The sequence below is a fragment of the Sander lucioperca genome, chromosome 10 (assembly GCF_008315115.2).
Source record: "Sander lucioperca isolate FBNREF2018 chromosome 10, SLUC_FBN_1.2, whole genome shotgun sequence".
In the NCBI taxonomy this organism is placed as follows: Eukaryota; Metazoa; Chordata; class Actinopteri; order Perciformes; family Percidae; genus Sander; species Sander lucioperca.
Window position 1 is genome coordinate 25,723,185 of NC_050182.1, and position 287,530 is coordinate 26,010,714.

Genomic DNA, 287,530 nt, shown 5'->3' on the forward strand with positions numbered 1-287,530 from the left:
ACATCCTGTAAATATTGGTTTACTGCGCTGAGCTTTCAACTGGATCTGTGAAGACAACTGTCTGTCTGCATCAGGAATAAACAGGATCCCATGCATTAATCTTGACTCACACTCAAACACACTCATACATACTTCATATAAGCATACATAGGAGAAACTGCAGAGCTCAGGGGGGGAGGGGGTCAGATACAATTACACACATGTCAGGTCAGATACAATTACACACATGTGCAAAGGGCAGGTGTTGTGTACAGTGTGATGTTCATATAAAAGGATTTATATAAACCAGTTATATAAATACAGACATTCATATTATGAACAGGATGCAGTGGACCTTAATTACTTTAAAATTGCCCTAAATGTACACACACACACACACACAAATATAAAAAGGGTTAACTAAAAATAAAAATTATTTACATTTTACAACATCATCGACAAGCTACTTGGGTTGTGCCTGGCATGAAATGCATGTGTCCATTTCAACACACCGTGCAAAAACAAAAACATGGAGACTGTCCAGACAAGACCGACACAAAGACAGACAGACAGACAGAGGAAGACAAAGAGAAAGAGTGATTAGAGTGACTCGAGACACCATCTGACAGGAACAGCTGTCACCTCTCTGAAGGCCCTTTGCACATTTGAAAGGACAGTGTAGATAAGATGTATCAGATGACCTGCAGGGAGCAGCCAGCTGATACATTAAACAGCTACAGTTACACAGTTCTTTCAAATCTGCAAATCCTGCCGGGTCGAAAAAGTGACAAAAGTGTGAGGGCCACTATATCCAGGGCAGAGAACAAAGACAGAAACAGACAGTAAGAAAGAAAAACAGACAGACGTGCATGCAAGCAAGATGTCAGACAAAAAGAGAGAGTGTAAGATGTAGGAAGAGAGAAGAGAGAGAAATCTTACTCGCCACGCTTGACTGCGGTGGAGCCTGGTAGAGTTTTGGGGGTAAGGGGGGTGCCCTGGGCGGTATAGGAGGGTAGAGGTTTGGATAGTAGAGGGGAGCAGCGAGGGCAGGCAAGGTGTGAGAGCGGGGGAAAAGCGGGGAGCTGAGGCCGAAGCCTGCTGTGCCTGGAGGGGGCACTCCGGAGCGCTGGGGAGGGGAGAGGGCTCCGACAGGGGAGAGGCGAGGAGGGGCACCCTTGTGCAGAGGGCAGTTTTTAGGGTGGTACAGGTAATATGTGGGTAGAGGAGGAAGCTCTTTGGATGCTCTTTTGTTGCTGTTGTTGTCTGTGTGTGAGTGTGTGCGCTTTTCTGAATACAGCGAATCCATAGCACTGATACTGTTTGAATACGTCATCATGACATCAATGTTCTTATATGGGGTGGTGCAACCTGGAGCCTCTGTGGTGCCACAAACAGGTGTGTCTGACTTTATGTGCGTGTCTGAGTCACTGTAATATAGAGAGTCAAAATTACAAATAGAATCAGACGCAAAGTCCTTGTGTGTGTTAAAGATATTCCCATAATCACAAGGAGAGTCTACACTAAAATCATCCAGGGATTTATTGTTAAAGCCAGAGCTTATATTAGTGCTTGAATCATCTCTGTGGATACAAGCTGAGCTGGCAGCAGGGGCCCACTGTGTGTTACAGTGTTTGTCTGTGGCCTCCCTGCCTACATGGCTGTTGGGTCTGGGATCTGCAAAGGGCAGAGAGTTACAGTAGCCTGGGCGATAGGAAGGGAGGGCAGTGTGGAGGAAGTAGGGTTGGGAGGACTGGGCGAGGGACAGTGGGGGGGAGGAAACTGCTTATTGGAAAGGGTAAAAAGGCCAAAAATTGTAAGGTGCAGGAATCAGGATGGCGAGGGCAGGCGCATAAGCAAAGCGATATGAGGGAGCGAAGCGGAGCCATGGACAAACAATGGAAACAACAGAATGGGATGTATAGGTGAGAAAAACAAGGAAGATTAAAGTAAAAAAAAAAAAAATGTGGAAGAAAAATGGGAAGGAGAGAGAGTTGCAGAAAATGTTAGTGTCTGTTGAGAGAAAAATGCATTCATGAGTGTATTCCAGCAGAAATTGTCATCATGTAACATCATGCAATAATGCAGTATATAAACAAGTTAAACAGTTGATTGACAGTTACACGTTGACAGTGTATGAGAGTCAATGGAGTTGAATTAGGAAGAGCAATAAGAACAGTCTTTCATTTAGGAGGGTTTGGCACAACAGGAAATGATACAGTGGCCACACAAGAATAAATGTTGAGCAGTCTTACAGCTGCACAGTAGAAATACTCAATCTGTCCATCAGCCGCTCATTCACCAATGACACCATAATTAAAATGCCACCATCAATCGTAAAGATTCCTCATATTTCAATGTGGGTTTTCTTTACGGCATCTGCTTTCAGTTTCATTTTACACTTACATTGAGAGTTATGAATATTAAGTATAATACAGCACAGTGTTTTGAACTTTACTGCAGTGCATACCATCATCACCTCTGGCTCACCTTCTCTCTCTCTCTCTCTCTCTCTCTCTCTCTCTCTCTCTCTCTCTCTCTCCCTTTTGTTTTCTACCTCTCTCAAGCTTCTTTCCACCACCACCCCTCCCCTCTCCAGCAGTACAGCATACAGTGTAGTGCTGAGTCAGTCAACAGATAGCAGAGTTCTGTCCGTTGCTGCTCAATCACCATGTCTGTTTCTGTGAACATTTAGAGATTGTGGCAACAACAATTTTCATTACACTCAATTACCTGTGGCAGACTGCTAGGCTACGGGCTACAAAATGAGCTAGAAAGCAACCATACCTTTGTTAGACTTGAGCTGGCTTTGAACTAACACATGATACTTCCTATTTTTCTGACACTAGCTCTCAGCAATTGGTCCATGTACTAAGATCCACCCCTTGGGCTCTTAAAGGTGTACACACCTATTTCTGGCTTGTTGCAGTGGTTTCAGGGGAAACTCATGCAGCATACAACTCATTAATGTAGCTAATTTTATATTTAGAAAGCAAATTATTAAAATTATTAAATAATGCCATAGTAATTATACAGTTAGAGAACTAGTTTTACTATTGGTGGATAATATGAGCAATTGAAATTAAACTTAAACCCTACTGACTAATCCTTAGTGCCTAATGCCTATGTAGCCTACTGCAGCACTGTATGAGCTAAGTAACTTGATCTTAGCTATCTGTGCCACTCTAGGGAGCAAGGATAAGGAGTGAAGATAGCAAGAGACAGCAAGAGAAAAACATATAAACATCCCAAGATTGGATTTAAAACCAGTATAATGTGTAATAATAAGAGGCAGAGAAAGAGGAGCAGAGGCAGTCAAAGAGGAGCAGATATGTAAGAGGCAGAGAAAGAGGAGCAGAAAAATATTTTAGGTCACAAAGATAGAAATAAAAGAGAAGTTAAAGGTAGAAAGAAGGAAGAGAACGGTGGTGAGCTCAATGGACACTCCATTATGCCCCTCTTGGCCAAAAGAGTGGATGAATAATTGAATAAGGCAGTGATGACATCACATTTTGATAACTGGTGCAGGAAAGACTGGCTGGAAAGTTTCCAACCTCCTCTTTCTCCTCATATTACCTTCACTCCCCACACTGTCTTTATCTCTCATCTCACACTGTTGCTTGTGCTCCCTCTGCAGCTTCCACTGTCTTCCTCGCTTCCCCCAGTCTGCAATCACCCTCTGTCTATCCCTTGTCATCATTTAGCCATCATATCATGCATCATGGCTTTCTGTGACTCATGCTTGCCCTCCATCTCTTCACTTTCGTTCCATATATCATTTCCACAAATGAGTCAACCCTTGGTTTTCTGCTTCTTTTTCTATTGTACTGTCAAATGATTTGTGCAACGCTGAGTAAGTGAACAAGCCGCCTGTTCATCTGTCTTTTTTTTAATCTCCTCTCCATCATTTGCCCATCCCAGATTTTTCGTGTCGGTCTAATTACACTGGGTTACTTTGATGTGTTTATTTTCTCCCACGGACACACAAAACACACACAGCCTAAATTTCCCTATGTCATTAAATTCAGCAGCCTCCTTTATTATCATGAGCAGCATCTTGATAATTCATACTCACCTGTGGTTCTTGATTCAAAAGTCCTTTCTCCATCGGCTCGTCCTCTCTCCTCCACCTCCACCTTCTCTTCTTCTTTCCCTTCCTTTTCCTCTTGCTTAACTTCTTCACCCTCCCACTCTCTGCCCATGGTCCACAGGCTGCTGTCGCTGAGAGAGCAGCCAATCTTCTGGGATGGGCACAGCTCCGGCTGTCTACCCTCCTCGTCAGCTCTCTGGAGCATTTCCTTCAGAGCTGCCATTGAGGTGAGGGCTGGTGGCGGCTGCATGAAGAAGGCCTGAGCCTGAGAGGTGTACTCCCATTGGTTGCCGTCGCCACCTGCCATCTCCCTTCTCCACCTCAGGTTGTACAGTATATCTGCATCTGGAGTAATAACTGTTGGGTCAGGGTCTGGATCAGTGATCACCTTTGTTGTGGGGAAGGTGCTCTTGTTGCGGTAACGCATCTCTTTAAAAGTCGTGACCTTTGGAGCTGACCCCGGAGATGACCCTGACGAACTGACCTTCTTTTGAGTTTCCATGTGAGATCTTCTCACTGACAGGGGTGGGAGCTGTGGTGGGGCTTCACATTCAGGTGTGAATGCTATGAGCCAATCAAATCGCTCAGGCTGTGCAGAGTTAGCCAGGAGAGTGCTGACTTTGTGGGGTGGCACAGATGGGGGGATTGGGGGTAAGGGGCGAGGAGGAGGAGGAGGGGGAGGTGAATCCGGTACCTTGGCAGGATAGCGGAAAGACTCAAAACTCAGATTCTTTGCTTTAGTTTCATGTGTATCGCTACAACCAGTGGTGTAGTAAGGGTCAGAGGTCAGACCGCTGTTCCTTTTCTTTCTTCTTGCCATCTCAGTGAACGAGGTGGTTCTTTGTGTGTTCTTTTTGCATTCTTCAGCTATATCTGCTCTTCGATCTCCATCCAACTTGCTTCTGCTGCTCCATCCTTCTCTGGCCGTCAACTCTGAGTCACATTCCTTCTCCTCGGCCGTCTCTTTTAGTCTGAACTCATGTAGCTCCCCAGACCTGGACGAGATAACATAATCTCCATCTCCCTCATCCTCTAACCCTCCAACGCAGTCACCAAGCTCTGGGCTGAGCTTGAGGAGCTCAGCTTGGGTCAATCCAGCAAGCACCAATAGTTTCCTAATCTCTACATCCAGTGCATGGAAGGAGGGGGGAGGAGGCAGTGCAGGTGGTATGGCAGGGGGAGATGAGGAGGAGATTGAGATAACTGGCGGAGGAGGCAGAGGTGGGGGGCGTGTGGTAGGAGGAGGAAGGGAAAGGGGGGTCTTTTCCTGTTCGGCTTGAAGAGCAGCGAGCCGCTGTGCCTCCTTCCTGGCAAGGTGACGCTTCCGAGGGGGAGGGATGGGAGGAGTTGGGGTGGGAATAGATGGAGGTGGAGAAGGAGTGGTATAAAGGGTGAGGTAAGGGACTGGTTTAGAGGTGGGGAGAGGAGGAATGGAGGGTGGAGATGGAAGTAGGGGTTTCTCACACCTAAAAGTGGTGAAAGTGGGGGATGAGGAGTTAGGGGAGAAAGTAGACAATGTAGGAGACGTGGAGACAGCCATGGAGGTGGTCTCCCTGCTGATATTGATGTAGGTGTGGAGGTCAGAGCTCACGCTGGCATGACGGGCTGGAGGTTTTGGGGGTCTAGGTGGCGGCTCGACAGGAGAAGAGGTGAGGGAATCAGGAGCGAGAGGATCCTCACAGTCTGATGGAGCAGTGAGGTCAACCCCTGCATCTGAAAACTCCTGAGAGTCTCCCATTGCTCCTCTGCCGCTTTTATACAACTTCCAGGGAATGTCGATGTTGCCCATTTCATCCATGACATCTGAGAGATCCTGCTCTTCCAGATCTCCAAGATCAAATCCCTTCTCATGGAGTCTGGCGATGTAGGACAGTTTTACTTCCCTGTTTACCTTCTCCAAGCGATCCAGGTGATCTAGCCGATCCCTCAGAACATCCCAGTGTTGTTCCCCCTCCAGATCCCAACGAGCCACTTGGATCACTTGGCTGAAGCGCTCCATTTTCCCAAACTCCCCTACTGATTCTAAAAAGTCAAGCAAACCTAGTTTGGTGACCTCAGAATCACCTTTGACTCCTAAGTAGTCAGGAGAAGGGGAGTCCAGGGCAGAGGGGTAGCCCTCATCTGGGGAGCAAGGGGGGATTGAGGAATGTGATGTCAAGACAAAGGGATTGCAGTTAAGAGGAAGGGATGGGGGTGACCGCGCAGGAGGCTGGCATTCAGGGGCTTGTGGGAGTGAGCACTCTTCGGGGGACAGAGCGACGGACAAATTATCTTGGTCGTGGGAAGAGCAGATGGAGGCAGATTGATCTGCACAGTCAGACTCCAGATCAGAGCAGGAGCTGATGGAAGTGGAGGACGAGGAGGTAGAGGAGGAGAGCGAGAACTCCAGGAGGGAGGGGGGACAGTCACAGCACGAGGGGACCAGGGTGTCATCATCATCATCGTCGTCATCATTATCAGCCTCATCTTCATCATCATCAATATCAATATCCCCACTGCTCTCTTCCTCATCGTCTTCTTCCTCTACTTTTACATTTTTCTTGTTGTCCAGATCAGCGCTTGCGTCTGCATTCTTGCCTTCATTTTCCAGACAGGCAGCAGGGCGGGCGGAGGCCTCCAGCTGGGCCTGTGCTTGGGAGGGAGGCTGAGGCTGCTCCTTGGCCCCCTTCCCATCCTGCCTCTGGGGCAACGGGGCCGGAGGAGGAGGTAGCTGCAGTTGCTGTCTGATAGAGACGGTGTTGTTGTTGTTGTGGTTATGGTTGAACATACTGTTGTTGTCCTGTGGGGAGCGGCCATCGCAGCACAGACACGGGAGGCTTGGCTCGTTGCAGTTCGGGTCAATAGGAAGAACAGAGGGAAGTGGAGGTGGAGCTGCTGCTGGTGCAATTTTGGTTGCCGCCGATGCACAAGCACTCTTGGGTTTGGGCTTAACTGATTTGGAGATGGTGGAAACCTGTTTTTGTGAGCCAAACCTGGACTGGCTTACTGGCGCTCGAGGCTGCACTCCCATCCTGGTCCTGGTGGGTGCAGGGGGGCCTTTAGTAGCCCGGCGTGGGGAGGAGGACCTGGTGATCGTGTTCATGTTTTTATCCTCCCTCTGAAAACCAGGGCCATGAGACTTTGGTCTAGCTACGGTATTGGTCCGTCTGCTGACATCAAAGCGCCGGGGCTTTGGCGGCTGAGAGGAGCAGCTAGAGGACTGCATTGTGGGAATGGGACTTTTTAGGATACTCTGATATTTCTGTTGCTATAGAAACAAGTGTTGTAAAAGCAGGACAGATCCAAACTACGACGCACCGTGACGGTCACATCTTGGCTTGACTCCCAAGATCCTGTAACATCAAAGGAGACACACAGTGAATAATGACTATGGGCAAAAATTTTGCTCTGCAAAGACGGTTTTCTCTCCACGTTTTCATATTTGTCCTCGAAGTTAAACCTATCATCTGGACTATTCTTTAAAACTCAATTGCTTTTGGGCTTTTTGTTTTATAATTATCACAGTCAAAGTCCTGGGAGGACACAGCAGCGATATGAAAACACACACTGTCTAACACAAAGTGCTGTAAAAAAGGCACATTATCAAGCATCACCATTTAAGGAAAATAATTCAAGCTGAAACAATTAGTCAATTTATAAATTGACAAAATGATTCAGCAACTATGTTGATAATGAATTAATCATTTAAGTCAAATATTCACTGGTTCCAGCTTCTCAAATGTGAATATTTGCTTGTTTTCATAGTCTTTTATGATAGTAAGCTGAATATCTTTTGGTTTTGGACTGTTGGTCGGACAAAACAAGACATTTGAAGACATCACCTTGACTTGAAACTGAGGTCATAATTTTAATCTTTTTTTCTGACATTGTAGACAAAATCGTTTAAAAAATTGATTAATCAAGAAAATACTCTGCAGATTGCTAGTTGCAGCCCTTAAATAGTGTTGCATCTGCAATACAGTTTTTTTGGAGAGATTTGTTCAGTTAAACAAAGGCTTGAAAATGTACATAACAGAAGGTTTTCGGCAAGGTGTGTGTCTACCTTGGTTCCTTGGTTTTCAGATGCTATTCACCTATTCAAATTCTAACACGCACTCACACACAAACCACATGAACTGATCCTCATGATAATAATTACCAGCTAATGTATAGCCTAATAACTGTCACTCATCATCTTTATCAGTCATGTTCAGCTTCACTCAGCACTGATATTCATGAGTTTACATTAGTCAAGCTGACTCCATCTGTGCCAGTCCATCCTTACAAGCTGACAAGAGGCAGTAAGATCTAGATCAACAGAAAAAAACGTTAAAAAGCACTGCACCTACAGCAATGACTGAACATTTAACTGGAGCATGAAATAATCTGGCTGTAGTTCTCAACAACACTGAGTCTGCCTTTTTAAAGCCAATCTACCGAAGGCTATTGCTCATATATTCCTCCACAGTGCCCTTCACATCACTGAGGAATATAAATCACTCAGTGCTTGCTTACACTGGGCCTTCGTCGTAATGTCATTAAAGCTAACAAAGTTAACAAATAAAACAAAAAAACCCCAGCATATCCTCAGATGTAATTTAAACCGTTCTGTGCACAGTATTTACCCCCTGCATTTATTGATCCCACAGAGCTGATGGAGACAGGGAGGAGGGGAGGGGGGGTGGGGTACCTCCAACCGCATCGCCCTGATATACAGGCCCATCCGCCCCTATTATAACTCAGATATTACACATAATATTCAGATTCCTGTTAAAACCGATAATAAATAATACGTTTTACCTACAAGCTACAATAAATATCACTGTTAATAGCGGAATTGCATGTCTTGATCTACGCAGACTGCGTGAGGGAATAGGTGCTTTTACCCGACTAGACTCCGCAGGTTAATTTGAAAAAAATATATAAAAAAATATAGGCTACATATTTTGAAAGACAATAAATTAGAACTCGACTCACGGTCAGATTCAGGTAAAGATGGATGAAGGTCTCCATCTCGTCGGGCTCTCTCACATCCCAGTCCGTGTGAATGTGAATCTCTCTCCGACCGTGACAGCCTCAGCATCTGTCTTCTCGCGAGCATCCAACAAACCATCGCTCCCCCCAACCAAACCAAACCACACCCCTTACTTGCCTTATCATCACATCCATTGATCTTGAGTCATTTTCAGCTTCACCTTCTTCAAGAAATTAGTTTTGAGAGTAAGAGCCTGATTTCCTTTAATTCCTCTTATATCATCCTAACTAAATTCATTTATGCATGTATTAGTCTGTCTTCAAGGATATTAGGGCCAAAGACGTGGCATGTCAATTCTGGTGTCCAAAGCATATTCATAATGTTAAAAATAAATATACATTTTAAAACAGTGCATTATATTGCTTTACTCTCCCCTCTTTACTCACTTGTATGAGTATGTATTGCAAGAAATGAAAATTTAAAGAGCCATTGAGCTCCAAAGTACCAAACTGTCCATTCTGGGTAACGTCCCGACTTAAAATCTAAGTATAGAAATGTGACAAAAATGTCAAAAGAATTAATAAAAGCATTATTTTTGTACTTGGGCATAATTGTGTGGATGTTTGAAATTATACCTATAAATATAATACCAATACTGAGCTTATTTACTATTTTACACAATAAATACTTTTGTCCAAACTATTGGATTTCCCCAATGTCCCTCCTGGGTAACAGACATTCAAATGCATACATTACCCACAATGCATTTGCCTAGTCATGTAACAGTATATTACATCATAAAGAAGATTTTGGAGGACCCCAAAACATCTGGAGAGTTTAGTAATTCTCTCTTAAAAAAGTTAATATTTTGCTTTTTCGGTCACTGGTGCACTATGTCCAAATGTGTCTTTCTGGATAACGCTAATAAAACATATTTGATGTTTTGATATAAAAATAAAATAAAAAATGCCTATTTCATGTGAAACATGGCATTCATGTTTTAAAGGCTAAGATATATTTTAGCTGAGTATGCAATATTTGAGTTTTGGTGGGAAAATCATGTTTTCGTCCTTCCTGGATAACGAAGATCTTCTGTTACCCAGGACATGTCCTCTGTTATCCAGATTGGACATGTTAATGAAAATAGTTTTTTATTAGTATTTGTCACTTTTCAAGCATTGTGTTGATGTTGTTAGATTATATTAATAACATAATATGTATTTCTTTAATATGATGGCATTTTTGCATTATGTCATTCCTGGCTAACAGGATGTCATACAAAGTAACAATGACAGTCAAGTAATTTAACTCAGATTTTCATGGTATATTACACAATCATGTTTTCCTGAGATTATACAATACAAACCTGATTACCTTTACTGTAAAGCATTTTAAGACATCTTTAATCATTTTTCTATTTTTTCTCCATTTAATTATAAATAATATATCATAGTGTTTTTTGAGCAGTGCGTGTTTGGTTAGCTGTAACTATAGATATGCCTAAACATTTATATGCTAAAAAGGTAGACATTGAAATAATTTTTAAATCCATTCCCGTTACCCAGGAAGAACATTTTTCATGGAATAAATCATATGATTCATCAAAAAAATTAAATTGCATTTCTAAATTTAATTCCTGTTGTTGAGATGTATATAGAACACTCTGAAAGTGCTTAAATTGGCATTTTCTTTGACACTTTCGTTTTCAAATTTTAAATCCTTATTCGTCTTTGACCCATTAACTAACATACAAACCTCACAAACCGCCAACTATACTGCCTCTAGCATGATTATTATACATTGATCTGTCAACTACATTCTTGATAATTAATTTAATCTATATATAGTTTAATCCTATATAATCTGTCACAAAATTGTAAGAAAAAAAAAAAAAAAAAAATGCCCATTATGTTTACCCAGAGCCCAATTATTCAATGTACTATCTATCATATATGACAAAAAAGCATCAAGTCCTCACATTTGAAAAGCTAGAAACAGAAATGTAGTCATTTTTGCTTGAGAAATGACTGAAACGATTATCAAGAGTATATATATATATATATATATACTGTACAAATCGTTTCTGCTCTACAGCCAACACACGGACATGGATGAATGGTGGGACAAAAAAATGCTGTTTATACATTATTTATTAAAAGCAATAACATTCAGGCCAGTACAGACTTTATACTTTACTTTTAATATACATTATATATATTCCTACAACAATATAACTGCTGTGACTATCTGTTCTTACTTGTATCTTCATCCTGCCGTGCACTCCTCAGGGCAGACTAATATGAAAGTTAGACGATGTGCGATTCATTTCAGTGTCCTTTTATCCATGGGATTCTTCCGGGGAGAAAAAACTAAAGACACTCTACATTATGTACTGGATTCAATAAATAGGTATTATGGAGCAAAAGAGGCAGGCTGTTTGATGACATTCACAACCAAACATCCACAAACCAAGTTAAGAAACTGATTTCCATGTGCTGTTCAGATCATGCTGTTGGCAGTGAAGAAATAAAAGGAGTTGATTGAAAGTCAAAAGGGAACCCAATGATGCACCTGACATGGTTTATGACCACCTTTCCCTCTCACTTGATCCTCTTGTAGATTTTCTCGGCGAAGTTGAGGAAGACTGAGTGAGGAAGGTTTTGAGCGTGACAAGCGATGAGTTTCTGTAGCCGCTTGTAGCTCTCTTCCTCATATTTGTGGTACAGTGTTGGCATTTGCAGGGTGTTGTACAGTGCTTTGACCTTTTCCACACAGGCATCATCGTGGCGCCCGTAACATCCCTGAGGAGAAGATGAAATTATGTTGTGCTATTGTACTAATGCTAATGTAGCAGTTCTAGTAGGACGTCTAAAAAAGTAGAATCAGGGGACACCACATACATGTACATGAAGGAGTCGAAGGATAATACCCAAAACACATAGTTTCACTGTTCTAACAAATTATAACAATAAATAAAGTTTCTATTGCTACAAAGCATTTCTGGTTTCTTTATTGTTGAGTGATGTTTTAACTGATTGAAGAAAAAAAAAAAAATCTATAAAAAGTGATACATTTCTGCATTTCTCTCTTTTTTTGGGGGGGCATTTTTAGGCCTTTATTTTCACAGGACAGAGAAGACATGAAAGGGGAGAGAGAGAGGGAATGACATGCAGCAAAGGGCTGCAGGTCGGAGTCGAACCCGCGGCCACTGAGTTGAGGAGTAAACCTCTATACAGTATATGTGCGCCTGCTCTACCAACTGTGCTAACCCAGCCACACTCTGCATTTCTTTCTGTTGAAAACACCACTTTTGTAGCCTGACGTCATCATACTCAGATTCTAGTCAGAATAGGAGTCTGATATTGTTCCATTGGGCTGTGTGGGGCGTGTTTCAACCAAACCAGGAAAGAAAATGCCTCTGCACTCAATTGGCTAGACCTACAACCAATCAGAGCAACGGAAACAGACGTTGCAGAAGCTGCAAGTCAAAGGCAGGCTTCGACAGAGCAAAGGCAGAGGCGGCAGTTTCCGTGTCATGCGGACGGGTGTGGCAATGTGAATACATACGTGATTGCAATTCTCTGTTCCTCTTTTAAAATGAACGCGCTGTCAATATCTTCTATAACAGACGCGATGGCAGCCATCTTTGTTGTAAACAAATTCAACCCAAGCGCTCTTTGGTGACATGTTTGATTACGTTACTGTTGATCATCTGTCCATCATCGTATAAAGCCCGCCCTGACAATTTGATTGGTCCGAACAGCTCTGGTTTGAGCATAGTTGCTCCACAACGGATCATGTCCAGACGGAACTTCCGACCTCAAATGTTGTGGGTGGGGCTAAGTTCAGCTGGCCTCCAGGCTACCACTTTTGCTCACTACCTTGTACAATTAGCACAGTTACTTATGGTGGTATATAAAAATGTAATAATATAATTTTTTGAAAAGATCACTTCAAATTAAAGAATCTGTCATTGCTCAAATTCAAATGTACAGCACAGATATAATTGTAGCATGCTTTGTATTTAATCTGTTGCATGCACTAACTACTGTTTAAATATTCATGAACTTTATTGGATGTTTTTGTGACGAAACAGTGAAAAAAAAAAAAAACAGTAAAGTAAATTTAAGTACACTTAAAGTCCATTATATTGAAATACATTTTTAAACTGAATCTGTATGTGAGCAACAAATACATGCATACATAGTTTGCAGCCAAATAATATTGGTACATATTTGTAAATGATCAAACTGAAAGGGTTGCCCCACCTCCAGCTCTGCTCGCTGTTCAGGGGTCATGGTTTCCAGGGCAGTCACCACCAGCCAGCTGCATTTGTTATCCTGGATGTCTGTACCAATCTTTCCTGTCACAGCAGGGTCTCCATAACAGTCTAAGTAGTCATCCTGCAAATGACAGACATTGGGTGGTTATTAACTCTGTATAGCGTGCAGCATATTATTCAATAGGTGACGTGAAAGCGGGGGAGGGGGGGGGGGGGTGTAAAAGTAATTACCTGTATTTGAAAGAACTCTCCCATCTCCAGTAAGATGTTTTTGGCATTATTGTGTTCCACTTCACTCTCAATTCCTGCCTACAAAAGCAAGGTAAACTAGTTATAAGAAAGAGTTTGACATTACTCTGTTACTTTCCTTCTGTCATGTGTGTACAATATAAACACACTCACAATGTACATTGCAGCTGCCACTGGGAGATAAAAAGAGTAAAAGGCCGTCTTGTATTTCACAATAGCTTTGTATCTGAAAGACAAGAAGAGAAAAATTACACCCATTTGCTTTGGTATAAAAACATCACTCTTTGTAAAATGTACTTTTCAGATTTATCTTCACAACCTCTCAATGGTGAATCTGTTGAGGTCAACCTGACCAGGGGGAGCCGTCATGAGGTCCAGAGCTTGGCCGAGCTCGGTTTGGAAAGTTACCTGAAACAAACAGAGATAGACTATGAATCCTGTATTAAAGGAACATGCCGACTTATTGGGACTTTAGCTTATTCACCGTATCCCCCAGAGTTAGATAAGTCCGTACATACCCTTCTCATCTCTGTGCGTGTTGTAACTCAGACGGCTCCACCGGTAGCTTAGCCTAGCACGGATCCTGAAGGTAATCGGTTCCAACTAGCCTACTGCTACGAATAAGTGACAAAATAACACCAACATTTTCCTATTTACATGTTGCGATTTGTATAGTTACAGCGTGTACAAATAACAAGGTCACATGAGACACAGCCATCTTCTAACTTCTGCTACTTGGGCGGAGTGATATGATTGCAGCACCTGAGAGCCCTGAGCAGAGTAGCAATGCTTCCGCCTTTCTGAGAATATAGTTCCCAGTATGTATACGGTTAGAAGATGGCTGTGTCTCATGTGACCTTGTTATTTGTACACGCTGTGACTATACAAATCACAACACGTAAATAGGAAATTGTTGGCGTTATTTTGTCACTTATTCGGAGCAGTAGGCTAGTTGGAACCGATTACCTTCAGGATCCGTGCTAGGCTAAGCTACCGGTGGGGCCGTCGGACAGAGTTACGACACGCACGGAGATGAGAAGGGTATGTATGGACTTATCTAACTCTGGGGGATACGGTGAATAAGCTGAAGTCCCAATAAGTCGGCATGTTCCTTTAATGTGCGCATGTGTGTGTGCATGTGTAATTAAATCAGGACGCATAGTACCTCAGTAAATAGCTCCAGTAGGCGAACGTAGTAGGGCTGATCCCTGCAATGTCTGCGAAGCAGTCTGTAGATTGACCCTTCTAAGAGAAATGAATCATTGATTGCATCCAGACCTATGCCATCCTTAAAAACAGACAGACAGGGTTCACTGAGTGTGCTATTAAGAGTGGAAAAGAAATTATTACACAACAACAACAAAAGGCTTTTAGGGTCTCTTTTTCTGGATTATATGAAGTCCCACCTTTTTGTACCAGCAGGGCTGTCCTCTCCGGGTCACAGATCCATCCATAATATCATCTGCCACCAGGAAAAATGCCTGAAGCTGCAAGCAACATAGACACAGTCGTAACACTTAATGATGAGAGAAAGTAACACCCTTGCAAAGTGTCATTACTATAGTTAGTCTGAGTCTGTGCTTGTGGGCTGAAGTTTTAGCAACACGTTGGGAAGCAAATATATATTTACAGTGGTGAAAAGTAACATTTACCTAAGTACTGTACTTAAGTACAATTTTGAGGTACTTGTACTTTACTTGAGTACTTCCACTTCATGCTACGTTAAACTTCTACAACACTACGTCTCAGTCGGAAATCTTGTACTTTGTACTCCACTACATTTACTTCATAACTTTAGTTTTGTAGTTACTTTACAAATTCAGATTATTAAAGTGCCCATATTATTAAAAAAAAAAAAAAAAATCACTTTTTCTGGGATTTGGGGTGTTATTTTGTGTCTCTGGTGCTTCCACACCCATACAATCAGTACAAGGCAGGATTAGCCAGGAGACTTCTTCTAAACGAGGGCGCACTTACAACTTTGCGTGGAATACTTGCAGATGAGGGACATGTAAATAGTTCTATAGTTGTGTAGCAGTGTTTTGCCATTGAGAATGAGGTGGCTAACCGCTAGCAGTGCTAGCTTCTAGCTAGTAGTCCTTACCTAGCTACTGCGCATATGCGACTCCCAACAAAGATGGGATAGAAGTGTGATGTCTCACTCTGTAGCTAAAACAGAGAGCTCAACACACAGGGTGAAAAGAGGAGCTGCAGCAATGTGCAGTACAACAAAAATATGGTATTTTTTGAAAATTAAACCATGTAAACCTATTCTGGTACAACCTCAAAATACAATTATGAACCTGAAAATGAGCATAATATGGGCGCTTTAATACAAAACATAAAATAAACTTATTAATTATGATGTAGGGCTGTCAAAATGAACACGCTAATGAGTTAATGCCACTAATTTTTTTTAAACACACACGTTCTGTGAATTGGACCTCGGGCTGCTCCGTAATTTGGGAAATCAGGAAGCAATGCAGCAGTAACGTTGTGGATGGCTAGCAGAAACAAACCTACTTGAGCAGAAATAGATAAGGGAAATGGTCTTTTGAATGGCATGTTCAGTTTTCAGAGCCCTTCCAGATGGTTCTCTCGACAAGACTAAAGTTATTTGCATGACCTGTTGATGTGAAGTGAGTTACCACCAGAGTACGTCGAGTCTCAAATCCCACCTGCTGGCCAAGCAAACGGCTGATGCAGTGAACCCTCCTCCCCCCTCGCCAAAGGCAGGCCACGCTAGATATGTCATGTGGTCATATGTGCCCATCTGTCGTTGTGTTTGCCACATTATGTCTTCAGCATATTTTTTTAGCATACAGTAGCTTTGAGGTTATTCTGGAGAATATTCTAGACAGTATTTGTCATTGTTTTGAATTGTTGCAGTAATAATAAATTACATAAAGCAAGCATTTTGTCTGCTCCCATGTTGACAAGGGTATTAAAAACTTGAAAAACATCCCTTTTAAAGTACATTTAGAACAGATAAAAAAATGTGTGATTATATATATATATACATACATACATACACACGTTAAAAAAAGTAATTTCCTTAAAAAGCTAAGAACTGTAGTTTTAGGAGCAAATGGTGGAAAAAATTGGTGCACTAGTAGTAAGTATTTAGTTTACAGCATCAGGATAGTGTATATGGGATTGATTTAAAACAAACTACAGTTCCTGACATAATTAATACCTTTGTCACCCAGTGGAGAGGTGTGGCTAATTGATGTGTTTTTAGGAAAGTCTACATTGGCAATGCTGCTTTTGGCCTTTTAATGGGATGTTTTGAGAACTGTTTTTGGAATATGGCCAGACTTATCCTTTACTATATCACAACATTGGTCATTACCAACTCAATGCACCAGCCAATCAACAGAGCCCGCTGCACTGTGTCCTGTGTGAGCTGCGCTGGTGGGAGAAGCTCCCTCAGGGTTCCAATCACAGACAGGCCTCGGTTCCTCTTGCCTCCAGGGGAATTGTACACCAATACCTACAAGAAAAAGATGCAGATAAGAAACCACATGCAATAGCAGTTCAACACTTGCCAGAAGCAACTCGGCAAAAGACAAGACGAGATACATACCTCTCTCAACCTGGCCAGAGCATCAGCCAGCGCAGGGTCGGCGAAGTCCCTCTCTGAAAGTTCCGTCACCAGTTCATCAAACTGGGCTTCAAACAGCTGAGGATCTGACAGCAACGCTTTTTTGTTGCTGTGCGTCCCATTGCAATTGCTGTCTCCCTGGAAAGACGAGATGCACAGCAGAATAGGTGTGGGTTCTAATTTAAGAGGGAACACGGCCTTCCACATGGTCCGGATTATTTTAGGGGCATTAATTATCAAGCTCAGGTGACGGCTCATTCTCAACCAACCGTCCAAAATATCTGACTAACCGTAAACAAGCGTAGCTCAAACATGTCGGACTGCAACATTAGCTAGATAGCTAGCAGTAACGCTAAACCATATAACGTTACATTTGTTTCGGTTGAGGAAAACAAACGTTACCAACGTAGCTAGCTCCATGGTCTCTTAGTCCACTGGACTCAGTAAACAAGAGCGAGGATTAGCTAGCTAGGTCACGTGAATTAATTTACCAATTATTAGCCAACGGTAATTACCTTGGCATAGCGACGTTAACTTGCATTGTTATCCTGCATCCAGCCTGTTACCAAAGCTAGCTATAGTATAGCTACCGAATAAAAAAAAGTTCATACATAGCTATGCCTTTACATACCATAATGATACTGTCCTCTTATCCCAAACTGTTCAGTATAACAGGGCGAAATAGTTTATCCTCTGGTTCTTCGTCTTGCTGTCAAACTGAAGTCTGTGAACGTCTCCTCAAACCAGGATGTGCAGATTGTAGTTTGCTGTCTCGCTTCTGTCCGTTTAAATACAAATCAGTAGAACTAAATGTCCCAACATCCATCACGAGTGGTGCATGTGGGCGTGGATTTTGGAAGGCTCCATTTGACATTTAGCGTTTTGATTGGCTGGTAGCATCGAACCAGGATGGGCTTTCACACTGGCTGACCAATATAATTTGAGAAGAGGTGGGGTTTAGGTGGAGTGGGGAGATTATGAAGCCAGGGGTTCTCTTAATTAATACATCTATGGTTCAACCCGTTCAACCCTCAACCCATGGATGTAGAACAGTTCTTATGAGTTGCAACTGTGGCGCTGTAGTTTGCGCAAGCGCACTGCATTTTTAATACACACGACATTTCTCACACACCCACCAAATGAGAGAAAACATACCTTAAAGTCACTACATTTTTCAATTCATATGAATTTTCATCACCTCCAGTTGTATCAATTTTTGTTACTTCCATTCCTCATAGTAAAAACGTTCATAGTATATACGTAAATATAGTTTTACGAGTAGAAATTATAAAAAAATACATAAAACAGAGATAAAAAATTAAACAAATATTAACCTTACACTCCTGTCTGGGATTTTGCCCTTCATTATATGTACAAACCACCAACAAAGGTATTTTTATTTGATGTCTATCATTTATTTCATATTTTGAAATACATAACTTGCATTGAAAGTTTTTCCATTGACACTGCATTTAAAATCTGAAATAGGTGTCATATTTAGATACATTAATTATTCAGGTTTCAATGCTCTATCCTGTTAATCTTGCCATACAGATATACATTTGTTCAAATAAATAATGTTTTATGCAAGACAGGAGGTAGAAATACATCTCAGTGCCTTAATAAGGGAGTGTGGGCCTGTGTGCAGGCTAAGTGTGTATGCGTGTACATTTTTTAAATTAGGTACATACATATGAGTGTATCCAAAATGTCAATATCATCATTTAGTGAGCACACCAAAAAGACCTTTCAAAGAATAAAACTCCAATCTGACACAAATATTGAAACACTGCCAGAGCTGCCAGACCCATCATATGTTCACAGTCAGCAGCCCAAGGCTCTTTTTTTCCATTTACCACCCATCCTCAACCTCTGCAAGTCCAAAGAGAACTGTGCCAACACATAGTGGGAAGCCAACTATGTAACAAATTTGTCTGCACATTTATTGCAAGAGACTCTTAATATCATCAGAGTCACAGTGCAATTTACACCTCTTTATCTCATAGGATCACAGATATGCCTGCCTATGTTACGGTTTGAAACATTTCAAACCCTATCATAATCAAATTAGGATGCAGAGGCATGTTGAGAGCCATCTGGCAGAAAACTTTGGGAGCGCCACACATCTTCGACTCTGGCCATCGCCTTCAGCTATCTATTAACACAAGCACATTTCAAATGGCTACTATCATAGGCCTTGGGTACAAGAGAAAAAAAGTAAGAAGCATTGTCAAAACATGCAGATAAAGACACTCTTGAGGACATGTTACGTAGTTACACAGACGGTCAGGATTGAATTCACAAGGTTCCTGCTGTATGTGGGGGGCTGTAGCAAAACATGCACATATGCAAATCAAACCACCGTGTCCAGGGGCCACCCACAGAGAATACATTTCAAAGGCTGAGCATGTGTCTGTGGCGTGCATTAATGTCAATGTTAAAAATGCTGCCTGCCTTTTTTTTTGAAGGCCAATGTGGAGGTGGAAAAACATGGAGAAAGTGGGAATCTAAATTGCAAAAAGAAAAAGACAAAATTAGCAACTCAGTTAAGGGTTTTCCATATGAGAGCATGTGTCCTCATGTGCAACCTCAGTGAACTATGTTTATTGAGATGCATTTTTTTTTAACAATGGAAGACAAAATAAGGGTTTCCATGATCACTTCACCTGAGTGATCCTGTGGATGAATAGCAATGTACAAAAGGGCCAGAAGCATATTGCAACCCATAGTTATGTAATAGACTGAACGTACATGTGAGTAAGTGGTTGTTGTAGCATGAATGCTAGTTGAGTTCTCTCTCCAGTCTTGAGGAAAAATATGTCTCCAGATCAGTACTGAGAGATGGAGCGGAGAATACAGCAGAAAAGATGCTCTGGTTGGTTGTCTCTGATTTATTCTGTTAGAACAGGGACCACACTGCCCAGAAATAAGCATCTAGTGACCGTTTTACAGATGAAATAGTGTAAGCTCTGGGCTGATGTTCAGAATGATAAAGAGCACCACTGAATAAGGCCATTTGCACAGTTGGCTTCAGAAAATGGAGGTGACAAAGAGGAAAAGGAGGGACTTCCACATTTTCAGAACTAGATATCGCCACTAAAACTGCCCGCTCTCCATTTCATTAGCCTGCCTTATTTCCTCTCGTCTTCCTTACAACCCTATCAACTCATATGCATCCCATTTTTCTCCTCCATCCCTTCTTCACCCTCCTGCCCTCCTCACAGTGCAGACTCTGAGTAAAGAGCTCCTGATGACCCATGCGGTGGATGAGGTGTCACTAATCGGCGTAGTGACGCAGTGGACGAGGAGCTTAAATCTCCACAGCTGCGCAGGTGGATCCCCTCTGGCACCCGACTAGCGTGGTTCCGGTTGTGTCGACTGTCACTGTGGGAATGGTGGTGTCCACGGCGATGAGGATGGTGGGAGTGATGGTTGGGGTGTCCTCGGCTGGTGTTCCAAGGTGTCAGCAACACCTGGAGATGAGTTTGTCGAGCAAACATTTAGACAAAAAGCAGATAGCTTTACTCGCAGAAGCACTGAATTATTCTGATGTAGTGAACTGGAGATAGGAGGAAATAAATGAGGTTAATCAGATGTGTCATACTTGTTCCAAGGGCATGTGGTTGGTGGCAGTGCCCTCAACTTCACTCCTTCTCTTAGGCCCCTGCCCTGTGCTCCCAGCATGCTCGGAGGAGGGTGATAGGTTGCGTTTGGAGCGCTGCAGGAAGCGAGCCACCAGACCCCGAGTCACCTGAAGGAGATGTAAAAAATGAAGGGGAAGATAAAATAAGACAATCGTCCAGCCCTTGCTAAGACACTAAGTGTCAACTTTTGTATTTTTAGATGTTTGTTGATTCTGTATCAACTTCTTTCAGACTAACCTTAAGGTCTCCTAGGGAACGGTGGCAGTCTTTAGGTAAATGCAGTGGTGAGGTGGGGGGAAGTTTGGAGGGGACCTGCAACCCAGTGGCTGCTGATTTCATGCTCCCTTTCCTTGGCAGAGCTGCAGCAGGAGGCAAAGAGGTGGGGGGCAAGAGACATGCCTCAGAGGATGGACCTATGAGAGATGGAGTCAGAAAAAAGAGAAATATTTTAGAAGTCAGTTTGCACATTTTTTTTTAATCCTTTTACAGAAGCTTAAATTGAACTTCAGGTAGAGTCAAGTCCAAAATAAAAATAAAAAAAAACAACCAGGACTGACTAAAAATAAAAACACAATACTGAATAAACTACCCAAAAAGATGCTAAATGCTAAACCTAACTCCTTAGCTACATAAAATAAGGGAAAAGATAAGGTAACTGAAATTAACAGGAAAATCACTACCTATCTGACGTTAGACTGGCAACATAATACACAAGAGCTCAGAATACACAAACACTCTGGGTGTCAGCAGACAGCAGAAAATGGCCAGGAGGCCCAGACTTGCTACATCTGATCTCGAATTGAATCAATTCTATCTCAGCTCAGCTGTAAGATACATTTCTGCTTGGAAAATGTGTAGTTTTTTAAATATACTGTATATCTGCCCAGAATATCAAACACTATTAGAATCAATGTCAGATGCTCTGCAAGAAAGAATAGGAGCATATTTTTTGTGTTGAAATGTGACAGTCAATACTATAAATCTACCATAAAGTATGAATTAGGCAACTTAAACTCTTAAAGATGCAGGTTCATATTGTATAAGTCCTACAGCGAAGTCCAGCAACCACTGCAGATCTTTTGCTATGTTTCATGACAAGCGTTTTGATAGGACAAGAAGCACAGCATTCATAAAGCAGGATGTCATTTGAAAATAATACTGTAAATGAGGAACTGGTGAGGCACATTATTGTTTCCACAGCAGAATCTAATTTATCAATCTTTAATCAAATCACTGGCAAATTAGATGTTGTGGAAGAGTTTCATAGATCACATGCACTTGGGGACAGATCTGCAGAATGCACTAGTTTCTAAGAGGGTTTGATAAATGATCGCCATTAGGTGCAAATATGTTGAATTGTATCTCATCAAAACAACTTAGAAGTGTTTTCTTTTGGAGCTCTCTTGCCTTTAATTGGACAGTCAAATGTGGAAAGAGACAGAAAGGAAGAGAGGAGGAGATGACATGCAACAAAGCCAGGTTTAAACCCAGGAAGGTTTGTGCTTTAGACCACTGAGCCACCAGAACATCACATCTTAAAGCCTTGTAGATATACGCTCCTACCTGTGTCTATGGATACTTTGCTGCCTCCAGAGCCAAAGTCAACTAGAGAAGAGGAGATACAGGTTAAGGACAGGTTATGGACATTGAAATAGTAATGCAGGAGATGTACTCCTTTTGGTGTCTGACTTACCTGTGTCAGTCGAGGAGCCAAGACCTGGCTCACTGTGTGACCTCACAAGACGTAGGAGCCCTTCACTGTCCCTTCTTACACTCTCTCCATCCTTCTCACTCTTCCCAGCCCTTCGTCGAAGGTACAATGGTTGGCCCGGGAGGGGTAGCCTATTACCGTGAGTACCACTCTGCTCACTGGCAGCTGAGGAGGATAAAATGGGAGGAGCAGAGGTGGTTGGGGTAGCTCCTTGGCGTAAGGGAGTAGAGGGGCGAACTCGAAACTCTGGGATGGTGGATGGTTGCGAAGAGATGGATTTCCCTATTGCTTCCAGCTGGGAACAGCTACTAGCTAGCATGGCCTGGCGACGCAATACTGGAGACCTGCAGGACAAAACAGGAGAGCACCATCACCTGTAGAGCTCTTACATTATTAAATTGTGTATGCATGTGTATGTCCTCACCTGTATGTGGAGGTCGCTGTGCTGGGTGAAGAGCAGGAGTTGGACCTCTCTCCTCTGAGAAAGCGCCTGGCTCTCGGCCCCCCTGCCAGAGGACTCTCTGGTGTCTGAGACGCGGGACCACGAAAGCTAATGTACTCCCCGCTGTCTCCTCCGTCTCCCCCCTCACCAACGTTCCTGTTGCCCCTCTCCCCCTGGGTCCTCAGCCCAACTTCCATCAGGCAGGAGTCCTCAGAGGGGGAGGAATCATTAGGGATGTCCACAATCTCTGACATCAACAGAGATCCACTGTCCATGGACACTAATAAAGAAAGGTAATCCTTTATTATGGAGGGACATATTTTGCTTTTAGTTTAACTCATAGCACAGCTTAAGCATTGCTTTATTTTGAGTACCTCCTTAAAATACTGTAAGTAATAACTGACTTTAATTCATGCTAAAAGTATTTGTGCTACGCTATGTATGCTATTTCCTTACAGATTGTTGATATTTTAAAACTCAACAGCTTCTCACCTTCACCACTGAAGGCAGTAGAAGTCCCTCTCTCTCCAGACAGCTCAGTGCCGTGGGGGTCAAACACTGTTGCCTTGACAGTCAAAATAGACAAGCATCAGCATAGGACATCACACATAACACACATACACACACACACACACACACACACACACACACACACACACACACACACACTTACCTGGCTTGCAGCTCTTTGTCCCATCACAGCTTCATAAGGAGGGGGGCAGTCAGTGGGGTAGAGAGGAACAGGGCTCTCCATGGAGCCATTATAGGTGATGCTGGACGATAATACAAAATAATATCAAACAATCATTTTCTTGCACACTCTGTCCAATGTGTCTGTATGGCATGGCTATTACATACTGCACACAAGTGATGTTTAATAATACTTATTAAGTGTGGTACCTCTGAGCATCTGTTTCAGAGCTGCAGGTGTACTCAGGAGGATAGTAGGGGGGCGGAGGGATGGGTGGGACAAACTCCTCAAAGTCCATGATGTTGGTCAGGAAGGCGTCCTGAGGAGTGGTGCATTCTGGGTTGACTGAACGAGAGCGATGCGGGGCCAGCTAGGCAGGGAGAATGGGAAACACATCCAGATCATACAACCGATAGATGTAATGAGCTACAACATTTGTACAAAGTCAAATACGCAGCTGTGTAGTTTATTGCTGAGTACTGTCATTCATGGAAAGAGCCAGTCTGGCAAATGTAAAATGTGCTGTGTCTGTACTCACCAGGTGCACGAGGTCCAGAGAGAATATGTGGATACTGCAGGTCACAGTGGACAGAGTACAGATGATGGTGGAGAGAATGCTGAGACCGCATGCACTGAACAAAAGGTCCTTTAGAGAAATATGCATTCAGAAAGTCAAAATCTGACAACAGAAAAGCATTTTATTGGTGGGAATATGTCATATTTATATGACAATTTTTCAAGTCTGACTTTGTGTTGAGCTAAACACAAAGTCAGACTTGAAAAATGAAAAAAACAGGGGATTTTGTATTTAAAAACCCGGTAACCACCAAATAAATGTACATTTTTGCACAAAACAATGACGCTGAAAAGCGCATAGGGATCTTTTAATGCCGAGTATGAATGATGAGGCACGGTTACAGCAAGAAAAACCTGTTTCAATTGTAATATGGGCACCTGACTATTACTTGACTTGAAAAATTGTGAACCTACCCTTGCGATAAAATATAGATACATCTTACCTTTAGCTGATGTCTGACTGAGTGACAGTCAGCATTCAGGGAGAGGACCAGGGTCTCCTCTTCTGTGATGGAGCAGGAGTGAGTGGGCGCGCAACACACACAGAGACCATCCTCCACCTACACACATTCCCATACACAGATGATTGGTGTTAAGCACTGAACTGAACACTAAAAAAACATATTCACAATTATTCCTGACACGTTCCCCATGCATCTGACTAGAAGGGCATTTCAGCATGAGACATAAGAAAAAACACTTGCATAATGTTGTGTACCTGGCAGGTGAGCATAGACTTGACCATCTGTGCATTCTGACAGGAGAGCATTGAGCCGGCCAGACTGAGGATCACACACACTGCAGAGAGCAGCATGAACAGTGACACCTTCAGGGGAGCACAGAGCACAGGTGTAAAAACTCGTCCTATGGAAGGCCGAGAGTGTGCAGAGTTTTATTTTTCCAACCAAAGACTATGCCAGGTGATTTAACTGATAAACATATCTTTTGCTAGAGAGGAGGAACTAATCAGTGAAGTACCTGGATTGATTTTTAGACAAACACTTTTTACCCCCCAATGTCATGGCCAGATCAACCACCCCCACATTTACGGTTGGTTATTTAGGTCGTAAGAGTTTTACTTAATTAATACATGAATATGCTAAACATAAGCTCAGAATAAAATAGTACTGATTTTATGTAAAGATATACAAACAATTTACAACATGTTCAAACAGGACCCCTTAAACATGCAGGACCCACCTTAAGGCTACTATAGGAACCTTGTGGCGAGCTCGTGTTCTCAACCCTTCACTTGAGTTTATATCATACTTTATTGATGCATATTGCTAGACTAATTTGCAATTAATCAAATTACCATAACCAGGTTGACACACCTGGGGTTTTCTGGGCCCCACGTTGGTTATCTAGCATTGCTCCATGGCACGTGGTTTTACACCTAAAGCTAAGAGATTTGAATGCTCCTTTTATCAGAGGGAAACATACATACCACCAGTGTCAGAGGTCTCCTCCATGAGATTATTCCAACTATCCCTGATGCCACCACCTGGAAACAGACACCACATACATCAGAAAACCCTTCTGCTGTTATATTCTTAATTAATACCGTATGTTTTCAATTAGATTTACACTTACAAAGAAGCCAGCCCAGAATGGACAGGATTGCCTCACTCGGGCTGAGGAGGTGAAGGCCATGCTGGTGAAAGAGAAGGCCAGGACCATGGCCCCCAGGCCTAGGTGGCACAGCCCTAGGTACAGGAGTAGCCGTGCTCCACCAGGCCCCCGGCCCGACATGCCCCTGCGGCTGTCGGACCAGCCTCGAGACCCCGAGGCCGAAGCCACGCTGCTGGAGTCTGATGGCGAAGGCATGTCAGGCTGTATGTGGAGGAGGCTGGTTTCACACTTACTCTGGGTTCATAAAACAAATTTGAGCGGCGTGGAAAGAAGTGCAGGCAAGTAGATGAGGGAGAGACATAAATGCTGGCTTTAGAACTCCACTCTGTCACAATTATGCACCAAGCTCTCCGCTGGCTGGTGCCATAAGTTCTGCGCAATGCCCCATTGTTCGCACTATAGTCCAGTGAGTGAGTCCAAGAACTTTGTCAGCAGAAAGTTGAGAATTGAGCAGCCACTACACACTTACAGCCACCGTACTCACCTCATTTGACGTTTCAGCCATGATCCTAAGATACTCAATACAGTGTCTCTCTCACCCCATGCACTTCACATGCCACTATCACCTATATAGTACAGTCTGTACCATTCTCCGATTGAAATACAATCACACAGATGGGCCTAGTTTTTTGCAACTATAGGCCTACATCATTGTTGTACTCATTTGCTTCTTGCTGCTCCCTCCCTCCTCTCCATCTCCTGCCTTCCACTTCTCCCTCCTCTTGCCAGTAGCATTGCGGTAACTGGAGACCCGAGCAGGCCGCAAATTTTAAAGCATCCCAAAGAAAGCAGCTAATCCCTCGTTGTTTCAACACCAACAGAGATGACATGAGCCGGTCAGTCCGTGTGTCCAATCAGGAGGAGTAACATCCGAACATGTGCGCGTCCCTTATGTTAGGTCCTCATCCTGCCACGGAAAAGAAACAGACGGTGTGGAGATCAAAGCCCCAACATCACATCGGTTCGTTTGGGAAGCAAGACTAATTACCTCGACGTGAACAGGAAATAAATATCCTCCATCGATTTTCAAACTGCACCAAAAATAGCAGTCAGGTTGGAATTATTCTTTCCTCACAGGTTTCGATCTTTGACAACTCCACCTTGGGGGTTTTGCGGTGGTCCACACACGCACCCCCCTCCTCCTCCTCCTCCTCTTTCCTCCCTGCAGTCACGCGGGCATCCCGTTCAGCCCGTGTTTTTTGTTTGTGTGTGTATCCCGGTCGTTTACCTCACTGCCTCCCCCAAGACGTCACATGAACATAGCAACATAGCCTATAGCCTACCTATGTCCGGGATAGCATCTTTAAATCAATCCAAGTTTATTTGTAATTCTTCTCTTAACTCGCCCTTCTGTCAGCTGCTCGCGTCTCCTCCTCTGGTCTTCGGTACAGCTCTGGCACTGGGAAAGGAATATATCGTGTTTGCAAACCGAAACCTGCCCTGCGTGATGACAAGGCACGCAGGACGTGCAGGCAACTCGAAGATGCTGCAGAGCGCGCGCACACCGTCGTGGTGCTGATGCTGGAAAGGAGGGGCGGTTACCAAGCGACAGGCTCCAGCTCCTGCAGCAGCAATGAGGGAGAAACCTATCACCCTGCTGGCCGCTGTATTGGGAGGATAGTGGTTAAAAGAAAGCAACGGGGGTCCTAATAGTTAGAATGAGTGTCCCATATAGATGCCTCGTCTAATTTAGGGCTATGTATTAACCAACGCTGTGTCAACAGACATATTACCTTTAGTGTCGCTGAGACACAAAGCCATCTGCTCTATAACTGTAAGCTGCCTGACTATTTGAATAGATCTTTATTTTGGTCTTAAAGTAAAACCGTAACAAACCTGAGTGGTTAAACAGCCACAAAATAACAAGTACATTTCTAAGAAGAATACAGAAAAACACAAAACAATAGGCTACCACATCTACTGCATATCTGTCCATCCTGGCTGGGAGAGGGATCCCTCCTCTGTTGCTCCTCCTGAGATTTCTTCCTTTTTTTTCCCTATAAAAGGGTGTTTTGGTTTTTTTCCTTATCCAAATAAAAAAAAAGTGATTTGTAATTTTGGGCTGTATAAACATAATTGACTTTATTTGCCAACAGTTTCAAACTACAACACACTCATCATGTTTATTATTTTGCATTTTTATTCATCAAGTCTGTAAGCTACATACAAAGTCTTGTGGGAGGTCTAAAAGACACTGAATGTGAAAGAAATGCATAAAAAGCAGATACAGTAAATACAGTATGTCGGTCCGCATCATATGAGCACCTTTAATCACAGTCATTTGGAATGATCTGAAATTGCCTGAACAGGGAGCCTGTCTTGTCAGATGTAGCTATGTGTGGTAGTGTTTAGTGAGTGATTAATCAATCAGGCACTTAAGATAAAAGGCGAGATCCAACAATTCAAAGTGAGGTACATGAGAGCCCTGCTGCTTCCCTCACATCCTGTCCATTCACTTCCTTTATCCATCATTATTTCATCTCTCCACTCATCTTCTCATATTGCACTTATCTCTGTTACTATCATCCACATTCCCAATCCATTTATCTGTTAAAATAAAGCTAGTTTACCACCTCTGTTTGTTTCAGATTCAACTCCATGCATCCATCAACTTGTTTAATTCATTAACCTGAAGAGCATGTTCCACAAATGTCTATGCTATAGACTTAAATGGCATCCGTTACTGTAGATTCTGTTTAATGATTTGAAATATTGTACATGATTAGAATATTTCAGCAATTCACAAATGATAAGAACATAAACATAATGAAATGTAACTACAAATGTTGCCAACGTTTAATCATGTTCAGTCTATGACATCTCTGCAATATATTTATGATAAACTAAAATGTGGGGAAACAAATTGCTTCCACTGTCTCTCATAATGACACTACAAGAACAAATATGTTTTATGACTTATTAATTAATCAATTTTGTCCAGTATTTAAACCATCAAACAGAATATATGAGATGCCTGACCAGAAGCCAGAAAACACTTTCCATCAAACTCTACCTCTGCCACTGTGCCCCCTTTTTTTTTTTTTCTTTTTTTTTTTTACATAGCTACCCAGTTTAAAAAAAACACAGCTAAGGTTATTTAAAGACAGTAGGCAGTGCTGTTGTAGGGATGACAATGTGGCGATAAGCCAGAGAAATACAAGGCGGAAATAGAAATGTCCAGCTTAACTAAACATGGTGGGAAGTCCTTGGTGAAATATTGTGCCACATATTTGTTTGGAGTAATAGGACCTACACTTTGCAACATTTTCATGACAATAACATTATCAGTGGAAATGTGGCAGAAAATATGTTCAATGGTAAATACAGGCACAATCACCTCAATAAAATTTCAGCACAAAGGAGAAATCCTCAGTACGCTTTTGGGGAACAAAAGTAGTTTTGGTGTAAAAACGTTTAGAACCTGTATGTATTTGATATGTGAGCCCACCAGATGGAGACAGAAAACCTGCTGTACAGTATTTCTCCCCATTAATACTGATGTGCTCTTACATGCGTATGGCGCTTTCTTACGTGTGCTGGCCAGTGTCATATCTAGAGAAGAACACATTTGGAGGATTTTTTCTCTGTATTGCTCGTGATTTTCACCTCTCGGCCTGTGGGGCCCTGTCAAACAAAGAAATACAGATAAAGAGAGGACATTACAGACATATCTAGCATAAAGTCTTATGTTCAAGGAGGAACTAATGCTTCAGTTTGGTATTATTTGATATAACTTACTGGTTTCTTGCTGGATTTCTGTAGTATGTCACGTGCCAAAGACAGAAAGGACTAAAGGAAACATAGAAAGGTTAAAAGAGTGAGATAAAATGAAAGTTACCTCTGCAGCATTTGTAGCAAATTAACATATCATAACAAAGCACACCCATAAGCCAAAGTTTAATGAGGTATGAAGACAGTGTTTTATTAGTCAGTGGTTACATTCCGGCTCACCTCATCCACGTTAATGCTGGACTTTGCACTTGTCTCAAAGAACCTGATGCCATGATCTTTTGCCAACTGTCAACAACAGACACAGACCACATTCAGGATATGGTAAATAATCACTTCCTGCTTCTTATCTAAAGTAAATGCAAAGCAAAAAACATCAAAAACTTGTGTGACACACTTATTCCCTTCCTCAAACAACCACTCCCTATTATATTAAAAAAAAAAAAAAAAGTCAACAATGAAACCTTTGACTATTACTACTCTGACCACAACACTTGAACACTAATGTAACAGGATCACATAGGAAATAGTTACGTTTCTTTTCGGATCATCTCACCTTTTCTCCTGTCTCCCTGGAAACTTTCCGCTTTGATTCAATGTCACACTTATTGCCTAGTAACATTCGACAGACCCCAGCTGATGCATTCTGGGAAAGAGGGAATGCAGTTAATTGATTAGTTGAGTTCTTGTCTACAAGAAAGTTTGCTCAGCTATGAATATACATTTAAAGCAGACATCTTTACATCAAGTCTGAACTGAACAACCAGAATAAACTGCACTTACAGCAGCTGCTCTGCAGGAAACTGTCTCTATATTTAAGACCAGGTCAATGAAATGATTAGAGAAAATGATTCATTAAACACAAATTAGGCAAGTGGGTTGTGACATGGAGTCTTTACTAATTAACAAAGATCTAGGACAGATGCATAATTTTGCTATGCTGAGAGGATTCTCTGTGTGAATGAGATGTGTGAATAATGCATTAAAATAGAGCTGGGCAATATATCGATATTATATCGATATCGTGATATGAGACTAGATATCGTCTTAGATTTTGGATATCGTAATATTGTAATATGGCATAAGTGTTGTCTTTTTCTGGTTTTAAAGGCTGCATTACAGTAAAGTGATGTCATTTTCTGAACTTACCAGACTGTTGTAGCTGTTCTATTATTTGCCTTTACCCAACTTAGTCATTATATCCACATTACTGATGATTATTTATCAAAAATCTCATTGTGTAAATATTTTGTGAAAGCAACAATAGTCAACACTACAATATCGTTGCGGTATCGATATAGAGGTATTTGATCAAAAAATAGTGATATTTCAAATTTCCTTTTTTATTACATCCTTGTGTTCCCACCAAATCAAATAGAAAAAAGATGACAAAAGTTTAATGTAAAGCCCTTCCAGATAAAGGGTTAGTTCGCCTGGTAGTGTCAAGCCTGGAAGAGAGTTTAGATTTGAATACTAAGGTTTTTGAAATATCTGTCTCTAGATAACACTTTTGACAAAGCTTTTTGCACACTGTTTTGAGTACAATCAAATGTTGTTTGATGAAAAAGAACCAAAGAATGACACACACTGATGGTCACTTGTACTCATTCTATTAATGAAGTTTCAGTTCCTTGATCAGGAAGAAATTATTTTACCTGACCCAAACATCAATGATAAAGCGACTATAGGCGTCCTGGTAGAATAGTGGTTAAGATCCATACCATGTAATGTGATCTCTCTCATGGTTTCATGTCACTACTCAACTGTCCACTATTGATTAAAGCCAAAAAAAAGGAGAAAAAAAATACTTTGATAAATAAAAAATAAAGACAGTACAATTAACAGACAATTTGAGAGATTGTTTGGCTCCTTCTCAGTCAAGATGAATCTCCCCTGAACCTTCTGCTGCCTCTGATACAAAATGGAGCTGGACAACAAATGCATTTAAAAACTAAAAAAGAAACTGTTCCTCATGATGATACACAAACCTTAATGTGGAAAGTTTTCATTGGGTCTACTAGTTGATTAACTGATTGAAGTGAGTATTTGCTGCTCTTCTAGCCTATGTCTTATATCATTGTAAACTAAATATATATTGGGTTTTGGACTGCTTTTCAAACAAATCAAGACATTTGAAGACATCACGCTGGGCTCTGGAAATTGGATTTTTAATTATTTTCTGAAATTTTATAGACAAAGCAATGAATTAATTAATTGAAAAAAGGATGACATGATTTAACAGGATTAATTGATAATGAAAATATTGGTTAGTTGCAGCTTTAATTTGTCCAGTGGAAAGATGTACCAGTGACAACTAGGGGTAAGAGTGGTGTGATTTAGGTGAACTAACCCTTTAAAATCACCAGTTGTGCAATAATGCTGCTTTGTTGTTGCAGGAAGCAAATATACCTACATACTCATGACTAATAAATATCCAACTGACTAAGCACTATTTTTTTTTAAAGTATTTCCTGATTATTTTTGCCAAGACTGAGAGGAAACAGTCTCACTTCTTTGATGCTCTTCATCCAATTCTGGATGTTCTCGTAGGACTTCTCGTCTGTGATGTCATACACCAGGATGATGCCCTAACACAGAGACAAAGAGAGAGGATTTAAAGAGTCAGTCAAAAGGTACAGAGCAAGCACAAAGGGACAGTGATGTCAGCCATGATTATCCAGTCTGCTTGTTCTGCAGGCGTCCTGTGCTCACCATGGCTCCTCTGTAGTAGGCTGTCGTAATGGTCTTGAACCTCTCCTGCCCTGCTGTGTCCCTGCACAAAGCACACACAGTCAAAATAAGAAAAATGTGCACTGATGCGTGCACATCGTGCAAGACCTTTAAAATACAACTCAACAATTCAATACAACGTCAAAAGAAAGTCCAAGTTGCAGGACAATGCATTTAATGTGCATTTTACACTGCTATAGCAAGCTGAATCCGTTGTATGACATAAAGTGACTCTCTGTGGCGGCCCGTGTGATAGATACTTGGACAATAAACCCTGTCATAGTCAAGTCCAGATTTGGAGAACAGGAGGGAGGTTCCCTCTTTTCTCTCAGGAAAAAGAGCCAGAGAAAAAACAAAGCATTTCCAGACAAGCAACCAACTGTCATCGCTTACCAGACTTGGAGTTTCACTTTCTTTCCCTCCACTTCAATGGTTTTTACTTTAAAGTCAATGCCTTGAAAGAGCAGAGGAGAGAATAGATAGACAAAGATTGTGTTAAATACCTCAGATATGACCTAAAACCACACCCACCACACACACACACACACACACACACACACACACACACACACACACACACACACACACTATAGGTCACCTTCCCTTACAACAGACATGTAGGAAAGGGTATACAACCCTGCAGGACACACTAACTTTGAATTATGTTTTTTTTTTCTTCCTATGGACGGACAGACAGACAGACAGACAGCTAGGGGCAGAGGAGATGGGTTGTCCTGAAAAAAAAACATGCATGCCAGAAAGCCAACCATTCTTCTGGGAACGTCGAGATGGTAAAAGAGATAGGAATGAGGGTGGGTGGACCCTTTGAGAGCCAAGTGAGAGGAATGAGATCTGAGGGAGAGATGGGGGAGATTGAGGGTCAGGGAAGAGACAGCACACATTCAACAAGAGAAAAACATTCAACAGGAGAAAAAAGTAAAAGAAGATAAGAGACTGAATGAAAAAAGAAAAGAGAGAACAGAGACTAGTTCAGACATGAAAGCAGCCTGGGAAACCAGTTTGTACAGCATCAAATTGAGGAAGAATGAAATGTCAGCATTCAGCAAACATTTGTCTCACTCATGTCCTAATGCCAATCATAAGTTGGTGCAAAAATGTCGTTGGTTGGAAGGCAAACATACATACACTGTCACAACCTACCTATGGTGGAAATGTACGTGGAGTTAAAATTGTCCTCAGCAAAACGAATGATCAGACATGTTTTGCCCACTCCGCTGTCCCCGATGAGTAACAATTTGTAAAGGAAATCATACTTTTTCGCCATGGTTGGAGCTGCTTCTTCAAAGTTAAAGATAGGCCTACAAGGGGAAAAGTTGGGGCTGTCTCTTTCCGAAAGTTCTTTTCATCGACTCAAGTCTTCAAAATCTTCGTGGTAATTGTGATTAAAATGAAGCAGGCTTTTAAAAACTCCATGTAACGAGTAGATCCTCTTTTCCTTTTTTTCCCGGACTTGTCACCGGTAAATTCCGATCCCCCTCAGTGCCTCTGTGCTCTGTTTGGACTGCGCTGGATAAAGAAACAACTCCATCCAAAGTTGAACTGTATACTGCCGATCAGTCTTCAACACCAGATCTATTCCAGATTAATTTAGCTTTCATCCAAAATCTCAATATCCCCCCGTGGTGGCTACGTGTTTTTTCTGCCTCCAAAAAAAACCCCAGATCCCAGATCCGCTGAGTGACTACGTAGTGTGGGAGTGCTTCATGGGAGTGCGTCTCAGACCTGCAGGTACTCAGCATGAACACGAGAAGGCGCCGTTTAATCAGAAAACGAATAACACACCTGAGGGGCCTTAAACAAGAGAACGGATTTCAAGTAATTATGTTTAACAGTAAAAACTAAGTCACCATTACAATTCATTTAAGTTGGTGTATGATCAAGCCTATAGGTACTGAAAAATTCGACACATTACAAATTAGACTAATTCAAATATTAAAGTAGGCTAAGTCATAACATGCAAATTGACATTTAATCAGAATCACAACCATATATACAGGTTTATGGCCGAGTAGGTTTTCACATAGGCCTACCACGAACTTTAATATAAGAAAATACAAGTGCCACAAAAAGTAATCTAAAATATAAGTTTGCAATAACGATATGTACAATATCTTCTAGTATAAATAGCTGTACAGCTCTGGTTACTTTTATTAGTTCAAATAAATAATACAAAAAATTAACCAGAGATGATAGGAGAGATGGAAAAATGCCCCTGGCTCCAGTTGTTGTTAGTATTTTTTTTTAAATAAAGTTTGCAAATATATAAGGAAAAAAAGAGTATAACGTTGATTGGAGCTCAACATAGGCTCCATATAAAGTAAGTGGAACTTATATTTGATAGTCAAACATGTTTGGAAGTTGAAATGATTTAAATGTCTGTTGTAAAACCTATGTCTGGATACATAACTGACTATTGTTAAATGCTACATGAAAATAAAATGAATTCATTGTAAAATATAAGACGCTACCACGTGGTGTTTTAGGTGTTTTATAACCAAAAGCTGTTTTTTTTTGTAACAGGTATTGGAATGTAAATGCCCCAAGAAATCAGCGTTTATTAAACTTTTTTTTTCAAAGATCCTCTATGCTAAACCGTCTCTGATAATATTTGTCTTCTTCTTCCTCCGGATCTTTGCCCGTCAGCCCACGGTTTCCGGTGCGTCGTCAGTGATTTTCCGGTGAGGTTCCCAGCACGCAGACATGCCAGTAAGTACCTCTACGGGGTTTATAGTAGCCATCAATCGTTAAAAAATGTTTTGTAGGGGGGAATCTAATACGATATGAAAGTTTGTTTTGTTTCTGTTGGAATCAACGCTTTGATTGCTGTGATTTTAACCGTAAAGATGTGAAAAAGCACGCAATATGGCGAGCACGTGCAACAAAGCAGCCCACGCGGGCTCCCTTTATGATCACCGGTCACATGTAGATCTTTTTAGTGCGTTAAAAATCACTTTCTGAAGATATCTTAGTTTGTCCTGTGAATACAGTCACCGTAACGTTGATTGCTTTAAAACATTAAGGCCATTTTTTCTTATCACTTTATCATATTTCCTCTCATTGGAGAGAGCTCGACCTTTGCATCCTGTAGGCTATAATCATGATGTTAAGTTTTAACTCTGACCAGAAATTAAATGTATCCTTATATTTATTATTTCTACACTCCCGTAGATAATTGAAATGAATGTAGACTAGTATTCAGCTAAACTGTTGTCTTTTAATTTTCTTTCCAGCTTGCAAAGGATCTTTTGCTCCCGAGCTCTGAGGAGGAAAAGAGGAGACACAAGAAAAAACGCCTCGTTCAGAGTCCTAATTCCTATTTTATGGATGTCAAATGTCCAGGTCAGTTTGTTTACGTAGCAACCTGGCCAAACCCTCCTAGATCATTTAGATAATAGAGAGATAAATTTAAGTGCAGGGACAGGGTGAAAAATAGCCTTTTGGCTAATTCTGGTGCATTTGCAGAAATGCTAATTAATGTACACTGTCCCTGTCAAATAAATTAATAAAAAAAAAAAAGTGCAAAGTACACAAATACTGTGCCTAACTACATCTTCATATTCAAGTATTGAGACTTAAGACTTATTTGAGGGGAAATGTGTTAACTTTTATGAAAATACATTGGAGTAAAAAGCAATGGAGAAAATTTGGGCTCAATAATAATTAAAAAAAAAAATAGCAGCTACAACATGAACTTAAATTTAATTTAAATTAGAGCCTAAATGTATTATTTGTATTAAAAAATGTTTGCCTTTATGTGTTGCCCTTTCATTGTTCCCTTAGTGATTGGGGTGTCAAATAAGGCATACAATGACACTTGTGACTGTCTGGTTAAATGAGTTTCAAGTGACTCTTTTACACAAACAGCTGCAAGGACACGTCGATAACCAAGAGTGCATTGGATAATACAATGGTTGGCTGTTGTTTCATGGCTGTCCCATCCAATGATTTGTGTGCGTGTGTTGTGTGCAGGTTGCTATAAGATCACCACAGTGTTCAGCCACGCTCAGACTGTAGTGCTGTGTGTCGGCTGTTCCACAGTCCTCTGCCAGCCTACAGGAGGGAAAGCTCGCCTTACAGAAGGTAAGCAGCGTACGTAGTGAAGAAAGTGTGTGTGTGTGTATGTGTGTGTATATATATATATATATATATATATATATATATATATATAATTTAGGCCTGTTAGGTTGGGGATCAGGTAGCAGAACTTTGCTGTACAATACACATCTAAGTGACACCTTAATATTTGCCTTTGTGTTGCCCTTTCATTGTGTTCTTCATGAACAGGGTGTCAACTAAGGCATACAGTGACTCTTGTGGTCGTGACAGAAATGTATCATCATTGAGCCATTTCTACACAGTCGACTGCAAGCACAAATGCTCTTTCATTCAGGCATTTTTTTCGACTTCTTTCAGCAAGGACAGCAGGATGTGGTTTCAGAATAGCTAATCCTTTGTTCTGATAAAAGAGGGATCAGAATTGCTTCACTCGTCGCAGTACATTGAAGAAACGATGATACTGTATACAGGGTGTTGAGCTTAAGGTCAAGGTTTGTTTTAACAACCCTAACCCTGTGCTGTGTTGCCGTGGTAACCAAGCGCTCCTCAATGTGCTTTGCTTTGAGTTACTATGGGTGCAGCTGCAACACTTGGCACTAAAACCGTTAGTTTGGAGGTGATTTAGTCTTTGAAAAGGCAGATAGCAACGTAGAGATACTTTATTTATCCCAAAGGAAATTAAAACGTGAGTTTTAGTGTTCTTATCTGTTGTATCTTGTCAGTGCGTGTCAGTTTATACACCGTCCCTGTTGTTTTGACTGGCTTTATACCGTTAATCTCCAATAAAGATTGTTGATGCACTGTCTACCTTCATAAAGGTGACAGGGACACATACACTCAGCTGTCCGTAATTAAACCTGGCTTAAAAATCTTAACTTTGTGAAGGTTATAATATTCAGTTGTTGAAAGTTAATTCTCAGCCTCATAATGGTAGTTTTACAGAAACACCCCAGCAACTTGAGGTCCACTTGCTAGCTTTCCGGTGCTTTTTTAGCTGTATGTCAGTGTCTACCACAGTTTAAGTTAAGTGTTCATTCAACTTCATGGAATGTTGGAGGCTGTACATATAGTTTATGGTGCTGTTAAAATTTTTTTAGAGCTGTAATGATTAATCAATTTAATAAATGAATTGGCAACAGTCTTCTCCAATGGTAAAGTGTTTATCTTTTGGGTTTTGGACTGATTGTTGCCCGAACAAGACCTTTTGAAAATGTCTCCTCAGGCTTTGGGAAATTGTGTTGGACATTTTCAGGCTACAACAATTAATTGATTAATCAAGAACATACAAGACCGATTATTGTAAATAATTGTTAGTTGCAACCCCAATTGTGTTGTTTCATACTAAGAGGTAAGGGTGGACAAAATATTAGTTACAATCAACAGCATAAACATTACATTTATTTTTGTTTGTGTTTTTGTTAATTTTACTCGTAAATTGAATCCGTCTTTCTCCATCTTTCCTCAGGATGCTCATTCAGGAGGAAACAGCACTAGTTTGACCAGATGTGGTTGGACACAGTTGAGGAGGAGAATGAACAGCGCTTGATGGACATCAAGTAACACTGCCATGGAGCTGATGAGGCATTTAGGGAAATGAAGAGCGGGAAAACAAATCGTGTAATATAAGAAGTCTCTCTACAGAATATGCACAGAGAAATGCTTGGTGTGATTGAGAACCCCACCAACACCACATCTTTATTCATTCATCTCTCTTAATAAACTTAGGTTTTTTTCTTTGGTAAAATAATCATGCATGATTGTCATCCAGTTTGTTCTTTTTACCTCATGAAGGTTCTTAGGTGTCATTTGTCTGGTAAAAGACTCTTGTCAGCTCAGGACTCCTTAAAATGTGCTGGTAAAGATCGGGGCATTTGAGGACTCTGGTTTCCTCCAGGTGTACAGATGTGGGGCCTCGACAGTTTGTGGCGAGTGATTTGCATTTGTTTGCATTATACCCTCAATGATTAAGCACAAACAATTACAGGGAGGTGAGCGTGCACGATGATGCAGATATTGTCTACTAGTTGCTCTGCACTACAGATGTATGCAAGTTTCCTGTTAAAACAAGACCGGTTTTAGGAAGGAGACACACTGGCTGAAATTGCAAATTACATCCAATAAACTGTCCTTAACTACAGTTGTATTAAGTTAAAGCTGCACTCAGTGTAATTTAATGTTATTTGGTGTGTTAGGGCTGGTAATTAATTTGAAGGTAGAAAATGATGTCAGATGTATCAGACACTCTGAATTAGGGTTGATTCAGGGAAAGTCACCACTAACGCTGCTTTGGTTTCCTGGTGTATGTAAATCACAAAACACTGATGTGAAACTAAATGTCATGAATGGTTATGGTTGTGACTTCAAATGTGCTTACAAGCTTCCTGTGCAAATGATAAATGTTGGATGAATTCTTGTGAAGTTGCAAAAAACAATCCCACTGGCTCCCAGTTTACACATAGCTGTAGTTTAGGCATTAGGCTCTGGGTGACTGCATTGAGTTGTACGTTGATTGGAGAAATAAATTCAGCAGAGGGAGTGAATGATGACTTTGTTGTTGCTATGGTGACATTTTTCTTACTACTTGCTTGTATATTGGATACGGCTTAAAAATAAAATGATAAATGATTCTAATGTGCCTCCTGGTTACTGACTGACTAATACAATACTAATACATAGGCCTTAGAAGTTCTTTAAAATAAAGTCTAAAATATTTTCTTTTGCTTGCTGTAGACGGTAATGTTAATCACAAAATGTTTTAATCTGATTGTGGGCTGTCTGGAGACTAAATGTGGAGTTTTTGTGACAGACCTGTAGCAAACACTTTAACTACTGCAAGCTACAGGAGATATGAAGGTCATTGTTTCGTAATGGGCAAATTGAGATTTTTGCAAAAACTAGAACGCATTAATAATTTCTAATTGGTTAATAATCCATCCATTTTTGCCGCTCCGGATCCAGGTCTCACCAATTTAATTGCATCATTAGGAATACTTGATATATACTGCTGGGAAGTACTGAAAATGTGTGATATGTGATATAAATAATTCTAGGCCATATGGTCCCTAATGGTTTTTCATCATACCCTCATACTTAGCCGGTGTGACTGAAACAGTAATAAATAGGATTTTATGTGGTATTAAAAGGGTTTTAAAAAGTCTTAAATTTATCTTGGTGAACGCTGCAGAAACTCTGTCAATCACATTATTACCCAAACAGATTGTATCTACTGTAATGAAGGACAGGATTAGGACTGAACCCTGTCCAGTTAGGTGGTGACAGGCCATGCTATTGAGGAGCTCTCCTGTAAGTATCGGGGCTCAGACAGCAAGCTGTCCTGCTATGGCTACGGCTGTGGGAATAATGAGTCAATACTAAATTGAGTATAAAGATTAAACAACTAAAGTGAACCTTTCCTTTGCAACTTTCAAACTGAGGTGTCTAGAGATAATGGCAGCACTCCAAACAGCTTGTTTTTTTGAAGCAGAATGAATTCATGTCGAGACTGTAGATGCACAGGTTTAAAACTAATCATTAAATTAGATTTTAGGTACATATGATAATTTAAATACTCTCAGGCCCATTGAAGAGTTATAAAAGGCTATGTAACAAACTGTGTGTGTATGTCTGTGTGTGACACACCTTGAGGGATGAGATAAATTCCTTGGTATTCATCACAGTAAGCTCAACCCTAGACTCAGGGCCAGTTAGGGAACAGGCTGACACGGAGCAGTGGAGTGATGGTGGGTAGGGCAGCGTGGACTGACCCAGCAAAGAGGCTCGGAGAGAGAAATGAGAGGCTCAGTGGAGAGCAGCTGGAAAAGGAACCCCTCCTGAGAGTGGAGAGACACTCGACATATGTACACACCTGCAGGGAATGAAAAAGGAAGAGTACACATTGTTAGTACAGTGAAACCCTACATAGCCAAGGATTATAAATGGCTATGTTGTTATGGCTGTTACTAGTGTTGTGATCATAGTGTGGTGATATTTTCAGCTCTGACTGCAAAGTGTTAAGTTGAAGGTAGGGGGTGCCACAGTGCAACATCTAATGGGCCGGCCTGTAACTTTCCTCTTTGATAAGATACAGGAGGCCCCTATGTTGACACCAAAGGGTGGCTGTCAAAATATGAAGTCACCGTGCCAGGTCATCTCTGAGTGGGAGGCAGATAGGAGGATGGGACGGGAGGATCGATAGCGAATGGCAAAAAAATCATTCTGCCCAATGGGTTTTTACAGTATTGATCTGAGCAATTTGCATTCTCATCCCAGCTTTAAATCTGGCAAAAGTGAATAATAAAGTCATATGGAAGAGGATTGGGGAGAAAGACCAGAAACTGTGTAGAAATTACAACAGTGTACAGGAGAGAGTGTGGGGGAGAGGGAGTGTATGTGGAACTATATAAACTAAAGCACAAAAAGTAAGGAAATTTGTGTTTGGTAGATTATTTCTCTGTGGTAACAATGCTTTTTGGCAATAAATCTTATACAGATGGAAAGCCTGTTTAGTTCCCTTTCAAATGGTGCCCCATTTGTAAGGAACATGCATTTGTGGGATGAGCAGCAGCGCTGAGTATGGGGGTTGCGCCCATGAAAACTTTGCCAAATCTTCTCTGCCAATGCCAAACAGCTTATTCTGCCATTGACTCGTTTGGTGTTTGGTGGATTGGATGATTCTTCCTACGGCAGTTGGATCGTAGGGTCAAAGTGTGGAGAAGATGCGGAGAACGCTATGTTGATTGCTGCACCGATAGAGTAACACCTTTTGGTGAAGGCAGGGTGATGGTGTGGGGCGTCATCTCCCTCACTGGAAAAACGAGGCTTGTCATCATTGGAGGCAATCTCAATGCAGAGAGATATAGAGATGAGATTCTGCAACCAGTGGCAATCCCATATCTCCACAGTCTGGGACCGAACTCTATCCTCCAAGATGATAACGCTCGCCCCCACAGGGCGGGGTTTATCAGAGACTACCTCCAGAATGTGGAAGTGGAGAGGATGGAATTGTGGGATCAGCTTGGGTGTGCTGTTCGTGCCAGAGTGACCAACACAACCACGTTGGCTGACTTGCGACAAATGCTGGTTGTAGAATGGGATGCCATCCCACAGCAGCGTGTGACCAGGCTGGTGACCAGCATGAGGAGGAGGTGCCAGGCTGTTGTGGCTGTGTATGGTTCTTCCACATGCTACTGAGGCTTCTGTTTGTCAAATGAATAAATTGTTAAATTGCCAATATGTCTTGTTTCTTCAAACTCCAATCATCCAACCCACCAAACACCAAACGAGTCAATGGCAGAATAAACTGGCATTGGCAGAGACGATTTGGCAAATTTTTCATGGGCGTAACCCACATACTCAGCGCTGCTGCTCATCCCACAAATGTAAGTTCCTTACAAATGGGGCACCATTTGAAAGGGAACTAAACAGGCTTTCCAACGGTATAAGATTTATTGCCAAAAAGCATTGTTACCACAGAGAAATAATCTACCAAACACAAATTTCCTTACTTTTTGTGCTAAGTTTACAAGGTTGTTGCAGAAGAGCACCCTCTGACAAAGGGAAGACAGGCTGGAGGGACCCACACACACACACACACACACACACACACACACACACACACACACACACACACACACACACACACACACACACACACACACACTTTGTTGTTTAAGTTTCTCATTTGCCAAGGACGGAGCCATTATACATCATTAGCATCCTTTGCACAATTAACTGACCTGACCACTGATGAGCAGGGTCTGGCTGACCCCATGTCTCCATGGCAACGGCCTCCAGCAGAGCAGAGCCAGTGTTTGGGCCACTTGTCAGAACCCCCCAGGGATCCACAGTGACAAGCCGGGTCCTGTCACACACTGACACAGAGTGCAGAGCACAGGCCAGATGGCGTCTTTGCCACACAAGACAACAACACACAGTGGTTATGACAAACAGACCTTTGATTTCTGGGAAAATGTATTTTCCATTGCAAAAAATGTATTGAATCTTTTAGGAAAACTTTTTCATTTATAGAGCCCCTCTACAGGTACAGATAGGAAGTGTCAGGGACACTTCAGCAGATGCTTGTTGATGTACAACTTTAAACTCAGTACTTTGATTCAAAGAGAGTCCTCCATGTCACTACTCTATATATATGCTACACATACATACCCACACAAAAACGTGCACATGGAATCTAATGGTATTCAATTTAAAGATTAAAAACAACCGAAAATGCAGGTGGTAACTGGATTGTAAAAACACCATTTGCAGTTTAATTGCTTATTTTTATTGGTAATGACTTTGATGACTGGTTGATCTGTAGCATAATCAGCAGGCCAATTGCATTATCTCCCAAAATTTCCCCACTCAAGATTATCCTGTCTTTGTTACACACATGATCCTGTTTACCATAAACTGCGGCAAACAGTGTCTCACTGCAACAGGAATCTTTCTGCTTCATGGAAACATAAAATATGAGTCACATTGTGCTACACCGAGAGAGACTAATGGAAAGACAGACTAGAATAGTGAGATATTTTGGTTGGACAGGTTTGTCTTGGTAAAGTAGGATAAGTATGATGAAATATGAGTGTAAGTGTGGGTCCCTTGTGGGTTACATCAGGTTGGTTGTAAAGGTTTTGCGTGTGTCTGCTTTGCTGCATATCTGTCGGAGTAGTGGCCCCTGAGCTCTACAGTCACAAAGTTGATAAATTAGTAAGCATATTCTTAAAGACGCACACATACTATAAGCACAAACACACATATGCATGCACACAACCTTGCATGCACGCACATAGAAACAGACAGGAACACACACACTACACACACCTCTGCAGGAGTGAGGGTCACTGTGATGGATGCTGTCCCTGAATGGCCGCAAGTATTAAAAGCCTGGCGACCTGGTAAAAACAATCAGTCATGTCAATTTGTCACAGCTTAAAATTAATCATTCCTATGTCTGTGATCATTTCCTGAATTAATTATTCTGACAATGTAGCTTAAATAGTCTGCACGCTGTGAGTGTGTCTGCCAGCACCATATGTGAAAGAACATTTAAGGAGATGGAGAGGATTTGAGGAATCACTGAGAGGAAGGGGAGGTTGTCAAACTGCATCCCCTTCTGGTCAAACCCTGTTAACTGCAGCTCTACATCCTTTCTACATGACACTGAGGAGAACAGAGAGGAGAAAGCTACAGAAGGAGGGTAAGGATGGACATAGGATTAAATCACTTCTATTGTGGCTCTTTTTTCGGTGGTAAAAGTACCAATATATTTGTTCAGATCATTTAGCACAATTATAGCGTGATGCAGGGAAATAAGTTGGAGGGAGAAAAACAGGGTGGCAGAGAGAATATGTACACAGAGGCTGTTCCAACCTACTGAGGATGTTTGCGCACACTTCTTTGTGTTGGCTAATTGTACGTAATAGATGAGGCAGATAATGTGTTAAGGCTGTTGTCAATAGTTTGCATGGGAGAGAGGCTCAGAAAATGTAAATACAGAATCACTAGCCAGATGCCACTCAGTTGTTTTGGTTAGCCAAGTTAATATTGAGTGTGTTTACACAGGCGGCAAATTAATTATTTCCTCTGTCAGAAAAGTTCTGCAGTCAGAAAAAATTATTTGATGACTGAGTATACTCATACATACTGTATTTCAACTGGTAGTTTACACAAAAAACAAGTACACAAATTCTGTATTTGAGCAATAATTTATAGAGGATATGTTTCAAAAGTACATAGACACAGTATTTTTTTTACATTGTTCAGCATTCTGTGGACAGCAAAGGAAGACTTTCATTGTACAGGGAAACATGTTTCCTTACTGTGCATATGACAATTTGAACTTGAACTTTGAACATATTTGCAAATACTGCGAAAATGATTAATGTTATACAGAGCTGATACAAAAGTTCCATTTAGCTCCTTTCATTTTTCCGTCCATTCATTCATTATTTAATTTTTTTACATTGTCTATACCCATTCATTCCTACTCAGGATAATATCAACCTAGGATCTATCTGTGCATGCATTTGGTGAAAAACAAGGAACACACAAACACAACACACACTCACAACAATAGGCAATTTACAGTCTCCCATCCACCTGACCTACATTCCTCTGGAAAGTGAAAGCACCACAGCAGCACATAGAGACAGACAGAAACTCCACACAGAAATGCAGAAAAAAACATACACCATTCTTATCTATGCAACACAAATAACCAATTTCATTCATCAGCCACCAAACAGTCATGTTGTTAATTGTCAAATTGTGAAATAAGAGACATCATGCAATGACTAAAATATATGCATTCATCCTAAAATACCAATGTGAAACCTGTGGAATTGTTGATATATATAGTAAAGTAAAGCACTATAAAATGACTTGTAACCCACAACCCAGAACAATCACTGCTGTCATTAATGGCCATTCAGTGCAGTATGAATTAAAGGAAGAATACAATCTTGAGCCATTACACATTACTTCATGAGCCACAACATCAATTTGACTTGAATGCCCAATATGTAAAACCATCCAGCTTAATCCTGTTGGAATCATCCAATCAACAGCTTTCTCCGAGCTCATTCAAAATAAAGAGTCAGTGTGAAGATTGCACATCAACAGTTTCACAAAAGCATGCATGTGTGTGTGTGTGTGTGTGTGTGTGTGTGTGTGTGTGTGTGTGTGTGTTTTTGTGACTCCCTTCGCTCAGCATCCTTTCTAGTTCGTGTGAGGAAAATCCTCTGTGATACAGACACAGATGGTTGCTATGGAAACCAACATCACTTTTCAGGCAAGTAACTTTGCAGGGATGGAAGGAGGTGAGTGAGGGGGGCAGGTAAAATATACTTCAAATGAATAAGAAATTTGAATGCAGTCCTCTGTGTATGTGTGCGTGCAAGTCTCAGCGTCTGTCTATGAGTGCATAAGTGTGATGAGCAGAAGAAAGTATAGCTCTAGCAGCAGGGGGGCAAGATAGAAAAGAGCAGAGGAAATAAAACTAAATGCAGAAACTTGCTGGTGGGATACTGGGACTGAGGGAAGGGTTTGGGCCAGTGGAGGAGGTGGAGGAGGAGGAAGAGGGGGGACAAAGACAAAGATGCAGGGGAGCTACAGCTCACTTTCAGCCTCTGGTCCTCCTATGATGGCTCATGGGTAGGGGCCTGAAGTTTTAATACTGACAAACACACAAAGTTAATATAATACTGCACCCAGAGTGCTGATGTCAAGAAGGGCTACGATGCAAAAAAAATCTTATTTGACTTGAACCACATACCAGTGTCCCACCTGGATGCTGAGAACCAGACGAGTAGCACTGCTGGCATGCTGCTGACAGTTCCTAGACTTTAATTGGCTGACTGTGTCCACCTTCAGCCTGTCCACATCCTCCTCCAAGGGGCCAGAGGCCACAACTTAGGACCTGCTTCATATACAATGATGCGTGACACTCTGACAGAGGGCAACACCTCAGACACAGAAACCTAGAAAGAAAGAAAGAGAAAAAAGCAACTCAGTCAGGGAGAGAAAGAAAGAGTAAATTGTTAATTAAACATATGAGTGGCACTGGGCCCTCGTTGTGAGTATAGTATGCAGAGGAGTTACAGGTAGCCTAGTTATGTCAGTGCAAGTGGCAACAGTAGAAGTCCTGTCAGGGGAGCAAGCAGAGCACAACTCCCGTGTGGCATCATTAAAAAAAACATCGTCTCTCCCTTCATCCTGATTTAACTGAACAATCTGAAAAATAGATCAATTAACAACCTCTGCTCTCTTACTCCTGCTCTCTCTCTCTCTCTCTCTCTCTCTCTCTCTCTCTCTCTCTCTCTCTCACACACACACACACACACACACACACACACCCTGAGGGGAGTGTGGGCGGCTGGTGTTGCCATGGTGCTAATGTTGTACCGGTCTGTTTCTGTGGTGATGGTGACAGGGGTATGTCCTAACTCTGCTGCTTCAACCTGCACAGCAACCAAACACTTACACATCAATCCGCATGAAAGAAATTTATCTTTTATGCATTATGGAGAAAAAAAACGTCAATGAATTTACTCTCGTACAGCAGCTAGCTCTCTGGGGACCATATGAGTAGCACTTCACCAACTGTTCTTTCTAGGAATAATCATCCCCTTTCATTAAACTGCCTGGCTGGAAATATTATGTACAGTCCTTGTACTTTACTGTATTATTCCTATTTGGGTGCTGGCCAAACTTCTTAGGTCCTGGCATAAAAACTACATTAAAAATGTATAGATTTAAAAAAAAAAAAAAAAAGGAATTCCGTACAGTGAAGGTGTGTTAGATTGCAATGTTTAGGAAGCTGACTGCACAAAAAACAAATCTGGATCAGGTAGACATTTAAGAGCCTGTAATTTGATCTGGTATACCAACAAATGCGCTCATTAATTTTTTTTTTATCCAATATCGCTAATGGAATGTCAACTTTACTTCCATGATTGTGTATGTATTAGTACACACCAATCCAGCCAAGTCTCTAATGGACTGAATAGAAAAGGCAGAAAGCATATTGGTATAAACTCCTAAGCTGTTTATTGTGTGCATCCAGCCCGATGTAAGTGTGTACATTAAATAAAAAATGCCTACTTAGGTGTCTATGAAATGCTGGGTTGGCAGTAAGTAAGTAAGGGATGGTGATGTGCATCCACAACTCTTAGACTTACTTGGGCCAGCCTGGCAGTGCTGAAGACCACCCACCCTTCATACCTTAAAGGAGGCCAAATGCTAATATGGAGCTTCATCGGCAAGCAGTCTATGGCCTCCAAGTTGTTAAAAAACAAAGAGACCTCAGGTGGTATTACAGGGAGGATGCCTGGCCCTGGGTGTGGGGAAGAGGAGTTGATGAATGCCCTGAAAGTTGGTGAGGGAAAACTGGTAAACTGGGCAGCATGGTGATCTCCCTATGCAGTCTCCTCTCTTCGGTAGGAACACAACATGACCTGGACTCAACACATGCATCTGGACCAATGAGAGAAGAGAAGAGAAGAGAAGAGAAGAGAAGAGAAGAGAAGAGAAGAGAAGAGAAGAGAAGAGAAAGATGTATAGGAATAAGAGGAAGTGGGAAAGTGGGACAGAAGAGAGGATCTTAAGGGGGACACAAAGGAAGAGCAGGTTGAACTAAAGGCACTTTATATCGAAACTATGGTCAACAAAGAGGCTTACAGTTTGGCAACATGAAGGCAGTTTGTTTGGCAGAAAGCAAACAAATTCAATACAGCTAAGGCAGATCACAGACAAGCAAACACACACACACACACACAAACACACACACACACACACACACACACACACACACACACACACACACACACACACACACACACACACACACACACACACACACACAGGTTTAAAGAATCCTGTGGGACTAAATGACGGAACGAGGGACAGGTGTGCAGGGAGGAGCAGGATCATGTAAAGGCAGGGAATGTCAGAGGGCATCTGGTTATGGGGACTGACAGGGTTACAAAGGAATGAGGGGGTGGAGAAGGGTAGACAGGTGTCACCATGACACAAGATATTTTCTTTTGTTTGTACGAATCTTCAAATGTGTATGTTTATGTGTGTGTGTGTGTGTGTGTGTGTGTGTGTCTGTGTGTGTCTGTGTGTGTGTGCACACCTATCCTGGGGTGTGTTATCCGCCATGTGAATCGCAGTCTGGCCTAGCTTTCCCGCTATAATTACTCTTTTCATCATCACCATGGCAACATTACTGTCTCTCTCTGACTAGCTCACAACGCTGATTCCTCCTTTCTACCTGAATATACTACACACATTCATAAAAACACAACAACTAACACAACAAATATAATCTTTCTGAATGCAATGCTGCCTCTAATCCCTCTCGTCATACATACACAAATACACACATTCATGGACACACTCACGGACAGACCTGTATGTGTTGGTAGATCTGTCTCTCTGGTTGCCAGGGAAACGCCAATATATGTATAAGGCATCAGAATGAGGGGTTCACTGATCTCCACTTCCTGGTGAACTGTGACTGGTGGGGTTATCAGAAGGGTTGTACATTTATGAAAAGGAAGGGAGAGTAAACAATAGTGTGTGTGTATGTGTGTGCTTGCTCCTGTCTTATGTGTGTGCTGTCCTGCCCTGCAACAATGTTGAAGAGCTACACATCTCCACAACATAATGTTTTATTGGTAGAAGCATCCAGTACACCACTCATCTCTACTGTCAGAACAAAGAGGAGTTAGACATTAAAAGATCCTGTTGCGATGGAAACAGTCTCCTGCTGACAGAACCTGGTGACATTTGTTATTATGATGATAACCTTATAGTTGACAGGTGTACCACATTAACGTGGACTAACAGAGGCAAGTGATAATGGTGGCCCACTTCCAGCATCCACCTGCCTGCCTCCTCTTCCATTGACAAAGCTCTATGCATACACACATGCATAGAAACACACAAGTCATCCTTGCCAATACAGGAATGTGGGGCTAGGTCTCTGTTTTAAAGTGTAATGTAGAAGACTGACTTGTATACAGAGCAGCAGGGCACATCAACCAATCAACCAGGCGTGGAGAAAACAAAATACACTTTTGTGTGGATGAATGCTTTGTGCGAGTGTATGCATGCACTGTAAGTTAAGTATTTCTTCAGAAAATACATTGTCGAACTCTCCTCAGGGCACAAGCATTTAGCAAAAAATCTATTTTGTGAGGTATTTAATTTTAGGGATACGGAAGAGGATTAGAATTCAAATTATTAAGTTACTTTAATAAAGTCGGGATGAAGGGTAAACCAAGAAGAATCGTTCCTTAACAATTCCCTAAGGAATATCTGTACAGTTGGTCACGAGAACCATAGAATAGAAAAAAATAAACGGAGACGGTTGAGCATTGGGATGGATACTGGGATGTGAAACAGTCAGTATAGTCTTCTGCAGACAGCTGCTGTCAGAGTGGCTGTGTCTTGGTTCAAATTTATTAACATCATTATGGTGTTGAAGCTCTACAGGTGACTGGTAACCCTGAAAACCAAGGGTCACATCTGGGCAGTCAGAGGGAAGGAGAGAAGCCAGATAAGGAAAAAGAAAGTGATTATTGTTTCATTGCATTAACACCATAGAACACACAATACCCAATGTTCCTATTCAAAGACGTTTGTGATTTCCTAAATGGACTGAATTTATTTAACAATCTCATTTACCCATGCACACAAGCCTGTGGCAATGAAATACCATGCATCGAAAAAGGGAACTGAGTACCTAGGGCCCTCATGTGAGGAGGGGCCCAAAAAGATGCTAGAATGAATAGCTGTGGATGCAGGGAGGGGCCCATAGAAAATGCCTTTCTACAGGGCCCAGAATGTTGTGCTACACCCCTGTTGTGTATAATCATAAATTGCTTGAAACCTGCAAAGATGTGAGCTTTGCTCATTCTACAAATGCATCTTATTTACATTTATTAAAATGTGTTCTTTCTGGTGTTACATTTTGGCCATTTCTTGCTTTTTCACTCATATTCTGTCGGCTAAATTTGGCTGGAATATGGGTTAAAAGCTATCCCAATTTCCATTTCCTCTGGGTCCTTTGCTATCCTCTGTTCAAACAGCAATAGACTAAATGGGTTTCCTGAACAAAAGGAGAGGGGCTGAGAGACAAGAGGAGAGAGAAAGAGAGAAGCAGATGAGTAGGCAATGGACATTACCTTGGCCTTAAAATTATAGAACACAATCATGAAAATGAACATTAGCAAGAGAGAGATGATGAACGCCCTGGGAGCAGTAGAGCGCCATCCAGTAAATAACACAGATAACAAGCTCATCACATCTGGGTATGTGCTGTGTTCTGGGCAGAGCACTGCCTCAGGCTGCCTGGCTTTCACACCTCTGTTACTCATTTTATTTTCACCCAAAATCAATTTTCTCCGTTCAAGCCGAGATTGTGTGAATGCTGTGACTGCCTTCATGCTCAAATAAACGTGTGAACTAATGGGAAGGTGTTTAATTCAAAAAGTTTTGACATCAACTATCACCAATCAGTGAGAAGACCTGTAACAAGTTGTTGTTGGGATCTCAATATATTGCATGCGACTCATTATTTTACACCATGAGATATGGCCAGTGAGCAGTTTTAGAAAAATGTGATTCATCAAGTAACAAATACTTACTGTGTGGTCATTTGTCAGACTATTCTGAACAGCGATGTCTTCACTACCCTGATGATGAATGAAGACCAAGTAAACAATTATATAAACAAACAAACAAAAAGTCAAAGACAAGAGAAGAATTATTTCCATGACTGCCTATTGTGAGCATTTTTCACTGCTAAAACTTTACTCCTAACCCACAGTTTGCTAGGCCTGCTACAGTAAGATTATACATCTAAAGGATGACATTCAGTTAAAATAAGGAGAAATGACAAATGCAGATTCTAAAACAAGCAATCTTGTGTTGTAAAATGCCTCTTTAACTGACAAGAAACACTTAGAACCACAATTTGAATTACAGAAAAATGGAAAATAGAACAAACAATATTGCCGTATGACTGAATGAGTGAGCTGAAAGGTTGTTACCACAAGCATTTCATTATTCTGGCTGACTTTTAGTCGAGTAAAGCTTATTGCAATATAGAGTATGCTACATGTTTTAGATTTTTTTTAATGCTTGATTTGAGTCTTAATTCTATTCAAAGAGTCAATTAAATTAAATTTGTAAAACCAGACACAAACGTACACTGACCATCCATACTGTATGTCCAACACATGTCTCCACTTCCCTTCACCAGAGTCCCATTCTCATGATGTTGGTGTGCCAGTACAGGGGACACTGACAGGGCAGAAACTAGGACTTGTTCGCTGCAGGACTAATGAACAAAGGGAGGCTTGGACATAGACAGAGGCTGGACATGCACTCTCACATCTGGATGATTTCCTGAAGTTGCACACATGGATTAACACAACACAGACAGACAGACAGACAGACACAGACACAGACACAGACACACACACACACACACACACACACACACACACACACACACACACACCAGCAAATACCTAAAAACGTAAATCTTTCCAGCGGTTGTATGTTTACACCCATGTCTGTCCAGGCTCATATAATGTACAGTATGTAGTGAAGACTTCAGAGGAATTTAATATAAGCATTAAATGTATTCTGTGGTGAAATGAAAGTTATCACTATATCGACATGGATGATTCCAGTAAACGTCTAGGAAATTTCCAGTAAATTCTTAGTAAATTCCTGGAAAAAAATCTGGTTATATTCCAGAACATTCCCTAATAAATTCCAGGGAAATTCCAGGTTCAAGGGCCAAGGTTTAAAAGTGACAGTCCGCTATGGGTCACAGTGACCTTGACCTTTGACCACCAAAATATGATCAGTCCATCCTTGAGTCCAAGTAGACGTTTGGGCCAATTTACGAGAAATTCATTCAAGGCGTACCTGAGAGAATGGGAAATAGGTACGTACGGACGCACAACCTGAAAAAACATAATGCCTCTGGCCGCGGCTATCACCGGCTCGGAGGCATAAAAACACAACCGGCTCACTTGGAAATTAGCTAACTTGTCAACCATTACCAAGTCGCTGTCTGTGTTTTTTTTCCTCCAAATATCGTGAGAAGATGAGCAACTGAAAATCAGTATCAGTCACGTAACCTAGGAACTAATGAGTCTATGGTAACCCAAGAATGTAAATATCCCTCACATCGGTGCAAAAATACGGCTCTCTTAAATGTTTAAATGGTAAATATTTGGTGTGTACCACGTCTGTACAGCGTGAATTAGTTCAATAAGGAGTATTTTATATTTCTAAAGCATCGCACTAGCAACCCCCTCACAGCGAAAACAATAACAAAATAAAATTTAAATAAAAAACAGCAACAGAAAACATGGAAGCTGTAATGTTATAGATATATACTTTATTAATTATCTCTGATAAAATAAAATTACAAAATAATTTCAACTTCAAACGGCACTTTCCTTGTTCATTATCATTTAAGTTTTGTTAATACATATATCATAATTGTCATGACGAATGAGAAGAATACTATAGTTCAGTAATATTAGATATCAGCTATAACTGTGTTAAATCATAATGGTAGAAAAGACTAAGCAATACAAAGCTAGATTTCGTTAACAGCATACTATACAATATTCCAAGCGTATGTAATTCAGTATTCCGGCCACAGCGTGTCGCTATAAGACAGTTTTCGATATTGTCTCCAATGTAAGGGTAGGCTTGTCTCTTTTCCCATCACCATTAGAATTCCTCTCAGATATACCTTAATCTCTCTTTCTATGTTTTATTTATTTCATAAACAGCTGTTCCTTCATGGCCATTTATCCTTTATAAGGTTTATTTGTGTTCCCTTGTGTTCATCCGTAGTCCACCTTGATCTGTTTTAAAGCAGTGAAAGAGCAGTCCATGTACAGCACTGTAACAAGTCCATGCCCAGATTTTCACAGTTATTCCCTCAGAAATATTGTCAAGATATCTGCAACGCCTCCTGTTATCTTTTGTCCCCAGTGACAGCAGCGTTCCCTGCCTCTTATTGAAGTCCATTTAAGAGAGAGCACTTTGGTTGTCGAAGTGTGTGTATATCTGTGTGTGCGTGCGGGCGGGTGTCTGTTCCTGTGTCTGCATTGGCAGTTTAAGTGATCGAGCAAGCAAGAGTGTTTGAGTGTATTTCTTTACACAGATTACATTCAGGATAACAGTGCGTTGTTTTGGGACTGAAAGCTTGAAAAAGAATGGCAGTAAGTAAGGTCTTCTTCCCCTTTATAAAGGGCAATACACACAACTGTACACTGTGAAAAAATATTATATCAACTTATAATCACACAGCTAACCAACTGTTGGATTTTTTAAAAAGTCAATTAAATTACTAATGTAAAAATCATTTTCGTATTATATTCTAAGTATAAATATTTTTCAGAGAATGAATGCAAAACAAAACAAAACAATAGATACTACAGCATCCCAGTCAATCAGACTCCCCTGACTTCAGACAAGTAAAACAAAGAGAAGATGATTTATTATTGATGGAGAACATTTTGACTGTTGTTACCTGTCTGCAAAACAATCACCAAATGTGGACCATTACGTTTGTGCAAAGCTCTGTCTTGTTTGAGTCAGTGTTTCTTCAAAATTAATCAACCAGATTGAAATGGCAGTTTAATAAATGTTTCTGTTCAATCTTTTTTTAACAACCATCCCAGGATTAATGCACTTGATACAACTATAAATTGTCAATTTTCTGAGGTTTTTATAAGAAACGTTGACAGAAATTAAACAAAATCAAACTCTTTAAAGTCTCATTTCAGTACAGCAAACCTACACGTACACGTAAACATCAGTTCAACTGAATCTGTAATTCAGTAAATGCAGTAATAAAGTCCTGTTGTAGTTGTGTTCCCTTCGCGTCACAAACATGTTGTGATGACTTATATGTCCCTCAGTGTCATACCAATTTATTTCAACTTCATCTGTAATTTGTGTAGTTCAGTGAGCGGTAACGTTTCTCCCAACTGAGTAGTTAAAATGTCACAACTATGCATTTTAAGTCTAAACTACTGCATCAGCTTAAACCCACAAAAGATAAGTCGTTTGGATGAACATTTTTTACAGTGTGTCGACATTGCTTGGCAGTGCTCTGTGGAGATTGACAGTGCATTGAGTGCTTGGCTATAGGCTTTAGTATTATCTTGTGGGCTACTGCACACAATTTATTTGTGTGAGTGTAAGTAGGGCCTGCATTGTGAAAAAATTTGTATTTATGTATTTATTTTTGTGCTGTATTAACTTGTATTGCGTGAATGATGTGTTGATATAAGTTATGTGTGTGTGTGTGTGTGTGTGTGTGTGTGTGCAGTTCATGCACTAGTTTTTTTTTTTTTTTTTAAATATATATCATGGTCGTATTGATCGACTCTCTGTTAAAGGGATGCTCGTTAACACACAGGTAGCATTCAGATAGAAAATACATCAGAAGGATAAAAAGTCATGGTCATTAATTCCTGATGAAGGGAGAGAAATTTGGAGAGAAATTGGGAGAGAGAAAGAGAGAGAATAAAAGGCCCTTTTCAGTAATCGGAGTGGATTCCATTAGGAGCTCTGAGTTCATGTAATTATTCCTCGTTATTTCTCCTCCCCTCTCCTTCCCCCTCCTCATCCTCTCTACCTCCATTTCTCACTTTCTTGACATTCTTCCTCCCCCTCACACCTTTCAGAGTCTCCATTTGATCTAAATTTTTCTTCTCCTTCCCTCGTCAAGGAAAACGCCCCAAAGTCCCTAACATGTCTCATCGTTCATACTGGCCCTCCATCTTAATCCTATTATTTATCCTCATAGTTCCGTCTTCATCCCTCCCTCGTGGAGCATTAGTTTTCGAGGATCGCCTCACATTTCTCTCCTCCTCCCTCCTTGTTCCTCTCCTTTAGTCTGAAGTGAGAGGACTAGCACAACCCCCTCCTCCTCTCTCCCTGATTTCTTTCCATATTTGTTTTGTCCTGGTCCTCGGAGCTGTCTTCAGCAGCTAGAAGTGCAGGTGTTTGGGATGGGACTAGCTTCCAGGCTCCCCTCTGGGCTCAGAGGTGGGGGTGACAGAGGGGATTCTAAGGCCAAAGTAGGGACCTGGGATGGGGGTGATGCTGGAGATAAGACCTGGACTGGAGAAACTGAAGCTGCAGCAGCGGTTAAAGACGCAGCAGGGGACAGTGGGACCACAGCACCTCCTCTCCCATCCCACCCATCCCTCCCATCCCTCTCTCGGAGCAAGTGGACCAGGGCGGCGTGCTGGGCGCTGAGGGTGGCCGAGAGGTGGGCAGGCAGGGTGTTGAAGCCGGCGGTGAGCTGCTCCACCCGCTGCTCCAGGGACAGCATCTGGCGTTCCAAGTCCTCGCTGCGGTCGTTGAGCTCCGACATGAGCTCATACATGACGCTCTGCATCTGTGAGAGGAGAGGCGAGGAGAGGAGAGGAGAGGAGAGGAGAGGAGAGGAGAGGAGAGGAGAGGAGAGGAGAGATGACTCAGTGCACACAGAGTGCTTTGAAGAAGGGACACCGATTGCAAATACGTTATGAGTGTTGCTTTATTAAAGCTTGTTTAAAGAAAATTAATTTGGACTGAATAAGTAAAAGGGGTTAGAGAGTGAAGCAAAAGTGGAAAAGGGCAGGCCTGAGGCTGGGAAGGAGTGAGTAAGAAAGTGTCCAAAGAAGGAGTAGAAGCTGGAATAAAGAAGAGGCTGGAGGGAAGTATCTATATGGGCGTTGTGAAGAAAAGGGAGAATAAGAGAGAGGAGAGAGAGAGAATGAAAGGAAGGCGGCAGCGTGTCCCTGCCTTGTACATCCTGGCCTCTGTAACCACGGTAAACGCACAAGTGGCCAATTAATATGAAGTCATTGAGATGGCATAATTGCACAATATTTGGTGCTAAAGGCATTGCTCCTTGGAAAGACACACACACACACACACACACACACACACTCAAAAGTTTCTCCCTCTTTACTCACTCCCTCTCCTCTGACAATCACAGTCACACGCTGAAAACACACACGCACACACGTGTTTCTGCACACACACACACACACACACACACACACACACACACACACACACACACGTGTGCTCACATTCTCACCCAGACACCCACACAGTAACAGAAAAGCATGAGCACTCCCTCCTCTCATTTCCTCCTCGCTCGCTCTCTCAGTCATCCCCGTTTTTACACTTGTTCCGGTTGCTAGGAGACACAAAACCACGAAAATGGGCAGGTCATCATTGAAACGGAGGAATGTTGTAGTATATCTTAGGGGGCTAAGGCATTTTAGGTATGAGTTACTGACCTGAGCGATGGTTATGTGTCTGTGAAGTGGATGTCCTACATAAATGAAGAGCTCAGATGTGTGTGTGTCAACCGTGTCTGTGTGTGACTCACCTTTGAGAGGTCCACTAGTGTGTTGGCCTGATCACTGAGTTTCCTCTGCTCCATTTTCACACTACGTAATCTGCAAACAGATACACGCACATTAAATACACACACAAAGTTGAAACCAAGTAAATACACAGTGGGCAGTCCAGAGAGCTAATCCCTCCGGGTCCAGACAATAACACTGTAGAGCGGTCACCTTGCCTGATTCAGCTTCATTTACACCTGCAGTGTGCTGTTGAATTTGAATGAACAAACATAGTGTGCTTTGAAACCCTGTAATTTTTCAATCCAGCTGAAAGTATACATACATTTAATATTGAGATAAGACTGAGACCTTCAGCTCTAGAGTAAGAGAACAGGGTAGTTTTAATATTAAGAAACCTTAAGGGGAATAAGGTCTAAGGGGAAACTAAATGGAATGAAATTAGATAAAATAAAACAAATTGTTTTTCTTCAGTCCAATTAAAAATAGGACTGTCAACTCTCAAAACACAATACAAGGGAACATTTGGTCTAAACTAAATGTCTAATATGTGTTTTCATAACATAAACCCTGTGGCTTCCTCCATTATAATTTGATGAGGCTGCACCTCCAGATGAACTGTTTTGTACTTGTATCCCATCAAATCACCCTGTTACTGTGTTCACAGTCAGCCTCACATCCACAGTCCACATGCTTTAAGATTAGCCTTTCCATGTCCCAATTAAAAAAAATCTTAGCTCTCTTGATTCTGGCTTTTGAAGGCACTCGTTTAAATGTTCTCATTCACCGTTCAAGATCAAAGGAGTAAGTGCCATTAAAGGGACGCTTAATTGTGATGCTAGACAGAGGATATACAAGAATCTCTGAGTAAACAACTTTCAACAGGACAACTACCATGGAAGAAAAGAATTACAATGCACGACTAAGTTCTGCTGTATGTACAATGCAGTGATTATTCAGTCCCACAACTGTATTTGTCTGGAGTGAACCTGCCCTTTAGTAGATGATGATTCATTTTGTGTGTGTGTGTGTGTGTGTGTGTGTGTGTGTGTGTACGGGGATTTATGCACTTTATCTGATTATCAGCGTTGATTCAACTTGTGGGTGGATAGAAAGTACAGCTGATTTCAAAGGCTTCAGCAGCTCAGCAGCACTGTTGTGTTCTTGTGTACATGTGTTTGTTTTCGAGTGTGTGTGTGTGGGTGGATGTAAGGTGTGGTCTCACTGATGTATAGCCTGGAGGAACTTCCGCTGGTGTTTGCGGACTCTGGAGTGGTCGATCTTCTTCATCAGCTTGGTGTGTTTGTAGATGAGCCAGGTTTCCCTCAGCACGTTAGCCGCTGCATTCTTTATCTGCTCGCATACACATAAACACACACACACACACACACACACACACACACACACACACACACACACACACACACACACACACACACACACACACACACACACACACACACACACATTGTTAGCAACAGGTAGCCCTTGGCAACTGAAGCAAGCAACAGGTTTGCCCAGATCGGTTCTCTTTTTCCCTCCATTATCCATTGTCTCCCTGCAAAGAAAAAAAAATCTAAACCATTGTTTTCTTCTTAGAGGCTGCCCTCATTCTCTCTGTCTCTCTCTACACACGCCGGCTTGCTTGCCAATGCTTTTCATGCACGCATAAACAGCTCTCTCCTTGGGGAGATTTGGCAATGAGAACCAACAGGAGTCTATCCCTCACACCCACTTCTCTCCGCTCCTGGCCTGTCTATATGCCACATTATACGTTAGAATAACTCAAATGGGCTGCATTAACTCGGCTGGTTGGAAGTAATTCACTAGAGTACTATTACAGTTTTTTACGACTGCTAACACAAAATTTTTACATGTCACACAATTTTTGAAACCTCTGTACAAAAATTACACACCAAATATCCAAAACCATAAGCTATTTCTCAGCCTTTCACTCAGTTTTCAATTGCATAAAACATTTTTTTCAAAACACTACGCACACTTCTCTACCTAAGACAGGAAGTGACTTGCTTTCCTTTTCCAAACACAACCAATCAAAATGCTACACTTATTCACCAGGTCACACACCCACTCCTCACATGTGCAAACACTAATTGCTAAACTGATCACTAACCAATCACTGCTTTAGCATAGGCATATGCATAAGTCAAAGGTCAGATTACCTATTTTGAACGATGGATGCCAACAATAGACAGAGAGCAAGATGAGGAGGAGGGAGAGGCAGGGGATGACAACGCGGACAAGTTTAAGGAGGAAGACTTGGAAGAAGAGGAGGAGGGCAAAGAAGTGAAGGAAGGAAAGCAGTGACGGACTGGGATCAAAAAACAACCCTGGCATTTGCAACACACCGGCCCTATTTTTGTCAATAACCTAGCTTGGAAATTAGGAACTCTGCCTTCCGAGTGAATCTTTCCACGCACCTCGCCGCAGTACAATCTTGAATATTTGTGGCTGCATGCATAAATTAACTTATCGAAATTACAGTTTTTTACGATTGCTATGACACTTTTTTCAATACTTTTAACAACTTTCCTAAACTCTTAACACAGTTAGTGCAACATCCGTCTGTGTAGGCTATACAATTAACACATTTCTTGTTGCTTTGACACAAAATGCATACAGTTAACACAAATTTAAAATGCTTGAACTTCTTTTACACACAAGCTCCACCAAGACCAAAACAATGGATTATTATTGACAAATTTACAAATGCTTTCACTCTGTATGTCAGAACAGATAACAACATGTTCTTAACCTAACTTATAGGCTAAAGTCAAAGTGAACAACTGATCGTATTGTAAATTGAAACACAAATATATCCCCTGCATTTTATACATGCATTTATTGAGAAACAGCTGATTGAAGCTATGCAAATAGATCAATCCCAGCTGATTCCCTTCTAGGAAACACACTCAGGTGTTGAGGTTGTTTCAATCGCATGATCATATGGTAGTACAGTAAAAGAAGAGGAGTACCAGGACAATTTTTTCTCCTTTTTTTCATAAACCATACATTCTATAAAGCTACTCTGAGATGGGTCATTCATTTTTTGTATTGAATTTCTGCAGCAAAAGAAACAAAATGGTGGCTGGGTTTTATGTGTCAGGTCTGTCCTGACACATAAAACCCGGCCACCATTTTGTTTTAAATAATGCAGTTTCTGTAATTCCATGGGATGTTAGTGTTTCGTATGACATTGTGCTATGATTGACTAAATGTTCCTGTTGGAAGAGAACATGTGTTAGTGTTTTGGAAGAATTATTTGATTTTGAGACATGTTTGCATTGTTTTGGTAGACATAGTGTATTGTGTTAGCGAATTATTGTATTTTGAAAATCAGTGTTGGAGTTTAGTTTACAATGTGTGATTTTGAGCATGAAATTAACTGTTTTGCCAGTTGTGTGTTGTAGGTGTGTTGGTGCGTTAAAAGTTTAGGAAAGTTGTTAAAAGTATTGAAAAAATTGTCATAGCGATCGTGAAAAACTTTAACCAAAGACAAATTATAAGTAGTGGTCCATAGGGATCGATGGGGGGGGGGGGGGGGGGGCCTTCTGGCATTTGCCCAAATTCCAGATGGCCAGTCCGTCACTGAAGGAGAGCCATCTCTGATGAGATCAGGGCCACACTTAGTGTGATCCCCCACACCACACAGACACACACACACACACACACACACACAGACACACACACAGACACACAGACACACACACACACACACACACACACACACACACACACACACACACACACACACACACACACGTTCTTTATTCTAAAAATAATACTTTTGGTGCACGTATGCTACTGCAACAGTAATGTTTTGCCAAAAAAATATTTTCTGTTTCAACATTGCATTGATATTTACAGTGTACTCTTCAACCCCTCTTAGCAGATTACTTTCACTCTAGAACATTGTATGGAAATGTAGATATACTGTAAGCCTATGAAAGACAAAAGAGCTTTTGATTTAGAACACATTTTAGAACAGTGTTTACATGGTATATCCAAAGATTTACTATTATGAAAAAAAATGCTGTTTGATGCAAATGCTTCATTTTGATAGGTGTTTATAGTATTTTGAATGCAGTTTTTTATATTTTAAAGGAGATATGAGGAATTTTTCATTTTGTGTTTTGCAGTTTTGGGAATTGTGTAGAATTTTGAAAAAAAGGAGACACAGTTTTCAAATTGTGTGTAAGAAGTTGTAAAAACTGTAAAACCAGTTTCATTTAATTATAACAGCAACTGAATAAAAACAATGGCGGCATACTCTCTAAACTTGCTGTCGAAGACAATCCTCATCCCTGCAGAAGATAGAGAGAAATAGCCTATGCAATGATGCTCGCTTATTGAAAAAAACGGATAGCCATCAGTGTTAAAAGCCAGAAGGTTGTTTTTATACTGGTCAAACATAGGCTCCAGTTTTTTTTTTTATTCACATCATCTGAATGTGAGATTGCTGTGATTTAATAAAAGACTCATACAAAATGTCTGTAGGCTTCACGTTGATTTCTGTGGACAAAGATCAGGATTCAGTTACATTAATTTATATCCATATCTGCTCCATTGTGTTTCATGTTACATAGCAATCTCTATAGGTTGCTATGTAATTACAACACAGGGGTCTGACACCCAGAAAAAAAAGTGCAGGTGGATATACCATAGGGAAAGCAGAAGGGCGAGAGAATCTGTAAGGACATAAATTGAATGAGAGACTTCAAAGAGCTGCTGAGCACTTAACAAAGAACAATTATACTCCCGTCTCAGAAGCACAAAAGACCCCGGCAGCTTGGCTAATCAGCACCTATCCACTGCAGTAGAGGACCGCTCACACACATAAGCGCCTACATATAAACACATGCAGACAAACACACACTATTGGCCACAGATGAAGAGAGTAGAAAGCCCTGGGCCTTGCAGATGTGTTTTCAATGACACGGAGGAAGTCAAACCAAAAGGAGCTAATCCAACATACGATAGTATATAGATAATATATCAGAGCCGTCCAGAAGATTAAGTCATGCAGCTAACTTTTCATGTTACCAATCACTCTTAATGACAGTTACAAACACAGTTAAGATATAGTATGTAAAGCTCATGGGAATAAACAAAATAAATATAAAAAATATATAATGTGTTCAGTTTACACGCCATGACCAATGTGATTTGGATGTAAATCTAGGGGTGGAGTATGAAGTACAGCCTGCTATGCCATGTTTCCCCTCTGAGCCTCATCTCCAAGTGTGTATCAATAGGATTACAGAACTGACACTGTGACACTGACAGAGCTGCAAAGATCCTGAAGAGGCATCATCAAAATGAAGACATGTTGATAGTGGGTACACCAACATCATTGCTAACATCTTGATGGTAGTGTTGCATTTTTTTTTTTAACATAAAATTAAAAATCACAACTGCTTACACTGCTGGAGAGGATATTTGCAACCAAACGTCAGTGATAGTCAGTAAAATTCAATTTGCCTGGATTATGTCTTATCTCTAGGTTACTGAAGAGCATATTTAATACCCCTCATATCTACAGGCCCATTGGTAAATTGATATGTCAAATCCTATTTATCAGTTGATTAATCATTGCAGGGTGAGTGAAATATGATGAATGATGGCATCTTATGTCTGTCCGGCCGGCTCGCTGTGGAAGTTTTCACACAAACTTCCAACATATGTCCAGCAATGCAAGTTGTTGCACTGCTTTAGGCCATTTCATTTAGACGATGTTAAGCTTCAATCTTAATATAAATCGTGGGGACTGCTTGGCATGCAAATGACAGCAGCTGATAATATCACACTGTGTGTATTTTACAGTTAATTCACCCCACTACCCTCTTTTTTTCTTTTCTTTCTATCTCCTCCTAGGAGTAGTAAGTAGAAACTGAGGCAACTCCATTTACAAAAATAAAAGACTCAACATGAGCCGCTAAGAAAACTCCACAAGAAACCAAACGACAGCAGCAGCTATTTCTCGACCATATGGCCTGTACTTTGGCAACCATGTTGGGGCCATATGGCTGGTTTGGGTCAAAGATCTGTTCTAGTTGCTCCCCTACACAGCACACCTTATGGCAGGTACATGAGTAATCCGTTAAAACAAGGGGTTCCCACATCTCAGCATGTTGGGGGGTTGATGACATATTGTTGAGTATAATTTAATCAGTACAAATATAAATATTATAGAAATGTCACAGGCATGACCACTATTAATAACAGTAATGTAATGTATTTTTTTTTTTTAAATAAGCATGGACTCAAATATTTAGATATTGGCATCAGGAAGTAAAAATATAAGAATTGGGCTCTGACACCTTGCTTATACTGAAAAAAAAAAAAAAATCCTGGATTGTTTTCCTTCATTTTCCATAGTGATGGAGAAGGTTAACATCAGAGAAAAAAGCTGAGGCGCCTGGCCTGACCCTTCCAATCCAGGCATTATGTATGCAATTAGTAATTTGTTGCTGTGGTGCTAGAATTACAATAGTGTTCTCTAGGAGAGCAGAAAACATAAACTAACAAACAGACCAATTACCTCGGCAACAACCTCCAAACTCATCCACGTGCCACGGCGCCATGTGTCCTTACCTGCTCTGACCTTCCCCTCACGGGGAAAAGACAAGGCATGCACCACACACACACACACACACACACACACACACACACACACACACACACGAATTTGTGAAACAAACACAAAAACACAAGACAAACAAATCAATTAAATCATGAAACTAAAGTAAAAATTGGCTTCCACTGGTTTTATACGTGTATGTGTGTCTCCTGAATGAGGTCAGATCAGGATGAGTTCAATTGATAAACAGTGAAACGGTGATGTGTAAATCCATTGAGTGTCAAATTATTTTTGGTCGCTGTCACAATATGTCTACACTAATAATGATCCATCTAGCTTGCATGTGAATTAAAAGGCTGTCGGAATAGGAGTTATTTTTACTGCATGAAATGAAAGCTAGCTTATTAGAAATCTTCGGAGGTTAGATTGCTCCCATTTGACTAGTGGTGTAAACATTGGAAGGCATTGCAGAAGCTCATTCTTGGCCGCAGCCCAGAGTGCACTCTGAATATTCAGAGGGCGAAGCTCAGAATATGCCAGAGGGACTTCTAAAAGTGCTCTGATTTAACCAATCGTCCGAAGTGGTGGCAGAATACACATTCGGATTGCAAATTTATAGAAAGACAACATTTTCAACTTTGCAACTCGACTTAAAAAGCTTCGGATCAAAGTACTGACCTCAGAAACAGCCATATGCACATGGTCAATTGGCTTATTGCTTCAATGAATGGCATTTAATTGACATGGTAGTTTCATCAAAAGGAAGGACACAGCAGACCACTCCACTGGCTTAGCGCCTACAGTAAGTGTGTCCTGCTTTTTCAGTTTTGAGAGCGCTCTGTGAACATTCAGGGCAATGTTCTGACCAGATGGACTTTCAGCAGGGCTCTGCCTTAACCAATACAATCAAAACACTCTGCATCAACAAGTCCTGACACCAAACATGATCACTTACAACCTCAGGCACATGGTCGACTTTGAGGCTATGTTATGTAATTTCCATCTGTATTAATCCTATCAAAGGGAGAGGAACACGTCACTTTACTGAACACTGCATGGAAATTAACCCTGTGCCTTGAACCTTGAATAATGTTTTTAAAGCACATCATCCTCCTTGATAAGGTTATTAGGCCCTCTTCACCCAATCTGCAACACACAAGATATCAGTCTTGTCGGCCGCGTCTAAAAATATGATCTGAGGATGAAAGCAGAGAACATGCAAATGACGGAAAGTGAAATATTTTGAAATATGTTAAAGTATCTGTCACAGTGTCAAAAATACCACACACATTTGAACTAAAAATGATCTGTGTGGTTCACAGATGTCTAAGGAAGTTAGTTTGCTTGCAGTTTTAGGGCTTTAGCTCAGTACAATCACACCCAACACGTTTTCTTACACAACACAGAGATAAAGACAACAACCTCAAACACAGACATCAATAACAACAGTTTCCACTGAAGCGACACTGATTGGCATTTTATTGACATTCTTGGTAATCCTTCAAAGAGAAGGAAACACCATTTCACGGATGTAGAAAGCCAGTGGGTGTGCTGTGTGTGTGTGCGTTTGTGTGTGCACACATATGATAACAGCAGGATGTAAAGTCTATCTTTGCATTATTCATTATAACGCCTTGAGTGATTGTATTCACTTGTTACTGTGATATGGCAAAGAATGGCCCCAGCCATGTAAATCAATATGCATACAACAGTTACAATCTTTGCTCTGTCAGTAATAGAGGGCAGGAGACAATTACCACTGCATAAACCCGAAGACCCTTTGAAGGAAATGTCACCAAGCAGCACGCTCCATTGTGTTGAATGAAACTGCTGTATGGTGCTTCCCTTACTTGATGCTTTTATAAGATGTTGCTTTACTTGATTGAGGAGGACATTCACTTTGAAATTAATGGTATGCTTTTCTTTATCTAGGGGGTGATCAGCATCATTTTTATATGATTTATATTTATGCAATGAAAATCATTGCAATTACTTATACAACTTACAAAAAGAACAAAAACGTCCGCCAGGAGCATAACATTACAGTTGCAGACTAATTATGATTTGATTTAAAATATATCCACATATGTGTTCAGCAGCAAAATAATCATACAAATAGATTACAAATTAGTGTGAGGCTGGTCTTTCATATATTTACAGTCACCAACTACAATAACACAACTCCATCCATCCGACCTTAGTCAGTTGTAGGCTACTGTAACACCTGAACACCATCACCTGCTAGAAAATTCAGGAAGTTAATATAGATAAATGTAAGGCATAAATTAATTAACCATACAGCTACTCCCACTCCAATTCTACAAAGTTTCCATTTGTATGAGTAGCATGACTGTAAACTTGACCAAACCTACTGAAATAAGAGTCTAAAGCCATTCTAGTAGTGGCTCTGTGAGGCTGAGCTTTGAGCTAAATGCTAACGCGACCATGCTACTATGCTCACAATGACTGTGCTAACATGCTGATGTCAAGTAGGAATAATCTTTACCGGACTCAACATCTTAGTTTAGCATGACAGCATGCTAACATTTGCTAATTAGCTCAAAATACAAAGTACAGCTGTCAAGATATTTCACTAAACGCCAAAGATGTGTTGTTGGCCCTATGGGAAAGGTAAGGGGATCACTAAAATCATTAGGATTCATCCTCTGGGAACCACAAATATTGTCAATATCATGCCAATCCATCCAATAGTTGCTGAGATATTTCAGTCTGGACCAAAGTAGTGGATTGACTGACCCCACAGATTTACCTACCATTGCTAGCAATGAAAAAAAATCCAAAATCACTACTTACATATAAATATTAGCCTAGAAATCTAGACGCACCCTAGTGGCAGCAAATTTAATTTGCACCCAGGGGGGTCTAGGCACTCTCTGTTGACTTGCGAGCTGGAAAAACCAAACTCTAGTCAGGCCAATCACATTAGGTATAGAGTCGGTTGTCGGGCTTATGGCTGCTGCTGCTGGGAACAGCGGTCTTCTGGTAGACTTGGAGTTAAGCTTTTCTTTGAGAAAAGAACAAAGAAAGGCACTGAAATCATTCTTAAAAAAGGAAGATGTGTTCAGAGTTTTGCCAACCGGATACGGCAAAAGTTTAATCTATCAACTAGCTTCGCTACCTTCTTCCTTGCTCTGCCTGGTTGAAGCGCTATCCTATTGTGTGCAGAGGGAATTTGAAAGACAACCGTTTATCCCACCCCTCAGATTGAGCCCTGTCAATGGTGAGTTCTCAGACCCAACATCTTGATGTGGGTCTGGCTTGTCAGTCTATAAAAATAGTGTAACAATATTCACTTTTATATAATGACTGCTGTTAAAAAACACCCAGTTTAAAATCCATCAAAATGGGGTTACATTTTGTGAACAGCTGCTTTACATGGTCAGATGGGTTACAGATTCTAAGGGACTGTTCGTTATTTATTTAAGGGGCCACCGGAGGAGTTTTGGGATCTTTATGCTAAAAAGACTTGACCCTTCCCTCGCCAGTAATAATTTTTCTATGACCCTCCAAAATGATTCAAAAAAGAAGCATGACCCTCCCCTTTTGTGCTAGCTTGCGCTTAGCAAAGATGTACAGATGTCATTTGATTTTTTACAGCCATGATATACAGGAGTTAACCTCTGCATTCTCATCTTACACATCCCACTCCTCTGTTATGGTGTGGTGGCCATTTCAGTAGATTTACTCACTAACATAGTTGTGAAAACACAATAAGCATGGAAACTAAATGCACACTTCCTGCATTACTGCATTACTTCAAATACTAAGTTACTCCTCTAGTAAACTAGTATTCATATGAAATAAAACAATAAAACATTGAGACCATTCAACAAAGGACACTGGAAAATAACAAATCCAACACTGGTTGCTATGGACTCGTCACTAGGCTTCCTCAGTCGTATATTTTAGCACATAGGTAAAGCTGCCGAAGCTGAACATTATATTCCAAAACAAATATGTTTATTTTTAAAGCAGATTTTAAATTACATTGTAACAATTTAACAATTCGCCCTTATGAAATCCAATCGCGGCACGGCTGTCTTGGAACGCAATAGACAGACGGTGGCGGAATGCTCCGACACTTAAATTCAACTAAAATGTAACCGCGAACAATCAGTGTTGGACCTACAGTCTGTTGAGATGCCTCTCCAAACTCACCATAAAACGTTAAGACACATTGAGAAAAAAGATCCGTATTTTGCCGTAATCCAATGACACGAAAAAAAAGTAATTCACAGCGATCAGTAGATCCACAAACAGAGTCACGGTGTATCCAGCAAGGCGTCACATTCACCAGCCAGCTCCAAACAGGTGAACGAGGCCTCTCCACTTCGCCGTTTAAACAAAGTGGAATAAACGTATAAAAGTCCAAATCTACACAAAACCCGCAATCAATTAGTAAGCTGACATCACATGTATATACATGGCATTTAGGAAACCTTTATTGCAAGGTTGGCACGGCAAGATGTCCAGACTAGTGCAACAGTAACTTTCGTTTTATGCGTCCTGCTGCTCCCATCGTCAGCCAGGTAATATTTTTTTTACTAAAGCAGTATATGAAATCTGATGTATTACCTACCACCATTTAGTTGTTTTGTGTTATTTAAGATATTTATAAAATATCTGGTCATGCCAGATATAATTAATTATTCCACACATTTTTTCAACAATGCAATTACCCATTTCAGCCACCAGAGGTGCAGTGCTCCCTCTGCCGAGGCGGGTATGGCTGCAGCCTGGAGCGTCCCATGTCAAGCCGTCTCGTCTCATGCCGAGGCGTGTCCAACGGTAAGTTCAGAGGGTCAAAAATACGAAATCGAATTATTTTCCAGATGGAGATACGGGTAAGTTCATGGGCGTCAGTTTGGTTTGAAATGTGTTGGTGACAGAGACGCAAATTTGGAAGTACATTTCCAGAAGTGCTGGGTACAATGACGCATTAATTTTTTTTTTCTCTTTCGAGCAAGTCATGTTTGAAAGACGCTGTCCTGTAGCTAATGAATAAAAACTTGGTTTAATGTACGTAAACAATGATCAATGATTACCAAATTTCTCTCTCATATTGCTCCTCATAACCACTGAAAACTGTCAAAAAATCCAACCCAAAGTGCAATTATTATGGAAGTTATCTGACATCTGACGCGTTTCTGCTTCACATTTTCAGCAGGGCAGCAGAGCGGCTGTGGGTTGACTCCCCACGGTTCTCATGGGCTTTATAAGTCATAACGTGAAAAAGCTTAACGTGGTTTAATGTACCTAAACAACGATCAATCATCACCACATTTCTGGTTAGATTTTTTGACAGTTTTCAGTGGTTATGAGGAGCAATATGAGAGACATTTGGTAATCATTAATCATTGTTTAGGTACAAGCTTTTTCCTCGCCATAGGCGCCAATGAAGAAAAAAATGTTAATGTGAGAACTTAATCGTTGGAATGTGAAAACTTAATCGTTGGATTTCGGTTTAGTTCTTTTGACAGGCTTAAGTGTTCATTATAAGATATGGCCATGAGAAATTTGGTGATGATTGATCATTGTTTAGGTACATTAAACCACGTTAAGCAGAATGTCCCGACAGGCAGCGTTGTGAACAGAGATGCTTGCAGCCAGCGCAGCAGCAGAGTGTGTGTGTGTGTGTGTGTGTGTGTGTGTGTGTGTGTGTGTGTGTGTGTGTGTGTGTAGGTGCCTGTGTGTGCCTGTGTGTGCCTGCCCTGTGGGGATAGAGATTGCTCTGGATTTTTGGGCATCTGTCGCTCAAGAATTATATGTGTTATGGACTTTTTTTTTTAACTAAATTGAGCTAGAGGTTTTCAAAAAAAAGTGGTGGGTACAAAATGACTCATGACGAAATCTGGTAGGTACGCGTCCCCACTGTCCCCACACCGAAATCGACGCCTATGACACGTTTGTTGCAATCAATTGAAAAACGTTTAAACTGTTAAAGTAACAATTTTAGCCATACATATAGTTTGCTGATTTCTGGATGTTATTGTTGTGTCCCTGATGGTGATTGGTTAACATTGTTAGCGAATATTATAACTCTATACCTAGAGCAATTTATGGTTGCAGACAAAGATGGTTTCTTTCTGTGATTTTCCTTAAGGTACACTCAGTGTCTTTAAAAAAAATAAAGTATTAAAGTAGTAAAGTAATTTATTCCAGACGCCAGCTTTTATTTTGAAAAGTAGAAGCTCGGGGACGGCACCAGGCGGGACTGCACGAGACGGGACGGCATGAGATGGGACGCTCCAGTCTGCAGCCATACAGTCTTGCCTCTGCCCCCCAGCAAACTCATGGGTCAGACCCATCTGGTAGCAAAGGAGGGCAGAGACTAAGAGCTACATGAAAAAATATGCACCAAACAAGCCACTTTGAAATGTTGCTTTTTTCATGAATACAAAAGTTGGGTGACCCCCCCTCCTAGACTAAAAAATGTTGGGTGACCCTCCCCTCAACAAAGAATAAAAAGACATGACCCTCCCCTATTTTCCTCCAGTGGTCCATTCCATAAATACCGAATGGTCCCTAAATACACATTTCTCACCTACACACACCCACACACACAAAAACACACACACACACACACACACACACCCACCCACACACACAAACAAACACACACACACACACACACACACACAATCTGTGTGTTCGGTAAAAGTCCAGAACGGCTGTCCAACTGACGGCAGTCGGCACAAAAAAGTCTAATAAAGCGATATTAACAGCCAACAGCAGGGGGCGCTAATACAATCACTTATATGCTACGTGTAAAAAAAGAACTGAGGAAGAAGAGTAGGCCTACATCATTAGACGTGACTACGTGAGGTCATGATGAGGGACTGACAGCAGAGTTAATTTTACATCAGCAAGAGGTACTGGTAAGTGCTAGGAGCAGGACACATTATAATAGGCTGCCTTTATCCCTATCTTAGCGAATTGCATAGTCAGCTATCACCATGGGTGTGCATCATGATTATGAAAATGATCGTGCCATTTAGTGCTGTCAAACTTAACGTGTTTAATAATTTCTGTTAGGTTAATTTGAAACATTAAACGCGTTAGAAATTAATCGCGGGTTGACCGCGATTTCACTTTGTTGTATGACAGTTTGTAGCTCACTTTTGCTGCTAGGATGAAGACTATGGTATTGAATTAAACGGGAAAACATCAGGCATGCATTGATACCACTCTAAACGTGCTAACACACAGGGAAGGGGACTAAATATTTCACCAAATTTAACCAAAAGTTTAACCAAAAAATCCTAGCTTGCACTTTCTGTCCGTCTTCCATCAGAGTGCAGTTTTTCCTTGTCTTTCATATTTGCGTTTACTATTGTGGAACTGGCAAAGTTTGTAAAAGCTTCACAGACTAAATTGATAGGGCCTAGTCATTTTCATCATTTCACAGCCTAAATATGAATCAAAAGTGTAATATGACATTGACAAAATATTAAATAGGTTATTGAATGCTAATTCTTTAACACAAAGCAAAACATATATCATCAATAATAGCTAATAACCTATCTTTAAAATAATTTGTTTATTCAGGTTGAAGATAGTTGCAGCACAAAAGATGACAGGGAGTGTGCAGGGAAGTGCCAGGATGTCCCAGGATGCTGTACATCACAATATTTCAAATGGCCCAAGTCAGATAGCCACAGCCTGGAACAATTTTTTGCTTACCACCCTCAGCAAAAGCCTAAAAACCTGTTTTTAGATTAGATGTTTTATAATTACATGTTTGTGTAATTTGGGGTTTCTGTAGCCAGTGCCATTTCATTATTTATATTTTATTTTCAATGCAGATGTAATGGCATTGTACATGTTTTGTTTTTATTTAAAGGCTGAGGCTTTATTAATAAACACAACCCCAATTATCATCATTGGTTTTGAGATGTTACTTGCTGTGAATACCTTGTCTGATAGGCTACAGTATTGTGGCATAGTATCAGGACATCCTGGCTAGTGTCTGTCGCGCACGGCTAGGGGCGAATGGCCGGATGATGGGCCTATTTGGGAGAAAGTCCAGGGCTGTTTTTTAGCCCCAGTCCGTCCCTGCACACACCGTTTAAGGTGTTAAACGTCTTGGGAAAACACATTCTGGTTGACATGGTCAGAGCCTGCAGAAAGGTGAGGTGAGAGCCTGGCTCCAACAGAGAGTCTATTTAGCGTCTCTGTCGATATTTTATCCCTACTGAAATTATTGATAACCCCACCCCGTTCAGTACCCTTCTGCCATAATGTACGCTACATATTTGATATGGGAGCTATTTTTAAAACTTGGGTCTTTCAACTGTATGAAATATTGAAAAGGACCGGAGGAGGGAGCGAGTGAGAGATGGAGGGAAGGAGGCAGGGAGGGGGCAAGGAGGGAGGAGAGGAGAAAAGGTGACAGAGAAAGAAAGATTGAGAGAGAAAGGGATTACTGTAAGAGAGACAAATGTCAGAGGAGAGGGGAGGCAGTAGGGTGGTGGGATGGCTATGTGGGAGGAAAAAGATCGGAGATGGGAAAATAGAGAGGGACAGTAAGTGAGGGAGCAGAGAGAACGAGAAAGAGATGACCTTTTATTGCCTTCACTCACTCAAATAACATGGCACTCTGTCACTACAATACAGCATGATAGTGTGATGTAGTAGTTGGGGAGGGCAAAGGAGGGGCAGTGAAAGGACAAGCCGTTTTGCCGGACTCTCAACCACCTTGTCTTTAATTCCAAAGAAATCTAAAAATATAGTAAAAATTCACCCTGGAGGACGATTACACATAAAAATGGTACTTATAAATACAGTACTGTAGTCATTATGGTGCGAGCAAGGAATGTGTGCTTTTACAAATTAGAGTCTTTATTTATTTTCTGGATGACACACTCATTCACACCACACAAGCCTACACACCCTCTTTGTGAGTTGCGTGTCCATCATGAAGTTGTGCACGTGTTTCTCGGCCTTGGTCAGCTCCAGCTTCCTGGCTACCACGGCAACCACCAGAGCCGTACAGCCCGCACCCTGAGAGAGAGCAGGGAGGGAGGGAGGGAAGAAGAGGAGGAGAAAACAGAGCACTGAGTCAGTCAGTAGAGAGAAGGAATTGGTAAATCGGTGGCTTTTGGCTGGGGAATTAGCCCAGATGATTGAAAGGAGCAAGGACAAATATGAGGAAGGGAGCCGCACAACAGAAGGAGAAGTGAATGGGAGAGAGGAGAGGATTAAGAGGGATAGCTCTGTTCCAGATCCACATTTCCTCATGTTGAGCGGCAAGCCAAGTCTATTTTCACTTCCAATCCATCTGGTGTGAGATCCCTTCTATATCGCCTCTATATGGAGCTGAAAAATATTCCCTTCTTATAGATGGAAAAAACACATCAAAGATTGACACCACCTAATTTAATTTAATTGGATGCTGTCAATCTGAATTACATGGTGTCAGTCTTCTCCTGTCACCGGAGCCTTGAGGCCTGCAGGAAGTGTAAAAGTATGAAACCGGAGCGGTTTGTCTGTATTCCAGCTCGACCCACATGGGACATATGGTAAATTCATTTGGGAGAGAGTGACAGCAGTCTCTCAACCAGAAAGACATGCTTGAGAGAAGAAGAGGAGCAGGAAGACAGTGAGGAAGACAGACTTAATTAACTTTCAGATTAGACAGTGTTTTCAATGGAACTGTTGAGTGCTCACAGGTTCCTCTGAAGGGGCAGGCACTGAGAGGGGAAAAAAGCAGAAAAGATAAAGAGAGCTATTAGTAAATATAAATGAGGAAGGAAGGATACACGAAGGGCGGTTGGAGAGAGGGTTGAATTTAGGAGGTGAGGAGGGTGTGCACAGAATAGGAGAGAAAGATAGAGAAGAAGGCAATGTTAATGAGGGCACATACAGTATATCCTGATAAGTAATGAATTAAGATTAAGAGTGTTTAATGAAAATGTATGAGTGCTTCTCCTTCCTGCATGGGAGTGTGTACAGAGAAAGGCACAGAGAGAATAAAAGGAGAGAAATATAGTGAGTTAGAGAGCAAGGGAGCATTCAACGTTTTGAAGCGTGTAGGAAATAGCCAAGACTTCATCATGCACACTCTCGAACGATAAGACAGGTTTGCCAAAAATAACTTGGCTGAGTTCAGAAAAAACGCACCAACAGGCATTACTGCCCACGTCTAAACACTCATGCACTTTATTTGTGTTTATTCAAAAACTATGAATAAAATATGATGAGCGCTGATGGAATGGATGGCTGATGTCTGTACTTTAGGGTAAAGAGCCCTCAACGGATTGCTACAATACAGTATGTACAAGTGCAGCGCGGCATGCACATACCCAACTGTGTGTATGCGTGCATGTTCAAAATTGTCCTCCTCGGTCAGAAACAGCAGGGTGCTGATTGGTTTGTCATGGAAGGCTATGTATATATGTTCAAGCGTGTGCTAGTGAGTGTGAGTGTGTGCATGTGTGTGTATGAGAGTTTGCTTGTGTGTATACGCCTGCATCCATTTGATTTCAGCAGGGTTCCCTGTGCAATCTTGACAGAGTGACACGGCTGATGATGGCTGTGCTGCTGTGATTTGTTTCATACAGCCGGGTGTTTCCCTCGCTTCCTCCACTACAGCTCAGCCATCTACGTAGCTGTCAGAAAAGGGGGAATCACCCATCTGTGCTTCTGTGTAACATCCACCCACTCCAGGTTAAAAAAAAATGCATCTCTTTAAAGATTCATGCAGTGGAAAATAGTTTCCCCAAACAGGTCAGCAAGAACACACAGAGGAAAGAGGGGAAGATGTTTAACACACAAAAAATGTGACATTTAATTAGCTCAATTAGAGTGCACAATACAAGCACAAGGCAGACAAAAGTACAAAATAGGTTTGAAATGGCAGCTACTCTGCATCTCTTTAACCTGATGAGCCTTCAAGAACTATAGTATATCAACAGAGAATATCAAGAGGCTGTTGTAGGTGAAGGACAAACACAAACACACATTTATACAGTAACACTTTACTTTAACCCCTGCATTATAGGCAGTAAATAAACAGTTGATGAATGGCTTATAACACACTTAAATGTTGTTGTAAGCAGATATAATACAAATTTAAATGTTTATTAATGTTATTCGTTAACTCTGCTTACAAATATAATGTGTTATAAACCATTTATTAAATATGTATATGCTGCTTATAGATTCTATAAAGGGGGGGAGGGGAGGGGGAGGGGGGGTTAAAGTAAAGTACATTCCAAAATAACCCCATATACACATACATGAACCGCATTGTCAGATATGAGTTGTGATTTACACACACCTTTTTGCTGTATAAGAACAACATGTTGTGGCAGTCTACACCACCATCCAGCCACCCAACTAACTTTGAATTTATAAAATCAGGAGATACTGCAAGCACCACACGGAAACAGGGCCCGCTCAAGCTACCAGTCCCCTCTCTTCAGGTCATTCAAACTGATTTAAACAGCTAGAAGCAGAAACATTAGCAATCTCCAACCCTCAATCCAATCATTTATTATTTCTGTAACTAAGCATGAACAAATGCTCCAACAGGTGATGTATTGGCAGTGTGTGTGTGTGTGTGTGTGTGTGTGTGTGTGTGATTCTGAAGGAAAATGTAGTCTGAACAGAACGTGTTATTGGTTTAATTGATGAACAGAAATGTAAATATGACATTGTTACTGGGTCAAAATAACCACATATTATTGTAGCTGAATAACTTAATGGAATAAAATATTAATAACTAAAACTGGATCAAAACAACACATTTTGGTGACCCAGTAGTTTTTATTACATTACATTACATCACATGTCATTTAGCTGATGCTTTTATCCAAAGCGACTTAACAATTGCCACATATGTCAGAGGCCGCACACCTCTGGAGCAACTATGGGTTAAGTGTCTTGCTCAGGGACACATTGGTTGATGTATCGCAGTGGGAATTGAACCCAGATCTCCCACACCAAAGCCATGTGTCATATCCACTGCGCCATCACCACCCATTTTATGCTCATGGGTACTGGGTCAGGGCTATATTGACCCAAATTGGGTTAAATTTGACCCAGTATTCTTTAGTGATAGCAAATTACTGAATCTCCAGAATAAATAGATAATAATTTAAAAACTAAAATCTGTAAAATCTTTACAAGTGGTAAATATCTATTATAGTGGCGCTTGGAGTGGCTAGTTTAAACATTGTATAATAGAGATCCATTATGAAATCGTGAGCTGCATAGGGTTTAATGGAGTTAACCTTTCATTTAGTGAATATCTTCACATATAAGAGATAAAACTGTTTATTTTTGCATACTGTGTAACATATTAACATGCATTTTACTCCTTACTTTACATGTTTTGCTTTATTGGACCACCTTTATTGTTGGTCAAACGCCACAATTCAGTACTATATAGTTCAGTTTTTTCAAATGTTTTTCAGCAAATATTTGTATTTGTGCCTGTACTAACCTCCGGCCCCCCCCCCCACCTTGGAAATCAAAATTCCGCCCCGCAAGCACCCACCCACCCACCCACCCACAATGACACACATACACACTGGCACACCCCCAGGTAGCCTCGGGGCAGTGGTATATTCCAACACTGTTGGCCTTCATGTGTTGTCATAGTAACGACAGCGAGCATTTCCCCTATAGAATCTCTTTACAATAATTCTCAAGCAAGAAAAACTAAATCATATCCTGTTCTATGCCCCCGACCTTTTACAAATCTTCTTTTTACTTCACTTCCACACTCTCTGCTTTCCCACGACCTGCTGCGCCTAGCCTCCCTCACCCATACAAGCCTCACCTTCTACTTGCATCCTCATCAACGATAATAAACCACAACGAAGAGTATAGTGATAGTGTGTTTGTGTGACGGGAGAGGAGAGTGTGTGTGGGAGTCACAATAAGAGTGTATATGTCAAGCACTGTGTCAGTGTTGTGTGGAGGATGCAGTCTGTAACAGCAGGCTTGGGACGTTCTGTATCCACCCCCTGTTCTGTGTCTTTGTGAGTGTGTGTTAACATTACAGTAAGAGTTGTACTCTAAAACACACATTGGATGATTCACCCGGCAAATGGGGGTCTGTATGTGTGTGTGTATCTTTGTGCACAAGTGTGTTTATTCACACATATAATGGACTATACAGTAAAGAAAGCAGACAAACTGGCAAATACAGAGAGGCTGGACAGACAGTGAGGTCTTTTGGGGATGTTAAGGAGAAATATAGACACAAAAATCATCTATGTGATCCCGATCCAGCCAGTGCTGCACACTTACAGTATTGAGACTAATAATGCAATGATTTTCCAAAACAGTACCAGCTCCCATATGTCTTCTTCTTTTACAAACTGGTCAAATGGCCTCCAGATTTTCTCATACACCCTCAATATATATGTCAGTCTCTCAATGGACATACGTTGCGCCATATTCTTGATTCAAGCACCAATTGTAGGCGCCTCCATTTTCTTCCAGATGAAAGTCCTTTTTGCCTGTAGTATAGTAGTACTACAGTAATAGTATGCAGCAAAATCATCTTAGGGTGATCACCTTTTTTTTGTCACACTCCCAGACACAGTGCATAAATGTTCCTTTAGCCTCATTGCATTTAAAACAAAGGTCAGGTATATAACTGTTGTATTTATTCAATTTAACAGGAGTCATGTATGTCTGCATCAGCCAATTACATTTCAGCTACAGTCACCTACTTTACGTATTCCTTTCTTTGCCCATATCTGGAATCCTGCATCCAGCTTCACTAAACTGCATCTTAAAGCACTTCGACACTAGCTTCAACGCTTAGCCATGGTGGTGGCTGCTTGACTTCAGGCGCACTTTAACAAAATACACTCAGCATAAGTGAAAAAGGATGAGGCATGTACGTGTGTGAAGACTGATGGTATTGGTCATACAATGCTTTTTGGCAGCATATTATCTTATTTTCACAATGAAACACAAAACACTTGATCTAGGGGGGGTTCTTTTTAAAATGTTAAGTAGTGTTCTTCTATTGTATGAGCACAGTGCCTTTATATTTCATTTTAACAAGCTCAACTACGCTACTAGCATTATTAGAGCGTATGTGTTATGTTACTGTGCAATGAATCCCTCAGTATTAAAAACATAAAAAGAGCAATAGTGATCCATGGCATTATCTAGTTAATGAAAAATGACATTTCAAATGTCTCATCCAGGCTTCCTCATCTTTTTGGATGAATGACATTTTAAGGAACACATTCATAGGTACTTAATACATTACACAACATTGTAATTCAGAAAAGTAATATTATTACATAATTTTGTTAAAAAACAGCATTATCCCCAACTAAGGTTAGCACCCACTGTGCAATGACTTTTATCTCTTTAGCTGCTCACAGTCGTCTATTACTCAATGCTCAATGTACTCTCCCCTTTGGCAACATACAATGTGGCACACTGTGTCCTATGAGGGAAATATTCCCAGGGAACATATTATTATCATATTTTAAAGTCCTATTTTGTCTTTCCTGCCCTTATAAAGAATCAGCAAAAGCCACCATATTTAGCATACTTAATTTTAATTTACTTGACATTTAGCTGTAGAGCTATTAAAAGAAATCAAATTTTCTTGCATTTGATATGACACAAATTTTTTTCCAATTATTCAGAACAGTATATGCTAACATGATGGCATTGAAAAAATTAGTAGTGTCCATGTTCAAATTACTAAATGAGTTGACCAATTTCCAATTGGTTGTCTTAAACAAAAGGATGCTAAAAATTATGAAGAACAGGCCAGTAAGACAAAACAGAAACAGGAAATGAGACAAAGAAAGAACAAAAGCAGGGAAGACAAAAATAAATTAATAGTTTGAGGAGGGAAGAACACCTGTGAAGTAATGCAAATAGAGGAGCAGTCGACAGCTGAAACACTGATACTAACAGATGGACGGTAGATAGAAATAAACATGTGGTCTCAGGGAAGGAGAGACGGACAGAGAGGAAAAGCGAGACAGAGGGATAAATAGAAAGAGAGAGATGGAACAAGAGAGAGAGAGGGCGAGAGAGAGTGGGAGGACACACTGAAAGGTTGGACCTTCATTATGCAATGAGGACAGACAAGGGAATAACACACACGTGCGCACACACACACACACACACACACACACACACACACACACACACACACACACACACACACACACACACACCTAACATGCTCTTGTTTGCACGCCTACACCCCCAAAATACACAGAAGCACAGATGCAGGGTATTCAAGGAGGATTGCCCCAATTACACAAATGGCAGAATTTCTCTCACATATGACAGAATGCTCTCTAATCTGCTGACCTGTGAACGAAGTAAGGACAATGCCAAGGGGAGGGAGAGTACGAGAGAGAGATAGAGATAGGGAGGGAGAGGGGGGTGGGTACTGACCATGATTCCTGTGAGCAGACAGACTCCTTTGCCACAGTAGGTGTGAGGAACCATGTCTCCATAGCCGATGGACAAGAAAGTGATGGAGATAAGCCACATGGCTCCCAGGAAGTTACTGGTCACATCCTGGGCATCATGATACCTAAAACGAAACACCGTCCGTGTTTACAGGATGAAGTCAGTCAATAGTAAAATATATAAATAAAAACAAACAACATAACTGGCCCACTGGTCATGTCTGCAAATGTGGGCGTCAAACCTAAAAAAAAAATTGCCTGACACAGAACACAACACATAAACAAGAGCTCTTGCCGCCATGATTCCAGCACTGTTGCCATAGCAACGAAACGAAAATGTGCACCTTGTTTGAAGCAGTTCAATTGAGTTTTATATGGGTTAGGGTTATTTTTTTTCTCGAATAATTTGGTTTGGAGAGGAGAGGAAATGCCAATTTAACTTGGATGTAGACCAAACAACGGCTTCCCAGCAGCCGGGCAATGATGCATCTAATCAAGCTTATTGACCAAGTGACATTTTCCCATATTTCCATGATTATCTCCAAAAGCGTTTAAACTCATCGAAAGAGATGGTCACTTTTTGCATTCCACTTGACGTTACATCAATACCATTACATCATTCACTGTAAAACAGTGTCATTAGCTATTTCATATTTGAGCATCTGCCTGCTGGATTCATATAATGTCAAATAAATCACCAGTCTGCACAACCATATAGTGCAGCTTTTAAGTATTTAAGTACAATATGTATTTGTCTACCTGTGTATGTAAAAAAACATTCAGGACATAAACCCCAGAAAAAATACTAAACATGCTTTGCAAGGTGTTAAAAGGACGGGAACATTTCAGTTTCACCCCGTATTTAGCATTGATAAGCAGTAAAACAATTAATAAACAATTTATAACACCTTATCATATAGTTGTGTACATATTTAAGTATTTATTAGTGTACTTGTCATCAACTATTAATCTTCCTGTGAAGCATTTGTAATAGTAATGGAACTTAAACAATAAATGATGAATGAATGATTTATACAACTGTAATTATGAGATACAATGTATTTGTTTATTATATTTATTTACGAAATTAAGATGAATGAATAATGAAGAATGTATTCATTAAATATTATATATATATATATATATATATAATTTCTCACTCTCTATGACAACTGAGCAAACATCATCCACAGATGAAGGCCATGAGATGCAGCTGAAAGGTCTGAGAGAAATGTAGGACGTTGAGTTGAAGGTGCTCTATTATATAGCATTTTTAGGTTCATACTTGTATTTTGTGTTTGTACTGAACCTGTTTACATGCTTTAATGTTCAAAAAACACTTCAATTTTTCTCATACTGCCCATGGCTGCTGCGCATGTATTCACCCTATGTCTGAGATGCTCTGTTGGAGCGCCTGTCTCTTTAAGGCTTCTGAAACAAATACTACCCAACTGGACATGTTTCAACAGTAATGTGACCCGAAATTGGGGAGAAATTAACAACATTGGCAGCCAAGATCACAGATTTCCCTGGCGTTAGCATGCAACTACTATAAGTTAGTTAGCAGTGCACAGTAATAGAATATAGCAGCACTTTCTAATGTCTCTTCCATTAGCATGTAGCTACATGGCGACAATGTTAACACCACAGTAGCGTTAATAAAAAAAAACACTCCAGTCCTGCCTACCTGGAGCAGATGACCAATCATATAAGGCTGGAGAAGGCCGGCTCGGTGTTACATGACACAGAGCCGAGAGAAGAAAAAACTGTTGAAACCACAGCGTTCAGAACAGTGGGAAATCTTAACGTTTTAGCTCACGGGGATTTCTCTAAAATACGCTTACCTCATCATATTTGAAGCTCTGGCCACATTTAACATGAAAATCCGACATTATAGATATTACAGAAAATACCGAAAAGCATAGTCCACCTTTAAGCAATGTTTAAACTTTTTGGGAAATAAGCTTATTGGTTTTCTTGGACTTAGATGAGAATATTGATACCACTATCATATCTATCTGGTTAATATAAAGTTACAGACAGTGGCAGGTTAGCTTAGTTTAGCATTAAGACTAGAAACAGGTGGAAACAGCTAGTCTGGCTCTGATGATGGGTAACAACATATTATCAATACAAGCTGTTTCCCCCTGTTTTCAGTCTTTATGCTAAGCTAAGCTAACCGGATGCTGACTGTAGCTTTATATCATCACAGATCACAGGACTAAATGACAGATGTGGACTGGTAGCTGGAGAATGTGCGAACCCCCAACTGCTCAGTGCACCTGTCCATGGGCAGCCTCCTCCCTCTGACATCTCTCCCTGAATGCATGTGTATAGGTCCTGTTTGAATGTGTGTGTATTACAACCCAGTCTCACGGCAGTTCGTGTAAATGTCACGTTATTTTTAATCTATTGATACGTGTTCACGGGGACGTTTTTCTTGTTTTTTACGTGGTGGCCAGCACGAAATACCCTACGGGAAAAGGACACCTCACACGCCCGGGAGACGGCCGCAGGGGGACGGCTGCTGGGGACACACCACAATAACGGGATGGCGGAGGTTGGGTTTAGGAAAAACACTACAGGGAAAGGACGCCTCACATGCCGGGAGACGGCCGCTGGGGACGCGCGACAATAACAGGACGGTTGTGATTAGGAAGACTACGGGAAACAAAACGCCACACGCGGGACGTGATCCCCGCTCGCCCGGGTGAAAGTCCTGTGTTGTTGGACCCATCCACCACCCCGACCAACCTCCCTACGCGGATTTTCAATTCAATTCAATTTTATTTATAGTATCAAATCATAACAAGAGTTATCTCGAGACACTTTACAGATAGAGTAGGTCTAGACCACACTCTATAAAGCCCCAACAATTCCAATAGTTCCCCCAAGAGCAAGTATTAGCAGTGGCTATTGCGACAGTGGCGAGGAAAAACTCCCTTTTAGGAAGAAACCTCGGCAGACCCAGACTCTTGGTGGGCGGTAGTAGGGCGGATGTAGCGTGGCACAGCAGAGCATGGGTGGACGCGGTGGACGCAGCAGGACGTAGCCGGGCATTGCAGGGAATCGCAGAGCGTAGCAGGGTGTAGCAGGTCCATAGCCACAGCTGCACCCAAGACCCAGGTCTTGGTGTCACCCTAATCCGAGGCGATGTTCTGGGCGAAGAAGAAACATAAGGACTCCGGGGAGTAAACTCCCCAGAGCTAGGTGAGTAACAAGCACTTCTGAGACAGGATGTGCATAAAAGGAAACAAAAGAAAAGAGCGTGTCATAAGAAGGAACTTCCTCAGCAGTCTAGAATTATAACAGCATAACTAGGAGAGGCACTATATTATTGATTATACGATAGGTAAATCTGATGACTGTAAAGAGAAGCAGAGAAAAGCAGGGGTGCTGTGTCTGCAGCTATGCACCCTGCCCCGCCGGTCTAGGCGTTCACTGCAACTCCTCACTCCCTAACTATATGCTTTATCAAAGAGGAGAGTTTTCAGTTTAGTCTTAAATGTAGCGACGGTGTCTGCCCCCCGAACCCAGATTGGGAGCTGGTTCCACAGGAGAGGAGCCTGATAGCTGAAGGCTCTGCCTCCCATTCTACTTTTAGAGACTCTAGGAACCACAAGTAACTCTGCATTCTGGGAGCGTAATGCTCTAGTGGGACAATAAGGTACTAAGAGGTCCTCAAGATATGAAGGAGCTTGACCATTTAGAGCTTTATAGGTCAGAAGAAGGATTTTAAATTCAATCCTGGATTTTACAGGAAGCCAATGGAGAGAAGCTAATACAGGAGAAATATGATCTCTTTTCTTAGTTCTTGTCAGAACACGCGCTGCAGCATTCTGGATCAGCTGGAGAGTCTTAAGGGACTTATTTGAGCATCCTGATAATAAGGAATTACAGTAGTCCAGCCTGGAAGTAACGAATGCATGGACTAGTTTTTCTGCATCGTTTTGAGATAGGATGTTCCAAATTTTAGCAATGTTACGAAGGTGAAAAAAGGCTGTTCTAGAGGTTTGTTTTAGATGGGCGTTAAAGGATAGATCCTGATCAAAAATGACTGAATTTCTGACAGTAGTGCTGGATGCCAGGGCAATGCCATCCAGAGTAATTATATCTTCGGCTAATGAGGTTCGTAGGTGTTTCGGGCCCAGCACAATAACTTCGGTTTTGTTTGAGTTTAACATCAGGAAATTGTAGGCCATCCATGATTTTATATCTTTAATGCAAGCTTGAAGTTTAGCTAGCTGGCTGGTTTCGTCTGGCTTGATTGACAGATATAATTGGGTGTCATCCGCATAACAGTGAAAGTTAATTGAGTGTTTCCTAATAATATTGCCTAGAGGAAGCATATATAAGGAGAATAGAATTGGTCCAAGCACTGAGCCTTGAGGAACGCCATGGTTCATTTTAGCGTAATTGGAGGGTTTATTGTTAACATTAACAAATTGCTATCGATCAGAGAAGTAGGACTTAAACCAGTTTAGTGCGATTCCTTTAATGCCAACTACATGTTCCAGTCTCTGTAAGAGGATGGTATGGTCAATAGTATCGAATGCAGCACTAAGATCTAATAAGACAAGTATGGAGACAAGTCCTTTGTCTGATGCAGTTAGAAGGTCGTTAGTAATTTTCACCAGTGCCGTCTCTGTGCTATGATGCTTTCTAAATCCTGACTGAAAGTCCTCAAATAAGCTATTGCTATGTAGAAAATCACATAACTGATTAGCGACTACTTTCTCAAGGATCTTGGAGAGAAAGGGAAGGTTAGATATAGGTCTATAGTTGGCTAAGACCTCAGGATCGAGGGTGGGTTTTTTCAGTAGAAGTTTTATCACAGCTACTTTAAATGACTGCGGTACATAACCTGTCAATAAAGACATATTTATCATATCTAGCAATGAAGTGTTAACCACGGGTAACGCTTCTTTAAGTAGCCTCGTTGGGATGGGGTCCAAGAGACAGGTAGATGGCTTTGCTGAAGAGACCTTTAGCATTAATTGTTGAGGGTTTATAGGATCAAAGCAGTCTAAGTATATGTCAGGTCTAGTCGTTCTTTCTAGCAGTCTGTCAGTTAAAGGTGACCCGTTAGAGGTTGGGGGCAAGAGGTGATGAATAGTATCTCTAATTGTTATAATTTTATCATTAAAGAAGGTCATGAAGTCATCACTACTCAGAGCTATAGGAATAGATGGCTCAATAGAGCTGTGGCTATCTGTCAGCCTGGCTACAGTGCTGAAAAGAAACCTTGGGTTGTTCTTATTTTCTTCTATTAGTGATGAATAGTAGTCTGATCTGGCCTTTCTTAGGGTCTTCCTATAGGTTTTCAGACTGTCTTGCCAATCTAAACGAGATTCTTCCAGTTTGGTGGAACGCCATTTACTCTCAAGTTTGCGCGAGATTTGCTTTAATTTACGAGTTTGGGAGTTATACCAAGGTGCTAGTTTCCTTTGCATCGCCATCTTCTTTTTGATAGGAGCAACAGAGTCTAAAGTAGTCCGTAGGCAGGCCGTAGCACCATCTACAAAATTATCAATTTGAGAGGGACTAAAGTTTACATAAAGATCCTCTGTTATATTACGGCACGGTAAAGAGTTTAGTGCTGTTGGAATATCTTCCTTAAATTTAGCTATAGCACTGTCAGATAGGCTTCTAGTGTAGAAGCTTTTATCTAATTTCGTATAGTCGGGTAGTAAGAATTCGAAAGTTATTAAGAAGTGGTCTGATAATAAGGGATTTTGCGGGAATACTATTACATCTTCAATTTTGATGCCATATTCTAGCACAAGGTCGAGGGTGTGGTTAAAACAGTGCGTGGCCTCATGCACACTCTGACTGAAACCAATTGAATCTAGTAGTGAGTTGAAAGCAGTACTAAGGCTATTGCTGTCAACGTCCACATGGATATTAAAATCACCTACAATAAGTACTTTGTCTGTTAAGACTACACATGATAAAAACTCTGAGAATTCCGATAAAAACTCAGAATATGGACCTGGTGCTCGGTAGACAACAACAAATATAATAGGCTGTACTGTTTTCCATGTTGGATGCTGAAGATTAAGAACGAGACTTTCAAACGAGTTATAATTTAGTTTAGGTTTAGGATTAATTAACAGGTTTGAGTCAAATATGGCTGCAACTCCCCCTCCTCGGCCTGAGCCTCTGGGAATTTGAGTATTAATATGAGTGGGAGGAGTGGCTTCATTTAGACTGACATACTCTTCATGGCCCAGCCATGTTTCAGTTAGACAGAATAGATCAATTTGATTATCGGATATCAATTTGTTTACTAGTATTGCTTTAGAAGACAGAGATCTGATATTTAGTAGACCGCATCTAATTTTCCTATCCTGTTCTATCATTGCAGTGGTAGTTGTAATTCCAATTAGGTTGTTAAGTATTGCCCCTCTTTTGGTTACCTGTGATTTAACTGATCTGAGTCGAGGAACAGACACCGTCTCATTTTTTGGGGCAGGCTGTGGTTGACGTGAACTGGATGCTAAATTGACTATGTTTGCAGTCAACTTCTTATTACTTAGGGCATTCACCACTTTGTATGGTCTATTGTTGATTATAGCTGGAATAGTACTAGTACTACATGTTACCCTGCAGAAAACATTTTCAGATTCATTCACTTGTAAAGTGCCATTAGGATCAATACCTGGGGGGCATGAATCTGTGATATTTTCAACAGAATGTCAATACTTAACTTTCAGTGTGGTCGTTATGTTGTCAGATAGCAGCCTGGCTCCATGTCGGTTTGGGTGGAGACCATCATGTTTCAGCAGGCTGGGCCTCTCCCAGAACAAGTTGAAGTTGTCGACATAGGGATTTTCGGCTCTTTATACTACTTCCTACCATTTTCGTGTTGTGACCACGAAATATGCTTCCCATTGAAATACATTACTTCACATTTTCGTGCTGGCCACCACGTAAAAAACGAGAAAAACGTCCCCGTGAACACGTATCAATAGATAAAATAACGTGACATTTACACAAACTGCCGTGAGACTGGGCTGTGTTTGTGTTCAATGTGTAAAATAACAACAGAGTGAAAAAAATGAATTTTCAATAAAGTATGTCTTCTTCTTTCTTCTTATTTCCAAGGTCAAGAATGAACCTTCAAGCTTAACATGTTCTAAATACATTCATAAACTGTTTTAAACTCGCCTGTAAATGATTTGTTGAACATGTGTATAAACAGTTAAAAAAAGCGAAATAACGTGCTGTGGGGATTTGTTCATGTGTGTTAGTTTATATATCTTTTACTGCACTGTGATTTCGGATATGTTATACTGTATTATCAATCATTCATTATTGTGTTTATACACCAGTTACATATGCGTCATAGGAGAATGTATAGTTTGTTGACAAATTATCACACATAAATGTCCTTATATCTGCTTAAAACTACATTCTAGTTTGCTGTAATAAAATGAAGTATTTAGATACTGCTTATAAATGCTGAATGGGGGGGAGGGGTTTATAAGACAAAATGGACAAACGAAGTAACAACTCCATCGTCTGGATCAAATTAGGTGTACAACTGGTGAGAAAGCCTCATAAACTGAAGTCTAAAGATGGATTATGTTTCACACATGTCCCAGATTATATTTCCTGCCAATTGAATTTAATTGCTCAGTTGAATCCCTCATCCAATCACAGACTCATGCACACACGCACACGATAACACACAACACAACACACCCAAATGAACCAGCTCTGTTACTGACCTCTCGCAAACTCGTACGGTCCAGGCAGCGATGATCCACAGAGAGATGCTGAAGACCAGCAGCACCGTCCCGGGGCAGATAGTCATGAGGGTTTTCATTACAAACCGTGTGTTAAAATGCACCTGCAATACACACACACACACACACACACACACACACACACACACACACACTCAGTATAGCAGAGCTGATATAATACATTGTAATACACTTTTTCTTTCATGGGTTAGTATTGCGTAGCTCTGAATCCTCATCCCGTACACCGTTTCCCACACAGACTTGGTGTTTTACTAATTAGTCTTCTGAGTAGCTTTTGATAGCGGCAGCACTCTGAGAATCGCCACTATAATTGGAGTCAAGATCGTGGCGCGCCCTCTGACTCGGGTCAAGCTATACAGTGTCTTTGAGTAATTGGCCTATTTCAGTGTAGTTTTTATCTGTGGCTCATTTGTCATCAACTTCTGGCAGATGGATGATCTGAGAGCAACGGTTGAGCCCGGGAAGAGTTAAGCAGCTGATAAATGAGTTGTCATGTTAGAGCTGTACTTCAATGGCAGCTTCACCTCCTCTCTCTGTCACTGTTGCCTGAGGGTCAGGATAGTGCCATCACAGATACACTCGCGACCTGCCAAATTACCCATCTAAAATCTACTCCATCTCTCCTTCCGTCCTCCTCTCCTCCTCTTTGTAGTTTCCATATTTCCACCACACACTACATCCCTACTTCCTGATTTTACAATGCTTATCGTTTGAAGTCATTACAAACATGGCACCTATCATTTATTGCATGGCTTGTACACATTTCTCCACACTCGTATTGCAATCTCATTTGAGTCATTTCTTTTCATGCCCCATTTGAGCCGTACACAATATCTTGTTCTCATTTCACGCTCTCATCTCCTATTGTATTATGAAAGATCCAACACAGCTTACATCTAAGTCTTCATGTACAGCGATGACAAAAGAAGAGGAAAGGCATTTGAACTAGTATATGAAAAGAAACAGGGTGGCTATAAGGGCAGAGCGGAAGGAGGGACTTGAGATAGTTAGAGAGATAGAGGCCAAGAATGAAAGGGACAAGGCGGATACTGATTTAATTCTAAGGAGAGAGCTCTTGACCTTAATACCTTTACAACTCCCTCACCTCTCTCTGGCAAAAGCTTTGAAAAGCCACACTCTTTGAATGCATACTGCACATACACACACTCATGCAAGCACAAAACCCTTCTGACCTTATTTAGGGCACCTATACTCCTGGAGGAGGCGTCGGTGAAGAGTTTGCTGTGCAGAAGCATGACTCTGGCGATGAGGTAGAGGCGCAGGAACATGGGCACGCTCAGCACCATGTCCAGGTCAGCCTCGGCCTGCGACGGCGCGTACGAGAAGGCCAGCCGCGCCCGCCACTGAAACTTAAAGTCCCCTGGCACTGGATGCACCGCAGACACCAGCAGCTCCAGAGCGATCAGCAAAACCCTCTCCATGGTCATGGCGATGCGCCAGTCGTCAGCTCCGTTGTCGATGACAAACAGCTGCGGGAACAGGAAGGACATGAGGAGAGTTAAAAGAGGAAAGGAGTTACACTTGTTTTAATGTGTAGCTGTGAAGACTTTCATCATGATCCTGTGCTGGCACAGTTCATTCATCAGTACAGCTGACTGATGTGATGATTAAAGAAACAAGCAGCAATTTAGAGCAAATGTCTCTTTCCTGAGATGTAAAACACCATCCATCTAATCAGTAATCTATTCAGTGCTTTGGCTCATTTTCATATAACCTTTAACTCTTACTAAAACTAAACCAAAGTCATCTGAAACGGCTCCCATAAGGCTCCCAATGATCACAATAACAATATTTGTCTATTATTATTATTATTATTATTATAAGTAATTCTGCCAATGTCATGAGCACGTGCCTAACAATGTTACTTTAATTGCAGTTTTCCCTCTCTGTATGTTGATGTTTTGCATTGGTAATTGCTATGGTTACTCTTGAAATTGTCGCCAAAGCAGTTGTTATAAGGAAGTGATAAGAGCAAGGTTTCATTATAGGGACTCTCCTCCAGACGGTGCTGACAGGAACTTGGGGGTGGGGAAGGTAGTGGTGGTTGATGAGAGGAGAAGGTGGTGGAAAGAGATGGATGAAGTGCAGAGGAAATGAAGAGATAGAGATAGGAACGAGGAAATATCAGGGAAAGGAGGATACTGCAAACTGTTTTTCAAGTGCATGAAGTTGCCAGTGCAGAATATAAAATCCATTCAACCTGTTTCCAGCATAAATAACTTTTGAATTGAAAACATGAATTTCTAAACATATATGTCTGTAAACAAAATATAGGCTAATGCTTCAGTGAAATCATGAAGAATTGCACTTGATTGTACAATATTCTTGAGGCATTGATTTACATTGGAAACACCTTTAAATCTCGCAATTTAGCAGGGCAATTGCATTTTTTTCATTATTAAAAGAAAATACAATTTTTTGGACTCAATAATGAACAAAATGTCTTCATAGTAAAATTATTGCAGTGGACAGAAAAGGTTAAAGAGATAGAGACATAAATATAGTTCCTAAAAAAAGAGGCTGTGGCCAGTGAGAGATGAGGCACTCACCTGCAGCCGGTGCTAACAATTGCTCTTTACCACATGATTCATCTCGAGGGCTTTTAGCCCACACAAACATTTATTTAGGAAAACAAAAAACTACAATAACAGGTCAAACGTCAGAACAAGCTGGCATGACAGCCAGCCGCTCTGTATCATCGCTGTCACGAGGAAGGCGGACTGAAGCCACTTCCTCAACTACCTTTGAATACACACACTGCATATTTCATCTGTTATGTATATCTAGCTCAGCAGGATGTCTGTGTTTCCCTTGTTCTGCTGTTGTAACATGCGTGTGGACACATGTAGCTAACGTGTGCTTGCAGACATATGTAGCCTACGCACACGGCTATGTCATTGTTTAAGCTATCATCTGAACCAAGGGTCAAACGCTGCCTGTATTCTTTAATGATTTCAGTGAGCGGGCATGTGTGTGTGTACTGTACTTGTGTGTATTTGTGTATGCCTGAGTGAGTTTGAGAAAGAGAGTGTGCAGACCCAGCCTCGTCATGGTGACTGTTGCCAAGGCGACAACATCAAAGAGCAGCCAAGCTTAATTAGGATCCCCAGCGAGAGAGAGAGAGAGAGAGAAGGGGAGAGAGTCAAAAAGAGAGAAACGCAGTGAGAGACAAGGCAAGAAGAATGAAAAAGGAGATACAGGGAATAAGATGGAGAGGTGTGTGTGACAGCGAGGCACAGACAGGTTGTCTAATCTTACCTCCCATTTGTGGACAAAAATCTGGTTCTCATAAAATAAACCACTGAATTTCAGGGTTATGACTTGTTTTATGGATATAGTTAAGTTTAGGATTGGAGTTAGACATGTAGTAGTTATGGTAAGTCTCCAGGGAATGATTGCAAGTCAACGTAAGGTGATAAAAATAAGTTGCAGTGTGTGTGTGCTTGTTTAAGCCAGAGAGTAGTGCACCAGACTTCATGTATATTTATTCACACTTTCAGAACATTGCTTTTGTCTGCAAACCAGTCATCATTCATCCTTCATTCAGCCCCGTCTTTCTCTTTTTTTCTGTCTACCTCCCTGTTTTTCCTCCTTCTAACATCCCTCACTCCCCTTCCTCCTCTCTCTGACTGACATCTCCCCAAATCAAAACAGAGGTGATCCAGTTTCTTGCCAATGGAGGAATGGCTCTCCCTTCCTCTTCCCTCCACCCTCCCATCCCCTCCTGTCCTGTCCTCCCTCATGCTCCTGCTGTCGGTCTTTTCCTGGCTAAATCGCCATGAGGAAGGGATAAATAATTAAATCCCATTAGGAAAGTAATCTGTCAATGGGAGTGAGTGAGTGCCACTGCCCCTACATGACCAGGACTGAATGAGGAGGGAATGAGGGAGGAGGGGTTAGGAAGAGGGAAAGTAGGTAGAGACTGTCTATGTACAGTACGTGTGTGTGTGTGTGTGTGTGTGTGTGTGTGTGTGTGCGAGTATGAGGGAATTCAAACACAAACTGTTAACTCTATCAGGAGAGAAAAAGGGAGGGAGGTCAGGGAACAGCTAAGCTAAATAAACTGGAACATAAAGAACAGGCCCACAGGGAAAAATAAACAAAATCATTCTGTTATTTTCTTAGTTTTAACAAAACATGGCATCACAGGGCAGAGGGCAAGAGACAAAGAAAGGCAACAGAAAGCAGACTGGACAGAAGGAGGGCAAAATAAGAGAAAAACAAAAAAGCAGGCCAGTGGGAGAGAATGGAGGCAAAAAAAGAACAAGGAGAAATGTGTGAAAATGACAGCCCCAAAGATAGGCTGAGGTCTCTTCAAAGGTGAAGGTGTGAGGTTTAAGAGGAGCCTCCCAGCACCCCCACTGCTACATCTGCAGCCTGCCTGATGAATTTGTCACCCCTCCATCTTTCCTCTTAAGCCTTCCATCCATCCATCCTCCCATGCCTCGATCCCCTTCCAGTGCCCCTGCGGCCATCGTACCTTGGTAATCGTGTTAAGTCCCTGATTGCAGATGCCTCTCATCACCAGACACAGTGCTGGCCAGACTCTGCCAAGCGAGCAAGTGAGACATGCAGAGGCAATTTTGCACATACACACATGCATACATGCATCCAGACGGTCCTGTCAAATGCAGCACAGACTCTCAAAAAGAGGTAGACGCAGGCAAATCAGCCTCAAGTTGGCATTTCACACAGAGGGGGGAGACTAAATCATAGTCTGGAGACGGCCCTAATCACTGAAGAACACTGTAAAGCATGCATGCATACTTTTACACGCATAGTCACACCTCTGGGAAATGTCTGGGCTACAGCATGGAAATCCCTGGAACAGGCAGAAAATAACTGGGGCGAGCCAAACACACAAGCACAGATTCACCACTCAGATATACATAAATATGCAGAGAGGGTAACACGCTTTCCTTGACTGTAATTGCAGCTCTGAGGGAACGCCCCCGTGGCTGTTTCTACACAGACAACAGAGGAAAGGAAGGAGAAAGGGTGTCATGGAAGTGAAAAGGAAGCGTTAAGAGATGAAGAAGGGTTCACAGTTTCTGTGCGTGCATGAGCTACGTTGCCTAGTTTTCCACTAGAAAAGTCGAAAAACAGAAACTGGGAGAGAGTGAAGAGAGGATTCCACCAGTGGTGTCTTGAGACGTGGAATCTCCTTTATTGAGTGCAAATATTAAAAACAAACTGTGTTACTAAAAATTGCCAGAGGCTAGCAAGACATGGCATCCGATATATTAACATTTCTTTGAAATACTGTAAGTGGGTGAAATTCTTCTTTCACGTCTACAGTCTGAGGAGGACGCTGTGGTTTACCTCACTGTCATTGTCTCTTCCATTATAGTACCCAGGGCAGATGCACTTAATGCAGAATCTGTAGAACATGACATCATGAAATGACGTTTTAGACATCTCAGAACTACAGTTTCACTTTAAGGAAGACAACCTTCTTTGAAATAATACAGCTCATTTTATTTTCCTAATACCATCTGTCTGGCTTTGAGTGGCTGAGAGTGGCAAGCTGGTGTCTTCTTGATCAATGGACGGCATCTAAAATCCTCCAAAAGTAACTGAATAACATAGTTTACCAATGCTTGAAGTGCACTAATGGACTGGAGAAAATTCCTTTCTCACACGCACTCTCTTAGAGTTTCTACTGTATTTGATTAATTTCAACAACAATTCCATTTTTTGTCTTTCAAGTGTAAATTTCTTGCAGGTTTATGAGCTAAAGTGAATCCTTTCATTCAGGTTCTTGTTGTTCAAAATGTAAAATGTGCGTGCCTCTATGTGTGAAGAAATGAAGAGAGGGCCACTGGTGAGCTGGCAGATTAGTGAGTCATGCAACAGACCAGAACATCAAATACATGAACGTGCATGCATGGACATCCCTGCATGCTACATGAAACACATGAAAGCAGATAGTTTTTTAAGCAAATATTTAGCCTGGTTTTGGCTAAATGGTAACCAAAGGACCACTCGGAAACTGTGGTTTATAATAACAGCTGTCTTTAACAGTGTTTTTCTTGGTTCATCATTGGCTAGATCCATTATATTTCAATCCTCAGTCTGCATTACTCCTGACCAATCTCATTCATCTTGGGTACAATGTTAACTCAAACTAATGGTGTGCGGTTGCACAGATTGGACAGTCAATCACAGCTCTCTTAAAATGTCTCCTGAGTTTATGGTGGTGATAACAATCTCTGCTCAAATTCTAATAATATCTGTACAATAATAGTCTCCATCTGTTATTTGTTGTCTAAACACACTAACAAAGAAGCAATCTTACAAAGAAGTACACAAAAAGCAAGGATCAACTCAGTTCTAAATAAAAAATAAAAGAACATTGTCAAGTGCGTTGATGAAACCATAATTACAAAATCACACAATACTGATTTATGTTGATGTTGCAGAGTTAAAGAGCTATCTTTATCACTCTTATTCAGTGCTCATTTCAATAAGCAGATCAGTGTCCAGTGACCCAGGCAGCAGGGCATAAAAAGGTTTCCCTCGTAACCCTGTAAGGCCCTTAGTTGCAAAATTACAAACTAACTAACAAAATCTGTACATATATTTTTTAAAGACCGCATTTACACAGTCAATGGGTCCTACTGTCCTTTTAGTATGATAATTAAAGAGCATAATAGGCTAACCAGACAGTATTGTGTGAATTGAGTGAAATGTGTAAATAGGATTAGGAAACGCTCTGGGCTTTACAGGGTTGAAATTTCTGTGAACCTTTTCTTGCCTAAATATTATGCTTGCAAGACAATTCTCAGACAGTTTCCTAAGGTAGGTAGGTACAATGCTGAATGATTTGTCACAGTCCAGCAGGAATATTGTATTGTTACAAAGGTAACACTGTTCAAGTTAATACAATCTTGATCGTAACCACTGCAACTGGTTTTAAAATCTTAGGCAAAAACCAAAGGAAAGGGGAGAAGGAAGTGTGTCAAAAGTGCTACACAATATAAAATAAATAAATATGACCTGAGAAACAAATACGACAAGAAATAATGTACAAGATAATATATCTTGTCTGTTTAAAGGTTTTTAAAGGACAAAAACTGATTTATTTAAAAGAGTACTCCACTGATTGCATTGCATGCCTATAACATTGTCAAAGTCATGATGGACACAGTAAAAAAAAAAAAAAAAAAAAGTTCAAAATCGCAACCAGATTTGAATTTTCATACATTGCACAAAGCCTGGCACCTACATTACCCACAATGCAACTTGAGAACCAACAGTTTAGTCCTAGATTTGGGTGTGTTATGCAAGTAGCATTTAGATGAGGAGCTACACAGGGCTGGACTCACTTCTTTTTAACTCCATAGCCCCAGATTTCTTGTAGTCTTCAGCCCCAGCCACTGCTGACTCAAGTGACCTGAGGCAATATATCAGCTACAACTTTTTCACATAATCTCCCTTAACACCTGTAAACAGAAGTTCCCCTTTAAGGACAATATGAGTTTAGTTAAATCTTTGCAACTCATTGTTTTCTAAAGAAATCTTAAAATGACTACTTATAAAAAAAATAATTAAGATGGGACCCGGCTGAAAACAGTCTTGCCAAAACCAAGCACCGCCGGCTGGCCGGAGCAAACGTTCTCATTTTACAGCTTCTGTAAAATTGTGTTTCGGAAAATATTTGAGGTGAGAAAAAAGCAATACAGAAACAGAGTCATATTTGCTCAGGCCTGCCTAGACAGTTTGATTGGAGTTCACGAGCAATGATTGACACTGCGTTAGAGACTCCTAGGAGAAGGCAGAGGAGCGTGCTTTTTTTTTTTTTTTTTTTTTTACAGATTATCTGTCTCATGTACTACTCTCAGGAAACAGTGACAGTTTCAACAAATTTAGCAAAAACTTATTTTTATAAAAGTTACCAAATGTAGCTTTATTGCAACACCATGCTGCACACATCTTAACTGTGCAGGAGTACATTTGTAGATGTGTAGGAACAAACTGTTAAGAGCTGGAGTTATTATTTTCAGACTGCTGTCAGATTAAATGTCATAACTTTTTCTCCTAGGCAGAGCCAGTGGGGAATGATGGCCACTTGCAGTCCAATCTTGTGCTTTTATGCAAATTGCACAGCGGAGCTGGAAATACTAGCAATGACACACCAATAACCACCTGAACCAGCACTTGAGAATTGTACACTTTTGCCAAGGTTTAAGACATTACCAGGATAAAGAAAGGCGTATTTCTCTCACAGAGAAAAAGGAAGGAACAAGTACATTCTTGGATCAAACATTCTAAGTATCTAAAATGTTCAATATTTTTCAACTTTAAGCTGTGACCTAAAGCTACTATCAGCATTTTAGTAAAGTCTTATTGTAATATCAGCACTTGGATTAGTGTATTGTGATCACTGCTTTTTGAACATATAAAACTGCTGTAGGCTGATGATAGTTGGCAGAATATTGGGAATATTTGTTCTATCAATGAAGAAAAAAACCCATCTCTAATTAATTTATCAGGATTGTATTAAATAGAATTGTAAAAACAATGTAATTGACTCCCCAAAATGTATGTGTATATATATTTATATATTTTTTATATATTTATTTATTTTATTATATATATATTTTTTTTTTTTACAGTTGGGTATGGGGTAAAGGGTCTCAAACTCACCCGTGTGGCAACACTGATTAGTTAAAATACATCTTCTAAAATAATAAGCAAATAGATGATGATGATGATGATGATGATGATGATGATGATGATGATGATGATGATGATGATGAGATGGTATTTGAGAAAAATGTTGGAACATGACTGATTACTGTGAAAATCTAACATTTAGATATATACCCCTGTAAAAGGATTTAGAGAATTTGGCATGTGCTAATTTGTGCTCCACTAATTGAATCTAAACTAAACTCAAAGTTACAACACCAGAATTATTTTGTTCAAGTTTGCATTTGTTTTACTTTTTGGCCAGGATATTAAATATAGAAACAAAACCATGAGTGTCAATATAGCTAAGCTGACTAAGCAAAACACAAAACTACAAGTTCTCGCTCCAAATCAAATAGTTCTCATGTCAGCTCTAGGGCTGCAGCTATCGATTATTTTAGTAATCGAGTATTCTACCGATTATTCCATCGATTAATCGAGTAATCGGATAAGAAATACTTAGTAAGAAATACTTAGTAAGAAATACTTATTGAACAGCAATAGTACATATGTATTATTGCTGTGTACTAAAAAAAGTACAAGTTTGTATATATACAAAAGACAAGTTTTTTTTGAAAAAGCAAAAATTTTTATTGCCAAATTCCAAGTACATTTTTGGTGGACCAAATGTTAATATTTTTCACCCCCTTCCCCTTCTTGCCTCTGGCTCTTTGCACTGGACATGCAAAAGAGCTGTTCACTAAGCCCAGGTAAATGTGACTGTACAAAGCTTACAGCAGGGCTATTCAACTACACTGTTCTGGGGGACACATTTTAAGAAAGCTAATACTGAGTGAGGAGAAAGAATAAAGAATGCAGACATCACCGGCATGATGACGTCATTCACGTGCATATTAAGTGGCCATACTGGGGGGAGGAGCCGGTTTGTTTCCGGCAGCAGCTAAGTTTCCAAAGATTAGTAGCAAACTAATAAACAGTCAGACTACAAACCGACAGCTTTCGTTTTAGCTTGTTGGTAAAACATCGCCATTTGCAGAGTAGCATGCTGTAGGCTAGTTGTGTAAAACAGCGCGGTGGACGAGAGCAGCAGACGTTAGTTAGCTACCAGGTGTCGGGTTCGCTCCGTGGAATGGATGAGTAGACTGGATGTTTTCTACAAAGATGATGTAGTAGCATGTTTGCAGCTTAAAATGATCGCAAACTTTCTGTCGTTTTCTCTCGCCTGTCTCTTCTCTTAGACCCTCGCTATTCTCGTCTTCGTTCATTTGTAATCTGGGCCGCCAGTCTCGTGCATAGACAGTATTAAACGGTCTTGTGTCCACAGAACACAACCTGTTGTGTGCGCTAGTAATTATCCTCCGTGCGGAAACACAGTGAGCCGTACAACCTTAATTACATTGATTTAACGAAGCTTCGAGGCAAAGAATTTTGCTTTCGAGGATTTTTTGTAATCGAATTATTCGAGTTTTTCGAGGAATCGTTTCAGCCCTAGTCAGCTCCCTATCATTTTTCACTGTAATAAAAACCTTTAAATCACACATTTTTGCTACACAATCATGTCGGCTATAACATGCTCCCATTTGCTTTATACGGAGAACAGTTATCTCTACTCAATAACAAGATAATTACTGTAACTAGTTAACAAGATTTCAAATTATTTTCTATGATGGCAGTGAATAAGGGACACATTTGTAATTTGTGATGATTACTGTATAATTCACCATAGTCTTGTTTTTTCCTTAATTCATGCTGAGCACTTTTGGGTTGTCCCCTGACAAATTAGAAGATACAGTGAAGATGAAGAGAGAGGAGGAAGAGGAGGAAATAAACTCCAAAAGAGGAAGGCAGAGAGGAAAGATGTAAGAGATGAATGAAAAGGGCTCAAGTTAAAAGGCAGTGAGGGTTTTTAGAGGGTGAAAAAAGCATGTGAGTGTTAAAGTACAACAAGAGAAGGGTAAATAGGTGAGAAAGTGAATGCTGAGTAACAAGGCAGGAAGTCAGGAAGAAAGGATGTAAAACTCAACAACAAAATTGAATTGAAGGCCCATTGGAGGAGATAGGGAGACATATCTAATCTGATAATGACGAAGAAGCAGGGGGAGAAAGAAAGATAAAAGAAAGAAAAAGAGAAGCACACTGATGGTGGTAAACAAAAAGTATTGTGAGATAAAAGATATGAGGAGGGAGAGAGAAATGGAGATCAGTGTGAGAGAGGGAAAGGTGGTATAAATGTCAGCTAAACCCGATATCATTCTGATCTCTGCCTCTCCAACCTTCTGTGCAAATGTATATATGTGTGTGTGTGTGTGTGTGTGTGTGTGTGTGTGTGTGTGTGTGTAATATCCTGTTATATGCTGGGCAAAATGCTCCGGTGAGTGTGTCATAATCTGAGAATGAGATCTTTATTGAACAATGCCTTTCATTTCGCACAGCATTACTTCTCCTGGTGTGTATCTGTTTGAACCATCCCACAATATAAAGCAGAGACAAACTGGCACTTCTTATGCTACTCATGTAAATAAGCAAACAGGCTCAGAGCCAGTGGGCAGGTACTAAATAACTTGCATGTAATAAAACATGTATGGTTCAGCGACATATATGAAAGCTTGCGCTTTGGGATGCTGCAAAGTCATTTTTGCCACTGACAGTCTCAGATTTATATTCTAAGTGTCTGACAACATTATAGAAATGATTTCTAAGGAGGTAGACCTTTCTGTTAAAAGAGTAAGATCCTTTTTTAAAACATAAAAAAGTCTGCGAAATTGCATTCGCTAAACCCACCAGACTCCATGTAAATAAACAGTAATTTTAGCATCGGAAAATGGACATTCTAGAACATCTCTGAGCTCTGAGCAGCGCTTGCTCTGGCTGTCTTGAGCCTGCGCGTGTAGAGTGCGTGACTATACGTTTGTTCAATGTTTTCTTTCTTTCATTCCAATTTTGGGTCTGTCAGTCACAGTGAAAACCGGGGACATTTCCGGGGACAGGTCACCGAAACCGGGGACGTCTGGTCACCCTAGACTGGCAGCGAATAAATCACTCTGTCACTTTTGTAGCTTTGCTAACTAGCAAGCTACTTGCTAATGTAGCTTGTGCCCACAGCCTCAAGCTAAGTAGCAAGTAGCTTTCGTGAGTTTAGAATTATAAGGTTCTATTTCCGTTTAGGGGTAGTTCTGAGATATTGAGCATCAAAGTTTTTACATCCCAGCTGGCAAAACTGTTATGTAGTATTTTATTTTATTAATAACTAACTAACAAAATATTTTTTTACAAAAATAACACCACACAGGCATTAATAAACACCTAATGGATCAGATTATGTCTGAAACTCAATTTCGACCAAAAGTGGAGATAGAACCTTATAATTCTAAGCTCACGCTTTGTTAGCAAACATTGCAGCTGTTGTTTGCAAAAAATCTCCCAAACCTAACTGTATGCTACCAGCCCAGAAGCAAACAGCAGACAGACACAGTTAGTGACTAGCTGGTGAACATAGTGGAGCATTTTAGCAGCTAAAGAGCCAGATGTTTCCCTCAGTAGAAGTTGGTAGAAACCAAAAACAGAGCTGAAAGAGAGTAAATATTGGACTTACAATCATCACGTGGTCTGTAACACGACTAGTTGCGAGATATGGCATTTGTGCTGGATTTATGTGGTGTTGGAAAAATGGGAAAAATTTGTTCCCCACTGGCAAAATTTATGTGAACGCCTCCTCAATTCGGAACGTTAACATTGCATGATAGGGCATGCCTTGGCAAAGGTCTGTGCTTTTGGGGTGCCCTTCTAGTTCTCAAAAGTGATTTTGGGTTTAATCAAAAGATTATTTCCCTCACCTTGTGATTCCCTCTTATAGCCTACCATCACAGCACTCCTCCCTAAACTCCTAACTTAATTTAATCAAAAGAGATGATTTCTCAAAGGGATTAACAGCAGACAATTGTTTCTCTCTGTCGGCCTTACAGTACCAATCTTTTCTTCTACTGTCGATATTACGCACACTGTGGCTGCCACTATCACGTGTGGCAGCCACAGTGTGCGTGGGAGGATGACTCTGTATGTGAATGTGACATCAAATTTGTGAGCAGAAATGAAGGCTCTTTTATCAATGAATGCTAAACCATATACACAAACACACGTATCGCTGTGAATCTTAATTCACAACGGCTGCCTATTTCAGACTTATTGCAGTCTATCAGCCCCTGGGTATGACAGTGAATAAGCAATGGCCATTTAGTTATTGATCCACAGATGGAGAGCGTGAACTATAGAACAGAATGCATCAGAATCTCCATCACAGACCCGCTGGAACTGTAATAGACATTTCCAGCAACATCTAAGCTGAGATGGAAATTTAAAAAAAAGCCACAGCATTACACTAATATGCGGTGAGATGGATAAATGTTGCTCCGTGGTTTAGCTGGTGGCAGTAATAGCTAGTGTGGGGCACTCATTGGGTCCAATTCGCACATGGCTCCCATTAATAGTCAATGTGCATTGATTGCAGATGGCTTCAGGTGAAACCCCAATGGCTGTGGTACCATTATATTAGTGAAATGACAAACAGCAAAACTGATATCAAGAAGCATGAAAGCATATCTGATTGACTGTTTCAGCCCTACAAGAGGTTGAGGCTATGTGTGTTTGTGTGCCATGCGTGTGTGTGTGTGTGTGTGTGTGTGTGTGTGTGTTTGTATGTTTACATGTGCATCTATTGAATGACAGGGTTGATTTTGGCTGAGTGTGTATTTAACATTCAGTGCATATCTACTTGATGCAAAGCCACACAAACTGTTTCGTCGATCCTATAAAGACCCTCATTAAAGTAATTAATTGGCTGGAGGTGACACACATCTGGGTCCTTTGGTCTATCTCGGGAGCCTGAGAGATGACAACATAATGTGTACACTGTGGACAGATCTCAGATATGCCTCTGCTTATATTTGAAGAAAACCAATCTTAAACAAAAAGGTAAAGACATTAAAGAAGTAGTCCCTATTTTGGGAAATATGTTTTCTTGCCAAGAGTTAGATGAGAAGATCAATACCACTCTCATATCTGTGCACTAAATATGAAGCTACATCCAACAGCTGGTTAGCTTAGCTTAGCATAAAGACAGGTAAAACAGCTAGTCTGTCCAAAAGTAACAACGTCTGCCTACCAGCACCTCTAAAGCTCACTAATTAGAGAAAATCTGGGGTTTTACAGTGTTAACTATTTCGTTAACTATTTCTTGGCCAGCTGCAGGGACTTAACCCTTCATACAACCAGAAATTGCTGTTTGAACACTTTAACTATACTTTATAGCACATTATAACTTAAACAAACAAGATATAATAATAGCTTTACAGGTGCTGGTGGGAAGATTTTGTCATGTTTAGACAGAGCTAGACTAGCTGTACCCCCCTGCTTTCAGCCTTTATGCCAAGCTGAGCTCCCACCTCTAGCTCCACTTAACTCACAGACATGAGAGTGGTATCTCTAACTCTCAAGTACCAAAACGTAAAACACCTGTCTATGAGATCATTTGTGTCAGTATGAATATAGGTACGTCTGCCCGTGGATGCATGTTAATGTGTTTTACCTGAACTTCCCGTGCATGGTAAGCTATGATGAGGCCCAGCAGTATGACTGTGGACAGGCTGATCAGACACTTCAGAGCCAGAGAATACATGGAGCTCTGTAGAGAGAAAATTGACACATACACCTTTAGAAATATGCAGCAGAAACATAACACACATTTCAGGTTGAATTTGCTATGATGGTTGTTTTAGTATTCAAAGTACAATGACAAAAAACATCAATGAAAGATCCCACACTCATGATAGTCCACATTCTGTCACTAGTCTGTTTCAACTTGGAGTGAGTTCCACCATGTTCTCCCTCCACTGCTAAAATGGCATGTGTAGTGTACCATAGCAGCACTGCTTCAGCATAGACAATAAGAACTAACATTTACAGAAGTAGAAAGGAAGTATTCCACCTGTCAATATCACTGCAGCCAAGCTCTAAATCCTCTGCTTGTCTGGTTTCATAGGGCCTATAATCAGTGCACTGGGGATCTACCGATCAATACAACTCATAGCACTTCAGTGGCTTCTTTAACCCCCCCTCACACATTCAGAGCACAGCAACGAGTTATCATATGCATGTGCACACACATATAGACAAACACATGCACACATTTCCAAAAAAAAAAACATACAACTGCACACACTTAATCTAAATTAAGAAATACAGATGATATAGCCATAGGGAAATGTGTATTTGATTGTTTTTGTTAGCTGTTCTATGTGTGTGAATATATATACATTGGTATAATGTATACAATCTTAAAGTGGTAACAGTATCTACAGTATTATAGTGGAGCTTGGAATGGCTAGTTTAAACATTGTAAGAGAAGAACGAAATCTTGAGCTCCATAGGGTTTAGTAGTTAAATTTTTTTAATGATATATCTCCAAAAGAACAAGAGATAAAAGAGTTTATTTTTGCATACTATGCAACATATTAACATGAAAATATGCATTTTACTCCTCACTTTACACATTTTGCTTTATTGCACCACCTTTATTATTTAGCGGTCCACAAATCAGTACTATATAGTTCAGTCTTTTCACATGTTTTCAGCAAGTATTTGTATCTGTGGCTGTGCCTGTACTAACTGTCCCCCCCCCCACACCTTTGAAATCAAAATTCTGGCCCTGATCAGAGAGGAAATGGAGCACTGGATATCACAACTTTAAAAAGATGTCTAAAAAGCTGAGGTAATAAGAAAGCATGCAAACTTGCCAAAGACAAAAAGATTATGTGGAGGAAATGTTATTCAACTTCACCTTCTGTTATTCTTTGCTTTAACCTCATCCATAATTGTCATTCATCAGGAAACCTTGTTAGCCATGCTGGTGGCATGGCTCTCTAGGGATGGCAATGTCAGTCTTTCTGTTGGCCGTATGTTGGTTCACCACTTTGTTCCAGACTGAAATATCTAGACAACTATTGGATTGAATTTCATGACATTCTCTACACACATTCATGCCCCACACAGAATTAATCCTACTGACTTTGGTCGACTTTTCATTCAGCACCACCATCAAGCCAAAGATTTCACTTATTCTAATGACCTGGTGATCCCCTGACTTTTCCTGTAGCGCCACCAGGAAGTTGTAATTTTTTGTACCAGAGTGAAATGTCATGACAACTATAGAATGGATTGCCATTACATTTTTGGTAAAGACATTCTTGTTTCCGACAGAATGAATCCTACTGACTTTGATGATCCCCCAACTTTCCCCGAGCGCCCCCATGAAGTTGACAATTTAAAAAAACAACTATTGGATGGACTGTCATGAAATTTGGTACAGGTATTCATGGTTCTTTGGTTTATGACCAAATACTTTTCGAAACAAACATTATACTTGTAAGCTAGTCAACATTATACCTGCTAAAGATCAACATGCAAGTATTATCAATGGGAGCATGTTAGCATTTAGCGTTTTGTTCAAAGCACTGCTGTGCTTAAGTACAGCTTAAGTAGAGCCGCTAGCATGGCTATCGACTCTTAATCTTATTTTTCATTATCATTCATTCTATTTTATCGCACTAGCATGATAGCATGCTTTTGAGCAAAGTCAAGTAAAGTCAATTTGAAAAATATACGACAACCTTTAGATCCTTGATTTGGATAAGAAATAAATCAAAAACAAACCAACCAACCAACCAACCAAGTAACAAACAAACAAACAGAGAAAAAAGGAAAAGCTTCTTCCAGGATGTACAGACATGCAATAGGTGCTTAGTAATTTTCTCAGTCAGCAGGCCACTGAAGTTTTACGTCACTCAACAGAGTGACGTAAAAGAGAGAGTTCAACAGAGTAATTTGTTGGGGACTACTTTCAGCAGCGGATTAATATGCTTTTGGTGCTCTGGTGAGTATCAAAAGCAGGACGGTGTATGAAGGAACCCAGTGCAACAGTGTGGCTCATTGATGTGTTGTTAATAGTTTTTGGATAACAATGGAGCTCTACGGCACAGAGGAATAAGATATATTACTTCATCAATTCATTGTTGGTTTTGGTCTTTTCATGAACCCCATGTTGACAATAAAAAAAATATAGACTTATCCTTTGAATTTTGAGAAAAGAGGAACTAGCATGGTAACTACATTGTTTTCTCTTTGTCTATTTCTCATAAACAAGGATCAGTACAGGTTAGACTGATATCGGCTTTTACCAGAAAATGGATTTTGTCGTAGTTTACCAGGTTTCAGTTGTCATTTCTTAATTTTCTTATTGAGTATTTTAGAGTCAATATTTTTTCACTTGTCAAATATCAGGAATCAGCAGTCAAACAAAACATTAAGTTTGACTCATCATTTAAAGTTTAGAAGTAAAACAAGCTGCATTCATTGCTTTAGTTTCTAAAAGCCAACTGACTCGCTTAATTGATTAATTTGCCTCCATCAGATCAAGGACTATGTATTTAACCACAGAATATATTACGCAAAAAAAGTGCATTCAATTTCGGGATCACCGAGTTCACGTGACGAACACAACAGGCCGATGTCCTCTTCAAGAGAAGAGCTGAACCACCTTAAGACCGCAGCATCTCAGATCAGACATTTCAGCTATTAAGTAGGATGCTGTTCAGCATTCATCGCCAAATACTCTAACAATAATAATAATAGTACATTTATTTTATATAGCACTTTAAAAAGGTACGCAAAGGCACTTTACAAGGTAAACACAAAGAAAAACAATAGCAATATCAGTATAAAAACATCAAAACAACTAGAGATAAATATGAAAAAGGTGCAGCAAAACAGGATGGAAACAAATTGAAATAGCTAAGTTGGTTACAGGTTAAAACCAGCTTTAAAAATATGGGTTTTGAGTGCAGTTTTTTTTTTTTTTTTTTTTTTTTTTAAGATAGTTTTTTTTAATAATTTTTCCATTTTAAACATACAGAACATACAAACACACTAGAACAAGAACAACCAGCCTCTCCCACCCCCCACCCTCCGCGGTCTTGAGGAAAAGAAAAGAAAAAACAAAACAAATAAACAAAAACAAAAACAGAAATCACACTTTGCCTAGTCGCTCTCCTCTACTTCTTGTGATGCTGCGGTCATTAGGACTGATACTTGTGCTGCTGTGCCTTTCCATAGGTCTATAGTTGATGATTTGGCTTTGTTAATCCTTGCTGTAGAAAGCTCAAGCATAACTATGTCTAGAAAATACACCAACCACTATTTTATATAAAGCGAGTAGGGGGGGAGCTAGCGCTGAGCTATCATTTTCTTGGTCGCGGTTGAGCCGGCTAGCCAAATTTTCTTCTGTCTCCCAAGCAGATGTATTTTAGAGTCGTCATTAAGTAATAAAACAATCGGGTCAGTAGGAATTTGACATCCTATCACCTCAGATATTATTGATGTTGTTTTATTCCAAAACTCATATACCTGTTCACACTCCCAGACATGTGCAGGAAAGTTGCAGTTTGTTCAGGTTGACAGAACGTGCAATAGGGAGTAGGATGACTGAGGAGTCCAATATGTCCTATGGCATATGTTGAAGTGGATCTGCTGGTGATTTGGGTTCTTGGAACAGTGGGAAATGTTGTCCCAAACTGTCTCCCAATTAATTACGTTCCCCTCCGAACTCAACTCTCGCTCCCATTTCTTTACTAGTGGGAGTGCTCCTACAAATACTTGCATCAGTTTAGCATAAATCCTGGACATTAATCCTCTCGCAGGAAAATCAACAAGCCATTTAATGATTGGGTGGGTCTCAAGACTGTTTCCCCATGGTACTCCATAACATTTTAGGGCTGACCTTAAGTGAAGATAAAGGAAGAAGGATGTCCTAGGGATCTCAAAGCTAGCTCTTAGGTCCTCAAAACTCAACATACCTTCCCCATTGAATAACTGGTCTAGAGTATAAATACCTCTGTCACTCCACTGGTTACAAACAAAAGGTTTGTTACCAGACATTAAGTTTATGTTGTGCCAAATTGGGGTTGTCAAATGCCACTTATTGGTGTAGCGTAGTTGCTCCTCCACCTGTTTAAAGTTGGTCAATGTGTTGGTGATAATAGGGCCATTTATTATTCCAAATATACTGCCAGATTACGGTATCAAGTTTCTTCCAGAAATGTATTGGTAGGGGTAAGAGGATCATTGTACTTAAGAAATTCACACAAGGAACTATGTTCATTTTAACAACAGCAATCCTGGACCGTAGCGATGCCGGCAGCGCAGACTAATTAGCCAGATCCCTTTGAACACTACTTAGTATAGTTTCATAGTTGTCCTTGACAACTCGCTGTAGCGATGCATGAATGGTGATGCCCAAATATGTAATTTTGCTTTGGGTTGGAATTGTATCACTAATAGCTGATGTCACCTGTTTGTTGTTCAACAGGAGCAGATTAGATTTATTCCAATTGATTTTATAGCCGGAGATTGAGCCAAATTCGTTAAAGATCTTAAGAATTTTTGGAACAGAGTCCTCAAGGTCATATATGTACAGCAAAATATCATCTGTATTATGCATTACATATTTTATTTTGCCTTATGGCCTGGGCTAACGGTTCAAGAGAGATCGCAAATAGCATAGGAGAGAGCAGGCATCCCTGTCGTGAGCCCCGCGCGATGGGGAATGTCTGTGAATGCAGGCCATTGGTTAAGACTATGGCCGTGGGATTCACATATAAAGTATGTACCATGTCAATGAATTTGGCTCCCAAACCAAGCCTCTCCATTACTTGCCACAAGTAGTTCCACTCTAGGCGGTCAAAAGCCTTTTCCGTGTCCAGTGATAAAACTGCTGCCGTTGTTGGAAGTTTTTTGACTTCTTCTATTACATGGAGTAATCTGCGTATATTGTCTGTAGCTTGAAGCTTTGGTATAAACCCTGATTGGTCGGGGTGGACTAACTTCTCAATGAAGCATTCTAGGCGTAGTGCCAAGACTTTGGAATAAAGCTTAATATCAGTCCCAATGAGGCTGATGGGCCTGTAGCTCGAGCACTCCATAGGATCTTTGCGTGTATGACCGAAATTAGTGCAGTGTTGGTTTGTTGATGAAAGGTGCCCCTCTCTATGGCCGAGGTTAAAGTTTGTATGATAGGTCCTAGTATGTCGAAGTACTTTAGTAAGAGTTCTGATGGAATTCCATCCAACCCCGGTGTTTTCCCTTTCTTAGCTGTTTTTAATGCTGATTTGAGTTCCTCTAACGTAATAGGTTGACCCAGTTCTTCTGCCTCCTCTGGGTCAAGAAGAGGCAGGTTTAGCTCTTTCAGGAACTTTTGGCACTGTGTCGGATCCGGATTGCAGGAGGATTCATACAACTTTGAATAAAAGGATTGGAAAGTGGCAGTGATATCTTTAGGATTCGTTGAGATACCTCGGTCTGTGCGGATGCTATTGATAGCAGCTCTAGACTCGCTTTGTTTTAATTTCAGAGCTAGCCATTTGCTTGGTTTACAACCATTAAAATAGTAATTTTGCCTCACTCTGTGCATTATGAATTCAGCTCTACTTTTTAGCAAGTCATTTAGCTCTGCTTGATTTGTGACTAAAAGAGTATGTGTAGGTTTAAGAAAAGCACATCTTTAGAGACTGCTCTAACGATTTACAACGTTCTTCCAACTCCGCAATCCTTGCCTCTCTCTTTTGGGTGCAATTTGGAGTTAGCAAGTGATGTGGAAAGTCTGAGGTGTTTGGGGAGAGAGCTCCAGAGGGAGGTGGGAAGCAACAGAGAAGGCCCAGTTCCCCCAGGTTCGGTGCTTGGGGTGGGTGAGAGGGGAAAGGAGGTTGGCATCTGTGGATCTGAAGTTGCGGGTGGGTATGACGGTGCAGGTGGTCAGTGAGGTAGAAGGGGGCGAGGTAATTGAGAGCTTTGTAGGTGATAAGGAGGATTTTGAAGTCATTGGAGGTCTAGGAGGACTGGAGTGATGTGGTTTCTGGTGCTGGAGTGAGTGAGTAGAGAGGCTGTTGAGTTTTGGATATATTGTAGTTTTTTGAGGAATTTGGTGGGTGTGCTGTACAGAATGCTGTTGCAGTAGTACACTCTTAATCTATGTGTGCACTCTGAGTTTAGACACATAACTCAGCCTTTTCCTTCATGGTGTTATTAAGTAGAATCTACATTGCATTTTGGGTTCATGAATATATATTGCAAGTCAGCCTCTTGGAAAATAGAGTGTGTTAGTGTGTTACTGTGTCTATTTAGGGTTTCCATAGATGCTTCATGGCCTTAATGGTATTAATTTAGCATCACACAAACACTTAGAAACACACACACACACACACACACACACACACACACACACACACACACACACACACACACACACACACACCTCTGAGAGGATTGAAAATGAGACTGGGTGCCCTTAACACACACAAACACATATAGACATCCACACACAAACAATGAGAGCATTAACTTAGTGTTGTTCATTTGTGGTGGTTATGGGCCACAGCACAACACTGGGAAACCTATTCTAGCTTTGGTTCTCCACTGATTTCCTCTAACGGCTGGCTCAAAGCTCTAGCTGTCTTTTAGTCTTTATTTGCTCACACTCTTTCTCTGTCTTGGTCTGTCTCTCCTCTGCTAACATCTAATTTGTACTCACTGAAGCGATCTGGGTGCAAAGGAAGCCAACACTGTTGTGCTAATGAGAAAAATGCAGACTTGTATTTCAGCATTGTATGTATCTGTTTGAACACAGTCAGACTGGTGAGCTGAAATGTGATTTGCTTGGAGTTCTACTTCTTATCTCTCTCTCTCACCTCTCTCGCTGCATTTACCTCAAGCCGTCTATTGGCTGCTCGTTTTTCCCCCCAGTTCTGCCCATCACACTGTCAAGAGCATTTTGTTTACGCCTGTTTCCACTTCACTTACTTTGCCTATATAGTAAATGACTCGACTGTGACAGAGACATATGTGCCTACATGCTTGCCTTCTGTTTATTTTGACTTATTTAACTCTCTCTTCTAATTGGCTGGTAGGGGTCCATTAATTTCTAGTAACTGGACACATCTGATGGCATTCTAAATTAATGCACCTGTATCAAACTCTAGATAAAGCAACAACGAGGCTTAAGGTTTGTTGGTAAGCTGCAGACTTGCATGTGGACAGCTGATGCACACACGCTTCAATTAAACACACTACAACCTGTGGCACTAGAAAAGAGGGTGGCGACCTCACGACAAAAGGGAGAGAAAGAGCTCCTTTGGTTGTTGTATTGAGCTGAATAACAAGACAAATATCCTAAATATCCTGGGTATGGGTGCTGCCATTTTGTAATTTTGGAGCCAGAGTTTGCGACCCGACTACACCCACCCGACCAATCGCTAGTCAATCCCAGCTGTCAATCATGGCGTTCACCTCATATTTACAGCATTGAATAACTAATAAAAACTAAACAAATCAGAAAAATGAACACATGAACAATCAACATGATAAGAACTACCTAAAATGACAGAAACCATCTTTGGAAAAAAAAACATTTGACGTGATTTTTTTAATTTGGCTCATGTCATATCTGCTTAGATGGAGGGGGTGGGATTTATGACCTATACTGCAGCCAGCCACCAGGGGGCGATTAAGATGTTTTGGCTTCACTTATACAGTCTATGTGTCAACCTCTAGTTTAAACTAGTTCTTGATGAACAGCAGGTGAGCAGAGCACCTACCCGAAATCTTGTCATCACAGTGTACAGGTACAAGCACAGGTGGTAATAATCAAATCAACAATGACTGAATTGTATTATGCACTGGTTCACTGTCACACTGTTGTGGCTTAGTGGGACACTTGAATAGAACATAGCCATAATTACTGTTAATAATAACACCTGTGCTTTTCCCACTATGACAAGTCAAAATATGTGAAAGGCAAAAAGGCTTAGTGCTGGGCCAACGGACAAACTGTTGTTCATTAAGAAACAGCATAACAACTTGCAACTCTCTTTAAAACCACAAACAATAGCTGCATAGTATCAACCATTCAAATTAACAAACAAATACTTTTGAATCAATGTTAGCTTGACGTTCGTGGCCTTTGTACAACCACATACTAACAGTAAGATGTGGAGTGTACAACTTGCTGGATACTATCCCTGACATATACTGTGTATATTTGCGTGTTTGCATATACTGTGTATATTTGCGTGTTTGTGTGTGTATGTGTTATGTGTGTGTGACCCTTCTTCCTTCTTTTTGTCCAGCTGTGCATAAGTGTGATTGGTGTGTATTGATCAGTGGCTTGGTGGACAGCATGTGGAGATAATGAGCTTTTTTGAGCTTCTTTAGTTCAATCTGCAGTCAGACACACACACACACACACACACACACACACACACACAAACTAAACCAGGTAATATCTAGATGAGGGTTTTCCCCAATTGTCCCCACCTCACCCTTGACACACAGATGTGAGATCAAATACATGTCAATTACCAACACATTACTTATGTAGTGATAAGTCACTCACTACATGTAATGCCTCTGAAGGTGTGTGTGTGTGTGTGTGTGTGTGTGTGTGTGTGTGTGTGTGTGTGTGTGAGCGTGTTGTAATGAGTTAGCCTTGGTGGTCTCTCCCTGTCAGAGCGATGCTTTCTTGCAATCAGTCTCCAGGGAAACAGGCAGTAGACAGAAGAGCCATGTCACCTTACCAGGATAAACACACACATACACACACAGGCAACTGCACATCAACACACGCCATTACGGTCCTATACACTCAATTAAATCCAGACAAAGGGAGATGTGAATGCACACACACACACACACACACACACACACACACACACACAGGTGCATCTATGAGAACTAATATGACAGATTTGAATACATAAAAACAAAAGACAAACAGAGGAGATGACGTATATCGACATGATTGTTTACTTTACCGGTGGATGATGCAAGTTCTAACACACCCATGTCTACCAACATACTCACACATACAGAGAGAGGTAGCCTAGCCTTGTAACACTAAAAAAATTTAGCATATTTGTACCTCTTAGTAGCAAGACCTGTGGGATCTACCGTCTCTTAAAAAGCCTGTGATCTAGAAGATAAAGGGAGTGTGGAGTGGAGCAAAAGAGAGGAGGAGGTGGAAGAGAGGAGGGGGAGAGCAGTGCGGAAGTACTGAGATGGCTGATAGCTCCTTTAGAGAATATGGTGGCAGTTTGTGAGTTTAATTCCCTGATGATCTTCATGTACTGTCTGGAAAGCAGCATGCAGCCACCGCGAGAGACCTCGCAGAGAAAGGTCTGGAAAGGTCTCCCAGTAAATGTCTGTGAGAAATGTCATAGATAGGACAGCGAGGGCGGGGACAGAGACACGGAGGTGGCGCAGGGGAAATGTGGGAGATGTTGTAAGCCTGCTGAGAAAGCAGTTACCCCCTTAAAGAAATGGAGACATGTTTAAGACTCGCCAGGGGAGGAACATAAACACTCCCTGTAAGTGAGAAGAAAACAGGAAGGGAAGCAAGGAAAGGGAGAATAGAAACGAGCACTGCTTCAGATCGTTGAAAATTGCTTGTGGTGAGAAGTGGGTACACACTGTAGGTGTTGAGGTGTCAAGTGTGTGTATTGACAGTGTGACAGGTGAAGTTGACAACAGCTGTGCATTCCCTCGGAATAGCAATGTTCCTTTGTAGGCCTGAAACGTGATGTGGAGCTGGTGCCCTGTGGAGCCACATAGGCCTTTGTAAAATGAGGCCTGAGTTATTCTCAGATAGACACATGTCAGACCGGGAAACCCTCCCATTTAACCTGTTCCTCATAAGATCAATAATAGAAGCTCATAAAAGTTTTTTAAAGAGGAAGTGTCCTCATACTGCTGCATGACTGCTGTCAAGGTCCTGTGTCGATGGTAAACAAAATATATGATGTGGAGTTAAAAATACAGGGTGATGCTTGCTCACCTGTACTTAAGATGGCTGCAGACCATGCACTTGTCTCTCTTCACCATATACCACCCCGTGGACACTCCAGCTCAGGGCTGTAGTACTTGAGGCTACAGCCCTGTAGACCTGTTGACTCGTTGGTATTTAGACTCGGATTTGTCTCGGACATTGGACTCGTCAAATATTCTAGTTGGTCTCGACCGAGTCCAGCACTATATGCTTTTGTTCTAAAGTATCTTTCTCCTTCAAAACAAAACTATTGACGGGCACCCAGATAGCTCAGTTGATAGAGTGGGCACCCATATATAGAGGTTTACTCCTTGACGCCGTGGGCCGCAGGTTCGACTCCGGCCTGCGGCCCTTTGCTGCATGTCATTCCCCTCCCTCTCCCCTTTTATGTCTTCAGCTGTCCTGTCAAATAAAGGCCTAAAATGCCCAAAAAATAATCTAAAAAAAAAAAAAACTATTGATGAAGCACGCTCGTTCAGAAAACAGGTATTAGTTTAATTCAAAATCCATCTAGAACACGCATCGAGAATGGTTACCTGGTATACACCTGGCTGCATCATAAATATAGTAGGCTACCTCAATCATCAGGTATCAATCATTGTCATTTTGGCCACAGACAATGTCAGCGAGCACTTTGTACTATGAATTCTTCAGGACAAGTAATAAGTTCAAGAATGTGAACTTTTCCATTTTATATTTTAAGTAAATAATATGGCTTAATTTGATCCTATAGTGTGTTACTCTGCACTTGCATTTTGATTATTACAAATATTAAAGCAAAACTATCTTCTTAAAATAGAATATATACTGTCTCTCACATCACATAAATTATAAACAGGTAAGTAAGTGGTCTTGAGGAGGATTCTTTTTTTTCTGTCTCAGTATTGACCGTCTCTCATTTGGACTCGGTCTTGACTTGGACTTGAACCTCTTTGTACTTGGTCTTGATTTGGCCTCGACTAGTCCTGGTCTTGGACTTGTCTTGGACTCGACAAAGGTGGACTTGACTACAGCCCTGCTCCAGCTCTTCCCATATCCATTGTATTTTGACTCTTACTTTTACACTCACCCATTCACTCATGGCACTACTCATTATCAGTCCCTCCAGGATTCCGCAATGTCGCGATCGCGCCAATTCAAGCGAATTCAACCAACCAATCACCCTGAATTTGGTGCGACTCGCAATTTTGACCAATTACCGCAACTTTTCCGCAAATTTGACTAATAACCGGAGTTTCCCGCGACTTCAACCAATCCCAGCAGTCCCACGTGCACTCTGAGAGCCACTGACCAAGCGGGAGTGAGAACGGGTTGATCATTTCCTTGTTTCTGATATGAAGACGAAACGTGTGTGACTCGAACATCTCACATTTACCAACAAAACGTACAGTGAAAGACCGTGCAAAACATCTCAGACCGTCCTGCCAACCTGTATACATTACAGTACACTAAAGTCGCTGAAAGCTGCTGCCGTTTCAATCCTGTCGGCTCTCTGCAGTGGGTGGGGCTGCACAGTTCCCCCCGCGACTGACGCGCGCACACACACACACACACACACACACACACACACACACACACACACACACACACACACACACACACACACACACACACACACACACACACACACACACACACGGTGGATGCAGGAAAAACCGGAGATGAGACGACACAATGACCTAAATTGAGGACAGCTACGCTCGTTATTGTAAGTGCAATGATAAGTTAAAGGGGTGATTCAGAATTTTGGACATAGGACCTCATTTCCAAGTTAGCCAGTGTGTTATTTATCAGTGGAGACCGTTTTCAAGGGTAGTTTATTTCTAACATTATTCTATCAACACAGACATTTACATCGATAGTGTGGCGTTATAATTTATTTGCCTCGGGTGTACTGTGGATTGGGTAAGACCACCAAACGACTAAGTTTTAAGTGGCGGGCTAGCAGATACTGTTGACTTGCGCTAGCATAGCACCAGCAAACTCTGCAACTAGAAGGACTGGATGAAAAGTGTTGAAAACGGTCTCCACTGATAAATAACATACTGGCTAACTTACGTTTGTGTGAACTTCCACTTTTTTTGCAAGAAGGAGCCAATTTGTAACATTCTTGACACTCTAAAGATGTACATTATAGAGACTCATGTCTCTAAATAAGTTATTGTCTGGGTGCTTTTGTGGGAAAACACTCAATTCTGCCTGCAGGGCAAATTAAATATTTCACATTCATGAATTATTTTATCATGCAATATTCACTCTGCATAATCTATCGGGCTCAACAACTGTGATTGGACATTTACAGTACAGGAATTTACTGCCACTGCCTAAAGTGCTAAATATCAATGGTGAGAGAAGTATTCAGATTTACAGTTGAAAATTAGCCAGCTGGCTAACACAGCTGGCACATTTACAGTAATTGGGGGCTAAGCAGCGAAGCTGCGAGGCACCATTAGTGATGCTACCTTTTCTTATTATTACACATCTTTCTTCTGCCCTAGGAGTCTATGGCAGCCCATAGAACCGTACAGTAAAAAGTTGTGAAATTTGATTCGAGACAGTCCCATAATTCATTTCATCAAGTTTTAGGCCTGCACCACAGGCAGTCTAGCACCACCAATGGGTCAAAGTTGGCATTGCATCCATGCGATTAACTTTTGAACCGTATGCCCGATTTTGAACATCAAGATATAGTTGGAATCCTTGGATGACGCCGAACTCAACGCATCCTATGATGTCAATATCTGCCATGTTGGACCTTCCGCCATATTGGATTTGATCAAAAACACTAAAAAGTTTTCACAGGTGACAAAACTGGTCCGATTTTCACGAAACTTGGCACAGATGATCTTAAGACCATGCCTCACAAAAGTTATTCCATTGCGTATTGATATTTGAAAGTGTTTGCCCGTCACAGCCAATTGAAATCAACAGCAAAGCCGCCAAACAGGAAGTGAACTCATATCTCGGCAAGTCTTTCACTTATCAACACCAATCTTAGTACATAGTTACAGGGCCCAAATAGGAAGAGGCTCAATAAATGTGTTGACCTTAGACCTATAGGGGGCGCTGTAATTGGCAAAATTACATTTTGGCCTATAACGTTTGATATGTTTGGAATTAAAACTTACTAGTGGTGTCTGTTAATACTGTGGGAGGTCCTAAGGCCGACACATGCCAATTTGTGATGTCAATGTAATTGATCCAGCCGCCATATTGGATTTCATCAAAAACACTAAAAAGTTTTCACAGGTCACAAAATTTCTCAGATTTTCATGAAACTTGGCACAGATGATCTTCAGACCAAGCCGCACAAAAGTTATTCCATTGCGTATTGATGTTCAAAAGTGTTTGCCCGTCACAGCCAATCGAAATCGACGGTGAAGCCGCTAAACTGGAAGTGAACTCATATCTCGAGGAGGCTTTCACGTATCAAAACCACTCTCAATACATGACCCAATTAGGAGGAAGCTCAAGGAATTTGGTGACTTTTGACCACTATGGGGCGCTATAATCACAGGAAGTAGGCTCATATCTCAGCAACGCTTTCACGTATTGAAACCAAACTTGGTACACAGACTTGGGACCCCATCCTGAGGACGCACAATACATTTGGAGTCTTTTGACCACTAGGGGGAGCGCTATAATCACAGGAAGTAGGCTCATATCTCAGCAATGCTTTCACGTATCAAAACTAGGAATGTCCCGATCAGGTTTTTTTGCCCTCGAGTCCGAGTCATTTCATTTTGAGTATCTACCGATACCGAGTCCCGATCCGATACTTCTATAATAATTCAACTTTATAATACCTCCAGACCGCAGACATACTCGCGCTTTCCGCTTCAAGCTGCTTCTGTGTTCTACTTTGCCGGCATTTAACCAATAGCGTCTCTGCAACAAAGTGATGTCATGCCGCACGCGTTGCTGTTTCTGTGTGGAGTCAAAAGGGTCTAACTCTAACTCTGTGCCACCGCATAACTATAGATGTGTTAAAAAATAATGAGAATATATATACATATATATCCGAGTCCTGATCGGGAGGTAACGTCCGATTCCGATCGAGTCTGAAACCACGTGATCGGGCCCGATTTCCGATCACGTGATCGGATCTGGACATCCCTAATCAAAACCAAACTTGGTACATGGACTTGGGACCCTATCCTGAGGAAGCACAATAAATGTGGAGACTTGTGAACCCTAGAGGGGCGCTATAATCACAGGAAGTAGGTTCATATCTCAGCAATGCTTTTACATATAGAAACCAAACTTAGTATATGGACTTGGGACCCCATTCTGAGGACACACAATACATTTGGTGACCTTCAACCACTAGGGGGGTGCTAGAATTACAGGCAATGAGCTCATATCTCAGCAATGCTTTCACGTATTGAAACCAAACTTGGTACATGGACTTGGGACCACATCCTGAGGACGCACAATCAATTTGGAGTCTTTTGACCACTAGGTGGGTGCTATAATCACAGGAAGTAGGCTCATATCTCAGCAATGCTTTCACGTATCAAAACCAAACTTGGTACATGGACTTGGGACCGCATCCTGAGGACGTAAAACAAATTTGGTGACCTTTAACCACTATGGGGGCACTATAATCACAAGAAGTGAGCTCATCTCTCAGCAACGTTTTGATGTATGAAGTCCAAACTTGGTACAGGGACATGGTAGCTGATTGTGAGGACGTGCAAGGAAAGTGGTGTCATTTGGCCTCTAGGGGCGCTGTAATAAAGAAAGTGAGCTCATATCTCAGCAACGCTTTGATGTACTAAAGCCAAACTTGGTACAGGGACTTGGCACTTGATTGTGAGAACGCACAAGGACATTGGTGTAATTTGGCCTCAAGGGGCACTGTAACAAAGTAAATGAGCTGATATCTCAGCCATTCTTTATCCAATTGCCATCAAAGGTGCTGTGAGTGTTTGCTCATGCCATGGCAACGCCATTCCTGCTAGTGTACTGCTTGGCCCCCTCATTGCTGCTTGCAGCTATATTGTTTATTAATGTGCATTGTCATTATAAATTATAAATTAAATTAAATAAAACCTTTAAGTAAAAATTACCAATACCACAAAAAAACTCCTTACACGTAAAAGTCCCTCATTCAAAATCTTACCTAAGTAAATGTACAAAAGTATTATATATTATAGCAAAATGTACTTAAAGACAAAGTAAAAGTGCTTGTTCTGCAGGAAAATGTCCCCTGAGTGATACATTATGTTATTATATACATATACATTATAATGATATATAAGGTTTTTGTTAATACTGATGCATCAACATGTAGATAATTTTAACTACTTTATATCCCGTTGTATATTTGATCTATAACAGTCCTATTGTATTTTACAAGCTCATCATGTTTTTTTAATGTAAAATCTGAATCGGAAAAGTACCTACCTAACTATAGCAGCTGCAAAAAAGGTTCAATATTTACATGTAAATGTACTTAGTCACTTTCTACTCCTGCTGAATATACAGACATAAGAATCGTTTTTTATTTGCATCAAGACTTCTCACTGATCTCAAATGTGGGCTTAATGATGGACTAATAACTGAAGATAAAGGACTATAATACAATGAATGGAACATCTCAGCTGTAGTTACAATATGTGCTGTAATCTGTTTCTGCACATGAATATATATACTTACTATACCCAAAGTCACGAACACCATGTCCTCCCCTGTTAACCTCTCTCCCTTCACGCACACACACACACACACACACACACACACACACACTCACACACACACACACACACACACACACACACAGTTTAGTTCCATTCTTATTCTTCATCTCTATTTTTGGGAACAGGATAGAGCAGCTGGTTTGGTAGAAACACACACACACACACACACACACACACACACACACACACACACACACACACACACACACACACAGTAACATTTAGTTTACAGCTATTGTCAAAGACACAAAGTCTTACAGTGCTGTTAACTAATATATATATATATATATATATATATATATATATATATATATATATATATATATATATATATATATATATGTTGTGTATTTCGTGATCTGTACCTATCACGTTTCCCCACAAGCTCTCACACTACCTCTCAAGGATGCACACAATATAGCACCTCTGAAAGGCAGCATCCATTTTCAATGTGCAAGTTATGTTTTTGCAAGGGTGGACAGTGCATGTGTGGGTGAGTGATAAGCAATAATCAATACAAAGAAATCATTCAAAGCTTTCCCTCTAGATTGGTTCAAAGCACAGCATTAACCTTTCCACTTCTCTCTCTGACATCTTTCCATCTATCTCCATTTTCATTCTCTCTTTCACAGTTTCCCCATATGTCTATCTTACTGTAGACTTTGTAATGCCTTAGCAATGTACACACACACACACACGCACGCACACGCACACACACACACACACACACACACACACACACACACAAAATAAACAGACAATAGCAGCCAGAGGCCAATTCAGCATATTACACTCCCCATTACGCAGACAAATGACATCCTGGCCTCCTACTGATAATCAGCCCCCCATGTCCTTTGTATCGTTGTATTACATTATCCAGAAGCAGCAACTGTAAAGCCTGGTCATAAAAGTACACAAGCCAACAACATCGGCATGGTGCTGGTCAGACTCAGTGGGGTTTATCAATCATGAATAAAGGGATTAACTAGTAATTATCTGACCACTGACCCATTCAAACCAGCCAAAGTTTGGGCGTCCTGGGTTGAAGACGTGTACCATTTGACGTCCCAGGTTCGAATCTGGCTGTTGACCTTAGTTGCTTGCCATTTCCATGTCACCTTTACTGGCTACAATCAAAATAAAGGCAAAAATGACCTAAAATGAGCCAAAGTTAACCAAATACAGCAGTGCACAACGCTACCACCATCAAGACAGCCTGGTGGGAGATTTGTAGACTTTGTTTGTGTACTGAGGCTACATTAAAGGAGCAATCTACCAATTTATTATTGCGCTTCCATAAAATTGGGGGACTCGTGAGTGACAGATTAAACAAAGAATGGTCAAAATTGTAGCAGCAGAGGCCGAGATAACGCAACTTGTCTTTCCTTAGACCCTCCCTGCCTGGTAATGACCATGTCTTTTAAACTCCACACCCTCAGTTTGTAATGCAGGCTTTCTTCTAAAAATGTGTAGTCTACAAGCCAAGGTAACCCTAATGACATCACTATGACATCATCAGGTTTATTTGCTCCTCCTGAGCCACAGAACACATATACTGCTGTGGTCACACTAACTAATGGCTAGTAATGTGATCTTTATGTGTAAAATCATTGGAGTGCCCCTTTGAAGTGCCACTGCTCTGTCCACTTACCTTGGTGTACACGCCCCACGACAGCTCCGTCTCAATCACCATGACGACGATGCCAAACATCCCGAAGATGAGGGCATAGTCACTCAGCCTCTTCCTCTTCTCGAACAGCGCCCTGCGATGCCCCAGTTTATAGCCAATGTTTTGGTTCTTCCGTTTGGAGGCTTTGGAGGTGCTGCCCCTGGCCCCAGTGCCCACCGCCCCAACCACTCCCTGCCTGCTGCCCCTCCCCGGCTGCACCCGCCTGCTCTCCACCAGCGCGTGGTTCTGGTGGTAGATGGACATCTGGTTGGAAGTGGAGTCAGTGATGTCATACCCTGCTCTGAGGTACGGCGAGTCTTCTTTGGATGAAATCACAATCTCTGGAGGGCTCTGAATTGGGGGTTGATTAGTAGAGGACTGGGCCACCAAGGAGGTAGGAGGGGCTTCTCGCTGGCGATCATGCCCTCCAGCTGCTGTTGCCCCAGCAACAGCTGAAACCCCAGCCTCTTTGGTTTCGCTGTTGCTATCTGATTCAATGAGGTTTCTTCGGGAGGCGCTGAGACGGCTTAGGGGCTTCATGACCCCGCCTGTATACTTACAGGAGCTCATGGCAATCTCCGTGAAGGGGTTACTGTCCCTACGGTGAACCAGAGGGCTGGCCTGTCTGTGTTTGCAGCCCCTCTCCCTGTCACGGTCTCTGTCCCTCTCCCGCTCCATGGAGGGCGAATGGGAGGAGTAAAAGAGGGCGTTGTAAACTGGGGAGTTGTCCCCGCTAAGGCTGTGCTGTGAGCCCAGGCAGGAGGAGAGCGGGGTGCTTGTGGGGTACAGGGCATTGGGGATGGGTGGGGGCAGAGGCTGGGCTCCAGAGGATGACAGGGGCAACTTGGGGAGCGATGCTGGAGGCAAGTTGGGCGTGGCAGGGGACGGGGACGGGGTGCTGCCATTTAAACGGTCAAGGCTTGATCCTCCCATGTGGTTGGAGTGGTTTGATCCTGGCTGGTTGCCAGTGGTGGAGGGATGGGATATACTGCCCAGGGGAAGGAGGAAGCGCTGGTCCTCATCCTCGCTTCCTCCTAGCAGAGCCAAGCTCAGAGAGGGGGGAGGCTCCATGGTCACGGCTGTGGCCACGCACCTGTCTACAGACAAACACAAAACAAGAGAAGAGAAGATCTGTAAAGAAAGACACAGGATAAATATAGAAAACACTGACTATGAGCAATGCAGACAGGACAGACAGAGACCGAGGAGGGAGGAGTGGGGGAGCATTGTGATGGATAAAGGTTAGTTAAAACAAATGAGGGTAAAGACTGAACTCAAAAAGCTGAAAACGTGTGACAAAGAGGGGCAGCAGAGTGAAGAAAAGTGGCCATAATAGGGGAATATGTTATTCCTTGAGTCACATTTGAGTCGGCTGCCCAGTCAGCCTCTCTCAGCGCCCCCCTCTCTCTGTTTCCCAGTGTCCTCTTCTTCTCACATCCCACAAGGCATCCAGCAATCTATGCCATATAAAATGTCATCTGTGTTACACTGATGTTAGCCAGAAGGATGATGCAGATCCTTTACACCATGAAAATGAGATCAGAGACTAAAGGATAATAATTCCACATCAGTCAGTTTTAGTAACAGGAGAAGTAGCCTACTTCTGTGACTGTGTATACCTTAGTAAACCATAATAAGTTGGCTTCATTTGATTGATCCAAAACAATAACCTACTTTCAGTATGATATAACCAGACACCTTCATGGCCCCCTCCTCCCTGTCGGTTTCTCTACCTACCTCCTACCTCTTCTCTCTCAGTCCCTGTCCCCCAGGTTAGTTGTGTTGAATCACTGGCTGGATGAAAATAGACCACCGCACTTTTTCTTTTTCATGTTGTCCCGGCCATCCCATCATCTTTTCGCTTCGTCTCCTTTCATATAAGTCCCTCCACAGGTCCCTTGCGTTATCTCTCGAAATTGAGCGTCGCTCCCCACAGATGTTGCCTCCGTCTCGGCTCCACTTGATATGATCAGTTTGTTTCTTTCTCAATCACCAGTGATCTCTCGACGGTGCCCATTTCGACCCCGTTAGTGACAATCGACTCGCGATGAAGAGAAATAATCCATAGTGACTGGATTAAATCGGTCAACCTGTAGCTGCACGTCAAAAATGTGCAGCGACACAAACCTGCAAAGATTTTTTTTTTTTTGGCAAAGCTAGACGTCAAGTAGGCTAACAGTCCTCAGATGAGCAGTGAAGTCTGTGATTTAATATATGGCTCCACCGACTTCCACTCAATCTACAGCTCACTGTCTCCCCGGATCTGTCTCTCACTCTCTCCTTCAACTTCTCTCCCTCTTTCTCCGCCTCCAAACCTGCTGTTCATTCCCATTGGACGGAATCAGAAGAGCGAAATAAGCGCTGAAAACAGGTGGCAGGGTTTGTAAGATGTAGGCTCTAAACAAATGTCTAATTTATTGTACCCGGGCTATTTGGAGGTTATTTTTTTTTTGTTTACGTTAGCGTCAGAAAACATGCGATCCATTTGTAGGCTATGCTGCTTCTATAATAAGACTATAGCCTATCTGGTCGCGTTTGGCACTTGTTACGCCCATAAAAGGACGGTGGAGCTGGCAACTAATGTAAAAAACGCGATCGAGATAATAATTTATGGTGTTTTATTTGTGCCAAAATTATGTCCGACATTATGTCAACTGAACATATGACAAAACATTTATCTGTTTCAACTAGCTACTTAGTTGTTTCAAAACAATTTTGACAATCTAATGGTCTATGTCGATTGCTAAACTGACAAAACATTTGTCAATTTAAATTGAAACTTAGTTGCTTCTGTCGTCTTGTTGCCAATCACAATCGTCATGGGCGGCACTAAAGCTCAGCATGGAGCTGCTGCAAAATAGCCTCGGGAAGGAACTTGTTTTGGTGGAACGTGTACATTCAAAAGTTGTTTTAGTCCTGCAACAGAAACTCAGATTGGACAGATGGTCTAAACCATCTGTCCAATCTGAGTTTTCTGGGGGAGGACCCCCAGATGCCCCGCATCATAAGTTGCCACACAGACCTGGAAACAAAACCTTGGCCTTTGGGTTGCCAGGCCAGTTATGATTAGGCCAAATGTTGGTGCCATCTAACTAACATCTACATACTGGGCAGCTAAAATGAACATACACCGGCTATTAACAAGCTGGGCCAGTTGCTGTTTTGCATTGCATTAAGTTTATTTAAATGGGCCAGGGCTTAGCCCCGAACCTCCTCAAGTCCTAGAAACGCCCCTGTTTAAATGTTATGTGTTCTGTGAACAAACAGCGTTGTCGTTCATTGACCAGAGAGCTGTCCATTGTGCTGATTTTGTTCAAGACGATGTGCATCTCCTTCAAATGTGCGCTTAAGGCCCAGACACACCGCACTGATTTCAGCCGTCGAGTGTCGTCGGTGGTAGCTTTGGCACCGATTACACATGTTAAGCATGTTTTATTGACTTGTGGATAGGCCTACTGATGTTCAGTGATTTTAAAAGTAGCCTCAATTAGGCCTGCATGAAGTTGGAAATGATTTGCTGTTGGAAAGAATTGTTTATGAATGCACTTTTAAAAAAGTTGTGGAAATAAAATGTCTTCAAATACAATATTAAAAAACATTTACATTTAATCAGTTGTTTTTGAAACTCATCATTGCCTGGAACACACAAAAGATGGCATTTACTGCAGAGGCGTGTGTGGGTTAGGACAGGCGGACGGGATTTTGGGGAAGGGGGGGCTCGGCTGTCCTTACCTACTCTAAGGGGAGGCTCACATTCACCCAATTTGAAAACCCCTGGCCTAGCTAGCTGTCTCAATTTACCATGCAGAGATCTGAAGTGCACATAACCATAGTCCTCATAAATCCACCGGAGTTTAAAATTCCAACACAAAGAAAGGGGAAGGAAATAGGACATCTGTGAAAAGACATGCATCCGGCAGAATTTCCTGCGGCACCGGAGCAATCCCAGAAGTGGTGTGGAACATTGACGATATAGACTAGGCACTGAAAAACACGTTCATATTTTATACAGTGTGCAAAACAAATACAACACATGATAATGACTGGACCTCACTGTTATACAAGAGTATTGGCTATGGAAGTCTTAGGGGGCTTTCACACCTGCCTTGTTAAGTTAGGTTGAATCGCACTAGAATTAGTTTTTTTGTAGTTCATTTGGGCAGGTGGGAATGCAGCAATCGCTTGTTTGTGGTGAGAACGTGATCCGAGCTCGAACCGCACCAACTTCTGTATGTGTACTCCACAAGTCTGAGCTATACGGCTCCTGTAGTCAGAGCTGCTTTTCGATGCGGCAGAACATGCAAACTGTAGCAGCTTGCAGTGTTTCTCTCACAGAAATAGACTGTGGTCAAGCTCGTCGTCACTCGCATTTCTGTGGTCAAACCAGCCGCTACTAAAGTTGGAGACAGACGCCGTCACAGCAGAGCAAAGTCTCGTTGACAATGTCTGATTATTTAAATGAAATGAGCTGGTTTAAGCATGGAGATGCAAGAAATATGCACTAGTGCAGAACACAGGACCTTCTTCCTGTATTCACTTTCTTGCTCCTGCCCCAGACACATCTGACCAATAAGCGGAGTGAACGTTCTTGCGTGGTTTGTAATGACGCATGTTGGTACACTTGGATTCTTCCAGGTGTGAAACGAACCGGAACCAAGGGGAAATCACTCCAAGTTTATAAACTCATCAACTGATTCAGACCAAAGCAAACAAACTATAGGTGTGAAAACGCCCTTAGACCCTTGTTCTTAATTATGTTTATGTTAATTAACACAAATATTATAAATGTATTACAAATTTAAAATATTCAAATAATGTAATAAACTTAAACATTATAACTGACTTTTATGACAGGTATAGACAGGACAACATCTGGTTGACATGCACAACAACAGTCAAACGACAAGGAGTGATTTAAAGAAATGCCAATAACCCAGAGCACATTTCTCTCCCATCCCGGAATGCTGTGTGGACTAGCCAGACCCTCCTCCGCAGCGTGTGTAGGATGGTCTGGCAAAGCGAGACTATCCAGTGCCTGACGCCACTTGCTCCCGGCTATTCCAAATATGGGCAAAGTAGTCTTGCATTGCCAGACCTTACTCCACAGCGCTGTGGAGTAAGGTCTGGCCCCTCTACACATACACACCTAGATAGGAGAAAAAAATGGTCTGTGTTGTTTGCATTTCTTTAAACCAATCACAATTGTCTTGGGCGGAACTAAGCTCCCGTCGCTGCACGTTGGATTTGCAAAATGTTTTCGGGAAGGAACTTGTTTTGGTGGAACATTTGCACCCTGCAAAAGAAAACGCCACATACAATATTAAATTAAGTTAACTGTTCACACAAATACAGTAACGTGAGCTATTTAAATTAGCTGGATACATGGTTAAACGTAAACGTAAACATATTCTTTGTAAATCATTCCCCGAAAGAAACAAGCAGGCCTGCCTTGTTGCACGATCCAAATTTTCTTCAAAACTTGCCATTTTCAGTGTGTAGCTTGCTAGCTCAAAATTTGTAGTGGTTTCCCGAAACAAAACGAGTTTTGCAAGGTGAGGGACATCCGCCTTTTGGCGATTATCCAGTAAATTAACTTTCGCCGATACAGACTATGGGCAAAGAGGTGGAGCGTGGATGGAGCTGAGGCGGGGGAATGAAGCCTACCATCTATCTATCCTTTCTGTTGCAAACAGAGATGGTGGCTACTGTTTCTTTCCTTCTCTTAAGCTCTATCCAGTATCTTTCCTTTCACTCAATGAATACCTGTCTCTGGATTAATTTTACAAACCATTAAAATCTTGAAAATAGTTCCAGTTGCACAGCTCCACCCATGAATTACAAACACTTAAAAGGTTGAAAATGGGGTGCCACTTTATTTTAAGGTACACTAACACAGTAAGACATAATAAGCCATACTTTGTATCAAATTAGACCAAAACAAATAATGTGGTCTTTATTAGACAGTAAACAAACACAGTTATACCTTAATTAAACCAGACACCTAAATTATGCTGTAATTAGAGACCGCATATAATGCCATACTATACCCACCATATACTTACATACACACTATTATACCAAATGACACACTACTCAGAAAAAAATAGTTAATCCTAACACACAATTAGACATCATCTTACAAAATCATAGTCTAATTACAAATCAAATACAATGCCATATCAGATCCAAAATCTGCTACAGTTGGATGCTATTCTACCCTTATTATCAAATAAGACACCACACTTAATGCTACCAACATGGGCCTATCATAGCTTAATTAGAAAACACAGGCTGTAATTAGTAGTAATTAGACATATTTAAAGGTATTTATATCCTAGCCTTTATAATAGTCAGACAAAACATGTAGAACTCAGAGGACAATACATTTATCTGGCCTTTATTTTCGATTTCTTACAGTGTCATTTGTTGCTCATCGGAAAAAAACTACCGTAAACCAAAGTCAAACCTCTTCGGGTCACATCTGGTCGCTTCTTCACACCCTCGTAGCCTGGATGTTCTCCGGAGTCCCGTGGAGTAAATAATCCATAGCCTATTACATGCTTCATTGATCCTCTACTCCAATACCAGTCAAGACATCAGACCATTTAATACCAGGTCACTATCCGACTTCAGTAACATAGGCTATGGAAGCTGCCAGGACATTGCATTCCCAGTTAGACCCTTATTATTAGGTCATTTGCGACACATTACAACAGAACTGTACCATACACTAAAATGAAATCACATATCTAAAGTTAACCCAAAATACATATTAAAGCTGTAGGCCTATTGGTGTAACGACGGGTCATTGTTACTATATCTGTATTTAATACTAATATTTAATTACTAGAAGAAAATGGCTTAAAGATGCAAAGATTTGCATGTATTAGTTTACTGGGTTAAATAAACACATATGGTATTTTAATGTGCGTGTGATTGATTGTTTGTGTAGTGCAGTTCACTGGAGTCTGGTATTTCACAGCGGGGACGCTAGGCTGTTCCACCTCGCCCTTCGCCTGTGAATGAGCAAATAGTGTGAATCTTTTTTATTTATTTTTAGATTATTTTTTGCCTTTGGCCTTTATTTTGACAGGACAGCTGAAGACATGAAAGGAGAGAGAGAGGGGGAATGACATACAGCAAAGGGCCGCAGGTCGGAGTCGAACCAGGGCCCGCTGCGTTGAGGAGCAAACATCTATATATGGGCGCCTGCTCTACCAACTGAGCTATCCAGGCACCCAGTGAATTTAATTAATGACTCAATAGTAACAACATATTTGTTAATTGGGCAGTATAATGTAAGACTCATGCTGAGCTAATTGTAATAGTATATTGAAATCTGTCTGTGTCATGCCCCAAACTTACCTCTTCCGCTAAAAGAGCACATTGAACATGTGGGGGATTGGACCCCTGAAACTTGTGTGTTGGATAATTGACCACTGCAGAGCACCAGTCAGAGAGCACAGAGTCATCAGTTTGGTTTAAGCCTTTTACTTGCAGATTGGAAGTAGTACACATAGCATAGTGGTGCATATAAGCACAAAGAAAACAAATGCATGAATATCTGTGAGTTGTTAGAGTATTACAGCAGCAAGCAAGCTAGCTAGTCTAGCCAGTTACCAAGTCTTAAATTAGTAATTACTGAAATGAGTCTTACCAGCATTATAGCAGCGCAATATATTGGTGTAATTTCATACAAAGTATGACTTATTACCTCTAATTAGTGTAGGCCTACCGTAAAATAAAGTGTGACCGAAAGTGGTGCCAGTTGCACAGCTTCACCCATGAATTACAAGCCCTGAAATAGTAGAGAACATCATGCGATTGGGTCACACCAGCTGCAACGCCAAATTAGGCTAGGGTTTTGCTTGGACCACACCCATCTTCGGCCTAGCCCTTCATTTTGATGTACACTACACACCTGTAAAGTTTCGTGAGTGCATATAGCACAGTTATCTGTCCAAGGGCCCTTCCCTACTTTCTACCCCCCTACCCTTGGTTGGACCACACCCATCTTCGAACTCAGAACTCAAAATCTGTCTGCAGACAGACAGAGAGACACCTGGCAATCTGCCTTTTTGGTAGTTCGCATTAGAGTAGGCGTCTCCAGGACCAGGGGCGTAGCACAAAATTCTGGGCCCTGTAGACAACTATTCATTCTAGCATCTTTTTGGGCCCTCCTCACATGAGGGCCCTGGGTACTCAGTCCCCTTTCCCCCTCCAGTCCGACGCCCCTGTCCAGGACCACATCTTGCCATGATGACACACAATGTGAAAACAATACCATCGTCGCTGTCACAGCTGGTAAAAATGTGGCCAGTTGCACAGATCCACTGATTAATACAGTAATGGTACTGCCAGTCAGTGACCTGTTAGTCACATATTTGGCCAACTAGTGTCACCATTTCTGCGTCACCTTTTAAATTCTTCAGGTTACTTAGCCGTTCATCTATTGTACCTTAACTAAATAACTAGGTTGCCACTTATGAGAACATCTTATAGCATAACTATAATTTTCACATTTATAGAGCTGTGTGAATAAATATGAATACATCTGTATAACAAAATATCTAAACTATAATGTACCAAAAAGAAAGAAAAAAAAACACATGGCGTGGTGCGTCTCTGTGCGGCTTCAGCTGAGTCCTGCACACTTTACCACAGGTTTTGCATTAGAGATTTTCTGATTTCATTCATAGCAGACTAATACATTTATAATTCTACCACTACTAAATCTATACGCCATAATCCTGCATATTTACACTATTCTACCTGGCCTAATCGGTTTTACATCATGGTTCTCTTTGTGCATTAGTGCACCCTTAATTGGATGAGAGCTGACGCGGAATTGTGTGAGAGCGGATTAGACTGTTTCCTTATAACAGGTCAGCCGATCTTGCGATTATGCAACTTGACAGACATCAATTAAGCAAATCATATCATGTGGAGGATTATTCCACATATTTATTCAACACAAACCACATGCCAATGCCTCACTCAGACAGCTAACGTGGAAAGAAGACAGACGTCCATTAATGACGTAGAAAAATATGTCCTTCAACCATATGTTTTTATCTGCTGTCAATATTATATTTTTGTTTGTTTTTGTCGTATTTTATTCCCTAAATGCTCTACATGTGTCCCTTTTGAATTTGACAACGGATTGTTTCATCCGTTTCTTCCACATGAGGGTAAATAAACACAGTAATGTGTGTCTGCCCTGGGCTGATTCGTGATGGGTCAGTGATGGAGTGGCTGGTTCAACAAGCTGTAAATTCTTCATAGAAAGGCCTGGGGAAAGGTCAAAAGTCAGGTCTGCACCATCACAGATCAAAGCCATTTATTTAGCTTCACTGTGGACAATGGTACAGAAATAGTAAGACAGAAATGTATGTTTGGGAGTGTATCTTCTTCTGTATTTATTGTACCTGATTTTATCGAGGTAAGACTCATGGTTTTGGTTAAGGGAAGGCAAGTTTATGCATATAGTTTTGATGAATGTCAGGATTGACGAATGCAGAGCTGCAAACCATTTGCTGATTAATAGATTTATCAGCAATAATGTTGATAGCCAATTAATCGTTTATGTAATTTTTGTAATGTAATTTCCTGATATTTTACAGATCAAAAAATTATTTTATTAATCAAAAAAATATTCAGGAGATTAATCAATGATGAAACTAATCATTTGTTGCACCCCTTAAGAAATAAATGCAGTTTAAAAACAAATGTGTGTGGTTGTGGAGGATTAGCTCATGTAGTTTTGATCACACCTGCACAGTTGGTATATTCCTCCCATTTGTGTTTCTTTTTAACTTATCTGCTGAAATAAAAAAGACTCAACCAAATTAGGTAAAATAATAGTCAACTTTAATGTTTCTTTGACAAACACGACAAAGCAGTGTAAATGGAAAAAGGGCTGTCAGAGGCCTGGGGGGACATTAGGACTGAGGAATAGGAATGGTTGGAATAGGAATAGGAATGGTGGGAAGCCACACTGTATATATCTTTCACAAGTCTTAATATTGTCAACAGAGGTTAAGGGGCAGCAGAGAAAGATGTAGAGTTAGGAGCAATGAAAGTAAAGGGGAGTGACAGAAAGGAGTAATGATGGGCCCATTGAAGGGAAAGGTTAGTCCACAGTTCTGCCCTGCAGCATACGTCAGAGGTGTGGTGTGAGAAATATGTGAACGAGAAAGTGAATAATATAATACAAGGAAGAATAATAAAGTGGGATGGCAGTTGCTATGCCAACGCTGTAGTATACAGATGAGTCCTCACTCCACCTGATCTATCTCTCGTCTCCCTCCTAGTTTAAAGCCACATAAAAGCTTGACTACAGGAAAACATATACAGGATACTGTATAAATCACACAAAACATCTGAGTGACACAACAGGTGGGAGAGAGTAATGTTGTGTATCAGGTGGAAAATAAGAGATGCAGAGGAAATTTGAGAATTTAGAGAAGGAGGTTCAGAAGTGAAAGGAGAAAGGGATTGATTAGATTCTGACCAAAAGGACAAAAGGACCCCCCCCACACACACACACACACACACACACACACACACACACACACACACACACACACACACACACACACACACACACACCAGCAACTACATGTTTTTCTTCCAATTGTGAAGGATTTTGCACTCTAACACCTGCTCATATTTGCACTTTGCTACTTCCTGCAAAGCCATGCCTAACTTTTTTCATCTTGTTTTATTGACTTAATATTTTAATTCAATGTGTATGTATTTACTGTGAGCCCTGTCCTTATTTGAGCCACATCAAAGACAAATTTTCATTGCCTTATGAGGGAAAACAATTATTTTTTCACTGATTCTAATAACCTTGGTCAATTCCTGGAAAAGTTTGGAAAAAATTCTGGAAAATTCCCTTAAATCTTTCCATCAGTTGTATGCCTCCGCCAACCAAGTTGCAGTTTACACCCATGTCTGTCCAGACTCATATAATGTACAGTATGTAGTGAAGACTTCAGAGGAATTTAATATAAGGTATTAAGTGTATTTTGTGGCAAAATGAAAGTTATCACTATATTGACATGTACGATTCCAATAAATTCTTAGTAAATTCCTGGATAAATTCTGGTTATATTCCAGAAAATTCCCTAATAAATTCCAGAAAATTCTGGGGGAAATTCAAGGTTCAAGGGCCAAGGTTTAAAAGTGACAGTCCGCTATGGGTCACCATTTCTTTCAAACCTTTTCACATTGCCATTACGTATCTGGCTCCTCTTAAAGTGTAAATCTCGCCAAAATGCAACCTAATGTCTTTTTGTGAATGTACCCGAGTCAAACTTTTGTTTAAAAGCATATTTAGGATGGAATCACCACTTTTAAGATTTACCGTGTTTTCGTTTTTCGGTCAAATGGCCTTTTGAATGGGAGTACTAGGGGCACTTTTATGCTAGCCTCAAAATAGCTATTTTTAAAACACTAAGAAGGCTCGACACAACATGAAACTTTGCTCGAAGTATGACCAGGGTCTCTACACCTTAACAAAAGCATTGACAACATTGTAGTCTTTGAGCTCGAGTCCAAGTCAAGTCTGAAGTCTTTGAGGGGCAAGTTCAAGTCAAGTCTCAAGTCTTTTGCCACGAGTCCAAGTCAAGTCTCAAGTCTCTGGCCATCTGATCTGTCCCTAACACTGTATTATTAAATGTTGTGAATTCAAAGCATGTCCTGTAGCTACCATCCAGACAGTACAGTATTAAAATCAGTTGTGGGATAACTTTATGGGGTCTACTTAACACATCCCTCTAGCCCTTGGACCTGGTGAAATATTAACCTAAAGGTGTCACATCATATGGCTACAACTATAAAGATACAATGTGCCTGTTCCCAGCATTATCACAACACTTTGCGATGGTTAGCTTGTTACCTGTGGTGATATATGCTAAATGTAACGTCTCTTTCACTCAAAAAAAATCTAATGTCTAAGTGGAAATCAAGAGAATACTGGCAGCGCCACACCAGTTACAGAACAACATGCATCTCAGTGTCAGTCCAAATTATGCACAATAAGCAGTTTGAACTCACTGATCGAATGCAATTTATTTATTTTCTAAGTGTTAGTACGCTCAGTGAAACTGAGTCCAACGCGAGTGAGATCCGACTCAGAGGAGGAGACGTTAGTGAGGCCAGCGTCTCCACGGCAGGTGACAGTGCGCACGGATCCGCTGCTCCACGCATGGATTTAATAATGAAATAGTAAATAGGACTACAGTAACTACAGAAATATGTGCAGAATTAAGACAGTCAAGACGGCCCAGTGTTTGGTGGACCGGGTACACCTTGTTCACTTAATAGCCTACAAATCATCCACGGGATCAATTACGCATCACATAAGTCTGCCCACCCGACACAGCGTTTGTTCCTGGGGAGATGGATCCGTGCGTCCCGCCTCCTGTGCGCCATGGATGTCTGAACCTCAGCAACTACTAACTATAAAGATACAATGTGCCTGTTCCCAACATTAGCACAAAACTTTGCGATGGTCAGCTTGTTACCTGTGACGATATATGCTAAATGTAACATTTCACTTTCTTAGAGTGTGAGTGACCGTCTGACTGACCTATTTGGGTGCGTTTTGAGATGCCTGATGAAGTTTGACGTTGTTGATCCGGCATCATTTATCTTGGTGCCACACACCTTGCATGTAGCTGTTGGCTTACTGCCTCTGTACACCAAGTTATTGAAAGCAAAACTAATGACAAAAGGCACAACTCCGGGAGGACTTAGTGTCGCCATCGTCAATGTATTTTTATGTGTGAGTGCGCGCACATAAGGCATAACGCATGCGTTACGTTGCACATTATGGCAAAGGGCAGGGGACATGCAGCTCGTCATACGTTTCCCCAACGTATATGCGCCAATAAAAGAAAATAGAAATACATGAATACATTTAGATTTAAAAAGCAATAATTGCATGAAAACATGTTGTTGACGAGTCTCGAAGCTCGAGTCTGAAGTATTTTGGTTCGAGTCCGAGTCAAGTCTGAAGTCAGCTGTTTGTGCGACTTAAGTGCGACTCGAGTCCGAGTCTCAGACTCGAATTCCCATCTCTGCTTCAAGCAAAGTTTCATGTTCAGGCTAGCATAAAAGTGCCCCTAGTACTCCCATTCAAAAGGCCATTTGACCGAAAAACGAAAATACGGTAAATCTTAAAAGTGACGATTCCGTCCTAAATATGCTTTTAAACGAAAGTTTGACTCGGGTACATTCACAAAAAGACCCTAGGTTGCATTTTGGCGAGAGTTACACTTTAAGTGTAAAGTCCCCCTTAAATAACACAGGGGGTGGAAGAAGTCTTTTACTACAAAGAAATAGTTTGATATTTTGGGAAACATGCATATTCTTGCTGAGACATCGATGAGAAGATGATACCACTCTCATGTTTGTACGGGAAATGAAGCTACAGCCCGTTTAGCTTAGCTCAGCACAAAGACTGGAAACGGGGAAACAGCTAGCATGGCTTTGTTATAGGTAACAAAATCTGTCAGCAAAGTAACTAGTAACTATAGCTGTCAGGCAAATGTAGTGGAGCAAAAAGTACAATATTTCCCTCTGAAATGTGGTAGTGTAGAAGCATAAAGTGGCATCAAATAGAAATGCCTGAGTAAATAATATTTACTGAGTACAATGTAAAATGTATATAATGTACTGAATAACATAACTGCTCTCTGACTGAAGTACAAGGTGAGTCAATGAAAAAAAGTAAATGGAGAAGTTGTTTTTTTCTCTTTCTCAAAATCAGATACCTGTTGTTGATCAGATTTATGATACATGTCAGAGAGATGATGAGTCAGTGCATTGGATAGCTGCATGACTCTTCTTAATAGACCACTAGACTGGCCCCACTCTATCAGAGATGCTCTAATCACTGCCCTACACCGGCTCCATTGTATCCTAATGGCTCAGATTGCATTAGGGGCCTGGAAGCTGTGCGGGCTAACCCACAGCCTAAAACCGACCACTATATGCAGATGGATCTCTGCACAGCAAACAGCACTCTGATCTGACTGCCTGAGAAGAGAGACTAATCAAATACAGAGAGCGGGAGAGACTACAGGGGGTAAAAGATACAGGGGAGGAGGGGGTGTGGGGAGCTCGCAGAAAGCTGTGGGTAATGCGTCCGCTCTCCCATTTAAGTGGCAAGCAAGCAGCGCAGAACATCTCGCCTCAAACAACTGTGCCCTTTTAATGAAAGGACTGACACACATGCAGGCACACACACACACACACACACACACACACATACACACACACACACACACACACACACACACACACACACACACACACACACACACACTCACAACGCATATTGACACAGCTTTATGAGACTTAATGTCAGAAAATTGTATCAAACACCAAACAAAATGCTCACTGCTCCATGTCAGGTCTTACGATATAAGCTATTATGTGGAAGTAGAGTATTTATGAAGAGCTAATTTGTTATGAGTGCTGCTTACACATGTCATTTTACTAATATTTGGAAGTGTGAGTGTGTGAGTTCAGAGGCTAACTACAGTTTCACAGCATCAGCATGATAGCAAAGTGTATGCTGTGGTGGTGCTGATGTACTGGATGTGTGTTTGTGTCAGCTCTCTGCTGACCAAAAGACACTAGTCAGCAGACTAGTGACACTGCCGTATTTTCACTCATACACACTTTTCCTGTCACTTTAATATTCAGGTCTCCCCCCCTGCTCCCCTCTGTGAGGTTTAATGAGTGCCCAGATAAATCAGCTCCTGTATCTTCATGCCAAGTGGCCCCAGACAGTTTGAAAGATGCCTACTGTTTTAACCAGGTTAGGTGATTAGCTTGGGTTTTGTTGAAGCCACCACCACATCACAGGACCAGGGATGACGCCGACATCATATTCCCAGTTGCCACTCACTATCCAGATGATGGCTGTGGCCGGTGCCTTCAACACCCCTTCTTGAACCATCTGCTTGTCCTGGTCCAGCTGCTCTGGAGCAACTTCTAGTTTGATATCCAGCCTGATGCCCTCAAGAGTGTGCAAGGGTATTTTGATGTACTGTTCTGCTGCTTCTTCAGGTTGTGTTGCCCTAGATGCCAAAAGAGCCCAACAGGGATTCTCTGTGACAAAGACTGATGTTGGAGACCAACACTAGCCTGATAATCATGGTGAATTGCCATTTATATTCACTTCATCATTATATATACTGTTTTGCCTTTATCTATGAGTTGCAAGTGACATATTTGTCTAGATGGCGTCATTTTCAGTGGACACAGAAGCTGTGATAGTGGTTGCGAGTAAGAGTTAAACCAATCAAAATTGTCTTGTCTCCCCTATTATCTCTCTACTGTCAAATCTCTAATAAAGGCATATAAAATACTGTAACCAAAAGGCTAGCTACATTCAGAAAATGTCAACAAGCATGTGGGAGATTAGCTTAGCTGTACAAGTTGTTGTAAGTCCACACAAAGAGATAACACCTCTTTAAGTTAAAGAAATGCAACCAACCCAGAGCGGGTTTTTTTTCTCCTATCCCAGAATGTATGTGTGGTGGAGCCAGACCTTACCCCACAACGCTGTGGAGATGGGTCTGGTAATGCGAGACTAACAGGGGAGGGAGAAATTGGGATTGACATTGACATTGACAAAGCTCCTCAGCCAGACTCAAACCATGGATGTTGCTGTTCGTGGTTGGGCCCTTAAACCCCTAGGCCAGCTAACTAGCTGTGAAGGAAGATGCTGTACCCATTTGCAATCCCGCCTACTAAGCTTTTGATTGGTGGATTGTTACTCTAAATGACTGAAACAGTCATTAATGAGCACAACACCAGACCGATTTAAATCCCTCAACAAATCTGAGATGTGCACAGCAATTCAAAAGACTACTCTAGGCTACCCTTACCCTTCTTCTGAACCTTACCACTGATCAACTGCAATAAACTGTGGTTGTTCCCCTAGCCAACACCACCCTCTCTTCTGTTGATAGTGATGGTATGAGAATTCTGTGGCCTCTTCTGCGTCGTCATGGTTCTGAGAGGCCCTGTCAAATTTAGGCCTCTCTTAATGTATAGGTAGCAGGGAGTCAAGGTCTCAAGCCTTTTGACAAAAGGAATGCTGTATCATATGGTATGTGTCACCCTTGATTGAAGAGGCAATCAGCTAAGTATGTCTGCAAGCGTATGCAGCTGTCCTGATACTAACATTTAAAAGTGTTCAGAAGCTAATTACAGTTCAGTGTCAACATGATAGTAAAGTTTAAGCGGGTTGGTGTGTGTGTGTGTGTGTGTGTGTGTGTGTGTGTGTGTGTGTGTGTGTGTGTGTGTGTGTGTGTGTGTGTGTGTGTGTGTGTGTGTGTGTGACTGTGACTGCAGTCTTCCCAAACAGCTGTCTCCTATCTCTCAACTAAGTGGCATGGCTGTATTCCTTCAAAAAAATACCATTACAGTAAAGTTAATTTTACTAGCTCTAATGTATTGTGCCATCATGGTGGTAACCAAATTACCATGCCACTGTATTTTCATGGTGCTACTGTACAATCATTGTAGTGTCTAGATTTCCATTCCGTAGTAGGCTACTACTAAATATTGTAGCATTATGGAAGCACTAGCTTTGTGCTACTAGGCCTATATAATACCATGTGTAAAATAACCACCATTACATGTAGTTTCCAAATTTAAGCATAACACAAACACCTTAAATGTTAAATGTCAATATGATTAAAGTTAAATCGAAACGACCAAACATTCAAGTATTTGTTGCAGGTAAAAAGACATCACAACATAAAAAAACATAGAACCATAAAAATACCAGAGAAATAAGTAGATTTACTTAATGTAGTAAAAGTATAGTGTCAAACTAAAACAAACCAGCAGCTTCTCAGCATCTTAGTCAGCGATGAAGTTCTTCCTCATTACCAAACTTGTCTCTCTGCCTTTCTGACTTCAGCCTCCACACAAGCCACTTTTCTAGTTGTGTAACTTGAGAAAGGAATAAATGAAAGACACTGTAGTCCTCACACAAGAACCGATGGCATGGTTCTCATTTTGACTACTTGTTATTATACACTTTGCATTGTACCATTCTGCTTTTGCAGTCATTGGACAGCATCCATTTACTTTGACTAATCCTTAGGGTCTGAAAAGTCAAACAGGTTAAGGGCCACATGCCAATACCCAACAAGGCTACGAGTCCACAGTCATGCTAGCAGCGCTGTGAGGCTGTATTTAGGCACAGTGGTGCTTTGAGCTAAATGCTAACCTCAGCATGCTAACAGTCTATGCATGCTAACAATGACAATGCTAACATAGTGATGCTAAGCAGGTGTAATATTCACTATCTTAGTTTAGCATGTTAGCATGCTCATATTTGCACAAAACACAAAAGTACAGCTGAGGATGATGCAAATGTCATTAGTATTGGACACATTAAAATTGTGATCTAATGATGGCGCTATATGACAAGTCAAAATAACCAAAGTTATTACAATTGATTCTGAGGGGACCAAGAATATCTGTATACGATTAAATGCCGATAGTCGTTGAGGTTTACTAAAAACCACAAATGTCGACCTCATGATGGCGCCAGAGGAAAAGTCAAGAGATCTTCAAAGTCTATAGGATACGTTGTCTGTGCACCATGTGTATCTGCACCAACATTTGTGCCTATCAATTAGGTCAGTGTTGAGATTTGTTTTACAGAAAAAGTGCTGGTGGTACCACAGGAGAAGCCAGGGGATCACCAAAGTATGTAGGAGTCATCCTCTTGGTATCATAAATGTGTGTACAAACTTTCATGGCAATTCATCAAATAATTGTTGAGATTTTTCCGTCTGGACCAAAGTGGTGGACTTACCGACTGACCAACATTATTAGGTTTGTAATATTTGTGTGACACTTTTCTAAAGCATTAGGCTTCATAGTTCTAGGCAGCCCAAATTCATCTAAACAAAAGGTCAAAGTAAAAGCTATTAGTGGTGACATTATTCATAGTTTAGCTGGTACAGCAACATATGGGTATATTGGTACACTTCCACAGTTTATTATGAATAATTGTATTATGAATGTATACAGTTATACACATACTGTTTATGTAGCCTATAAGTAACATGTTTTTAATGCCATAATATCATTTAAGTACAATCCCACTATGTACCATTTATTCAATGACCAACACCACTGCAAAATTCTATTCCATATGGACACATCCTCCAACAGTGACTGTTAGATTATTGCACCATGGTAATTTTGTAAGATGGCAGTAACATTGTCAATTTTAGAGTGTCTGTGCATTACCCCTTTACATTATTTTATACCAAGGGAGTACAACTGTGTCATTTTTATGGCCTGTACCTGAATTTTATGGCCTGTAAACTGAATACACCAACCATTTCCCTCACAGTACCATGGTCCTTTTCTAGGGCCCCCCTTTTCCTTTCTGATGCTTCATGGACTTGAGGCTCCATCCCTTTTGTCTCACCTTTGATGACCATTTCTCTCCCAACTCAGCCTTTATGCATTCCCTCCTTCCCCTCTCTCATTTATTTCCACTGGAGAGCATCGATTGGCTCATGTAAGCCCCACGGTCTGGACTAATATTTCACTTTATGCAGCCACGTTCCACTCGTCCATCCTTCAATCAATCGTGCTTTACTCCTCTCCCTCTACTATTAGTCCAACCCTCCCACCATCCAAATACTTGACATGAGAGACTGTATGAATCAAACTTGATAGTTGGGGATCCTGAATGAATCACTATTGCACACAGACCATTTGGACAACACAAATATGCATCTATATGTGTGCCCACATGTTTATATAATTATTGTCAACTTAAAGGAAATCTCATTGATTGATTTCTTAGATCCAACTGTAATTAAGTGTAGGGGTATTATGCACATCGGTAGAACCACAGTGTGCTATTATATTCTGATTTATCAGAAGTTGTTGGGATTCCACTGCTACACACCCTCCTCTAATGAAACAGGCAGTTTGGGGGGCATTAACGATAATATTATTTATGAGGCACTACACTGATTGGCTGGATATAATGCTACACAGAGCTGATTCAGACACTGAATATCACTATTGTTCCCAGTGAGACATCACACACCGAACGACAGCTCAGTGTTACTGCATTAAGTCACTGCTGAAACAGTGTGGAGTATTACTATTATCTAGTATCACGATTTTACAGCACAACAAATATCTCTGAAGAATGTATAATGAATAGACATTTTCTTCCATAATACCCTTTTTATGTTTGATCCTCATTATCATTAGCTGCTTTACATTTGTTTATATTGTTTTGCATATATATATAACATCCCTGCTTACTATCACTACCCTATTGTTCATTTGTTTATTTTTATATATCTCTATATGCACGTTTACTGTGTGCAATGATAATAAAGTTGAATCGAATATACACTACTATACTAATACTAATTCTGACCTTTACCCAAAACATGTCCTAAACTTAAACTAGTCTATAGAAGATGTTGGTGCTGGCTAAAATGCCCTCCTCGCCTTTAAAGCTCTATACTTAAAAGTAGAGGAACATAAATACACTCAGACTTACACTGCCAGAAAATTAAAGCAAAAGGACCAACATATTGGTATTGGTATTGAATAATTATGTAATTAATGTAAGGAGCCCACACAATATAATATGCTAGTTTATGGATAAAATAAATGTCAGCGCTGCACAGATTTTGTCAAGCATCCACAATGAATATTTTCTGGGGCTGATTTCATGTAGCCTTTTTCCACATGCATTCACACATGCACACAGCCTCCTGCCCTAAGGTGAGGACATGTTTCCATCTGCTGATCCTTTGGAGCATTGCAATAGGCTCTGCGGTTATTTGGAGGAAACACTGGATCAAAACGCCACCCTGAGGAAAAGAGTCCGTGCTGTAATAATTAGCTGCTCATACTCACACTTTCAGCCTTTTCAGACTTTCATTGCCTAGAAAATCTATTTCCAATCATTGTTTATGAATAAATGTAATCCAAAGCTACGTCTTGGATGAGGAGTCAGAAGCAGAGGCACTGCTAGACATTTTTAGTCCCCTCAACAGTAGCTCTGACACAATAAACATCTATAACCCCCCCCTCCAAAAATTGTCAATGCCAGTATAATTCAGACAACTCAACCCCCAGGTGAAGAAATAATTAGGTGATAAATAAATATAACAGACTTTGATAAGAAGAAAATACCAGAAACACATAACTCCACTGAAACATTGCTACTCATTTTATTTCTTTTAACTTTCCAAACTTCATTGGTAAAAAACAGCATATTCCATCGCAGTTTAATTAAAACATCAGAAAAAAAATATATAGAAAAGCAATTGTAGATGATTTACAAAATATATACATTAAACTTATACATATACATACACACAGACATATATACAGCTTTACACTAAAACATCCATTTTTGCATACAGTGGGGTCCAAAAGTCTGAGTCCACTACCAGAACTGTACGTTTTAATAATCAAAACAAATACAAATATTTTTGTAGAGTGCTGTAACTTGACAAAGGACTTTCTGTCTATTGTTTTTAAGCCAGTCTTAAATCTTTCAGGGTCAAACAATAGCATACATTACTGCTGAAGACAGTAACAAAGTCCTCAATTAAAACTTGAACTTTAGAGCTGCGCTAAGAGAGATAACTACACACTGACCAGAGAGAGGTGCCACTCTACTCATGCATATCATCACTTCAAGCTAAACCTTCATTTTTGATCAAAACAAGGGCTCTGTAAAATCATCAAAGTGCACACAAAACAGTTTAAAGTATCATGGAGTGCTGACTTGCATGGCTTTCCCTCTGTAGTTACCTGACTTTAAACACAATAAACATCTGTGAGAGACAAAAACTGTAACATCTGATGTGCTCTTAAAAAGGTGTGCTTGGATAATGTGGATTCTTAAAAAAATTAAAAAAAACTAATAATTAATTTTCCTTACTGCATTAATAATACAATTAATAAAAAACAGTATGCATTATTTTGAGCAATAAAATATTTGACTTTTATAACATTTTGGTTATAAATGTCGATAAATGAGTTTCTGGAACTGCACTCAGGCTTTTGGATCCCACTGTAACATCTGTGTGTACATGTATTTGTATATACCTGATGTATATATTGCACCAGCCATCTACACATAACCAAATCAAGAACAGAATATACACACTCTACTTAGACAACAAAACTCTCCTCACTCGGCAGTCCTCAAACTGGCCATGCAAGAGAAGCTAAAAGCCTTTTCATATCTAGATGTAAAAAACAAAAACAAACAATATGCAGGCAGTCTGCAGGCAGGACAGTTAAGACTGTCTAGGACTTGCTAGCATGGCCAGCTCCTGACGAACTTTTTTGCCAGAGGTGAAGAAAAAAGGAGACATACTCAAAAACACACAAGCAATAACAGAAATATTGTACTTCTTGGAGGTCATGACATCAGTAATTCTATATAAAAGCACAGAGAAATGATGGGACTGACCAAGGGTTGGTCTGACCTATGCTATGCTAATGGTAACCATAGTAGCATATGGATGGATGGACAGGTGTATAGTAAGTTTAAATTTTACTCAGAAAGGGGCCTGATCGAAGACTTCAGGAGCTAAAGCCTCAAATGTCAAACAGTGAATGATTGGTTAGCCACTGATCAGACTAAAAGTTGGCATTGATGTTCTTCTTATGTACAGTGAAAGCTAGGACTGTGCTGAGCATGGACTAACTTCCAATTTTCATGACATATTTTTAGGGCGAGTGCAATTTTCCAAAATCAAGATTCCTGCTGAGAGCATCCCATCGTTTCTGCTCGCTGTTCTTAAAGCAGCTGCTTGTATTTCCATGCAGCGTCACATAGGGAGCAGAAAATAAGCACTTCATGACAAAGGACTTAAACTCTAAATTAAAGTAATCGCAATTACAAACACTGCTGCAATGACGGGTCATATTAGGTTGAATGCCAATTAGTAGCACTTGTCAGCTACTTAAGCTCTCAAGGCAAAATTAGAAAACAAACAGCATTCTAAAGAGGCCAAATCATCTGGGTCCAAAATGCAATTGCAATAGTCACAGAACCTGCAAAAATGAGTTTAAATATAAAGTAGAACAGTGGAAAAAAAAAATGCAACATATGCCAAAAATTACAATGACAAGATAAAAACTAAAATTACAACTTGAAACCAACCCACAGGTATAAAAAGATGACAAACTAATATAACCCAGAGTTGTAGCAGTGTTTACTATGGTGATTTACGGACTTCAAATCAAATTCCTTTTTCATGTAGTGTTTACATTATTCTGTACACCCCGTGGATCTCTCCATAGCTCTGTCGGTCTATGTGACACCACTCACCCTTCAGGATTTGCCCTTGCACTGTTCCTCTCCTTTATTCTGTCCCTTTCCATCACTCTTCCTCTGCAGCCATGTTCCATCAGAAGATAAAGTTCTGCCTGCTGGCTACGCATTGTTTGATTGTCCTTTCCTTCACATCCACTTTTTCAATCTGCCATGTGCTTCTCTCCGTCCATATATTTCTATTAACCGCTTAAAACAGATATTTTGCTGATTTAAATCCAGCTCTGTGTCATTGCAGTGTTCATCTGAACACACTGCCCACACACAGATTACAGAGCTGGTTTAAAATCAGAAAAATATCCCTTTAATAATAATAATAATAATAATAATGTACCTCTGCACCATTCTATGCCTCCTCTTGCTTGAACTCCATTGCTCCTCCGTTTCTACTGCTGCCATATCCCACAGGAACACCCGTTCCATTTTTCCCCTCCCCTGACTCAAAGCTCTTCTCTTCCAGCGGCTTGCCAATCCAAGCGCCGTAACCGTGGCTGCTGAGAGCTCGGAAGAACTGCTGCTTGGCTAGCTGGAAGGACATGGCTGACATCTTAGCCTGAGAGTAGGAGGGCAGGCTGAGGAGGTCAACGCGGCCACACCGCTGGCACAGAGAGCGGAACAGACCGAACAGGTTGGACTTGGACACCCTGGACACACTCAATTTGTTCCTAGAGGGAAGGCATTAGAGGGCTGTTTAGTTAGAGTGCTCATTATACAAGGAAAAACATCACAGCCTGGCAAGCTGGCATGACAACATTTCCTCTGATCATGCAGTGTTTCCTACTTAGATTACTTAACTGCCTGCTGCTGCTGTTTCGGGCAATTAAATCAAACTTTTTTTTAACAAATTAAGCTTGTGGTTACTTGTCAGTTTTTACTGAGTACAACAGAGCACTTGAGATGATTAAAAAGTGCTTGATTGATCTTCAAATAATTTTTCTGGAATCAAATTCCAGTGTTGTCTCTTCAAAATCATATCGTCGGGAAAAGAACTGTCTTGAAGGTGTTGTGGGTTAATACACTTGTTAGCCACTAGAGAAAGACAAAAACACTAAAGAGCAGCACTACAATCCTTAAAAAAGGGAAAAGTTGCCAATTTTACAACCTGCTTTGTGTCAAAACTCTGCCAGATGACTGCATGTTCTGCCCGTGCTGCAGTGACACAAAGCTGGTTGAAAATCTGCAAAGTAAGCCTTCAAATAATAAGTTGTTAAGTGAACAATACAAGACTATAAAAAAAAACAATCCAAAGCTATTAATAAACAATGTGTGTTGCCATCAGGAGTGACAGGATTTGGTTTAGTTACATACCCATCCAGTTTGCCTTTGGTCCCGTCCAGCACCTCTACACTGTGCTGGTCTGGAAAGCTCCAGTTGACACTGGACTCCTTGGTCTTGCCTGTGTGCCGCGTGGAGTCGTACACACTCACCCTGCCCACCTACAGTCCCACCAGGTGGTGAGGGGGAAGTCGAGGGGAGAGAGAGCATATTTAGTTAAATCAGGCTAATTTAGTCCTATAGTGTGAGTCAGCAATTCGAACAGAGCATGTACAGTTAGTTGTGTAATGCATGTGTCAGTGTGACGGCTGGGATGATTTGGAACGGTTGATTCAACCAATTACACTGATGTGTAAATGTGTAAAAAAGCCAAGAAATTCTTAAAAACGGGCTAAAACAAGGAACAAGCGGAATTGTGCTCAACTGCCAGCTAGGCTACTGTATTTCTCAGACATTTTGCCCGGCAGAATTGCCGTTAATTGACGGATGAGCTAAATTTAAAGACGATGAGCAATGAAGAAACAGTTGTGCAGGCACAAATAAGGGTGTTGGCAGCTTAATTAATAACATTTTTGAGAATGAGCTCAGTACTCCTGATTAATGTCCACATTTAACATTGTCAAAAACTTGTGCAGTTACCTCTGGGTGATTTAGCATGAAGGGAGGAGGGAGACTTTGGGTGAATGCTTCACCATCTCTGGCCAGCCGACAGCAAACAGCACGTGTGAGGTGCCCGTGGCTGTACAGATAGCCTGACGGATCAGAACAAGAAAGTCACGTTGTAGAACAGATATTTGAGACAAGAAGCAACGTAAAAGTTGGAACGTTAAGTCTCATGAATATATTCAAAAACAACAGTATGTTTTACCAAGCGTGATGGACTTCAGGTAGACGGGATGCAAGAAATGGGAGAGCAGTGCCCCCTGCAGACCCAACACGTTCCAGCGCAGAATCTTATCGCTGCAGCTCATGGTTCGCAGCCTCTCACCGTGCTGGATGCCGTCCCAGGTAGGGACAATGGCACTTGACTCCACTGGGATGGTGCCCTCACCTGGCACAACACACACAAACACACAGTCACAGGTCTTGCTTACGGACCAGTGAGTGGACTGTGCACTGATACATAATTGTAAAAACAGATGTGTGTCCATCTAATCTCTCACCATTCTCCACTTTGGTGCGGAGCTTGCCCTGCTTAGCATTCTCAAACAGAGGCTGATGGCCCTCGACATCGTCCCCTGACTCACTGCATGACTTGTCAAATAGAGCACCATCCCCACAAGGTGCCGTGCTATGGATAAGAGAGTAACAGGACATAAGGTATTGATATGATACACACGAAAATGACACGCAGCCTAAAAGAGGAGAAGACAACATTGATCCTAACATGAAACACTAATGCATCTCAGTGATGGACATGACAGGAATAAAAGAGGAGAGCATGGGGGAGGTTAAGAACAATGAGAAAGAAAACATCCAACACTCCCACCTGATGTAGAGGTGAAATGTGATGTCAGATTTGATTTTCAGTTTGTCTTTCTCCGCTTGGTCAAATATACTGTCGTCTGTGCCATCATAGTGCTTGAGCAGCTCAATGTACAGAAACCTGAGAAGAAAGGAGACAGTGAGTTAGACTTATAAATAATGTACTGCAGACTGGGTCTTGGAGAAGAGCAGGGTATTTTCACAATAGGGAGAGAAACATTGATAAAGAGCAAGATTTTTTTTCTACCGAACAAATCCCCTTCTGGAGATGATTTCAGCGTGGCAATCATTAACAGTGTCCCCTTTAAGGCTCAGTTCCTCCCCTTTAACACAGCGATTTCCTGACAGAAAAAAAACAAGACACATTCAATGTCAAAATATACAAAAATGCAACACCTCTTGGTTCTGCAGTGACATAGTTCTGTTCCAGCTTTCTGACAGTACATGCCTCAGAGCACAGAAATCCATAAAACTTCTTCACATCATGGAAAAATGCCAACGTAACGTATTACATTGCAACACAATTGCTTATACCTATGGGCTGTTATTACCAACTCCCTTTGCTTCATAGGATATGCTAAAGTTAATGGGTATACCAGTTCCCAGGCTGACAACAGTCCCCAGGCCCTCCCCCCTCCTCATGACGATGGTGGCCAGAATCTTGCGTCCCAGAAGGCTGTGCTGGATACGTGTGGTCAGGGCGTTGAAACGCTGGTGACTCAACATTGCTATCTGGTCATGCAAAGTGCTGCCACTCACTGGAAGCTAGAGAGAGGGATGTATACAGGACAGGCAAAATAGAAAAGGAAATGAGGATTATTTAACATTCTGACAATCCAATGATACATCTCAGAAAAAAATACTATAGTAAATTATTAAGGCTTTCCAAACATATTTAAGGCTGCCTGAGAATATAATAAAACGTGAGGCCAGATAATGTGTAATGTTTGTATGCTAATACAAATTTGACTCTTCCTATAGCTGCTAGAAAGCTAAAGCCTTCCAGTGAAGAGAATCGATTCAGTTACTGTGAAGCAACAAATGTGTGGAGTTATAAACTCCAGTTTACTTTAATTGGTTATGTTTTAACTGAGGTTACATGTTATATATGTGTGCCTATGTTGTTATTTTGTCAGTGAATCAGATTAAGTTAAGGGAGGTGGTTAGTCAATTATATGCAGGTGTGAACTGTAATTCCATTATGTCCTGCCTTATCCCCATGTTGAGCCAGAGAAGGCTCATGTTTCATGACAGAAAATGTGAACCATTGAAAAGTCAGTACCTCAGCTGGGATAAGCTCCCCAGTGCGGGCTGCCCTCTCAGCCTCTCCAATCAGAACCCGTAGAGCAGCATCTGCTGCTTCCTGTTTTCCCTGCTTCTTGTTGGATGCACACACTGGCGGGAACCAGCGTCCGCCCAGCTTGGCCTGGTAGGTGAACCTGAGCATGGACAAAGAGGAATCAGAGGAGGATTTGACAGCGTTTTCTCACTCACTTTTAGAACAAAAGGATGCCATGGAAATCCATGGCGAGAGAAACACAAACATCCATTCGAGCATTTTCTTTAGCATGTCAAGTGTTGCTAGAGAGAAATTAGTCAAAAGGGCCTTTATTAATGTTCCAAAACCTTAAATTATTATACAAATCATTTTTTTTCCTCAGGTACACAAATAACATTTTTCCAAGCACATGGTAACCTGGACAGTAAGAGATTTTGTTGTATCCAGTGTGTATGTGTTAAATGTGTGCGTGTTTGTGCATTAATGCAGTCAACACATACTTAGGCTCATGTGGTGGCCCAGACTGGCCCACCAGTCGGATCTCAGCGGCAAAGCCCCGGGCTCTAGCGTACTCCAGAAGACCCGACACGGCATTGTTGTTCAGGTGGTTAATAAGGTCTCCAACCCCTGCCTCGTGTGCTGCTCGCAACTCATCTGCAGTCAGAGGAGGCAAAGAGGGACATGTAGTCCCAGAACCACTGCCATCACTATCACTGGAGGAGCCCAGGGGCAACTGGGGCTGGGAAAGAGAGAAGGGAGAAAGAGTGGAGAAAAAGAGATGTGAACGATATACAGAGCAGAAAAGCGTGACAGTGGCAACAAAATCATTTCTTTCAGCCTGAGCGGTCTGTTGTTTTTCTAAAGTCATTCCACTCATTTTGGGGATATGCAAAGCCCCTCTCTTTCCTCCCAAATGAACAACTCAGGTTATTCTTTGCTACTCACTCCTCACCTTGTTGAGCTGCAGTCTCCCGTCAGCCATTAATTCTTTGACGGCCTCCTCTGCTGCCAGCTGGCGGGCTGCCTTCTTGCTTGGAGCTGAGGCCTCTGCAAACAGGCTCTCGCCGACCTTCACCCTGTACATGAACCTGAACACAGTGTGCAGAGACGGTTAAGAAGGGAGGAAAGAGAGAAAGGTCAAAAAAGTGCCTCGGAACACACACAATACGTCTCCATAGCAGCGCTAATCTGTATTGTCGCCCAAAAATGAAAACCGGTAGCTGATTGGACGAACGCGTCACGTGGGTCTGGTTTCTCCGGAAATTCAAAGACAGACTGTCATGGCGGCTTGTTCAGAATACGATCTCATATTGTACTAAAATAGTTCACCGAAACGTGTTTTTGAAAACATTTTAAGCGAGAAATAGGCCATGCAGTTGCTGAATCTGTCTTCATTTCAGATCAACAAAGGTCAGTTTAAAAGATTTTCGTCAGATTTTGAGAGACTCTAGTCACGCTCATTCCGCTCCCCGTTTCTGGGTTAGCGCTCCACCAATCAGATGGGTCATTTGATTCCGACTGCCGGCAGTGCCCGCCCCGCCGATTATACATGTCAAATCGGCCAAAATGAAGGCCGACGGCACGGAACACACCGAACAGACTCGAGTCACTGACCTCGCCAGACTGTCCAACAGCCGATTATCGGCTTGGTGTCTCAGGCTTTAGATAAATGAGAAGATGCAACAGAGTAAAGCCTATGGTGCACTAGTAACCAAGACGGAAGAAAGTGACCCAAAGAACACAAACGTTTTTATTGTATCTACCAGATGGCTGCCTGAAGGGATAGATCATAAACAGAAAGAGTGGAAATAGTGAATAGACAGTACTGTAGTCAGCTGACAAAGACACAGTACCATCTCTAAGTACAGATTGAACAGAAATAGCTGATCAACTACGTCCCTGAGGAGGAACTTGCAGTGTCTGTGACCAATTCAGAGAGGGGGGGGGGCTAAAGGAGCCAGTACCTTGGGTCATGTGGTGGGCCTGCCTGCCCAGTGATGATGAATTCAATGGGGTTCCCGCTGCGCTGGCTGTACTCCATGAGGACAGACACCGGATTCTTCCCACCAGGCAGAGAGCGGGACAGTGGCTGGCGAGGTCCCTCCACTGTCCCCATCCCTTCCACACTAGTCCCAAAAATTCCCCCCGTGCCTTCAGCTGGCGCCTGGTAGACAGCAGAGGAGACATGAAATATATTTCAATTAAGGATGTTTTTTGGTGACTAAGTTTGAATAAAATGATTTATTCCCTGGTAGCGCTGCAAAATTATCACGAGTAAAATGTTGGCCTCCACAACCTATAACTTGACTGACGTATATTGACTTTGCTGTTTACAGTTTCTGCTCTGATGCATTAAATATAGTGCTCTCTTGTTGTCATGTTAAGTGCCTGACCAATCTCAGGTGTTTGAAGCAAAATTTGGCAGTCTTTAGATGGCTGCTGTGGGCTTATTTCCAAACATTCATACAAAAACTTACACTGCTGTCTGGGAGTAGATCCATCACTTGGTCCACACTGGCAGTATTACCCTCGTTCCCCGTGCTTGACCCTCCCTGCATTTCTGCGATAAGAATGCGCAGGGTGGCCGCAGCAGCGTCTTTTTTTGCAACCTTCTTACTAGAAGCTTCTGCGACAGGAAACAGCCTCCCGTTGAGCATTACCTGCATACGAAATCTGACAAAAGGAGAGAAAATATACAGATGAGACACGGTGATCTGTAAATAAATGATTAAGTGAGCAGCTACAATTTCCCAAAACTACTGTGATGCATAACAAGCAATGCAACTTTCATTCTTAATTAGCAGCATCATGTTTCTTCATTAAGGCCGATTTATTTCTCACAGACTTTGAATCAATAGGTTTGTCACCAGGTGCTTTACAGAAGGTAACAAACGTGGATAAACAACAAATGATGTACATATCACATAATGAAAAAACACGTAGCACTTCAACAACCCAAGTCTTGTTATATTTAGGGAGGCACTGATCCAACTTACATACCTCAACTAAGAGGCGCTGCTGATACAGATTACTGCTCTCATATCAGTACCCTCTTTTTCCCAAATTTAAAGCATCCATGAAACTAATCAGGTCAACTTAACAAGAAATTCTTGTGGTACCGTATATGGAGTCCGTGGCCCACCATGACTTAATGATTGTAACTGATATAGCCTAAATACACTGACAAAGAAACTGTTTTTAATGTGGATTGGTCAATACCTGATCCACTTTGTAAGGTCAGTATTGGCCCTGGTGCATCCCTAGCTAGGTTTCAAGATTACAGAATGAATACACAGACAATGATCATAGACTAATTTATCCAATAAAACTTTACAGTGACAAACTTAGATTATGTGACGAACCTTGGATCATGAGAGGGTCCAGACTGGTCGAGGAGCAGGAACTCACAGTTCTGGCCCAGATACTGGGCATACTCCATGAGGCCGCTGACGGGGTTCTTTAGCCTCACCTCCTGTAATTTGGCCCACAGGTTCTGGGGAGGTGGAGCAGCCAGCGACACAGCTATAGTTCCCACGGAGTTCACCTTCTCTGCTGCCAGTTTCCCAGCATCTGTCTCTTTGCGAATGGCATTAAGGAATTCTGGGATGTCGTCATTGGCCCACTGTCCTTCGTTGGTCTCTTCATCTTTGGATGAGATAAGCAAGGCGGGCAGGAGGGAGGATTGGGACTTAAAGGGAAAAGCGGGTTAAGGGTTAAAATCAGGGTAGAACTCCAAGGCTGGTAGCCTTAGCTGAATACATCAAGTAAAAAGACACTTCACATCTTCCAGGGACAATGCAGATGTTTTCTCTCAAAGGAGTCGTTCAACAATTTGCATGCAAACCCTCACACGTCTGACCTGTAAATATAAGGCTACTGCCAGTCCTGTTAACTTCGCTTAGCATAAAAACTGAAAACTGCAATTGTATTTCCCAAAAAGCTGAACTATTCCTATTATCTTTGTAGAGGCTGTGCTGTATTATTCTGTGGGAAACATTTTGATTACCTAGAAATTGTTGGCAGCCAAGAAAGTTGAAATGATTCCGTTTTGGTATTTATAGTTATGTTTTAAAACATAATTCACATTGATGTATTTAATGTAATCACCTTAATACCATTAAATAAACACAAAAAAACAGAAATTTTACCAACCGCTTCACTATGACTTTGCTCTGGCATCCAACCCTCTGGGAGCGGCAGTGACTCGAGGCCTGGTATTGGTGGTAGTGGAGGCGACGTCAGAAAGACAGACCCTCCTCCCTTCTCATCTCTGGCTTCCTCCTTCATCCAATTCCCCTCAGCACGGTTGCTCTTTGCGGCTTTAATGCTCCTTTCCATCCTCTCTCTGCGGTGGGTGGAGAGTTCCCAGGTGGGGGGGTGAACTTCACTATTCTTAATTACTTCACCTTGCTTCTCCAGCGAGTAGAGGGTGGGATTAACCTGCTTTGCACTCCTAAGACCCAGATTCTTGGCTATTACAAGAGACGTTGCCTCCCCTGATGCCAGAAGGTACTGCAGAACTAGCTCCTTTTGTTCCGCCATTGTGGGAAGCGCAAGTTCTGGATCCGGGGAGCTGGTAGTGCTGGGATGTTGCGTCTCCTGGTGCTGACCTTTCGCTGGTGATTGGGATTCTTCAGAGTCAGATGACTCTGACGAGGAGCAGTAAGATGAACTGGATTCTGTGTCAGAGTCCTCTTCTTTGCCTTGTCCCCTGCTTTCTGCTGTTTCTGTTTTTAGCTCAACCTTGGCTTCAGGAATTGGAGGGTGTCCTGAGCTGACACACAGATGGGAAGGTGGAATTTGTACTTTAGAGTTTTGATCTTCCTCGCCTCCGAGAGGTTCTCTGTAAAGGCTCCACTCGGGAGGGTGGAGTCCTTGCTTGGAGGCTTTCTGGGAGCGCTCCAAAGAGTAGAGAGCCTTGTTGACTATCGTTTTAGGAAGACGCAGTTTTTTGGCTAAGAATTTTGCAGAGATACTCTCACTTGGTTTCAAAGCAGCCAAAGCCCTGTGAACCTGGTCCTGGATGTCAGAAGTGAGAGTGATGTTAACTTTAGCAAAGCTCGAATTTGTAGAGCTGCTGGATGCAGAATGTCTGCCAAACCTTTCTCTTACTCTGTTTGGCCTGTCTCGATGAAGGGACAAACTCTGAAAACTGTCACTCAAAGAGTCTGTTTGCACACGCCGTTGTCTGTTGGAGCTGTGGTTTGTACCTTGTAACTGTTTGTGATTTAGGTGTCGAGGACCTGGGGTGCCTTGCGTGGCTCCTGAGTATAAAAAACTCTGATCTTGACTATGACCCCCTCTACCCCTTGGGCTGCTGTCAGGGTATGGATATCTATTGTACCCTGACTGGGGCTGGTATGAGGAACTAGCCTGCCTGTCAGGTACCGCTCCCACTCCCCCTCCACGTAAACTGGCTATGAACTGTGGTGCCTCAGAGCGATGTCCTCTCAGGAACTCGACCTGTTGGTATTGAAAGGAATTGGGACCAGGATAAGGACCGTGATTCTGATTATGCGAACTGTAAAGGGCCTCTGGTTTAGAAACCACTTTATTGTGCTTTGGTATAGGTGGAGCGGAGGGGGTGAGAGAAGGAGCTGGGGGCAGCTGTATGGGAACTACAGGACGGGCAGGGCTGTTGTAGTAACTTGGATATGGGCTCTGCTGTGGGCCAGCTCTAGGATATAGTGAGGGTGGGCCAGGTCTGTAGTAATTCTCCTTGGCCTGGAAATCAGGTGGTGGATGTCTGTGGTAGTGTTCTTTGTAAGGCCCTCCTCTACCTCTGCTCATAGCGCAGGGGTTGAGCCTGAAGGGGGCCGGTGAAGCTTGATGTGCAGCTTCTGTATAAGTGTACGTCCTCTTGCACAAACAGCTGACCCTGATGAAAAGTCAGGGCACGCCAATTGCAGCAGAGGACCTGAAATAAAAAAAACAAAAGGACAGTGTCAGGAGAAAATTAATAAGGAAAAATAAATGAGAGTAAGATGATCGAATGGTGTAAAAATGAGCAACAGCATGGAGGGCAAGAGAAACTGTTGTTCCAGCCAATAACACAAGTTTGGACCCTGCTGGAAAATCTCCAATCTTCAAGTGTCCTTGTTTAAGTCAATGAAACTATACAAGCTTCAAGGATGTGATCCTAAACTTTTGCCTTCTTGAAATGTAGTACACAATATACAGTGGACAATGAAATATCTGGAAATTATGGAAAAAATTAAGATTATGTGAAGAGGATGAACTCTAATATACACCAACACTGTCAACGTTGCTATGTATATCTTCAGATTTTACCCTAGCCAGTCTACAAGGATACTGCAGGGTGACATACTGTCTCTCGCAGTCACACTGAAACTTAATCCCAAGGTAAAAGGATGGTGATTAATAATTCAGACCTTCTTATGACTATTCTGTTTTATTTCTGGCCTTACAAATTATTGCTGGATCTGGATCCATGGCAGAGAGGAGAAGTGAGACACTGATGCATACAAAAAGGACAGTTCCAAGGACACAAGAACATAAAGGGCTGCCTTCAGGGACAAGCTGTGGACAGAAAATCATGCAGTTGCTCACTGACAGTCCTGACTATAAGAAGGGTTTTGCAGAGCTAGGTTTATTCCTCTCTCCAAAAACAAAAAACACACATGAAACATTCAAATGTAGATCCTGAAACTGCATAGTCAAGAATTCATATATACTTTTATGGTACAACAAACATTGATTCAGCCTCAAGTGTCATATCTGACAACACTCAATGATGTCTATATCAGTGAGACCGACAACAAGGAGACACCCAATACTGAGTCAGGTTTCATCCCCTCTGGCCCAGTCAGCATCACTGGTCTGTCACATAGAGCTGAGCAGGCCTGAACACCGCCACATTAATAGAGAACACCATAGTGTTGGTTCATCACAGTAATAGGGGCCGACAGGACCGGCGGCCAAGGGGCCAAACAGGGCTGGAGCTGATTCATCTTGACCCTGATGCAAGGCAACAGTTGACAGCCAAAATAACAACTCTGTTTTTCAGAGCCCACTGTCATTATGCTCCTCTCTGTTTTGAACCTGGGAAGAAAATGTAATTTCCCCATTGGGAAACAATAAAGAGTATACATTAAATTAATAAATTAAGCATTGGCAAGACAACTGATTAATCAACTATTTTGCACACTTCCTGCTGTTATATCAAGACACAGCTAAATACCACCCAATGCAGTCTGAAGTGCAAGTGACCCTGTTCCATCACTGAGACCTGTGTCCATTGTCAACTGAGCAGTGCTGAAAACTCGGCTCACATATCTTCACGTGCATGCAACACACCCTATTTACTGGTACCCCAATGCGCTCACAAAGTAGTGTTGATCTCACCTACAGTACCTGAAATGAAAGTGGCTGCGGTGAATAAAGTGGGAAGTTTTAACGTCGCTAACGTTACTCCTGTGGCCTCACAAAGATCAGATGGCTTAAACCGAGACTTTAAAAAGAATAACAACGTTCAATACACAAATCATAGAGTAAACGCGTAAAGTAAGCACGGAACCGGTTGTAGATTAGAAATAGTTAGAGATGTAGTTGTCAAGAAATGCTCTCCAAGGCGCAGGGTCTTCCGCTTTGGATGAGCTAGGTCCTTTCTCTAGCTTCCACAATGAAAATAACAGTGGTGTCGCTGCTTATAAATGCTGTAGGCATTGCTGTAAAAACTCGTTGCTAACTATTGCACCACGAAAGCTGAGGGAAAATCCACCTCGTGTATGTAAAAAGAAACAGAGGCCGTCAGACACGAATTAAGTTTCGATTTCATTTCTGACGAGGAGTTAGGTTTCTATTATAAGTCACGTGACGGGCAGATGGCAGGATGACAGACTGATGCACAGACATGAAGATCAGCAGAAGTGTCTATAAAAGTATAACAAAATAAGAAAAAGCTCTTCTGTGGCTGTCGGTTCATGCTTAAAGAGGTCGCTCTTCGGTCCCCCTCAAAACCAATCAATGTGCCTGTGTTACTGTGGAGCTACAAGGACATCCTCTCTTGAATGCGTGCTGTGTGCTCAGATCAGATTCTCACATTAAAATAAAACGGGAAGAGAGAATAGATGGATAGTAATGTAATACACTATTTTTGGGAGATACAAATATCACAGCAACACGTTGAGCTCTTGTTTCCGAATTGTGAAATGATGAAAAAAATAATAATAATAATTCAACGTAGAGTACTATAACGTAAAGGTCACTATCAAAAACAAGAGTAGCACGGACACTTGTTGTGCCCACAATACTAATATAGCCTCCTTTCACCAACATTGATGTATACACTCATTAACATGCAGTTTAACCTAGAAGGCAGTGCAGCGGGGAGGAGTGCACTCATACAAAGATATGACTACATTCAAGTCAAATTTCACCATCGGTGTGAGTGATTTCCCACTAATTATATTTCAGTAAATGCGCTAAATCTTTGTAGAATGATTAGCATATTCCACAATTAATACGTCAATTTAATTGGGCTAAATAAAATATGTCCTCAATTCTCACTACAAATGTACCTAGCTGTATTACTCATTATACTGGATACATATAGAAAATATTGCGAACATGATTTAGCCATGTAGCGTTAGGATATAGAGAAACAGTCTACACACAGTTTCCCATTTGTGTATCATCGTCAACTTAATATAGGTCAACACAAACTCATGCCACCAGTTGTCCCTTGCTTTTGTATTCTTTGAATGAACATAAAGCTAACGTTATAACTCCAAAAGCTAGCTACAGGTTAGACGAGTTACTTAAATGTAATTTAAACCACCGAGAAACCTGTGTTCAGACATTTAACTCTCTGAAAGTGTTACGTTAAAGCCATATTCGAGGCGTTAGCAGACAACAGCAGCCAAGTGAACATCGATTCTCCTCCAGCTAACGTTAGCCTGCTAGCTTATCACGGGCAGCAGCAACCTACACCGCACTGGCACTGCACCATTTCCGACTGTCGCCTGCAGCACAGCTAGGTCTGCCAATGCGAGACTACAGCACAGTCAATTCATTGCTTGCTAACGCAAAACATTCAAACTACACTTAACCTAAACCATACAACTGATTCAAAGAACCCAGATGGCTTTAATCGATTACCTGAACTCGTGTATCGCCTCACTGGGCTCTTGTTGATGTGCAATATTTTAATGCGGTGATACAAACAATCAAAGAACTGGTGCGCGAATAAGTGACGTATATCGCTTGCGACTCATGTGGCTTGCAACCTACACGTCGCATGTAGATGACGCAGCCACATCGGCAAGGTTCGAATATTTTCCAGATGTGTCCTCCGCATGCTTTCATATTTTGGGTTGGAAATCTTTACAGAGAAACTTTTTTAACGTTCAAAATGATACTGCCGCAGTGGGTTTCTCTTCTCTGTATAGGCTACTTAAATTCAAATTTGCTTCTTTGGATGACTTTACATTTTGCCAAAGCTGGTTGTAGGACATTCAAGGTTAACATGTTATGCCTTCTTCCATTTATTGTCATTTATCTCACAAGTAAATATTGAATTAGGTTTAAGTCATTTTTATTTGTAACACCTTTCAAAAACTAAGGCAAAGTACAAAACAAATCATAATAAGTAGTAAAGATAAACACATCTGTATCCACTTTTCTCAATGGTCTGTTTGTAGTCTTTTTGTTATCAGCAAACATTTAACTTCCCTTCATGTACATTTTAAGGAATTTGAGATGTCTTTCAAGCCATTGTCATAGTTGGATGTGAGTGGCATTACATTGCTGTTATACTGAGGTAGAGACCTGTCTACATCGTCAGAATATAGTATTGTTATTCTAAACCGAAGTAAGTTGTCATCGCATATACACTCAACAGATAAATCCCATTCTAAATCTATTCTGTTTGTAATATATATATAAGTAATTAAAAATCAGTCTGCTGTCTGCTGAGAGAGAGAGAGAGAGAGAGAGAGAGAGAGAGAGAGAGAGAGAGAGAGACAGGGTCTATTCAGTTAAATTCTGACCATTTGATGACAAAACTTCCTCTACTATCCTCTTTTGTAAAAACAAGTCAAGGAATGTTTGTATAATTTAGTTTTAATATAGTGAGCTTTTAGGAGACCACAGATTATATCCGGCAAGATAAATGCTGCACTTTGCTAACATATCCAGTGGGTGTCAGCATTACTCTTTGAATTTACTGATGTCTGATTTAGTTAAAAAGCAAAGCAGCTTTTGAATATTGCTGGCTGGTGTAAATTAGAAAATGACAGACTGTAATAACTTTAAACTGTTGTTTGACTGATTTAAAAATGTTTCCTTGTAGGTCACTAGAGTATTTACACAGACAATGGTATTTTGGGTTAGGGTCCCTTTATTTCCTTCCCAAGCTTTGAGTTAAAGAAGCCTAGTTTACTGCTGCAATATAATCCCATGAATTAGATTCATAGACACCCATAGACAAAAAATGCAGAGTCTCCCTTGAGCTGTTGGTCGGGGTATGCCCAGCTCTCAGTATCTGACTGACTCCGAGGCACAGCATCTCCCTCTTCAGAGGAATATTCGTTTTACTGCATCTCTCACTCACTCTGTCTCTCCTGATCTCTATTCCGCTCTTCCCCCTCCTTCCCTTCTCTGCCACTGCTGCATCACACTCTCTCCACTTGTTTTCTACAACCTTTCTTCCCCTTCAGACGCCGCTCTCAATCTCAATCTTCCTTTTTCATCCTCCCTCATCTTCTTCTTCTCCCTCTTCCACTCTTTCTCTGTTTATACAGAGGAATGCAGTATGTGGAAGTCTGTGGCTCTTTGGCTGTTGATACTTGCGACTCTGCTCCGGGGTGAGTGGCTTTCATTGGTGCTTTGAGTGATACTGTGCTCGAACAAGTGTGTGTTTTCTCCATGTGCTGCATATAAGCTACTGTATGTGCTCTTGTATGTCTGTTCCTAATAATTGTGCACTCAGCAGCTCATTTCAACACCAGGAGAGAGAGAGAGCCTGTTGATGTGCAGCCAGACAGAGAAAAAAAATGATTTATTTTTCTAATTGGCAAGCAACAGGATGAAATGCAATCATCTTTACTGCAGATCACATATAGATAGATAGAGAGACAGAAAGAAAGACAGAGTGAGAGATTGAGAAAGAAGAGAGAGAGAGAGCGAGAGAGGGAGAGAGAGAGAGAAAGAAGAGAGAGAGAGAAAGAAAGAAGAGAGAGAGAGAGAGAAAGGAGAGAGAGAGAGAGAGAGAAAGAAGAGAGAGAGAGGGAGAGAGAGAGAGAGAGAGAGAGAGAGAGAGAGAGAGGGAGAGAGAGAGAGAGAGAGGGAGAGGGAGAGAGAGAGAGAGAGAGAGAGAGAGAGAGAGAGAGAGAGAGAGGGGGGGGAGTGATTATGAGGCCACTTGTGATGGGGATTTACCATATGGCTGGAAATTATGGACACTATAGGGACTATTAATCTGAATTATAGGTATACCATCTGTGGAGTCATATTGATATTAATTAAGCTCTAGTAAATTAATATAGATTTGATGGTAAGTGCATGAAGTAGGTGCATTAATCTCAGACCATTTAGCACTCCTACTGTATAGTTACTGTTTGCCTGTAGAACAGCATTGTGCAGCTATCCGAAGTGTGTATTAGTTTTTTTTAAACGTATTTAGTGTTCCTCCAATGATAGGTCCCTCCACATCAAAGTGATTGCCTCATGGGAATTGAATCAAAAGTGAATTGAAGCCTTTGGTGGAGTTACAGGGCGAAAAGAGGGACAGTTCCCCGCTCTCATTGTCGTGAGTGCTGTGTGTGTCTGTCTGGGGTGTTTTAGTGTTTAATGGCTTCACTATTTCCTGCATGAAATGAAACTGACATTTTCACAGTGATGGGAAGTACTCTGACTGTCTGTGGTGATCAATCAGAGATATAATTGATTAGGAGGAACAGGACTTTTTCTCTCTGGTCTCCTGCCTTCATTCCTCTCTCACTCGCTCACATTTTTATTCTGTCTTCTCTTCTCGTGTCCTGTGTAATCCGCTCTTCTATTTATCACTGTGCTCCAACATAACCCTTTCCCTTATCCCTAAAAGCCCACTCTTTTTTTTACCTCAATTGGAGAATTTCTACTCTCCCTCTGTTGGTTTGTTTCTCCTTCTGCCTCTCATTCAATTTCTACACCACGTTTCCCTAAACTATCTATCAATCATTGTAATTGCACCATTTTTCTGCTATTCTGCTCTGTCTTTAGTGTTTTCACCTTGTCTTCCCTGACACAGCTTTCACTTTGTAACTGTCACTTTTTCTCTTGCTTCTCTTTTGTGATTCCATCCCCCCCCCATATCCAGTATCAGTGCAGGGTCCTCACCAGCGGTTTCTGCTCAGGGAGCTGCTCAGGGACTACAACCCCATGGAGAGACCGGTGGCCAACGACTCCCAGACTCTCACTGTTCAGTTCTCCTTTACTCTGATGCAGGTCATGGATGTGGTACGCATGGCATAAATGCATCATAAACATAATTATACACCCATACAATACAATTAAACAAGACTCTTAATATATCTTAATTCACTACTCACATGCCTACATGTACATTTAAAGAGTTCTTGGCCACTGTAATTGTTCTTCCTCTGTGTACTGGCTGTGAAACAATCTCCTCCAAATGCAATTCCAATGTAGAAATGCATTCTGAAGTTCAGCTGAAACTAATATGAGACTTCATCAGTCTGAATCAAATAGTCAAATTAAATGGGTATCTTCCAAACTTGAAGAAGTAATTTCAGGATGTGTCTCAATGGACAGTGTGTCCTTGTTGAGCTGCAGCAGAGGGATAATACAATGAGGGAATTTTATGCTGCAAAGACTGTTACTTCGGAAGATACTGACTTGATTTTTCAGACTGTTGAAGCCTTATGTTATACTATAGTTAATATGTATATTTTTGCACAGATTGAGGACTGCAGATTTTGTCCCCCATTACTTAAATTGGAATCATCAAGAAAGGGATCTCGCTCTCTCAAACATGCATGAATGTTAATGTTACATTATTGCCAAACCTAAATTAGATATTTTGAATAATTTCACATAAGAGAAAAAAATAGATAATCACAAGATGAACCTTTCCTTAAATCATTAAATCACCTATTCTTGTATATGTTTTGTGTTATGCAAGGATGAAAAGAATCAGATCCTCACCACGAATGCCTGGCTGCAGATGGTGAGTATAATGAATAACATTAAATGTGATATTGATCTGCATAGTGATAATCCTTGTGTATCCCACCCTCCCACCCACAATCTTCCTGCTGACATCAGAACAGAAACCATACATATCTTCTGTTGCAGACTGAAAACTCACATGTTCACACTGCATCTTGGCCCATGAATCAATAAAAAAAAAATGTTCTCTATCTCTTGTTAATGTAGCACTTGAAGCAGTTTTGCTTGTGTTTTGTTTTTGTGTGTTATGTCCTTGCATGATTCCTGCAATGTTTGGGTATTATCTCCATGGTTGAGAGCACGTATTATAAATCACTTTAAATGAAAGCATCAGCTAAATAAATGTAATACAAAATATGTTGTGTTTAGTGTAGACTGAAATTACAATAAAATCACAATATGGAAAGTCAGAATGACAGTGCGTGTCTTGTCTATGTATAGCTTCATGTTTTTGTTCATATGTAAAACCAGTGTTGTTCTTGTGTCTCCCAGCAGTGGTACGACCACTACCTCCAGTGGAACCAGTCAGAGTATCCTGGAGTTAAAAACCTTCGTTTCACTTCTGACCAGGTCTGGACACCTGACATATTGCTTTACAACAGGTATGTGTGGTAAACACACACACACACACACACACACACACACACACACACACACACACACACACACACACACACACACACACACGCTGCTGCTGAGCTCTAAACTATCTCATCTGTGTGTTACTATCCTCCAGTGCACATGATAAGTTTGATGCCACGTTTAAGACCAACGTGCTGGTTAACTCCAGTGGCTTCTGTGAGTATCTGCCTCCAGGTAAGTTTTTATTACTGTAATCAGCATCTTGTCCTCAAAACCAAACTACGCTTTCCGTCATTCTGCAAACATACAGTACTACTCATGCTGCATCAAATTAATCCTAAGAATGTTTATTGCAATCTTCACTTACTTCCAAATGGCTGCACCAAACAACATTTTAACTAGTTTCTTTTTGCCTCATTACATCTTGGGGCAATTTTACTTTACTTTGATATTTACTTTCCGTTCACTGTGAACATCTGCTTTTTTTTCCCCAAGGAATATTTCTTAGCACATGTAACGTGGATGTGCGATGGTTTCCGTTCGACATCCAGCGTTGTGAACTGAAGTTTGGCTCATGGACATTTGATGGTTGGCTGCTGGACATCCAGATGAAAGAGGCAGATGTGTCAGGATACATGACCAATGGAGAGTGGGACCTAGTGGGTAAGACAGGCTTCAGAGGCCCTGGAAGACAAACAGTGTTGCCTAGTAACAGTGCTTACATTTCTGCCACGTAGTCCTGTATGTGTAATTAGATTTTAGTAAGTTGGAGTATACCTTATGGACATTTTATTGAATTAAAATACAATGCAACAATTTAGATATATATACTACACCTGTGATCCTTGATTTTCATAGTGAGATCTTTCCTTCTATATTCTATCTCTGCTGTGTTCATTCAGTTTTATGATGTGCTTCTCATTTCACACCCTCACTGGTGTTTTCTGCATTATAATGCTGTCTTTGCTGCACCTGCGTCTGTCTCTGTCCCCTCAGAGGTCCCTGGAGGGCGTCATGAAGTTTTCTATGACTGCTGTGCAGAGCCCTACCCTGATGTTACCTTTGTGGTGACATTACGAAGAAGGACCTTGTTTTACGCTCTCAACCTCCTCATCCCCTGTGTGCTCCTCTCCACCATGACCCTGGTGGTCTTCCTGCTCCCCGCCAACTCGGGGGAGAAGATCAGCCTGGGTGAGGAACAATATGAGTAGGGTGGAGAAGAGAAGAACAGGGGTCATAGATGATGTTATAATAAGAAAGGTTGAGAAAATATGAGATATGGAAAACAAGAGGTGCATCTGCTATGAGATAACATATGTCTTGATGCATATTCTTTACTCCTTCCTTGTGAAACCATGGGCTTATTTCACTCTTTTAGTGTTTCTCTTACAGTCTTCTGTTCATCTTCTGTACAATCCTATGTTTCTTTGTTAACATTACATGACTTTCAGTCAGCTATGCCAAACTTTTGTAATGTGTCAGGGGGCTGAGTTGGAGGGAAGGTGGAGAGACTGAGAAAAGGTAAAGACAGGAGGGAAGATAAGAAAGACTAAAATCAAATGAGTGTTCCTAGGGGTGTCAGAAAGACAGATAATAAGGGCGAGAAGTCAAGTGCACCATACCAAATATACTGTTCCACTAAGGATTCTCTTTTCTTTTTTAATTGCAACCCACTACTCCCTGGTGTCCTGTGTCTGCCTCCAGGCATCACGGTTCTGCTTTCTCTGACGGTCTTCATGCTGATGGTTGCAGAGATTATGCCTGCCACATCGGATTCTGTACCCCTGATAGGTCAGTTTCTTTTTGTGTGTATCTGTTTATGGGTTTTTGGTGTTTTTTTGAGGTGGGGGTGGGGACTGACTCAGTGTATGCTCTCTTCTCAGCATACAGCAACCTTATAATTAAAATGTGCTCCCCCGTCTGTCTTAGGGCAGTACTTTGCCAGCACCATGGTGATTGTCGGGATGTCAGTAGTGGCCACAGTCATCGTCCTTCAGTTCCATCACCACAGCCCCAACAGTGGACACATGCCACGTTGGGTGAGTTTAAATAATTATAGTATAATAATAAACTTTATTAATTGAGCACCTTTCTAAACAATATCAAAAACAATATTCAAAATACTTTACAACAAAACCAAAAAAACATAGTAGTACAATGAAATGCTAAATAAAACAAGTAAAGACAGGCTTACAGTGCTCATATTATGCTTTTTGGCTTTTTCCCTTTCCTTTATTGTGTTGTGTATCTTTTTGTTCACGTTATAGGTTTACAAAGTGAAAAAGCCCAAAATCCACCCAATGGGACTTACCATCTTCCAGAGAGAACACTGTTCACAAACTGCTCCAAACTGCTCTATTGTAGTCCAGCCTTTACTTCCGTGACAAACGTGCGTCACTTTGTAACACACGTTATAATGCTCGCCTAGCTGCTAGCGTGACGCCCTCATACTGTGCTTCTGACTAGCTTGTAGTGCTGACCTAGGTACTGCGCAGGTGCGATTCCCAACAAAGATGGAACAGAAGTGAGATGCCTCGCTCTGTAGCTAAAACAGAGAGCTCAACACACAGGGTGAAAAGAGGAGCTGCAGCAATGTGCAGTACAACAAAAATATGGTGTTTTTTGAAAATTAAACCACATAAACCTATTCTGGTACAACCTCTAAATACAATTATGAACCTGAAAATGAGCATAATATGAGCACTTTAAAACAAACTGGATATAAGGGATAAAATAAGAGGAAGCCAAATGAACTAAAATCAGGGTAAGCTATACAATAAAAGTGTGATTTGAGAGGTGGTTCATAAGAGGGCACACATTCAGCTAAGCAGATCTTCTCAGGCTGATCGTTCCAGAGTCTCAGGGCCTTAACGAAAAGCTTGAACACCACTGGGCTTTATCTTTGACTCTTGGATGGCCAAGACGCCACCACTTGAGAAGAACTTCACAGTTCAGCAATAAAGCTACTGGTCATGCACTGCTTAGAAAGTTAACAGTAAATTGTTTTAATCAATTATAAAGCGAACAGAAAGCCACTGTAGAGAGCAAAAACAGATTAAATAGTATCCCATCTCTCAATTCTATCTAAAAGCCTTGGGGCTGAGTTTTACATACATACAGGTGAAAAGTGCACTGCAATAATGTGAAGATGTGACAAAATAAAGGCTTGTATGAGATTTTCAGTGTCTTTAAAACCAGATCTTTGCAATGTTCCTAACAAGACTAAACACGTTTAGTAACAGGGTGATTCAAAATGTTATACCAAGACATAAAACTAGAGAGTTAATGTGCCACGATGAGAATACTAGATGTGGTTGAACCTGATTAGCAGTATTTTGAAGGCTAATAAAGACCATAAAGAATCCTTTATGCTCATCTGGCATGTGTTTATGTGCATCTGTGTTCTTTCATTTTCTTATCAGTGTTTGTGTCCTTGTGTGTCAGGTGCACTTGGTTCTGCTGCAGTGGGTTCCATGGTTCCTGCGGATGAAGCGTCCAGGCGAGGGAGTGGAGCCGCCTCTTTCCAACTGCCACGCAGACCCTCAGAGCAGAACCCTGTCTTCTCCTACCACCACCACCACTACCACCATCCCCACACCAGTGCCCCCCATCCACCCTCAGAGCCTCAACTCTCTGCAGGCTAGCCTGGCTCAGCTTAACCACCCTCTGTCACACCCAGCGCCCCACCGGCCCAACTCTCAGGCTGTCATCCTCCCTAATCCCATCCACAGAGATCCCAGCCCCAATCCACATCCACAGCCCAACGGCCATCTGCTTTACATGGGCTTCCAGACCTTCCAGACCACTGCAGAACTGGAGCCAGTTCCGTGGAGCAGAACCACATGTCACGGGAGGGGTAACAGTGGTCTAGGTGGAGGGGAAGGAGAGGGAGCAGCAGGCAGACCAGCTGAAGATACACCTATCCATCACCACCTCCAATCTTCCAAGTTTGGGAGCCCCCCACATGAAACTCCACTATCCCCAGACCCTGACCCATCAGCCACATCCTCTGGACCCTGCGGCCTAGAGGCTGGGGCCGGAGCAGGGACATCAGCCGCAATACTTACCCACAGCGGTGCGATTCGATCTGTGGCAGTAGAAAACCAGCTGCAGGCTCTTCTGGTGGAGGTGCAGTTTTTAGTCGAACGTGTTAAGGAGCAGGACCGGCAGCTCAGTTTGGCAGAGCAGTGGCAGTTTGCTGCAGCTGTCATCGACCGTCTATGCCTGATGGGATTCAGTGTTTTCAACATTATCTGTACCATTGCTATTCTCATGGCTGCACCCAACTTTGGGGAAGCACTATCAAAAGACTTCATCTGACAGACCAAAAACAGAGAGAGTGGGAGACTTTAAGGCATAATGCAGATAAGTATTTGTTGGAAGCACAATTGCTGTTAATGGTAATGGTACATAAAACAGCAAATATTTCCTATTCATTAAGCTGTGGTGGATTGTGGCACATGTGGAGTGGACTTCAGACATGTTATGACGCGATTTTTGTGTGTGCCATTTTTCATGATAGAATATCTACGGAAGAGGATTAGGGCCACATGTTAAAAAAATGTTTTGAGTTCTGAGTTTAAAGTCAGAATTCTGAGATTACAGTAAAGTCAGATTTCTGACTTTATTCTCAGAATTCTGACTTTAAACTCAGAACTTAAATACATTTTTTCACATGTGGCCCTAATCCTCTTCCATAAATATCACATTTACTGTTCACACATTCTTTTGGCAATGGTTTCTATGGAAGTTTGATTGATGTGTTTGTTTCTCCTATTAGCGGCACTCCAGTCCAAGTGAAAAATTTGTTTCATGCATTGATAATTTTAGTGATTTTTATTTTCAACTAATGGACTATCAACTGAAACCTCCAACAAAGCATCACGTTTTATTGGAATATGGAGGATGGTTTGTGGATTTTGATTCTTTTTTTAAAAAGTTTGACAGTTAAATAAGAAATACAGTTTTTTGGAATAGTTTTGTGAATGAGGATCCTAAAGAAAACTGATCCCAGAATTTAGGTGAAAATTGGGAAGCATGACTTTGCTAAATTTGTTTTAAAGTATTTGTACTGCCGTCATTGGATGCTACATGAAGATGCTCAGTAGAGAAACTGGACAATGATGTGCTGCATGTAAACCTGAATTTTCTGACAATACAGACCAGAGTTTCTGTGTGCTCTTTTGTTACACGTTTCCCCAAATACTATTTATACTGCGGTACAAACATTTTGTTACCACTGATGGGTTTCTTTGCAGAAAACCTTTTTTTTTATTTTTTATTTCAATTAAATTTTTTATTTCATTAAAGCTTTTTTCCCAAGGTTTCCTTTTTAATAGGATGCCACTGGGATCAGTATGTTTCCACATGAATATACTCTTTATCACAATAATACAGCCTGAACATCATTCATGTAATGGGATGATGACATTGGTGATTCAGTTCCACCTTTAACAATCACATTAGCCTCATTGTACACTGTAGTGGTCTCTCTTGTTTCTGAATATGGAACACACTTTGACAGTAACAGCTAGAACAAATATTTCAAATATTTATTCATAACGTGGAACAATATTGTCCTTCAGTGCAAACATAGACACGGTTCAGATTGCAACATGTGAAAGAAAGAAGGTTTGGCACCTTTCCAAGAGTCCTTTTTCACAAGGCTTTTTTCTTATACTGTAGACACACACACACACACACACACACACACACACACACACACACACACACACACACACACACACAGTGTATGCAGAAAAATATAATCTCTATGACCCTGGCTTTGAATACCAATCATTTACATATATTTCACAGAACACTTTGAATGCCAATATGTCGTGACAGAGCGAGCTGTAAACATTGTAAAATAAACAGCCTTGTCTTTTGTACTTTCTAGACATGCATCAAATGTTCTATTCTTTGGCTCCCCTCCCTCCGATCGAAGTTTGAAAAGGGCAGGAGGAGTGAGAAGGTGAGGGGCTATGAGAGGAAAAAGAGCCAGAGAGAGGAAGGCAAGATGGAGGTAATGATGTGCAGCAATGAAGAGGGCAAAAGTAGAAAGCGACAGAAAGAGAGATGGAACAGAGGGCTATGCAGAGGAACAGAGATGGAGAGGATGCAGAATGACAGAGAGTAGAGAAAGCACAAGGTGCTTGCATGGTTGATAGAAACAGAGTAGGGAGGAAAAAAAGGTGCTGAGAAAGCAAATAGGAGTCAATAAAGTTTTTACTGATTGCTCATTAAAAAGAGAGGGAGAGGAGGAAGGGGGAGAAGAGAGGAAGTGGAGAGGAGTGAATCCCTCCTCCTCTCCTCTGGGATGCTGCTGCTGCTAAACTGTACTTAGACCAGCATTAAGGGGTGACTGGACATATATTCAGAATTGGCAAAGAATGTCTGTAAAGGATGTTGGCCCATGTTAAATGACTGAATATGAAATAATGCACACTTTATGATGATTGAATTTGGCTAATTGCTGTTTTGGCACGGCTGTACTCAAACCTTCAGTCGAGGCTATTAATCAAACTTTAAACCCTTTCATTGTAAGTACAGTATGTGCAGGCAGGGCAGTTTGGAGCAATTCAATGTGCATTTTAATGGCCTACTGAGCCCTTTTTGTCTGTGTGACTGCTGGGGCTGCAGCGTTATAACACAGCTGAGAGATGCAATACAGCACAGGTAATAAATCTAAGATACTCCCCTCCTCTGGTGACTCTGTCATCCACATGCTCTGTGTCGACAGCTCACGCAGAGCTGTTTGTTCAGAGGAGAAGCAAACCGACTCATACAAAACTGGAGCATGATGCAGCTAGCAGGAGAGTGGGATGCAGAAATGTTTGGTTTCAAGGGGCCACTGCAATGTGTGGCCGCAGTTGTCGCACCCATTTGCACCCACATCCACATGAAGCAGAGCAACTGCAAACCCACTCACCCATCAAGCGGTGAAAGTAAGGACCCTGCTGCAGACCTAATGCAGTAACCACGCATACTCCTAAAGCTCTCTTGTTTTCTCTCTCACACACACACACACACACACACACACACACACACACACACACATACACATACGTACGCACGCACACACACATAAACACGCATGCACGCACGCACACACACACACACACACACGCACGCATACACACACACGCACGCACGCACGCACACACACACACACACACACACACACACACACACACACACACACAAACACACAGTTCACTTTCACTGCTGTTTGTGCAGTGCTGTCAGTTCAGCTCTGTGTTTGCCCATGTGGGAAAAGAGAGGGAGAGAATATAAAAGAAGGGAGTGATGTGATAGCTGATATAGTCTGTATTTTAATAGTTAAATCTAACTATTGTAATGCAAGAGACTTATGACTTTGCAATGATGCAATATTTTCTTAGTTTACCCTCTTTTTTCTTTTCCTACTTTAATAGTGAAGATGATGAATGGGAACATCCCAGATACAGAAACAATCAGAAACAGACAATCCCAGTCTTACTGACTTGCACCATGTACGTACAGGGAGAACATGCAAATACCACACAGGCTAAACCAACTGAGCCATCACGCTCCTTAATCTTAATATTTCAGATCTCCAATGTTCCATTTCATTTTTGAAATATCCAAATCTCAATTTAAGATACACGACGGCAACAAAATCTTCAATTGTTTTGGTTTATTTTTTAAATTCAATTATCCTTCAAAACTACACATCTTCCTCTTCCCCAAAATTCAGATGTCCCAAGATAAAATCCCAGACCAACAACAGCCAATAGATATTAATTACTGGGTGCAGGCATTCGATGCAGGTCGATGGAACTGACATTTCATTGCCTGTTAAGATAATTGTCTCCCAGATCTCATTCAAAGATGGAGATGGGGAAAGAAGGGAACACAAAGTGAGAGAGTAAAATTATCTTCAGAGGATAAATCTCACTCTGCTTGTGGGTAACTTCATGTTTTTGGCAGTCCTTGACTCTCAACTCACACCCACTGGAGCTGTCCAACACACACACGCACGCAGGCAGGCAGGCAGGCAGGCACGCACACGCGCGCGCACACACACACACACACACACACACACACACACACACACACACACAAATAACTTTGCATCAATAAATCAGTTTATTTAAAAGAATATGTTACAATTTATTACAGTAAGCGACGTAACCAAACACTTAGTCTTTTTACATTTCAACATGTCAAAGAATCTGCAGGTTGTCAATCTCCATCCTCTTCTTAGCGTTACTCTTTGAAAGCCAAACCATATCAGGTGAAAAAACTTAACAGAGATGCTGAATTTAACATAGTATCTTACTGAAATAAATAATACTAGTGACACTAAACTTTAGACCAGTGGTTCTCAACCTTTTCGAGTCGTGACCCCCCAGAATAGTAAGGTTGGTGTTCATGACCCCCGTCCCCCTCAAGAGCTGCAAATTGGTGTAAACAGCTGTTTTCTGGTCATGATGTCATGGAAGGCTTGTATCACGTGGACCCGCCTTCAGACCCCTTTCTGTGTTCCAGGACCTCCTGATTTATAAATGAATCTCTGAATATAACACATGAAATGTACCAAACTCTCACAGTAATGTAAAAACCATTCCCCAGTCTAGAATGGTATTTCATGTTTTTCTCTCCAACCATCTGGCAACGCCCAGAAATGATCTTGCGACCCCCTTGAGGGTCCCGACCCTCAGGTTGCGAACCACTGCTTTAGTCAAGATGAGAAAGAGAGAGCGAGAGAGAGAGAGAGAGAGAGAGAGAGCTGAGCGCAGGTGGGGAGATCAGACAAAGTCAGACAATCGACCACTTCAGACACGGTCCAGTAAACAGACAAGAATCTTGGAAATGCATTCAGCTTTAAGGATTGCAATTCTCTCAATTCAAGGGTCAACACATTCAATTACGCCTCCTTTTACACACTCACTAGACAAGGTCTGTTGAAGCTCATTAATCACCCAAAATGGCTTCTGTGAAGAGCACCATCATTATAACAAGCACTCTTAGCAAAGAGCCACTGATGTATATGACTCTTTACTTGCCTGATAATAAAGAATACTGTTGATATTCTCATTACGAGCTAAATAGGAGTAAGGGCTGGTTCATCTCATGTAATGCATGACAGTGGAACACAGGTCTTTGCTTTGAGCATCATTATCTTACATGTGTTTTTGCAGAAATTAGCCATATTATGATATACTGCTGTATATTGATTTTGGAAAATATTCTTATTACTATTATGATGATAATCAACCATCACTAATAAAACGGCTCATTCTGTAAAACCTAGAAGCAACTGACCATGTATTATGTTTTGGATAAAGTAAGAACTTCAGAAATGTCCTTCTAAATGAGTTGATAATGCAGTTAAGCTATTTAGATTTAATGAATAAGGTAATAACATCAGAATATTGCACTGAACAATGATTCATATTTAATGCCAGCATGTAGTTAATGATGTAATTACCTGTTTATTTGTCAGACTAGAGTCACTATTGCGTCATCAGATAATTATGTTTTACCTTATTACATTATTCTAGGAATGAGAACTTTAACTGGGCTCATTTAAAGGGACATTGCAGAATTACATTACACTGCAGCTCTGTGATCAGTTGCTACAGAGCCTTTAGTAATTGTGCACACAGTTATCTCCATATGTTGATGAAGTGTGCAAGCTGCCCTTTTTCCCCTAAGAAATCCTCTTCCGAATTAACCTGAATCTAGAGTGCATGAGTGGTTCAACAGTACAGCGAAGTACCAGCTACAGATATAAATAGTGCAGCCAAGTGGAAAGGCCTTTTGAATTACAGGCCTATTATAAATCCTCTGGGAACTCTCAGAAACAAAGTAATCAGGGCCTGCAAGAGAGCAGAAAGGAGAAGGACCCCTGCTGTCTCTTATGGGTAATGCATTGTAAAATACTGTGCTCCACATCACTGCTGCTCTACAATGGCCCTCAAAACATTAGCATGGAGTGTTCACATAATACTATAAATACATATAAGTTTGCATGGCTTTGCACGCGGCACATGCCCTTTGATGATGCGGTACATAATCATACTCAAAAATGAATGTAAACTAGGCACAGGCTAGTTCCAGTATTATGCCCAATATGTTCTTCTTAAGTTACATCTCCCACATTTGGAGGAGGCAATACTGTTGGATAAAGTGCAACAGTAGTTTAAAGTTTAACCTTGTTTCCTGCTCGTGTCAAATCATCACAGCGGTGTCTCTGAATGACAAAAAGTATCTAACAATCCTACAAAATCTCCGCTTTCTCTCTCCTTTCTCTCATAGGCAATGCTACAATGTTACTAGTTTTATTTTTTATGTTATGTTTATAATGCAAATTGATTGGCAAACAGATGAAAATTCATGTATGTGACGCAATCCAGCTGTGACTTACATTCTGAGGGCCTCACTCTGGTTGGCCCTTTGAATTTTGCACGCATAGTTAACGTGCACAAACACACTTGCACGCTAACAATGGGCCAAAAAGACAAAGAACACACTGCTGCTCTGATCCGTAAATGGAGAAACTAATTGTCTTCCTGTAGTCAACCTTCAGTATCACTGATCAGTGTTATCTGTGTTCCCCATTACGAGCACTAACAGCTTCCACTTTTTGTTAGTCCAACAGTATTTCCTTTTAGACTTCAGCTTTCTCTTCCCAGTAGGACTACTTCCGAGGCTCAAAACCTCCTCATGTACAAGTCACATTCCACTTCAAGTCCCTGCCAATAAGAAGAAGGCTTGCCATAATCCATGACTTGACAGAGCTCTGTTTAATGAATGATTATGGTGCGCTGGATTCAAGAGTTCTGGTTTATGTGTCTGTAGCTTGTTATGCTTTGATTTATTCAAGTTGGTTTGCATGTATCGGGGGGTAGCTTCTCAGGTTGTAGCTGATGGAGTGTAAATGATGACCATGTTGTTAGTAGCTGAGTGTTGCTGGGTCTGGGGCTAGATGAGGGCCGAACTGAGCTGAGTCGGTGACGACTGTGTCTAGTTAAGAGGTAACAATCTCCCTTCCTAGGTGCCTCCATCCCTTCTGTGCCTCAGCAGCTGGAAAATATTCTGAAACAGACACAGCAATCAGGAGGAAGACACACAAATTCCGAGACAGAAAAACGAGTAATTCACACAGGCTATTACTTAATCATAGACCAGACAGAGGCAGGCAAAGCCTTACCTTGCCACACATACCATCTTTACTGCAGTTCTTATTGTCCTTGTCTGTAGCCTCTTCTTCCACCTGTAGAAACACAGACATTGCAGGTATAAGTGAAGGATGCAAATAATTGGCTTGTAATAGAGCAGGTTAGTCTGTTCGTAAGTCGTGGTCCTTACCTCCTTCCTCCACTTCAGCTCACAGAAGACTCTCTCGAAGCACTCGTGCATGTAGTTAAACTGAACATTGGCCATGCACGGCAAATACAAAGAGAAAAACAGACACTTAGATTTCAAAAGACAAATAAGATTGATGTTGATAAGGTTTACATATTTTCCTTATGAGGAATAGTTTGATATTTTGGAAAAAATATGTTATTTGCTTTCTGTTAAGAAAATACCAGCACCTGCAGAGCTCACTGATTAACATGTTATATCTACATTTAATCTGCACAAAAACGGAAGCGCAAAAAGGAAATTTTTCTGGGCTGGAACCTTGAACTTCCTGAAGTCTCCACTGATTGCCTGGCAACTGCTCACAGCCAAGAAATAGTGTAACCACCCAACATTTTGTTTTTTGTATGGATAAAACAATCACTACTACTTTAACAATTTAGTATGCTCTTCTAAAGTTGTGTCTTACAACTCTGTGCTGCATAGTTTGTGTCTGTCTTATATCACCATTCCAACTTAGGTAGTACTGCATCTTTTAACATTTTATCAAGATCTCTATTATGATTGTTGCATTTTATTTATGTCTCATTGCTTATTGCTGCTCTGCATGTTTGCATGTGTGAAAAAATGTCTATAATCAGAATTGCTTGGCTGTTTTATCGCTTCGTATTGCCTGCTAGCATGGCTACATGTACTGAATGTGGATTTTGTTGAAGTACTGTATTACTGTACTAATGTTTTGCTGCTTCCTGTTGCTCTGTATGGCTTCTGCACTGTCTTGTGTCTTGTCACTGTGTGTGTGATACTCACATAGGGTGTAAATATCTTGACCCAGCGTGGTTTCTTCTCTCCTCGTGCATATTCAAAGCAAAAGGCCATGCCCTCTTCATCCGTGTCCCACCTCTGCATCTCCCCCCAGTCAAATGCAATCACCTGGTTCTGGAACAACACTGAGGCGTTAGTACACTCACTCCATTATACATACAACATATGTTTATACACACACTAACAAACATTTGCCCTTGCCTCGAGCGTCCCTTCCTCGGTGCAGGCGTGCAGCTTGAAGTGGTGAATGCTGATGGCTGTGATGACGTGGCCTTTACGTCGGGAGTCGCAGGAACAGTGGGGGAATATGATCTCATTGTAGCCCTCACAACCCCTTAACAAACTCAAATACTAAGAAAGAAGAGGCAGAGGAGACAAGATAGTGCTTTTTACTATATAACAGCATGTAGTTCTGCAACGGACTGAAGTTTAGATGCAGGATACACCTTCTGATGTTTAACTGTATCCAAACTTTATTTGCCAAAAATCAGAGAACAGTCAGACATTTTAGATTTTCTCTGCAGCCCAATTGATCTGAAAATAGGGTGCGAGTATTTATCCTTTTAGAATACTGAAAGCAGCAGAAATGCAGAACTGAGTACACTTTAATATCTGTTTATTTATTGCAAGTAATATCGTTATCGCATATTTTCTGGGGCAGGTATAATTTCTCTAAAAAAGGGGTAATGTATTTATGTTTTCAGGCAGTGGAAAAACTCACTTGCTTTGCCTATTCCTCTCCAGTCAAAGCTACACTCTCACGCTGTACCTATCCACTTGGTTATATCACACACAGTTAAGGGAGACTGAACAGGTGGGGGAGTTAGGTGATGACATAAGCCACACTGTACTGTAATGTAGGGCTGTCCTCGATTAAAGAAATTCTTAGTCGACTAACACTTATATGATTTTGTCGATTAATCGATTAGTTGATGTAATCGACAGAGCTCTGCTCTTTGAGAGGTGGTTAAGACTAGAAAAGCACAATATAAATGTAGTTAATTAACCATCTGTAAAACTGTGTTTCTCCACAATTAATCCTGCAAAAGCACCACTTTAAATCTTGTGTTTACCAGAAATGTGCTCATAAGTTTCTTGGAAATGAGTAATTAAGCATGAATAAGCATAAAAAATGCGTCATCAACTAAAGAAATCTTAGTCGACTAAGACCAAAACGACCGATTAGTCGACTAATCGACTAAGAGGTGGCAGCCCTACTGTAATGATTAACTTTATCTGTCTCTTTCTGTATAAGTTACTCAGGAACAGTAGTAGAGTAGCTGAGTGGTATCTGTCCATATGTGAGAGACTGACCATGGACATCTTCTTCTGCTCAGCCAGCTTCTGCAGCTGGTAGGACTTTTGCTCTGCTTTAATGAAGCCTTTTTTCACATCATCCACAGCCTGCAAAGAAAGGGACAAATAAGGGACACTGTTAAAAAACACAAAGAATAAAAAAAAAACACATTCATACACACACCACAAAGAAAGACAGACATATACACACACCTGGTGAAAGAAGTAGTTGACAGCAAGCTGGTTGTCATTGAGCAGAATCTCCTCTTCTGTAGTAAAGAGCCACTTCCGCAGGGTGAGGCAGGTTCCTGGGATGGCTGAGGTATAGTTCTGTACATACAGTTTGTGGGGGAACTCGTTGGGGGCAAGCTTACGTACTAAAGAAGAAAGAGAGAAAAAAGGGAAAGAAGTTAAGTGATATACCATTCTTATGTGGCAAGAAAAGAGTGTTCAAAAAGTTTTTTTTTTGCATGTTTGTTTAAAGCTGAAATCTATTATCTTTCTGCATGTTAAACCCTCAGGAAAGATAACAGAGCATTTAGTGTCAAATGTTAGATACTAGATGTTCTGCTTGATGCTCTCATCTTGTTGCAGTAGAACAAGAAAAGAAAATCAACTGACTAACTGATAATGAGTATTGCAACCATATTATCTACTGAAGCTTGTCTCCAAACAGGATCACATTTTTTTTTACATCAATTATAAATATTACAAGTTGCATGGTGCCCAGAGGATGAATACTACTGACTTTGATGATACCTTGACTTGTCCTCTAGCAACATCATCAGGTCTAAATATGTTTTGTATTCGTCCAGTACTTTGGCTTTTGACCATCTACCTGTTCAACTAATGACATTCCCATCAGCCTCAGCTGTAGTTCATGTTTAATGCTTATTACCAAATGCTAGCATGTTTACACACAAAACTAAGATGTGTTAGCACAGAGGTGCTAGCATGGCTGTAGACTCTCAGTATTGTAAATTCCACTTTGCCAGTAAAGCTTTTTTAAATTTATAATTGAGATACTGACAAGCAAGAGGTGAGAACAGAGGTTTTATAGTGACAGCAAGACACAATGTCAAGAGGTGATCTAACAGATGACAGGATTCAGCTTCTCAGGCAGACTAAAGTCCAATAGCGTTGGCATAACCAAAGGGCAAATTGATCTACACCTTAAAGCAGCCAACAGATGTGTATCTGACATACCCTTGTACCACACTAGCCCTGAGAAAGTGAGGACCAGTTGAAGTGACTCATGCACAAGGGCGCTCAGGTATTTATTTTAGATTACTTTAAAAAAGTTTGGCTGTTGAGGAACCATAACACTCATTAGGCAATTACTGGATACACATAAATAATCTGTGGTTTAAAGAAAGATGGGAACCATTTTCAGTGTAGAAAAGGAGGATACACACAAAAATGTAAAGCTCAATTACATGTTCTGACTAACCAAAGGTGTGGTTGATGACCTCAAACAGAGCAAAGTAGCTGGCTGTTACACTATCCATCCCTAGTTTCATAACCACAGCCTGAAAGAGAAAGAGAGAGAGTAAAACATTTGCGAGATTACTGAAATGAGGTTATGGTTATGATGGTTATTCAGGACTGTGTATGTGTTTACCTGGTAGACCTGGTCTGTAGTAGAGTTTTTGCGAACTCTGACGGTGAGCGTGGTTTTGTCGGGCATGGCTATTCTCAACTCCACATCTGACACGCCATTGTAGTTCTAGGTCGCGAGAAGGAGAGACAAACAGCACAGTCAGTCACAGGCAGAGGACCACAAAAAGAAGCAATCATGTATGTTTTTATTTTGTCTTACCTCATCTGATTCAGAAAGGAACTCCTGCATGATGTCACTTTCTCCAATTACCCGTACAGAGCACACTGCAGACAAGAGACAAAATATGCAATACAATAGACGGTATAGTTATGTACTCTGGAGTGGACAGTATTTCTCCCAGATCTTTCTACATGCTTTCTCCCCATTACCTTACTTTACAAATCCCAGAGATGATTACTATCATTACTACATTCTGACTTTACAAAACTTTTTTTTTTAGAAATCCTACATCTCCTTCTTTCTCCCTGACCTTTTTCCAGGTATTCTTCCAAGCCTCTGCGTCGTGCATCCAGCTGCTGCTCCGACAGGGAAAAGGGCCATTTCCCAGGCAGCTTAGGGAAGGTAAAGTTGGCAAACTCCCTCTTCAGGTTTTGGTGTAGGATTACAAACTCGCGGTAACGCTTGGAGCACAGCTGCCTGCCTGCCATGTACACATTAAATACCTAAAAGAGGGAGAGTGCAGAGAATAATGAAAATAAATGTCCTAACCCAATGACAGGGAGTTAAAATCCTATCCTCCATGCCTCCAAATTCAACCTCATCCTCTCAATTAGCCATCTATGATTTCATCCATAAGTGCACCCACCACAAACTTTTCTTGGTTGAGCTCAGTGTGTTTGTAACTTGGCACAGAGATGGGGACGGCCTGCTTGTCGGAGTAGTCATAGCAGGACTGGGCTGAAATGTCGTCTCCAGGATCCAGGCAGTCGGCTTCCTGGGGCGGGACGGACAGCACGGCCAGCACCAGCTCCCTCTCTCCAGCCCGGATCAGGTCCACCACCTGCTTGTGGGTCGCTCCCTCTACATTTACACCATTACTATTGAAAACATGGAGGATGAGATGTAGATAGTTGTTAAGTTTATGTTTTATTCATGCAGGGCATTTTCTTATATACTACAATAAATATTATCTTGCTTAGTCTATTTATTTTTCTAAGAGTTCTACTTGCATTGTTTGTCAATGGCACATTCTGTACTGGACTAAATTATCCTAAAAAGTTGTACATATCCAGGAGTAAACATAGAAGAAATATCTCACAACATAAATCAATCAAATACATCAAATATTAATAAAAACTACAGCTTCAAAAATAAACAGACTTAAATCATTGAAACATCTCTGACATAGTTTCTATGATTCACAAAGGTAGCATTTACATAGAACTGTTGTACTCAGACACTAATAATACATTGTAGGCTTATTTCAAAAGGAAAAGAGTGAAGCATTGCAATATGAGAGCCCTAAATAGAACATTCATTTTTTATGAAATGGCAGAAAGTTAAAGTGTTATAAAGTGAGTCAGGTGAAACAGCTTCTGTTTATGTGTGGCAGAGTAACAGAGGCATTGTCAGAACTCTGGGCTCACATTTTTCCCATCAGGAATAAAACCTTTGGTTTATGTAATTAGCAAGCTGAGCAGGAGCAGCACTGGGTGTGTGCCCTTTGGCAGGCATGTGTCAGAGGCATGACACAGTGCTGATGACAGCGCTGTAGCGTCCTGACCTATAGTTAACTTTACTCACAACAGCCACAGAATCTCTTCTTAAAGCTCTCAGCATCGCCTCTAGCTGTTTCTGACGCTATTAATAACAAAAACAAATAAAGGTGATTTATAAACCATGCCAGAATGAGATGGCGTTGTGCTTATGTAATGGACTTTTGCTATTTAAATAGTTAAAAATATTAGCATGGAAGCATAAGTTGGCCTCACTTCTACTTAAACATTTACCAAAAACTGAAACAGACAGAAGATAGAACTGCCTCAAATGTCACTTGTTTTGTATTTTGCATAGCCGGAATGCAACCCAGTCAATATCTTGGGGAATATGTTGATCACTATTTGTGTGGCAGTAAAAGCTGGCTATGATCTTCTAATACTATGGCTTCCTATTTGAGTTTTGCAGAATAGGTTGATGTTAAAGTTAGAATATGTTGTTAAATTATACTTTGATTATTATACTTCTCAGACAAAATTTTCAGACTGCCTAACCATGACCAGAAATGGCCAACATTCTTTAATAGCATTCAGGGGTGTAACTGTATGCAAAAGGTTTGTATGGTAATCCTACTTTTAAAATGATCTTTCGAGCATTCCCATTTAAACATGCCTAACTCATATCCAGAGAGGCCAACTAACTGTTGCCATCTCTTCCTCATGAGAACTACGGAGGCAGTCAATGTTCAATGAACACAATTGGCAGTGGTAACAGATAGGAAGCCAGTGAGGGATCACATTCATGTCACTGGTGAAATCAGCCGGCAAAAACCTTATTCATCAGAAGTAGCATGTCTTACTACTGCCTCCCCAGGTCAACGGTGAAGTTAGCACTGTGATAAGGACAACAGTGCATAGGTGAATGGAAAGGTAGGAAATGAGGAAACTGAGGAAATACCAACTGTAATCTTGATAATACACATACTCAAAACAAGGCACTTCATCACATTGATGCAGAATTGCTGTAAATCCAATACTGCCATTCATTTGCACAATGTTTATATGCAACATAGACCTTGTGACTGACAGCTGATCTGTTATGTCAAACATCGTGTCATGCCATTGCTTATGTTGACAGGGTGACACACAGCTAAAGCTCTCTAATACCTAACTCAATGTTAGACACATGAACATGCAAGCGAGTCAAGGAAGGCCTTCTGAGCTAAGGCGCATATAGCAAATCTGAAAGATCATTATGTAGGTACTGTAGGTAGAAATAAACAAAGACTGATAGGGGAGACAAATAAAACCATCTTGCAGGTGTAGTAATAGAAAGAACAAATGTCTCCTACAACACAAAATACAGACATTTTGGCAGCGCTTTCATTCTAGCAGCTTTATGACTATACAATAAGCACCTGATGTAGTGGCCTTTGCACTTGCACCATCAGCACTTTTAAGCATCATACATAGTTTTAAGAGACATTTCCCAGTGTGTCATATTTTCAGTTCTTCTGTCGTTATGATTCAAGGTGATTTGAGCTGCAAAGATTAATCGATTAGTTGTCAACTATTAAATTAATCGTCAACTATTTTGATAATTGATTAGGCCTAATCAGTTTGAGTCATTTTTATGAGAAAAAAGAAAGAAAAAAAAAGGTAAAAATTATCTTATTTCAGCTTCTTAAATGTGAATATTTTCTAGTTTCTTCACTCTTCTATGACAGTTAACTAAATATATTTGAGTCATGGACAAAACAAGCCATTTGCAGATGTCGTCTTGGTTTTTGGAAAACACAGATTGACATTTTTTACCATTTTTCACCATTTTATAGACTAAACAACTATTCGATTAACCGAGGAAATAATCAACAGATTACTCAACAATGAAAAATAATCAGCCCTAATAATAAGCCATAAAGGTAATAGTTTATTTATTTTTCTGCCGAAGTGTAGTTTTCTATTTTGTACTCTATGCATGAACACTTACACTTACGCACAAGCAAAGACGCATCCATACACACTCTAAAACTCAAAGCTAAATCTGCCACAATAACATACACTGCACAGCTTAAAGAGAGAAGTGTTCCGCGTGTTTAAGATTATACATAGCCTTTATCATCTAGCAGGAGGCTGACAAAAATGTCTAGCATGATAGATTATTCTGCATCAAAGGCTCAGAAGCAGGAGTTGTTTGTAAACGTGCAAAGAAGTATTGATTGCATAGAGAATAGCAGAGGCTATATACCACTGCAGCTAGTATGCAGTCATTAGTTGAAGCCTACACTGAGGGAGCTTACATTAGTGCAAAGGGTAGGCATGAACATGAACACAAATATGAAATTAATCACAATGAATAAAGCCAATAATCAGAGGACTATATTGACCAAAGTAACTGATACATGGGTGAAATAAATGGGCTAGCAGGCTGTCCTTTTTGTAAACAATATACAAAAATGCACATGCATACATCCACATGCTTGCACACAATCACATAGAAAAATTGGGGTCAACAAACTGCCAGGTTACTGCAGGCCATCCATTAAGAAAGCAGTGTGCAAAAGCCAGCCAATGAGATCCTGAATTTTAAGAGAGCTAAGCCAATAAGAATTGAACTGAAAGCATCCCTCCCTTTCTGCATCACCTTATTCCACACAAACAGACACACTGAAGCGCCAGTACTGATGCCGAGCTGTGTGCTGCTGCGTGTTCCTCGCCATAGCAACAGAGCCTAACATCAGCAAGCAATCTCCATGCATACTAACGTGCCAGTGAGGACAACCACCTCTATCCTACATGCAGCAGCACACATGAGTGCTCACTAGTAACATCAAAGCCATGACGGTTAACTGACCAAATTCAGTTATGCTGATGATAACGATTTGCCTTGTTTTAACCTTCACTAGATGCAGTGTGTCATGCAGAAATAGTAGGTTACACACTTAATCTGGCTCCAATGATATGAATGTGTACTAGGGGGGTGTGGATGAGTGGAATAGGCTCCCGCGTGACGGGAATTCCTAATAATCCCTAGATCTTTTCTCTCTGACACACAGACACTCCTTTCATTAGGATGAACAGATATTCTTTCTGCCCAGTCAAAGCACTATGATAGTGCACGTACACACAGACTTCTTGGTGGCCGACACTGGTCCCAGTAAAAAGACAGTGAATCATGCTCACAGGTACTGCTTGCCTCGATTCCATTGACAATCATTCTGAGATGAAAGACTCATTTGTATTTTACTCATAATATGCTTTTGGTTAAGCTAAGACAGTACCACTTACACCTCAAGAATCCTGTCCCCCTTCGAAATACCGGCTCTGTCGGCGGCACCTCCCGGTAGGACAGCACTGACATGCTGCAGGGGAGCGTACAGTTCTCCGTTAATGCTCCGTAGTTGCCCGCCTTCACTAACTTGTCCCCGAACATTGAAACCATAGCCCGAGTCGGACTTCACTATTCGAACTAGCCGTGGGCCTGAAGTAACGGTGGTTGCCGTCTGGCAGCTGCCGCCGGTGCCCGGTGTAACGTTACTGCTACCGGAGCCGTTACGAGAAGAAGGGTGAGGCAACGGAGGGACCGATGAACAAATTCCTTGTCCCTCGACGTCCGACATTTTTCTATACTCTTTGTATCATCCACTCCAATTCGGCTAACAATAAATATCCTGCAAACATTAGCTTGTAGTAGCAGGCTAATCAGCTTGGCTAGCTAACTGACCGAGATCATCGGAAAAAGCCGACAGAGTCCGATGATTCGCGAGACCCCCACAGGATGCGTTCCATGTGGGTCACTTCAGACTCCTTTTTGAGGGTGTGTCGGTGAGTATACTGGATAGGCCACATAATTGTATCCAGACAAGTTGTGAGTCAGTTAGTGTTATTTCCAGGCTAAAATAGCAATGTACCGTAATAAACAAGTATGACTGTAGCCAGTGGTTCCCAATCTGTGGATCCCTCATGAACCCAAATAAAAGTATCAGGGATTTAACTTTTCTCTAATTATTTTTTTTACTGTAAAATGTTGGATAATTTTTACATATTCGGTTTTGTAAACGTCCTTTAAATGAAAGGACAGAATCTTAGTTTGGACTATGGTCACTCACAACTCATAAAACCATAACCTGTGATTATAGGTCATTAGTAGACATGCGCAGACCATTCTTATTGCCAAGGGATAAAGACTGGACTGGAAGCAAGATTACTAAAGCTAATCTACTTGTCTTGATCAACAGAAAATGAATCACATATTTTGATAATCAATTGATAATTTTATGTAAATTTTGTATAGCCTGAGTTTGCACAATATTTGTATTTCCTTTAGGAACAGACACAAAATCATAAAACGTGACAACATTTATTTTTGTTTCTTTATTAGTCACCAGTTATGTAACATCAGTGAAAACACATTCAAAGTCAGCATATTTCAAGTCCCTTAAGCCAACATAATAACCCATCTTTGATTTATCTGTGTTTAACCAAGTTTTCCTTTTCTGAACATGTGATGACATGTACTGTATATTTTATAGATGTGACTGTAATAAGTTGGATTACTCAATTTTTTTATTTTTTTTAAAATTTGGGACAAATTAAAGAAGGCACCGAAGTTCTGAGGCAATGTGGCCAATACTTATTTTGTGATTATCACAGTGATGGCTGCTACAAAACTGACATATTCCTCGAAAGAAACAACACCATCGCCGTCGTTATCCAGCATGCCGAAGAATTTGTCCATTTCAGCTTTGCTTTGGGGCTAAAGAAAGAGAAACAATAGGAGTTATAAGTAAACGTATAAAAAAAATATGTCAAACAGGCATTCACAGCTCTCTGTTGCTATAGTGCTACATCTTTTTATGTACTTATTCCTACCCCAGAAAATTCTATGCGGAGCAGTTCAGCAAGTTCTTTCTTGGTCAAAGTGTCTTTGTCTCCTTCTTTTCCAGCGTACTTGTCGAAGATAGTCCTGAGGAGATCCATTGCCTGCATGAGCTGTGACATGGTGGCTGGAACGAGAAAATATTGTTGACTGTGTAGTTCAATGTTTATTTATTTATTAATATATTCAATTTACATGGCTGGCAATATGTGGTAACGTTTCATGCCACATTTAAACACATGGGTCAGACTCTACTGTGTTAAAACATCAAATTAAGAGGAAGAGGTGCCAAAGACACACTTCCACATTTGTCTCATGAATATAACAGATTTTTTTTTTAAAGAAAAAAGTCAGTACAAGCTATAATTCTGATTTTCCTTTTTTCCTAAGTCTTGCTCTGCTGTTGCCTTGTCATCTTTTTTCTCCCTAAGGGGGAAAATACTACATTTCTAGTGACCATTGGTTTTAAACAATATACATGATCAAGTATGGGTGGTGCAACAGAAAAGCAAATTGGCAATTTGGTGTGACAGGCAAGTCTCTGAACGTTTTTAAAACAATTCAAGGCATCAAAAACGCTATGCTGACTTCCAGCATGTAGTCGTCATGCCAACTCACTTAACTGGCAGTTTCTTCTCAACCGCTTCGGCTCGATACTGCCATACATTGTCCTCACTCACTAATTTTCTATCTATATATTCCTCTCAGTTTTCCCACCCTACTGCATGTCTGTAGATCTTTTAAAACAACTTTTCATTGTTTTTCCCAGAATTCTTGGTAACTTGAATTTACTGAATTCCCACTATTTAACGATTGTCGCTATTATAATAGTCAAATTACATAATTGTTATAATCTTTCCATAGATTTACATGTTTTTTACACCGACCACACCCAGAAGCTTACTCATGCATCTCATGCCACATCATATCAGGTATCTATTTAGATAAAGTAAATGCTAAATCATTAATGCTGTATTTCAAAAAAAGATTCTTTTAAACATATTTCCACTTACCAAATTTGTATGAGAACTTGTGTAGGTAAAGAGTGTGGAAGAGAGGGATTTGAGAAGAGAGCACGGACACAAATGTATTTAAATAGAAGTTGACACACCCTCTTTCCAAGCCTCGCCCCTCTTAATATCTTTTTTTCTTTTTTCTTTTTTTCTTCTCTCCAGAAAAACAAGCAACAGCGCTGGGGTGTACTCTTTCTTGCTTTCCCTCTGAAAAAAGCCTCCTTTCATACCAATAATACTAGTTCGGGAAAGGTACAAGGCATATTTGAATATTAGGATGCAAATAGATGATTGCATGTCGTGTAGTAAGTAATGGTGGTCAATATAATCTCCTTCAGTCCGCAGGATAAGGCAACATCAAATCTTCTATTCATAACCTGTAAGGACAGGTAATGCCCGGATAGAGTAGCATTTAATTCACAACAAGGCTCCTCGAGTTAGTAGAAGTAACACCAACTTTAAAATGAAAATACCAATTGAAAAAGGAATCCCCCTTTATTTTCTTGTTTAAATCTGTACTATTAAGTTGTAAATGTAGTCTTTCATTTTAGTTTTTTTACTTCTTTTTTCGTTCTTTTCTTTTTTTATATATAGGACAGCAGTTGACATGAAAGAGGAGAGAGAGGGGGAATGACATGCAGCAAAGGGCCGCAGGGCGGAGTCAAACCTGCGGCCGCTGCGTCGTGGAGTAAACCTCTATATATAGGCGCCTGCTCTACCAGGTGCATGAGCTACCCAGGCGCCCATTTAGATCTATTTCAATTGATGTATGCGTTGTTTGTTTTGATTATCTATTTTCCAGTCAAATGTCACTTATTGAATTACTTTTCAAATATATGACGACCTCCATGCAAGATCCTCACTAACACATTTATGTGCCAATAATTAAACACTAAATGGGACCCTTGTAAATTTGGTATACTTTTATTATATGTATGAAGTATAAAAGTAGGCCTACATTTACTTACTTATGGAGTAGGCTATTTTTCCTAACCTGACGTGCCAGATGGTTGGTTACACAGAGCCCTTAATAGGTTAGTCCAGCAAAGACTCCTGTTTTGTCTTTCTTCAGCTGTGAGGTGACAGCTGTGAGGCCATCTTTTTGTAGATTTTCTCATTAACATTTTCCACAGGCTGAATTAATGCATAAAGTCCTTCCCCTTACATTTGGTAAATACTGTTCATCTGGCATGGACACTTCAGGGTAAACTATCTATTTATTTTTGGTTTCTTTATTGCATACTTATGACATTCAAAATCAGTGAAACACACTCAAAGTCAGCAACTTTTAAGTCCCTTCAGCCAACATAATAACCCATCTATGATCTGTGTGTGTTTAACCAAGTTTTCCTTTTCAGAACATGTGATAATGACATGCATATTTATTTATACTCAGTTTTATTTAGTTTATATTAAGTATGACACCAAAGTTTTAAGGCAATGTTCAAAATACTTATTTCTAAGAGGAAAGCATCACAGTGATGGCTGCCACAAAAGTGACATACTCCTCGAAAGAAATAACACCATCACCGTCGTTATCCAGCATGCCGAAGAATTTGTCCACTTCAGCTTTGCTTTGGGGCTAAAGAAAGAGAAACAGGAGTTGTAAATAGATTGTAAAATATATATATATATATATATATATATATATATATATATATATATATATATATATATATATATATATATATATATATATATATATGCCAAAGAGCCATTCACAGCTCTCTGTTGCAATAGTGCTAGATCTTTTCGACTTACTTCTGGCTCACCAAGCTCTGTGCGGAGCAGTTCAGCAAGTTCTTTCTTGGTCAAAGTGTCTTTGGCTCCTTCTTTTCCAGCGTACTTGTCAAAGATAGTCCTGAGGAGATCCATTGCCTTCATGAGCTGTGACATGGTGGCTGGAACGAGAACATATAATTGACAGTGTAGTAGTTCAGTGTTTATTTATTAATTTCACATGGCTGGCATGGATTGGTCGGAGAATCGGCGCAGCGGGTGCGGTATTACATTCAATTTATCGCACCGTTGTGACAAAAAGAGAGCTGAGCCAGAAGGCAAAGCTCTCAATCTACCGGTCAGTTTTCGTTCCTACCCTCACCTATGGTCATGAAGGCTGGGTCATGACCGAAAGAACAAGATCCAGGGTACAAGCGGCCGAAATGGGTTTCCTCAGGAGGGTGGCTGGCGTCTCCCTTAGAGATAAGGTGAGAAGCTCAGTCATCCGTGAGGAGCTCGGAGTAGAGCCGCTGCTCCTTTGCGTCGAAAGAGATATTATTAATATATACAGTCTATGGTCTGACTGTTTGTTTTTTTTGGAGTTGGCAACGCTGCTTACACTCTACGTTACCTTACACACGTTCACTGGCAATCTGGATGCAACTGTTGCTGAAAGCTAGCATACATAATTCGAGGTAAGATATAGCTTCGCTAGGTTTTAAATATATCTTTGTCCAATAGTTATATTACATATAAGATGAGTCACATTGTAAAGTAAATGTATCTGAAGTTACCATGTAAATTGTCTGTAACGTTAGCTAGCCACTGGTAAAAAATGCTAACGTTAATTTTCTGCAAATGGAAGTTTACGTTGTCCTAATTTAAACGTAGTGTCAGCGAAATGCAAAACGGGGATTGTTAATGCTTATCATTATCTAACACTAAGTATTAGCAGATGTATAACAAAGTTTCTTAGAACGTTTGGTTAACTGTAACAACCATAATGCACCGATAATGTCTTGCTACTGTTTGCTCCATCAGTCTATGGTTGGCACAATTAGCCTTTACATGCTTTTAAGAGCTAAAGTTAGCAGAAATAAGCTCATTTAACTAAATTAAAGTTACACTAAAGAACAATAGACTGTTGTTGATTCATCTGTATTCTCCCCGATAATTAATGAAGTACAGTTACATGCTAGTGTGCATATATATTTAACTATGAGGGGCTCAAATGCAAATTGATGACTCTTTCTTTCAGAAATAGGAGTGTGGAGAGCCACGATGGCATGTGCACCCACCTAATGCCTCAGAAGGAAGTCCATCTTCTCTGGCATCACCCAGAGATGCAGGTGGAGGGCTGTTAACAATCCGGGGAAGATCAACAAGGCTCGCAGGGTTTTTTTTCTTTTTCCACTGTGCATTACAGACAACCAAAAGACTGTTGTCACACTATGCTCACTGTAATTGTAAAGGCAGCTTTTATTTCTTTACCCAGGCATTTGGACTTGACTGAACAGAGTGCTGCACAAGTGCTTTAAGCTTTATATGTTAAGCTATATTTTTATATTGTGGTTTGTAATGTCAACCATTTCTACTGTAATTAACAATGTGACACTAGTGATTCAACTACCCTTTTTTTTCATATGCAGACATGTCTTACCTTGACCCACAGCAGTGTTTTATGTGTGGAATGTACACCGGATTGTAAAAGGTGAACTACATTATTTAATTCATCAATTTAACCCCTAACCCTAACATAATCTTAATACTACCAATCGGCTATAGCCACACGCATGGCTGTAGCCACACGCATGGCTGTAGCACCCAGTGATGTTAGGTGTGACATTGCTGGGCTGCATAGACGCTGCATTGTACACCAGCCAGGTATTATGGTAATCTATATATTGTCTGTTATTCTGATTTAGGCTGCATTGTTTTAAGTGACTCTATGTGGGGATACTTTGGCAGGTTTGTACAGCTTCATCCTCTCAGATTCCTCCTGCTCTCAAGGGGTGTTGTTAAGACTCATACATGCAGCCGAGAATCAGAATAAAGAACAAGGAGCCTAGCAACCTGAATGGCCTCTTGCAGAGGTGGAAGTAATTAAACCTGAGTAGGGTGTGTTCTTTTCCTTGCCTGAGGTGTGCTCAGATAATCCCTCTGGTGTGGAATCTCTCAACTGAATCTGAATCTATTCTCTGTCCCTGAGAAATTATAACCAACTCACAGTCTGTAGTGTTACTACATGCTCTGAAGCTTTTGGGTCTTAACAAGTGATTTCAATACAGACATGTCTCCATGACATTTTCTAGTTTAGCGCAAAGACAGGAAGCAGGGGGAGTGACATTTTGTACTGAAACACTCACTTGCTTCATTTACAGTACTTTTGTGTAGTCTCTTCCGGTCTTCAGGATTAATTATATGTACTTGTGAAGTAGAATAGTCATCTATGTTAATTTATGCTTACACTACTGTTAGCTGTTAATCTGTGATGGTGGAGTTACACAGAAATATGTGAAGTGCCTGTATCTGAAGGTTTCATGTCAGAAATACTCACATTTCACCAGGAGTAAATTTTATTTTAAAGCAGAATGCTTTTATTGCAAATAGTGTGCTGTTGGCAGATGTTCACTTTGATTGCTCCACTTGGCACTCACTGTTCATTCAGACCTTCACAACCTGTTCTCCTTGTACAACTTTTTCACGCAAACAGACATGTCCTGTGTCATCCTGTATACAGTACATTCTAATTGTTTGAATAGATAAGTGGCCAGCAATGAACCCAACCTACTCTATCACAGAGTCTATCGATTAATGTATGGTAACATAAAAAGTCTCTACAAATATGGCCAACTCAGACCTCTTTTGTGTAAGCCTGACTGAAAAGAAAAAGGAGTAGGCATTACTTTGTCCCTTTGTTTAGATTTGTCTAGATTTACTTATGTGATGGTTGGACCATTTAAACAAATATCAGACCAGGTGCATTCGGTTTATTCAGCTTGAACTGGCTGACAGATTGATAAAGGCGGTGCATTCAAACAAATAGATGCAAATAGGCAAAGATAAGTGGCTTCACACAAATAAATGGTAACTAAGAAAAAGTGAGAGTAAAGACAGGGAGTTGTTAAATGACTCTTACTGGGGAAAACTGATGCAAAAATATATTATTTTTATATATTGGACGAAATACCTTTGAGGTACCATCACTGTCATATAATTACAAAGTACAACCTTTTGCCCTTTGGAAATTTTGATCACCTTGCAAACTCATGCTTTATGGACAAAATTACCCACAATCTTGCTCGTCCTCCACTGACAGTTGAGTTTGCCTCACTATGCTCAGATAACATCAAACAAGATCATCTACCAGAGGCAACTGTATTGTACAGCACAGGTCCACTGAATTTGGCTGGTCAGCTTTCTCCATTAAAGCCACAAACGTTTGGAATACAATACCCAGCACCATCAGGCAATGCTCTACTCCAGGGATCTTCAACAAAGGGTCCAGGGCCCCTAGGGGGTCCTCAGAGTTGCTGTAGGGGGGCCACCAAATTATTGTTCTTTTTTTTTTTTTTTTTTAAGTTTTTTCAAAAATGTAAATGTCTTAACATGAATCAAACATATTATGAGCAAATATAAATCAGCCTATTTGTGAACCTAACCCTAACCCACCTACCTACACCAATTAATTTGGTTCCATACTTTACGCAGAGCTTCTAAACACACGAAAAATACATGAATACAATTACAAAACTAGTTGTCACACTTTGTTGTCAGCCATGCAGACATCCATCCTTTTGTTAACTAACCACATGAACAGGAGGTGGTATACTAAGAACTCAATCTTGGAACAAATTTAATATTAAAACTGAAATTCTATTTTTTTCTGTACTGCTTTAGGCTATTGTTACCATTAGTTGGACACTAATGGTGAAACTGCAGCTGAGCTGGTATCTCAGCCAGCCACGTTAAACACGTCTCATTTCGTTACACATCTGCCTGCAGCAAAAAAAAAAATTGCGGACACATGCTACTCAGCCAATCACAAGTGCCTCACAGGGAAGCAAACGTGAACCAATAGAAATTGATGATTTTTTCTAGACAGGTTGGAATGTGAGTGAGTTAACACTTTGTGGAGAGGAGGAAAATCCACTTGAAATAAAGTAAAATACAAATGATATTAAAAGTGGCATGGACAGTGACACCCTCCCATTTTTTACAACTACGTTTTCAGAGCAAGTGCTTATCAAACTTTTGTTCTGTTTTTATTATTGGGCAAAAACAATTATATCAAACAGTTTAATGAATAATGTATGGAGAAATATAAACATAAAATGTGTTTGCTTACAATAAGTTACAATATTCCACACGGAGAGCGATATTTGCAATGGCTTTAATGACCTGCTATCAGTCAAAGTTTAGACCTGTGGGGGACTTGAGTCAGTAGTATGGGAAAGAATAGAGCAGATATCGTCAACAGGGCGTCCGGGACCCCTAGGGGGTCCTCAGATCTACTGCAGGGGGGCCACCAAATTATTGCTAATTTTTTGAAAGTTTTTCATTACAGAAAAATACTTTGCACATCTATAACGTGAGACAGGTGCATCGGAGGGGAGATAAGTAAGTCAATAGTTGCAAAGAAACTCCTGCACACTGTCTAACTCCTTTCTTTGCAACTTTTGAATGTTTTTTCAAAAATGAAAATGTCTTAACATGAATCTAACAAATTATTAGCAAATATAAATCAGAAAACAAATTGATGATAGGCTTACTTGCTTAAGGTAGACATCCACAGATACAGTTAATCCAAAGGATTCACTCTACCACATAAAAACATGATTTATAAAATCATACCAACTTTTATTTTAATAGCTTTGTATTATATCCACTAAAAGGTATGTGTAAAGGCTTTAGGCCCAGTTTAGTACGCAAATTCATTTCATACAATATATGTAGTAGGGGAACCCTGCTCCGTCTCTCTTTCAGTTAAGGGGTCCTTGGCTTAAAAAACGTTGAAGACCCCTGGAATAGAGCATAGAGACATTTCTACTGAGGAAGCACTGACAGTGATATGTGCAATGGAGAAGATAACAGGTGATGGCTGTTGAATCTTTGATGAGCCCGTGCTTGTTTCCTTCCTCAGCAGTGATACCAGATACCTATCAACTACATGTGCAGTGTCAGCCAGGAAGCCCACAACAAACTAAACTTCTTCTAGTGTTTTATTCATTTTCAGGAAGTATCGAATGTAAAGTCCTTTGAAAACCAGATTACACAGTGAATATAACTTTTCGATGCACATTTCAAATACAAATCACAGGCTTGTGTTTCATGATGGATGTGCAAATTGCCTAAAACCAGCCGCATCTGTTTTCAAGGACGACTGTGTCACATATGTTATAAATGTATTTAGGTGCTACAAACATTTATAGGGTTTGCAGTTCATCTTTTTCAGTCTTCTTCTTCAGCTTCTTGTTCTTTGCCCTTGCCTCTCTTGACACCCTTGCCTGTCTTCTTGTTGTAGTAGCATTTGGCCAGGACAGACACACACCGACAAAACTCTCTGAAATTGACCTCACCATCATGGTTTTTATCCAGCAGCTCCATGGCTTCCCCGATGTCATCTGCATTGATTTTATCCTGGAGAACACATCAGTTAATTAACAGAATGGAATGCACAAAAGCACACCTGAGTGGTTAATACCAAGCACCATATCAAATCCACTGTATTTTATTAATAGCTGTGCACGTCATGTGAAGTGAGTTTGTTGATTCTCTTACTTTTAACTCAGGACTTTGTATTTCTTTCTCCAACACCTTCTTCAACTCTTCTGTGTTTAACTGGTGTTTCTTGCCATCATCATCAGCATACTCCAGAAATATATCCACAATGTTTGTAATGACCTGTTCCAGACGAGCCATGGCTGTAGCTGGAGAAAAAAAAATATTGATTGTGATTAATTAACAAAGAGTCAGAAAGAAATACTTTTAAAACATTCTGAATAAACAGAAAACATTTTTTTTGCAGACTGTGTAGTGTTGTCAGGTAGAGACACATCTTGTTAGACTAATGCTTATAGACATGCAGAGATGTTCACAAGTCATTTTTTGGAAGTCCAAATCAAGTCTCAAGTCTTTTGCCACAAGTCCAAGTCAAGTCTCAAGTCTCTGGCCATCTGATCTGTCCCTAACACTGTATTGTTAAATCTTATGAATTCAAAGCATGTCCTGTAGCTACCATCCAGACAGTACAGTATTAAAATCAGTTGTGGGATTACTTCATGGGGTCTACTTAACACATCCCTCTAGCCCTTGGACCTGGTGAAATATTAACCTAAAGCTGTCACATCATATGGATACAACTATAAAGATACAATGTGCCTGTTCCCAGCATTATCACAACACTTTGCGATGGTTAGCTTGTTACCTGTGGTGATATATGCTAAATGTAACGTCTCTTTCACTCAAAAAAAATCTAATGTCTAAGTGGAAATCAAGAGAATACTGGCAGCGCCACACCAGTTACAGAACAACATGCATCTCAGTGTCAGTCCAAATTATGCACGATAAGCAGTTTGAACTCACTGATCGAATGCAATTTATTTATTTTCTAAGTGTTAGTACGCTCAGTGAAACTGAGTCCAACGCGAGTGAGATCCGACTCAGAGGAGGAGAGGTTAGTGAGGCCAGCGTCTCCACGGCAGGTGACAGTGCGCACGGATCGGCTGCTCCACGCATGGATTAAATAATGAAATAGTAAATAGGACTACAGTAACAGAAATATGTGCAGAATTAAGAGAGTCAAGACGGACCGGTGTTTGGTGGACCGGGTACACCTTGTTCACTTAATAGCCTACAAATCATACATAATCATACATACGTTGTATGTTCCTGGGGGAGATGGATCCGTGCGTCCCGCCTTCTGTGCGCCACGGATGTCTGAGCCTCAGCAACTACTAACTATAAAGATACAATGTGCCTGTTCCCAACATTAGCACAAAACTTTGCGATGGTCAGCTTGTTACCTGTGACGATATATGCTAAATGTAACGTTTCACTTTCTTAGCGTGTGAGTGACCGTCTGACTGACCTATTTGGGTGCGTTTTGAGATGCCTGATGAAGTTTGACGTTGTTGATCCGGCATCATTTATCTTGGTGCCACACACCTTGCATGTAGCTGTTGGCTTACTGCCTCTGTACACCAAGTTATTGAAAGCAAAACTAATGACAAAAGGCACAACTCCGGGAGGACTTAGTGTCGCCATCGTCAATGTATTTGTATGTGTGAGTGCGCGCACATAAGGCATAACGCATGCGTTACGTTGCACATTATGGCAAAGGGCAGGGGACATGCAGCTCGTCATACGTTTCCCCAACGTATATGCGCCAATAAAAGAAAATAGAAATACATGAATACATTTAGATTTAAAAAGCAATAATTGCATGAAAACATGTTGTTGACGAGTCTCGAAGCTCGAGTCTGAAGTATTTTGGGTCGAGTCCGAGTCAAGTCTGAAGTCAGCTGTTTGTGCGACTTAAGTGCGACTCGAGTCCGAGTCTCAGACTCCGAGTCTCAGACTCGAGTCCCCATCTCTGTCCACATATGGTGTAAAAGTCAGAGGTTCAAAATCAACACAATAAGGGGGTTGAGAAATGCTCAGAGCACTGAATAAAACTCTAATAGACGCCAAAACATTACCCTAAAGTTAATAACAATGCTCATTGACAGACAACAATTTTGGCATTTCCGTTGCATCTTTCATGCTCAGCATCCAAATGAATTGCTGCTATTTTTGTTCTTCCCTGCCATCCCTGACATCCTGCTTTTCATCAGGACTCACCTTAAGCGTTAACGTTTCCGGGTGAAGAGAGAACACGTCTGTGTCACAAGTTGTCCCAGATGAGACTGTTGTCAGACTGACAGCAAAGCCTCCTCTTAAAGAGTGGAAACACACACACACACACACACACACACACACACACACACACACACACACACACACACACACATGCACACACACACACACACACACACACACACACACACACACACACATGCACACACGCGCACACACACACACACACACACACACACACACACACATAAAATGTGAAAATGTTCCCCCTTTCCACCCAAACTAACTTCACCAGTTCTGTCTCAAAACTGTGCCAAAAAAAGAAAATATAAACTACAGACAATAGTTATGTTTGTGTTGTATAGAGCAACTAGTTGTTGACACTGTGCGTGTTAGTGAACAGTTACAGTAGATCATACATGGTTTGGATTTTAAGGCGAGTCTCTTAACTGAGGAGCTACTCAGTGTAGCCGTCTGGAGAAAATGTGGGTTTTTTCCAGCCCAAAGTGGTGAGTCAAGTCACAGCTATGTGTGTGTGTGTGTGTGTGTGTGTGTGTGTGTGTGTGTGTGTGTGTGTGTGTGTGTGTGTGTGTGTGTTTGTGTGTTTGTTTATAAGCATATGTCTCCATGTCTGCACAGAGTGTCTGGTCTATCCTGCTTGCCCTAGAGTTTTGCTCATGTTCTATATTAATAAGGCTAGATTTATATTCCTATTGTCTGCTGGATATATCTGTCTCTGTCAGTAAGAGTGTCTTGGCTGTTTGTTTCCCTACCCATTCATCCTGCTCAACTGTTATGTAACTCGCCTCCATTTTCTTCCTCTCTTCCCCTCTGTTGCCCCCTGCCAAGTCCCTTTTAGGTCAACCCATTCAGCGCTAGCCTCTTTAAACTTTTCCCATATTACTTTCACTTATTGAATACGATCAGATTCTCCTTGCAGGGGAGGAAAAGAAAATAGAGACGAAGGATCATGTGTTAATTACAAAAAAGTTTCCACATCTTTCCACACTCTGCTGGCTGGGGTATGAGTTACAGTTTCACTAGTGGAGAGGTTCTGAACCTCTGCAATCTGCACCATGAACATGAGCACTTATTAGAAAATATATATTTTTTAAAAGTAGCTTTGAACTCCCTTCTAAATTATTTGTTTTACTATCCAGTCTCAGATGTAAATGTTTTAAAGACTTACCGTAATTATTTAATATAATGTAACAGCTGTATGCTGATGTGGCTGTGTTCTCTTCATAATCAATATAATCCACCAGAAAAGAAAAAAGGTAAGCCACCACCGGTCCAAGTGAACAAAACAACAGCAGAAAAAATAAAACATTTTTTCACATAAAAGTCATGAGTCACACAGCAATGGAAGGAATTTGCTTGACTGTAAATGTTTAGTTTTTTTTTTTTTTTAAGGAAGAGTATTGTGACATCTAGTGGTAAATTAAAGACAATACATGACCTCCTGGTTAAAGGACCAAATCACTTTTCATTTTATCTCTATGTTCAATACTTGAATGGGTGTATTATAAGAGTACTTGTTGAAGGCAGCCATGTTGGTTAAGCTGCAACCATCACCCAACCTAAAAAATATAGTATGATACTACTATTAAATTCAAGATCCTCTTCCACGGTGCCTGCCATGTTGCACCACCATGTTTCTAGTAGCCAGCAATGTATTTGCCATAGCAATGGACAAACCAAGCACTATTTTCTGCATCACCTGCTTCCCTCTGGGCGGAGGTGCAGGAGCATAAAAACCAAAACAAACGGATTGAATTCTTTCCATGGGCCATCAGAACACTCAACATACATCCAAACCATTAACTTGCCTTTATCATTATGCAATAGTGTTACAATAATAATACACCATGTGCAATATTTTTCCTGTCCCACACTTGCTGTTTTTATGTCTTAAATTATTCTTGTTTTTAGCTATTTATTGTTTGTTGTCTTTAATGCACCTTCAGTTGTGGCACTCACAATTGGTCTCAATAGGTGCAATGACAATAAAGATTTATCTTATCTTATCTCTAGAGAGGGCCTTTTGCAGGTTTTTTTTATGTTGAAGTGAAAGCCATTGTAGGTTCTCTACACACTTGGAGAGGAAGGGTTGAGGGGAAGGGTATTCAGTTGGTTGCCATCTATAATCCTACATTTCGTCAAATTTGTGCCTGCACATTGTGTCAATGACAATAAAATTGCATTGAATTAAATCTGTAACCTAGGCTTAATTGCTAGATCCATAATTTTATTGAATTGTTGTGCATTTATTCACTGTTCACTAACTGCAAGCCCTGGTCAAAACCATAATGTTTACATTGACATCCCATATGTTCTGTTATTTAGACTTGTGCAACATTTGACATGGTTTTCTGTTCAGGCTCCAGCAGTGAGCCGATAGCCTGTAACTGGGATTGCCCTCGATGGTTTGCATCTTCTTTGTCAAACAGGCAATGCTCTTATGTCACATATGGCAATATCATTTCCTCACCAGCTGACCGTTGTTGTGCTCCAGGGCTCCTATTCTATTATCTTGCATTCATTCCTTTGTTATTGATTCAGTTTCTGCATTCTTTAAGTTTTTGTGCAGATTGCATACACATTGTACTGTATGTCAGACAGTTATAATGGACTGCATGTTTGATTAACTTATATTTTGACTTGTCATAGCTGGAAAAGCATGTATACAATAAAACTAATGATTGATAAACTCCATTTAGCTGCTTCGAATTCCACACTCTTCCACTTCTCTTGTCACACCTTCACGGCTTATTGGGACACTTCAATACAACAGCCATCATGTTATTAGTAACACCTGTGCATATATGCTGGGGAAAAGTTTTTCATTTTTCAAACTCCTGCAGTGACCACCCTCTGGATTCAGAACTGACTTTAAAATATGTTGAATACTTTTTAAACCATTAAAGGTATGCTCCTTCCCCCTATGTTGTGTATTTTAGAGTTTGTGTGTCCTCTTTTCACAGCAAAATCTCTGTGCTGGTGAATGCCAACTATCCCAAGAATCAGGCTGAAAAAGCAGACAGGGCTTTTGTAATCATTGCCCACAGGCTGTGGAATATTCTTTCCTTGGAAAGTAAAAACACAGAAGTACTTGCTGTCTTATCCTCCTACTTGTAGTTGGTCTATGGTCCTTATAAGAAATGTACTTACTGATTATTATTGGAACTAATGCTCTGGAGTGTACCATATCCTTTGGCTGTACTTTAACCTTCTTTTAAGCTACTTCATTGTGCTTTCTGTGGAGTTCTGTATTGGTTGGTGCAAGTGGTGTTAAGTCCCTTCTTCAAAGATGATGTACTTTGAATAAAAAGATGTGTGTGAGATAACAGAAGAATGTGCACATAAGTTGGAAGCACAGGGAGAATGAACGATTTGGCATCTAAACTGGAGGAGGGCCAAGAGAGAAATAACACCGTCTTTTGCTTTTGGCATAACCCTAACTTCTGAACTCATGACATACAGGCATGTGGTACTGCAACCAAGCAACATCTGATACCAGCACATTTTCCATATTGAACCTATTACATACTGCATTAAAACTGCTGCGTCAATTGAACATTTTGGGTTTATTTTTTTTAATTTTTTATTTATGGGTGGAATGATGTTTCAGATGGAAATACATTTTCTCTGAGGTATTTTCTGGCATTGGCAGAATTCTTCTTGACGATAATATTCTCATGTGTACAAGAAACACATCAGTGAATAAAACTATATGCAACCAGAAGAAAGCTTCCTCAAGATATAAGGGGGGGGGGGGTATTTTGTACCCAACATACTAAAAGACAATAAGACAAACAGAAGGTGAACTCTTGTTAAAGGTAGTTTTTATTTGTAAATCTGACACCCATTTGTGCTACAAAATTCTTTTACTACTAAACAACTGAACATAATTACTCTCCCTCATATTTGCCCATCACTTCTTGCCCTTCTTCTGATTATGGAGCATGTAACACTTCTCACAGGCCATCGAGAGGCCGACGACGAGGGGAAGAAACTCTTCAAAGTCCAACTTATCATCTTTGTTCTGGTCCAAATCTTTCAATATGCAGTCCACAGTTTTGGGGTTCTTCTGGGTCTGAAAGAGCAAGTTTAGAGTGCAAAGTTAAAGTAAGAGCAATAAGTTATGCACATTGATCATAGTGAGGACTTCAGAGAAAGCCGAAGATTCTTACTTTCAGAAAGGTGGGTAATTCCGTCTCCATTAGTTTTTTCAGTTCTTTCTTGGTTAAGGTCGTTGCATCACCGTCTTCATCGGCATAGCGGTGAAATATCTTAATCAGGGACTCCATGCAATTCTCCAACTCAGTCATGGCTGCAGAAGTGGGTGCTGAAAGGAAGAAAGACAAGTCTGGGCAAAAATCTTATGGGATATATACTTTCTTTTTCTCTACACTCATCTTACAGCTGTTGTAAGTTACTGTGCAGAATACTACTTTACCTACAGATAAGATGAAAGACATGTTCTATTATAGTTTCCACTACCAGACAATATGGATACAGCTGCAACAAAGCATTTCCCCCCTAAAGCTCCGCCTTTACCAGCTGCAACATTAATGTAGTAATGCATCAATAAGTCAATAATATACTACACATTATGTTGGGCCATTCTGCATAATGAGTTTTTTACTTTTTGTACATTGAGTAGGCTATATTTTGATACTAATACTTACCTTTACTTAGTAATAATTATGTAATGGTTAATGCAATGTTTTTTTAAATGCAGGACTAGTACTGTATGTCTAGGTATTGCTACTTGTACTAAAACAAAAGATCTTCTCCCACCACTGAGGCAACTTCACTTAAAACTAACATATTGTTCAGTGAGGATGTGGGTGTTGGTCCTGCTGGCACTAAAAGTAAATTCTTTGGCTATTAGACATCGTTTTCTGGCACATGAACTAAAATCCGTATCTCAAGCCTCCCACTCTCTCTCTCCCTTTCTTTTCCATTTTACCATTTCCCTGGCTGAGTTCTAAAAAACGATATAGGCACACAGGCATTAAAGACAAAGAACAGGACCAGCCGCTACTTCAGTGTGTCAGAAGAGGAAAAAAGTGCGTAATGCGCCAACAACGCTCAAGCCCGCCCAAGAAAACATGTTGAGACATAAGTAAGCTGCATGTAGCCTCCATCGACATACAGCAACCAAGATAAATAATCGTAAAAATAAAAAATAGTTTTCTGTCTAAAATCATGCAACTTAGAAAAATGCGAGACAACAGTTAAAGCAGAGAAGTATGTGTTAAAGTAATGAAAACGAACTTACCTCTACAAAAAAAGGCAGACAAGTTTGAGATTCAGTGAAGAGTGAGAAGCTCAGTTGAAGTTTATTCAAGAATTTATAGTCCGCTTGGCAACGCCCAGTATGATGTGAGGGAGAGTGAGGGATATAGAGACAGAGAGAGAGCGAGAGAGAGAGAGAGAGAGAGAGAGAGAGAGAGAGAGAGAGAGAGAGAGAGAGAAGAGAGAGAGAGAGAAGAGAGGAAGAGAGAGAGAGAAGAGAGAGAGACAGAGAAGAGGGAGAGAGAGAGAGAGAGAGAGAGAGAGAGAGAGAGACCAAATAACGTTTCAAAAAACCCCATGAGCAAACACTTTCCCTGCCCATGGTTTCCCACAAGACTCTTCCGCAAGAGATAGAGATTAATCCATTAGTTTAAAGCTGAAGTTTTAGTTTTCCTTTAGTTTTATGATGTCATGTCATCTTTAGACAGAAATGTCCAAGTCCAACTTTCACATCTGTAAAATCTGCCAAAGAAAATCTGTTATTCAAAGTTCTTCTACTGTGAATCCTAATCAAAGTGGCAATGGCACAGCAAAATTACGCAAATCGGTCGAATGACACACACACACACACACACACATCTTCTTATATGATGCTGGGGCATGCTGAGTCTGGGCCAAGGGTCAATATCTTTGGCAACGTTCTTTTAGGCTCTGGTGGCTTCTTCTGATCCAGTCTTCTATTACTCATTTCTCCTGAAATAATCAATTATATTATTCAATTTTAATGTGTTTTTTTTCAGGCCCTATCTGGTTTCAAACAGCCAACTTACATGAAATTGATTGCTTATGCCATATTAAACATCTTTTTTTAAAGGTTTATCTAAGGAAATTTCTCTGTCAGGAATGCCAAGTCATACCTGGAAGCTGCCTCGTACAACCACAACATGGCCACTGAGCAGCTCCACTGGAACGGCTGGGAGTTTAAGCCTTACCCAAGGGCATCTCAGTGATTTTATTTTCCCTATCCACATGTATCCTGTCAGTCCAATTCCATTTTTTCCCTAACCTTTACACCACCATTGCATTATAAAAACAAAATAAAGCAAATATAAAAATCTATAAAGAATGTGTACTATTTACCACCCCAAAGAGGCACCTTGACAAAATGAGTATAACCAGTCATTACTCACCCCTCTTTGAAGCAAACAGTGACGTCAACTACAAGCTACTTCATGTTCACATCGTTGGATTTGTTAACATTGTCCCCTGTCATCAAGTCCCTGCACACATTCACACACCTGGGTCAGTCCACAACCAGTCTACTTCTAAGGACCATGAAGCAGCAATGATTTAGTTACTTCATGAGGGGCATTTTGACCAGAGTAGGTGAAAGACAAAAGACAAAAGAAGCTACGGTGTCTATCCCTGCCCTGCCTTTAACTAAATGGTATTTCAGCTCAGTTTGAGGATAGCACTAGCCTAGAAATCTAGACGCACCCTAGTGGATCTGGCTTGTCAGACTAGGATAGCACCACACCTACCTTAACAACTAGACTGCACACTGAAAAAAATGGTTTGACAGAAAAAAAAACACATTCAAAGTCTTTTAAAGAGTTTAATTACAAAATGAATTAAACAAAAAAAAGCAACTTGATGTGCTGATGAATACACAGATAAAGTGATGGGAGGGTTGAATCTCTTTGCAATCAGTGTAAAAAACAGTGCTGAGGAAAAGGTTATCAATGGAATGTTGACAGCTTTTTTTATGGCCTTGATTCAATTCGAGATCATTGTAAAAAAAAAAAAAAAAAAAAAAAAAAAAAACAACAATCATGTCTTTATGATGGTTTTAAACTTGTAGTCATTGAACTAATCGTCACTTTCCATAATAATACACCAAGGGTTATGGATTCAAGACACATGACAAAATATGCAACTGCTGTGTTGCACTGGCCATCAGCACCTGGGTAATAATAACTGATTCACTGGATACAAGTGGGATCCAACAGATTCATCAGTTCTTCCTTTTGCCTTTGCTGGCAGCCTTGGCTGGTGTTACTGCAGGAACAGCTGCTTGGTAGAGAGCGGCAGATACTTTGTTGATGTAGTACAGGGCGAAAAGGGAGAATATCAGGCTGGAATAGAAAGAAAGAAAGAAAAAGCAATAGAATAAAATGCATTTAGGGACTACTTTTAATGTGTTGTATGAAGTTAAAGAAGGTATTTGTGATCTGCAAAGGTACACGTACCATGTGGTGACACAGACACGGTGTACCAGACCAGAGGCAAACAGTGCCAGACACAGGCACAGCAGAACTGGCAGTTGAGAGATTTAATAAAAACACGTGAGGGACAGAGTCTGAATGATATATTAAGCATCCTGTTTCTGAGATGGTATGTTAAACCACTGATTCGATCACTGACCAACTGTGTGTGTGTGTGTTTTTTTTTTTTTTAAATTAACTCCTATTAGGAGCGGCTGGCCTGGTGCTGTTTGGATATGCTTTAATAATCAAAGTTCATGTTTCAGCGTAAACTGAGCAGATGCTCGACTCCGCAAATCATAGGAGAAATATTAGGCTAAACATCATTTAAGCATAAAAGACACACTGTGGACTGACAGCATGAGTTTGATTTCAATGCTGTCACTACTTACTCTCTGGGAATATCTTCGCTTGGAATCCCTTCCCGAAAATCAGATTTTCTAGATTATTAAATGCCTGTAAACAAAGTTAAGGTGGAACACTCCACGGTTGGCATCTGTACATTTACAGGCACACAGGAAACTAGGGTAATCAGAGAAGTAAGGTAAGGCACAAAATGGGATGCACCATTTTGTTGGAGAATTTGTACACAAAAGACAACTGCGTGGGATGGTCATTAACAAAAAGCTATTTTAAACAAAACATGAAATACTAAAGCATCTTGTAGTATAATGATTAGCAACAAGGATTGAAGCAGTTAATAGGATACAGTGAGGGAGCAGATGAAGAGGACTGAGCCAAGGAAACCTCCCAGGATGGTAAGCCACTCAGTGGATCCCAGCTGCTTACTGAACATCTGCATCCCAGCAAATACCAGCACTGACAGCAGACTGGACAGCACTAGAGAGGTGCCCGTGTTCACCGCTGCGAGGCAAAGTGTTATATTGTAGAATTCAAACACAGATGCAAAGTCCTTCACGAAGACCAGGCATCTCATTAAAAAAATGCTAGCCTTGACATTGATGTAATAGTATGGTGCAACAGTTTTGGGAACAAGTCACTTCAGCTGTAACTAAACTGTCTTCCTCTGCTTGACCTCATTAGAAATAAAAACATTTAATATCAACACACTTATTTATAGGACAAAAACAGGACTACGGAAGTACATTAACTGTTAAAATATTCGTTTCAGCTAACAATAAGACATCTGATCAGATATTTCAAAAGAGCAGCAGCTGTAAAGACTCTGCTGTTAGCCCCATCATTGAAGTCGCAATTTAGTAAAATGTAAACTTCAAAAGACCCGTTAAAATACCAGCCCTGAATTAGATTGGCGACCTAACTCCTTATAACCTAACGCCACGTCAGTGTTCGTTCATAAACGTTTCCGTCCACTTGCGGTTAGCTTTAAGCTAAACAACCGGCGTTAGCAGCATACGTATCCGACTAATGCAATTCTAAATATACACAGTGTACTAAAATTAATGTCCTTGCTGTTTTATAGTGCATAACTTTATAGTAAAACATTTCTGCTGGACTGCCATCAGTCATCTATTTCTAAACGTTGGCGTTAGCTAGCTAGCTTGTCCATAGAACTTGGCGCTGATTTATTTCAATGTCTAACGTTATGCAAATACAAACGCGCTTGGTTAGTTTACGAGAATAATAAATTAATCGTGCAATACATACCCATGATTCGATATTAAATTAGAGTCCTCGTATTGAAACAGAGAGGAATTAGGTTTAACTTGGCAACTTATTGTCCAGACTCTAGGAACTAAAAACCTCACCACCCGGTCCAAATGGCAGGTAGGACCAGTGGGCGGAGTCTTTAATGGAGGAAGAGAGGACGAGTCTATGGTTGTCATCCAAGCCCCCAGGAAGAGCGCCGAGTCTAAAAGCCACCATGGGCTTAGCGGATAACGGTGGTACTGCACCCCATGGCCCAGAAAGACTTTTCACATAGACTTTGCATGGCGAAAGAAACGTCTATATTTCAGCGGATAATTTGTTTCTGGGTATATCAACTTACCAGCCCGAACACTGAAAGGGTCCTTGTTTAAAACGTTACGTTTTTAACATTTTTAACATTCACTAGAAGCGAATCCAGAATTATTAAATTTGGCATGATGAACGCGCATAGTGGACGCGAGTAGAGCCGCGGGACTGCGCCCGCCCGCTCACATGACTGTTCTCCCGAGCTCATGTAGCTAGCTATAATAATGGATATAGCTAATGGTTGTAATTCACAATGTGTTCAATTATTACGTCCATGGTATTATCTTATGAAGTCATGATACATCCCAGGGATGTATGTATGTAGCTGCTGTAAAGCCTGTTAGCTACGTGGATGTAACGTCATTAGCGTTTCCCAAACTGGCGGGCTATCGGCTAGCTAGCTAGTTGCTAACATCAGGGGTAGCTAGCATGGCTGTATTAAGATCTATACATAGCTAGCTATATGCCTACTACATAACGTTACTACAGACATAGTGATTACATCGCCTTGGTTCTCTCTTATGATACATCCGAGGGCTGTATGCTGTAAAGCTTGTAACGTGGATGAAGCCATGGATGAGCTCTGTTCACGAAACTGCAGGCTAACAGCTAGCTAGCGCTAGTTAGTAGGTAGCTAGCTAGTAGCACAACATAATTATTAAATCTCCTTGGTTGTCTAGCTAAATACATCTATCGTTTATTTAGCTAAGCATGTAAACGATCGGGAACAACGAAAACAATGTTTAACGTTAGTGAATATTTTAAACAATGAAAATGGCGAGTTCATGAGTTCGCCACTTGTAAGAGACACGACAGAGAAGCTCATGAACGCGCATGTTGCTACCGGTTGCTACGACAACGCAAACAAATTGTTGCTAGTGCGCATGCCCCTCGTGAGCCAACCAGCGTTATGGGCCAACAATGCGGAAGAGCCGAGCTCCATGTTTGCTTTATGCGCTTTTGAGCACTCTCATTGGAACGTACGGGGCTTCCTGCCGAACACTGTATCCAGTTCTCTTAATACATCCATGTTGTCATCAGGTTGTCATGCTTTGGTTGTGCTGGTTAGATTGACATTTTTTGCCGAATAAACCGCAGGGTCATAAGTCATGATAAATGTATGGGGTGCCGTTTGTAAAGCGGCTCACGCTGAAAATAACAGCAACATTTTGTCACATTTAGCTTCAAACAATGTTTAAAAAACTGGGATGAATTTTTGACGGTCACTTTTTAGCACATTTACAACAATATTTGTCAACTTAGAGATATTTTAAATAGTTAAATCTAAATATTAAATGTTACACCTAAATGTTAAATGTTAAATTAGTTAGTTATCCCGTACAGTCATAACCCCAACCGTCAGACACCGCCCACCAAGAGTCTGGGTCTGCCGAGGTTTCTTCCTAAAAGGGAGTTTTTCCTCGCCACTATCGCAATAGCCACTGCTAATGCTTGCTCTTGGGGGAACTATTGGAATTGTTGGGGCTTTGTAAATTATAGAGTGTGGTCTAGACCTACTCTATCTGTAAAGTGTCTCGAGATAACTCTTGTTATGATTTGATACTATAAATAAAATTGAATTGAATTGAATTAAATCTAAATGCTAAATCTAAATCTAAATGTTAAATCTAAATCTAAATGCTAAATCTAAATCTAAATGTTAAATCTAAATGTTAAATCTAAATCTAAATGTTAAATCTAAATATTAAATCTAAATGCTGAATCTAAATCTAATTGTTAAATCTAAATGTTAAATCTAAATGATAAATCTAAATGTTAAATCTAAATGATAAATCTAAATCTAAATGTTAAATCTAAATCTAAATGTTAAATCTAAATATTAAATCTAAATCTAAATGTTGAATCTAAATGTTTCAGGTGAAACTAAATATTGAACTAATATGCAAATTCAAAATGCCGGTAACCGGAAGTGCCAAAATAAAAGCTTGAGGAGGTCAGTGTGTGTTTATAGTGTCAAATAACGAATAAAAACCATCTCATCCTGGGAAATGGACTCTTGGACATGGATTATCGTGATAATAACTACCTAAAATAATAAACACTCTCTTCAAACTGTACTTGAAGAGTATAGGCTACTTTGAGTTTTTAGTGTGACTTTTATGAAGGGTGCGGGACTTATGACCTGTAGCCATAATAGCCAGCCACGAGGGGGCTCACTTTGACTGATCTGTCATGTTCGCTTGCATGAAGGCCAGCAAGAGCCTTTCCCCGCCCGCCCCTGACCAGGTACGGTACTGTCGGTCAAGGTCGCTCTGCGAAAACGTCCAACGAATCGGCGTTAGCCGAGAACATCGGCAGAGCCGTCCTGGCGGCTATACAAAATTTTTTAACAGCGACAGCCACAGGCCACCTCGGTAAGTATGTTTTCCAAATCACGTAGCATTGGATTCTTGTCACGGCTAACTTAACTAAACTAGCTAACGGTAGCCAGTAGAGATTTGCTACTAGCACCAATGCACTTTATGTGTAGCACATTTGTTTCTATAAACCGTAAAACTCAACACCGGTTACGTGACGCAGTGGGATGAACTCATGAGTAAATGTGAGTTCAAGATTATGTGAAGATGTTCTGAGCAGCAAAGCATGAATTATATAATTTAGCATTACAGCTAACGGAGGCTACTTGTCACCCCTCAGGCCCACAAATGACACTGTAAATTGTTGGTCAAATGGAAATCTGCCTCTGTCCTCAGTCAGACATCTCACCTTGGCTTACCTGCTGGCCTTTTCTCACAAGATAAAACCGTTCTCTGCTTGGCTAGAGAGAGAGTAATGCTGATGGAGGACAGAGGCAGTCACAATGATGAAGACATTTAATTTAATGTGAATAAGGTGAGTCAGAGTGCATACTGTAAAAAAGCATAAAATGTATCTCTCGTTGTTTCCTTTGCCAATCTCAACCCTGGTTTTTGACTGCTGGGCATATAAACATTAAAAACACATGAAATATAATGTTGCTAATATTTAGCTAATATCTCTACAGGCTCCCACCACCTACAATAACACACCGGGGCCAGCCACACCCACCACCTCCACTGGGACATCATATCGCTCTGTATACTTTCATACTCATGTAACCTAGCTGGCTGTTTGTTGGTTTTTAATTTGTGTGATGTAATGTTTTGGCATTAGTTCCAATCATGGTGGCATATTTTACACAACACCAGTGTTTTGATTTAATAAATTATTGACAAAAAAAGGTTAATGAACCAACTGGTAATCGATCAATCGTATAGAGACCCCATGATGGGTTGATGATACTATCAGTTAGTTGGTCTACATCTACATTTTGCATTCACAATGAACTAAAAACGTATTGCGAGGGAGCTGGCTGGGGATAGGATGGCGAGGGAGCTGGCTGGGGATAGGATGGCGAGGGAGCTATAGGATGGCGAGGGAGCTAGCTGGGGATAGGATGGCGAGGGAGCTGGCTGGGGATAGGATGGTGAGGGAGCTGGCTGGGGATAGGATGGCGAGGGAGCTGGCTGGGGATAGGATGGCGAGGGAGCTATAGGATGGCGAGGGCGCTAGCTGGGGAGAGGATGGCGAGGGAGCTGGCTGGGGATAGGATGGCGAGGGAGCTATAGGATGGCGAGGGAGCTATAGGATGGCGAGGGCGCTAGCTGGGGAGAGGATGGCGAGGGAGCTAGCTGGGGATAGGATGGCGAGGGAGCTGGCTGGGGATAGGATGGTGAGGGAGCTGGCTGGGGATAGGATGGCGAGGGAGCTGGCTGGGGATAGGATGGCGAGGGAGCTGGCTGGGGATAGGATGGCGAGGGAGCTGGCTGGGGATAGGATGGTGAGGGAGCTGGCTGGGGATAGGATGGCGAGGGAGCTGGCTGGGGATAGGATGGCGAGGGAGCTATAGGATGGCGAGGGAGCTATAGGATGGCGAGGGCGCTAGCTGGGGAGAGGATGGCGAGGGAGCTGGCTGGGGATAGGATGGCGAGGGAGTTGGCTGGGGATAGGATGGCGAGGGAGTTGGCTGGGGATAGGATGGCGAGGGAGTTGGCTGGGGATAGGATGGCGAGGGAGCTGGCTGGGGATAGGATGGCAAGGGAGCTGGCTGGGGATAGGATGGCGAGGGAGCTATAGGATGGCGAGGGTGCTAGCTGGGGAGAGGATGGCGAGGGAGCTGGCTGGGGATAGGATGGCGAGGGAGCTATAGGATGGCGAGGGAGCTAGCTGGGGATAGGATGGCGAGGGAGCTGGCTGGGGATAGGATGGCGAGGGAGCTGGCTGGGGATAGGATGGCGAGGGAGCTATAGGATGGCGAGGGCGCTAGCTGGGGAGAGGATGGCGAGGGAGCTGGCTGGGGATAGGATGGCGAGGGAGCTATAGGATGGCGAGGGAGCTAGCTGGGGATAGGATGGCGAGGGAGCTGGCTGGGGATAGGATGGCGAGGGAGCTGGCTGGGGATAGGAAAGCGAGGGAGCTATAGGATGGCGAGGGAGCTATAGGATGGCGAGGGAGCTGGTTGGGGATATGATGGCGAGGGAGCTGGCTGGGGATAGGATGGGGGAGCTATAGGATGGCGAGGGAGCTGGCTGGGGATAGGATGGCGAGGGAGCTATAGGATGGCGAGGGAGCTGGCTGGGGATAGGATGGCGAGGGAGCTGGCTGGGGATAGGATGGCGAGGGAGCTGGCTGGGGATAGGATGGCGAGGGAGTTGGCTGGGGATAGGATGGCGAGGGAGCTGGCTGGGGATAGGATGGCGAGGGAGCTGGCTGGGGATAGGATGGCGAGGGAGTTGGCTGGGGATAGGATGGTGAGGGAGCTATAGGATGGCGAGGGCGCTAGCTGGGGAGAGGATGGCGAGGGAGCTGGCTGGGGATAGGATGGCGAGGGAGCTGGCTGGGGATAGGATGGCGAGGGAGCTATAGGATGGCGAGGGCGCTAGCTGGGGAGAGGATGGCGAGGGAGCTATAGGATGGCGAGGGAGCTAGCTGGGGATAGGATGGCGAGGGAGCTGGCTGGGGATAGGATGGCGAGGGAGCTGGCTGGGGATAGGATGGTGAGGGAGCTATAGGATGGCGAGGGCGCTAGCTGGGGAGAGGATGGTGAGGGAGCTGGCTGGGGATAGGATGGCGAGGGAGCTATAGGATGGTGAGGGAGCTATCCCCAGGGAGCTGGCTGGGGATAGGATGGCGAGGGAGCTGGCTGGGGATAGGATGGCGAGGGAGTTGGCTGGGGATAGGATGGCGAGGGAGCTGGCTGGGGATAGGATGGTGAGGGAGTTGGCTGGGGATAGTATGGGGAGGGAGCTATATGATGGCGAGGGAGCTAGCTGGGGATAGGATGGCGAGGGAGCTGGCTGGGGATAGGATGGCGAGGGAGCTGGCTGGGGAAAGGATGGCGAGGGAGCTGGCGAGGGAGCTGGCTGGGGATAGGATGGCGAGGGAGCTGGCTGCGAATAGGATGGTGAGGGAGCTGGCTGGGGATAGGATGGTGAGGGAGCTGGTTGGGGATAGGATGGCGAGGGAGCTGGTTGGGGATAGGATGGCGAGGGAGCTGGCTGGGGATAGGATGGTGAGGGAGTTGGGTGGGGATAGGATGGCGAGGGAGCTATAGGATGGTGAGGGAGCTATCCCCAGGGATCTGGCTGGGGATAGGATGGCGAGGGAGTTGGCTGGGGATAGGATGGCGAGGGAGCTATAGGATGGCGAGGGAGCTAGCTGGGGATAGGATGGCGAGGGAGCTGGCTGGGGATAGGATGGCGAGGGAGCTATAGGATGGCGAGGGCGCTAGCTGGGGAGAGGATGGCGAGGGAGCTGGCTGGGGATAGGATGGCGAGGGAACTATAGGAAGGCGATGGAGCTAGCTGGGGATAGGATGGCGAGGGAGCTGGCTGGGGATAGGATGGCGAGGGAGCTATAGGATGGCGAGGGCGCTAGCTGGGGAGAGGATGGCGAGGGCGCTAGCTGGGGAGAGGATGGCGAGGAAGATGGCTGGGGATAGGATGGCGAGGGAGCTATAGGATGGCGAGGGAGCTAGCTGGGGATAGGATGGCGAGGGAGTTGGCTGGGGATAGGATGGCGAGGGAGCTGGCTGGGGATAGGATGGCGAGGGAGTTGGCTGGGGATAGTATGGGGAGGGAGCTATATGATGGCGAGGGAGCTAGCTGGGGATAGGATGGCGAGGGAGCTGGCGAGGGAGCTGGCTGGGGATAGGATGGCGAGGGAGCTGGCGAGGGAGCTGGCTGGGGATAGGATGGCGAGGGAGCTGGCGAGGGAGCTGGCTGGGGATAGGATGGCGAGGGAGCTGGCTGGGGATAGGATGGCGAGGGAGCTATACCCAGGAAGCTGGCTGGGTATAGGATGGGGATAGGATGGCGAGGGAGCTGGCTTGGCATAGGATGGCGAGGGAGCTATAGGTTGGCGAGGGAGCTAGCTGGGGATAGGATGGCGAGGGAGCTGGCTGGGGATAGGATGGCGAGGGAGCTGGCTGGGGATAGGATGGCGAGGGAGCTGGCGAGGGAGCTGGCTGGGGATAGGATGGCGAGGGAGCTGGCTGCGAATAGGATGGTGAGGGAGCTGGCTGGGGATAGGATGGTGAGGGAGCTGGTTGGGGATAGGATGGTGAGGGAGCTGGTTGGGGATAGGATGGCGAGGGAGCTGGCTGGGGATAGGATGGTGAGGGAGCTGGTTGGGGATAGGATGGCAAGGGAGTTGGCTGGGGATAGTATGGGGAGGGAGCTATAGGATGGCGAGGGAGCTATAGGATGGTGAGGGAGCTATCCCCAGGGAGCTGGCTGGGGATAGGATGGCGAGGGAGCTGGCTGGGGATAGGATGGCGAGGGAGTTGGCTGGGGATAGGATGGCGAGGGAGCTGGCTGGGGATAGGATGGCGAGGGAGCTGGCTGGGGATAGGATGGCGAGGGAGCTATATGATGGCGAGGGAGCTAGCTGGGGATAGGATGGCGAGGGAGCTGGCTGGGGATAGGATGGTGAGGGAGCTGGCTGGGGATAGGATGGCGAGGGAGCTGGCTGGGGATAGGATGGCGAGGGAGCTGGCGAGGGAGCTGGCTGGGGATAGGATGGCGAGGGAGCTGGCTTGGCATAGGATGGCGAGGGAGCTATAGGTTGGCGAGGGAGCTAGCTGGGGATAGGATGGCGAGGGAGCTGGCTGGGGATAGGATGGCGAGGGAGCTGGCTGGGGATAGGATGGCGAGGGAGCTGGCTGGGGAAAGGATGGCGAGGGAGCTGGCGAGGGAGCTGGCTGGGGATAGGATGGCGAGGGAGCTGGCTGCGAATAGGATGGTGAGGGAGCTGGCTGGGGATAGGATGGTGAGGGAGCTGGCTGGGGATAGGATGGCGAGGGAGCTGGTTGGGGATAGGATGGCAAGGGAGTTGGCTGGGGATAGTATGGGGAGGGAGCTATAGGATGGCGAGGGAGCTAGCTGGGGATAGGATGGCGAGGGAGCTGGCTGGGGATAGGATGGTGAGGGAGTTAAAAACTTTTTTTTGATTGTTAAAAACTCTATTCCTGTTTATGGATGTTAATTACAAAAAGTGTTACCTCTGTGACTACTGTATCTGACCCTTCTTTATACTGTAAGATGTTGTACTGTATGATTGGAAGGATATGGAACCAGTCATCGGAGTAATAAATCACTAATGTAGTTACTTTAACCTTGTGATATGTGTTTTTTAACAATGATTGTTGATGAATTTAACTACGAGTTTTTTTTACTGAGACAGTAGTGAAGGAATAAACTATGTACATTTACTCAAGTAAGGTACTTCCGTAGAAATTTGAAGTACTTTTCAGATTACAATTTTTAATTCCCCTCCTCACCATTGAAAGCCAGTATATTCAGATTTATTGATGTTAAATGTTTTGTGATAACTGAAAAATGTATTTGTTCACGTGTTGAAAAAATTCCTTCTCCTATTCCTACTCCTCAAGCACTTTACAAAACCTTTTGGATTAGTTGCAAAATGCATCATCACAAAGCTGAAAACAGTTTTTGTCTTACCTTATGAACAGCCATCTTCTCAGAGATACATAATAAAGATACAATAGTTATGTATGTAATGTATAAGATATTATAAAACACTGACAGGTATCATTTTACTTCACTGAGTAGTTTTACTTTGCATATTTAGGTACTTTAAAAATCAGGAACAATGTACTGCAATGTAGTGGAAGACAGTTATGTATCAATACATCTGTAGAGCCCTGAAAAGTATTTCACTGTTCTTTCACATAACAGGAGTCATCTTGTATGAGTACCGTTGCTTTTGACTTGACAGAAAACAGATGCAAAAGTGCGTCTGTAGCCTTTTTAACACTGACATCAAGTATGTGCCATTATGTAATTTTCAAACATCTATATGCTGGCAAGAGGCTTTAAATCTTGCAGTTCAAGAAGCACAACAAAACATCAATATTTGTTTCACAGTGTACTTTTGAAAGTACAATAAGGCTAATGTTACCCAGTTGTCCATGTTATACTGAGATCACACATTTACAAGTTTATCAAAAATAAACTGTTGTATTCTCTGAAACAATGTTTTGCCATTGTTGTTGTCATTTTGAAGAGGGTTAATGGCATCATTCAGTTCTTGCAAATCCCTGTCATTCAATGGGGAAAATCCTCTTTGAGAGTTTGGTGATGAACAAAAAACTACCCCTGCTGTTGAGAGTTCTGGGTTGTGAAGATGAGGCAAATCACTGTCCAGAGTAAAAAGCTGAACTGGTGTTCTATTTCCTTCAGATGACATAGAGTGATTGTTAAATCCAGCTTTGAATTCCTCCAAAGTGCAGTTGATTCTGGGTAGAAAGACATAATGGAGACAAAATAGGTCTGTTGCATTGTCTATGTCTAGAATACCCAGGGATTCCAGTTCATAAAAAATGGGTGCATAAATATGGCTGCAGTTTTTGTTCAAGTCTCAGTTAAAACGCTCGATCCTCTGGTTGTGTACAGAACTTCCTGTTAAGACAGAGCCTTCCCCCCTGCTCGCATGCATGTCCTCCCAAATCTGAACGTTCTCTCCTCCGTGATCAGTCCTGATGTGCAGTGGTCTGCCAAACTGTCCAACAGCTGCAGTAAAGAGGTCTCTTACAGTTTCAGCACGATTATTGTTGGAGCAATGAAGAAACATCAACATCCTACTGTAGCCGTCTATGGCACCATGAACGACCAATTTCTACCTAATCAACTTATGATTTCCGTCTACATGCCATATGAAATTTGGATGTGGGACAGAGTATACTCGCCGAGCTATTGCTGTTCTTCTCCTGGCTAGGACACCAATTGGGTCCATCCTTCGCAGTGAATCTCTTACACGTTGTCTTTGAACCACAATGTTTTTGGAGCGGAGATGCCCCATAACATAAGCATCACTTCTCCAACATTTGGGTGTTCAGTTTTTATTTGTGACACTTCAAGATCCAACTGTTGATTACTGATGCTCTTAAATTTTGACGTTGGGATATTATAGTCTTGCAGTAACTTGTAGAAAGTTGGCCTTGAGATTGAAAGAATAGATGCCGCTTCTGTAAAGGTGGTTTTCAGTGAAAGAACATGTTCAAGCTCCTCTTTGGAAATCTGATGTCTTCCTTGGTAGTCATTCTAGAACACAGCAAAGAATATTACATTTGGCATGTTTCTATAACAAACAAGGGTTATTCAAGAGAGAATTATAGACACTATAACAGATGAGCATTCACATCCACTCATCTTTCTGACTGAAGAGAATTATAGATTGTACTGTACATTTATTTAAGGAATGTTTAAATAAAATGGACAATCAAAAGATGAGAGGTTACTGAGAGGTAAATGATAAATAAACAAATATGAACACGAATATTAATGAGTACTTACTGACAGACAGGTCACTGGAGCGAAGTCTGTTGCTGGTAAAGGTATGGTAGCGCTGGTACTGGAGCCCTGAGGAGTTTTAAAATATAAACAAAATATCAAAGACGTTATCTTGTCACATGTTAGTGTTGTGTAAAATATGCCACCATGATTGGAACTAATGCCAAAACATTACACCATACAAATTAAAAAACCAACAAACAGCCAGCTAGGTTACATGAGTATGAAAGTATACCGAGCGGTATGATGTCCCAGTGGAGGTGGTGGGAGCCTGAAGAGACATTAGCTAAATATTAGCAACATTATATTTCATGTGTTTTTAATGTTTATATGCCCAGCAGTCAAAAACCAGGGTTGAGATTGGCAAAGGAAACAAAGAGAGATACATTTTGTGCTTTTTTACAGTATGCACTCTGACTCTGGTACCTTATTCACATTAAATTAAATGTCTTCATCATTGTGACTGCCTCTGTCCTCCATCAGCATTACTCTCTCTCTAGCCAAGCAGAGAACGGTTTTATCTTGTGAGTAAAGGCCAGCAGGTAAGCCAAGGTGAGATGTCTGACTGAGGACAGAGGCAGATTTCCATTTGACCAACAATTTACAGTGTCATTTGTGGGCCTGAGGGGTGACAAGTAGCCTCCGTTAGCTGTAATGCTAAATTATATAATTCATGCTTTGCTGCTCAGAACATCTTCACATAATCTTGAACTCACATTTACTCATGAGTTCATCCCACTGCGTCACGTAACCGGTGTGAGTTTTACGGTTTATAGAAACAAATGTGCTACACATAAAGTGCATTGGTGCTAGTAGCAAATCTCTACTGGCTACCGTTAGCTAGTTTAGTTAAGTTAGCCGTGACAAGAATCCAATGCTACGTGATTTGGAAAACATACTTACCGAGGTGGCCTGTGGCTGTGGTGGCCCTGAGGCGGTTGCTGTTGCTGTTGAAAAATTTTGTATAGTCGCCAGGATGGCTCTGCCGATGTTCTCGGCTGACGCCGATTCGTTGGACATTTTCGCAGAGCGACCTTGACCGACAGTACCGTACCTGGTCAGGGGCGGGCGGGGAAAGGCTCTTGCTTGCCTTCATGCAAGCGAACATGACAGATCAGTCAAAGTGAGCCCCCTCGTGGCTGGCTATTATGGCTACAGGTCATAAGTCCCGCACCCTTCATAAAAGTCACACTAAAAACTCAAAGTAGCCTATACTCTTCAAGTACAGTTTCTCCAAACGTGTTTATTATTTTAGGTAGTTATTATCACGATAATCCATGTCCAAGAGTCCATTTCCCCGGATGAGATGGTTTTTATTTGTTATTTGACACTATAAACACACACTGACCTCCTCAAGCTTTTATTTTGGCACTTCCGGTTACCGGCATTTTGAATTTGCATATTAGTTAAATATTTAGTTTCACCTGAAACATTTAGATTCAACATTTAGATTTAGATTTAATATTTAGATTTAACAATTAGATTTAGATTTAACATTTAGATTTAGCATTTAGATTTAGCATTTAACATTTAGATTTAGATTTAATATTTAGATTTAGCATTTAGATTTAACATTTAACATTTAGGTGTAACATTTAATATTTAGATTTAACTATTTAAAATATCTCTAAGTTGACAAATATTGTTGTAAATGTGCTAAAAAGTGACTGTCAAAAATTCATCCCAGTTTTTTAAACATTGTTTGAAGCTAAATGTAACAAAATGTTGCTGTTATTTTCAGCGTGAGCCGCTTTACAAACGGCACCCCATATAAATGTGTCTCATGTTTCAGTTATATATACATACATTTATATAAGTACAAATTAATCGATGAAAGACTTTTGTTTCATGACAAATCTGAACTGTATATTAAACCATTGGAAATGAGTGTATTACCATTGCTATCTTCATTAAATGTTTTCTGCTGATTTTGTGTCAGTTTATAACAGTTCAATCATTCTTAAATCTTATATTACATCTTTACAGGTTTTACCTACTTTATTTTACCCTTACACTGTACAATTTTGTAACCCTTTTTTTTTTTTTTACATTGGATTAAGACCTTGGTTGTGGTATTGGTCTGCTAATCTGGATGGGGGAGGCATTATTTGTACACGTTACGCACTCTGAAAAAGAAGTGCCTAGGAGGCAAAAACAAGACTTGAGTGCCAAAGGGGTTCAGAGCAAAAAGAAGACAACCATCAACAGTTTAAGAAAGAATTTGTTCAAAATGTATATTGGATTACAATAGCATTCTAAGACTTTCCATGGAAATGACAAATAGACTGAGAACAGAAAACCACATTGAAGTTTACTGACAAATTAGCACTTATTTCAACAAAGTAACTGCCTTTTCTGAATCTATTTCATTCAAAATGTATAAAAATATATTTAAAAAAACCCAATACGGACAGAGAGCGGCTTGTATATCCTTTTGATGTTTGTTGGTGCAGTGTGTGCACACTGCACATTATTAATGAATCACAGACCTTGTGATACAGTGAGAAAGATGTCCACGTCCACACTAATTTGTAGCATTTCAGATCAGGACTGTCTTTCACAATGGCTTCTTCTTAAGTCCAAAAACAGCTATAAACAGAAGAATCTCCACAAAAGCTGGTAGCACACTGGAGGCAGAGACAGACAGAGATAGAAATGTAGGGGGAAAAATGGAGGACAGTGACACACATGTATTCATACTTTATACTTAGTGATACTTCATTGTTTATAGATACTCTCACTTTGGTCTCTGAAAGCTAATACATGCATGCACATGAAAATACTCAGACAAACACACACCAACCTGCAGGCGGCAAAAATAACCCAATATGTCCAGCATTCCCACTTCTCAAACACAAAGAAAGACAAGGATACCGATGCGGTGCAGTGGACAGCCAGTGCTGGGTGTAATATCCGTCAGGGAAAAAAAAAACGCTTTTGGAAAAATTAAAACAATATTAAGTATATATAAACTAACCTGCAAATGGCAAGGATCCACCAGTAGATGTCACACTCCCACTGCTCAAATAGAAAGAAAAGCAGAGCAACTGAGGCACTGGCATGGACTCCTGTTGCTATAGTAGGCAAAGAGGCGAATATACAGGAGTTTGGAGTCATGGAATTGTAACAGATGACTAGATTGACTTTTAAAATCATTTATCTCTTTTTACACTTATATGTATAGAGATTTCATTTGACACCAATTTCCTGGCTTGTGTCGAGGCTGTCATCAATTCTAAAAAAAATAATTTCCATCTCCCATTCTTTGTCCAGGAGGCAGAAGTCATTGCACTTGCTGCTCTCATCTCATGTCATATTTCTTTCTGCACAAGAGCCCCATATCAACATCTCAGTTGGAAGTGAAGTCAGACAGGAAACAAAGAGGAAGAGAAGGATATAACAAGCATCAAAGGTCCCAGTTTGGAATTAAACATATATTAATTATATCATCTTCATATATCAGTCATCATGAATGAGGGACCCACAGTATCAATGTAAAGGATACACAGGAGACCTTGGGTGCAGTTGAACATGGACACTCCTGAGAAGAACCCAGCCAATTCTATAGCAAACAGACCCAGGGTGACTGCCAATGCCACCACCAACCTGAGACAGAGAGACATATTAGAGTGTGTGTATACCTGTGTGTCAAGTTATGTATTACCTTGTGTAAGTGTGCGTTTGTCAAATGTTTACTTCCTGTCTTCATCATCATACTGCTCTTGCGTGAAATCCAAAGGCAAGCAAGCCTTTACGTTGTTTTCCTGTAAAACAAACGTTTGAAACAGCTTATTGTGAAAAACTGCATAAGTGGTTATACAAAAAACGATCTTAAAACGCACCTAACGGTTCATCTTAATGCATCACGATAGGTTAGTTTCTTACCCTTGACCAAAAGATTGTGATGACGATGACAAGGTGAGCTGTGATAGTCAAGAACCGTGCAGGGACGAGGCTGCTGACAGCCGACATGCTGAGTAACTAATTACTTAATCAGACAATGAGTAGCTATACTAAAATAGAATGCGCAAACAAATGCAACGTTACTGCAATTTAAGGATTTAGGTTAGCGCATTTTGCTCACCTAATGTAAGCACTTAGCTGCAGTCTGACCGTTAGGCTAACACAACTTATAGCCAAGGTGAACAAAAACACTGCGCGACGTTAAACGCAGAAAAATGCGAACATATCGTTACAACTAATATTGAAATTAGCTTATATTACTACCAACACAACCAACCACGCTGTTGCGCCTTAAGACGGTTGCTACAACAACCGACATCGTCAATTGAAGTCAGTGCATTCTTAATTACAGTCCGGTTTCACCAACGACCAATATCCAAAGGATCCGGACGCGGACAACAATTGAGAGAGGACCGTTCGTGTTTTCTTACAAAACACTGCCATCTAACAGTACGACGAAAACTGGTCCATAAACAATTTGGTATATGGACATGTTAGGAGGCACTAATCTCCGAAAATAACAACCAGGAGGTTTATTTTGACAAATTGAGCTGCGGTTTACCTAGGCTGTCAGAAGGAAACTGGAGCGATACGTTTAAAAAACATATTTTAGTCTTATAACAACAACAAAAAACGTTATTATAGGAATATTATGGTGACATATGCATTTAAATAAAATAGTTATAGGCTATTGCTGTAACAAAATACTTCCAAGACCTCATTTAACACGTTAATCATTCCTAGGCAATGCGGGAATAGCCTAAACCAGACCTTTCCAAATCCCCCCTCCCATCCTATTTCTACACCGAGTCGACTCGCTGCTTTTGAGACAGACAGCACAGAATCAGAGTGTGCGCAACAGCACACACCGAGCACAGAAAATCACCTACAGCAAAACTGTTCACCAGTCAAGGCCCAGGGTCGCCTTTCCCTCGGTACGACTGCCCCCAGAATAGACTCGCATGGGCGCTGGCATCGTGGAGGCATGGCAGAAGCGGAGTTACAAACCTTTACCTCTATCATGGACGCGTTGGTTCGCATCAGTGTAAGTATGACGCTCATTTTTATTACGCTATTTATTTCAACCACGTGTGTGTATTTTAAAAGAGACATCATTATCATCTTTTGTCCTCCACCTTCATGTATAATAACACAATTTAACACAACAGTATTTCCTCCAGACCCGTCTGTGTTGATGAAATGTGAGGCATTTCTTCCGTTAGCTAGAGCATTATTTTGGCATCAAAGATAGGTTTGCTTTTGGGGTAATGCTCTGGCACTCTGGGTGGAAACATAAACGCAAGGCCACAAATAACATATCCACAAACGTTGTAGCAGATAAAGTAGTGGATGTTTGGTGATTATAATCAACAAAATATGTTGACTAGCTTTAAATGCTTACAGGCCGCATCCGAGAAGGCAGAGCTGATGCGCGTTGTCATAGAAACGGGATGCTGCGATTAGCTTTAGTAGCTATAACACCGGAATAAAGCCTCCACAACCACTAACACTTTAACACCGAGAGCTATATTTATTTTATTGATTTGAACATTTTCACTTGGACAAGTGTCATACTTGGTTACCAACCCATGGTATCCAGAGCTTAGCTAATTCTACATCTGAAGTGTTCAAAGGGAAGATGAAGCTAGCAGACTCCATTCACATTAAGGGCTAACACCTGAAGTTAGGGAAAGGTATTCTTTCCTCCTCATTTGCCCTACCTGTGTTCTATACATCCAAGCTCAGCCTACATAACCAGTGTCTGCTGCAGCTCACTCTTGACTCCTACACATCACATATACATTATTTTTTTCCAGGTCACAGGAGGTGCAGAATGTAAAGAGCAGTGGATTCTTTATTTACTCTAGTGACTCAGCCTTTATTGAATCTGACTCCATACTCAGTTCTCTTGTTGAACCTCTCCTCTCCAGTCCAACATGAAGAGTATGGAACAGGAGCTGCGTTGCCCGGTGTGTGATGAGATGGTGAAGCAGCCCATCCTTCTGCCATGCCAGCACAGTGTGTGTCTGCTGTGTGCTGCTGAGGTGTTGGTACAAAGAGGTTATCCTCCTCCAGACCTCCCTCCAGAGCCCAACTCACCGGCTTCCACACCCAACACTCACTCCCCACGACAGGCACGAAAACCTACACCCAGGACCCCTGACCGCCTGGAACGGGTCCTCAGAACAGGTGGAGAAAGGATGTGGAGATTATGTGTATGTGTATGTGTGTGTGTGCGTGCGTGTGTGTGTGTGTGTGTGTGTGTGTGTGTGTGTGTGTGTGTTGGTACAGCTGAAGAGTATTTTAAGTGGCCTAGCAATACACTTCGGAAATGAAACTGAATGATCTCAGCATTAACTTAGAGTGACATCATGGTTTGAAAATGCAAAGATGATGGCATGAAAATGACGCCAATGTCCTGTCAGTATCTGAGTTTCATAGGTGATGTAGCTGACACATCAGTGTCCTACTGTGCATCCAGGGCTTTATGCATTTATCTCATGACTTATTTAAGTAGAGCAAAGGCCACAGAGGCAGAGAGAGCCAAGGAGTCAGAAAAGGCAGTAAGCATCTGTCGAGCAGGTGTGTGTGTTAGCTAATCCTCCATAGTGAACTTACCTTTAATTATCACTGTGCTCTGTTTATACATATATATATATATATATATATATATATATATATATATATATATATATATATATATATATATATATATATATATGTGTGTGAGGGACTACTAAGAGCTCTTCTTTTTTTCTCTTCTATGTCTCTTTCTCCTTCATCTTCCCTCCTCTACACCTGCGTCCTTTTCCCAGTGTGCGGGACATACCCAGGGCGGAGGAGGAAGGACGCGGCCCCTCCCCCCATGTTGTTCCCGTGTTCTTCCTGTCAGCAGGACGTGGAGCTCGGAGAGAAAGGCCTGACAGACTGCCTCCGCAACCTCACACTGGAACGTATTGTGGAGAGGTATACATACACTTTACAGTTTATACTGTAGCAGCCACAGGTACAGTCAGATGTAGTCAGAGCTGATGCTGCAGGCACAAACATGACTTGTGGTGTGTTATTTCATTTAACTAATTAACAGAAATCATAAAGAAAGCAATCATGGATTTAGAAGAAAAACATTTTTTTTTACCAGTGAAGGCAATGAAGAAAGGCAGAGAATGAAGGGCTTAGTCAATACTGCTTTATAAATGAGACAGGAAATCATTCGCTGGAAGGAGTTTCAATAATGAATCTTTCCTTTACTCCTGATTTAAGACTAACCGTAAGAGCAGATTGCAGGGACAGCTCAAAAACTGCAGTGTACTGTACGACAACAACTGTGGCAAAATGGTTCAATTTACCCAAAGTTATGTTGAGGAAGTACTTCTCATCCTCCTTCAATGTTAATCATCCTCTTCTCTTATCAGTTCAAATAGTGAAGATCAAAGTGAGAGGAGCAGCTTTGGTAAAAAGCGTTCAGAGATGGGGAGAGCGAGTTATGGGGATTTGAAGTTTCCCAGTTACACACGCAGCAGTTTGATGAGTGCAGCTGCTCCCTCCCCAGACAGTGGTTGTGTTGGTCAGTAAAGTGTGACGGTGCATGTTTTACTGCGCAGGATGCATTAACAAGGCAGCTGCTGGTGATGTATCCAGGCCAGGCTGTGAATTAGTCCTAACTACTAAATAGAAAGCAGGGCAAACTCACATGTGCTCAATCTTCCCTTTGTTGACTTTTAAGGACTCAATCTTTCTTGCTTTCTAATTTCTCTGCTGCAGAATTGCTTTAGCCCTGCCCTTATCTCCCTGTACCCCTGTGTGCCCTTTAGGTACAGGCACACAGTAAGTCTGGGCAGTGTAGCCATCATGTGTGGTTTCTGTAAGCCTCCTCAGTCTCTGGAGGCCACTAAGGGCTGCGCTGACTGCAAGTCCAACTTCTGCAACGAGTGTTTTAAACTCTACCACCCCTGGGGAACTCCTCGAGCTCAGCACGAACACATTCTACCTACCAACAACTTTCGGCCAAAGGTTAGTCTGTTTTTGTGTTTTGTGCATCGTATACAGTAGCTTCTCTTCTATTGTCATTGTGCCGTAATCCTCTTTTGAGCTTCAGGTCCTAACATGCACAGAGCATGAGCAGGAGAGACTGCAGTGGTACTGCCGTAACTGCCAGAGGTTACTGTGCCCACTTTGTAAGCTCCGTCGTGTCCACCATGGACACAAAGTGTTGCCTATAGCACAGGCCTACCAGGCCCTTAAGGTGAGTCTGTTTCCACTGTGTTAGGATCTGGATGTTAGCAGCCTTGAAATGTCAACGTTTGTTTTGGTCTTACAGGACAAGGTTAACAAGGAAGTCAACTTTATCCTGGCCAACCAGGAGACAATACAGATTCAAATCACTCAACTGGAAGCTGCCAACAAACAGATGGAGGTGAACTATCCTTTCTCTGCTTTGTCAAAGTATGTGTCACCTTATACTGTAACTTTGTACAGTATTTGTTAGAGGCTCTGCTACAATAATCCGTTGGGTTCAATGGAAATGACCATCCCACGTGGCTACTCGCAGGGATTCTTCTATCGAGATATCAACACTCTGCTTTGGTCTACACAACCAATCATTCATTTTCTTTTGTATAACAGGCTGAAAGCAGTATGTTGTCTTGGAATTGAATCCATGTTTCCTTACAAAAACATTTTTTTTTACACTGACCAACAACACAGTTGTAGTTTAGTGGTTGTTATTGTGCTTCAGAACAGTAGGAATCGTTCCCCAGCCTATCCTGCCACTTTACTTTAACTACAGCTGCAACAAAAGGGACATGTTGTATTAGTGGGCCCTCTAGAGGCCTGGGGCTCTAGTGCAATGACACACTTACGTGTTGGCAATAGCTAAGACATGTCACTGTGTTTGTCATTCCTAATCTGTCATTGTTTGTTTACTCAGCAGCAACACTTTCTCCCCACTCTGTCTCTCTCCAGGCGAACAGCGCAGTGGCTCTGCATCAGCTGACCCACTGTATCCGAGAGCTGGGAGCAGCTGTAGCGGAGCGTCAGGGGGCTTTGGCTCTGGCTCTGGAGGGATCCCGCAGAAGGAGGGAGGATGCCCTGTCTGCCCAGATCTCAGAGAGACAAGGCCTGCTGGAGCATGCAGGCCTGATGGCCTACACACAGGAGCTGCTCAAGGAGACCGATCCACCTTGCTTCGTACAGGCTGCCAGAGTCACTCACAGCAGGTAACACACACTTATTCAGCTGAATCTTAAATTTAGGAGGAATTATAAGATTAGATTTTGCTTTCTGACATCTATTTTTTTTCTGTGTCTCTCTCTCTTCAGGCTGGTGAAGGCGATAGAAAACCTCCAGTGTTTCTCTCCCTCTGCCGATCCCTCTTTCAGACACTTTCACCTAGATGCATCCAAAGAGGTCAAGCTCATCCACAGCTTGGAGTTCATACGTGGTAGGCTCCTATGTTTCTGTGATATGAACCATGTGAAAGTGAAATTATACTTTATTATGGTAAATGAATGTAACCTGCATCTGTTGCTTTGTCTCCTCCACAGCCCCACTGGCTCCAGTCATTGACACTCAGAAGACACTTGCTTATGACGAGCTGTTTTTGTGCTGGCGCCTCCCTCAGGACTCTGCCCCAGCTTGGCACTTCTCTGTCGAATACCAGCGACGAGCAGGAGGGGCTGCAGCCACATGGGGCGGCACCAGATCCCCTAATGCTGCAACAGCATGGCTGCGTCTGGATGAAGTGAGAGGGACCAATGCTGTGATTGATCAACTGCAGATAGACAGTGTGTACGTGCTCAGGGTGAGAGGCTGCAACAAGGCCGGGTTTGGAGAGTACAGTGAAGACGTTTACCTCCACACTCCACCAGCACCTGGTGAGATATGGACATCTATTATTTTACATGATCAATTTCTTTATTTTTACATTTGATTCACTACAAAGAAACAAACATCTATCCATCTTTCGTCTATAAACAAATGAGGCAATTCCTTGTTTCCAATGCAGCTTCACTGAATTCATAACAAAGAAATGTACTGTAAATAGCTTTGAGAATAAGTAATATGCCTCGAGATTGTATTTAAAAAAAAATCAAAATTCAGAAAACAAGTTGGTAGCATTGGTAACAAAGAAAAAACTGTTGGCACATACAGTGTTCAAGTTGGATATTTTTCCGGTATTGGTGTCATTTCTTCAATTGATTGACTAATATTGATTTTTTTTCTCTCATCCCTTCATTTCCTCTATTCCCACTTTATTTTTTAATTTAGCTTCTGCACCAAACCTTCCTTTTTTTATTCCACATTCCAGTTTCATCCCAGTCAGACTCTTTCCACTTGTGTCTTTCTTGCTACAGGTCTGTACTGCACTTTAAAAAAAAAAAATGATGTATTGGTCCTTTATATTGTCCATTGTTCCCTTTTGCTGATATTCTACATAGTCATTCCTTCACAAAACCAGATCAGTGGAAACAATATGTAGATAGAGTGATTGTTACCTTTACTCTGTTTCTCACGTTTCCTCCTCCTGCTAAAGCCACTTCGTCCTACTTTTCCTCTTGAACACACATGTTCTCTTGATCTGGCTCTTGTTATGTGTTCTCCTCCCACTCTTCTTTAGCTCTTTTATTCCATTATGCGTTCAGACTTGCTGTAGCCTGACTGCTTCAGCTTCAGGATCTAACCCCTCCTCCCTCCTGACTCCTTTCTGTTACCTTCCTTGCCATCTCTCTCCCTCTTCACCCCTCCTTTCCTTCCTGGTATGCCTCCTTTTCCCATCCTCTCAGTGTTGAGTTTCTCCTTGGACTCACGCTGGGGGTTGCACGCTGACAGGCTGGCATTGGGCAGAGGCCAAACCTACGCCCGCAGTGTGCCAGGCCTCTCCCTCCTGCAGGCCGCCAATCGCACACTCACTTCCTGCCACTTAACTTCTGACCTGCTGGTGGCCGACTTGTCTGTCACTCAAGGCAGACACTACTGGGCATGCTCTGTGGAGCCTGGCTCCTACCTGGTAAAGGTGAGAGGGATGCTTGTTGGTCAGTTGGTTTAGTTTTTATAATGCATTGTATATATGGAATCAGCTTTACTTTATATGCTGACTCAAAATGGATGTGACCAAAGATTTCTGTCTTTCTGATTCTCTGTCTTGCAGGTGGGAGTAGGGCAGGAGGCTAAGCTACAAGAGTGGTTTCATCTCCCTCAGGACATGGCCAGCCCTCGGTAACTAAATCACACTCTTCTTAAATATAGACTAATAAGTGATAACATAAGACCGATTTTTGTTTCTTATGACAACAAGTATAATGCACTGAACCATAAATGCTGATATGTATGGGAATGACCTCTTGCCACTGATTGAAAGAACTCTTGATGATGTAAGACAAACCCCTATACAGAGGGTTAGGAGCCATGCCAGAATTGTTACTTTCTACATACTTAAAGCAGCATTAATTGATGGATTTTAATGGATTTGTGGCTACTCGGGGCAGTGGAACAACCTGGAAACACAACATTGACATAACATTACCTGCTGCTGCTGGAAACAGGGTTGATAACAGTGGTGAGACTGATCTAAAAGAGCTGAGGGGGGAAATGCAGGGTCGGTCAGAAGATACTTCAATGTGGGTTAATCCCTTGGAGCGAACCTTCTCACTTTACATGTAGTCATTTGATCCATTGTTCATCTAAAATATTAGATTGTTTTGAGTGTCTCATGACTACATGATCTGTAATGTCATAATCATGCACACTCATAGTCTTCACACACTAAATTTGCATAAGAATACTGCAAATATACAAACTCATAGTATGTAGTACTTTAAGAGGTCCAGCAGAGGGTTCCAACAGAGCTGTGGTTAGGTGTGCCAGGCCTTGTCTGGCGAGTCCACACAACATTCCAGGATGGGAGAAAATTGTGAAATTGAAATTGTGGTCTGGTTTATTGGCATTTCTTTAAACCAATCACAATCGTCTTGGGCGGTGCTAAGCGCCAAGCGGAGCCACGGTGCCGCTGCAAATAACCTCGGGAAGGAACTTGTTTTGGTGGAACATGTGTACGTTTAAAGGTTGTTTTAGTCGTGCAACAGAAAACTCAGATTCCACAGATAGTCTAGTTAGCTGTCTGGATTTACCCTGCAGAGATCTGAGGCCTGTTGCACAAAACCAGGATAAGGGATTAAGCCGGGATATTCCAGTTATCCTGGATTTCTTCATTCTACTTTTGTGCAACAGGCCTCTGAGGAGCAGGTAACCATAGTCCTCATAAATCCACCGGAGTTTAAAATGCCAACACAAAGAAAGTGGAAGGTAACGGGTCATCCGAAAATCCCGGACATCCCGGAGCAATCCCGGAAGTGAAATTTGCATGTTGCTAGAGGACAGACTCAGACCATTCTCTGATAATATCACTATATTACTGTTTTCTATATAGCTTTGAGTGATTTTTTTTGCAGTTGCAAAAATCTCCTACTGTATTCAAACTTTTTTTTTACATTAGTTACATTTTCCTCCTTTGCTTAGTTTTTCTTTTGTACAGCCTAATCATCTCCTTCCCTCTGCCTCCCCCCAGCTGCGACCCAGACAGTGGCCATGACAGTGGGGCAGAGGATGGCCAGGACTCTCCTCCCTTCTGCTTCCTCACAATGGGCATGGGCAAGATCCTGCTTCCTCAAGGACATGGTCACACTCAGAGCCAGGGGGACAGCCATAGCCATGGGGGAGTGCACTCCCACGGTAGCAGCCATAGCAACCTGCCTCACCCTCATACGGCTCCTCTGCCACCCCGACTGGGAGTGTGTCTGGACTGTGACAAAGGACGTGTCACCTTTTATGATGCCCACTCGTTGCGGATCCTGTGGGAGGGACACATGGACTGTTCCGCTCCAGTGTGTCCGGCCTTCTGCTTCATCGGCGGAGGGGCCCTGCAGCTGCAGGACCTTGTAGCCAGTCGAAACATTGAGGAGCCGCCACCACGGAGGGTAACTATCCAAACATGTGCAACAAATCTCAGCAAATAAATTGTGGTGAGACAGGAGTTCAAGGGCACAGTTCACTCGGCAATCAAAGTTTTTCTCCTGTCTGTAGAGTTAAAGGTGGTTTATATTAAATGTGAGTTGATAATGAATTGCCTTGATCCTATGAAACTTTGATACTTCATTGAACTGTCACTGCTGGGTTACATTTTTCCTCTCAATATGATTGTTGAGAACCGAATATAAATATCTGATGTTCTTTTGCATTTGTACTTTTGGCCTGAATATTAAATCTCTTTTTTTGTTTTTGTTGTTGCTTTTTATCTTTTTTAATTTTGCAATACTCATATAAAGATGGCTGAAGTAATTTTAGACTATGCAGAATTCTGAGTAAAACACCTTTATAACAGATAAAATCTGTTTGCAATGTAAGTAAAAATCTGCCCTCCTTTTACACTTGTCTTAATTTGTCCCAGAATGACTGGATAACAAAAGTTGCATGCAAGTGTGACTAGGATTCATAAATTACATATATGCAGATAACTGACTGTCACTGCGTAAAGCACCTCAGTACGTACTGTATGTCTAATTTTATACTGTATCTTCTTTTTTTATGTAGCCTCAACAAGTGTTAACGATGTGTATATAATTTAGACTTAGAGAATGTGAATGTTCTCCAGTTGTTGAATTCTAACGTTCTGCTGGCTCACGTCAGGATGACGTGTCTTGGTGTCTAAACAGTCCAAGGTGGTATTTTATATAGTCGCTGTTTTTGCATTTCAAAAAGAACTTGTGGCATTTCAGCTGGGTGAACACGCTCACAGTTGCCTCAGTGTTTTCAGAAAAGATATTAAAGTGAAAAAAAGGTTCTGCAGAATAATGCTGACTTCATAACATGTGAATACATGGAGATGCAGAAATGCAGATGGCCTACTTGTCCAGTTTTAAAGTGTGATGTTTGAGTGATATTAATGATGAGATGTGACGTTAAAGGAAGTGGATGGATGAAGTAGCCTATGAGAAGAGGTCTATTTTATGAACTCTTGTTGACTTTTTTTTAATAGATTTTGTTTTTGCTACTGCAACTGACAGTAGCTCGTGTACTTATTGACTAGGCTGATTCAATGTTATGTTTGGGGAATGTAAGAGAATAGTCTTAGTGCAAGAGATATTCTAATATTTTCAAATCTGTCTCCGACTGTATTTTGATATATAATATGATTTTCTGGTGTGTATGTATTTGTATGTGAACTCTGGCTGTGACTTTAATGCTCTCTGATTCTGTGTGTGTGTGTGTGTGTGTGTGTGTGTGTGTGTGTGTGTGTGTGTGTGTGTGTGTGTGTGTGTGTGTGTGTGCGTGCGTGCGTGTGTCCTGTCTTTAATGATGTGTCTAGACTCTACTTGTGTTACAGCACAGCACTTGAATGACTTTAGACTGTAGCATCAGAATCTCTTCATTTAGATTTCGCCTTGGCTGGCAGAATGTTTCTATCTTGTCATGAGAAAATAAATGACTGATAACTGTAACGCAATGGAGTCACTCTGTCAAATAATAACCAGTAAATGCTGTGATGTCTTTCCCCTGCTGTTGAAAACAAGAGCTATCCCCTTTTTTCTGAATAATATCACTCATAACTTCCTTCACCTGATACAATTAAGTCAGAAACCTTTTCATTAGTGCATGTCTTCCTGTTTTGTATGTCTGACAGGCTTTTAACTGAGTCACAGAGGACGCTTTTATTTTCATCATAGCTGGTCATTTTCCCACCCTACAGCCAGAATGATAAACACGTTTTAGTCAAATGCAACAGTCAGCTACGAAGTTGTCACATTTTGATTGATTGTAAACAGCAGTGTTCTAGAAAGGATTAATGAAAACAGACTCTCCATGTTTAAATGTCATGGAAACACTCTCTCTGAGTGCGTGGGGCACGCCTGCATGTAAGGGCAAGCGTGCTCTTAATCACCTATTTTGTACAGAGCCAAGACACACCTTACAATACCATATACAGAAAGACTGCAACAGAAAGAGGCAGACTAAGAGCACAACAGCTGTATTATGTGAGCAGAAGACAAGGTGAGAGAAGGGGCGGTTCAGTAGGCATATGTGAGCCAGTTGGACTGGTAGTAGTAGAACATTGTTTTAAGAAGGCTATTATTACCCAGACCGTGACAAAGGTAAAGAAGTTCAGATATTGTGTAACACCAGAATGGTTGTGCATTTGTCTTTGTCTTTTGACATCAACAGGGAGCTGTTGCAATCAAACCCAATGTTGGAGCTCTCTGTAAGTATGACCTGTCTGCTGCTGGAGTATTCAATAATAATCATTTACCATTAGGGGGCGACATTGTTTGTACTTTGCTGATTTCCTGTGTCTTCTGTGAAAAAGGTTAGTCAGCTACAGGTGCATGATGTGTCAACACTGACTTGTCTGGTCACAAATCTGTGATGACAGGTCAGATATAAATTAAGAGCTTACAGCTTTTATTTGGTTCCTCTTAAGTCAATCTTTGTGCTATATATTGTGTTACACCTGGAAGAATATTTCTCTCCCTTACCTTGTTCCTCTTTCTTTTCCCCCCAAATTTTTGTACCTATGTATTTGTTACTGACAATGCATATAAATCAACTTTAATTATAGTGTACACAGGCTACAGGTAGCTCATTATCAGTTCAGTTCCTTGACATAATGCATCAAAGTTCTGGAGTGTCGCATATGAATTACACTTTATATTATATTATTATAATTAGCTACTACTAGCTAATGCATTTTCACCACACACATACAAACAGTGACAGAATATAGACAGAGAAACTTCCTACAGAACAAACTACATTAACATCATATTGGTCCCCACTATTACTATTAACACAAACTTTAAATCAAGATGTGCCATTGAAAAAAGTATTTTACTAAGGTGTTATCTCTAGTCCTAATTACACCTAGGCCTACTTGGGGCTCTGGTGGTTGCTTTATTTCTAAGCTACAGCTCAATTTAGTTTACACTTGTTTACCTGACAGAACTCCTCCCCACAAAAGTTAAGCCCGTGTTTGTCTGTGTGTTTGCACGCAACAGATTTTTGTAGTGAAGCATGTTCTTGTAAGATGATTTCATGTAGTTTATCGGTGTTTTTTGCCCCCAACGGCTCCTTCCAGGCAGCGCTGCCTGAGAGGCACTAGGATTAGGCACTGGTTATGGTTAGGGTCAGGGTTAGGGTTAAGGTTAGGGTTAGGTGCCTTGGAGGCAGCGGTCGCAGCGCTGCCTGGAAGGAGCCGTTGGGGGCAAAAAACACCATTGAGCTTTAATGTAGGAGTTCATCGGTTGTCTGAGGATAAGACGAATAAGCAACTAAACTACAGTACATAACAATAATGAGGAAAACCTTAAAATCTCAATGAATACAGATGACGATGGAATAAAATATATTTTACTTATGCTGTCTCTCAAATATTTCATGTACATTATCTTTTTATAATTATTATCTACAGTTTTTTATGAAACCTGTCGATTGTTCTGAGTAACCTGGGGTGAAACTGTATTTGAACAGCCAATAAAGCTTTGTTTCATGTGTTGGAGTTGACAGAAGCAAAAATGCGAAAAAAACTCACAAAAATGTGAGTGCCATGCAGAATAAGTTCCATAACCACACGCAATGAGATGTAGCAAACTTTCAAATGTGCATACAGTGCAGGAAGCTGCAGAAATGTTTGCTAATGCAAGCACAGACTCCAAGTCCCCTGAACAGCTGTGTCTCCTGTCTTTCCTCAGCACCTCTGCACATTACAGCAGACGTGTATGTCCTACGCATGCGCGCGCGCGCACACGCACGCACGCACACACACACACACACACACACACACACACACACACACACACACACACACACACACACCTTTCCGCCAACATTTCAGCCCCCGAGTAACTTTACATGTTCCAACTATGGTCTACTCTTTTTCTGTCTGTAAAACTGTCAAACAAAATGGATGTTCGCTGCTCGCAGAGGTTTGTGAACATCAACAAGAAACATTTTTGTGTGTCACTGCACTGAAATCTACACACACACACCCATGCAATCAAATCCAAATCCACTTTACATGGTTGCCATTCAAAACACTTCCATGTACACACAAATCCACCGCATGTGTGTGTTCTGGATGGATGCCAAAGTGAAAAAGCATGATCAGACAGGACCAAAAGCTCCTCACGCTCTGTGAGTATTTATGTGTGTGTGTATCATTCTTAGACTAGAAAAACATTAACTCTCCATTAAGTCCTTAACTGCACTGCACCACCTGTTTGGCTTGATTTTTGATGTATTCTTCACAACTATAGCCTGCTTTGCGGCTGTATTTACTATACTAAGTATTAGAAATGATTTATAGAACATCACCAAGAATACGTTTTAGTTTAATGAAAATGTATTCATTTCACTTTAAAGGCCAGTAAAATTAAACTTTGTGCTTGACACATGTAATGCTGTTGTTGGGTCCAGTGTGTCAAATGCAGTCTCAGAATCTCTAATAGGATACCTGACAAATGATTTATATCAAAGGTGAAATGTGTATGTTCATTGGTGCTGACAGTGTTTTGGTCCAGAGGCTGTCCTCTGACAGCTTAATGACTAGCTGTCCACATACATATCACTTCACTCACTGTTCCTATTCTGAAGGGCGGCAGAAGCAAAGGGAGAAAGAAGAAGAGGAAGGAGGAATCTGGGAGACTGATAGGACATACTGAACCACACAATACAGCCCTTAGGACACACCGAAGGGTTGTGTGTAAATTTATTTCTGTACAGAGCAAAGGTCTTTCAGCACCAACTGGTAATAATAAAAGAAGTCCCATCCTTTTTGTGTGTGTATGAGAAATACACCATGCAGCCCATCAGCTGTGCTGTGAGGAGAAAAGAAATGCTGATTAGAAAAGAAAAACAAAGGTGGAGGAGCTGGTAAAGCTGGGAATAGATGGCCACTTGCTACTCCCTGCACACGACTCTGCGTAAATACCTACAGCAGCAGCTGCATTTACAAACAAGGGAGTGCATGCATGCATATAATGTACATGCATACCAATAAATAGCTATGATAGAAAGCTTCAGTATAAATGTTAATTGGGGACTTCTATGTGTAATCAGTCAGTGCAATCTGCTACATATCAAAAGAGCTTGAATGTGAAAAAGCTTGTGTTGCTCCCCCTCTCTCTTCTGCCTATAAAATCTATATAAATCTCAGACTGACTGACAGTTATACAAGACAGACCTGATTATCGCTGCAGATTACCTGAGTGTACAAAACATGGCAGTGGAAGTGTGACTATTTTATAAGTGTAGGAGCAGGACTGCGGGACCACCATGTCATTTTGGAGGAATGAAAGGTGAAGGAGACTGATACGTTGAGAAAGAGAGGGTGTAAGAAGATATGAGTAAGATATATGATTTGGGAAAAGGTAAAGAAAAACACAATGAGAAATAAATAAATTATATGACAGTGTGTGAGAAGAGGAGATGACCATACGAATAATTAGATAAGGAGGATAGCAACGGAGATGGCTGGGAAGGGTGAGGGACTGACAGGAAAACTGAGAGAAGCACATTCCTTCTTTCCCTCTTGTTCTCTTCAGAACAGCAGCTGGGACAGGTGTGCTTTTACTGATGGCAGAAAGTGCAAAGGCTGCTGACTGCCCCCCAGCGTGCTGTGTGTATTCTGTGTGTTTATATGCTGAGTATGCACACTGTCTGGCTGCAAACTGCATGTTAGCAAAGACTTTGTTGTGTGTAATTATGAGGGGAAACAAGACCCATATATCAGAATTTGCTCATAATGACAAAAATAGACATCTGAATGCACACATGGTGTTTGTGGGGGAAATATTGTGGGCGTGTCTTTGTAAGACACAACATAGTGTACAAACAATATGTGTATGCCTTCAAGGATGTGTGCAAAAGTACAAGAGTCAGCTTGTGTGTGTGTGTGTGTGTGTGTGTGTGTTGTTTAAGGAGACAGTATCTACTTCAGGAAACAGAGGGATCCTGTTTGTGAGTTGTACTCATTGTTCAGCTGATTACCCAGCACCCCCTACTCCTCCACACACACTCATGTACACAATATACGCCCCGTGTCACTATTTGGCTGTCGAACAAAGACAGACATGTACACATCAGCGTATAAGGACCCTGCTTTGATTTCCTGCCTAACACAAACCACGTTGTCTCTTCACAAAGCCGAATGAGGGGTGTGTCTGGTTAGTCTATCTGACTCCTTGTCCCTCCAACCATATTGTCTGTCTATTTTCTCTAGAAGAATGGACACCCAATACTTCCTTATCTTCCCCTGGACTCATTTACTATTATTTCTTGGTGCTAATTAGCTAATGTTAGCATGCTAATGCCATAAATTAAGACGGTGAACATGGTAAACATTTTACCTGCTAAACAGCATGTTAGAGCTGTAGAGTTGTCACTGAGCATTAGTATGCTGATGTTAGCATTAAGCTCAAATCACCATTGCACATAAGTACAGCCTAAAGCTAGCTGCTAGCATGGCTGTAGACTTGTTTTATTATACTCATGTTACAACAGAACTATACAACAAGCCAAACCTAAATTTCTCCTTGGAATTCTTTTCTTCTTTCTTTTTCTTCTCATCTCCTGCTCAAATGTGTCACCTTTTCTTTCTTGTTCCCGCTTTCAACTGTAGCTCATTTATCTCCCACCTCCAGTCCTCTCAGCTTAGTTTTTTTTCTACACAACACTCATTTCCAGCACAATACTGTGTTGTGTCTGTGTTCTCTGTCAGGGGCAGGCTCTTTGAGCTCAGGAAAAGAGGCCAATGTAACACACACACACGGGATGAGAACCTCTGGCGTGGCCTTTCCCACCACTGGCCTCTCTGTATCAACACACTTGCACAAACAAGCTTATTCACACTGCTGCACCATCAAACAGGCTTTTGTCTCTTCTTACACAACCACCACAATCACACACACGCTTATCTCCACACATCATCATATAAGCTCATTACTGTGTCCAAAACAAAACCTCCAGCACAAATCTTGCTACTTCAAAGGGTTAAGTGCAGCTTTCTCACTTTGCTGAGCCAAAAACATTGTTCATGTCCACCATGTTCACAACCTAACAAGCAATCAGCAAATAAAAGTCATTGATAGTTATGGTAAAAATGTATTTACAGGAAACCTTTAAAGATCTTACATCCTTTACAAGTGAGTGAGTCAGCACTGACAGTCAGCGGTTTCATTTGCATAACATATGTCCTTATTATAGATAATAATGAGACAAGCGAGACTATTACCCATGACAACCAGCCACTAGAAAAATAAACATCATTCATTCTTGTAAACAAACCCTATGGTGTTAATTTATTTTCTTATTTTATTTAATCTCTTATACAATTGCGTATAAAAAAGCATTAGCAATACAAGTAGACAATGTCTGATGTTGGACATAAGCCAACATACACACTTTGTATCAAAAAGATATATAGAAAACAATTCTGAACAAATATAACTTACTGCCACTCATATGACTCAATATTCTGTCTGCACTGTGAAACAGAAGCATGAGTACCAACTCTAAAAGGGATATGAAATCACCATTGCCACATCAGGGAAATATATGAAACCAGCAACCAGCAAGTTACAACTCCACAAAATCTTTGGCTAGTATGAGGTGAGGAAGATTAAATCCAATTCACTGGATTGTGAACAGATTGCAAGTCTCCTGACATGTTGGTAGATCAGTAAATGCCATTCATCTTTAATGGCAAACAGGGTCTAACAGAAGGCACTTGAAGGACATGGAGAGGAGACACAGGTTTAACAAATAACTGCATAAAAATAAACTGTTGATTCAAAGACATTTTTTTGAGTAACTGATATACCTCCCTGAAATGACAACAAACACAAGACATTATCACCACTTGCAGTGGTGTCGCCCATTGACAGTTTGTTTCTCTCCACTGTCTCTCTGTAGCAGCCCTCGATGGAGTCAACAGATCTTTCATCTCTTTTCATTTTCATAACTGACACCCCTCACATCATCATATCTGCATAGACTTAAAGGAAGGTGAGCTTTGATTGACAGCCGCAAATCTCCAAAACAGATAAAATCTGATGAGGCTGGTGAAGATCCCAGGCGTGTTTGGAACCTGGAATAAACACAATCAGGGACAAGAATTAAGGATACTAGCATTAATTTTAATTAAGAAACAATGTTGAAAGCCTTGGTTACAGGTGTGATTCAGGTGCACACAGTATTCTCTGTGTCTTACCACAATATAGGAGTCGTTTAGCTGGAGGCCGTACAGCACCCAGGAGGTGGAAGTGAAGAAGGTGGCTACGGTCAGAGGGAAGGACAAGCACTGCACATCACCACTTCGCACTATCTTTACCTAAAAAGGGAAGAGAGAAAAAGGAGGATAGCAACAATCAGTTAACAAATAAAAACTTTAAAGCTGCTTTAATTAAAATTAATGAATTTAATTGAACAAGTCTACAGCCATGCTAGCAGCTAGTGACAAACAGAATTACCACGACTCTGCAGTCCCCCCCCCCCATCACTACAGAGCAATTTAGCATCTTAAGGCTACAACTTCATTGTTTTGGGTTACTTTCATTGCCCTCATCATCCTTGCTTGCAGCATGCAGCTGTTTTCAGCACAAAAAAACTGATAAACCCAATGTACGCTACCTGCTCAGCAACAAACAGCAGAGAGACAAAGTTAGCGATGTGCTGATGCATAACATAACAGAGAATTTAGCAGCTAAGGAGCCAGATATTTCCCTCAGGAGTTGGTGAAGACCAAAAAGAGAGCTAAAAAGAGAGTTAATATTAGAAGTGCATATGTCAGGTGGCCAGAAACACAACACCAAATAAAGGCTTATGTTGCTCTGTGTCTGCTGGATGTGTAAATAGGCAAGCGTTTGCTAATACATTTGCCATAAGAACTTCATAAAAAGGTGATAATATGTCAATGTTGTGTTTACAGCTTGTTCTGCTGCCTCCAAATTGAAAAAAAAAAAAAGAAATCAAATAATAAGCAGCATTAAGGTGCCGGTATACTTCAGCAGAAGTACTTGTCAGATGGTCAAACAGCTTCTGAAATCCTCTTACCCCCACACACTTCCAATGTTGGAATTGGAATAATAAGTGCCGACATAAAATTATGTAACACGTAAGGAGAAAACATAATGTAACCAAGGGGATAGGGCACAAACAGACAGAGAACGAGAATAACAGGAAGACACAGATGAGGGAAAGAAAGGCAGGAAACTGACTGATGGGTCATTCGGGGCTGTGAGGCAGATGGAGGGAAGGAGACAAACAGGATAGTAGACAGAGCGACAAGATGACAAAAAGAGACAAAGGAAAGAGAGAAAACAGGGTATTTATTCCTTCACTGGTAAATAACTGCACGTGCAGAGTTGACATGACACTGAACTGAACAGATTCTGCCTGCTGTCTGTGCAGAAGTTCAGTTAGGCATGCGGTCAGAAACGAAGACTGAATGTGCTTACAGCTGTGTCTGTTGACGTGGATATTGTGTAGTGTATATGAACTGTGATGAGCATAGCAACCAATATGTGATATACTGTATGAACAAGCAATTAACTGTGATATGAAATATAGAAAAGCATTAAATCTCTATTAGTGAACGTTATGCATTTTAGCTTTATAAATGACTTTAAAGGAGGGTTGGGTACCGAAATACGGTGCCAATAGGGCACCAGTTCCGACATAAACGGTAGTAACGAGACCGAATAAGAACGAAAATTTCGGTTCCTCATTTCAGTGCCTGACAGGACGCTACGTTACCGTTAGCTAGTAGCTGGATTAAACACAATGGTTAAAATGCTGACAGCTTACGTTAAGCGGTAAAAAGTGTGACTGTATTTCCCTGTAGAGGATTCCAACACCGGACGTAACAGTCTGACACAGACGGTGCGTTCACTTGAAACTCGCCAGCCTTGTGGTGCATTTTAAGTTATTGTAAAATACCCTTTTCCCATCTGGTGCTTGTTTTTTTGTCGTTTACCAGCAATTTACTGGTGAAATAAGTCATTGTTATAAGTTATTGTTATCAATCATTTAATTTTGACCATATGGCCTTAGCAATAAACAAGCCGTTCTTTAATGTCGCCAACTGTTTTGTGCTCCTTTTTTATATTTTATATTATATACATTATAAATATATTATATATATTTCGATTCAGGCACCGTTTAGGCACCGGCACCGTTTTAAAAGTATCGATTTAGCACCGGTATCGGAAAAAACCCAAACGATACCCAACCCTACTTTAAAGACAGAAGTGTTAATACATCTGTCTAAGCTTGTAATCGTTTCATCACTTCTCTCACTTTGATAATATTCTTATTAGCACCAGGAGTGGAAGAAGTACTCAAATATTAAGTCAAAGTAGCAATACTACAGTGTAGAAATACTCTGTTGTAAGTAACTAAATTTTACTTGAGTAAAACTACAAAAATATTAACATCAAACTATACTTAAAGTACCAAAAGTAAAAGTACTCATAGTCATGTATATTATATTACTGGATTATAATTATTTATGCATTAATGTGTTCATCACTTTAATGTTGCAGCTTGTAAACATGGAGCGAATTTTAATTAGTTTATATACTGCCAGGTAGCTTGGGAATTTCCCCCGGAGACCAAGAAAGTTTTACCCCTCTCTTAACCTATAATGATACATCATCATCATTATTTGTTGATTATATTTTGTATTATTAATCTGAATCTGCAAACTAACTAGTAACTTAAGTTATCCAATAGAAGTATAGTATAGAGTACTGCATATTTTTCATTTGACTTTTCATGCAGTCTGCATGTTGTGTTTGTCTGTAATGCATGTGAGCATGTACCAGGTCGGTGAGTGGGGACAGGTACATGCTGACGGTGAACACGCTGCAGGTGAGGCCCAGCTGGCTAAGCCGAGTGTCTCCCTCAGGAAGAAACGTGGTGAAGTAGAACCAACCGCAGGTCAGCACCATCCCTGCCGCTAGAGTCTGGACCATCATCAGCCTCTGAAACAAACACACACAAACATATAGAGGTGCTGAGAGACAGGCATGTGCACACATCAAACTCAAATAATGGATCTGACCTGAGTGGCCTCCGTCTACGATTCCTTCCTGACCTTTTGTTTTGTGTAGTGGAGGTATACGATGATGTAGAGGATCTGGAGTAGAGCTCCGATAATGTTGACCAGGACAATGGTCTGATCGTTCTTCAGAATCCCATAATACAACCAGCCCAGGTTACTATGGAAACAAGACACACATTAGATGTGCAGACCAGGACAACAGGAAAAACAATGCTACTGAACAACTGATCATAGGATTGGAAGGACTGCACACACACACACACACACACACACACACACACACACACACACACACACACACTTACTTAAGACATGTGGTGAGGAAAGGGAGAAACTGGATATTGTCAGCATTTTTTGATTCTCTCATCTTCTTCAGGTCGGTCCTAGAAGCACACACGGGCACGGGGGCGCGCACACGCACACACACACACACACACACACACACACACACACACACACACACACACACAAGTGGAGAGAAACAGTCAACACAGATTCCTTCACAAGTTAACGTTACCATCACTGTGGCTGTCAGAAAACTCATCTTACTGTCCTCATGTTTCCTACCAACCAAGTAACAAATAGTAGTAAGAAATGAGAATGGACCATGACATATAAGCAATTCAACTTACAGTCCAGTCGAGAACATCCCGACCGTGAACACGATGCAGGCCCATGACAGAAGCTGCAATAAATCCATCGAACAAGAGAAGAAAAGTCTAACACACTAGTCGGTTATGTGTTTCACGTGCAATGTCTGCTTTTAAACACGGATGCTTAAATTGCATGCAATTAAACCTGGAACATAACTACGCGGATGTATCGCACTGCATTATTTCCGTGTTTGCAATCACTGTGCTCCGTGTTTCTGCGCTCTGATTGGCTATGTGATAAGGATTTGCTCCAATAGGGTGCTGAAACGAAAGTAGACGTCGCGTGTTACGTCATCACGTTGAAAGAATTTGGAAGGTTCAGTAGGCTGGTAATACATCCATGGAGCTGGCAGATAGAATTTGACCTCAGTGTGATGGATGGGGACCGTGCTGGGATAGCACGTTATTCATCCTAAAATGTAGTGGTCTTACTTACAAATCACATAACAAACAGAGAAAAAGAGGCGAGATAAACTGACTGAAGCATTTCTCAAAAGTAGCTGGAGTCAAAAAAGGTGTGGGTTTAATAATAATGAAAACACATTTTATTTATATAGCACTTATATAATACTCAGAGACACTTTACAGAGTTAAAAAATAAAGAAAACCACACGCTAAAAAAAAAGTTGATTTCAGTTTGTAGGCCTACTATATTGTGTTATAAACATGTTTACATGTAATGTGTGAATGAATGCCTTACTTCCCTTACTTTATAGCAAAGCCTGTGTTGCAAATATGAGGTGTGGAATTCGAAAGAAGTAAAGCAAAAGACGGTTTTGAGTTGCATTATTTGATTTTCTTGGTTCTTGTTTTAATCAATCCTTTGTGAGATCCCAACCTTATGGAAGTGCAATACTCAATTGCTGGTGTACTCCTTTAACAGAATAGGAAATCAGAAGAAATACAATTCAGACTTGGTGGTCTTTCCTTTGTTCTTGTGAATAACTGGATATTGTTACATCATCACATCATAAGGCCCCCTACAAGTATTCCAGTTAAACAATGTCATAAGAAAAAATGTCACTCACTTGAATTTGTTGAATTGGCCAATATGTCACAAGCAGACAAAGCTTTGTTTTAAGGGGTCACAAGCCAAAAACGCTGGAAACCACTGGTTTATATCATCACAACTTTTAGGAAGAGAATCTTATTTCACCATTCTTCCAGTTATTCGCCTAGTGTTACCGGCAGACTGTGGATTTTCAAAATGAACAATGCAATGATTTTACTGTTTAAAATGACAATCAAAAACACACTGTAATGGGGTGCATCAGTGTAATTTGATTTATTTCATTCCATATATCATTTTTCAACTAGTCAGTGGACCATTCAGGCCACAGAGTGTCATTTCATGGATATTACATCCAGCATTTGAGATGAGGATTCATATTTCAAGTTGTAAATTAGAACCTTAAATTACCGCCGCCTTCCCATTTGGCAAAGTTCAGGTGAATTTCATGCTAATCATCTAAAAAGTGCTTATTAACTTACCTCTCTTACCTCCCCCAGCATCAGGGAGCCTCTGATCAGCCGACTCCTCCCTCCTGTGTCCAGCTGTCAGGACCGAGCACCAGCGCCGGTGGATGAGCCTTCCAGCGGTGCAGCCTCATCGCTGTGAAGCTCTTAGCACGGACCCTTTTTTGACTTACACTTTTCAAAACTCTCTCAAACTTGACCTTTAACAAACTGTGATGTATAATGTTCTCCCTTCTTCTCCTCTATTTTCTTTTTGTTCTGCCTTTTACATTTTTTTTTTTTGCATCAGTTTGACATTTCATTTTTTTCACTTCATCTTTAATGTCATTATTTTTTAATGTCATTTCTACATAGATGCTCTTTTGTCTCTAGGTTCCTTTTCTTTTTGTGACAGTGATTTTTAAGTAAAGTTCTTCAAGGTCCTTTAAATGCACAAAAGTGCTTTATACAAAATGTCTACATATTTAGGTACCATTTGTCCTTTCAAACATATTTGAAATGTAATATAATAATGAATCGTCTATATACCCAGTCATTTAAAATTCTCAAATATATATAACAAGTACACTCATTATTTTAATGGTCAATCGTCAGAGAAAGAAGTAGGCCTACTGTAATTGTGTTTTTACTGAAGTACTCTAGGCTACTTAAGTACAATTCTGAAGTGCATTTTTTATAATGCTTTTGCTCGACCACATTGCTTATATAGCAGATTAAGATTTTACATTAACATAAAATCATGAAAATATTGAATTCACTGGGTGCTTCTACGTTTGGATACTTAATATACTTGAGGTCTTTTACTACATTTACCCAGGTAAAGGCTTTGAATATTTCTTCATCACCTATAACATCACCTGTTTTTTTTAGGTCATAATGGTAAATCTTACATTTGCGATCTGATTGCATTTCATGATCTTTGCACATTGCTGTATGACGTCATGATACATTACTGAGGCCACATTAATGTGAAAAACACGACATTTGGTCTGTTTCATCAGGCACAAGTAAAGTCCTGCATTAACCTACTGCACAGAACAGATACATGGGTGCTCGATTTCTGAGACCGTGTGATCACCTGCAGTCAAATTTAAACTATAACGTGATTATGGAAAAACAAACAACTCAGTTTTATGTCCTGGTTTTGAATGTATATGTTGCGTGGTTTTACAGGGGATGGTGAATTTTGACAGTTTTCAGTCAGTTCTGAGGTTGGCAGCTATGAAGGTGTGCACACTGTGCTCCTCTTCATTCCAACATACCACTGTGTAGCTGAATCCTCTAGAGAGTTATGTACAGAGCAGTAAAAGAAAGGGCAAAAAAAGAGAAAAAAAAAAGAGTGCCAGCGAGGAGGTGAGAGTGAAACCTTCACACCCAGTTGTCAGTTTGCTTGCGGGACTCACTCGCTGCACTATCCCGTTCTCTCACTCCTTCATCATCCCTTCCTCGGTTCTCGTGTTTGGTTTTCAGACTGTGAAATCTAAGCCAGGGCAAGCCGTGTCACCAGGGATGAAAGACGGGAGAGGGCAGGGAAGAGGAGATGAGAACAGAGGTTGGGAAAAACCTGGGGGTGAGAATGTGGAGGGGGCTGGAGAGATTTCATCGGACGGGAGATGGATAGCTTTGCCAAAATATTGTGTCATCCATCAAAATCTCAATGATGTCAGCGGAATTTAAAGACTCAAAATAAATGTCATGAGAGCTAATACAAAACAGACAGAATTCTTCATTATGGCCGTTTTTTTGTTTATTTCACTAAAGATTTTTTTCACATCTTAAAACAGTTTCTTATATTTATCTTTATATACACATTTACACATAAACATATACAAAATGACACTGGCATGTTTAGCAATAAAACACACAAATGTAAATGTATTCTGGGAAGTCCCTTCAGTTTGAGGTTTGACAATGTGCAAGTGGAATCACATTTGCACATCAGCCAGTGTACCATGTACAGTAGAATGAGTGAATAAGTACTGAAGAAGCTCAGCTCCCTGAAACCCCTGTGCATTTAAAAATGCATCTCATAGTATGTGTCTCTTGATTAGTGGCTCTCAACCTCAGGTCACAACCCCTCAGAACATGTAATCGACTAGTGAGGACTTATAATATATTTCTAGGATCCAAATAAATTGTGGTGCATTTCTTCTTTTTTTCTGAATGAAAAACTTCATCAAATGTAAAAAACAAAAACAAAAAAAAACACTAAACATAACTTTACTGTTTAATCTACGCAAGCAGCATCACTTTAAGGGCTCATAAACCAAAAAGAAATAAAATAAGGTTGAGAACCAGTGGTCTGACTGTTTGTTTTCTTGTGTAGTCTTTTTTTAAATCCCAATGACTGCTTTTGTATGAATGTCAGTGGTGCTTTGACAGACTTGAGGAGATACAACAGGGAGCTGAGTGCTACACAACGACATGACAAAAATCCTACATAATGTTTATCACTTTGGCAGTAGACGATAACATTTCCAACACACAGAATTAATAATTTCTCTACATGTAGAGGAGGAAAAATGACATTAACAGCTGGAGATGAGGAGCGTAATGCAAATCTGTACCAGTGGTGAAACACAGGATAACGAAGACAATGTAATCCTCTTGTCATTTTCTATTTGATTTTGATCAGTTTGCTTGCAGTTTTGTTCATAAGGACAAAAAAAAAAAGAGTGCATCTTAAACGGTCAAAAATGAGAATTTCCATCCTCATAATAAAATAATACAAAATGTCCTCTTCTTTGGAACGATCCACGTTCCACATTCACGCAAACACACGCAAACACACACTGACACCATGCTCGTATAAAAAAAAAGTCTGTATAAAAAAAGCATTCATGGTCCCAATGACCGGCATTGGTTTAGCATTGTCTCTGTTGTGGCGTCTTGCTCAGCCTTAGTGTAGCATCAGGGCTAATAGGACTGGGATCATGGTTAAGAAGAGAGGAAAGGAGAAAAGCTGTGCTCCTGAACTGCCGATGCTCCTCTGGACGTTTGGCTCCATCACAGCAGGGTCATCTGAGGAAAGAAAAGGGAGGGAGAGTCAGTGTTAAATTTCATCATTCAGGCATGGTAAACATACCCAGCTGAGCTCCTCTGAGACATGGGACTGCTGTGACTATTTTGCATCTGTCTGGTATTTTTCTTTAGACGAGTCCTCACCTGCTGGGAGCCGGTTTGAGGGGTTGTGAACTCCTCCAGCAGTAGGAAACTTCACTTTTCCTCCATCAAATCTTTTGTCTGTATCTTCCGCCTTCGATTTCTCTAGATTGGTCTTTCCGGAGCCTTTCTGCCCGACAACATCCACTCTCAGCTTTAGACACTCCTGGCCATGGTGATGCATTGGCTTGGCTGTGAAAAGTCAGAAAGAAGGGATAGTTTTTTTTAAATACAAGAAACCTTTTCAGGATTACAGTAAGTTGATAAAGAAATTGTTATTATGGATACTTACAGATATAATAATAGCTCTCGCCCTGTCTGAACTCCTTGCCCAGGGTGAAGGGAGTAAAACGTTGGAATTTCTCAGAGAATTTCTCGGGAGCGTGGGGAGCGAACGGCCGCGAACACTCCCAACGGAGCTGGTCAAAAGAGTGAGGCTTGCACACCTCGTAGTCCTCCCTCTCCACCATGTACAGCACATAGCGCTCAGCTGCATGCGATGACACCTCACCATGGGCGTAGTGGGGGCAGATGATGTCCAGATAGTCATTGATATGCACTTCCACTGTGTACTCGTCCCACAGGAAGCTGCAGGGAGACAGAAGGAAAGGAGGAGGTTAGTCACAAATGTCTTCATCCAGCATGGCAATGTTTTTATTTCGCCAAATGAATAACATAAATAACAGAGGCAAATATTGTCTGTTAGGGTTTTGTACATGTTTTCAGCACACACACCCTGACAGCTTGGCTCATACAAAACACTTGTAAAGAATAAAAATGAGGGCTAATCACACATAGACACGCGCAGCAGCAACAAACAGGCTTACTCACAGGAATAACACGTTAACACACGTTAGTATGCATGCATGTATAGGGTGGAGGTCAGGTAACGTCATGTGAGGGTGTTTGTGTTGACGTGTTTCAGTGTGCTTGTCATAGTGAAAGAATTATAAAGAGCCTGATCAGGCCGGACTTGTTCACAGACGTAAAAACACGCCTAGAAACTCAAAAGGCCCTACCACCATCCCACTCACACAACTTCCTGCTCTCTTCCCTCGTTTTGCCTTCAGCCTTCACGTCTCACCTGCTTACAAGAAGACGAGACCTCCCAGTCTCCCTTTTCACCTTCTCTGCTAGTCCACATTTCTATCTGTACAGTCCAGTGTCTTTTTCTATTAAGTCTTTTTAAACTGTTTCTGTCTCACTGGTTTCTTCACCTGATGTTTGTCCATCGGTGTCAAAGCTCCTGTTGTGACTCCTCACACTAATTTGCTGTCTCTATCTGAATCTGTCATTTCCTCAAAGACAGAGACAGAGTGGGTGGAGACAGTCAGACTGTCGCTGTCTTTTCATCTTTACCCTTCATTTAGTTTTACGGCTCTTTTCGAGCCTCCCCGTCTCCTTTTTGCTCACTTCCTATGCTTGGTTAGTGTCCTAATGAGAGATGACAAAGATGGTGAAAAATAAATAGAAATCCTGCACATTAGTGACATTCAGGCTGAAAACAAAAGCGGTTTTCAGAGTTATTAAATTTCCACCTCAGTAGTGCTTTAACTTATTTTTAATAAATAGTTACGACTAACAGAGAAACTGATTTGTAGGGGCAAAAGGGGAGAAATAATTTAGTTTCGTAACTTTCAGTTTCACATAACTAATATGTATTTCCTTTAAAACATGATGCAGGTGAGGCAGTACTATGCTGCAATGTGTGCTGTGCGTACTTGCTGGCATGTTGCTTCTGCTGTAAGATCAGCCAAAAGCCAGTAGGTGAAGAAAGATTGATACTTGCGTATTACAGTATTCTTATTACATCCTCAGAGGTAACACGCTCTAATCCTCACATAATCTGTGTTTAAACTGAATGACCATGTGTGGATGCTTGTGTTTGATGTGTTGTAGAGAGTGAAAGTGACACGAAAGCAGCTCCTGTGTGTCATTGTCAATGCCATTGTTTATGTGTGTTGTGAGTGTGTGTGCCCCGGCATCAAAGCATGGGACGTGGTGGCCCGGCCCCCCCTGTCCTGTTGTTGTGGTTCCTGTTAGGACCCCCTAGCCAAGTCACAGACACACTGGCTCCAAACGTGGGCCTCTAACCCCTCCTTCCTGCCTCTCTATGTGTGTGTGTGTGTATCGGTTAGCATGTTTTTGTGTGTGTCTATCAGTTAGCACTGACCTACCTATCAAAACATGCTTTGTTAGCTGAGCACAACTCTACACTTGTTATCCTGGACTAACAGGCTGATCACCACCCTCCACTTGCATGCTCTCTCTCAGAAAAGGTTCTTTGTATGTGTGTACACTGCTGTGTAGGTGTGCATGCTTTTGTTTGTGTGTAAATGTGTGTGTTTGCGAGGGCAAGTGTTTCAGTGAAAGGAAAAGAGACTGTAGCAGCCTTAATTGGCCAAATACTCTCTACTCTCGTTTTGTTCCTTTCTACTCTGTTTTCTTTGAGTCAGACCAGTAATAACAGAGTTGGGGAAAACAAGGCACTTGGAAATCTCTAGTTGTTCCCTCCAAAGTAAAGAGTAGTTTCAAATTGTATGGGATACACCTTTTTCCCACACTGCGTCCTTGTCAGTGGTCTGGTCGACCTCTGCATGAAAACACAGGCTTGTCAAAAGCCAACAAAACAGATTCTGTTGCTAATTTCATTCACGACTCATGCTTTTAAGAAAACTCTCCTTTTATCCTTCTCTTCTCTTTCTCATTTTCCCCTCCTCCTCCTCCTCTCATCCATTGGTCTGGCTAATTAAAAGCTGTTAGGGGTCTGGGGCCAACGTGTTCTCTAGAAAAGGAGGGGAGGAGGAATGAATAGGCTGTAATTATACCCTTTCCCCCCAGAAAGACAGAATGCCTGAAGGCTACAGGGCCCCTTCAACCCCTGTACCTTACCCCATGTGGAGCTTTCACTACCCTGATTGCTGTGGATGTGTGTTATATGTGTGCTCATATGACTGTCAATGTATTTTATTGGTTTCACAGTTGCATTTTGGTTGTCCATTTTTGTTTATGCTTGCATTAGTCTTTTTTTTTGCTGTGGATTGTGTTATCTTTATCCAACCTCAACTCAAGGAACTGGGAAAACTCTAGCCCAGTGATGCCTGTTGAACTAGGCCAGAGTTTTACAGCGCAGACCCGTGTCTTTCCCTCAATCCTCCTGGCTCCCTCTACTTTACGTTTCACTCATCAAAGCTCGCCACTACTGGAGACTCTTGTATCTCTCTGCCTACTCTCTAACAGTCTACTCTCGCCTCTGACTGGCAGTTCTCGGGAGAGTGAGAGTCGCATTAACGTGATAGCTATGTCGTATGTGAGAGTGAGAGCCAGGTGTGTGAGTTGTTGCAAACCTACTTTCCATACAGTGTGTTCTTCCCATGTGTTAGTTTGTCTCTGTGTGTGTGTGTGTGTGTGTGTGTGTGTGTGTGTGTGTGTGTGTGTGTGTGTGATTGTTTTCATGGGAGAGGGATTCTCTGAAGACCCTTATTCAGGGCGTCTAATGCCCCGGGCTCATGAGCACATCTGTTTATCAAGGCCTGTTGAAGCCTCGTGTGTTTGAGTGTGTGTGTGTGTGTGTGTGTGTGTGTGTGTGTGTGTGTGTGTGTGTGTGTGTGTGTGTGTGTGTGTGTTTTTTTTCTTGCATATGACTGAGGTGTGGGTAAACAGCGAGGGTTGAAGGTGGCTGTAGTCTCTTCCTCTCTGCCGCATACAGGTCATACTCTTGCTTTTGCGTCACAGGGCAAGTTGTGTGTGTGTGTGTGTGTGTGTGTGTGTGTTATAAGGGTACAAAATAGTTTGGACAGTAGGTGAATTTTTTGACACTTGGCCTCCTTGCTTAAGCTTTGAAGTCTTGCCATTGTCCTTGCACTGCCCTACCTCCTTCCATTTTCTTTTTTCCTAATATCCCTCTTTTCTTTTCCTCTTCTCCCTGCTGTCCAGCAATTTGTCCCCCAAGCTTTCACTGGTTTCGGTCAAACAACTGACGTAGGAACTCTGTCTTTCCCTTTTCCTTGGGGAAGTGGTTCAAACTGGCAGCTGGGTCAAAGGGTTAGAGTTCAGGGTCTTCTCACTCACGCTACCATCTGAGTCAGCACTGAAGATATTTGTTTCACGGAGCGAGTCAGCACCACTTAAACACTAAACAGATGCACCCCCCCACCATTTGCTCTGCAGGTAATCAGTAGTAAGTGTGCACACGCTGGAATGTCACAACGGCGGGGGGGCTGCGGTTTAGATGGTTTACTATGTTCTCACAAGGCACACTCATCAAATTTCCAGTCACACTCTCACACACTTTTACTTTGACGTGTACATTTAATACCCCATTAATTTGCTGTGGTATGGCAGATTCACACCTCCTTTCACACAGGCCGAGGAGCTGTCAGTGGATCTAATTTGGTTTAGCTGCTCACTAGTGGGATACTCCATTATAGCCAATCTAATTTACACGGAAAAGTCTTTCTATATTAGCTTCCAATGTATCTACCTTCATTCTTCCTCCAACTCATTGTCTTGCAATAAGAAACCCAGTAGGAATTATTCCTCTACTAGGCACCAATACAATATTCTGTCCCTACTTGGATTATAAATCCAGCACTCATCTCTGTACTTTCTACAGCATGCAAATATGTGCTTATACTGTATATGCATGCATCATATAGTTAAAACACTGAGAATCCTTTTGGCCCTTTGCAAGATGAGCTTTTAAAATTGTCAACCCTGCCGTTTCTCACTTATTCAATTCCAATCTTCTCCCCTCCCTTCATCCATCACTGTCTACTCTCTCCTCCCTCCGTCTGCCTCTCCTTTATTCTTCCAAAATCAGCCCATCCCCCCTCTCCCTCACCTCTATTTTCTCCTGTCTCTTAACGCTGACATAATATACCAGCGCTCTTCATCCAGGCTAATTTCTCAACAAAAATCTCTTTCTCCACGTCACCCTTCTCTCACCCTGCAGCCCGGCCTCTACTCCTCCTCCTCCTCCTCCTCTCTGCCCCAAAAATCTTTTCACCCTTTCTCCCTTTTTGTAGCCTCCCATTCTGTCTGTGATGAATAGAAGAAGGCCAAATGGTATCATGCTTGGTTTAATATGTTTTGGGGTCACAGAGAGTTAATCTGTGTGCCTGTGTCTGTCTTGTCTAGCTGAGAGAGGGGGAAAAAGTTCAGTAACTTGTAAGAATTTACATTAAAGAGTCAACTTGTCTAATTTAAAAAAGGTCTTGAATTAACTGTGGAAAAAAAATCCTCAAAATACTCGAGCAGAAGTCCATCTGACAGAAATATGGTGCTAATTGTGCCCTTTAGAGGGCGATAGTGGGCTATTAGTGAAGCCAAGGTTCGTATGAAATGCTATGAATGAGCAGTGTACACACACACACACACACACACACACACACACACACACACACACACACACATGCACACACATGCACGCTTGCCCACACATACTACGATAACGCAAAGGCAAGCCTCTCTTGGCAGAGCCAGGGCTAAGAGGTTCTCTGTCCTCCGGTGGAAAACTACTGGGGCCAAAACAGAGGAAGGTCTGTGAGAAAGAGGGGAGCCGATGGAGGGAAGGGAGGAAGTCTGGACCACAGATAAGGAAGCGAGAGGAAGAGCAGAGAGAAAACAGAGGTACATGGATACCATGACAGCGGACAGACCTGAGACACAGATATAAAGTATATGTGTGTACATTTATAAGTGTGTTAGGTAAGAGTACAGTTATATCAGCAGTGAATACACACAAATCCTTCTGATAATTAAATGGGATGTCGTATAGTGCTTGTAATTGATTGTTCTACTGTAGGACTGATTCCATCTGGGGGATTTTGGTGGGAATGGAAACCCACTGTGACATCTACAGGTTTAAGTAAAATATATATATATATATATATATATTAACCCACCAACCCAGATACACATATACAGACTAGCGAGGACATAGCATAATGAAACAGACAGCAGTTACATCACAGGATCACAGAGGCATAAATATACATAGAATGAAGCCGGCAGGATGATGGTTTTGTGTCTATGGGTCAGATGGTCAGATTACAAGCCGTCTGTAATCTACCGGTATGTTGGTGTGTTTTCTCATTCTGTTGAGATTAGAGGCTAACATCCAGACGGGACATGGGGTGGGGAGGGCTAAATAATGAGTAGAAAGAGAGACAGAGAGAGGGAACACAATGTATAAAATGTACAAGTTAAGGGTGTGTGTCTGTGTGTGTGTGTGTGTGTGTGTGTGTGTGTGTGTGTGTGTGTGTGTGTGTGTGTGTGTGTGTGTGTGTGTGTGTGTATATATATCTATATAAGGGAGGTGGGGGGGGTGGACTCATCCTCCAGGCCACATGTACGTGTCAAGGCAGGCCCAGCTGCTTCAATAACAGCAAAGGCAGACAGAGCCAGACAGTGACAAAGATACACAGAATATTACATTACACCAAACTCCTGATAAAGATATTTGCTCAGATACTGGGAGCATAAGAAATAAACTCAGGCCACTCTGGATGTACGAAAGCAGCCAAATAACACAGATATATTGGATATAAAGGAGACTGTGTTAATAACACTTACATTCATGCAGAAAACTAGAGATCAGTAAGTAGAGAGAAAAAGACATGGAGGGCTCAGGGCCACAGTCTGGGAGGAGACCATGCTGTTAAAGAGAAGAAAAGGAGTGAAGATGGGGAGAGGAACAGACAGGTACAGTGAGAGAAACACACACACACACACACACACACACACACACACACACACACACACACACACACACACACACACACATACAGCTGACAGAGTTGAGTATAGTAACAGCGGGGAGGAATGCTGGCTGTAGCTAATATTAACATCCAAGTTCTCCCTCTTGCCCCCCAGTGTGTGTTAGTGTGAGTCACACATTTATCATGTCTCGGTAAGACTGCTTACGGTAACAGCCACTCCTTATTTTAAGTTATCTGACGTTGGGACACACACACTAACAATCATGTACTCTCCGTCCACAACAAAAACAAAATCACTTCCTGTTAAAAGCTGGTAAAGTCAGCACAAGTTCAAACTCTCTCTCACACACACACACACACACACACACACACTCACACACACACACACACACACACACACACACACACACACACACACACACACACACACACACACACACACATATGATCGACACAGGCAGAGACACGTAGTGTAAAAACAAGACCAGACCAGTCACCAGACTGAGGAAAACATGCCTCTCCACCTGTCATGTAGGAAAACAGTACACACACGAACACACTCCGAGTATCAAATCCTTGCAGGACATGAAGTACGAGATTACATTATGTTGCACTGACAAGTTGATAAAAATCAAACACACTCCTAAGTGTTTAAAGAAAGACAGACACACACACACACACACCTAAGATGCTACCAGTGTACTTGTATCATCTCTACAGTATACTATCCAACATGAATGGCCAGACTGCTGCCATCTGGTCACTGTCCTCCATCTAAGACAAATCACTGCTGCTCACAATCAGACCAAGAATCAATTAGCATCAATTATGCACGGCCCACTGCGGTCAGAGCCCTGCTGATTGATCAACATGAGCCTAAACAGGTGACTGATTGATCACTGGGGAACGGTTCGGGGCAGGTGGGCTTTTAGCTGGAAAGCAGGAAACCAGAAGACAAGATAGATCATGGAGAAAGAGAGGGCCAGAGAAAGAAGTGAGAAAAGGAAAGAGGAAAGGGGGAGGTAAAGGACAGGGTCTATGAGGGATTATGGAGGAGTAATGGAGATTAGGCTGTTACTAAATGTGGCAAAAAATAATAATACGAGTGTCATGTGGGGGTCAGATGATAATGGCTTCACTTTAGCTTTTAGCTGCCATTATCCTCCTGATAAAATATTACTGTCGCTGACTTTCTGAGAAACTCTATTTCCTTGTAGAGTGAACAACGGAGAATGAGAAAGCAAAAGGTCTTGGTTCAACAGAAATACGACAGATAGGAGTACAAGCAGAATAGCTACATGTTTGTGATGTGTCAATTGTTGCATGTGTCAGTGTATGTCTCTGTATCAGAGTTTAGATTTGTATGTCATCCCCCAAAAGGGATTAGAGTTATATTACGATTAGTCAAGGTCTAGATTAGAGACAGCAGACCACCCGGTCTCTGCCTTCTTTTTGTCTTTTTTATTTGAACTACAACTTAAAGCTCCATTTTACTCTTTTATCCAGACCAAAAAGCCTCTGGTTTCACATTTCCTCTCTACCTTTCCTTGCTGTCTCACCTGAACCTGAGTTCCTCTCCCTGTGTGTAGTGACTCAGGTGTAAAACTCAGGTGGGTTAAACTCGGGCCAGTGAGTCACACATGGACTAACCCATGACACAAGCACTGCTCATGAGGACAGGACTTTCCATTAGACTCCTTATCCAATTAACAGGACAATTGTTTACCTTGTTGCAGCGGCTCTTTTTTTTTAGTCCAGCGTCTATTGTCATTCTTAAAGGGCAATTAGAGAGCCTGTAATGTAATTAAGACAAGACTAAAAGGCCATAATGGCTTTTGCCCTTGTTTAGTCTCGGTGGCGGATTTTAATCGACCTATCTCGGTAGCAAAGGAGCGGGGACCGTCCTTCGGTTTCAGCTCGGTTATAAAATAATACACAGTCTTTCAAGCGCGAGGGATTACTTGCTGCACGCTAAAAGCTCAATAAATCGCGCTGCGATATTGCGCGTCTGTCAAGCTCCATCGATCCCTCTGAGTGGTCGGATAGCATTACATTTCTGACCTCAAAACAAAATAATCAGCAATTTGTGCCACACACACACACACACACACACACACACATACACACATACACACACACACACACACACACACACACACACACACACACACATACACACACACACACACACACACACACACACACACACACACACACACACACACACACACACACACACACACAATCTTCCCCAATGAAAAAACACTTTAACATATTGAGTTTTGATATGATATCTCTATAAAACTGAATGTGAAATGAACCCACTGATTTATTTTCATTTATAGACTTTCCATTAATGCACGCAGACCCTACAGACAGCGTCATTGGCCAAGTTCATACTCGTCAGTCTATGTTCTACTATTAGAGTATGTCTGTGTCTATGTGTTGCGGTTAAATATAGTGGTGAATCTGTCCAACTGTCTAGGCATCCGCTCACAATCTTCTGCTTTTACACCCCGCTGCTGCTGTATTATAGTCTAATACCCTGATCCCAATCCTGTTACGCGACTTTAAAAGGGACTACACACCTTAAACGTCACATGAACCTTTAATTGTCACATGAATGAAAACAACAACATGCTTAGTTGTAGCCGTTTAAGAGCGTGAGCCTGCAGGCCTACTGACACAGGGAACAACGCGGACTACAGGCTGAGACTTTACAAGAGAGTAGAAAATCATATCCACGAGACACAAAGTCAAACAGACAGAGCAGTGAGTGAGTGAGTGACTACACACACACACACACACACACACACACACACACACACACACACACACACACACACACACACACACACACCACTTACTTCGGGTTCGTGCTGTTCCAGTAGACGCTGTGTCTCTCCGCAGAGGCGAACCAAGCGCCGGTGGTCAGCGCCAAACACACCAGGCACACCAAATCCATATCTTCTCTTCTCCACAGGGACCTCACCAAGTAAAACTAGTAAGCGATAAATAGAAATGCTTCTGTTAGTTAAATATTTAAATGCGTAAATGCGCGCACGGAAAACAACCGTGGATTTTACGCTCCTAGAGTAATAATCAAGGCAGTTCAAAATGATGCAGGACACCAAACACTGTTGCAACTCTTGACTGGTTCACAGAAGCGCAACTTGTCTGTTTTGTCAGGCAGTGGCTCCACCCCTCGATGTTGTGCAAGCCAATAGCGAGTAGCAAGTAATCTGAATGCTCCGCCCACCAAGCCGCTGTAGACGCTCCAGCTGCTCGCGCTTTACACCAGGAACACGGAAAAACAGAAAAAAATACTCTAGAAGAACTATAATTGCGTCGTAGAAGCGTAATAAATAAATATGTCAATGTGTAATATTAGGGTGATAAGAAACGGAATTAAATATGAGGGGCCCTTAAGGCCATAGCCTATATCAAGAATGCATGCACATACTCCAAAATACTGAAAAACATAACTCTACAGTTAGTGAGTTATGTTTGTGAGCTGTCAACAGGTTTGATCAGATGTTAAATGAAATCAGTTAGGAGAATATAAGGGAATATGTACCATACAAGGACATTTATAAAAATCTAATTATAAAAATGGCAGAGGTGATAGAAGTATATTCAGATAATTTACTTAAGTACCATGTTATAAAAAAAGTATATTACAAGTAAAGGTCCTGCACTAAAAAACATACAGAAGCTGCGAAATGTGCTTAAAGTATGTATGTTTTGAGATGTACTAAAGGATCAGTATTATAATTATTTGGCAGCCTATATTATTATTATTATTATTATTATTATTATTATTATTATTATTATTATTATTATTATTATTATTATTATATTTACATTATTTTGCAGAATGGCCTGTGTAAGTGTAATAATTTAATCTTATTGGATCATAAGTACTGATGCATTAACATGTCAGCAGAATGTTAATTGTAATGCTAATTTTAACTACTTTACATACTTTTAGGCAGTTTAATCTATAATATGTCATTCCATGCACTGATCATATGTTTTAATGTAAAATCTTCATCTGAAAAGTAACTAAAGTATAGGTTATTGTAGCTTTTAAAGATATGTAATGGAGTAAAAAGTACAACATTCCCCTCTGAAATGCAGTATGTACTGTATACAAAGTAGCATTAAATTGAAATGCTCAAGTAAAGTTCTTTCCACCACTGAAAAATGTATCATTTATTTTAATAATTAATTTAAATGAATTCCTACAGCCATTGTGTTATGTTGGTGTCTGTTGTTGGAATTGTGTGTTTTATGTTGTAACACTGTAATGCGTTGCTGTTGAGCTGTGTTGTGTTGTGATGTACTGCATGTTGCAATTCTATTGTGCTGAGTTGTTGGGTTGTTATTATGCACTGTAATACTAGTTTGTCAACTTGTATTTTTTTGTATTGTGTTTGTTGTTTTGGACTTTAAAACTGAGCTGTAAATATATTTTGAGCACTAATGCTGCAGAGACAGATATACCTAAATATATTATATACTGATGTGATTTTGGCTCTAGTTGTCCCAGCAGTTGTGTTTCAATAACTTGACCCTAACCCTCTGCAGAGAGGTGTTCTTACAGGCTGTTGTTGTCCAGGCAAGCTGGTGTACTGATTACGTTTCGTCAGATAGTAAAGAATTATTACTGTCTTATCAGCCAGTCTAATCCTGAGGTCTTTGCTCAGCCTTATCCCTAGACAGGTACCTTTAGAAAACAACCTCACAGATGGAGTGGATAAAGTCCAGACCATAGGGTGTCAGCGGGATTGTGGCCCCCAGCAGGAGAGGGCTTCCCTCGGGCAGGGATGGAGCCCAGCCTGGGTTGGTGGTTCAGAGCTCCAGAGCTTCAGGGAAACAGGAGGGGGCATTGTGTGTGTGTGTGTGTGTGTGTGTGTGTGTGTGTGTGTGTGTGTGCAGACAAGCGCTGAGTGTCTGTCCCTAGGCTTGGCTGGGCAAGCAGACACACGCCCTGGCACTCTGAGTGGATCACACACACACACACACACACACACACACACACACACACAGTGACTGTAGACCCTGTAGGACGAGTTAATCACGGCTGAGGGAGCTTTTCCGTTCTATAATGTCTCCCAAAAAATGAGGGGAAAAGGAAGAGGAAGAGGGGTGAGGAAGTGAACTAATACATGATAAAGAATAATGGGTACAAGTCAGGTTTATGATTAATTCTCCTTCTGCAAAACCTATGGATGGTTTCATATATACACACCGCTATTCCTGTAATGCCCATCTTCTTTCACTTAGCTCTACTGACACTAGAAACTGCTTTATGTATTGATTTCCTCTAAGGAATGTCTGAAATGCAAATACTGTTGCAGCAGCTCCAAAACAAGACTTCAGACTACCAGCAACAGGAAGCTCCACTTCTCACTCATACACAACACTAGGAGTGACTGTCCCTCGTTGCCAGCTTACTTCCACTGCTCAAACATGGGATCTCCTTGTGATACATGCATGTATGTACACATAACCAACCATGTAGCAAGACAGAAACACATATTTAGAAATCCACAACCCACAAACACACCTTCTCTCTGCTGCTGCTGCAGCCAAGAGTCAGATAGGGGAGATCTCCTATGTTTGCATGTACGCAAACACACAGTTAGAAACGCGCACGCAAACAAACATTTAAATCTTCTCTGCAGAAAACCACGGATGACTCAGTAAGACTTAATCCTCCCACAGACACAGATATACATAGACAGAGAAGACCAGAGCTTCTGTGAATGATAGTAAAGCAGAGAAAAGTTGATGGCTCAGAAAAGAAACTCACAGAAAAAGTGTTTGAGACGATGGAAAGCTCGACAGCTCTAAAGTGGATTAAAGGAAGACTGGGGAAGACCTGACAGCCATACAAACCTCTCAGCAAATGGAATCCGCCTTGTTTATTTCCTAGGGACTTGTCTCCAGGCGTCACAGTATCTGCCACGAGAATCTATGGAAATCCCACAATTACATAACTTGCATAATTACGTAGAAGAAAAGACAGATAGTGTATGGTGCTACCTGCACCTGGCAATGCCTGATTAAATTCCACTCAACCTTAGAAAATGAGTTTGTTTTTTTTATCAGAGGGGAACATGTAGAAGTGTTTTGGGGAGTGGAGACATATATACAACAAAAACAGATAGTGTCAGAGGAAGAAGAAAAGTATCAGTCCAGCTAGAATAAATGTTTTGAAAAGAGGGGTTAAAGGCAAGGCAAGGCAATTTCAGATATGTTGGAGACAGCTATTTAGAAAAAGAGACAGAGACCCTTAAGCCTATTACATTTTCAGTCGTCTCTCTCCCACTTTTTCTTCTCCACTCATCCTGTCGGCCTTAGGCAGGGATCAGAGTTGGTCAGGGATCTCTGTCTCAAGATTCGTAGAGGTTCGCTGAGACACACAGACATATGAAGCAGGAGTGTGTAAAAGAGACGAGAGAATAAAACAAAATGAAGCGGAGTGAAACTTGTGAAAGTAGGGTGTTATAGCAACATAACAAGAAACCAAACAGGGATGGTAGAGAAACTGCTTTGTAGCTTTTCAGGCGAGTGTCTGAACACATCTGCCCAAACACATGCATGTGCTTGCACAATTTTTTATTGGAGTTTAAAGCTGTGTAGGAGGGCTCTGATCCCTGCTGCTGTCTCTATTGTTGCTGCATTAGAAAAAGAGTGAGATGTTATCTATTTCTGCTTCTTTTTTTTTGTCCTGGCTTTATCACGTCATCACTTGTACCCTCAAGCCTCTGCATCAGCTGTTCATGTGCCATTTGTGCCTCTGCTCCTTGCCTCACCCTCAGAGAATAACCTAGCTGTTATTGGAAAAGGAAGGTCATAGGGGAGATCAACATTATGATATAATGAAAAGAGTATAAAGAGGCTTAAAGGGGCTAAATCACTGTAATATGCTCCAGCATTGACTCTAGTTGATCACAGATTGCATTTCAAATAGTTGCCTTTTGTTCACCCAACCTCAGTCATTACCGCTAGCTTAGGCTTGTTAACACTTGCCATTGTTTCATCTACACATGGACAGCTTGTCACCCTGCTGCCCTCTGTCCCTTTATCCCCGGCCTCCTGTGGGCCCTTGGCCCTCTGGCTCATAGCGGCACACTCCGACAGGCTGCTCCTTCTCTGGCACCACAAAGGCATGTCTCCCAGCCCCTATTCACACCCATTCATCTGAATACAGGTGGTCGCCCCATTCAAACACAGGGAAGCACACTTCTGCTTAATAGCGCTCCATGTGTCTAGATTTAGCCCGGTTGGGGGGGCAAATAGTGATTCTTGCAATGACAAACTCGTAATGAGGTGGTGTTTCTGCTCTGAGCATCTTCAGGAAAGTCGTCATGGAGGCTGAGCTGTTTCCATTGTAAGCTAACAGGGTATCAAAAACAAGCCAAGGACATGCCTACAAACAGAATAAAACAATGTTGCATGTGTGTGTCAGTAGGGGGTAAATGAGCCTCCGCCCTCCCTCCTGGACTAACACTGTCTCACTATTCAGACTGCAGGAATCATTAACTTGCCCAGTCAACAGGCACACTTCACTCGTTCGCTCCCTCCCCGCCGCTATGTCCTCCTTTCTGCCTCCCAGGGACTCTCACTCCCATGCCCACACACACAAACACACACGCACACAAAAGCGTAAAACAAACCCCAGTGAAATATTTAACCACGCTACTCATCCTGCATTGCCTCTCATCATTTGTCATACTGTATCTCCTTGTCTGTCTCCCTGCCTGTTCTCTCGGCTCATCTGTTATCTCTGCTGTCTTTCCTTCCTTCCCTTTCTTCTGTTCATCTGTTCAGTTATTTCCACAGAGCCCTCATCAGCCCCTGGCCAGAACGTACTGGGTACATCTCTCCCTGATTACTTTACTTTCTCTTGTTTTCTTTTTACATAGACTAGCTCTTGAACGTCACTCTTTACCCTCTTTTATGCTCTATTGCTCCCTTAGTTTCTACATTCCCAGTCTTGGTGTGGTCCGGTTTTATTTTTGCTGCCTCCCCCCTCTCACTTTCACCCCCCCCCCACTACAACTACCTCAGGCAGTGCATTTGTTAGGAGAAAATCCATTATCCTCCTCCATCCTCCCACCTTCTGTCCTCTTTATCTCTCTCTCTCCATCTCTTTCTGTACCTCACTCGCTCTCCCTCTCCTCACATGCTCCTAGTCCCAGCCCTATATTCATTAACATTGTGTTAATGATCCCAGATGGACTGACATGTACTCTATGGGGGCGAAGTGTGAGTGGCTTCTTCCAAGGGTGTGCGTGGGTGGTTGTGCGTGTATGTGTGCGTGCACGGCTGTTGGGTACATGTGTGCATAATTGTGTGTACATACGTGCGTGACTTTATCTGCATGTGTGTGGCTTGTGTTCATATCAGCATTCAAGTGAGAAAAAGCTTGCTTCTCTCCCGGCAGTAGATTGCTCTGTTATGATGATATGCATCTCTTTCTTTCAGAAATCCAACAATAGAATTGATCAGACTGCAGCTAAGGAGGGATGTACATTCATGAGGAATTTGCTCTGGCTTTAAATATAAAGTGAGTGAGACAAAGTGTGATCCTGCTGTACTTTAACTATCTAATTGTAATTTAAGCTGCTACATGTATACCAAAACAACATAAATCAGTATTTTTTATCTAAAACAACGCAAAGACATGTTGTCTGTTGATGACCTGTTGAGCAGTGGAATAGTCATTGGTAGAACAGTGTATTGTGTCAACCATGCGTGCGTGCACAAGGTAAACAAAATGGGGACCCACTCATACAATAACAGCTCCATAGCGCTTAGAGGTCAAAAACTCCACAGAGAACCTTTAAGAGTGGTATCAATTGTCTCTTTTAACACTCCACAGGAAGGCATTTTTCTCAAAATGTATTGCTACTCCTTTAGCGGTTTGGCCTTGGCCAGTATAGTTCCTATAAAGGGAAATCTAAATGCTGCAGCATGCAATGATATTTTAGACAGTAGTGTGTTTCCAACTTTGTGGCAAGATTTTAGGGAAAGGCCCTCAACATGACAATGCCTCTATGCAGAAAGCAAAGGCCATAAAGAAATGGTGTGTAAGACCTTAACTGGCCTCCACAGAGTACTGACCTTAACCTCATCCAACTCCTCCGGGAGGAATTGGAATGCCAACTGTGAGCCTAACATCAGTGCCCGACTTCATGCATGTTCTTGTCCTTCGGAAAGCCACTATTTCCAAAACTCCAAATACTTATGTTGCAAATATTATACTGTAGCTCAACATATCAATATATCAGTGATTAAGCAATAGGATTGATGTATTGTTTGTGTGAAGTGACCCTTAGACTCACAACATGCATGGTATGCTGAATGCATCTATGGATAGGCTCAAAGGATCAACAAGTTAGAGAAAGCAAGAAGTTAATAGCCTGCTGCTAACCAAGTTAGGTCATGTGGTGCACACTCACACACACATAAACACACACAGTCTGCTAAGGTTACAATGTTACAGGTGCAAGGGCAAAGTGCATGTATGTGTGTCATGGATACGTCAGCATTCTCGAAATGCATACACACATTGCCTGACCCCCTCCAAATATAGTTGACTGCATGCTCACCAGTGGCATACATCCTAACTTACACACAATAAAAGTTTCCATCCAACAAAACATACCAAACAACTCAACTTTCAATTTAAATCCTCTGCAAGACGTCTTTTTCTTTTCTTTTCTCATGAATCTATCCAACCCAGTCACGCTGTTCTCTCTGCCTCCTGTTCTGTCTCTCTGTTCTTTCTTTGTCTATCATTGGCATGGTCACGATCATTGCATAATCGCACAGTCGCTTAATTATCAAGAACGCTCAGTCTGGCACTTGCCATGTCAGGGGGCTGTCCCTGTTACCTTCTACACATAAGCACACCCCACCCAGGAGCTCAAACACACACACACACACACACACACACACACACACACACACACACACACACACACACACACACACATACACACACACACACTAACAAATCACTTTTACCTTTACTGTTTCCTAACCATCATCTCTACATCTCTTGTTTTCTCCTGTTGAGCAGAAGCTTCGCATAATGCAAATGTGCCACTGGAAAAACACCTTTAGATGTAATTACAACTTCCAATATAACACTGGCAATTCCACCCACACTAAGCCACTCAGCCACCAATAGAATGTGTAATAGATTTTAAATGTCAAACAGGAGATGTGTATTTGTTTGTGTGTTTGTGTGTGCACCTCTTGGCAAAGAGTGGTCACCATGGTGATCTCCTAAACCAGGGTATCCTAATGACACAAGTGGGTGGCAGCAATGTCTAGTCCAGCTACCACACCACTGCACAAAGGCAAAAACACACACACACACACACACACACACACACACACACACACACACACACACACACACACACACACTAGTTTTTCTATACAAGTGAGAGCTTTGTATTGATAATGTGTTACAGTAGAATGATTAACTGGAGGTCTTATAGGGAAATTCAGCGTTTTACAACATGCCTTTATCTTTATAATAAATCCTGCTGGCTATATTAGTTTACACACCGTTAGTTGTGTAGATCTGTGGATGTGGCAACACCACTGCAACAGTCCAGCAGGGCAAAGAACATGAGTGATCAGATCTGGTCCAAAGCTACTAATGAGGACACAAAGGTCATGTTTCTGGAAATGTTGGCAGTTCAAGAGAAAGATTGAAAAGCTTGCCTTTGTTTTCTGTTTCATTTTTTTCATTTTTGGTGAATATAGGGTTTTGTTATTAACTTGACCTTCCTTGCCCTGTTGGAATCTTTAAGCGATGTTGACATGGCCTCAAATCTCAGAAAATAATTTGGTGAGTGAAACGTTAGCATAAAAACAAACAAATTTGCCTTTAACCAGCACTGCTACATAACCAACTGAATCTGGCCACAACCATAATCCTTACTCAAGCCCTTATCCCCGATAATAACCCCAAAAATCAGTATGAGGACTCGCCAAAATATCCATATAAACCAAAATGTCATCATAAGATAAGCTGTAGTCAGTCCTTACAGAAGCTAAACCAGACAACACACGCACGACGCACGACGCACGGCGCACGACTCACGACGCATGCACGCACACACACATACACACACACACACACACACGCAAACACACACACACACACACACACACACACACACACACACATGCTAGGAGGGTTGGATGGTGTTTCCTTGAAAGAGGGATACACATGTCTCTATCACAGTGCTGCCAAAGCTGATCGACACGAGGGTCATCCACACACACACAGGTAGGAATGCTTCACTTAAGAGATTTATGGACGCACAGGCACTGAAATGATCCACGTTAGCTTAATGTGGACAGGTTGTGCATCCAGTTTTCTGATGACAGCAGGCGATGGGTTGAGGGAATGCCAGGTCAAATTTTGGAGGTTATTGGGAGAGTTAAAACAGGCAGTGAACGAAAGTTCAGTTTGGGCGGTGATCTCCTCCCAAGCTCTTACTAACAGCTAACAGATGGTGTGTTCTACCAGAATGGACTAATGGAATAAAACACCCTTATTCAGTTAGACACACGCACAAACACACATTGATCCTGCAAGGAAAGAGGCTCATGGGAATCTGAAGGATGTTTTTCAGATCATTCACTTGCAAAGAAAGGGAGGTTCTTTTGGAGAAGCCTTTTCATCAGGGATTCTACTCATTCAAACATAACGTTCTTTTCTGATGTGGGCTTTTATAAGACTGTCAGAGAGGGAATATGCTCATGATCAAGACATCTTAGTCAATGTGGCATAATGCACAAATAGTGTAATTTAAAAAATGAATGTGATGCATCACGATTCATTTTGCAGATTACATGCCCCTTTTATACTTAATTTGGACAAAGACAGTAAGATTGGAAGTGAACTCCAAACTAAATCACAATTGGATAGGTGCATGCAGGCAAAATGAAAACTTTGTGGTCATATTTGGCTTTGATCACTACCATCTGCATAGGGTTGCTTGCCAAACCTGTCAACATTCCTCCAGCGTTTGGAAACATGGAATCACAGAATCTGACAGGTCCCAGATTTGGGTGTAACATTGACTCGAGACATTGAATGATTATCCACTGGATTTCTATATCCTGTAATTATTTACAGTAACATTTTGGACTTAAGCTCCTTATATTAAGAGAAATTTTAAAGGGAAAAAAGACTTTGTAAACCTCCACTGGAAGCCTACCTACACCTCTTCCTTCTGAAAACAGCGTCTGTACAGTGGAAGCCTGTCATGTAATACAGTCCATCTTGAGGTCAGGCTAGAATATACTAAAAGGGCAGGTCATTGGTTTAGACAAAGAACAGTCAAAGAACAGTACCGGACAGGATTACTTACCTCCTCAAAGTCTCAATTGTTACTCTTATACGATTAAAACCAATCGCATTACTGTGTCCGCGTCTATGCGGGGATGTGAGGTATGAAGAGGAGGCTGGTAAGTGGTTATAACAGGCTTAAGGTTAAGGGATGTGAGCTTCAAAGCACTATGCATCATCTCTGAGAACTCTCAATATTTGTCATCTAATCCGTACAGAACCTCACTAATAAAATCTCACATCTGTTGTTGGTTTAACTTCAACTGAAGAGGATATAGAGAAAGAGAAATGGAGTATAAGAATGACTCCACAGAGGATTGATTTTAAGGTTGTCTCACTGCGTGTGGGACCCCTTCTCTCTTTACTCTTCTCTGTAAATGGAATAAAGGATCTAATCCTATTATTGGATATTATACTTAAGTGGTCAAACGTCAGTGGCTATGCCTATCACAGGGATGTGTGGGTGTTTGTGAATCTGTGTGTAAATTCAGCACACTCAACATTGTGTTCTGGTATGAAAGCACTATGGAGTATGTGAGTGCATTGGCCTGAATCAGTCAAAGAAAGATGTCAGATTTGGAAATGATTACTGCAAACAAAAAACTAGCTTCCCTTATCAACATCATATCAGACTGATTGTCTTGAGTCTTGTGTGTTCCGAGTGTGTGCAAATATGTTTGCATTTACATCATGTGTATGTGCATTTCATAAACACATTTGAACTCAGATTTTGGGGTATTAATTAGGTTATGTGTACAATGTAATTTAATGAATGTAAGACGCGTGTTTGGCTTGGATTGTGTAAGGATGTCCCCTTACTCTTTCACATTTGCAATGTGCCATTCTGTCTCACTTTGGGACAAATAAAATGATCATTCTTCACTGCAAAAATATTAATGCTTAATGTTACCCTGCTTGGCTTAAGAGGATTTCCAAATCATTGGGAGCGACAGGTGCATTTAGCATTCATAGGATCTACCAGGCAACACTGATATGGATTTCAATAAAATGTCAACTTTTGAAATTGATGCTGGTCTCCACTCCGCATTGTGTATATTAAGGGGGATAAAAAATTGTTAGAAATAAAATGCAGCAAACTTGAAATGTCATTAAAGTAAGCTTGGCAGATGCTATGAATGCCGAATTAATCAGTGAACCCTAACAGCTCGGAAAAGCTCTCAAATCAAGCTCTCTCAAGGTTGTCATATGCTGCGAGTTGTGTATGTTTGCTGATAAGCGAGTCAACTGTAAATTGCCTTTGCAATTCCAGAGTGGGATTTTTTCATATCTAAAAAGAGAGAAAGCGTGTTGCTTGGCATGTGCAGCACGCACTGAGATTTGTGTTTGTTTAAGCTTTTGGTCAGTAAAGAAGTTTCCTGTTTTCTCACTATTTTCAGAAAAGGCCTAATTGCAGTCCTTTACTGTGGTTAGCTCACTGTGGTTCAGGGCTGTACTCATGTGCTCACACTACTCTCCCATTCTGTTACACACATATGCAAACACACACACACACACACACACACACACACACACACACACACACACACACACACACACACACACACACACACACACACACACGGTCATGGGACCAATCCCTGTAGTTTTGCATCACCTTTTTGCTGGCCTCCACTCTATCATGACCGCACTGGAAAGTATTCCCTGACTACAAACGGCTGCCAACCGGGTGGCCGGTTCAATTCCCTCTCCAGCTGTTTGTCATGTATGTGGCTGTAAAAGCAGGGCAGATAAATGGCCAAAGATACGGAATAGGTCAGCTCTGACATTTCTAATTACAGAACAGGACATAGCAGAGAGAGGGCTTTTAATGCACTGTTCAGACTGGCTGCCATAATTACAATCAGGCTGGATTCAGCCTGGCAAAGCGAGGCCCTATAGGGCCGAGGTGTTAAACCACCGTGGCTCTCATTAGAGGACATGGGCTAATGAGTGCACCCCACACACATGCACTGGGAACACGCACACACACACACACACACACACACACACACACACACACACACACACACACACACACACACACACACACACACACACACACACACATATTGCCTGTGCACACACACACACATCATGTATAAAGTTCACTGCTTTTACTGTATTCTGGTGAGCTTAACTTCACACTTTTGCCTCCACACACACCACACACACACACACACACACACACACACACACACACACACACACACACACACACACACACACACACACACACACAGAGACCCAGGCACCCTGAGACGGGTGTGATTTTAAATAGAGTAGTTATGAATGCAGCTAGGAAAGAGCCAATTAAGAGTGTGTGATTCTAATTATGCCATTCATTTTACTGCGCTGCAGTCCACAAGGGAACCAGACAGTGCAGGAAATGAGTGTGAGGGCAAATTTTAAGGCAGAAATAAAATGGTGGAAATAGGTAAGAGAGGAAATGTTTCCAGTGATACAAGGAAATTGGGAGATTTAAAACATTTAAAGAGAGAGAAAGGCAGAAACAGAGAGAAAGAGGGAGGAGAAAAGAGAGAGAAGCAAAGAGGGGTAGGGTGAGGGTGAGGGGGGGGGGGTAACCTGATCTCTGTCCTGATAAAGCCAGATTTATTTTAGAGGGTAACCGAAACAGCTCTGTGTCACTACGCAGATCTACAGGGCTGGGGAGAACGTCTGAGTCTGAAATATGTAGATTGGGTTCAGGAGATACAAGAGAAAAGAAAATGTTAGATTAGAAATAAGTGACACAATTACACCAGTACTACGAGCAAGGAAGAGAGCTGTGAAAGAGAGCTGTGAAAGAGGAGAGGGGACTGAATGAACGAAGGACTGAGATAGCCTGCTAGCTTGTCTGGAAGGGTTTGGTGAAGTCAAAGACAGCCCCAGTTATTGCCCTGCCACATATACCAGATGATTAACAGCGAGACAACAGAAAGCTGAAATTACTGTAACTCGGCAGCTAACAAAAACAGAAAGCATGTGTACATTGAAAAATGGGTGATTTCAATTGAAAATGTCAATGAAATCATAGTTTTTTTAGGTATACACCCAATGCATACAAAGTTCTGGATGATAGTGTTCTCTGGGGACTGGGTGGTCTATTTCTGAGTGTTTGGGTGGGGTGCATGTGCTTTGGGGTTGAGCAATGAGGTGTTTGACTCTTGCTGAACTACGTCTGTGTGCTTGTTGGCACTGTCAATGTTTTATTAGGATTGGTGTTGACTTTTCTGCAGAGAATGACTTAATGTGTGGACATACAGCAGTCTAAACAAGACCAGCATCCCATAGATTGTCTGTCTGACCCCCTGAAGAAAACAAGGGTGTATGTACACCTAAAGTATGTCCAACTTGTCAGTGTCCATCCAAAGATACTGGCCTGACCTACATCTTACTGTGCGTAGTTTCAGACAGCTAACAGTAGGTTAAGCCCTACTTATGAACAACATTACGAACACCTATTACAGCTTAAAGGATTCTTGTACTGTGCCATTAGTACAGTGTTAATACAGCTGTCGGAGAAAATCAAGGCTGAAGATGAAAGATGGTCAAAGGGCAAACTGTATTTTGGGCAGTTTTCCCAGAAATTCAGCCCTGATTCATGTGTCCTTATTGCAAGATCCAGTCCAGTAGAGTCTCCGCAAATTAAGGACTGGTTATTACAGTCAAACCTGGATCGGCCTACTTGGTCTCTGCGGGTCAGGAGGATCAGACGGATTCAGACAGACTAAATTTAATTGACAGATGCTTGAGAGACAGAAAGAGCATACAGTAAGCACCCAGTCTCAAATATCTATCAAAAAAGCCAAATTTTCTTGTTTCTGTTAAGATTGAATTGTAAAGAGATTAAAAGATAGGACAGGTTTATGCAGACGGAGAAGGATGGCTGTAGGGATGGGAAGCGGAGGGTGGCAGATTGTAATTTGGTCCTGCCCCGACTGGCCGGTCAGTCGGGGTTACCTTGGCAACAATGGCCACAGCTGGGTGGTATTATGGGATGTAGAACTGGTGATTTACTCATGTAGTACAAGCTGCCAACACACACAAACACTCATGAGTACACAGTAAAAATATGCCAATATATATAATATTTCATGCAGGATTAATAGAAGGGAGCAGGTACGTGATTAGTCACACGCTGCATGCCCACGTTAACATGATGCTATTGCCATGCTGAGTCACACGTGTCGCGTACGTGCATTAGGTCATGGCGAGCTCCGCATTTGTGAGAACTATTACCTGTGTGTGTGTGTGTGTGTGTGTGTGTGTGTGTGTGTGTGTGTGTGTGTGTGTGTTTGTCCACACCTTATTCCAGGACAGATAAGAAAGCCAGAGAGAAAGAGATATAAAACAAGAGAAGGAGAGCCTGTAAGGTTGTACTCGTTATCATAACTCAATAAAACTTTTATCTTACAAGTGTACGTTCAAAGTTCACCTCGAGAACGGACTTTGAAATTGGATTGTTTTGGCCGAACAGACGATGCAAATGGTAAACTCGGCTCTGAAACCTTTCTTTCTGTGTGTCTGGCTTGAATCCATTTAACTTCTACAGAGACAGGCACAGCAACACTCTACACTAAGGCTCACACAGGCATTATTGTCCCTTCCCTCAGACCACCATTGTCTCTGTGTGTGCATGCGTGTGCATAGTTATTGCCTTTTGCACCAGTGTGTGGAAGGTATCTGTTAGTGTGTATAAGCATGTGGGTTTATGTATGCATGCATGATGGCATGCCAGAATGTCAGAGGGAGCTCATGGACTTGGGGTCTGTAGACTCAAAAACAACACAAGCATTGATCTGAAAATGTGAAACAGAGAGAGTATAAAGCTAGAGAAATACAAAGAAACAGAGTGAAAATAGAAGAAAAAAGAAATCAAACATTTTCACATTGAATTGATGGCGAGATGGGCTGCCAAAAATGTTAAAAAGTCATGTTAAAACAGTGCAATCAGAATTTTAATAGTTGATTCTGGATAAATATTATCCCCACAATACCAAAGCAGAAAAAAGCCAGAAACAGATAATAGTAGAAAGGAAGAAAGAAAAGAAAGAACAAACTGGCCCGTGGATCCCCGTGGCCTATTGTCTTATCACACATTAAACAAGGTGACATCAGCTTGCTGGTAAGGCGGGTCACTGATACTACACTGTTTACATCATCCAAAAACACTACTCCTGTTTACCTCACAACCTGCTCCGTGTTTCTTTCCACTCCTTTGTGATGCTATGGTGTTGTTAGCCTTATTCCAGGCACTAAAACTCGAAACCTTCTGTTCAGAATGGTGTCTCATTTATGACTTTTTATGACATTTTTTCGACATAGTATGCTATGATTTTTTTCAGCATACTATACTGTGACTTTTTTACTTTTTTGGACGTACTATACTATGACTTTTTTTTGGACGTACTATATTACGACTTTTTTCAACATACTATACTATTACTTTTTTACTATAATTCAATTGAATTCAATTGTATTTATAGTATTAAATCATAACAAGAGTTATCTCGAGACACTTTACAGATAGAGTAGGTTTTTATTTTTTATTTATAAAGTGCCAACAATTCCAGCAATTCCCCCAAGAGCAAGCTTTTTGTGCGACAGTGACGAGGAAAAACTCCCTTTTAGGAAGAAACCTTGGCCAGACCCAGGCTCTTGGTAGGCTTGTTACTAACCAGAGCTAGGTTAGTAACAAGCATTTCTGGATCTCCTCACTCCCTAACTATATGCTTTATCAAAGAGGAGGGTTTTCAGTTTATTCTTAAATGTGATGACAGTGTCTGCCCCCCGAACCCAGACTGGGAGCTGGTTCCACAGGAGAGGAGCTTGATAGCTGAAGGCTCTGGCTCTGGCTCCCATCCTACTTTTAGAGACTCTAGGAACCACAAGTAGCTCTGAATTTTGCGAGCGTAGTGCTCTAGTGGGGCAATAAGGTACTAGGAGCTCTTCTAGATATGATGGTGCTAGACCATTTAGAGCTTTATAGGTCAGGAAAAGGATTTTAAATTCAATCCTGGATTTTACAGGAAGCCAATGCAGAGAAGCTAATACAGAAGAAATGTGATCTCTTTTCTTAGTTCTTGTCAGAACACGTGCTGCAGCATTCTGGATCAGCTGGAGAGTCCTAAGGGACTTATTTGGGCAACCTGATAGTAAGGAAATTACAGTAGTGCAGCCTGGAAGTAACGAATGCATGGACTAGTTTTTCAGCATTGTTTTTGAGACAGGATGTTCCTAATTTTGAAGATGAAGATGAAAAAAGGCTGTTCTTGAGGATTGTTTTAGATGGGCGTTAAAGCAGCCATATTATGCTCATTTTCAGGTTCATAATTGTATTTTAAGGTTGTACCAGAATAGGTTTACATGGTTTAATTTTCAAAAAACACCATATTTGTGTTGTACTGCAGTGCTCTCTCTCACTGCTGCAGATCCTCTTTTCATCTGGTCTCTGTTTTAGCTACAGAGTGAGACCTCTTTTCTTCTTCTTCTTCTGTACTATCTTTGATTGCACTGCACATGCCCAGTAGCTCAGATGTAGATCATGTCAGCTAGCTAGCTCCATAGACAGTAAAAGAAAGGCTGTTTCTACAACTTTGGTCAGTTACAAGGCAGGATTAGCTGGGAGACTTCAAAATGAGGGCCCACATGTAAGTAGTTCTTTTGTAGATTATGGTGAACTTGTGTGTGTTGTAGCAGTGCTTTGCTATTGAGAACGAGGTAGCATGCTAGCTTTAGCATGCTAGCGTTAGCCATAGCGTTAGCATGCTAACGCTACGAGCTAATGGTTGCGGTTAGCCTGCTCGTTTCGGCTTGTGACGTCACAAGCCGTGCCGATTTTGAACAGCTCACCCAGAGACTGAAGGCAGGACACATTCAGAAACCGTATCTCACTCTAAACAGCATGGGTGGATTTTTTTCAAAGTTTGTATGTGTGTGGAACCACCAGAGACACAACATAACACCCCAAATCCCAGAAAAAGTGATTTTTTCATAATATGGGCACTTTAAAGGATATATCCTGATCAAAAATAACTCCTAAATTTCTGACAGTAGTGCTGGCAATACCATCCAGGTTAGCTATATCTTTAGACAATGAAGTTCGGAGGTGTTTCGGCCATATACTATACAAAAGCATGAAAATAGCCTTTTAACATATTAAAACTATAAAAAAAAGCATGAACAAATATTTTTTTAAATGCCGGTCAAAGTTGGATATTCCCAAGTTGAAATTCGTTAGTTGAAGGTCGTAAGCTGAAATTCACAAGTTGAAGCTCGTAAATTCGCCAGTTGAAATTGACGTGAAATGACGAACACATGATCGCAAATGTTCACATTCATTCATCGCAAACATTCCTGTGTGACTTACCTTAGGCGGGGATCGAATCTGCATCTCCTGAAGTCCTAACGGCGTCTTTTACCACTAGACCATCTCCGAGGATGATCAACAACAAACGTCACGTTCATCAAACAAAGTTTACACACACACACACAGCATACCAGAAGGCTGTGAAGGTGGCAAAGATGCACCATCTCTCTTCCGTCATAGCTAGCAGCTGCCATGAACCTAGAGTATTATTTAATACTATTAACTCTGTTGTAAATCCATGCACCTCTGCTCCAACAGATGTTTCAATCAGTACATGTGAGAAATTTCTCTGTTATTTTATCAACAAAGTAGCATCTGTCAGGAAAAATGCCAGTGCTAATTTTAAAGTGTTTGTACCTGCTTCTCCTGCACACTCAGCTGTGTTTGAGGAATTTAAACCAGTTTCACTGACGTTACTTAGTGAGGTTGTACAACACATGAAACCCTCCAACGGTCCCCTAGACATTGTTCCCGCCAGAATGGTGAAGGAGGTTTTTAATAGCACCATTGGGTCTAGTCTTCTTACTTTTTTTAATTCTTGTCTTAGTTTAGGTTCTGTCCCAGCTGCCTTCAAACATGCTGTGGTCAGGCCCCTACTTAAGAAGCCTAATCTTGACCCCACAGTGTTGACAAATTTTAGACCAGTCTCTCATCTGCCTTTTCTTTCTAAGGTTTTGGAAAAAGTTGTTTTCATACAGTTACAAGCCTTTTTACAGCAGAACTCGGTGTTTGAAAAATTTCAATCTGGTTTTAGATCACGTCACAGTACTGAGTCTGCACTGTTGAGAGTACATAATGACATTGCCTTGTCTGTAGATGCCGGGAATCCTACTGTTTTAGTGCTCTTGGACCTCACAGCGGCTTTTGACACAGTGGACCATGCAATCCTCCTCTCTCGCCTTGATCATAGTGTAGGCATCAGAGGCTCGGCACTTGAATGGTTTAGCTCCTATTTGGCTAATAGGAGCTTTTCTATCATGATTGGTGACCTCTTCTCGTCAGCTGCTCCTCTCTCTTGTGGGGTTCCCCAGGGCTCAATTCTTGGCCCCATTCTGTTCTCTTTATATATGCTGCCTTTAGGGGCTATTATAGGAAAGCATAAACTGTCATTTCATTGTTACGCAGATGATTTGCAAATCTATTTGCCTATTAAAGCAAATGACAGTGTCGCACTAAACTCCCTGCTTAGTTGCATCACTGATATTAAGCTGTGGCTTTCAGAAAACTTTCTTAATTTGAATGAAGATAAAACGGAGTGTATTATTTTCAGTACTTCAGGCACGCAAAATGGTCCAGCTTTGAGTTTGGGAGCTCTAATATCCTACACTAGGTCAGCTGTCAAAAATTTGGGGGTTACTTTTGATTGCAGCATGAAATTTGACAAGCAGATCAGTGATGTTGTTAGAATGAGCTTTTTCCAGCTTCGTCTCCTGGCTAAAGTTAAGCCTTTCCTCAACAGGCACGATCTAGAAAAGGCAATTCATGCCTTTATTAGTTCTAGGTTGGATTATTGTAATGCTCTTTACGTTGGTCTGAATCAGACCTCCATCTCACGTCTTCAACTTGTGCAAAATGCAGCTGCTCGCTTTTTAACAAACACATCTAGACGTGCACATATCACTCCTGTTCTCTACACCCTTCATTGGCTCCCTGTGCGTTTTAGAATCTATTTTAAGATTTTATTGATTGCTTTCAAGGCCTTAAAGTGCCCATATTATGAAAAAATCACTTTTTCTGGGATTTGGGGTGTTATGTTGTGTCTCTGGTGCTTCCACACACATACAAACTTTGAAAAAAATCCACCCATGCTGTTTAGAGTGAGATACAGTTTCTGAATGTGTCCTGCCTTCAGTCTCTGGGTGAGCTGTTCAAAATCGGCACGGCTTGTGACGTCACAAGCCGAAACGAGCAGGCTAACCGCAACCATTAGCTCGTAGCGTTAGCGTTAGCATGCTAACGCTAACGCTAGCATGCTAACGCTAGCATGCTACCTCGTTCTCAATAGCAAAGCACTGCTACAACACACACAAGTTCACCATAATCTACAAAAGAACTACTTACATGTGCGCCCTCATTTAGAAGTCTCCCAGCTAATCCTGCCTTGTAACTGACCGAAGTTGTAGAAACAGCCTTTCTTTTACTGTCTATGGAGCTAGCTAGCTGACATGATCTACATCTGAGCTACTGAGCATGTGCAGTGCAATCAGAGATAGTACAGAAGAAGAAGAAGAACAGAGGTCTCACTCTGTAGCTAAAACAGAGACCAGCTGAAAAGAGGATCTGCAGCAGTGAGAGAGAGCGGTGCAGTACAACAAAAAGATGGTGTTTTTTGAAAATTAAACCATGTAAACCTATTCTGGTACAACCTTAAAATACAATTATGAACCTGAAAATGAGCATAATATGGCTGCTTTAAATGGTCTGGCCCCGGAGTATTTGTCCGAAATTTTAACTTTGCGGGAGCACAACCGGTCATTGCGGTCTTCAAACCAGCGACTTTTAGAAATGCCAAGGTCTAGATATAAACGGTGGGGTGACCAGGCTTTTGCAGTTGCTGCCCCGAGACTCTGGAACAAGTTACCCCCTGATATCCGCACTATTACAGATGTAGCTCTTTTTAGGTCCAAACTTAAAACGCATCTGTTTAGTCAGGCTTTTAATACGTAGCAGTGGTGTGACGATTTCGTTCTTCTGTTTCTCTGTAACTATTTCTGATTTTACATGTACTTTCTTTATATTGTATGATATGTGTTTTTATTCTTGGTTTCGATGTTAAGCACTTTGGATACCTGCTGGTTGCTGTAAAGTGCTATATAAATAAAGTTTGTTTGATTGATTGATTGACTTTGTCTTTTCTTTTGTGTGTGTTGAGTGTTTGAAGAGATAACTAAACGCAAATGTTTTTGGTTTTTTTTACCATTTTTTTTTAATTTGTTTTACCAACCAGTCCTCCAAACCATGCGAGGATATGGGTGGTTTGTTCCCCCCCTCTTATACGACCCACAGGAGCGTTTCATAAATTACCACCCCTAGCAGTGGCAGGAAATACAACCTCATATCTAATCCTCATATTCTGAAGTCCTCTGGAGAATGCTGGCATTGTTCCCTGTATCTCTCCCATGCTAAGCAAGTGCTCTACCGTTTAATGTAATTCCCTGGTGAATGTAGAACCCATGTAGTTCTGTCCAGAACGTCTCTTCCTCCTCCCCTACATGCCGTGCTTTTCCAGACTTACCAGGCCTATGTACACACTCAGGGGTGATCTGGATCAGACTTTTACTATGAAAACACGTCAAAGACGGACGACGTGGCCGAGTGGTTAATGCGATACGCTGCTAACTCTAGCTCTGCACGCGTGTCATAGCAAAAGTCATAGTAAAGTATGTTGAAAAAAACGTCATGAAAAGGGCCAACCTGGACTGGGAATTGAACTTGGGTCAGAGTCTGCAGTGATTATTGAAAACAGTCATAGCATAGTTTCAACATTTTTATATTAAGTAGCTCTGTAAAATGTTTTCTTCAAGTAAACCAGAACCAACATGTGGTTGTAAAGCAAACAGAAACCATCACACAGTTGCAGGATTCAGTTTAATTGGTGTCACAAGTCAAAAACACAGAAAAATTTAAAGTTATCTGGGACCCGTATTCTTCAGAGGACATTGGTTTGTTATATGTTTTTGACTTGTGACACCAATTAAACTAAATCCTCCAACTGTGTGTTGGTTTCTGGTTGCTCTACAACCACATGTTGGGCGTCGTTTACTTGAAGAAAAGATTGTTGTTCATAGCTATTTAATACAACAATGTCGAAACTATACTATGACTGTTTTCAACATAACTTTTTTTTGGCACAGTGGCTCAGTGGTTAGCACTGCTCCAACAGACTTTACAATAGACTTTGATCCAGGTTCGATTCCCAGTCCAGGTTGGCCCTTTTCATGATGTTTTTTTTGACATACATTACTATGACTTTTTAATGGCTTCTTTTGACATGCTATTGACCCTTTGCACGTGACGTCACGCTCCACTCGCGCGAATTATGAACGCCATGACGGACGGCGGAAGAGCTATGCTGTAGATGGACGGCAAGCTAAACTCGTACGTTTTCGTTCGTGTTTGTGTTCTCACATTCACAATCTGCAGAGTAATCCTCACCAACACAAACATGTGTATGTATTGCCTTTCTGTTTCAAATGGAAATGAGTGATAAATAAAATGATCCTCAACCAGCTAGCTGCCGTGCTAACCAGCTAACAGGTCCAACCCGATGATGACCCACATAACAAGCTAACATCGGTTATTCACTGACCTAGCTACATATCCCAAAAAGAAAGCCATTCTATTGATCATTTAACTTAGCACACATACAAAAAATATCGGTTAAATTAAAGATGACATGGCACGGAAACTAGCTTCAAAAACGAGTTAAATGCGGGTCTGCGGAGCTCCTACCCCGGCTAGCTGACGAGCTAGCTGCAGCTAGCTTTGGACGGCTCGCTAGCTGCTGCCCATCGCGTCGAAATATCCACCGGTCAAATCTAAACATAGGCTACGCAGCGAATATAATCACAGATAAGAAGATGGCTAGATGTTACAATTATGTGTGGTTACTACTGATCATAGACACTCCGTGATTTACTGCATGGATTAACGTGTGATAGATAATTAATGACTGCACTTCCAAGAGCTGGGATGTGTTCAGGCATCCATTAGCTAGGAAGTTGCATTGGCACACCCAGTGAACAATGGTATGGGTAGCCACGACCGACCATGTCCTCTAAAAATATGGGCTACGTGTTATATAAATCTTTACTTACAGGAGAATTACGGTCAATTTTTACGTTAGTCTTGATCGCTATGCTACGCGAGTACTTTCGATAGAAAAACCCCCGACCCGAATCAGTGCAGGTAACACGGAGAAGCTGCAGCTACGTACTACAAGCATCCACTGAGCTAAAACGGCAGTGGTCGGGGCCTTTGTGCCTCTTAACAGACACAAAATGCAATTAATATGTCTGTGCCACATGAACAGGGCCCTTACGTGTCAACCAGATGCGTTTTCAACTCAGACATTATTTAAATTCACCTACCCTGGTCCCTGTCTCGATCCTGCTGGTAGCTAGCTTGCCCTGCTAGCTGCCGTCCGGTGAGTGCCATCCAGCTACTACCACACTACTGTTTTTTTTAGGGGGGAATAAACTTCAAGACGTGACATGACCTGTCCTCTGGAGGACATAGCCACACTACCACCGCTCTGATAACGGCACGACAACTTGTTGTTCAATAGAAGAAGCCATATAAAGCCACAAATACAGTTTATTTAGTGTTATGTATTTCAAACTGATTGAAACTATGAAACTTTCCGCTCGTCCACTACTGTTTAGCCGGTGCTTCCGCCGTCCGTCATGGTGCCGTCACGTGGTCGTGTGACGTGTTTGCAAAGGGTCAATACTATGACTTTTTTCGACATACTATACTATGACTTTATTTGACATACTATACTATGACTTTTTAATGGTTTTTTTCGACATATTATTATATATAGAGTTGTTAGCACTGCTAGCACCAGCAAGAAGACAATGTAGACTCTGACCGGGTTCGAATCCCAGTCCAGGCTGGCCCTTTTCATTACTTTTTTTCGACTACAATACTATGACTTTTTTTATTAATTGTTTTAAAAAAATACTATACTTTAACTTTTTTTATCACTTTTTTCGACATACTACACTATGCCTTTTTTTCAACATACTATGTAATGACTTTTCTTATAAAAAAACCTAAAATATTCCACTTATGTTTAATACATTATTGGTATTATTCAACATTTCAATGAAATTTGTAATAAGTAAAACGATTCACACTTTTACAACTATTCTCATTACTTCACCTTCTTCTTATGCAATTATGACAGCAATTTAGTTTAGATTTAGCAATTTATATTTTCAGCATTCACAAGCATTTTCTACAGGAAATACATGTTCTACTTGAGGTTTGATTTGGTTTCAGGAGACAAGCAGACTGAGCTGAGTGAACAGTGAAATGCAGTAAATCTCATGCTCAGAATCTTACTGAGAAGCGAGCGTTTATTTTACCATACTGTACCTTTTTGGCATAATACCCAAGGGCACTGTAAATGACTTCAGCATAGAAATACTCTTTCCACCAAACCATTACCATTATAAAATTCTTTCCTATATTTTGCACTGAAAAGTAAGCCAAGGTTTCACGTTTCTCACGTGTTGCTTTATGTTTCTGCCTTTTGTGAAGCGTTATATAGGCCTACTGCCAATCTAAGTAAAGAAAAGGTTTGACAGATTGGGAAATGAGTTTGTCAACTTTCTTGTCGATAGTTAGATGAGAGGATTTATACCACTCTCCAGACATGACAGCGGTTCAATCTTCTTATCTAACTCTCGAAAAAAAAAGTGCATTTCCAATATATGATAAATAAGGTAGGAAAACAGAGCTCAAATTACAAACATTTTGGGTGTGAATAAAGAGTTGTACTATCTATCCATCTATGTACCATCTATGTACTGTAAGCCTGACAGTACAGGGTTCAGTGTGGCCCTCCTCTCGATTCTAGGTTTGAGGAGATCAAAGGCCCTGCTCGCCTCTCCCCCCGTCCTCCCCATCATTTCACGCTTGCATCAATCAACCAATCTCTGTTTGGCTTCATTACCATTTCCTCGTACCACAGAGCTCTCTGTGTCTGTCAAAACTCTGTTTGTCTCTGCTTAGTGATGGATCTGAACAGAATTCTGTTTGCGTCCAAAGGGAAACAATTAGTTCAGTGTATGTGTGTTTGTGTTTGTGTGCTTGGGTTGCTGGGTGTGTGTGTACCAATCTGAGAAGAGCAGACATTCAAGGCCATCCCTAAACAAACTCATTAACTGGCCATTTGTTAGAACTGAGACAGGACCAAACAAGATATAAAGAAAAAAAGTAATAGAGAGAGATTTGAGACTAATGTGGGGGAAAGAAAACGAGAGAGGAATTCAAAACAGAAAGAGGGTGAAAGTGTCAGGTTTGGAGGACAGAACTCAGACACGGACAATGAAGTAGTGAAAAAAGAAAAAATATTTATTTGTCAAAAATAACTTGTGGTAGGAGATGAACTGGTCCGTAGTGGTAGGAGCTGGTAGCGGAGTGTGGCGAGGAGATGAAGGTTGTAGAAGCAGGAGACTGGAGTGGAGCTGACTGGGTCCAAGATCTGGTGGTTGCTGAAGATGAGTATTCCTTCTAGGTAGGGCTGGGCGATATGGAGAAAATCAAATATCACGATATTTTTGACCAAATACCTCAATATCGATACAGCAACGATATTGTAGTGTTGACTATTGGTGCTTTCCCAAAATATTTACACAATGAGATTTTTGATAAATAATCATCAGTAATGTGGATATAATGACTAAGTGGGTAAATGCAAATAATAGAACAGTTACAACAGTCTGGTAAATTCAGAAAATTACATCACTTTACTGTAATGCAGCCTTTAAAACCAGGAAAAGACAACACTTATGCCATATTACGATATTACGATATCCAAAATCTAAGACGATATCTAGTCTCGAATCACAATATCAATATAATATCAATATATTGCCCAGCTCTACTTCTAGGACACGGAAACAGACAAGTTAGATCGAGGAAAAAACTCAGAACAAGAAAACATTAGCGAGAGCAGCAAAGAACTCATACTCAAGGTAAGTAACAATCCGGCGTGGAGCAGAAGGTCACACTGATCTTTAAAGGAGGTAGATGAGCTGATGAGTAGCAGGTGAGTTGATTAGTGAATAGGAACCAGGTGCGTGGAGAAAGCAGCAGGAGGAGGCGTATCCACACACTGTGGAAAATGACGTTAGGGAAAGGGAGAAAACAAAAACACACCAGCCAAACTGCAAGCAACCAAACGAGGAAATAAAACAAAAACACAGTCACACCAGCCCAGAGAGTCACCAGGGCATGACAGAAAGTTTGTTTGGGCTTAATGATTACGGAACCCTTGCTGATCCCTGGTCAGTTTGACAATCCTTGTCTTTTGAATCAGCAATCACAGACAGACACACACTTGAACACACAAATGACAGAATATGGCTTGTTATTAAAAATGATATGCATGTGATGTTACACGTGATGGAACTGATGGTACTAATCAGTTCTTCAGATCTGTTCACACTATGTTATTGCCAAATGAACTGTGACAACAGCAGGGGCGGGATGGGGAAACTTACAGCAGGGGGGCAGAGCTTTGTTTGTGGGCCCTCTTCCTCAATTACTGAATAGTATAATATTGTTCATAAACACAGTTGTGAAATTGAGAACACTTGTTCACAGTTTAACATTTTATGCTCTGAATAATATTATTCCTATAATATCTCTGTTACTAACTTACAATGAGTTGAAAATACTGTACTACTTAAAATATGGCTAGTAAACAGTGATGTTTGTGATATTACCCTCATATGATATCAGTATAACAGTCTGTGCATCTTGTCCAGAGTCTCTCCAGATAATGGGGAAGCGATTTGTCTGCCAGTCACAGGTGTTGCTGCTGCAGCCAAAACTGAACAGAGTAGGCCGAATTATCATGAAACACCTACAACAGGTTAGCTCAGAGTGCAAAATAAGCTGTTAGCCAGCAGTCATGGCCTGGGCCTCAGATGTTATATTTTATATACCAGTGCAAAGCAGTGGTGGGACCAGAGATGTTCTTTTGCTGGTGCTTTGGGGTTGCTGGACGTTTCAGTGAGGGTGCTCTGAAAGTTTGAGTTTCCCTTGACACAAATAGGCTAACGTTACACACACTCGCGCAGATTCCCACCCACCTCCGCCGTGGTTTACTAAGCGAGCGAACGAGAGAGATTGATTTAAAGTTGCTGATACAACAGCACCATAGAACTCTGATTAGCCCACCAAACATATTTCAAATACCAGCCAACAAGCCAGGTTCAAACAATCATTACTGCAGCTCTCATACAGTGGCTCAAAAGATTAATGCAGGAGGCAATACACCACACATAGCCAAGCACACACATAAACACATACGCATGTATCCTCACACAGTTTTCACACTTGCACGTATGGTCAAAATAATGTAGTCATATCTGTAGTGACTTAATATATCTAAATATATATTAACACTGAGGGCGAACGCGTTTTCTGGGCTAAAAATAAACCGATGTCCAGTGCGCTGTATAACTTTAGATTCGGTGATCCATTTATTCACATTTCTGTAAAACACATGTTCACTGTAATGCTCTTCTACGAGATAGAGATAAGAGTAAAGTTCTTGCATGGACACCTATCAGCTGACTCACCCACTGTGGCCTGATCCCCTGGTCTAATGTCATGTACAGCAGGGTGACGTTATAAGCATCCTCAGCAGCAATCACAGCCGTGGTCAGCTCACCTTCCTCCGGCTGCTTTCCTTCGTCCTGGTTGGTGACAAGTTCACCATATCTCTCAGTCTCATTTACAGATTTTGATAAAGTCTCCACACCTTGACGTTTAGGGAGTAAAAAACTATCCATTGCTAGCGTTAGACTCACTTCTCTAATCCTAACGGCTCCAAATATTGAGCTCTTCTTCTTCTTTGTGAATACGTTACTGCGGAAGTAAGGTCAAAAGTTCAATGTGTGCTGCACCCTTTGGCTGAATACGATCACCTGTGTTTTTTAGTCTAAAATTAATCGGTTTGTTTTATTAATGTAGTTGTTCATTTTTCAGATATAAATTATACTATTTACATATTAACTTTTTATTTATTTATAAATCAACCACAGCAATTTCTTGGGGGTGCAAAGGGGGTGCTATGGCAATCCTAGGGGTACCTACAGCACCCCCTAGCCCCTCCCTGGCGCCGCCTCTGGTGCAAAGTACTGGAAGGTGGGCGATAAGACTTATTTTAAGGTAAGACAGCTCCTACTGTTAATGTGTGTTGTAATTGTACTTAACGTGAGCCTTGTTGTGCTACTTTACACTTCTATTCACTACACTTCAGAGTAAAATGTTGTACTTTGTACTCCACTTCATTAATCTGACAGCTGTAGATACTGGTTACTTTTCAGATTAAGATTTTAAACGTAAGCCTTGTGTGGCTTTTTGTCTTACTAGTACAGTAGGTTATATATGCAACTCCACTGTATAGCCTACTACTGACACTGTGTGTGTGTGTGTGTGTGTGTGTGTGTGTGTGTGTGTGTGCAGAGAGCGAGAGAGAGAGAGAGAGAGAGAGAGAGAGAGAAAGAGAGAGAGAGAGCATTGCCATCATTAATATCATTATATATAACACCTGTGCTTTTTTTTTGCTATGGAATGTCAAAATGTCTGGCCAAACCAGCCAAAAACACAATGTTGTGTTTTGAGTAATGGACACAAAAAGAGTCTTGCTGTTACTATCATTATGACCTACACTATCACCATTGCGGTCTACACCTACATATAAACAATAGCTGGATAAGTTTGCCGAGGGATGTTGAAAGTTGTTCTGGGAAATGTAGGAAATCACTTACTGAGGTTGAATTAGACAAGCAGTTACAGCAGGACACAGGAAAACATTACCACACTAACACACTAAACAACAGTGTGAACAATATCCAGTACAGTACTGCAAAGCGGAGAACTAAAACCAGATCTTTTTTTTTGGTCATGTATAAAAAATTATTTATTCTAAAAGGGATAGTTTGTTGGTGTGTACTGTATGATGTACATGATTGTCAGTGTAAGACACCACCTCTGTGCTGGCATGTCCAGATGTTCCCAGATTGTTATTTTCCTCTCTCTATCCCTCCATTTGTCTATCATCCATCATCCTTCGCCCTTCTGTCATGCCCCACTGACTTACTGCTGTTGATTTGTGTAATCCCCACCTTTTATCTCCTTTCTCTCACTCCCCCTCGGACATGTCTTCATCATGTATTTGCCCGCCAATCCCTTTTACCATTTAATCTCATCTCCGATACAAGTGGTATTTTTGGACTTGTCATATATAACCCTTCTGTGGAGGACGTGAGTGTATTTATAGCCTGTAAACTAGAATGGTATAACTCCCCAATAGACATGTGTGTCAATATGCTGTTGATGCCAAAATGAAGCAATTAAGCCTGAAGGACATGTGTTGATGAGACGTTTGAATTCATTTTAATGTACTGTACTATGTGTGTCAGTGTGTGTATGTGTGTGTGTGTGTGTGTGTGTGTGTGTGTATGTGCGTGTGTGTGTGTGTGTGTGTGTGTGTGTGTGTGTGCGTGCGTGTGTGCGTGCGTGTGTGCGTGTGTGTGTGTGCGTGTGTGTGTGTGTGTGTGTGTGTGCGTGTGTGTGTCTTGGCCCTGTGTTATTTTATCTGGGTCTGTCGATGGGAGTATGCTACACAAACTAATGTGTTCGTCCTTAGTGAAGACCTAAGGGAGAACATGGGATCAAATCTCCCCTAGTGCATTAAATCACATCAAGAAGTTTTGTATAATTAACCTGTTCCTTATGCACAACCCAAAATAGATGTTTTGAAATGACTACTAAGTGTACCAGATAAAGTTTAAAAGTTTAGGGACCCATTTTCATGAACCAATGGCATGCTACGCAAGGAGAAAACACAATGTCCTCTGTGAGTTTACTTTTTTGGGTCATTTAATTACCAAAAATGTGGCGCTACTTGTAAAATAAGTTGACAGGGACAATTATTATCGATAGATGCGGTGGGAGCAGGCATTAATCAATGCAGTTATATTGGATTGGATTTGAAAATGTGGGTGTACCTAATACATTGGAAACTCAGTGTGCAGCACTCCAATTTAAAAATGTGAATGAACAGAGCCCAAAATATAAATATACATGCTCTCAGACTACATTCCTTTCAGCATACACTTCTGTAAGCTGAAATCACATTTCTAGAAACACTGAAATATGTATCACTATGTGTGTAATGATGCACATCATCAGGCTTTTAGTGCAGTTCCATCTGAAGTGGCAGCATCATAAAATGTGGTTTTATTATTTTGCAGGCTGTCAATACCTGATAGGCTGCATTTGGTCAATGGCTTTGTTTACATTAATGTGCACAACAATGTGACTGCTGACAAAACTAAGGTAATAAGCTAATTAAACACTTTAAATGACTGACATAAAATGACAATTCAGCATAGAGTAATCCTCCTGTTGACTGAAGTACTTATTTTCATTTTCAAGAGAGAACAGATGAAATTGTGGCCCACCACTTCGTGCTATACTGTAGCAGCCGTAGGCATTTTGTATGAATTTGAAGAAGGCTAGTGTTTTGGGGTAGATGTTTAAAGGAGGTGATGGCTTGCTGAATTAATGCATCTCCAGCAACCCAGGATTTTTGCATCAGGATGGAGAATGAGGGGAAACCATAGACTGTATAATATTAATGGACAGAGCATGTGTGACGTCACCCATTGGTTTGTGGAGATCAGCAATCCGTCCTCGAGTTTGCGTTTATGGGCGCAGCCATCCTGGTTGCGGATGTGACGTTTTTAGACGAGAGGGAGGAGTGAGGGAGGAGCCATAGACTGTTGGGCGGTATCTGACTGTTTTTTTTTTTTTTGGAGTTGGCAACGCTGCTTACACTCTTCGTTACCTTACACACATTCACTGGCAATCTGGATGCAACTGCTGCTGAAAGCTAGCATACATAATTCGAGGTAAGATATAGCTTTGCTAGGTTTTAAATATATCTTTGTCCCATAGTTATATTACATATAAGAGGAGTCACATTGTAAAGTAAATGTATCTGAAGTTACCATGTAAATTGTCTGTAACGTTAGCTAACCACTGGTAAAACATGCTAACGTTAATTTTCTGCAAATCGAAGTTTACCTAATTTAAACGTAGTGTCAGCGAAATGCAAAACGGGGATTGTCAATGCTTATCATTATCTAATCTAAGTATTAGCAAATGTATAACTAAGTTTCTTAGAACGTTTGGTTAACTGTAACAACCATAATGCACCGATAATGTCTTGCTACTGTTTGCTCCATCAGTCTATGGTTGGCGCATTTAGCCTTTTCATGATTTTAAGAGCTAACGTTAGCAGATATAAGTTCATTTAACTAAATCAAAGTTACACCAAAGAACAATAGACTGTTGTTGATTCATATGTATTCTCCCCCGATAATTAATGAAGTACAGTTACATGCTAGTGTGCATATATATTTAACTATGAGGGGCTCAAATGGAAATTGATGACTCTCTTTCTTTCAGAAATAGGAGTGTGGAGAGCCACGATGGCATGTGCACCCACCCAATACCTCAGAAGGAAGTCCATCTTCTCAGGCATCACCCAGAGATGCAGGTGGAGGGCTGTTAACAATCCGGGGAAAATCGACAAGGCTCGCAGGTTTTTTTTTCTTTTTCCACTGTGCTCACTGTAATTGTAAAGGCAGCTTTTATTTCTTTACCCAGGCATTTGGACTTGACTGAACAGAGTGCTGCACAAGTGCTTTAAGCTGTATATGTTAAGCTATATTTTTATATTGTGGTTTGTAATGTCAACCATTTCTACTGTAATTAACAATGTGGCACCAGTGATTCAACTACCTCTTTTTATTATGCAGACATGTCTCGTGACAGTTAAGTTTGCCTTTACCTTGACCCACAGCAGTGTTTGTGTGGGGAATTTACACTGGATTGTAAAAGGTGAACTACATTATTTAATTCATCAATTTAACCCCTAACATAATCTTAAAAATATTGCCAGTGTTTGTGGTTTATGTAGTTTTTGAAGTTAATGCCCATTTCAATGTGAAATAAAGGTCTTTCTAAAGCTACATTTGTTGTTTTTCTGAAGCAACTATAGGAACATACACAATATTGTAGTCATACAAGAAGACATTGGTAATTTGATAGAATTTGTAATAGATTAAAAGTGTCTATTTTGGCTTTAATCAACAAAAAAATGATTTCTCAAATGTTACCATACTTGAATGTTGACAAAGAAGGATCAGGGAAATTGTGCTTTTCTTGTGTGTCTTTATGTACTTGTCAATTTTAATCACCATGAAAACACTTCACCAAAATCCTTTCAGATTAATGTATAGGCATATACTCAATTTTGACATACATAGTCAAGTGTTTAGTAGGTAATTGAAAATGCACTAGGTGCTGTTTAATCTGTATAAGGTTATTGCAAGTTCATTATAACAAAAGTATTATCACAAATTGTTGGTTGATTGTGGTAGATGAGAGGCAGCTGGAACACAGACTCCCACACTCTAGACTCCTCTCCTGCAATAAGAGACAGACAGAGAGAGGAGAGACAGAGAAGCTACCTAGGAGCAGCAGGCCTAACAGTAACACAAGAGGACACATCTATTACAGGACTCACATGTTGAACCTCTAAATACCAATGACTGCTAAAGTGCTAAAAGTTGGTCTGTCCTTTCAGCAGCAGAAGCTGAACCAAAAATGATTTTCTGGCATCATTATAATCAGAACACATTTGAGAACTTCGGATGTGGTCAATGCAATCTGTTTTCCACAACAAGATGAATGGCACCAAATACGCTGCGCTATACACCAGGTCTTCCTTCTATAGGCTCTGGTCATTCAGTTTTCAGTGTGGATACCTTTGTAAAGACAAACATGTAGTTAAGAGATGGTAGATCACAATGAATTATATTACTATATGAGCTTGTACATAAAGGTATGCTTCAGTTGAGGACATGCAGTATTAAGTAAACATACTCCTACATGTCAAATTTATCTTAGACAATGTGTATTGTACGCAACACGTTTTTAGTGATATGTACATTTTAGTAATAAACAGAATTTGTAAATATAGATTGTAACATGTGACTCATCTTAAAACAGACTAATGTGCTGACAGAAGGTCTTCAAATAGATTAGCAGACACAACTACAGTAAGTGGAAGAAAGACATCAGTGTAACAGCATCAACAACAGTGGTTAATAACTCAGCATGCTTGTTAGGTACATTAACGGTCTGAAATAATGTATTTAGAATTTTGAGAAAATAATATTGAACCTGGTGCTTTATACAATACATTTGGCTGCAGAACTGAAGACTTTTCAAGATAGAACACTTATGTAACTTTACAATAATATATATATTTTTTCATGTGCGACATTTTATCGCAAAAACGGGTATTCTGGCCTACTGCCCAGTCCGTCGACGCGCTCCAGCGCGGCTTTGTCCGAGGTGAGGGTGACCTCCGGGTAACGTTGCCCAACTCTCGGGCGGGGTACATATATTTCAGTATATTCAAGTAAAAGCAGTCTCCGCTTGTCCCGTGCGAATGCCCCACACGAAACTCAGATGTGAGGGGGTACTTTCTAAATCACACAGCGGTCCCAAAATGATTATACTCCCGTACGAATAGGGTTTATATGAATTTGCACTATAACGTTAGCTATATCAGGCTTTGACTTTAAGCTAACATTACCATTATATGCGCATCGATTAGCAATAACATCACATATGGTTAAAAACAGATCACCGGCGAGACCGTTGTGCATACCTACTGTATACGACTGTAACGTTAAATATATATATTTTAATCCGTTTATACGGTCTGGTCTGCATAACGTTTTTGTTAGCCCGCTAGCTTGGTTAGCAAGGTGCAATCTAGCTAGCTAACTGATATTAATTGGGATGCTAACGTTGGCTAACGAAAAACAGTATTATAACAAAATGTAACGTTACTTACCGGAAAAACTGAACTGCCGACTCCTTTGAGTGTCTTGTCGTACAACCGAACGTTGAACAAGACATTATTAGGCGACCAACTGTCACAGTCACGAAGACGAAAGCTGGTCAACCCCCAAAGTGAAGTTTACGTGCCATGGATAAGCTTTGCTAAACCTCTGTCATGATTGACAGGCCGCGAACTGTCAATCACATCATAGCCACGCCCTAAAACACCCCCTGCTTTATCGCCGATTTTAAAATCAAAGAGACCATAATTCAAAAAATGAACATCATTCTGTGTTGCACAAGACTTAAAACTAGCGATTGAGAATATAAACTCTTAATTGAAATGTTTACTGAGGTAATAAATCAAGTGAGAAGTGGGTCATTTCGCCATAGACTTCTATAGAAACGGACCTCCTTTTTGCAACCGCACGTCTCGCCCCCTGCTGGAATTCAGATAGAATGCAGGTTTAAGGCACTTCCGCATTTGCCGCATTTTGCTGAACCGGATGCTCTGTCCACTAATATATACAGTCTATGGGGGAAACATGTGAAAAGCCCTGTGCCCAGTGTGACCCCTGGATATCACCATCTCTCAGCTCCCTGGAAAACAGAAGCTTTGTGGAAGTAGAGAAGCTTGGTATCCACATAAACACCACACAGCATTTTGTGTACCTTATTCTTTTTTTTTTTTTTTTCTTTTTTTGCAAAAGCCTGGTGCTGGTTTTATAAGACAAACACTGGATGAGGCAAACATAACAATGCATTTCAAATCAAAGGTTGCAGATTCAAGTGAATACAGTACCTGTCCTTCAGCTGCTGCTTTTTGGAAGGCTATGAATAGGGACATCTTTACATATTCTGTCAGCAGTTGTAGATAATAAATATTAGTAAGAATTGCCTCATATTCTAGCATAATATACATATGTCTGCTGGTAAAAGTATTTCTTTGAAGGTTTATTTGAGTTTCTGTGGTTTTAAAGGGTTTATATGTGTCATGATTTAAGGAGGAGACACATGCATTATTAAGGATATTTGATTATGAAATTGCAGTGGTAGTGCAATCCTTACAACCCTTATAATATGGCATTTGTACTGGCAGAACAATATCTGCTTTTGCCTCACACAGTTGAAACTTTCCTCATGTATAAAGACTGTTGTATTTCATATGTGACCAGCATGCAAACAGTGCCCTAAAGCCCAGAACAGAAAGGAAGCATCAGCAGAAGTGCCTCTTTTGATTCGCAGCAAACTGCATAACAGCAGCAGAGCACACTGCATCATCATTTCAGTAGAATATGTGACAATCACAATTACAGACAGAGAACTCAATGGGTGCTTTTGTGAGTGTCGTGAGTTATGAAGTTATTTTAGAAAAAGCAGCTTGTAGGGAAAGTAAAATATTGCAAGCAGATCACTTGGAAAAAAAAGAAATATACCTGATGTTGCTGTCAAAATTCACATTAAGTGATGTATCTGAGGAACATTTCACTTTGAATTAATGAACAGGCAGGAGGCCAAATTGTACAGCAGGTTGAGCATTGAGGGACCTGAGGACTTATCTGGATACAAGAGATGTAAATAGGGGTTACGTTTGACAGATTGTGAAGGGGGAGAACAGTAGATACCACATCAATACAATGCAGTTCATTACTAATGAATTTTTGCAGAACATAATGTCTCACACTTTTTGACCTCTGTGTTAGTGGCACTGTATTGCAGCACATTGGGTTAATGAGACAGTACTGACAAGATAATAAGGATTTGTGTGATCTATATTATGAAATGCTGTGACTTAAATGCCGCCTGTGGCTATGGAGGTTACATCTACTGTACAGACAGAGATTTATCACAATAATAACAATTAATGTGTTATACAATGGCCATAATACCCCTCTTCTCATTGTCATTATCAAAACAGTTGGTGTATTTCTGGCATCTGATTGATGTAAAGGTCAATGGTCAGGGCAGAACAGGGCTTAGCAGAAAAAAGAGCCCACAGCCTGAGTTATGAAACTACTGGAACATAATGAGCCATGCGCTTCAATAAAATCCCATTATGAAGAAGCAACTTGCATAAACATGTCAGAGGATTTATGCAGATCATTAGATGTATTGAAATGTCTGTAACTTGTGGAAATAACTCAATCCCAGAAAAACATTAAATCTCCATTTTGTAAATTATAGGTTTCTAACATCTGGCATTTTTTATCCTCACATGCCAGAAGTTGACCCTGATAACAGAACTTTATTTCAGTATGTAGAGGGCACAGCTTATGTGTGATACAGCTCAAGATAAACCCCAAATCCTAAGGAGATTTTAAATATAGAACTTGAATCTTGATTTGAGGTAATTTACCCCCTTAAAATGAAAGGGCGGTCTGGGACACAAGAAGAACAGCTTTGAGAAACTCAACATGGAGCTCCTGCAACATTAAGCCACTGCTGATTTGTAATTACATGAGATAAGAAGATGAGTGGGGGTTTAGTGCATGTCTTGACTAAATGAGAGAGGTTATTTGTGTTCCAGGGGGCACGGGATGATACACTCATTTTACAGGCTTAGGCCACTGCACTGTTCAGAGCATCGGGGACAAGGGAGGATTCCTCCCTCCGTATCTCTGTGCTTCTGTGCGCTAACAAATACAGATGTAATTAAGCATACAGACAAACACACATAAGCATGAACACATGTAATGACACGTTGACAAAATGTTATTTTACAATAACCTACATTGTCACGATGCAAGTTGCAGCCTCGGAGATGTTTAGTAATCAGTGTCTGAGTGTGTGTTAGTGTGTGATACTGAGAGAGAGGGGCACTGGCAGTTGAGCTTATACTGAGTAAACCAGAAGGCTTTTGAGTTCAGATCTGATTTCCAGTATTAGCAGCTGAGACATTTGGAACAACAAGAAATGATGCAGTAAACGGTAGATTTGAAGAGACACAGAGAGACAAATGAAGAATAGAAGACAGACAAAGAGGAGAGCTGAGGCCCAAATGACAAATGAGGGGCAAAATTACAGTATTGTCAGCATTGTCTCCTCAAAATTGAACTGACAAACAAGTGGATTTTAAACTTGCTGGATTGAATTAAGCATGAATGAGAGGGTTGGATATGTGAAACCACTTTAAAAATGTGTGACTGTGTGACTGTGTGGTATGCTGGATACTCTGCAGCAGCCAAAAAACGAATACAGAGAGTGATCAACACAGCACAGAAGATCGTTGGTTGTCCTCTTCCCTCACTAGAGGAAATTGCCAACTCAAGACTGCTCTCAAAAGCCACCAACATTGCACATGACTGTTCTCACCCTGGTCACCCACTGTTTGAATTCTTGCCCTCAGGGAGACGTTACAGATGTCTAAAAACAAGGACTAGTAGAGTTAGGAATAGCTTCTTTCCCAAAGCAATAACAGTCCTAAATGAAGCTAAACCTTTTTAATGATGCAGTTTGCACAGTTACTCAGCACTTTCTCACATTAGAATATGTATTATCCACTTAGTGTGAGTGGGCAAGTTGTGTTTTTATGTTTTTATGTTATGGTTAGGATGTGCTTGCAGGAAAGATGAGAGAGGGTTTGCTATGAATGATGGGTGAGATGTACTCAGTACATGTGTGTGTGTGTGTGTGTGTGTGTGTGTGTGTGTGTGTGTGTGTGTGTGTGTGTGTGTGTGTGTGTGTGTGTGTGTGTTTGCAATGAATGTGTTGTGAGATGAGTTTTATATATATGTGTTACAATGATGCACCTTACTAGAGTGGCTCTACAATCTCATTGTACTTAAATGCAATGACAATAAAGGCATTCATTCATTCATAAAAGAAGCAGAGCTTGTGCACTGAAATCACTCCTTGTGGCAGAAACTGATAAGGTATTCTAATTAACTCATAAGACCTGGGGTTGATTTAAAAACGTATTACAATTTGACAGCATAACATTGTCTCAGGAAAATTAGGAATGTTAAATGATTGATTTTCAGTTTAGTTTCATATTTAGCATGTGATTGTACATGTATTTCCCAATTAGACATACAGTATGATGTCATTCCACATCAGATAATCATCCAACCAGACTAGGAACTCAAAGGTCAAAGTTTTAGGTGACTTATGTAATTAAGAATAAGGCCAATCTAGGACAGTTGCTGCAAATCAAACCCAACAGCAATGAAACAACATCAAATAAAAGTTCAGTGCAGTATAAAACACTCTGGGGTCTTAGAGATGTATTATATTATATGTCAGGCCACACAATACACATTGTCACAGTGTCCCACTACAGTTATTTTTTTCCCTCATTAATTCCTCTATTTGGTCAAAGCAGTACTCAGCAAGTTATAACATGCTCACAGCTTCAGTCGTCCTCATCAGCTTGTGTGTGTGTGTATGTGTGTGTGTGTGTGTGTGTGTGTGTGTGTGTGTGTGTGTGTGTGTGTGTGTGTGTGTGTGTGTGTGTGTGTGTGTGTGTTGGGCAGATGGCTCAGCTGTTTGTTTCAAAGTTGTTCGGCATTTGAGGGACTTGTTTGGATAAAAGTGGAAATGGGAGTCTTAGAGTAAAAAAAGGACAGAAATGTAGACAGAGTCAAAATGAGACACATAAGAGATTAAGAGGAAATCTAGGGACAAAAACAGCAGCTAGACGACACCATATGCCCCATGGCCCATTATCCACTGCTTCAGTCGAGCTTGCACTTATGTGCACCCCATGGGTTTTCAAAGCTCAACTTTGCCAAACAACAAGTAAAGTAGAGTATTAAGCCTTTTATTTTGTTCCTCATTTCCAGATGAATTATTGGCACGTAAACAAGTTAATTCTTTCAGAAGCACGCGTGGATTCACAGAAATTCATTGAGAAAAAGGAGCTGGAAGGAACTGAAATGTAATAATAACGAGTTGTAGATTAAACAAACAAGACATAACTTGTGTTAATTAGTGAGCTGTAGAGGTGCTGGTAGGCGTATCTTTGAACTTTGGACTGCCGGGCTAGCTGCCCTCCTTGTGATAGCTCCATAATGCACAAACATGAATGTGGTTTTGATTTTTGGCAAGAAAATAAATAAGTCCATTTCCCAAAATGTCAAACTATTCCTTTAAGTTAGTCCTCTTCCTATGGTGACAGTTTTCATATATGACATATAAAAGGATGAAAATGTCCTTTGAAACTTCTAAAATCCACTTTTCTGGCTAAATACACAGCTTCCATGTTGTGCTACAATGCTCTTGTAATGGAGGCCATTCCAATACCAACATACTTTGCCAAATGTTGGTAAGCCAGTGAGTAAATGATGCTGCAGGAGTGGTTAAAAAAGTTTCTATGAACATTTTGGATGCTTTCTTCCACCATGATCACTTGCGACATTGGAATCAGTGATAACCGACTGCAAATAAGGAAATTAAAACTGTATTAAAGCCACCTTTCAAGTCCACGGGGGATGGACTATTTTACATTATGTATTTTGTCTGTGTGTGTGTGCATGAGTGTGTGCATGTGTGTGTGTGCATGTGTGTTACACTTACAGTTTGAGGTTGTGTGAGGGCGTGTACTGTATATGTGCATACATGTGTCATGTTTTTGACGACAGAGATGATTCAGACAAGCTCGTCACATATGTCTCACTCACCACACATGTCACTTAACGGTGCCAGTGTCATGTGTGGGTTATTTACAGAAAACTTTAAAACTTTAAAAAGTTCAAAGTACGTCTCAGGATTTTAGAAATGGTTATTTCCTGTACTGACCATATATTTCTTCTAAGTTGTGTTAGCTGGATGTCAAATTTAAAATGTGTAATTTGTTATGTATTAATTATTGGTCATTTTGCATATACAATTAATTGATTGATTGATTGATTGATTGATTAGAAATTAATAAAAATAGTAGAGATGTATCTGTTGATATGATTCAGTAGCTGTTATGATTTTGTCCTGTTGGCCTAAAGTTAAGCCTGAACTCCATGCACTGATGAAGACTATGTGATTGGAAGCTCTAGAAAAAAACAAGAAGTGGACATGGAGCTGGTATTTCGTTTTTTTTCAAAAGTAATAACTTTAAGATGTTGTTAGCTTTAGATTTTGTCTAGTGGTAGTTTTTGTATTAAAAGAGCACCAAATCAGTTTGGGAGTGAGTGAATTTTGGTCTCACTGTAGGTTACCTCTTTTGTTTACATTTGGATCACAGGCTGTGGCTTTCTTAAATAGATAGATAGCTAGCTAGATA

The 287,530-nt window shown here is 41.2% G+C and overlaps 18 protein-coding genes, 1 long non-coding RNA gene and 2 other non-coding genes across 43 annotated transcripts in view; 6 read left to right on the forward strand and 15 right to left on the reverse strand.

The window, feature by feature from the left end:
* rusc1 (RUN and SH3 domain containing 1) overlaps nt 1-9,155 on the reverse strand; it is a 15,470-nt gene extending 6,315 nt beyond the window's left edge. For 4 of the 8 annotated variants that reach the window (XM_031299350.2, XM_031299349.2, XM_031299348.2 and 1 more), the window contains exons 1-3: nt 9,023-9,155; nt 4,052-7,398; nt 919-1,758 (exon numbers count right to left, since the gene is read on the reverse strand). In XM_031299350.2, the coding sequence (XP_031155210.1) occupies nt 919-1,758; nt 4,052-7,271 (4,060 nt within the window). In that variant the 5' untranslated portion in view covers nt 7,272-7,398; nt 9,023-9,155. The remainder of the gene's footprint in view (nt 1-918; nt 1,759-4,051; nt 7,399-9,022) is intronic. The other 4 variants (XM_031299353.2, XM_031299352.2, XM_036006426.1 and 1 more) reach the window with 1 other exon arrangement.
* A 1,999-nt stretch (nt 9,156-11,154) lies between these two features.
* fdps (farnesyl diphosphate synthase (farnesyl pyrophosphate synthetase, dimethylallyltranstransferase, geranyltranstransferase)) lies at nt 11,155-18,048 on the reverse strand. Of its 2 annotated transcripts, XM_031299346.2 has the most exons (10): nt 17,787-18,048; nt 17,138-17,293; nt 16,904-17,044; nt 14,958-15,038; nt 14,717-14,839; nt 13,871-13,959; nt 13,705-13,777; nt 13,534-13,611; nt 13,289-13,423; nt 11,155-11,821 (listed from the first exon to the last, which is right to left on the reverse strand). In XM_031299346.2, exons 1-10 carry the CDS (start codon nt 17,787-17,789, stop codon nt 11,621-11,623), a joined length of 1,080 nt encoding a protein of 359 aa, XP_031155206.1. In that variant the 5' UTR covers nt 17,790-18,048; the 3' UTR covers nt 11,155-11,620. The 2 variants fall into 2 exon arrangements, with proteins under 2 accessions (XP_031155206.1, XP_031155205.1); XM_031299345.2 differs by lacking the exon at nt 17,787-18,048 and having other exon boundaries at nt 17,138-17,614.
* Nucleotides 18,049-18,548: 500 nt separating this feature from the next.
* On the reverse strand, nt 18,549-27,338 carry fam189b (family with sequence similarity 189 member B). The gene is made up of 14 exons (XM_031299342.2): nt 25,813-27,338; nt 25,667-25,723; nt 24,938-25,045; nt 24,663-24,779; nt 24,182-24,289; nt 23,853-24,013; nt 23,626-23,725; nt 23,445-23,517; nt 22,935-23,232; nt 22,493-22,854; nt 22,363-22,404; nt 21,037-21,212; nt 20,760-20,906; nt 18,549-20,628 (listed from the first exon to the last, which is right to left on the reverse strand). The coding sequence occupies exons 1-14, from the start codon at nt 26,044-26,046 to the stop codon at nt 20,374-20,376; spliced, it is 2,238 nt and encodes a 745-aa protein (XP_031155202.1). The 5' UTR covers nt 26,047-27,338; the 3' UTR covers nt 18,549-20,373.
* Nucleotides 27,339-27,973: 635 nt separating this feature from the next.
* rab13 (RAB13, member RAS oncogene family) lies at nt 27,974-34,032 on the reverse strand. Its single transcript, XM_031299343.2, has 8 exons — nt 33,472-34,032; nt 32,704-32,764; nt 32,293-32,353; nt 32,091-32,168; nt 30,137-30,226; nt 29,803-29,868; nt 29,590-29,640; nt 27,974-29,475 (listed from the first exon to the last, which is right to left on the reverse strand). Exons 1-8 carry the CDS (start codon nt 33,593-33,595, stop codon nt 29,404-29,406), a joined length of 603 nt encoding a protein of 200 aa, XP_031155203.1. The 5' UTR covers nt 33,596-34,032; the 3' UTR covers nt 27,974-29,403.
* Nucleotides 34,033-34,909: 877 nt separating this feature from the next.
* On the forward strand, nt 34,910-39,013 carry rps27.2 (ribosomal protein S27). Its single transcript, XM_031299344.2, has 4 exons — nt 34,910-35,037; nt 35,562-35,670; nt 36,301-36,411; nt 37,853-39,013. Exons 1-4 carry the CDS (start codon nt 35,032-35,034, stop codon nt 37,879-37,881), a joined length of 255 nt encoding a protein of 84 aa, XP_031155204.1. The 5' UTR covers nt 34,910-35,031; the 3' UTR covers nt 37,882-39,013.
* On the forward strand, nt 36,077-36,209 carry LOC116049804. The gene has a single exon (XR_004104906.1). It is a non-coding gene; the product is annotated as a small nucleolar RNA SNORA13 (small nucleolar RNA).
* On the forward strand, nt 36,576-36,707 carry LOC116049805. Its single transcript, XR_004104907.1, has one exon. It is a non-coding gene; the product is annotated as a small nucleolar RNA SNORA13 (small nucleolar RNA).
* A 14,545-nt stretch (nt 39,014-53,558) lies between the features above and the next one.
* On the reverse strand, nt 53,559-120,388 carry kcnn3 (potassium intermediate/small conductance calcium-activated channel, subfamily N, member 3). 2 transcript variants are annotated; one of them, XM_031299340.2, is made up of 10 exons: nt 119,820-120,387; nt 118,065-119,179; nt 100,374-100,469; nt 87,310-87,606; nt 86,078-86,199; nt 78,328-78,469; nt 71,824-71,934; nt 57,535-57,662; nt 56,333-56,402; nt 53,559-55,345 (listed from the first exon to the last, which is right to left on the reverse strand). In XM_031299340.2, the coding sequence occupies exons 2-10, from the start codon at nt 119,151-119,153 to the stop codon at nt 54,926-54,928; spliced, it is 2,475 nt and encodes an 824-aa protein (XP_031155200.1). In that variant the 5' UTR covers nt 119,154-119,179; nt 119,820-120,387; the 3' UTR covers nt 53,559-54,925. The 2 variants fall into 2 exon arrangements, with proteins under 2 accessions (XP_031155200.1, XP_031155201.1); XM_031299341.2 differs by having other exon boundaries at nt 54,926-55,345; nt 119,827-120,388.
* On the reverse strand, nt 116,704-153,763 carry adar (adenosine deaminase RNA specific). 5 transcript variants are annotated; one of them, XR_004898677.1, is made up of 16 exons: nt 148,661-150,298; nt 147,871-148,196; nt 146,986-147,181; nt 146,473-146,672; nt 145,461-145,596; nt 145,009-145,247; nt 144,512-144,668; nt 143,826-143,994; nt 143,477-143,570; nt 143,234-143,350; nt 142,908-143,035; nt 142,613-142,795; nt 142,384-142,496; nt 141,778-141,905; nt 140,667-141,134; nt 116,704-116,755 (listed from the first exon to the last, which is right to left on the reverse strand). XR_004898677.1 is itself a non-coding variant. In XM_031299336.2 (16 exons), the coding sequence occupies exons 2-16, from the start codon at nt 150,296-150,298 to the stop codon at nt 140,816-140,818; spliced, it is 4,143 nt and encodes a 1,380-aa protein (XP_031155196.1). In that variant the 5' UTR covers nt 150,299-150,425; nt 153,629-153,763. The 5 variants fall into 5 exon arrangements, 4 of the variants coding, with proteins under 4 accessions (XP_035862683.1, XP_031155196.1, XP_031155198.1 ...); XM_031299336.2 differs by lacking the exon at nt 116,704-116,755 and adding an exon at nt 153,629-153,763 and having other exon boundaries at nt 140,816-141,134; nt 148,661-150,425; XM_031299338.2 differs by lacking the exon at nt 116,704-116,755 and adding an exon at nt 151,883-152,291 and having other exon boundaries at nt 140,816-141,134; nt 148,661-150,425.
* A 1,255-nt stretch (nt 153,764-155,018) lies between these two features.
* On the forward strand, nt 155,019-162,843 carry LOC116049563 (neuronal acetylcholine receptor subunit alpha-7-like). Of its 2 annotated transcripts, none has more exons than XM_031299335.2 (10): nt 155,019-155,334; nt 156,828-156,967; nt 157,653-157,697; nt 158,192-158,301; nt 158,436-158,515; nt 158,777-158,944; nt 159,278-159,472; nt 159,986-160,072; nt 160,211-160,320; nt 161,726-162,843. In XM_031299335.2, the coding sequence occupies exons 1-10, from the start codon at nt 155,283-155,285 to the stop codon at nt 162,599-162,601; spliced, it is 1,863 nt and encodes a 620-aa protein (XP_031155195.1). In that variant the 5' UTR covers nt 155,019-155,282; the 3' UTR covers nt 162,602-162,843. The 2 variants fall into 2 exon arrangements, with proteins under 2 accessions (XP_031155195.1, XP_035862604.1); XM_036006711.1 differs by having other exon boundaries at nt 158,195-158,301.
* Nucleotides 162,844-162,880: 37 nt separating this feature from the next.
* On the forward strand, nt 162,881-164,179 carry LOC118496098. Its single transcript, XR_004898573.1, has 2 exons — nt 162,881-163,219; nt 163,259-164,179. It is a non-coding gene; the product is annotated as an uncharacterized LOC118496098 (long non-coding RNA).
* A 2,209-nt stretch (nt 164,180-166,388) lies between these two features.
* On the reverse strand, nt 166,389-178,822 carry snx27b (sorting nexin 27b). Of its 2 annotated transcripts, none has more exons than XM_031299333.2 (13): nt 178,319-178,822; nt 174,181-174,412; nt 173,845-174,037; nt 173,574-173,638; nt 173,376-173,480; nt 173,205-173,283; nt 171,968-172,131; nt 171,773-171,862; nt 170,660-170,809; nt 170,444-170,572; nt 169,640-169,699; nt 169,496-169,544; nt 166,389-169,366 (listed from the first exon to the last, which is right to left on the reverse strand). In XM_031299333.2, the coding sequence occupies exons 1-13, from the start codon at nt 178,648-178,650 to the stop codon at nt 169,299-169,301; spliced, it is 1,716 nt and encodes a 571-aa protein (XP_031155193.1). In that variant the 5' UTR covers nt 178,651-178,822; the 3' UTR covers nt 166,389-169,298. The 2 variants fall into 2 exon arrangements, with proteins under 2 accessions (XP_031155193.1, XP_031155194.1); XM_031299334.2 differs by having other exon boundaries at nt 169,482-169,544.
* Nucleotides 178,823-179,389: 567 nt separating this feature from the next.
* LOC116049561 (ictacalcin-like) lies at nt 179,390-181,056 on the reverse strand. The gene is made up of 3 exons (XM_031299332.2): nt 180,923-181,056; nt 179,897-180,036; nt 179,390-179,786 (listed from the first exon to the last, which is right to left on the reverse strand). The coding sequence occupies exons 2-3, from the start codon at nt 180,029-180,031 to the stop codon at nt 179,664-179,666; spliced, it is 258 nt and encodes an 85-aa protein (XP_031155192.1). The 5' UTR covers nt 180,032-180,036; nt 180,923-181,056; the 3' UTR covers nt 179,390-179,663.
* A 1,082-nt stretch (nt 181,057-182,138) lies between these two features.
* Nucleotides 182,139-182,886, reverse strand: LOC116049560 (ictacalcin-like). Its single transcript, XM_031299331.2, has 2 exons — nt 182,684-182,886; nt 182,139-182,504 (listed from the first exon to the last, which is right to left on the reverse strand). Exons 1-2 carry the CDS (start codon nt 182,816-182,818, stop codon nt 182,382-182,384), a joined length of 258 nt encoding a protein of 85 aa, XP_031155191.1. The 5' UTR covers nt 182,819-182,886; the 3' UTR covers nt 182,139-182,381.
* A 2,728-nt stretch (nt 182,887-185,614) lies between these two features.
* On the reverse strand, nt 185,615-191,840 carry s100w (S100 calcium binding protein W). Of its 3 annotated transcripts, XM_036006071.1 has the most exons (5): nt 191,688-191,840; nt 190,484-190,577; nt 188,423-188,571; nt 188,055-188,281; nt 185,615-185,823 (listed from the first exon to the last, which is right to left on the reverse strand). In XM_036006071.1, exons 3-4 carry the CDS (start codon nt 188,561-188,563, stop codon nt 188,093-188,095), a joined length of 330 nt encoding a protein of 109 aa, XP_035861964.1. In that variant the 5' UTR covers nt 188,564-188,571; nt 190,484-190,577; nt 191,688-191,840; the 3' UTR covers nt 185,615-185,823; nt 188,055-188,092. The 3 variants fall into 3 exon arrangements, with proteins under 3 accessions (XP_035861964.1, XP_031155185.1, XP_031155188.1); XM_031299325.2 differs by lacking the exon at nt 185,615-185,823 and having other exon boundaries at nt 187,846-188,281; XM_031299328.2 differs by lacking the exons at nt 185,615-185,823; nt 190,484-190,577 and having other exon boundaries at nt 187,846-188,281; nt 191,688-191,839.
* A 2,486-nt stretch (nt 191,841-194,326) lies between these two features.
* Nucleotides 194,327-195,937, reverse strand: LOC116049555 (protein S100-A1-like). 2 transcript variants are annotated; one of them, XM_031299321.2, is made up of 3 exons: nt 195,786-195,937; nt 194,692-194,846; nt 194,327-194,594 (listed from the first exon to the last, which is right to left on the reverse strand). In XM_031299321.2, the coding sequence occupies exons 2-3, from the start codon at nt 194,827-194,829 to the stop codon at nt 194,433-194,435; spliced, it is 300 nt and encodes a 99-aa protein (XP_031155181.1). In that variant the 5' UTR covers nt 194,830-194,846; nt 195,786-195,937; the 3' UTR covers nt 194,327-194,432. The 2 variants fall into 2 exon arrangements, with proteins under 2 accessions (XP_031155181.1, XP_031155180.1); XM_031299320.1 differs by lacking the exon at nt 195,786-195,937 and having other exon boundaries at nt 194,692-194,865.
* Nucleotides 195,938-197,343: 1,406 nt separating this feature from the next.
* On the reverse strand, nt 197,344-199,799 carry krtcap2 (keratinocyte associated protein 2). Its single transcript, XM_031299324.2, has 5 exons — nt 199,636-199,799; nt 198,716-198,870; nt 198,399-198,462; nt 197,992-198,058; nt 197,344-197,877 (listed from the first exon to the last, which is right to left on the reverse strand). The coding sequence occupies exons 1-5, from the start codon at nt 199,637-199,639 to the stop codon at nt 197,757-197,759; spliced, it is 411 nt and encodes a 136-aa protein (XP_031155184.1). The 5' UTR covers nt 199,640-199,799; the 3' UTR covers nt 197,344-197,756.
* Nucleotides 199,800-211,802: 12,003 nt separating this feature from the next.
* tmem107l (transmembrane protein 107 like) lies at nt 211,803-214,094 on the reverse strand. Of its 2 annotated transcripts, none has more exons than XM_031299323.2 (5): nt 213,681-214,094; nt 213,492-213,559; nt 213,301-213,401; nt 212,599-212,695; nt 211,803-212,422 (listed from the first exon to the last, which is right to left on the reverse strand). In XM_031299323.2, exons 1-5 carry the CDS (start codon nt 213,765-213,767, stop codon nt 212,353-212,355), a joined length of 423 nt encoding a protein of 140 aa, XP_031155183.1. In that variant the 5' UTR covers nt 213,768-214,094; the 3' UTR covers nt 211,803-212,352. The 2 variants fall into 2 exon arrangements, with proteins under 2 accessions (XP_031155183.1, XP_031155182.1); XM_031299322.2 differs by lacking the exon at nt 212,599-212,695 and adding an exon at nt 212,773-212,869.
* A 353-nt stretch (nt 214,095-214,447) lies between these two features.
* Nucleotides 214,448-224,254, forward strand: trim46a (tripartite motif containing 46a). Of its 4 annotated transcripts, XM_031299317.1 has the most exons (12): nt 214,448-214,803; nt 215,690-215,948; nt 216,575-216,725; nt 217,574-217,772; nt 217,858-218,004; nt 218,080-218,175; nt 218,724-218,977; nt 219,080-219,201; nt 219,305-219,634; nt 220,544-220,773; nt 220,909-220,976; nt 222,325-224,254. In XM_031299317.1, exons 1-12 carry the CDS (start codon nt 214,744-214,746, stop codon nt 222,770-222,772), a joined length of 2,364 nt encoding a protein of 787 aa, XP_031155177.1. In that variant the 5' UTR covers nt 214,448-214,743; the 3' UTR covers nt 222,773-224,254. The 4 variants fall into 4 exon arrangements, with proteins under 4 accessions (XP_031155177.1, XP_031155179.1, XP_035861961.1 ...); XM_031299319.2 differs by lacking the exons at nt 220,909-220,976; nt 222,325-224,254 and adding an exon at nt 220,029-220,114 and having other exon boundaries at nt 220,544-220,767; XM_036006068.1 differs by lacking the exons at nt 220,544-220,773; nt 220,909-220,976; nt 222,325-224,254 and adding exons at nt 220,029-220,114; nt 220,378-220,535.
* Nucleotides 224,255-229,887: 5,633 nt separating this feature from the next.
* Nucleotides 229,888-234,741, reverse strand: slc50a1 (solute carrier family 50 member 1). The gene is made up of 6 exons (XM_031299316.2): nt 234,501-234,741; nt 234,174-234,251; nt 233,902-234,025; nt 233,627-233,788; nt 231,016-231,135; nt 229,888-230,892 (listed from the first exon to the last, which is right to left on the reverse strand). The coding sequence occupies exons 1-6, from the start codon at nt 234,566-234,568 to the stop codon at nt 230,785-230,787; spliced, it is 660 nt and encodes a 219-aa protein (XP_031155176.1). The 5' UTR covers nt 234,569-234,741; the 3' UTR covers nt 229,888-230,784.
* Nucleotides 234,742-238,323: 3,582 nt separating this feature from the next.
* Nucleotides 238,324-249,041, reverse strand: efna1b (ephrin-A1b). Its single transcript, XM_031299315.2, has 4 exons — nt 248,749-249,041; nt 239,452-239,747; nt 239,163-239,351; nt 238,324-239,018 (listed from the first exon to the last, which is right to left on the reverse strand). Exons 1-4 carry the CDS (start codon nt 248,844-248,846, stop codon nt 238,897-238,899), a joined length of 705 nt encoding a protein of 234 aa, XP_031155175.1. The 5' UTR covers nt 248,847-249,041; the 3' UTR covers nt 238,324-238,896.
* Nucleotides 249,042-287,530: the final 38,489 nt, after the last annotated feature.

Bases quoted from the DNA above. Each gene is read 5' to 3' on its own strand.
- fdps (XM_031299345.2), bottom strand. From the start codon at position 17,413: ATGAGCCGTCACCTGAGCTTGATAATTAATGCCCCTAAAATAATCCGG. The intron at 13,612-13,704 runs GTGAGTGTGTTT...TTGCTTTTGTAG, and splicing joins TGGCAGCTGCAATGTACATT to GCAGGAATTGAGAGTGAAGT. The intron at 11,822-13,288 runs GTGGGGCAACCC...TCTTCTCCTCAG, and splicing joins AACAGCGAGCAGAGCTGGAG to GGATGTTACGGGCGCCACGA.
- fam189b (XM_031299342.2), bottom strand. From the start codon at position 26,046: ATGCCTTCGCCATCAGACTCCAGCAGCGTGGCTTCGGCCTCGGGGTCT. The intron at 24,290-24,662 runs GTAAGATGTATC...ATTTCTCTAAAG, and splicing joins CAGTCAGACATCAGCTAAAG to GACCTTTTGTTCAGTGCATG. The intron at 20,907-21,036 runs GTTAGTCTGAAA...CATCTCCTTCAG, and splicing joins GTTCCCTAGGAGACCTTAAG to GTGACTCGGGGTCTGGTGGC.
- rab13 (XM_031299343.2), bottom strand. From the start codon at position 33,595: ATGGCGAAAAAGTATGATTTCCTTTACAAATTGTTACTCATCGGGGAC. The intron at 32,354-32,703 runs GTAAGCGATGAC...TGCTTTGTGCAG, and splicing joins AAAGTGAAACTCCAAGTCTG to GGACACAGCAGGGCAGGAGA. The intron at 29,869-30,136 runs GTGAGATGATCC...TGTTGTTGACAG, and splicing joins CCAGGGAGACAGGAGAAAAG to TTGGCAAAAGATCATGGCAT.
- rps27.2 (XM_031299344.2), top strand. The intron at 35,671-36,300 runs GTCAGTTTGTTT...TGTTGTGTGCAG, and splicing joins TATGGATGTCAAATGTCCAG to GTTGCTATAAGATCACCACA. The intron at 36,412-37,852 runs GTAAGCAGCGTA...ATCTTTCCTCAG, and splicing joins GAAAGCTCGCCTTACAGAAG to GATGCTCATTCAGGAGGAAA.
- kcnn3 (XM_031299340.2), bottom strand. From the start codon at position 119,153: ATGGAGCCTCCCCCCTCTCTGAGCTTGGCTCTGCTAGGAGGAAGCGAG. The intron at 87,607-100,373 runs GTAAAACACATT...CTGTTCCCGCAG, and splicing joins ACCATGCACGGGAAGTTCAG to CTGTTTGTCATCGACAACGG. The intron at 56,403-57,534 runs GTGAGACCACAC...ATCTGTTTGCAG, and splicing joins TTCCTCCAGGCTATACATCA to ATTACGTAGTGTGAAAATGG.
- adar (XM_036006790.1), bottom strand. From the start codon at position 150,298: ATGAGCAGAGGTAGAGGAGGGCCTTACAAAGAACACTACCACAGACAT. The intron at 148,197-148,660 runs GTTGGTAAAATT...TTTCCCTTTAAG, and splicing joins AGCAAAGTCATAGTGAAGCG to TCCCAATCCTCCCTCCTGCC. The intron at 145,248-145,460 runs GTGAGGAGTGAG...TCTCTTTCCCAG, and splicing joins GGAGACTGCAGCTCAACAAG to CCCCAGTTGCCCCTGGGCTC.
- LOC116049563 (XM_031299335.2), top strand. From the start codon at position 155,283: ATGTGGAAGTCTGTGGCTCTTTGGCTGTTGATACTTGCGACTCTGCTC. The intron at 158,516-158,776 runs GTAAGTTTTTAT...TTTTTCCCCAAG, and splicing joins CTGTGAGTATCTGCCTCCAG to GAATATTTCTTAGCACATGT. The intron at 160,321-161,725 runs GTGAGTTTAAAT...CTTGTGTGTCAG, and splicing joins GTGGACACATGCCACGTTGG to GTGCACTTGGTTCTGCTGCA.
- snx27b (XM_031299333.2), bottom strand. From the start codon at position 178,650: ATGTCGGACGTCGAGGGACAAGGAATTTGTTCATCGGTCCCTCCGTTG. The intron at 170,573-170,659 runs GCAAGGGCAAAT...GTGTTGTTCCAG, and splicing joins CCGAGGAAGGGACGCTCGAG to AACCAGGTGATTGCATTTGA. The intron at 169,700-170,443 runs GTGAGTATCACA...GCCAATGTTCAG, and splicing joins TCAAGATATTTACACCCTAT to TTTAACTACATGCACGAGTG.
- LOC116049561 (XM_031299332.2), bottom strand. From the start codon at position 180,031: ATGTCACAGCTCATGCAGGCAATGGATCTCCTCAGGACTATCTTCGAC. The intron at 179,787-179,896 runs ATAAGTACATAA...CTCTTTCTTTAG, and splicing joins TAGAATTTTCTGGGGTAGGA to CCCCAAAGCAAAGCTGAAAT.
- LOC116049560 (XM_031299331.2), bottom strand. From the start codon at position 182,818: ATGTCACAGCTCATGAAGGCAATGGATCTCCTCAGGACTATCTTTGAC. The intron at 182,505-182,683 runs GTAAGTCGAAAA...CTCTTTCTTTAG, and splicing joins CAGAGCTTGGTGAGCCAGAA to CCCCAAAGCAAAGCTGAAGT.
- s100w (XM_036006071.1), bottom strand. From the start codon at position 188,563: ATGGCTCGTCTGGAACAGGTCATTACAAACATTGTGGATATATTTCTG. The intron at 188,282-188,422 runs GTAAGAGAATCA...TGTGTTCTCCAG, and splicing joins TACAAAGTCCTGAGTTAAAA to GATAAAATCAATGCAGATGA.
- LOC116049555 (XM_031299321.2), bottom strand. From the start codon at position 194,829: ATGACTGAGTTGGAGAATTGCATGGAGTCCCTGATTAAGATATTTCAC. The intron at 194,595-194,691 runs GTAAGAATCTTC...TTGCTCTTTCAG, and splicing joins AATTACCCACCTTTCTGAAA to ACCCAGAAGAACCCCAAAAC.
- krtcap2 (XM_031299324.2), bottom strand. The intron at 198,463-198,715 runs GTATCCTATTAA...CTTTGTTTACAG, and splicing joins TCTTCATCTGCTCCCTCACT to GCATTTAATAATCTAGAAAA. The intron at 198,059-198,398 runs GTAAGTAGTGAC...CTCAACTGCCAG, and splicing joins AGCGAAGATATTCCCAGAGA to TTCTGCTGTGCCTGTGTCTG.
- tmem107l (XM_031299323.2), bottom strand. From the start codon at position 213,767: ATGTCGGCTGTCAGCAGCCTCGTCCCTGCACGGTTCTTGACTATCACA. The intron at 213,560-213,680 runs GTAAGAAACTAA...TTTGTTTTACAG, and splicing joins TCACAATCTTTTGGTCAAGG to GAAAACAACGTAAAGGCTTG. The intron at 212,696-213,300 runs GTATCCTTTACA...TATTACACCCAG, and splicing joins CTGCACCCAAGGTCTCCTGT to CACTGGCTGTCCACTGCACC.
- trim46a (XM_031299317.1), top strand. From the start codon at position 214,744: ATGGCAGAAGCGGAGTTACAAACCTTTACCTCTATCATGGACGCGTTG. The intron at 217,773-217,857 runs GTTAGTCTGTTT...TTTGAGCTTCAG, and splicing joins CCAACAACTTTCGGCCAAAG to GTCCTAACATGCACAGAGCA. The intron at 220,774-220,908 runs GTGAGAGGGATG...TCTGTCTTGCAG, and splicing joins CTGGCTCCTACCTGGTAAAG to GTGGGAGTAGGGCAGGAGGC.
- slc50a1 (XM_031299316.2), bottom strand. From the start codon at position 234,568: ATGGATTTATTGCAGCTTCTGTCATGGGCCTGCATCGTGTTCACGGTC. The intron at 234,026-234,173 runs GTAAGTGTGTGT...TTGTTTCCATAG, and splicing joins TTCCTCACCACATGTCTTAA to TAACCTGGGCTGGTTGTATT. The intron at 231,136-233,626 runs GTACATGCTCAC...TTCCCTTTTTAG, and splicing joins TGTCCCCACTCACCGACCTG to GTAAAGATAGTGCGAAGTGG.
- efna1b (XM_031299315.2), bottom strand. From the start codon at position 248,846: ATGGATTTGGTGTGCCTGGTGTGTTTGGCGCTGACCACCGGCGCTTGG. The intron at 239,748-248,748 runs GTAAGTGGTGTG...GTCTCCCTGCAG, and splicing joins TGGAACAGCACGAACCCGAA to CTTCCTGTGGGACGAGTACA. The intron at 239,352-239,451 runs GTAAGTATCCAT...GACTTTTCACAG, and splicing joins CGAGAGCTATTATTATATCT to CCAAGCCAATGCATCACCAT.